At 46.6% G+C, this 262,873-nt stretch overlaps 3 protein-coding genes across 5 annotated transcripts; 1 reads left to right on the top strand and 2 right to left on the bottom strand.

Annotated features, from left to right (window-relative positions):
- Window positions 1–43,009: 43,009 nt before the first annotated feature.
- MRPL22 (mitochondrial ribosomal protein L22) lies at window positions 43,010–69,866 on the bottom strand. The gene is made up of 7 exons (XM_068278306.1): window positions 69,792–69,866; window positions 63,598–63,631; window positions 60,503–60,635; window positions 54,063–54,128; window positions 49,534–49,611; window positions 45,656–45,725; window positions 43,010–43,374 (listed from the first exon to the last, which is right to left on the bottom strand). The coding sequence occupies exons 1-7, from the start codon at window positions 69,811–69,813 to the stop codon at window positions 43,163–43,165; spliced, it is 615 nt and encodes a 204-aa protein (XP_068134407.1). The 5' UTR covers window positions 69,814–69,866; the 3' UTR covers window positions 43,010–43,162.
- On the top strand, window positions 69,820–185,799 carry GEMIN5 (gem nuclear organelle associated protein 5). 3 transcript variants are annotated; one of them, XM_068278305.1, is made up of 29 exons: window positions 69,820–69,912; window positions 71,154–71,306; window positions 72,834–72,988; window positions 74,881–75,062; window positions 78,988–79,139; window positions 89,707–89,823; window positions 101,061–101,193; window positions 104,834–104,996; window positions 106,093–106,305; window positions 107,742–107,827; window positions 110,697–110,779; window positions 110,858–110,994; window positions 112,533–112,606; window positions 114,917–115,098; window positions 122,387–122,526; window positions 123,803–123,977; window positions 128,461–128,682; window positions 138,565–138,684; window positions 141,331–141,459; window positions 146,586–146,672; window positions 149,710–149,847; window positions 154,925–155,072; window positions 158,668–158,787; window positions 162,147–162,357; window positions 163,443–163,706; window positions 164,782–164,944; window positions 167,603–168,185; window positions 176,171–176,261; window positions 181,456–185,799. In XM_068278305.1, the coding sequence occupies exons 2-29, from the start codon at window positions 71,162–71,164 to the stop codon at window positions 181,663–181,665; spliced, it is 4,623 nt and encodes a 1,540-aa protein (XP_068134406.1). In that variant the 5' UTR covers window positions 69,820–69,912; window positions 71,154–71,161; the 3' UTR covers window positions 181,666–185,799. The 3 variants fall into 3 exon arrangements, with proteins under 3 accessions (XP_068134406.1, XP_068134404.1, XP_068134405.1); XM_068278303.1 differs by having other exon boundaries at window positions 146,583–146,672; XM_068278304.1 differs by having other exon boundaries at window positions 69,891–69,940; window positions 146,583–146,672.
- A 26,710-nt stretch (window positions 185,800–212,509) lies between these two features.
- Window positions 212,510–239,378, bottom strand: CNOT8 (CCR4-NOT transcription complex subunit 8). Its single transcript, XM_068278302.1, has 7 exons — window positions 239,208–239,378; window positions 229,969–230,541; window positions 224,701–224,894; window positions 222,397–222,555; window positions 220,511–220,655; window positions 217,776–217,886; window positions 212,510–214,446 (listed from the first exon to the last, which is right to left on the bottom strand). The coding sequence occupies exons 2-7, from the start codon at window positions 230,083–230,085 to the stop codon at window positions 214,306–214,308; spliced, it is 867 nt and encodes a 288-aa protein (XP_068134403.1). The 5' UTR covers window positions 230,086–230,541; window positions 239,208–239,378; the 3' UTR covers window positions 212,510–214,305.
- Between the last annotated feature and the right edge of the window lie 23,495 nt (window positions 239,379–262,873).

The raw sequence follows: 262,873 nt of genomic DNA, 5'->3' as shown, positions 1-262,873 counted from the left end.
TTCCTGTCCACCCCAGGGAAAGACCTGTCCTGCTAGTCATTTCACCCCGAATGCTTCGGTAGTAAAATGATCCGAGATTCGGATCAAAGATCCGGATCTTTTCAATGATCCGATTCGAATCATCCGGATCATTGAAAAGATCCGAACTTCCCATCTCTACTGTCCGTGTCCGGCTCCCGCTCTTTCTTTCAATCTGTGTCGGCACAGTAGAGCAGAATGGGGCAGAGCAGAACAGCCTCTCTGATCTGCATATTCAGAGGAGCAGTCATGTGACTGCTGTGCTGCCTGTCAGCTGACACCCAGGCTGACATCTCTCTCTCTCTGCGTGCCTGGGCTGCCGTTTTTGCGCAGCAAAAGAAAACTGGTGGCAGAGGGAGAGTGAGAGATCGGGTCTCATTGCATGCGCCGGGCGCCCAGATATTTGAGGGGGCACAACATTTATTTAAGGGGGCTCAGCCCCCTCTCGCCCCTGCCTAGAGCCGGCCCTGTCGTAAGTGTCTGTGGGGCTGTGGTGGGCAGCGAGCGGCGGGCAGATACATACCTGCTTCCATGCGTTCCATCGGAGACTTCTCCCTCTAGCGGCTGACGTCACTTCCGGAAGTGACGTCAGCCGCTAGAGGGAGAAGTCTCCGATGGAACGCACGGAAGCAGGTATGTATCTGCCCGCCGCTCGCTGCCCACCACAGCCCCACAGACACTTACGAGCTGGAGGGGAGCGCAGAGGGGAGAGCCCCGAGGTGAGGGAGAGGGGGGAACTACCCCTCTTCCCGCCGACTGTGGGCAAGGCTTTCCCCTCATGCTGCCACCCCTCCAGCACCCACAAAACGGCCCCGAGCGGGCCCCAGGGGGGGGGGGGCCCCCCCGCGGGCGCAGGGGCTTCAGGGCCTATTCCTACGCCCCTGAGCATATGACTCCATCAGCAAATAAAAAACAGTTAATGACATAACCCAAACCCTTAAGGTCAGTTTCACACTGCTAACCATGCCAAGGTTGCAGCGCCAAAAAACAGCATTCGGGGATTACCGTGTTAAAGAGAGTCTGAAGCCATTTTCAAAATCGGTTTTTACATCTTATTTATGTTAAGGATCATTGCCAGACCTAAACCGCCACTATCCCACGGCCGAACAAGGGTTTTTATCGCCCTCAAATCCCTAGGGCAAAAACGGGGGAGCATTTCCTGGTAGAGGCAGAGCTTTCTGCAGTAGCTCTGCCTCTCCTCGCTGATCACAGTCTTCTTTCACTGAGAGGAGCGGGAGAGAGGCGGAGATCCGCGGTGGATTGACACGAATGGAGGCAGAGCTACAATGGTAAGCTCTGCCTCCCTGGGCAGCAAAATTCACGACCAAGAAAGTAGTGGATTTTTGCCCTAGTCTTTGAGAGTGATAAAACCCTCGTTCGGCCGCGGGATGGCGGCGTTTTAGGTCTGCCAGTGATCCTTAAAGGGACTCCGAGCAATGCAGAAACTATGGAAAGATGCATATCATTTTAAAGCTCTCTTTCTCCTCTTTCCAATGATATATAAACCACCACCCTACGCCTTTTAGTATTCGCTTTTTTCGCGATCGAAATTGCAGTGACCGTGACTTCGATCGCAAAAATAGAGAAAACTAAAAGGCATAGGGCGGCGGTTTAGGTGTCGCCAGAAAGAGGAGAAAGAGAGCTTTAAAATGATATGCATCTTTCCCTAGTTACATTGTATTACACAGGGCGACTTTTTCTGCTGAATGGAGCTGCTGACTTTGAGAAAATGTCGCCCTGTGTAATACAATATAACTATGCAAAGATTTATATCATTTTAAAGCTCTCTTTCTCCTCTTTCTGACGACACCTAAATCGTCGCCCTATGCCTTTTAGTTTTTTCTATTTTCGCGATCAAAGTCGCGGCCGCGGCAATTTCGATTGCGAAAATAGCGAAAACTAAAAGGTTTATATATCATTGGAAAGAGGAGAAAGAGAGCTTTAAAATAATATGCATCTTTCCATAGTTTCTGCACTGCTCGGAGTCCCTTTAACATAAATAAGAGGAAAAAAATGAATTTTAAAGAGGCTTCAGAGTCTCTTTAATATTCAGTAATCCCCATCTGTCAGCAGGCCAAACAGGAAGTGAGCCTCTCTAACGCTCACTTCCTGTGGCCAAAGAAAGGAATTGCAGAAGTGTATTGCTAAAATACGCTTCCATGCATGCGCGGCGCAGCGCTAATGCGAGAATTTTTAAAAATATACCCCTCGCCAAAGACTTCAATGACCTCCAATCCGCCACACATCGCTGCGTGAATCAACGATAACGTAGGTATGCACTCGCGTTGAGGTTGCGTCAATTACGTTGGAACACCCGTAGACTTTCACTGGTGTAGCGTTGACCTGCGGTAAAAACAGTCACAGTATGAAAGGGGTCTGACCTAAATCCCCCAACCATAATCCCTAACACTACTGGGTTGATTCACAACATCTCTCTTGCATTATTTCACCTTACTCATTTTTCCTCTCAGTTATCTTTGTTGTGTAGAAAGCAGGGTGAGGAAACCACTGCACTCCACAATGAAAGGGCTGGACCAAAGATGGCTGATCCCGGTGGCAAAAAATGTAAGACAGAGGAGATCGGCACAGTGCCACAATTCAATGTTTTATTTCCGGACGTATCCGATCAAATCATCACATCGCACACTGATGACATGTTTCGGACCTGCTGGTCCTTAATCACAGCACATCTTTGTTGTGTGCAAGAAACCCATCACTCCTGCAAGTTTGACTTATCATCAGGAGAGGTAAGCCTTCTGGGCAGGAGTACATTTAGGCATTAGGCACATCAGCACTAAAAAAACAGTTGGTTACCGAATCGGAAGGGAACGGATCTGAACTGATGCGAATGGATCCAATGTTAACCTATGGATCTGTTCACTTACATAAGTTTGAATGGATCCGTTCCGCACGATCCACTGAGCCCAGCAGAATGGAAACAGAAGCTGAAGCGCTGCGTTGGGTCAATGAGAATATCGAACGTTTCTTTACACTAGTGAAGAAACGGATACTTCTAAGGGGCAAAATTCACTTTGGGAGTGGGGGGAAACGGAACGGAAGCAGCAGAACAGAAAAGGAGTGAAAACGGATCCGATTGACAGGTACAGTGGTGCTCATCTAGATTCCGGATATCCGAACTACCCAGATAATCCGAACTTTTTCCACTATCCGAACTTTGAATAGCAATTCGGATTTTTTTTAAAATCCGAATAGCACTATCCGACAAACTCGGATTTCCCATCTGAAATCCAGGCGTATAGTTAGTTCACATATCCGAGCAGAAGCCAAAAATCACTTTCAATGGCAAAAATCCCTTTCGAAGGCAGCCAGGTCTAGCGAGAGAGAGAGAGAGAGAGAGAGAGAGGGAGAGAGAGAGAGAGAGAGAGACAGAGAGAGAGAGACCACCGACAGGGATTTTGACCATTTATAGAGACTTTGGAAGCATTTAGGCCATTTTCAGGTCACTTCTGGTTTTCTATCCGGATATCCGAATCCGGCCGGATATTGGGTTCGGATATCTGAGTTTACTCGGATACCAAAAAGAATTGGATATCCGATTCAGATCCGGATATCTGGGTATCCAGATCCGGATCAATTCGGATTTTGAAAAGGGGTATCTGAGCAGCACTGGACGGGTATGATCAGATCCATTTTCATGGATCCATTTGCCGCTAACGCAAGTGTGAACAGGGCCTTAGAATTAGGGATTTTGTTTTCTTTCGGGAGACTGTCACAGGAAGGGGAAGCAAGGCCGGATTTACAACTAAGAGGTCTGTAGGCACAGGCGTTCTGGTGCCCTAAGCTCCGCCCCGAACACAGGCCACACCCCCAAGTAAAAATATTCTGAACTCTTATCTTTGCCTTATGTCACTAACTGTGCATAGAATCTTACACTCTATCATCCTTAGTTAGTGACATAAGACAAGGTTTAGAGTGTAAGTGTCTGAGGTCAGTGAAATGTGGCCAGGGATCAGACTAAGCTCCTGAGGTCAGGAATCTGAAGAGGAAAGGCAGCCTCTCCCACATATGGCGCCTGTAGGCCCATGCCTTCAGTGACTTATGGAAAATCCAACCGGCCCTGAGGGGATGCTGCTAATAATGTCTCATTGCCGAACTGCTGTTCCTCCTTCCAAAACCAACAAAGTTTGAACCAAAACTACCCCTCCATTATACACGTTTGACAATGTAATTCCATTTTTCTCACAGAAGAGGTGTTTTTCACTTCAAATTTCCAATCAAGTTCAGGGAATTTTTTTTTTTAGAAATTTCATAAATCTGATTTTTCTCTGAGGGCTCCTATTCCCGTCTTGTTATTTAAACCCTTGTGCTCTTTTCATCCATTATATTATATTTTCCCCTATAGAGCCGGGCCTGGCGTGCGCAGGGTGACATAACCCTTCCGAGATGGATTCTGCTGTCACCTTGTCAGCCCCACAGACTATGTGTTAATAAATTAGCCGGGCCCAGGGCGGTTTAGTTATTCAATCCCAGGCAACAGTAATCTAGATAAAAGGGTTAATAAATGAGAATGACATTCACTTAGCCTGGGATTCGAGGATTTATTTATGCGCATATCCCTCACAATTTATAAGTGTTGTCGCTCCTCTTTAATATTTCACTCGCTCTCTCTGAGTTACGATCCCTTTATTGCTGTAATATTCTAAAACATGGAAGAAGGCTGCTAGCGGGATAACAGCTGCTTTATCGCCTACCGGCGCTCTCCCAATGAGGAAGCACTCAGGGCTCCCGCTTCAGCACCTCCTTGGCTGGACAGCGGCACAGAATAAGCATAACGTACTCCAGAGGGGTGAGGTAATGTCTCCAATAGAGGCGAGATTGAGGCTACCCCATCCAGCTGATTACAGTCCATATATCTGCTTTCTGCCTCCAGTAACAGGCATCCCCTCGCAATCATTCTCAGGGGAAAAAAGTCTCAAGGATCTTCCAAAAGTGAATGATGTTCATTTGCCAACATATAGTCATACCTCCCAACTTTTTGAGATGAGAAAGAGGGACACTTAAAGGGGAACTGAAGTAAGAGCTATACGGAGGCTGCCATATTTATTTCCTTTTAATCAATACCAGTTGCCTGGCAGCCCTGCTGGTCTATTTCTCTGCAGTAGTATCTGAATAACACCAGAAACAAGCATGCAGCTAGTCTTGTCAGATCTGACTTTAAAGAGACTCCGTAACAAAAATTGCATCCTGTTTTTTATCATCCTACAAGTTCCAAAAGCTATTCTAATGTGTTCTGGCTTACTACAGCACGTTCTACTATCACCATCTCTGTAATAAATCAACTTATCTCTCTCTTGTCAGACTTGTCAGCCTGTGTCTGGAAGGCTGCCAAGTTCTTCAGTGTTGTGGTTCTGTGATGCATCTCCCCCCTCCTGGCCCCTCTATGCACACTGCCTGTGTATAATGATCTCTTGAGATACAAAAGGAAGGATGTATACAGCCTGCTTGTGTATGAATGTATTTTCTATGTGTGGACATACTGTACATCAACCTACTTCCTGTTTTGGTGGCCATTTTGTTTGTTTATAAACAAACTTTTTAAAACTGTTTTTAACCACTTTTAATGCGGCGAGGAGCGGCGAAATTGTGACAGAGGGTAATAGGAGATGTCCCCTAACGCACTGGTATGTTTACTTTTGTGCAATTTTAACAATACAGATTCTCTTTAAAGTCAGAAACACCTGATCTGCTGCATGCTTGTTCAGGGGCTATGGCTAGTAGTATTAGAGGCAGAGGATCAGCAGGGCTTCCAGGCAACTGGTATTGATTAAAAGGAAGTAAACATGGCAGCCTCCATATACCTCTCTCTTCAGTTGTCCTTTAAGCCGTGTCCCTGCCACACCCCTAATCACACCCACCAGCACACCCCTAGTTACGCATATTATAAAGATTTCATAAGAAAAATATGTTGTTTTATAATTCAAACCACACTGGTTCTCTTTATCCTAGTTAATTTTCCTTCATATTAACATTTGAAAATAAAAAATATAAATCACTTTAAAGAGGAACTGTAACATAAAAAGATCCCCTGGGGGGTACTCACCTCGGGTGGGGGAAGCCTCCGGATCCTAATGAGGCTTCCCACGCCGTCCTCCATCCGTCAGGGGTCTCGCTGCAGCCCTCCGTGGAGTCCGGGCACCGGTGACGTCAATATTTACCTTCCTGGCTCCTGCGCAGGCGCTCTGACGGCTGTCGGCTCCGAACTACACGGAAATACCCGATCGCCGTCGGGTCCGCTCTACTGCGCAGGCGCAAGTTTCCTGCGCCTGCGCAGTAGAGCGGACCCGAATGAGATCGGGTATTTCCGTGTAGTTCGGAATGGAAAGCCGCCACAGCGCCCCCGCTGGAGCCAGCAAAGGTAAATATTGAACTGACAGTCGGCACAGTCGCCGGCTGTTCGGAGGGCTGCGGAGAGACCCCCGTGGGACAGAGGACGGCGTGGGAAGCCTCATTAGGATCCGGAGGCTTCCCCCACCCGAGGTGAGTACCCCCCAGGGGATCTTTTGAATGTTACAGAGTCTCTTTAAAGGATGAGAATAATGTTTAGAGTCAATTAAGCACATATTTTGTAGTAGAAAAATACATACCGTATATTTACATAGATCTATACATCAGCCCTGTAAGAGGGACACATGAGGAGTAAAGAGGGACAGGGGATTTGGTTCCCAAAGAGGGACTGTCGTTCCAAAAGAGGGACAGTTGGAAGCTATGTCAGTGTCAGGAGTCCCATACTCAATGTAAACCTGTGCTCCCTTCCTTCCCCATGTGCTTCCTCTGCCACTCTGTGCATCCCTCTGTCCCACTGTGCCTAGGCTCCTTCTGTATCCCTTTGTGCCTCTCTCTCTGTCCCCCGGTGCCTCATCTCCCCTTGTGCCACTATCTGTACCTGTCTCCCTCCTGCAATCCCCCAGCCCAGTGTGTAAATGCAGAGTATAGCGCAGCAGAAGCTGTGCTCTCCCCTCCCTGCCAAGTCCAGCGCTGTGTCTGTGTGACTATCCTGTCTGTTTCCTGCTCCCTCTAGTGCTGGCACCTCACTCTCCTCATAGCGCGTGTAATCATGCTACATGTGGTAGGGGATGCTGGGCACTAGGCCAAACAGACAGGCAGAAGCACAGCACTGGGTGAGAGCACAGCTCCTGCTGCGATACATAGTCAGCATTTACACACTAAGCTGGGGAGAGCAGGAAGGTGGTGTGCAGAGAAATGTTACAGGGTCGGGGGGTTGACACAGGACTTCTCGCCTGGAATGACAAAAAGGCTAGTAACGCCCCTGCCTCAAGTGGTTTTACGCTTTGGAGGGATGCGTTTTTTATGTTTGAGGTGTTGTATACGGAACAAGTGCGAAGAATACTGACGTATTGGAGGATTGTGACGGGCAGAGGGTGGCCTTTAATGACTCTGCAGGCGTTGTAGACCTATTCTCACAGAGGGTTATATAACAAGGGTGAGTGTCGCCCTCTAGGGGTAAGGTGGTGGCACTCCCTCGATCTGAAGAGATCTCACGAGTGCCACCGTGCTCTCAAGAGATATGCTGAAAGTTGAATTTGAGAGACTTTAATTCAAGTGACTTTATTTTATACCTTTGCATTTTTGGCATTGAGCGCTCAGTGTTTGACCAATATAAAATCTTTCCTCAACCCTGATTTATATTCGGAAATTTATCGCAGGTGGCGATATCCTTAGATCTGTCAGATGATCGTAATTTTTCTATTTTAGTTTTTAGTTTTTCTAAAGGCAGTAGAAAAACATAGCTGGTCTCCCAGAATGTTCTGAGGGGGGGGGGGGGGTTGAGGGGGGAGAATTCTGCATAATACACAGGCTAGGAAAAGCCTCACAGGGAGAAGGTGGCTATGTACCTTTATTATATTGAGTGTTATTTTAAATTTAAAGATGACCTGAACTCTTGCACAGGACAGAAGGAAAACATAGAGAAATGCAACCTGTATGTATTTAGAGAGTTTAGCCTAATTCCCCCTCATCTGTGATTAATCACAAGTTGTAATTTGATCTCTCAGCTGTGTCAGCTGGCTGCCTCGGCAGAGCATCTAATTTGTAAACACAGGGTGTTAACCCTCTATCTGCTTCAATGAAAGCAGGAAGTAGACACACTGCAGATTTATTGCAGGATTTGTGTCAGCTGTAACAAAGAAATGTTTTTCTGGTTATTATGCTGTTGCTTATCTTTTAGAACAGAGAGGAAGTTCTGAGTTTAGGTCCGCTTTAATTTGATTGCTGGAAAGACATGAACAAAAAAAATAGAAAGAGATAACTGATAAGTTTAGTTAGTCTTTCCCAATGTTTGGCATTGATTGTGATAGCATTCCTAGGAGGGGAGGGGTCTCTGGGATGCACCACATGTCCCAGGCTGTCAGTGGAGGAAGATGGAGGGTTGTACAGGCCGGTTCTCTCTCTCTCTGTTTACCTTCCCTCTGCCTGTGCGTCCTTTTCTCCTTGGCTGCGGCTTAGACGGTAATTGCCATTACATCGCCTGCTGTTCGGTCTCTCCTTGCCTTCTCTGCAGCCGCCACTAGGAATATAACCTAATCCGTGCTTTCCCCCAAAACAATTGTTCTCCACATTTGCTTCACGCTGTTTGAGTGAGTGGAGATGAAGTCACCTTGTGACCTAATCCACCCCCCTCGTGATCTTCCATTATTCAGTGCCGGAGTGGGGCCCGGTGTAAGCTCCTCATTACCTACGGCTGAGGCATCGCATAAGCAGTTGCATTTCTTATTAGTGTATAGCGAGGGGAAATTACCAGTCCTGATGTCATCGATCTTTTCTACGCAGTACGGTTTTCTGTCCAAGAAACTCAGTATCTCTTTCATGATTTTTTTTTACATCTTTAGGCTCATACACACGTCAGATTTTTCCAAACGACCGGTCGTTTGGACGTCAAATCAGGCGTGTGTACAGTCGGTCGTTCAGCTGATAACGCTGGTTTTGACGGATCTAGTGTCTCTGCAGCGTGTTCGTGCGTATCCTGACACTGTGGCCAGATGGCCATGGCCTAGGGCACCAGGAAGCAAGGGGCGGTCAGGGGGCTGGCACAGTAGGGCAGTTAAAGTGTAACTGTAGGGCATAAAATCAATTCTTTATTTTTATTTGGTAAACAAGTAATAAGGATGCTAACCAGGCAATCCACAAGGTAAAATCACTATTACTTTTCTTGTTGATAAAGGATCATTCCCCAGTTTACCTGACTCTTATTTGGTACCCACGCCACGAAATTTGGTACACAAAAAGGAAGTTGCAGGGCATGCTGGGTTGTCCTTTTTTGCTTCTCTACTTTCCCCTCAAACTTAACTAATGCAGCCTGATTGGCTGAAGCCTCTTTCCCTCCTGTTTTCCCCTCCCATACCTCTGTTCCTCTCTGATTGGCCAATATTTCTCATGCTGTAGAGGATGTGGTACCAATGGAGTCCGAGGACCTTCCAAAGGAGACAAAACAACGAGACAGGGACACCAGGAGCTTCTGATAGTGTAGCATATTGAGGGTGTGGGACACTCAACAACAGTATGTGCAGAATACTCGCAAGACCAGCAACCACAGTGAGGGGATGCTCAAATCTGAATTCGGGTGAATCCAGAGAGTTGCTATCCGGATTTCACCCAGATACCTGTGCGGGGTGGGCGGGGGGTCAAGCTTACCTGTCTGATGTCTTCTTCGGTCCGTCCCTCGGCGCCTCCCACCATGCGTTCCACGCGGCGGTCATGTGAGTACAAGTGTTTGTAGTCACGTGATGCGTGACTACAAACCTTTGGATTTCATCTGCTGCTGAGTCGTTGGTTGTTAAACCTAAGCTTTAGACCCACCTGGATTTGAGGTGGCCTGTATCTGGTGAGCGTGCATTTCTTAAGGGGATTTCGTGGAATATTGGCACTTGCAGTGGAGCACTGACGGAGCACTTTTGGCACTTTATGGGTGTTTTATTATGATGTCAATTTATCAGTAATACACTATGTGCAGTTTTTCTTGATTTACAGGTGGCATATTATAAGAAGAGGAGCGCTGTCTCATTAAAATTATTATAGACTTTCAAAGTGGACTTGATAGATAGCGAATACTCTGAAATCTTTATTTGTATACTAGCTGATTGCTCGGCGTTGCCCGGGTATGTATTTGGCTGGTGTTGGCTCCACCTACTTTTTCTAACCCTAACACACAATTACTCACTGACCAAGTTTGTGAGCTTTGCAGTCTTTGGTATCAATAATTTGCATTGAAATGAAACAAATCTGAATGGCTGTGTGTGGCTCCACCCCCTTTTCTGAATTTGAACCCCAGTCACCCAATAACCAACTGTACCAGGTTTGAGGTCTGTGCCATTAACAGTTCAAGAATGGTAGCAATTAAATATTCCCTTTGAAAAGCAACAGGTGAAGTTTGATTCACTTTTGTAGACTCCACCCACTTTTTTGAATATTAATCCCAATCACCCAGTGACCAACTGTGCAAAGTTTAAAAACCCTGCCATTAACAGAATGGCTGCAGTTTACATTTTCCCAGTGAAATTTGTATTTGTCTCCACCCACTGATGACCCGGCATTGCCCGGGTATGTATTTGACTGGTGTTGGCTCCGCCCACTTTCTAACCCTAACACCCAAACAGTCAATGACCAAGTTTGTGAGCTTTGGGGTCCTTGGCATCAATAATTTGTATATTCCCATAGAAATTAAACAAATCAGATAGGCTGTTTGTGGCTCCACCCCTCTCCAGCATTTGAACCCCAGTCACCCAATGACCAACTGTAGCAGGTTTGAGGCATCTGCTATTAACAGTGTAAAAATGGCAGCAATTTAAATATTCCACTTGAAAATCAACAGGGGAATTTTGATTGGCTATTATAGGCTCCACCCACTTCCCTGAATATTAATCTCAGTCACTCAGTGACCATCTGGGCAAAGATTGGGAACCCTGAAATAAACAGTGTAAGAAGGGCTGCAGTTTACACTTTCCTAGTGAATGTTGTTTTTGGCTCCGCCCACTTTTTGTAACCTGGACACAAAGTCACTACTCAATGCCCAAGTTTGTGAGTTTTGGGGTCCATGGCATCAATAATTTGTATTTTCCCATGAAATGAAACAAATCTGATTCACTGTTTGTGGCTCTGTCCCCTTTTCTGAATTTGAACCTCAGTGACCCAATGACCAACTGTACCAGGTATGAGGCTTGTGCCATTAACAGTGCAAGAATGGAAGCAATTTTAATATTCTCCTTGAAAAGTGACATGTGATTTTTGATAGGCATTTTTAGGCTCCACCCACTTTTCTGAATATTAATCCCAGTCACCCAGTAACCAGCTATGCTAAGTTTGAGAATTAACAGTGAAGAAGGGCTGCAGTTTACAATTTCCCAGAAAAATCTGTTTTTAACTCCACCCACTTTTTGTAACCTGGACACACAGCCACTGACCAAGTTTGTGAGCTTTTGGGTTCCTGGCATCAAAATTGTGCTAATGGAAGCAGTTTATGCAGCAAAGAAATTTTGCTCCGCCCTTTGCTGAATTTGAACCCCAAACACTTAATGACCGACTGTAGCAGGTTTGAGGCCTCTGCTATTAACAGTGTGAGAATGGCTGCAGTTTCAATATTCCCCTTGAAAATCAATAGGTGAATGTTGATTGGCTCTCGTAGGCTCCACCTGCTTTTCCTAATATTAATCCTAGTCACCCAGTGACCAACTGTGTGAAGTTTGAGAACCCTGCCATTAACAGTGTAAGAAAAGCTGCAGTTTACATTTCCCCATGTAAAAAGTGAGTTGTTTTTGGCTCCGCCCACTATTTCTAATGTTGACATACAGTCACTTAATGACCAAATTTATGAGCTTTGGTGTCTTTGGCATCAATAAGTTGCATTTTACCATTGAAATCAAACAAATCTGATTGGCTGTTTTTACCCGGCTCCCTTTAGAATTTAAACCCCAGTCTCCCAGTGACTGACTGTAGCAGATGTTAGGCCTCTGCCATTAAGAGTGAATGAATGGCAGCAATGTAAATATTCCCCTTGAAAATCAATAAGTACATTTTGATTGGCTGTTGTAGGCTTCACCCACATTTCTGAATATTCATCCCAGTCACCCAGCGGCCAATTGTGTAAAGTTTGGGAACCCTGCAATGTAAAAAACCCTGCAATGTAAAAAAGGTGAATTTTGATTGGCTGCTGTAGGCTCCACCCACTTTTCTGAATATTTGTCCCAGTCACCCAGTGGCCAACTGTGTCACGTTTGAGAACCCTGCCAATAACAGAATGGCTGAAATCAATCTAACAAATCTGATTGGCTGTTTGTGGCTCCACCCCTTTAGTGATTTTGGACCCCAGTCACCCAATGACTGACTGTATCAGGTTTGAGGCCTCTGCCACTAACAGTGTAAGAATGGTAGCAATGTGAATATTCCCCTTGAAAATCAATAAGTACATTTTGATTGGCTGTTGTAGGCTCCACCTACATTTCTGAATAATTATCCCAGTCACCCAGTGGCCAATTGTGTAAAGTTTGGGAACCCTGCAATGTAAAAAATGAAGTTGTTGCCACCGCCCACTTTTTCTAACCTTGACATACTGTCACTCAATTATCAAGTTTATCAGCTTTGGGGTCCTTGGTATCAATACTTTGTATATTCCCATTGAAAAATAAACAAATCTGGCTGTTTGTGGCTCCGCCCCCTTCCTGAATTTGGACCCTAGTCACCCAGTGACCAACTGTACCAGGTTTGAGGCATCTGCTTTTACCAGTATAAGAGAATGGTAGCAGATGAAACATTTCCTTTGAAAATCAACAGGTGAATTTTTATTGGCTGTTGTAGGCTCCACCCACCTTCCAAAATCTTAATCTGTCACCCAATGACCAACTGTGCAAAGTTTGAGAACCCTGCCATTAACGGTGTAAGAATGGCTGCAGTTTATATTTTCCCAGTAAAAGTTGTTTTGGCTCCGCCCACTTTTTGTAACCTTGACACACAGTCACTCAATGACCAAGTTTGTGAGCTGTCAGGTTCCTGGCATCAAAAATGTGTGAATGAAAGCAGTTTATCCACCAAGGAAATCTGATTGGCTGTATGTGGCCCCGCCCCTTTAGTGAATTTGGACCCCAGTCACCCAATGACCGACTGTAGCAAGTTTGAAGCCTCTGCCATTAAAAGTGTAAGAATAGCAGCAGTTTAAATATTCCCCTTGAAAATCAATATGTGAATTTTGATTGGCTGTTGTAGGCTCCACCCATTTTCTTGAATCTTAATCACATTCACCCAGTGACCAAGTGTGGCAAGTTTGAGAACCCTGCGATTAACAGTCTAAGAATGGCTGCAGTTTACATTTTCCCATTTAAGATGAACGGCTGAAATTTGATTGGCTGTTTTATGCTCCTCCCACTTTTCCTGGATTCGTAACCTCGGGTCACCAAGTGACCAACTGTGCCAAGTGTGGGGACTCTGGCTTGATTACTGTGAGAATGGCAGCCTTTTCCATTTTTTCCATTGACTTGAATGGGTGAAATCTGATTTGCTGTTTGTAGCTCCGCCCAGGTGTGCAGGGGGGCCGCGAGACCCCCAGAACATATCATCCCAGGTAGTAAGGGATCTGTATACCAAGTTTCGTTCAAATCGGTCAAGCCGTTTTCGAGTGATCGACACACACACACACACACACATACACACACACACACACACACACACACGCACACACGCACACACGCACACACACACGCACACACGCACACACGCACACACGCGCACACGCGCACACACGCACACACGCACACACGCACACACGCACACACGCACACGCGCACACGCACACACACACACGATTTTATATATATAGATTTTTAATACAGTGTGTGGAAGTAGATTTGGTGGACGCAGTTTGCGATAATATTATTAGCTTAATTCATATTACTTCCGTATGCTTTCTTTAAGGAGATGCTAAAAATGGAATTTGAACTTACCGGGGGCTTCCTCCTGTCCCCCCTGTAGCCCGTGAGGTCCCTCGGCGTCTCCGGTACCGCGCAACTTTGCCAAGAGTCGTGTGCAGCTGCGCATGCAGGCCCGTCCACGCACCTGGCTTGATCAAGCAACTGTTGCTGTGAGCGTTCTGCGCATGCATGGTTGTTGAAAGAATGAACCGCGCTTGCACAGAATGCTCACTGGCTCCTGAAGAAGTGAACCTTGTTTCACACAGCATTATGAGTTCCTAAATGGTTGTGTTTATGTCCCAACATCATCATCTAGAATTCTAAACCTGGGCTGCTGGTATGTGGCTCGGTGATGTGTAGTTCCCATTACAAAGGAACTGTACTAAAAAATAAAGTGATTACTTTTTTTTACAGTATTACTTTATAAATTATTTAGTCAGAGTTTGCCCATTGTAAAATTTCTCCTCACCCTGAATTATACTGTAAAATTTATCACAGGAGCCAACATCTTTAGTCCTGTCAGGTGCAGCTCAGTGGAATGTCTGTTTCTGACTTCTGAGACTTCCAAAGCCAGTGAAAATAATGCCTGCTCTCCCAGAATGCACTGAGAGGAGAATTCGCACCGCCTCACAAGTTTGCCTCAGGCAGCATAAAGTCTAGAACCAGCCCTGACCGAAAACGGCTATTTAACCGCCAGATGAAATGGACGCGCAGAATTTATCGGTTTTTGTAACGGCTATGATTCGGCACAGTCGCGTGTGTTGCCGCAAAGCTCATGTCTAACGGCAACGTTCATGGTTGATAGCCGTATACTTTTACATTTACATTTGAAGTAATGGAGGGGGAGCCTCAGCAACAGCGCAGGGAGGGAAGCCCGACCTCTCCCTTCCTATATAACGGCTATGTGCGTATGTTTAGTGTCGGAAATATTTATTGGTTATTGGTTATGTAATATGGGGGGGGGGGGGGAGCCGTGGGGAGGGCAGCCCGACATCTCCCTCCCCTTCTCTCCCCGCGCCGCCCTCGGTGCTCCCCTCTCGGACTCAGAGTAATGCGCACAGGGAAGCGATGTGTATGCTGAAAAGCGTGTATAGCGGCTATACAGAGAGGAGAAGACCGGCGGCAATTAGAGGTGAGGTAGTTATTTACATCGCTTCCCTGTGCGCATTACTCTGAGTCCGAGAGGGGAGCACCGAGGGCGGCGCGGGGAGAGAAGGGGAGGGAGAGGTCGGGCTGCCCTCCCTGCGGCTCACCCCCCCCCCCCCCCCATATTACAGCGACATAACCAATAAATATTTCCGACACTAAACATACGCACATAGCCGTTATATAGGAAGGGAGAGGTCGGGCTTCCCTCCCTGCGCTGCTGCTCAGGCTCCCCCCTCCATTACTTCAAATGTAAATGTAAAAGTATACGGCTATCAACCATGAACGTTGCCGTTAGACATGAGCTTTGCGCCAACACACGCGTCCATTTCTAACTGCGGCCAGTATTCTCGTACCGAGCCCTGACACCAGTGTGACCAGGTCTTACGCCACTATTGGGGGGAACCAACTGACTTAGCTTTATGTTTTTGGGAGGTGGAAGGAAACTGACACAGACACAGGGAGAACATGAAAACTCCATGCAGACGGTGTCCTTTGCCAAGATTCCAACTTGGGACTCTAGCGCTGCAAGGCAAGGATGCCACACCCTACACTGCAAAGCATGATGGGAGCTGAGTGGCTGCATTTGTCATTGTAAAATAGAGTAAAATACAATTTACCAATAATATCATTATAGGGAACATTCACACGCAAATCTCCCCACTCCTTCCTCCTTCGGTGCGTAATAACGATCCAGCAATGATCAATCACACGCGCTCTCCTCAGGTCGGCAGATGCTGTAACAGCTGGCGCACAAGCCAGAGGTCTAGTCCATCCACATAACGCATCCCGCTATTAGATGGTTTATGTAGGAATGTAGATATCAGGAGGCAGGGAAGATAAGACGATATCATTAGCGGAGCTCGAGGCTTGCGGACGGAGCAGACGGCGATGATTCCGGGCGGGTTAATCAAGCGAATGTATGCGGAATGTACAGACCTGTTTGTTGATGCTCACGGCTGCAGTTTGTAGGAGTTTTCCAGTTCACGGGAAAGGTGTTGCACGCCGCAAGGACTGCGTTTACCGTGCTGCGCTGGTGGGCCTGTGCTACGGGCAGCGGGATCGGGGCGAGCGGGAATAAAGCACCATCATACGCACGATTTGACATCACGTGGTTTGATTTTTCACTTGTTTGAGTCTTACTGAAACATGTCAATCAACTCATCGGCAGAAATGAAACAATGAGAGACAGACGCTCAGGGACGGATCTAGGGGGGGGGGGGGGCAAGCGGGTATCTTGCCCCAGGCACAGTTTGTTGAATTCTTAAAAAGGCGGCAAAATGAATGGAAGTTTAGGCGCCAAAATCTGACCTTTAGGCGCCAAAACCTGACCTTGCCCCAGGCGCAACTTGGTCTTGATCCGTCCCTGCAGACGCTGAGAGGAGTCACAAGACTCTCTGGCCTCACTTCACTAAGGGCAGTTCGGTAACATAATTTAGCTCTGTAAATTTAGCTCGTAAACTCGATCCGGTGTTTTCAAACTTTTTTTCCAAATTCATTAAGATTTCCCACGTGCAGTAGAAGTTCAGTCATTTACAGAAAAAACATGCTTCAATTTGCTAAGCCCTGCTCAGTAAATGTCACCAGCTGAGGAGCAGGACAGGCGGGAAGCTGTGAGTTTTTCCACAAGTGGTGTCATGGGCGTTGCTAGGATCCTAGAAGATCCAGGGCAATTTTCAGCACTCCGGCTGAAAGATGGGTGTGGCCATGCACCGTAATGTGGGTGTGTTCATGGGTGGAGCAAAATTTACATGAACTTAAAGGTCTAAGTAGGCCTGCCCAGTAAAATGTTGGATGAAGCTTCCCTCTCCATTAATACAAAATAAAAATGCAGAAAATCACGTAAATAGGCAGTGTCACTTGGCTTCTGTGCTGGCTGGTCTGGCTTTCTGCTAGGAGGGCTGGTCTGGTGCCAGTCCCCCCATAGCATTCCCTGACCTTCCAGTGTAGCCCCTCCTATGCTCCCAGGGCCTCCCATTGATGCCCTACAACTCCCAGAATGCCTCCATAGAAGAACCACAGTTCCCTGCATGCCCCCATAAAGGCATCACAGCAGCCAATATGCCCACATAGAGGCACCAGAGCACCTAGCATGCCCCCCCTTACTGTGTGCTGTGATGTTATGCTGGGTGCTGTTATGCCATGCTGGGTGCTGTGGTGGCTCTATGGGGCATGCTGGGTGCTGTTATGCCATGCTGGGTGCTGTGGTGGCTCTATGGGGCATGCTGGGTACTGTTATGCCATGCTGGGTGCTGTGGTGCCTCTATGGGGCATGCTGGGTGCTGTTATGCCATGCTGGGTGCTGTGGTGCGGTGCCTCTATGGGGCATGCTGGGTGCTGTTATGCCATGCTGGGTGCTATGGTGCCTCTATGGGGCATGCTGGGTGCTGTTATGCCATGCTGGGTGCTGTGTAGTGCCATGCTGGGTGCTGTGGTGCCTCTATGGGGCATGCTGGGTGCTGTGTAGTGCCATGCTGGGTGCTGTGGTGCCTCTATGCGGCATGCTGGGTGCTGTTATGCCATGCTGGGTGCTGTGGTGGCTCTATGGGGCATGCTGGGTGCTGCTATGCCATGCTGGGTGCTGTGGTGGCTCTATGCGGCATGCTGGGTGCTGTTATGCCATGCTGGGTGCTGTGGTAGCTCTATGCGGCATGCTGGGTGCTGTTATGCCATGCTGGGTGCTGTGGTAGCTCTATGCGGCATGCTGGGTGCTGTTATGCCATGCTGGGTGCTGTGGTGCCTCTATGGGGCATGCTGGGTGCTGTTATGCCATGCTGGGTGCTGTGGTGCGGTGCCTCTATGGGGCATGCTGGGTGCTGTTATTCCATGCTGGGTGCTGTGTGCTGTGTTGCCATGCTGGGTGCTGTTATGCCATGCTGGGTGCTGTGGTGGCTCTATGGGGCATGCTGGGTGCTGTTATGCCATGCTGGGTGCTGTGGTGGCTCTATGGGGCATGCTGGGTGCTGTTATGCCATGCTGGGTGCTATGGTGCCTCTATGGGGCATGCTGGGTGCTGTTATGCCATGCTGGGTGCTGTGGTGCGGTGCCTCTATGGGGCATGCTGGGTGCTGTTATGCCATGCTGGGTGCTGTGGTGCCTCTATGGGGCATGCTGGGTGCTGTTATGCCATGCTGGGTGCTGTGGTGCCTCTATGGGGCATGCTGGGTGCTGTTATGCCATGCTGGGTGCTGTGGTGGCTCTATGGGGCATGCTGGGTGCTGTTATGCCATGCTGGGTGCTGTGGTGCCTCTATGGGGCATGCTGGGTGCTGTTATGCCATGCTGGGTGCTGTGGTGGCTCTATGGGGCATGCTGGGTGCTGTTATGCCATGCTGGGTGCTATGGTGCCTCTATGGGGCATGCTGGGTGCTGTTATGCCATGCTGGGTGCTGTGGTGCCTCTATGGGGCATGCTGGGTGCTGTTATGCCATGCTGGGTGCTGTGGTGCGGTGCCTCTATGGGACATGCTGGGTGCTGTTATGCCATGCTGGGTGCTGTGGTGGCTCTATGGGGCATGCTGTGTATTGTGTGGTGCCATGCTGGGTGCTGTGGTGTCTTTACTCTGCCTGGGGCCATCCAGGGCACCCTAGAATAGATCCGGGGCACGTGCCACTGAACTTTGGGGCTAGCAACGACCCTGAGTGGTGTAAATGAGTCGGGGCTTTCCTGTGCAGTGCATCCCCGGCATTCCTTTAGCTGGGCTGCAGCCACCAGAGGGAGCTCTTCTGTGTGATAAAGTGATACAGAAAAGCCTTTTTAAATGTCTCCTGCTCTGCCATTCTGAAGTCCCACCCACCATAGTATCGGATCAAATGGGGTGAGAAGCAGCACTGTGTGGCTCTCCCTATTGGCTGTCTGTCTCTCCCTATTGGCTGTCTGCTTCATTTGTCAATATGTTACCACATGGAGATTGTGAGTTATTGGTTGGTCAGAGCTGGAGATAAATACCGAACACCTTTGCTGGATTTACCGAATGCTTCAATCTTTGTGAATTGCAATGTCATGAGGTATTTACCGCACAAGACGGTAATTTACCTCACTAGTCGGTAATTTTACTTTTCACTGTGGTAATAGGTTTAGTGAATTGGCATTTGGCAAGGTGATCAGTAAAATCAGTTGCTTTCTGCATTTCTGAATCTGGCAATGCTTAGTGAATTGTGGCATCTGTGTATCCAGTAATGTGTGTCCCTTTCCTCTTCCTCTCCTTGGTGTGTTGTCATGCTGATCATCAATAAGATGTAAATATTCCAGGTTGGCATGCATATAGGGTGCAGCTTAGAACTGAGAGAAAACCTGCAGAGAGTGTTCTTGATCCGAGGCAAAGCTACTTAACTTCCCTAGCGGTAACCCCGAGCTACGTTCGGGTTACCCGTCGGGAGCTCAAGGCAGAGCAATGGAGCGTAGCCGGCTTTTTTACTCCTGGGGGATCCAGATGCAGGCAGCCATTCTACTTCTTTTCCACGGAGGCTCTGAATCACTCCGGAGTGATCTCACTACAGAGTTACAGCGCCACCCAGAGGATGGAGGGAAAATCGGAGCCCAGGGAGGTGAGTGAGAGCAGGGGCTGCTGCAGTGCAAGCATTCTGGTGGTATGATTTTTTCCTGATTTTAGGGTCTGAAAAGACGTTCAGAAAAGACACTAAGATCCGGAAATAATCATACCGTCAGGGAGGTTAAAGCAAATACTGTAGTGTAAAAAAAAAAAGTCTGATACCCGCCTGTCTCCGTACTGTGCATGTGCGAGCTCACAGTATGGAACCGCCCATCTTTGGGAGCACTCGGGGACACACAGCCTTCCCAGTAGGGATGTTCATTCGGATTTCGCGGAATTGAAATTTCCAAATTTACGATCGGAGCTTGGAAAACGGAACTCGGAAATCGGATTTCTGCAGAAATACTGCATTACTGCAACTCGTTAATTTTGGCCCAGTCACAGAACTCGGAAGCATTGGACCAATTAGAGAATGGAGAAACAACTCGGAAGTATTTGGCCAATCAGAGAATGCAAAAAATCGGAAATCGATCGGAAATCTACGAAATCGGCAATCGGCATTGGTGGAAATCGGAATTTCTGCAGAATCGGAAATCGACATTTCTGACCATCCCTACTTCCCAGGGACCCTGAAGGCGTATTGGACCAGTTGGTTAAATACGTGGAACGGGGGTAACAGCGCTGGAACGAGGGGGATGAGAGGGGACAGGGAAGGCTCAATAGGATCCAGAACCTCCCTCCATAGGTAAGTTTTATTTGTTTTGTTTTTCATTACATTTTTCATTGCAGCTGCACAGATTTCATGCTGATATCTATTGGACATCTGTGTGCCGATGTGTGGCAGCCATAGGTCTATCTGATGACTGAATCTGCTGCCCCATCTGCCAGTGTGTGGGCACCTTAAGGTAAGCACAGAGGTATATTTACGCTGGATCCACACACCCTGTAATCACTACTTTAAAGAGCCACTGAAGCGAAAAAAAAATTATGATATTATGATTTGTATGTATAGTACAGCTAAGAAATAAAACATTAAGATCAGATACATCAGTCTAATTGTTTCCAGTACAGGAAGAGTGAAGAAACTCCAGTTGTTATCTCTATGCAAACAAGCCATTAAGCTCTACGACTTTCAAAAGTCGTGGAGAGGGCTGTCTTCTGACTTTTATTATCTCAACTGTTTACTTTTTCTCTGCCAGAGGAGAGGTCATTAGTTCACAGACTGCTCTGAAAGAATCATTTTGAATGCTGAGTGTTGTGTAATCTGCACATATTAGAGAATGATGCAATGCTAGAAAAAACACCATATACCTGAAAATAAAAGTATGAGAATATTTTCTTTGCTGCTAATCTTCTAGTAATTATTCATAGTACACAACCAATTCATTATATCATATATTTTTTTTCGCTTCAGTGTCTCTTTAAAGTCAAATTTTCAGACAGGAAGAGGTGGGCCTGCTGTGATGTTCCCGCCTATCACCCTCCCATTCCCTCTTCTTCCGCCCCATTCGCTCTATGCAGCTGCCTCCGCCTGCTGGGCCCTCCAGGCTTACCCCATGTAATGTGCCCCCCACACCCCTTCCACAGAGCCATGGTGATTGTGTAGTGTAGTTTTAGCTCATTTGTCCGCCAGAGCGCCCCTTCCTCTGATTCGTCACCCATTGCTGATGCATGTACGGCGGGGACACAGGGATACAGGTGCCCGTGGCAGCAAAGAAGAGAGGACATAGGAGGAGCGCACCAGCACACAGAGCCAAAACTACAGTGCAACACTTACCACATGTCCGGGTAGGGTCAGATTTGTACTTTTTACCGCCCAAGGCCACTGTCACCGGACGCCCCTCTTCAGTATAGGTAGCCAAAAGAGTCCTCCCCCCTTCCCTCCAGTATAGGTAGCCACCTGACCCTTCCCCCTCCCTCCAGTATAGGTAGCCAGATGACCCCTCCCCCCTTCCCTCTAGCGTAGGTAGCTGTAATGGATTGCGGAGACACCGCCGCACGGTCTGGCAGTGGGGCGGCTCTCTCCGCGTTCAGACCGGCGGTTTCCTGCACAGCAGCATGCGTCTGGTTTTTCTGAGCCTAGTAGTGCACACAGATGGAGAGCTACGCGCGCGCGCTAGGAGGCAAAACCTTTATGCCAATAGTAGAGGGATCAGCTGATCAGGACGATCAGCTGATCCCAGCGCAGTGGGTGATTGGCTGAGTGGGACTGGGCGGCGCTGAGGAGCGCTGCACTATATATACTTCTTGCCTGTCAGTTGCTGGTTGTCTGCCGTTGCGAATACTAACGTGTGAGCACTCAGACCAGTCGGATCCCACAGTGTGTTAGAACCAGGAGGACCTGGGAATTCACACTTAGCCACTTAACGTTTGTTTTATATGTTAGACCAGTTCCAGGGTGTTGTGACCAAGGACCTCACACCCAAGCTTAGGGATACTGTTTCATGATGTGTTATACTTTAGACCAGTTCCAGGGTGTTTGTGACCAAGGACCTCACACCCAAGCTTAGGGATACTGTGTCATTGCTGTGTTATACTTTAGACCAGTTCCAGGGTGTTGTGACCAAGGACCACACACTCAAGATTAGGAACACTGTGCTATTACTGTGTTATACTCTAGACTAGTTCCAGGGTGTCGAGACCAAGGAACTCACACCCCAGTCTAGGACTTTGTTATACTTATATGTTATGACCATTTGCTCTGTCGACCTTTCTCTTGCTTTCTGATTCGGTACCTCTGCATATCTGTCTACCAGTTGCCAGACCCTGCCTGTACCCGGTTACCGAATCAGTCTCTCTCTCTCTCTGTGCCTGATCTGCTCGTGTGTTGCCGACCTGGCCTGCCCGACCACTCTAGCTGTCACTCTCCCTGAGTGCTCAGTCTATCTGTACTAGCAGTAACACCATTTCACCAGGTGTCGGCTGCAACCAGGACTCCCGCTCCTCAGAGAGTCCGGTCTGTTAGCACCCAGTGGTCTTTTACCCTGGCTGCAGTACAGTTTACCATCTGATAACATTATCCCTGGTTACCAGGTCCTCACTATCAAGGAGATAGTTTCTGCAGTGTCCAGGGCCACCTGCCCCTCAGGTGGCTCTTGGCCAAGCCGTTTACATCTCCCGCTCCTCGGGAGATAGCCTTCAGTTCATGTAGCACTTTACTCATTAGGTGTCCAGAGGTTAGTCATACTTGTATTATTGGTGATCCTGCAGATCATCCATAATCAAGTATACATCTGTATTGTTGATGATTCTGCAGATCATCAACAATCAGATTCTCTCTGTGTGCTGACACCAATCGTTACAGTAGCCTGATGACCCCCCTCCAGTATAGGTAGCCAGATGACCACTCCCCCCTTTCCCTCCTCCAGTATAGGAAGCCAGATGACTCCCTTAATCCCACCTCCCACCTTTCAGTATAGCCAGCTCACCTTCACACCACAGCAGCCATCAGTGCTAACTCCACGCACCCAACCAAGCGTTTTCAAGCAAGATCTTTCCAGCATGCTTGGCAGGAAATTGATCGAAACAACGAATGGGCAGCCATGTTACGGCATTTATCTTTGCTAGATTCGATCATTAGAATCATATCTGCGGGATATCGATGCCGCAAATGGAGTGATGTATGGGCTCCTCGCCAAATAAATCCACCAGGCTGATCGCCAGATGAGGTTTTGCGGAGCAATGGGAGGCAAAATTCTCGCCAGAGGTAGTCATTATTGCCCCGCCTCAGACGAGTTTCATCTAGGGGGTGTACCATGCTTAAATTGGACCTGAACTCTTGCACAGGACAGAAGGAATATACAGAGAAACGCACCCTGTATGTATTTAGAGAGATTAGCCTGTCTAATTCCCCCTCATCTGTGACTAATCACAAGTTGTAATTTGATCTCTCAGCTGTGTCAGCTCAGGAATCTCAACTGCCTCGGCAGAGAAGCTAATTTGTAAACACAGGATGTTAACCTTATGTCTGCTTCCATGAAAGCAGGCAGTAGACACACTTATTTTACAGTACATACAGATTTATTGCAGGATGTGTATCAGCTGTAACAAAAAAATGTTTTTCTTTAAGGCTGCTTTCACACAGGGACGTTACAGGCACACATTAGTGCAGCCTGTAACGCTCCCCCAACGCACAGCAATATAACACAAGTGGGCTGTTCACACAGCCCACGTTGCGTTACATGTAACGCTGCACGTTGTCGGGAAAGTGCAGCATGCTACGGCGTTAGAGTGGCTATAGCCGCGTTAGGCCTCTTGCACACTGCACGCGATTCCGATTCAGATTCCGCTTTTTAATCAGTTTTTACATCCGATTCAGATTTAGATTTGCAGTGTGCAGGGAGAAAACTGCAAATCAGAATCTGAATCGGATGTAAAAACTGATTAAAAAGCGGAATCTGAATCTGAATCGCGTGCAGTGTGCAAGAGACCTTAGACTGTTTGCACATGCGCAGTGGGGGGCGGAGAGGAGGCGGGGAGAGCCAGCTACAGTAGCCGCACATGGCTACTTAATATTCACTGCACTGGCGGCCGCTGATTGGCCGGCGGGACCACGTGATGCGGAGTGTCTCGCTCGTGCATCACGTGGTCCCGCCGGCCAATCAGCGCCACTCTGGGAGACCTTATAGGGATAGAGCCGCCTAACGCGGCTCACTCTACCGTCCTCTCTTGCAGCACCATACGTTGTGTTAGGTGCACGTTATGCGACCTTAACGTGGCACCTAATGCAATGTCTTGGTCTGCAAGTAGCCTAAAGGTTATTCTGCTGTTACTTATCTTTTAGGTCAGAGAGGAAGTTCTGAGTTCAGATCCGCTTTAACATCCGTAGAGGGTCTTTAATTGGAGCGTAGAGTGACGTGAAAAACTTTAAGAAAAAATATACGTATATATAAAATTAGACAGCAGCTTGTACAGGCAGCGTTAAATTTATCTTCAGACACTCAGTGAAACAAACGACAGCAGACGACAGTCAGGAGATCCTGATTTGAGTTCCAAGGAGACACTCCAGCATCTGCTGCTAAAATAGGGACTGTGAGTCATTCTACTGGAAAGCAAATTAAGAAAAAAGTGCGTTGCGTAGAATGATTTTATGGAGTGGATAAGGGAGCGTCCTCCAGCAGTACAGCCCCTGTACTGAGCATGCATTGCTGTGCTGTGGGTGATTTATAGGCTGACATCTTATTGTTCCAGAAACATAACCTTGAGCTCTGCAAACTGTACAAAGCGTAATGTACTAACTGTACTGAGAACTTCTACAGTGCGGGAATACACAGCACAGGCTTCTAATGCATTCCATCCGCGACAAGCGGTATGCGAGGGTTACCGCTGTGTTCATCCACCCCCCCCCCCCTTTCCCCCGGCCATTACTGCTGGATGGTTCTTAAATACACTTCCAATGATGGAAAAAAGAGCTTGCAAGGATAACTGTACTTATGCACATAATTGAAGTTTGCCCACTGAAGTACATACAAAATTTAAATTGGCCATTCTACAGTTAAATTATGTTCCCTCCGCACCCAAAGCCAAGTCCCTGCCACACCTCAAAGCACTTCCTGGCGCACCTACAGCCAAGCCCCTGCCACACCTCCAGACACTTACTCCCACACCTCCAGACACTTCCTGCATGTGGCAGGAAGTCTTGCTCCTGCCACACCTCCAGAGGCTTCCTGCCACAAGTACAGCCAAACTCCTGCCACACCTCAAAGCACATCCTGCCGCACCCACAGCCAAGTCCCTTCCACACCCCAAGACACTTCATGCCATACCTACAGCCAAGCTCCTGCTCAGTGCAGTTTCTAGGCTAAAATGCACCCAGGGCGAGTGTGTAAAAATTGCGCCCCCCCTCCCCCCAAGCAAGGTATGGGTGCCCGCAGTATAGGTTAGCAAGGTCTAGTTGCACTTAGTATAGGTCTCCCCCAGTATAGGTAGCCAAGAATAGGTACCCCAGTATAGGTAGCCAGGCATAGGTGAGCCAGTATAGTTGCCCCCGCTATAGGTTAGCCAGGTAGGTGCCTCCAGTATAGGTAGCCAGTATAGTTGCCCCCAGTATAGGTTAGATAGGCAGGCGCCCCCGGTATAAGTTAGATAGGTAGGTGCCCCAGTACAGGTTAGCTAGGTGGGTGCCTCTAATATAGGTAGCCAGAATAGTTGCCCCCAGCATAGGTTAGATAGGTAGGTGCCCCCAGTATAGGTTAGATGGGTAGGTGCCCCCAGTATAGGTTAGATGGGTAGCTGCCCCCCAGTATAGGTTAGATTAGTTAGGTGCCCCCCAGTATAGGTTAGATTAGGTAGCTGCCCCCCAATATAGGTTAGATAGGTAGCTGCCCCCCAGCGTAGGTTAGATTAAGTAGGTGCCCCCCAGTGTAGGTTAGATTAAGTAGGTGCCCCCCAGTGTAGGTTAGATTAGGTAGGTGCCCCCCAGTGTAGGTTAGATTAGGTAGGTGCCCAGCAGTATAGGTTAGATAGGTAGGTGCCCCCAGCGTAGGTTAGATTAGGTAGCTGCCCCCAGTATAGGTTAGATTAGGTAGGTGCCCCCCAGGGTAGGTTAGATTAGGTAGCTGCCCCCCAGCGTAGGTTAGATTAGGTAGGTGCCCCCCCCCCAGTATAGGTTAGATAGGTAGGTGCCCACCAGCGTAGGTTAGATTAGGTAGCTGCCCCCCAGTATAGGTTAGATTAGGTAGGTGCCACCCAGGGTAGGTTAGATTAGGTAGGTGCCCCCCAGTGTAGGTTAGATTAGGTAGGTGGCCCCCAGTATAGGTTAGATAGGTAGCTGCCCCCCAGCGTAGGTTAGATTAGGTAGGTGCCCCCCAGCGTAGGTTAGATTAGGTAGGTGCCCCCCAGGGTAGGTTAGATAGGTAGCTGTCCCCCATAATGGAGGGGGGAGCCGGAGCCACGGGGAGGGCAGCCCGACCTCTCCCTCCCTCTCCTGGGCCGCCCTCCGTGCTCCCCCCTCAGATGCAGAGCGCAGCAGCAGCCAGGGAGGGAGCGCTGTATACAACATACCTTCCTGTGTTCCAAGCGCTGCTCTCTCGCCGCCGATCTCTTCCTCTCTGCCTATACGATGATACACACGCTGGTTCCTGTTTAGCCCCCCCACCATTTCAGCGCCCACCTCCCAACAGCTCCCAACAGCGCCCCGGGCGGCGGCACGGGCCGCACGGCCCTAGAAACGGGCCTGCTCCTGCTACACCTCCAGACACTTCCTCCCACACCTCCAGGCACTTCTGCCGCACCTCCAGCCAAGCCTCTGTCACACTTACAGGCAATTCCTGCGTGCGGCAGGAAGACAAGACACTTCCTGCCGCACCTCCAGCCAAGCTCCTGACACACCTCCAGACACTTCCTGCCACACATTGGTAGTATTGTCTCGCATTCACTAATGGATCAAATCCATAGGGCCTGATTCACAAAGCGGTGCAAACTTTTTCGCGGACTTTTGCGCGCGCAATTTGCCGCGATTCGCGCGCTCGCAGACTTTTGTGCGCAAAAGTCCGCGATCGCGCGAATCGTGGCAAATTGCGCGCGCAAAAGTCCGCGAAAAAGTTTGCACCGCTTTGTGAATCAGGCCCACAGTCTTTAAGGGGAGTGCGACAGCTGAAAAGAGGGATGATGCCCTCTATGCAGTATTCAACAAGGAAGAAAGCTGGCACATCCAAAATCAATCTTTATTGGTTCCATGTAAAAATATGGCCAACGTTTCGGAGCCACGTTGGACCCCTTTATCAAGGCAATATCTGCTCTGAGGCAAAGATCTGTCTGCTGCTGTGGAAAATATTCTGCATAGGAAGTTGGGAGTCTGGCTCTGGCTGACAGTGATGTGCATTTACTCAGATCAGCAGCAGCAGCTTGGCCGCTATCTACCCTCGGTGGGCAGTGGACTACTTTGCTGCGTGTGACTGCCAGGTAGAAGCCCGTACCAGTGACAGGAAGAACAAGTGATGTAATGTGAAGACAAAGCAGCAGATGGTGTGTATCCACTGGCTGGAGTCAGGACTGGCAGAGTACTGATGAGATCAAATTCACATCCCAAGGTCATGGAGGGCTGGGGTCAAGCTGAATGCAGGTTACAAGCTGAAGTAAGGACAAGAGGGTAGTTGAGCAGAGTGCCCGTCAAAGTGGATGTCACTACTAGGGATGGCTGGAAATGGCGTTTTCTGATTCCAACGGAATTCTGAAAAACAAAGCAGATCGGGAGCCCCAATAGTGCAATACGTCAAACCAATTGGTCAATAGAGCAAATATATGAGAATATACTCACAAAGGTGGGTTACCTCTGGTAACCACTCAGTAGGCAGGTGGGGAGATTAGACTAGACCCCACTCAGGTTAAAAATGTCGCTCTCCGTAGAAGTAGCAAAACAGGGGGTAACACCCCTCCACCAAGGGTGGACACCCAGGATAAACAAATGTTCAAAATGGCGGCACCAGATAAGGATAAAATAGTTAAAAAATGTTTAAAAAAGGGGGAGGTAGTGGTGGACCTACCTCCCACAAGAAGACAAATGATTATTCACTAAATATATCTTGATTCAAATACAGGATCTTCTCAAAAAAATAGCATATTGTGATAAAGTTCCTTATTTTCTTTAATGTACTGATAAACATTAGACTTTCATATATTTTAGATTCAAATACACACAACTGAAGTAGTTCAAGCCTTTTATTGTTTTAATATTGATGATTTTGGCATACAGCTCATGAAAACCCAAATTTCCTATCTCAAAAAATTAGCATATTTCATCCGACCAATAAAAGAAAAGTGTTTTTAAAACAAAAAAAGTCAACCTTCAAATAATTATGTTCAGTTATGCAATCAATACTTGGTCGGGAATCCTTTTGCAGAAATGACTGCTTCAATGCGGCGTGACATGGAGGCAATCAGCCTGTGGCACTGCTTAGGTGTTATGGAGGCCCAGGATGCTTCGATAGCGGCATTAAGCTCATCCAAAGTGTTGGGTCTTGCGTCTCTCAACTTTCTCTTCACAATATCCCACAGATTCTCTATGGGGTTCAGGTCAGGAGAGTTGGCAGGCCAATTGAGCACAGTAATACCATGGTCAGTAAACTATTCACCAGTGGATTTGTCACTGTGAGCAGGTGCCAGGTCGTGCTGAAAAATGAAATCTTCATCTCCACAAAGCTTTTCAGCAGATGGAAGCATGAAGTGCTCCAAAATCTCCTGATAGCTAGCTGCATTGACCCTGCCCTTGATAAAACACAGTGGACCAACACCAGCAGCTGACATGGCACCCCAGACCATCACTGACTGTGGGTACTTGACACTGGACTTCAGGCATTTTGGCATTTCCCTCTCCCCAGTCTTCCTCCAGACTCTGGCACCTTGATTTCCGAATGACATGTAAAAGTGGCTTTCATCCGAAAAAAGTACTTTGGACCTCTGAGCAACAGTCCAGTGCTGCTTCTCTGTAGCCCAGGTCAGGCGCTTCTGCCCTTGTTTCTGGTTCAAAAGTGGGTTCATGCTTCCATCTGCTGAAAAGCTTTATGGAGATGAAGATTCCATTTTTCAGCACGACCTGGCACCTGCTCACAGTGCCAAAACCACTGGTAAATGGTTTACTGACCATGGTATTACTGTGCTCAATTGGCCTGCCAACTCTCCTGACCTGAACCCCATACAGAATCTGTGGGATATTGTGAAGAGAAAGTTGAGAGATGCAAGACCCAACATTCTGGATGAGCTTAAGGCCGCTATCGAAGCATCCTGGGCCTCCATAACACCTGAGCAGTGCCACAGGCTGATTGCCTCCATGCCACGCCGCATTGAAGCAGTCATTTCTGCGAAAGGATTCCCGACCAAGTATTGAGTGCATAACTGAACATAATTATTTGAAGGTTGACTTTTTTTGTTTTAAAAACACTTTTCTTTTATTGGTCGGATGAAATATGCTAATTTTGTGAGATAGGGAACTTGGGTTTTCATGAGCTGTATGCCAAAATCATCAATATTAAAACAATAAAAGGCTTGAACTACTTCAGTTGTGTGTATTTGAATCTAAAATATATGAAAGTCTAATGACAGAAAATAATGAACTTTATCACAATATGCTAATTTTTTGAAAAGATCCTGTAGACTCCAAAGTAATAGCAACACGTTTCATGGGCAACATCCAGCTTCATCAGGCAGTATATGGAGCTTGAAAAAGTCCAGCCAGGCATGGATACCTGGGTGGATCTTTATAAGCTCCATGGAGGGCTAAATCTAAGGTGCCTATAGGCTTCTGTAGGTAAATCCGGCCTGATGGTCAAGATAATATTTTTCAGGAATTCTGAAAGCATGTGATGTCAGTTTTTAAGTTTCAGGATGGCTGCTGTCTCAGCTCTGGTTCCTGCTAATAGGCTACAACAAAAAGCAGTAGTGACACATGATCACATGATTGTAACTAGCCAATCAGGCTCCCTAATTCATCAACTGATCAAACCAATCAGACGATCCTCCGCGAATTCTCCTTGAGGTGAGTTTACGTAGGAATGGATTTGTCATCTCGAGTGGGATGATCGCTGCTGAGAATCCAGACTTAAGCTGTTAATCGACAGTGACTTCTGATTGGCTCTCCTAAGCATTTGCTTAGCGCCGCTCTCGGCACTATGCTATAAAACGCACGCTGTGGACTTTACCTCAGGGGCATGTCCTATATTTCCAGCCCCATGAGGGCAACTTACAGATTAGTCTCTACATGGCCTTTTGTCCTCAGTCAGCGTTGTATTTTTAGTCTTCGCACGCTCGGCGAGATTTGAAGATTCCGCAGCTCCCTCTGCTGTGCTGTACTCACGGCACAAATCCGCTGAAAACAAGGACTTGGCAACTGTGCGGCTGCAAAGCTCAGAGCACTACATTACTGTAATCCGGTAATCTGGCTGATCAGAGGGAGGCTGCCGCAGCGTTCGGCTGGGTATCGGACAGGGATCTAAAGACGCCAGAAACTGGCATTAATTGTGAGCATCAAGCATTCTCTCTGCAGTGCGGAGGATCAACTTCCTCTGCCAAGATCCAAAGTAACTCCTCTGTCCCTGAAACATGGTAATGCCGGGGTTTCACCTTTAGCCTGTGGAACTCTGTAACAGAGTTTAGTTAAAGAGGCCCTGTAGTGACATACAGTAGTAGAATGCAGTACATTATTCAGGATACCCTTTTTTTACAGCAGTTATCCTGGTTTCAGCATCAGAAACACTTCCTGTATCTATATGGAGTTCCAACGGTCCTTCCGTGGCTCTGCTTACTCCGGTGATGCGGCTTCCGGATAGGCGGCCTGCTGGGAGTGACGTCACTTTCCCTCCGGGCTCCTGCGCTCCACCTTGCGCTTCAACGCCGTCGCTGCTTCCAAAACCTGTATGGGCAGGCTGCGTGTAGCGTAATATGTGGCAGTCAGTGGATTCCCTATCCTGATGAAGATAGTCGTATCACTATCGAAACATGTCGATGTAGAAGGGCTCCTTGGCACTCTAACAGTTGGTATCACTGACTGCCACATATTACGCTACACGCGTCACCAGGGCTGGATTTGTACTTTTTACCGCCCAAGGCCACTGTCACCAGCCAACCCCCCTCCTTTCGGTATAGGTAGCGAGATGACCCCTCCCTCCTTCTTTCGAGTATAGGTAGCCTTATGGCTGCTCCCCCCTTTCCCTCCAGTATAGGTAGCCAGATGACTCCCTTAATCCCTCCTTTTCCCACCCCCCTTAAGTATAGGTAGCCAGCTCACCTTCACACCACAGCAGCCATTAGTGTCACTCGTTTCTCCACTCATCTCCAGTGGAGAAGCTTCCTCTTCCTTTCATTCTCCAATGCTGCCCAAGTCCGTAGCCACCGGCCACAATGCAAACGTGCACAGAGAGCAAGGTGGCTGCTGCACAGGCAGCTAACAGCAGAGTACCGCAGTCAGGCGCTCGCCTGATCTACCTGCAGTGCAGTATTTGCAGGCTTGCAATGCTGCACCAGTTTAGTCTGCTGCCTTGGTGCCCTTGCTTCTGTGGTGCCCTAGGCCATGGCCTAGGTGGCCTTGGCTGAAATCCAGCCCTGCGCGTCACCGGAGTAAGCAGAGCCACGGAAGGACCGTTGGAACTCCACAGACTGGCATCTTACCGGAGGAACAGGTGATCCTAAGCCTAGAGCGGAATTCCACATGCGAGGCTACCGGCCGGAGCCCGCATTCAAGAACAGTAAAGCTGCAAGATCCGTAAGTGATTGCGGAAAGCGATTGTGGAACTGAATCATATAGAGCATAATATTGAAGGGGAAGGGGGAAGGAATCCACCGATAGGGAAGGACTCATCTAGTTTGTTCAATCATCCCGGTCATATATATATATATCTAATGCCCTTTATATGGAAAACAATTTAGACCAATTGGGATCCAGGTGTCTCCATTGTGTGTATGGTGGTGTGCATGCATATAGGATTGAGGTGATTTAGATTCCTCTGAATACAATAGAAACAAGCATTGTTTATGCAAGGGATCTTATATAGTGATGTTTTAATCATGCAATTTTAAACAGATTTTTATTACATATATATAAAATTGATTTTATTGAAATAAACAAAATTGGTGCACGTATATGAGACACTGGCGCTGTTTTGTTCTCTTTTTGGAACTTGGATTTTGTTTGTTAGTGGGGGCTAAGGGGACGCCCTATACTTTGAGAACCTAAGCGGCTGGTGGTTAGAGAGATATACAGATAAAGAGCAGCGCCCTTCAAATTTCTCCTTTGACTTCCTGTATCTATCCATTGCTGTATATTGGTATGTACACCCGCCCTCCCAGTGTTGATTAGCCTAGGCTGTTTAGCTATGCAGAACTCTCCTCCCTGAGCATTCTGGGAGTCCAGGCATTATTTTCTACTAGCTACAGAATTCTCAGAAACAAACATTCTACAGTGATCACCTGACAGGACAAAAGATGTCGCCACCTGTGATAAATGTCAGAATGTGAATTAGTGTGAGCGACGTTTTCTCAATGAGCAAACACTGACTACATAACTTATGAATGAATGATGTTAGAAAAACAAGCAATTTTATTAACCACTTTACCTACGCAGGTGCGGATATCTCCCACCCACTAGCCACCCCACCCCCTGCTGCAAAAAATGTGCATGGTTACGACACTGAAGAAAGCGGCATGCACAGCGTGATGCGGCAAAAAGTGGGCATGGCCATGGTATGTTGTGGGTGGAGCCATATACTAGCAAAATACAGGTAGTCCCGGTTAACAAATGAGATAGGGACTTGTAGGTCCGTTCTTGTCCTTTATCCGTTCTCTTTTGTTCCCCTCTTCTCTCCCTGTGCTTTTTTTGTCCATCTCTGTTCCCCCTGTGCCTCTTTTATACCCCTGTGTTACCTCTTGTCCCCTTATGTCTCAGCTCGTCACCCTGCCCTAGCCAGGTATAGGTGCCCCTAGTATAGGTAGCCAGGTACAGGTGATGCCCTCAGTATAGGTAGCCAGGTATAGGTTCCCCCAGTATACGTAGCCAGCTATACGTGGTGCCCCCAGTATAGGTAGCCTGGTGTAGATGCCCTCAGTATAGGTAGCCTGGTATAGCTGGTGCCCCAGTATAGGCCAGCAAGATACAGGTGCCCTTTAGTATAGGTATTCAACTACAGGTAGCCTGGTATAGTTACCCCCAGTATAGGTAGCCTGGTATGGGCAACAATATAGGTTAGCCAGGTACAGGTGCCCTCAGTATATGTAGCAAGCTATAGGCGCCCCAGTATAAGTAGCCAAGTATAGGTGGTGCCCCAGTATAGGTAGCCAGGTACAGGTGGTGGCCTCAGTATAGGTAGCCAAGTATAGGTGGTGCCCCAGTATAGTTAGTCAGGTATAGGTGGTGCCCCAGAATAGGTAGCTGGAGTGCTGGAACGTAGTGTGCTGGTTAGTGAGCCACAGGCCCGCAGCCAGCACATGCAGCCCTTCCAGTGCTTTGGGGGGGGGGGGGGGGCAGGGCCCCCAGAAGCCCTGGGCCCCTCACTGCAGTGTCAGTTGCCCCCCCTGGTCGCTGCCCTGTGTAAGTAGAACAAGTATTTATCTACTTATTTATGTGTTTTTTTCCTGGGATAGTATGGTTTTTGTTGTCTTTGAGATCAACTGGGGTATCTGAGGATGAAGACTATACTGTATATATTTTTGGTGTGGTACGGGTATAGACACTGGCCACACTTCTTACTGGGAGGGGCAGGGTTTGCTTTAGGCTGGCAGAAAGCTAGAACCCGCCCACTCGCAGGTCCGTGGTGTCGTCACTGTGCCGCCGGACCTGCCTAACGCACGTGAGTCGTTCCAAACTTCACTCCAGAAAAATTTTGAAAGGATCTGCTGGAGCTGAATGAGAGGTCCGCAGACATCGCGGCGTAAGCTGTCAGTGTAATAACGCATGTGAATGATTAATTACAGGCTGATTTTGTTTAACGCCGCGTCGCTATCGTAACTCTTTAATATACTCTGCTTTTTAAAATGCCATGGCGACGTTCTGCTTCAGCTATCAGTATCAATGTCATCAACTAATAAAAAGCGCCAAAAAGAGACCCCGATTCCGGTCCCCACCGCAGTACATGCTAATTATGGCGTTTAATTTTTTGCTATGCACGTATAATTACAAGTTATATTTATATATGTATGACAAAGTACACAAAGGCTATGTATGTTTCCGGCATTGATGTGTGTGGGGGGGAGGGGCGGGGTAATCACCGCTTTATTAAATACACGTATAGAATACGCACTTCGCATGGTTACCGGGTGAGTGAAATTATTTATAGGCTAAAGAAGTAACCCGTATGGCCACATGACCAATACTGCAATCCTAATGCATTATGGATTTTTTTTAACAGAATGAAGTCCTCCACCTTATCGTCGACAGCCTGTTGATTGCATGAGCATTACAGTAACGTAGCACCAGGGGATGCAATGTGACCGCACTGGGGCCCAGTACCATAGGGATCCCTCCTCCAACTGCTGTAGGAGTTCTCAATTGGTGCTATGATCGGAATGATCGATAACTTCTATATGTGTTTTGAATAGAGTATCTTTAACAGTGGCGTAGCTAAGGAGCTATGGCATACCTCCCAGCTTTTTGAGATGCGAAAGAGGGACACTTAAGCCACGCCCCTGCCACACTCCTAATCACACCCTGGCACACCCCTAGTCACGCATACCATAAAGATTTCATAAGAAAAATATGTTGTTTTATAATTCAAACCACGCTGGCCCTCTCTATTCTGGTGCATTTTTCTTCATTTCAACATTTTAAAATTAGTAATACTGTATATCAATTTAAAGAGACTCTGAAGCGAGAATAAATCTTGCTTCAGAGCTCATAGTTAGCAGGGGCATGTGTGCCCCTGCTAAACCGCCGCTATCCCGCGGCTAAACGGGCGTCCCTTCACCCCCCAACCCCCCCGCCCCCCGCAAGCGTTGGTCGTATATTTGGTCGCTCCTGGAGGCAGGGCTAACGGCTGCAGCCCTGCCTCCAGTCGCGTCTATCAGCAGCACATCGCCGCCTCTCCCCCGCCCCTCTCAGTGATTGAAGACTGAGAGGGGCGGGGGAGAGGTGGAGATACCCGCTGACAGACGCGCGTGGGGCAGGGCTGCGGCGGTTAGCCCTGCCCCAACCAGGAAGCGCTCCCCCGCTGCTCCGAGGGGATTTGGGGGTGAAGGGACTCCCGTTAAGCCGCGGGATAGCGGCGGTTTAGCAGGGGCACACATGCCCCTGCTATCTATGAGGTCTGAAGCGAGATTTATTCTCGCTTCAGACTCTCTTTAATGGATAGCAATAAAGTTTAGAGTCAATCTAGCACATTTTTTAGTAGAGAAATATATATATTTACATAGAAAGAGGGACAAAGTCCTGAAAGAGGGACAAATGAGCAATACTTACCTTCCCCGACTCCAATGCAGACACAGTAGCGGCTCCAGGATGGACTAAGGCGGAAATAGCCGATCCCATTTGGCAATAGAGCCGACCTGACTGGGATCGGCTAGTTCTGTCTGATCCGAGCTGAGAGCCGCTACTGTGCTGAAGGTAAATATTTACATGGCCGCTGTTCGGAGTGGCCCAGCGAGACCAACGTGGAACGGAGGAGGACGGGGGAAGCCTCGATAGGACCCAGAGGCTTCCCCCTACTGATTAGCACCCAGAAGACAGTGTGGGCATTACAGCGTCATGCATTGGAGGAAGAGGAGAGCCGATCCAATGTCCGAAACAGGTAAATATGAAACTGCCCCTCTGCATCGGCTGCCAGGCTGGGGGAGGAAAGTGAAATGCGCCACCGAGTGTACACAGCAAAATTCTTAATTTGACAGAAAAAAAGTAAAACAATACCAGTTGCCTGGCAGTTCTTCTGATCATTCTGGCATCAGTAGTGTCTGTATCACACACCTGAAACAAGCATGCAGCTAATCCAGTCACACTTCAGTCAGAGCACCTGATCTGCATGCTTGTTCAGGGTCTATGGCTGAAGGTGGGTACTCACATCAGATAAAAGTCTTTAGAAAATGAAAGATCACAGACCAATTTTACCCCCTTCCATGTAGTATGAGAGCCATACTCTACACAGTCTATTCTATGGAGCTGAACTCCCCATAAGACAGAAATCTTTGCAAGATGCCGCACACAAAGATGCTGTACAGACACAAAAGATCAGTATCTGCAAATGATCAGTTCCTGCCAAAGATCCGTTCCTGCAAATTGCATTCATAGTCTGTGAGATCTGCAGATCCTCATACACACCTGGTTTAACAGACATTCATCTGCAGATCAGACAATTATCTGCTGATCTGAAGATCCATCCTGGTGGATCTGATCTGCAGATGAATGTCTGTTAAACAAGGTGTGTATGAGGATCTGCAGATCTCATAGACTATCAATGCTTTTTGCAGGAACGGATCTTTGGCAGTAACAGATCTTTTGCAGATACTGATCTGTTGCATGTGTACAGCATCTGTGTGTGCAGCATCTTGCAAAGATTTCTGTCTGATGGGGAGTTCAGCTCCATAGAATAGACTGTGAAGGTATGGCTCTCATACTACATGGAAGGGGGTAAGATAGGTCTGTGATCTTTCATTTTCCAAAGACTTTTATCTGACGTGTGTACCCACCTTAAGAGTATAAAGACCTGTACACACCTCCAGCAAACCCACAGACTGCCATCTGATTTTGGTCTGTTAGACCAGTGTTTCTCAACATTTTATTGGTATGCACCCCTTTTAAAACCCTGTACTCACCAAGTACCCCCTAGCATAGTAAACATTATTATTTAGTATTTATATAGCACCGACATCTTTCCGCAGCGCTGTACAGAGTATACAGTATATAGTCTTGTCACTAAGGCCCGGTTCACATTAGCGTTCCCTGTCCGGATTCGCCGGGCCGGATCCGGACCGTATACTGTACAAACGGAACGTACGTTCCGCATAGCAATGCAAAGGCTATGCGGACTTTCACACGCGTCCGTTCCGTACAGTACGGAGCCGGACCGGATCCGGACACTTTTCCAACATGCTCTATTTCTCGGTCCGGATCATCCGGCCCACGTACCCGGACCGGAGCCTGACTGCACCATCCGGAAATAGCAAGCAATGGGAAACGGAAAGCACAGAACACACTGGCTACAAACACCGGACGTTCTACCCCACTTCCTATGCGTATTCTAGCGGCGATTTTGGATGGGGACACATGGGCAAGCATTTTGGAGTGGAGCAGCAGTGACTAACGTGCTGGAGCTGTTGGCAGTATGTCGGAGGTGGAGGTGAGGCCTAAACAGCGGAGGACCTGATTCTACAGGTGCACCTTCTGCTGACCTCCCAGACCCCCAAATTTTTATTTATTTGTACTCTCTTTTGCCAAACGGATCCGGATCGCAGCCTGATGTACACCTGATGCAACCTGACCGGATCCGGATCGGAACCATACGGTTCCGATCCGGATCCAATCCAGTCAGGTCATCCGGTCCGTTTGGCAGAGAAATGCAAGTGTGAACGGGGCCTAACAGTCCCTCAGAGGAGCTCACAATCTAATCCCTGCCATAGTCTTATGTCTGTGTATGTATCGTGTAGTGTATGTATCGTAGTTTAAGGCCAATTTTAGGGGGAAGCCAATTAACTTATCTGTATGTTTTTGGGATGTGGGAGGAAACCAGAGTGCCCGGAGGAAACCCACCCAGACCATACAAACTCCTTGCAGATGTTGACCTGGCTGGGATTCGAACCGGGGACCCAGCGCTGCAAGGCGAGAGCGCTAACCACTAAGCCACCGTGACATTATCACAAGTAACCCTTGACAAATATAATATTTAATCGGAGTCCATGATAATCGGTTCTAAACTATTTCCAAGCATTTAGTATTGCTTTTAATTAGCTAAAACGCTACTAATTTGGTGTTTTTTAAATAAGATTTATCATTTTCCAAAACTCTAAATGTGTTATTCTTGGTTAAGTATATCAAGCCTGAGTACCCCCTGGAACCATCAGAGGTACCCCCCGGGGTACCCGTACCAAACATTGAGAACCTAGGTGTTAGACAACAATTTTACACATGGCAAATGACTAGACGAGTGACTGATAACAGGCGGTATGCCCTATCCATCCATCGGTAGGTTGGTGCACAGAGAATACAAGTTGTGTATACAGTTTGGCGTGGGGTCGGTCTTGTCGCGGAGTCGGTCGTGTACTTTGTTGGACATGTGTACATGCCTAAAGGCATAAAAAAAAACCCTCTTTACAACCTGACGCTTCCAGCCCCTACAAGTCCAGAGTGTCCCTCGCTGCAGCTCGTCTTCTCCCGGGTCCCGTTAGGAGCCTCTGAAGACTGCCGACCCCCGGATGGGTTGGCATCTTTTGCATATGCGCAGGCGTGCACAGTGCGCTCCTGGTGATGCGTCACATGCCCGCGCATTCGCAAGTCGCCAACCCATCTGGAAGTCGGCGATCTTCAGAGGCTGCCAGCAGAACACGAGAGAAGACCAGAGATGCGCTGAGGGACCCAATGACTTCTAGGGGCTGGAAGAAGCCCCAGGTAAGGAAAAATAGTTATTTTTACTCACCTTGTGTATCCTTTAAGAGACAGAAGATTAGCAGGACTGCCAGGCAATCTGCATTATTTAAAAGCAAATACATATCAGAATAGATTTTGTTTACCAACTACAGGATAATGTACGAGTAATTACTCTAGGCACGGACAGCACAGCAGACCTTTTCATGAGCAAAACACTCATGGGTACACAAAAAAAAAAATACAGGGTATAGGATAGGGGCATCCCATGGTACCAGGGATTCACGCACACGAAAAACAAAACAATGCAGAAGGCTGGGGAGCCGGGTGCCATGGCTGCCATCTACATCGCCATCCTCCATTCCTTCAGGTGCCTATGAAATTGCAAAATCTGTATTCCATGATCAAGTGCAGAGCTGGATTCCTGTTACTTAAAGGGGCACTATGGCAAAAAAAAAATAGTAAAATTTAAAATATGTGCAAACATATACAAATGAGAAGTACGTTTCTTCCAGAGGAAAATGAGCCATAAATTACTTTTCTCCTATGTTGCTGTCACTTACAGTAGGTAGTAGAAATCTGAAAGGGGCGAGGTTTTGGACTAGTCCATCTCTTCATAGGGGATTTATTTTCAAAAGCACTTAGTGAATGGCAGTTGCTCTGTCCAACTGCCAAAAAAACTGTAGCAAGCAGGGAAACTGGCAAGCATCCTTGTTTAAATCCTTTTAGGGAATATCTTTTTAAAGAATAAAAGCCATGCTAAGAATCCCCTCTGAAAAGTTGGACTATTCCAAAACCTGCTGCTACTGTCAGATTTCTACTACCTACTGTAAGTGACAGCGCATAGGAGAAAAGTAATTTATGCCTCATTTTACTCCGGAAAAAAACTGTACTTCTTATTTGTCTATGTTTGCACATATTTTAAATTTTACCATTTTCGCCATAGTGCCCCTTTAACCAATGAAAAATGATCCAGACTCTGCAAAGCTGTGTGTAACGATCGGTGTAACACAGAGAGGGTCTGATTACCGGTGATCTGCAGTATCACCGAGAATACAGATATATACCCGATTATTGATGATCTGCAGTATCACCGATAATCAGATATATCTCTAACCTCTGGACACCTGGGTAATAAGAGAGTGTTTGGTGCAACAGTAATACTTTGAGGATTGCACCTGAGGAGCAGGTGCACAGCAGTAAGGAGTACTGCACAATAACACGTTCCTTCTGCAAGCCTGAGACTCTCCCAAGGGAGGGGTCAGGCTAGGAGTAGGAAGGACAGAGTGTGAGTGACACCAAGGAAGGGTGTCACCCCCAGGTCTGTGAGCTATCTCTTGACTGAGGAGATAGCTTTCGAGGTCGGGCAAGCCGGGTCGGCAACAGACAGACAGATCAGGGACAGAGACAGGAGACAGATGCGGAATCCTAAGACAAGCAGAGTTTGGCAACAGAGTATCAGATATAGCGAAGTACCTAATCAGAGATCAGAAGAGTAGTCAGGAAAGCAGAAGGTCATAACAAATAATCAACAATGCCTAGTCTTGGGTGTGAGCTCCTTGATCATCAACACCCTGGAACTGGTCTGAGTATAACTAGATGGTAAAGCTAATTCCTAGTCTGAGGTGTGAGGTCCCTGGTCATCAACACCCAGGAACTGGTCTAGATAATAACACAGATAATATCACAGATACTGACAAGGTCTGAGTGCTACCACGTAGTGATCGCAACGCCAGACACCAGAGAAATGACCAGCACCCTGTATATATACACAAACGCTCTCCAGCGCCTCCCCTAAGTGCTGGACCAATGAAACCTGATAGAATTGTCAGCTGATCGGCTGGATCAGCTGACACCCTTCTGACTGTCATAAAGGCTCTGCCTCTCAGCGCGTGCGCGCGTCCTTCTGAACCTGTGTGGACTATCAGTCCCAGCCACACCAGACATGTGTTGTAAGGCATCTGCTGGATTGAACGCGGGGCCAGCCGCACCGCTGTCAGAGCATGCGGTGGTTTCCCCGCGTTCAGCCATATTGCTAGTGGTAGGCCCATGCGTGCAAACCACTGCGTCGGATTACGCGACTTGTTCACTGGGCATGCGGCAGTTTCTCCGCGCTCCGTCAGGCTAGTGGATGCAGGCCCATGCGCGCAAGCTGCCATGTTGGACGCGGAATCAGCTGCCTTACTCTGAGTACTCGCGGTGGCTTTTCCGCGTTTTCTCACTGTGCTGTAAAATAAATCTTGCAGATTCCTTAAAGAAGCAGTATACCTATAACTACGTGTGGTTAAAATAACAAAAGGAAGCTGTAATCAATATTGCATACTTTTATCGGCTTTGCTAACACTCCAAAATACAAACCTACCTACTGCTTCGCTTTAGTCGGTAGCAATCCCTTCTCCACACACAGTGACACTTAAAAAAGTGGTGGAGGCGCCCAATGCATAAAAGATCTTATAAATAGAGAAGGAATCTTACCTTTGCAATAGTTTATTGAAAAAAAGATCTTTTATTGAGCATATAAAATGAACAACGCACTTTATGGATGCTTGCCCTCTATGATAGAGGCGCCATAGCAGTTAAAGGAAACCAGAGATCAAAAAAAAAGTTTTATACATACTTGGGGCTTCCTCCAGCCCCAACGGCCGCAGGAGAGATACGCAAGGAGCGCACTCCCACTTGCGCACACTGGCCACGACTGGAGGAAGTTACGGACCCGGTACCGGAGCCGCAGGCAGCGGAGGACGGCGGCGTGGGAGCGATCTGTGCACATAGGGCTGAAGGAAGCCCCAGGTATGTATAAAACTTTTTTTTTTTAATCTCTGGTACCCTTTAAGGCACCTGATTTTTCACTGAACTGAGGAAGCAGGCAAGCCCCCGTGAAACGAGCTCAAATAAAAGGCTTTTTTTTCAATAAACTGGTCCAAATTCTTCAGGAGAGATAAGATTACCTCACTGTTTATAAGATTAACAGCTTTATTAGCCCATTCTTTATGCATTGGGTGCTTCCACCCCTGTTTTAGTGTCTTGTCATACCTCTTTAGAGGGGATAGTTTTTTAGTCCTAAAGAACATTCTGAGTGCGACTGACCAGTTCCTGTCACAGACCTGGGAAACCGAGTGGGGATGGTGAATTCCCGCCTGCTCTGATGGTGGTTGGGAGGATTTGTAACCCCCCTTTGTGAGTAAATACATCCTCAGCAATTAGCTTTTCTGAATCTTAGGCCCTGTTCACACTGCACGCGTTTCCAGCCGCTGTTTGGAAACGCGTGCAGGTGGCCGACACGCACGACATCAGACATTGCATAGAGTGCAATGTCTGATGTTCACACTGCATGCGTTTCGGGCCTGTGCGGTCCAGGAACGCATGCTGCACGCATTTTTTGTAAAAACGCATGGCTGTCCCATTCACTTTTCAGTGATGGGATCAGCCACGCAACGCACACAAACGCGGATGGTGTGCGTTCGTACGCGTTGCGGTCCGCACGCGTTCCGCACGCATGGCCACCCGCGTTTGTGATGTGAACGGGGCCTTACATGATTCTGCACCATTGGGCTCCTGGTCTGCTTTTGTCTTTTAGATGAGTTACCCATTACCTAGAGGATCCAGTTCAAACTCCTGACTCTAACATACAAAGCCCTCCACGGGTTGTCTCCTCCACACATCTCCTCACTAATCTCAAGATATTGTCCCTCCCGCAACCTTCGCTCTTCCCAAGAAATTCTCCTGGCCTCTAAGCTGATCACCTCCTCTCATGCTCGCATCCAAGACTTTACACAAGCATCATCCCTCATCTGGAACTCTCTCCCACAGCCTGTACGTCATGCTCCAAACCTGGACATCTTCAAACACACTCTTAATACACACCTTTTCAGACAAGCTTATAACATTCTATAGCCCTTATTTACTTATCTGTTACAATGTAATCAGAGGCAAAGGGTCACCGCCTCATCCATCCTCCACCCCCTTACCTAGTGTGTCCCCCACAACCCATTAGATTGTAATCTCGCAAGGGCAGGGTCATCCTCCTAAGGGTTTACTGTTCTTGTAACAATATTTGTGCTGCTTGGAACTCTGCTGTACATTTGTTAGGTGTATCTATGTTCCCCTTGTCGTCTTATTGTGCTCTGTGGAATATGTTGGCGTTATATCAGTAAAAAAATAAATAAATAAATAAATAGAGCCTGGTGTTGTTACAACCACAGGAAGCAACGACATAAGCTATCATACACCGAGAGATATTACATAGCCGATAATTATATTGTGGGCTGTGGCAGCTTGCAAATGACCAGACATGCCAATTTATGAACAAAGGTACAACCATATCACTGCCTTTTCACCTACGTACAATGTGTTTTCCTTACATTTGTACCCAGAGTTCCCCTTTAACTGAAATTATTTTCTGTGACTTTTCTAGTTTTATAGAATAATGCAGAAATTCAAAAAAAACTGAAAATCCTTTAATAGAACAAAAAGATTGAATGGAGCTTCATGAGTGGACGGGACAGACCCCGCCTCCTCCTCCCGTGGACAGACGCAGGGTAGAATGATGGCCCCGCCCCGTGGAATGTCTCTTGTGTATTGGGCCACGTCACAGCGTGTGGATAATGGTGCGGTTTTTCAGCTGCTGCACATAGTCCTTTGCCTGCTGGAAGCCTGTGATTGGTTGTTCTGGAGGAGGGGGCGGACCCTCCACCAGCTTGACAAAGTAATGGCAGCGGACCTTGTCCATGATGCCGAACCTGCCTCGCCCGTGGTACCGGATCCTCTTCAGATACGTCCCTTTCCCCGAGAAGGACTCCGCTGGAGGAGAGACAGAGGTTTGTTAAAAGTTTGTAGTGACGTAGCAGAATGTATCAAATTATACAAAAGACCCACTTTTATGGTAAATGTCCTGGTTTCAGCTTCAGAAACATTTCCTCTATCTCTATATTGGTATGTAGCCCCACCCATCCAATGATGTCACAAATCCTAGAGGGTTCTGGGAGACCAGCTATGGTTTTGTTCTGGCTTTAGAACTCTCAGTAAACAAACATTCTCCAGAGCTGCACCTGTCAGGACTAGAGATGTAGCCCCCTGTGATACATTCCAGAAGGTAAATCAGGAAGAGGGAATATTTTACAATGGGCAAACACTGACTAAATCATCTATAAATGAATATTGTAAAAAATAAATAAAATAAGCAATTTTATTCATTACATTATATTCACTGCAGTTCCTCTTTAAAGTGGAGCTGAACTCTTGCACAGTACAGAAGGAAAACATAACAGAAATGCACAGTGTATGTGTTTAGAGAGTTTAGCCTGTGTAACTCCCCCTCATTTGTGTCTAATCACTAGTTGTAATTTGATCCTCCCCATGTCACATGACTGCCTATGGCAGATAAGCCCATTTGAAAGCACAGGCTGTAAACAATATGTCTGCTTCCATGAATCAGGGAGTAGAAACTGTACAAATTAATTTTACGATTTGTATCAGCTGTAACAAAGAAATGTTTTTTTTTTTTGTTTAAAGAGAAACTCCGACCAAGAATTGAACTTTATTCCAATCAGTAGCTGATACCCCCTTTTACATGAGAAAACTATTCCTTTTCACAAACAGACCATCAGGGGGCGCTGTATCACTGATATTGGGGTGAAACCCCTCCCACAAGAAGCTCTGAGGCCCGTGGTACTCCTGGCAGTTTCCCGTCTGTGAACCTTGTTGCATTGTGGGAAATAGCTGTTTACAGCTGTTTCCAACTGCCAAAAAAACATGCAGCAGCTACATCACCTGCCAGCAGTAAAAATGTCACCATGTGATTAATGTCAGAATGTAAATCAGGGATTTAAAAGATTTTACAATGGGCAAACACTGACTAAATCATTTATACATGATTATTGTAAAAAGGAAGCACTTTTTTATTACATTATTTTCACTAGAGTTCCTCTTTAAAGGTTGTGTATTTTTTAGAGCAAATAGGAGTTCTGAGTTCAGGTCCACTTTATTATCTACTCTTCTTAAAAATAAACAGTCTAACACTGAGTGGCGATAGCTTTAAAGGATGACTGAAGTGAGAGGGATATGAAGGCTGCCATATTCATTTCCTTTTAAGCAATACCAGTTGCCTGGCTGTCCTGCCGATCCTCTGCCTCTAATACTATTAGCCATAGACCCTGAACAAGCATGCAGCAGATCAGGTGCTTCTGACATTATTGTCAGAGCTGACAAGATTAGTTGCCTGCTTGTTTCTGGTGCGATTCAGACACTACTGCAGCCACATAGATCAGGACAGCCAGGCAACTGGCATTATTTAGGAGGAAATAAATATGGCAGTCTCCATATAAAACCTCAATTCATTTTTTTTTTAATTTGCACACTAATATTATTATAAGGGTACATACATGTCGGATAAATGTCCCCCAGCATGACCTTTCATGATCGCTTCGGGTGAGAATTACCGTTGCATGCAGAGCACCCATTCTGTCCTGTAGAGTGCAGGGTATATGGGGAAATACAAGTAGGAGATGTTCTGCTGCAGCTGGTTGTTTAGGCAGTGCGGAGTAGTATTTAACTTGGGGGTGGTGGGAAATGATAATATTGGTTGATGAAAATCTACTGTGTAGTTAACAAGGACGCTTGGAACTGCTCATTGTGCTATCACTCAATTTTATTGCTATTTTTTATTTATTGCTGTTGTAATCTTTAGCTCCTATTAGGCTGGAATGAGTTATCTCATTTGAGACAAGTGCTCTGCTTTTGACTGCAGTCGGCATAACTACTTGTGCTGTAAATTCTTGGAATGCTTTGATCTCTCTCTACTAGCAGAAAATATAGAAACTGAAAGCAGAAGTCCTCGGTTATTGTCTCACACTGCCCCCTAGTGACAAGTAGCCATAAATACACAGACCAGTACTAATTAGAAGCAAAGGAAATGTAACAAATAAGAAATAAAATGCTAAAATAAAGTGACCTGGAGCACTTGCAAGCCTCTAAATAAATTGGCTGCTATAGGGTTAAGAGGGCAAAAATGTATTCAGCACCACAAAAAGGAAACAGAGATACAGGGATAGAACTAGGGTGCTACCCCCATCAGAGGACTCACCTACATACAGGTTAGACTTGTACTCCACATGCTGGTTCCTGACAGCCATGTCCTGGGCCTCTAGCAAGACCTAAACAGTTTAATAAAAGAATAAAATAAAAAGGAGGGGAGATTAATTATACAGTATCAAGACATAAAAGTAAAGAAACCCACATATTAGTTTTCCTAAGACCATTCCAAAGTAGACAGGTGCACTTTAAAGTGGAATTTAAACTCGTGACACCAAGTCTTAGTCACATGCTTCCTTTTTCCAGAGTGGAATTTCTAGAGGTCGCTGTACTGAGGTTTTGAGTTCCTAAATAAATTAGAATCTTAAAGGGACTCGGAGCTGAACAACATAAAAAGATTTATACATACCTGGGGCTTCCTCCAGCCCCATCCGCTCCGATCGCTCCCACGCCGCCGTCCGCCGCTGTCTGCAGCTTCGGGAAGCGGGTCCCGTCACGTCTGTCAGTCAGGGCCAGTCTATGCTGGAGAAGTGCGCCCTCTACCTTTCTCTCCAGCAGCTGCTAGAGAGATGCGCAAACAGTACTTCTCGTACGTTAGACTGGCTCCGACTGACGGAAGTGACAGGACCCAGTTCCTAAAGCTGCAGACAGCAGAGGACGGCGGCGTAGGAGCGATAGGAGCGGATGGGGCTGGAGGAAGATCCCAAAAAAAATTTGCAGCGTTCCTCCAGGGTAAAAGGGTTGAGAAAGGCTGATATAGAACATTCAAGTCTCCTCTAATGAAGTCAGCAAATGTTCATTATGATAGCAGCTCCATCTAGTGGCAGACTAATCTTACTGCACCTGGTTATAGATATTTCCTCACATTGAGACTAGGGATGTCCAATCAGATGCTCACAATGCAAATCGTAGGCAGTTTGGAATTAGGGCAGTCACAGTCAGCAGGAAGTGAATTTGATTGGCTCAGTTGCTGCATACAATTTTCATGAAACTTTTAGTGACCATCAGACCATCTGTCTCTAAGCCCCTTCACTGGCTGCGGTGAAATAAATACTTGGTCAGGCACTCAGACACCGACCTCTTCCTACACAACACACTGTATGTGCTGCAGGCTGCATTCTTCTCACAGAGATTCAGACTGTGCCTTCCACCTTACAGTCTGAAAAAGTGGGGATGACATACATGAAATATATTATATTACCTGTACAACAACATTTTGGATTATTTGCAGTCTTTGTTTTTGTTTTTTTTAGATATCCCATGGTTTTATTTTATGCCTGAACATTTACAAAGTAGATTTAGGGCTCAAACCCACTAGAAGCCTTTTCTAAGTGCTAGCGATTGAAAAAACTCTTGCTAATGTAATGCTAGAGGGGATTTTTATAAAATCACATCGCTCAAGTGGGATCACACCCATAGCATTACATTAGCAAGAGTTTTTCAAATCACAAGCGCTTAGAAATGGCTTAGTAACCAGGGCTGTGGAGTCGGAGCAATTTTGGGTACCCGAATTCGGAGTCGGATGATTTTTGTACCAAATCCACAGCCCTGGTAAGTATTAGACTAAGGAGTCAGAGTCGAGGAGTCGAAGCCATTTTGAGTACCTGGAGTCGGTGGTTTCATAAACTGAGGATTCGGAGTTGGGTCATTTTTGTACCGACTCCACAGCCCTGTTAGTAACGTACAGCTAGTGGGTTCCAGGCCTCAATATTTTATTGTCTCTTCTCAACGGCATATTGTCTCTTCTCAACGGCAGTCTCTCAAGTTAAAATATATGAAATATTGACTTTTTTATTTATTTATTTATCCCTGCTCACAGAAGTTGTTCTCTGCCAGGAAAAGTTTCATACAATCCAACAAGGGTTCACAAGAGAGAAGCTGTCACTGTCACTTGCATGTCTGAAGGTTAACCCTTTCAGACAGTAAAGAAAAAAAAAAAGAGAAAAGAAACACAGGCTAGTCATTGATATGTTTGACCTGGTATATCCATATTTAGCTCACAAGTCACAAGAATTTCTTTTCAATTCAAGACAATTTTTGTGATTGTAACATTTAAAAAAAAACTGATCAATGTGTCTCACACACACACACACACACACACACACACACACACACACACACACACACACACACACACACACACACACACACACACACACACACACACACACACACACACACACACACACACACACACACACACACACACACACACACACGTGTTCACTTTTCACCCGATTATGAAAAAACCTACTCCATTACATTTTTATTAAAAAAATATGATCAGAAAAATCCACCGCTCCCAATTTTTTTTCCATACAACAAACCAAAAAAAACCCCAAAACAAAACAGGAAATTCGATCAGATTTCTCAAACGAATATTACCCCCCAATTGTGTCGGCAAGGGGGCGGCGCAGCACTTTTTTTAAAACTTTTTGTTTTTAAATCATGTAGCGAGCCCTCGCTACATGATAGCCGCTGACAAGCGGCATCCCCCTACCTAACCCGATCGCCGCCGGCGCTCTCTGAAAGCAGGAAATCCCGTTCAGAACGGGATTTCCTGCTGGGCTTCCCCCGACGCCATGGCAACGGGGTGGGATGACGTCACCGACGTCAGAGGGAATCCCGATCCACCCCTCAGCGCTGCCTGGCACTGATTGGCCAGGCTGCGCAAGGGGTCTGGAGGGGGGGGGGGGGCGGCACGGCGGGTATCGGCGAATCAGCGGCGACGTTCGAAATATGCACGCAGCTAGCAAAGGGCTAGCTGCGTGCAATAAAAAAAAAATTTGAAAATTGGCCCAGCGGGGCCTGAGAAATGCTCCTGCGCAGGTTACCCCGAGCTGAGCTCGGGATAACCGGCAAGGAGGTTAATAAAAAAAATCTTTCAATTTCCCTGTACAACCAATACTCTTACAGCGCCACAGAATAGATTATTTAGTATTTATATAGCGCCTACATACTACGCAGCGCTGTACAGGGTATATATTGCTTGTCACTTAACTGTCCCTCAGAGGGAGGGGCTCACAATCTAGTCCCTACCATAGTCATATGTCTATGTATGCACTGGGGTAACAATAGGGGATGCGACCCCTGCTGCCGCGGGGGGGCCCGGGGCCCCCTAGGGCCCGCTCGGGGACTTTTGTGGAGCAGGAGGGGTCGCAGCATAAGAGGAGAGCGTGGCCGCAGATCAGTGGGGAGGGGGACATTCCCCCCCCCCTCCCTCACCTCAGGCTTTCCTCTCATCGCTCCCCCTCCTGCAATCATTGGTGGCAGCAGCGGCAGGTTGAACACATTACCTCCTTCTTGCCGGAGGTCTTCCGATCTCTAAAAGCAACTTCCTGGAAGTTGCATGAAGCACTTAGTGATCGGAAGACCTCCGGCGAGAAGGAGGTAATGTGTTCAGCCTGCCGCTGCCACCAATGATTGCAGGAGGGGGCGCGCTGAAAGGAGAGCCCGAGGTGAAGGAAGGGGGGGGATGTCCCCCCTCCCCACCGATCTGCGGCCACGCTCTCCTCTTATGCTGCGACCCCTCCTGCCCCACAAAAGTCCCTGAGCGGGCCCTAGGGAGGTGGGGGGGGGGGGGGGGGGCACAGATTTTTTTTTTTGCAGGGGGGCCCGGGGATTTCTAGGTACGCCCCTCTATGTATGTATCGTAGAGTGTATGTATCGTAGTCTAGGGACAATTTTAGGGGGAAGCCAATGAACTTAGCTGTACATTTTTGGGATGTGGGAGGAAACCAGAGTGCCCGGAGGAAACCCACACAGACCCAGGGAAAACATACAAACTTAATGGAGATACTGCCCCGGCTCAAACCGGTGACCCAGCACTGCAAGGTGAGAGCACTAATGACTACCCCACCATGCTGCCCATATATAACAGCGCTATATAAATATCTGTATCATGTCCACGCGTCGCCGCCAACATCTCACCTCTTTCATGATCTTCGCTCCTTTTTTGTCGTTGAACTCCAGCTGGGCCATGGCCTGGTCGAATGACATCCCCCTGATCTATAAGAGGAAGGAAAGGGTTAATGTCACAGCATCATGTGACTGCTGCGTATTTTATTATTCTATTTCCCATGCCCCGCGGGGCTGTGCCTCTCGCTAGATAAAAAAAAAAGAGACACTCCGTGAGTATGTGAGATCATTTACATATCTCCAACCACCATCTAGATGAATTCATTACTTGGCGCCTTCTCACTTTGATGACCGAGAAACTCATTTTACTGAAGTCTGTTTGCGGTTCCAGTCAGAATCCTGGATTTGGGGAATTAATCAGAGGGAAGCGGCGAGGATTCAATTTACAAAATGTTACTTAACGGAATTAATCAAACAGCCGGCGTGCCTGAGCTGGGCTCATTTGCACAGGGATCCTGGGTAGGGGAAAGACATAAACGAGGATTCCAAGTGGTCTGATATCTGCAGGAATTACTCACTAGCCCAGTCAAGGATGTTTCTGCCCATTTTGGCGCCCCAGGCCAGGCAACCACTGCCTTCCCTCCCCCCAAATCTAATGAATAAGAAAATCATAGCCTACGTTATCTAGTTAACTACTGAGAGTTTTTTCCCCTTACGGACGAGAGCAATTTTCACATTTGATTTCAGTGCTCCTCCCTTTCATTCGCCAATAACTTTATCACTACTTATCAAAACAAAACGATCTATATCTTGTTTTTTCCGCCACCAATTAGGCTTTCTTTGGGTGGTACATTTTGCTAAGAATTATTTCATTCTAAATGCAACTAACAGGAATAATAAGAGAAAAAAAAAAAAAAGGAGGAAAAAAAATCATTTCTCAGTTTTCAGCCATTATTGTTTTAAAACAGAACGTGCTACTGTGGATAAAAGCCGCACATTTTTATTTTCCTATTTGTTTCGGTTGTTACAACATTTAAAATATGTCCCTAGTACAATGTATTTTATTTAGAAATGAAGGTGTAATTTGTTTTTCAGTTTTGCGTCCATTACTAATTACAAGCCCTCGTTTGCAAAGATAACAATTATAATAAATAATGGAAACACCTAACATTTTGGCATCATAATCCTTGAACATGTTTTAAGCAATCAAAACTTGACATATGTTATTTTTTTTTGTTTATTATTTTTCTTATTTGATATGTTTAATTAAAATAATTGCTCGTATGGCAGACGCTACTGTAACAGAAATTGCCCGAATGCTTGGACTTTCAAGAGGTACTGTCTCAAAGTAATAACTGCCTTTGAAAGAGTAGGAAAAACGTCCTCAGCAAAGTACAGTTGTGGCCGAAAGTCGAAGTTGTCTGAGAGAGACTGTCTGTCTCTAAATCGAAATGTTAAAAAAGCTCGCAAGACCACGGCTCCTTAACCTGCCTGGCGTTCTATTAAGATCGCCAGGGAGGCTGCGGGAGGGTTTTTTTTTAATAAAAAAAAAACTATTTCATGCAGCCAACTGAAAGTTGGCTGCATGAAAGCCCACTAGAGGGCGCTCCGGAGGCGTTCTTCCGATCGCCTCCGGCGCCCAGAATAAACAAGGAAGGCCGCAATGAGCAGCCTTCCTTGTTTTGCTTACATCGTCGCCATAGCGACGAGCGAGTGACGTCATCGACGTCAGCCGGACGTCCTGACGTCAGCCGCCTCTGATCCAGCCCTTAGCGCTGGCCGGAACTTTTTGTTTCGGCTACGCTGGGCTCAGGCGGCTGGGGGGACCCTCTTTCGCCGCTGCTCGCGGCGGATCGCCGCAGAGCGGCGGCGATCAGGCAGCACACGCGGCTGGCAAAGTGCCGGCTGCGTGTGCTGCTTTTTATTTGAGCCAAATCGGCCCAGCAGGGCCTGAGCGGCAGGCTCCGGCGGTACTGGACGAGCTGAGCTCGTCCAGACCGCCCAGCAGGTTAAAGAACAAGCGACACCCATGCTAACCTAGAAATAAAAAATACATATATAAGTAGATAAATACTACTTCTACTTGCATAACAGATGTATTGTGCTATCCACGTAATGATTCCTGTGAATTTTATAAAGGAAAAGCAGAAAATCCTATTCTAGGCAGTGGCCATCTTGCCAAGCTAATGCTGACATCATATCCTCCCTGACTCTTGTTTTCCCCCCTCCCTTTTCTTGCTCATTGTGTATTCATTAGCTGCCCTCCTCCCAGAGTCTTCAGACACTCCCACCGAGGTGTATACTAGGAACTGCACTGTCTTATCCTCCAATCACTGAGTCACCTCAGCCTTGCTTGTAAACACAAGTGAGCAGAGGTGTTTCAGATAAGAAAGCTAGGCAGGGAAATAAATGGAAGAGGAGGAATATATTATAGATAAAAAGAACTCCCAGCATTCAACTCTTTGGCACTGTTTGGCACTAGGGCCAGTGCTCATAAAGTATGCGATAACTCCAAACCATAACAGCAGAAAAGTTTTGCAAGTTTTGAATGCAGGATTAGCATCTTTATTACTTAATACACTCAGACCAGTTGCTGTTGAAATTTGATTTTTATGGTGACAATACCGCTTTAAATCACTGCAGAGGTGAATGAACACCTACAGAATTCAATTTCCACAAAAACTGTTCGTAACTGTTCGTCGAGAGCTGCACAAATCTGGATTCCACGGAAGAACTGCAATATGAAAACCTCTGCTCTCAAAGACAAATGTTTCAAAGCGTTTAGAGTGGTGTAGAAACCACCAGAATTGGTCCCTCGAGCAGTGGAAAAATGTAATTTTCTATGACGAATCATTGTTTACCTTATTTCCGATCTCCGGCCGAGTATACGTCTGGAGACATCCGAAAGAAGCATTTCATCCAGACTGCCTTCTCCCAACCGTAAAACATAGTGGGGGTTCTGTGATGATCTGGGGTGCTATTTCTTGGAAATCCGCAGGGCCAATGATTTCCCTTCATGGAAGAATTAACAGCCGAGACTATTTAGGAATTTTGGGCGACCAAGCTCATCCTATGGTTCAAGAACTGTTTCCGGAGGGGATTGCCATCTTTCAAGATGATAATGCCTCAATCCATACAGCTAGAATTGTTAAAGAATGGCACGAGGAACATTCTAATGAAGCGGAGCATCTCATCTGTCCAACACAATCCCCAGACCTCAACATTGAGCATTTATGGTCATTTTTAGAGATTCAAGTAACAAGTCGAATTCCGCCGCCATCGTCTCTAAAAGAACTGGAGGGTGTTTTAACTGAAGAATGGGCTAAAATTCCTTTGGAAACAATTCACAATTTGTATGAATCAATACCTCCGAGAATTAAGGCTGTAGTTGCCGTTAAAGGTGGACCTACACCATATTAAAATATATTTTGTTGATTTTCAAGGTGTTTCCATTATTTTGTCCAACCCCTGTACATGACCTTATCAGTGGTGTTAAAGGTCTGCCAGGGAAGTTTGAACTCTGCCATAGTGTTTCCGCCCAAAACAGATGTAATCTGACAGTATGTCACCAAAAATACACGTAATCTGGCAGAGGTTCCTCCAAAATACAGATACTATGGCAGTGGTTCCCCCAAAATAGATGTAATCTGGAAGCAGCAGTTCCCCAGACATACACATAATCTGGAAGCAGTTCCCAAAATACATGTAATCTGGCAGTTGTCCCCCAAAATATACATAAAGGAGCGGTTCCCCCAACATACACAATCTGACAGCGGTTCCCCAAAATATATGTAATCTGGCAGCAGTTCACCCAAAAATAGGTGCCCCCAGTATAGGTAGCCATGTCTATAAGTGTTCCCAGTATAGGTAGCCAGGTCTAGAGGTGTCCCCAGTATAAGTAACCAGGTGTATATGTGTCCCCAGAATAGGTAGCCAGGTCTATATAAGTGTCCCCAGTTTAGGCAGCCAAGTCTATAGGTGTCCCCAGAATAGGTAGCCTGGTCTATAGGAGTCCCCAATGTAGCCAGGTTTATAGGTGTCCCCAGAATAAATGGCCAGGTCTATATGTGTCCCCAGAATAGATAGCCAGGTCTATAGGTGTCCCTAGTATAGCCAGGTCTATAGGTGTCCCCCCTCCATGACCTTCGCAGTGGTGTAAAAGGTCTGCCAGGGAAGTTTGAGCTCTGCCATAGTGTTTCAAAAATAGATGTAATCTGACAGCATTTCACCAAAAATACCCGTAATCTGTCAGAAGTTCTTCCAAAATACAGATAATATGGCAGTGGTTGCCCACAGCAGAGCAGTTTAACTGCCAAAATAGTAACATACCAGCCAGCCTCCCTACTCACTTGCACTCTATTTTATCGGTTAGACTTTGCAAATGCTGCTCAGGAAATGCTGTTTAAAACAAAGAAAACCCTGAGAATCCCCCATGAGGAGATGAACTGTTCCAAAACCTGTCAGATTTTAACGGTCTACTTTTTTGTGATAGCGGTCCTTTAACAAACTTTCGGTAAATGATGTTACCCGATATCGCCTCTTGAATAGGGACATAGTTGTGGCTCCCCTGCAAGAAACAAACAAATAAATATGCAACTTACCAGTTTGGCCAAATACCACATGTTGTCTGGGCTGTACTTGATCTCTCTCCGAGCGTGGAAAATCTCCTTTAAAAAGAAAAAAATATTGGTCATGTTTTTTTTTTAAATAGCACACAAAATGCTGTTTTGGATTTTTTTTTCTGCAAAACAAACAAACAAAAGATCTGTAGGTGGACAAAAGTACACCCGTGCTTATCATACATACACACGCATAAACATGACAGTGAATAGATGTGTATGTATGGTGCCTTCTCACTTTGATGACCGAGAAACTCATTTTACTTAAAGTGAACCTCCAGACTAAAAATCTACTCAGCAGCACTGAAAAGGCTTGGTGTTTCTTTAACAGTTTCACAGCATCAGAACTTTGTTTCTCTTATACAAGCCTCATTTTTAGCTGCACAGAAGAAAACTGCCCGGGCAGTTTTCCCCTGATGCTGTGCAAAGCATGATGGGATTTCTGATGTTGTTGTTCTCGTTCTGCTGTTTTGGTGCAATTTTTTTTTTACATTTTTAATTTGATATTTAAAGCCTAGCGTGTGCAGCTGGGAGGGGTAATCAGGACACAGGACAGTTGGAACTGTGTCTCATGCTCCATGTCACCTCCTTTCAACCAGAAAGATGGCTGCCCCCATGACAAAGATGGCAGCCCCCACGAATCACAAACATTTGCCTGTTCTTTTAAAACAGGATGGGTAAGATATTATATTACCTATCTATTCTAATTAACATAACTAATGTAACTTAATGACAGTATGTTTGTTTAGGCTGAAGTTCCCCTTTAAGTCTGTTTGCGGTTCCAGTCAGAATCCTAAGCTCCACCCGTGCTGGAAAATGGTGATCGTTTAAGTTCTCTTTTAACCTTCTAGAAGCCACATTCTCCAGGCCAATTTATTTTAGCACATGTATTTTTATTTCTTATTTGTTACATTTCCTTGCTTTTAATTAGTACTGCTGTAATGTGTATTATGGCCACTTGTCACTAGGGGGCAGTGTGAGACAATAATAGAGTACTTCTGCTTTCAGTTTCTAAGTTTTCTGCCAGGAGAGGTAAATCAAATTTACAACACAATGAGTTCTGCCGACTGAGGTCAAAGGCAGCGCACTTATCTCAGAATCAGAATTTTATTTTCTGCCAAGTACGACTGGGTCATGCCCGGAATTGGGCTTGGCATAAGCAGGGCATAGAAACAGTAAATGACACACACCAGAGATAGCAATACATCAAAACAGATCCAATACGGTACGGTACAGTAATTACATAACAGCCATTTCCAAAAGAGAGTTCTACAGTGCAGGCATGCTTAGAAGGCTATTCCAGCTAGTGAAGCAAGCGGCCTAAAGAGAGGCCGCTCTTCTTTTGGTGGTGGGGGATGGGAGTGAGTCCAGAGAGTTCAGTGATTTGACAGCTGAGGGGAAGAAGCTGTTCCTGTGCCTTGAGGTCCTGGTGTAGATGACCCGATACCTCTGGCCTGAACGGAGACGACAGAAAAAGCGGGAGCCTGGGTGCGAAGGATCATTTGCGATCCGCAAGGCTCTGGAGCTCAGTCTGGTGTTGAGGAGTAGGTCCAGTGGGGGAAGTGGTTTTCCGATGATCCTTTCCGCTGATCTGATGACTCTGTAGCTTGTGTCTGTCGCTGGCAGAGGAGCCAGCGTACCAGGCAAGGATAGAAGAACAGATGACGTATTCGATGGTGGCTGAGTAGAAGCTTGTCAGAAGTTTCTGGTCCATGCCGAACGTCCTCAGTTGGCGGAGGAAGAATAGTCTCTGCTGGGCTTTCCTCTGGGTGCAGGTGGTGTTGGCCTTCCACCTCAGATCGTTGGAGATGGTTGTGCCTAGGAGACGAGCGCAGGGGACTCGTGCGACTTCCGTGCCGTCGATGTGGATTGGGGGTGGTGTGGGTGCACGCTTCCTAAAGTCGATGATCATCTCGACGTTTTTTGCGGTGTTGAGGACCAGCCCGTTCTCCTTGCACCAGTTGCAGATTCTTTCAACCTGATGACGGTATGCCTGCTCATCGTTATTGGTGATGAGGCCCACAATGGTGGTATCATCTGCAAATTTGATAACTTTGACAGAGTTTTCAGTGGATCTGTGTAACAATTGGTGTCAGCAACAGCTTTTCTGATTACTGTTGATCTGCATTATCACCACTAATACAGATGCTATATCTGATTATATGGTGATCTGCAGAATCACCAATAATGCTGATATAGCGCCACCAAGGTACTTGATTCGTGTAGGGTGTTTGGTGCAACAGTAATACAAAGAGCACAGGCAATAGATCAGAATCTCCTGAGGTGCAGGAGATTCTGACTGCAACAATGTAGTTCACAAGTAATGATTCAGATACTACTGCAGCCGAGGATCACAACTGCTGGGAGATCACGGTCTGCAATGAGATAGAATCACCTGAGTATGAGAGGTGATTCAGAAAGTACTGCAGCCGAGGATCACCTAGGCAGTAGGAGATCCCGGCTAGGACAGTGAATCACCTGGATGGGAGTTGGTGATTCAAGCAGTACTGCAGCCGAAGATTGCTACAGAACGCAATCTCGGCTGAGCAATAGCCACTCTAACACTGACGTGACTAAGGTGCTATTGCAGCAGTAAGGGAAGGCTGAACACAGTGTGGCTGTAGTGTTTCAGACCTTACTGCGGAAGTGTATTCCCGAGGAACGGGAATAACAAGAACCCCTCAGCCTAGGCTAGGCCCAGTGCTGAGGGTAGAGTAGTCAGACAGGCAGATTCGGTAACACACGGACAGAGGCATTACAGAAGCAAGAGGCAAGATCAGAGTAGTGTCACAGGCAGAGTTCGGCAACTAGATCAGATAGACAACGGCACAGAATCAGAAGACAGAAGAGTAGTCAGGCAAGCAAGAGGTCATAACAAATAATACAGTTCAATTAGTACTTTAAGCTATCAAGGATCTGACTAAGTGTGGATCCCCAGCTCCTGCTGGTTCTAGCACACTGTGGGATCTGACTCAGGTCTGAGAGCTAACACATATAGTATTCGCAACAGCAGACAAGGATCAACTGACAGGCAGGATCTATATATACTGGGAGCGCTCCTTAGCTCCACCCCAGTCACTCAACCAATCAGAAAAGCGACTGGAGTCAGCTGACCGGCTGGTCAGCTGACTGCCCTTCTACTAGCATAAAGGTCCTGTCGCCTTGCACACGTGCGCGTGACCCTCAGCCTCTGTGTGTCAGAGAGGCTATGCACAATGTCAGAATGTAAATGTGTGTTAAAGACTGCTGGCTGGGTTGCAGGAACCGCCGCCATGCCGCCGGCCGCGGTGTCCCTGCTGCCCTGCGACACGGGCACTGTGCTGGGAACTGACTGTGCGGCGGAAGCCGCCGGCTGAGATGCAGAGACCGCCGCCATGTTGCTTACCGCGGCGGCGGTACTTCTGCTAGCCCTTACAATCTGCAGTTGTTTGTGTACAGGGAGAACAGGACTGGTGGCTAATGTGTTGCTAATAGTTCTGTATTTGTTAGAATATATAAATACACCACAATACTTGTTCCAACTCTGGACAGGCCCATCGGGCTAAAACTTAACGTTTATTAGTTTGGTAAAATATAATATACAGCAAAGTCCCGTTATCCGGAACTCAGGCAACCGGAAGTCTCAACTAACCGGCATAACTGAGGGATAACGGGGACGTTGGTTTCGGAGTTTTTAAGCTTTTTAAAGTGAACCAGAGATGAAGCACCCTCATGTATTTACCATATAAATCAGTGGGAACATTAGAGAAAACACCTACCCTGCTCTCTGTTTCATCCTCACTGCTAAAAGTGTCTGTTATCAGCTGTGATAAGAATCCCCGACTGAGCATTCAGTCTGGCTTTGCCGGGAATGATTATAGCTGAGTCATTATAGCAGAGCCACAAGGGGGCAGGCTTGGGCTTGAAAAGACACCAGAGAAGACAGACTCAGCTATAATCATTCCGTAGCAAAGCTAGACTGAGTGCTCAGTCAGGGATTCTTATCAGAGGTGATAACAGTCAGATTAAACAGAGAACAATGAAACAAAGAGCAGATTAGGTGTTTACCGTCATGTTCCCACTGATTTATAAGGTAAAATACACCAGGGTGCTTTGTCTCTGGTTCTCTTTAAAGAGAAACCGTAACCAATAATTGAACTTCATCCCAATCAGTAGCTGATACCCCCTTTCCTGTGAGAAATCTATTCCTTTTCACAAACAGATCATCCAATGACAGTATATGACAGACTTTATCTCGCCACGGCCACGGCACACAGGGCAATGCGTCCACACAGATTCTGCCTGGTAGTTCCTGGTGACGTCAGTGCGCTCCCTTGCTCCGCCCTACGCGTTTCGACGTAATGACTCATTCAGGGGCTTGTCGCGCGCTGACCTGAAGCCTCTGATATACCGCCGTACTCCATCCCTGTGACGCCCGCAACTCTGCCCTCCCCGTTGCTAGGCAATCTCATGGACGCACCCTTACATAAAATTACAACTTTTAAAACACAATACTATAAAAAAAAATATATAAAATTACTACCAGTGCTTGGCCTTGCTTGTGCAATCTCCCTTATACTAACTGTACCTCATTTATTATCACTTTACTCATCGGACTATAATAATGAGGTACAGTTAATAAATAAATGATAATAATTGAGGTACACATGCACAGACCGACGGGAATCTCAGGGACATACTTCCTGACCAGCATGGAGTACGTCAATGAGTGGGGGGCGGTGCTATACATATGACCCTGTCAGCGCACACTGTCCAGCAGGGAGTACGTCTCTGAGCGGGGGGCAGTGCTATGCATATGACCATCAGCGCACTCTGCCCAGCATGGAGTACGTCACTGAACGGGGGCGGTGCTATGCATATGAGCTTGTCAGTGCACACTGCCCAGCAGGGAGTACGTCTCTTGAGTGTGGGGTGGGACTATGCATATGACCCTGTCAGCGCACTCTGCCCACCATGGAGTACGTCACTGAGCGGGGGTAGGGCTATGCATATGACCCCATCTGCACACTCTGCCCAGCAGGGAGTACGTCTCTGAGCGGGGGGCGGTGCTATGCATATGACTGTCAGCGCACTCTTCCCAGCATGGAGTACGTCACTGAGCGGGGGCGGTGCTATGCGTATGAGCCTGTCAGTGCACACTGCCCAGCAGGGCGCACGTCATTGAGCGGGGGGCTCCAGAGTGGCGATCGCTCTGTCTACCAACAGGAGATGCGCGTGATCTCCTGCACTGCGAGCCCCAAGGACCTTACGCCAATTGGCGTTAGGCGGTCCTGGGGCTGCCGCTGCAGTCACACCAGTTGGCGTGACACGGTCGGCAAGCAGTTAAAATGGCAATCTCTAAGCGATTGGGTTTTGCGATTCTGAGTGTGAACTAGGCCTCTGATGACTCATTTATAACTGACTGGCAAATTAGATATGCTGTAAGTATCACTAGAGCCCCGTGTCGGCCGGTGTTTAGCACACAGCCCCGGCCCCCTGGAAGAAGATGGCCTTGTCCATTTTTCTGTATCGCCATCGCTGAAGATAAAGACAGGTAGAGGACCTAATGTTCAAGGGGCGGGGCTATGCGCAGGAGCCTAGCTGATACGGGATTCAAGTGATACTTACAGCACATGCAATTTGCCAGTCGGTCATAATTTGTTCTCAGAGGATTGAGTCATTTTTAATAGTCACTCAGAGGTGCACTTTAAAGTGAACCAGAGACGAAGCACCCTCATGTATTTTACCATATATATCAGTGGGAACATTAGAGAAAACACCTACCCTGCTCTCTGTTTCATCCTTCACTGTTCAGCCTGCTTGTTACCAGCCCTGATAAATTCCCTGACTGAGCATTCAGTCTGGCTTTGCTCAGGAATCATTATAGCGAAGTCATTATAGCAGAGCCACAAGGGGGCAGGCTTACGCTTGAAAAGACATGGGAGAAGACAGACTCAGCTATAATGATCCCTGAGCAAAGCCAGACTGAATGCTCAGTCAGGGATTTTATCAGGGCTGATAACAAGCAGGCTGAGCAGTGAAGGATGAAGCAGAGAGCAGGGTAGGCGTTTTCTCTAATGTTCCCACTGATATATATAGTAAAATACATGAGGGTGCTTCGTCTCTGGTTCACTTTAACGACCATAACAACTGGGAGGGAGAAGGCGCCCCAAAAATAGATGATAGCGGATGACAGGTATAGCTATATTATGTGACTAAAAATAATAAATAAAAAATGGATTACCTCTAAAAGAAGGGACAATGCCAATTTCTAACAAAAGATTTAGTATTCATCAGACACTAGGAACGATAACGCGTTTCGCAGAGCACAGTCCGCTTCCTCAGATCAAATACAAAACAGTGTCTTTATACTGTAGACAGTAAGTTCGGAGCGCCTAAGGACCATAGCAAGTAGTCCTTTATGTGTCACATGATGGACTTACTGCTGGACGGCGAGGCTCATCAGGAAGCTGTGGCGGATACACGATCTTGTTCTTCATCTCCCAAATACGCCTCTCCAGGACAGCAGAGGTGTGGATGCAGCATTGGGGAAGGAGGCTGCTGGCGGCGTACACACTGTGAGGAAACACAATGGCGTCACATGACAATTATATTATCCTGTGTTACAAAACCTACTTCAAAAAACTGGGGCAGAATTATCAAAGCCAGCCCAAGAAATAATGGAGCAAGCATGGAGTAGCAGAGTGGCCAATCAGGATCCTTGTTTTGGAGCTCAGATCCAATTGTGTCACTTATTCAAGCTTTATGAAGGGGCTGATCCAAATGGTCAGGGAGTGCATTTGATTGGCTCAAATCCAACCCGCGAACAATTGTCACTAAAGTGGCTTTGAACCGAGAATTATTATTATAATACAATCATTGTTCAGTCTCAACGGTGTAAGCATGTTATTTTTAAAGCTTGCCACGAGGTGGCGCTGGTTGCTCACACGCTATGCTGTTTTTTTTGCCTCTAATACTATTAGCTATAGCCCCTGAACAAGCATGCAGCAGATCAGGTGTTTCTGACATTATTGTCAGATCTGACAAGATTAGCTGCATACTTGTTTCTGGTGTGATTCAGGCACTACTGCAGCCAAATAGATCAGCAGGGCTACCAGGAAACTGGTATTGTTTAAAAGGAAATAAATATGGCAGCCTCCATATCATTCTCACTGCAGTTGTCCTTTACTTTACCCTTAAAATCTACATGTAAGATGGAATTAAAGAGGGGTGGGAGATAAGGAGAACATTGGGCAAAGCACAGAGGTATGTCAATCCACCACAAATATAATCATGTCCTTACCTTACCTAGCTCTGCCTCGGGCATATTTTAAAGGACACCTGAAGTGAGAGGGATATGGAGGCTGCCATATTTATTTACTGTGAAACAACACCAGTTGCCTGGCTGTCCTGCTGATCTATCTGGCAGCAGTAGTGTCTGAATCACACACCTGAAACAAGCATGCAGCTAATCCAGTCACACTTTAGTCAGAAACATCTGCTTTGCATGCTTGTTCAGGGGCTATGGTTAAAAGTATTAGAGAGGCCCGGTGCACACCAAAAACCGCTAGCAGATCCGCAAAATGCTAGCAGATTTTGAAACGCTTTTTCTTCTTTTTCTGTAGCGTTTCAGCTAACGTTTTGCGGTTTTGTGGAGCGGTTTTGGTGCAGTAGATTTCATATATTGTTACAGTAAAGCTGTTACTGAACAGCTTCTGTAACAAAAACGCCTGGAAAACCGCTCTGATCTAGCGTATTTCAGAGCGGTTTGCGGTTTTCCTATACTTAACATTGAGGCAGAAACGCATCCGCAATCCAAAATCTGCAGCAGCCCGGGAGTATGTGTTTCAGCAAAACGCCTCCCGCTCTGGTGTGCACCAGCCCATTGAAATACATTACCCAAGCGTATCCGCAGCCGCAAGCGGATCGCAAAACGCAGCCGAACCGCTCTGGTGTGCACTAGGCCAGAAACAGGATTAGGTGGACTGCCGGGCAACTGGTATTGCTTAACCACTTAACGACCGCCTAACGCCGATAGGCATCGGCAGGTCAAAGTGGTGTTTCCATGGAACGGCCGCTCGTTTGAGCGGCCGTTCCATGTCAGTTCACGAAGGGTGTCTCTGTGAACAGCCTGCAAGCCTCCGATCGCGGCTCGCAGGCGAAATGTAAACACGCGGTGAAGAAATCCCCAGTGTTTACATCCTACGGCGCTGCTGCGATGATTTGGCCTCTGATTGGCCGGGGATCGCCGCCGCCTGGTAGGCTAAAGCCTATTAGAGGCGGTACACGATGGATCGCCGTCCTGTGCCGCCCACTGTGAGCAGGAGAGGGAGGGAAGGAGAGGGAGGGGGGAATAGCACTGTGGAGGGGGGCTTTGAGGAGCCCCCCTGCTCGGCCACACAGAGCGGCGGCGATCAGACCCCCCCAGCAGGACATCCCCCTAGTGGGGAAAAAAGGGGTGGGGGGAAAGTCTGATCGCCCTGCCTAAAACCTGACCTGTGCTGCGGGCTGGAGAGCCCACGCAGCACAGATCTGTGAAACATGTCCTGGTCCTTAAAGGGATACTGTAGGGGGGTCGGGGGAAAATGAGTTGAAGTTACCCGGGGCTTCTAATGGCCCCCCCACAGACATCCTGTGCCCGCGCAGCCACTCACCGATGCTCTGGCCCCGCCTCCAGTTCACTTCTGGAATTTCTGACTTTAAAGTCAGAAAACCACTGCGCCTGCATTGCCGTGTCCTCGCATCCCGCTGATGGCACCAAGAACATACTGCGCAGACCAAAGACCATACTGGGCTTGTGCAATACTCTCCTGGTGACATCAGCGGGAGCGAGGATGCAGCTGCGCAGGCGCAGTGGTTTTCAGACTTTAAAGTCTGAAATTCCAGAAGTGAACCGGAGGCGGGGCCGGAGCATCGGTGAGTGGCTCCGTGGGTACAGGATGTCTGCGGGGGGCCATTAGAAGCCCTGGGTAAGTTCAACTCATTTTCCCCCGACCCCCCTACAGTATCCCTTTAAAGGGAACCAGAGACGAAGCACCCTTGTGTATTTTACCATATATATCAGTAAGAACATTAGAGAAAACACCCTGCTCTCTGTTTCATCCTCACTGCTAAAAGTGTCTGTTATCAGCTGTGATAAGAATCCCGGACTGAGCATTCAGTCTACTTTGCAGGGAATAATTATAGCTGAGTCATTATAGCAGAGCCACAAGGGGGCAGGCTTGGGCTTGAAAAGACACCAGAGAAGACAGACTCAGCTATAATCACTCCATAGCAAAGCTAGACTGAGTGCTCAGTCGGGGATTCTTATTAGAGGTGATAACAGTCAGATTAAACAGAGAACAATGAAACAAAGAGCAGATTAGGTGTTTAAGGTCATGTTCCCACTGATTTATAAGGTAAAATACAAGAGGGTGCTTCACCTCTGGTTCTCTTTAAGTGGTTAAAGGAAATAACTATGGCAGCCTCCATATACCTCTCACTTCAGGTTCAATTTAATAGGAAACATGGAGAAAATAATTTGCTGTAATCAACTTACCTTCTGTGAATCCGAAATAAAGATCCCCATACAGCTGTAATTAAACAAAAAAAATAATATTCTGTTATTTTAGCATCGAACAGATCGACTAAAGAGCCTATTCTTCCAAATGCCAAAGTGAATGTCTTTTATGCTGGGCATACACGGTTAGACGCTAGCTTATCAATCGTGCCGCTGATGGCTCGATTGACAATATCCGAGGAGTCCGAGCACCGCAGGGATCGATTCTGTGCTCGATACCCGCAGGCGGACAATAGCGGCAAATCGAGCGGAAGATAAGAAGCACCAGCAGGGACGAACAGGGATAGATTCGGGTGCACGCGCGGACGAGTGGGGACGCGGCGTTTATGCCCAGCATTAGATTGAGATGATGTTTATTCAGTGAAAGAGTCCCTTATTAAAAGGAATCTTAAAGGACAACTGAAGCAAGAGGGAAATGCAGGCTGCCATATTTATTTCCTTTTAAACAATAACAGTTGCCCGGCAGCCCTGCTGATCCTCTGCCTCTAATACTTTTAGCCATAGCCCCTGAACAAGCATGCAGCAGATCAGGTGTTTCTGACATTATTGTCAGATCGGACAAGATTAGCTACATGCTTGTTTCTGGTGTTGTTCAGTCACTACTGCAGCCAAAGAGGTCAGCAGGGCTGCCAGGCAACTAGTATTGTTTAAAAGGAAATAAATATAGTAGCCTCCATAGTCTTCTTACTACAGTCGTCCTTTAAGCATTTATGCCGCCTTGATGTGATCTTCACGTCCAGGCGGCTGCTGCTGCACGCTTCGGTGCGCGCGCCCCGGTAACCCGGAGATCAATAAATGGGAACATGGTTCCCATTCATTGATCTAAGTCCCCATCAGAAAAACCAACAGCCTCTTATCAGAACCCGCGGTCTTTCTGAAAAGAAAAAAAAAAAAAAAAAAGTTTCCGGTCCTCTTCTTGCTTTCTGGAAGCAGAACCAAAAATAAATAAATAAATAAATAAATCTCACTGTGGCCATCTTGTGGCCAAATAGTAAAACTACATCTACATACAGTTTTAATACAATAAACGCACATTATTACATTTAAAATTAACTATTTCCCACACCAAAAACTACCCAAATAACATTTTTAATGGAAAAAACAAACAAAAAAAATTACAATTACAAAAAACAAAACATAGTTACCTAAGAGTCTGAACTTTTTTAATATGCAGGTGAAGAGGGTATATTACGAACATTTTGTTAAATTAGAAGCTTGTAAATCAGGGGTCAGGAACCTTTTTGGCTGAGATAGCCTTAAATGCCACATATTTTAAAATGTATTTCATTGAGAGCCACACACTGGCCTCAATTCACTAAGCTTTATCAAACACTTTATCAAACGTTTGATAATTTACCTCATGGGTAAAATCTAATTTTGAATTCACTAAGGTGTTATAGATTTATTAAACGTTTTCTCGATAAAACATTCTATACATCTATAACACCTTAGTGAATTCAAAATTAGTTTTTACCCATGAGGTAAATTATCAAACGTTTGATAAAACTTAGTGAATTGAGGCCAATATGTTTCAAACTGGGACAGTGCGCATGCGCAGCAGAGGGCTCACTTCCCTGTTGCTATGGTGATGTGTATACAGTTGATCCGCTGGGCAAGTGACAGGCAGCCTATTGAGCCAATCAAAGTGCGGGGTTCTCGTCCTACAAAATCACTGGACCTGACAGGGTCCAGAATGGGGCAATTGGATCAACTGTTAGTTTTGGGGGGAGCGTGAGTAAGTTAGTAGTGCATGCTACAGCAGTAGTGTGCCTACTTTGAAAATGTTACTTGCAATGCCACACTAAGCTGCGCTGCTTGCACAGTGTAGTTTAGGGCTCTTTCACACTAGAGGCTGCGGTAGAAAAGGCTGAAAGTCAGCCTTTTGCTTAACGCCAATACATAGCGTTTTCAAAGCATTTTGAAAGCATTTTACAGCTCATATGAAAACATCCTTTTTTTTCTATAAAAATAAGTGAACAAGTAAGCTGCAAAACGCTTTGAAAACGCTGAAGTTGGCGTTTTCCATTGACTATCATTGAAACGCCAACAGCCAACTTCGGCTGTAAACAGCCCTGAAAAAGCTCCTGGGAGCGTTGAAACGCAACGCTCCAAAACGCCGAGTTAGATGTGAAAGGTAAAATGAAAGTCTATGGACTTTCATTTTACCTTAGAAAACGCCAACTTCGGCTGTGGCGTTAAAACGCTGAAAAAGTCCTCTGGTGTGAAAGGGCCCTTAGTGAATCATCCCCTAATGATTTGTCTGTGAGCCAGATGTAGCCATCAAAAGAGCCACATCCGTCTCCCGAGCCATAGGTTCCCGGAAGCAGGAAATTTGGGCGCATGAGGCAGGTGGACAAAAAGGGCGCCGCCATTCACTCCCATAATAAATATCGTTTAATCGGCGCCCAACAGGAAAAAAGGGCGCCGGAGAAAAATAACGTTTTAAAAGCGGCGCCCGGAGACTTTTAATGTTTTATAACTGTTTCTCATGATTACACATTATTTAATGATTTATAATTTTTTAAACATTATTTTTAAACGAAAAACAGTACAATATTTTTTCAAAACATTACTTTTAAACGAAAAACCGTACAATTTTTTTTTTTTTTTTACATTTTTAAACGAAAAACCGCACCATATTTTTTTAAAACGTTATTAATGCTTATCACAGGGGGGTCTTAGGTTTAGGCACCACCAGGGGGGTCTTAGGTTTAGGCACCAACAGGGGGGTCTTAGGTTTAGGCACCAACAGGGGGGTCTTAGGTTTAGGCACCAACAGGGGGGTCTTAGGTTTAGGCATCAACAGGGGGGTCTTAGGTTTAGGCACCAACAGGGGGGTCTTAGGTTTAGGCACCAACAGGGGGGTCTTAGGTTTAGGCACCAACAGGGGGGTCTTAGGGTTAGGCACCACCAGGGGGGTCTTAGGGTTAGGCACCACCAGGGGGGTCTTAGGGTTAGGCACCACCAGGGGGGTCTTAGGTTTAGGCACCACCAGGGGGGTCTTAGGGTTAGGCACCACCAGGGGGGTGTTAGGGTTAGGCACCACCAGGGGGGTCTCAGGGTTAGGCACCAACATGGGGGTCTAGGGGTTAGGGATAGGTACAGGGAGGGTTCTGTGTGAGAGTAGGGTTAGGTATAGCTTTAGTAAAATTCTTATTAATGTTTTATAAAACGTTATTATAAATTTCAATTTTTAAACAGGGAAGATTAACGTTTTTAAAATTGCCGATTTTATACACATTATTTAATGATTTATAACTTTATAAAACATTATTTTTAAACGAAATATAACACAATTTTTTTTAAACGTTATTCATGATTATCTTTTAAAACCCTGCGCCCTTTTTTTCCGGCGCCCTTTTTTAACGTACGCATAGGTTCCCTACCCCTGTTGTAAATAGTGATCGACGCAAAACTAAAAAAATACACCTTTATTTCCAAATAAAATATTGGCGCCATACATTGTGATAGGGACAAAATTGAAATGGTGTAATAACCGGGACAAATGGGCACATAAAATACATAGGTTTTTATTATGGTAGCATGTATTATTTTAAAGCTATAATGGCCGAAAACTGAGAAATAATGATTTTTTTAAAAAAACATTTTCCTAATATTCCTGTTATAATGCATTTAGAAAAAAATAATTCTTAGCAAAGCGTACCACCCAAAGAAAGTCTAATTGGTGGCGGAAAAAAACAACATATAGATCAAACATATAAAAAAAACCTCATATAGATCAAAACTCCCGGGCGGTGTTAAACCGATGCCGAAACCACCAGCTTCAGTACTGGGGAGTGGGGACAATAAGAAGCTGGGACACACTGCCGGGGACACTGTGAAGCTGCAGCACACTGCTGGAGACACTGGGAAGCTGGGACACACTGCTGGGGACACTGGGATGCACTACTGGAGACAATGAAAGGCTGGGACCAACTACTGGGAACACTGGAAGGTTGGGAATAACTAATGGGGTAATAGGAAGCTAGAACCCAGTACTTGGGCCAATGGGAAGCTGAGATACACTACTGGGGTCAATAGGATGCACTACTGGGATAATAGGAAGGGATATTCTGCACTACTGGGGACACTGGGAAGCTGTGGTGCCCTATGGATGACACCAAGCCAAGTGGCTGGATCTGAGGACAATATGTAACCATACCTCCCAACTTTTTGAGATGAGAAAGAGGGACACTTAAAGGGAACCTTAACTGGCGAGCAAAAAAAAATTCACTTACCTGGGGGCTTTCCCAAGCCTCCCGCAGCCGTCCGGTGCCCGCGCCGGTCCTTCGGTGCCCTCCGGTCTCCCTCCGCCGCTAAGTTTCGTTTTCGGACGACTGCCAGTCGTCCTCGGGCCTCTTCCGCACTCCTCGTCGTAAACTGCAGTAAAGCGCGTCCGCATGACGCCGAACGCGTCATGTGCATGACGCCAAACGCGTCATGCGGCGCGCTTTACTGCAGTTTACGACGAGGAATGCGGAAGTGGCCCGAGGACGACTGGCAGTCGTCCGAAAACGAAACTTAGCGGCGGAGGGAGACCGGAGGGCACCGAAGGACCGGCGCGGGCACCGGACGGCTGCGGGAGGCTTGGGAAAGCCCCCAGGTAAGTGAATTTTTTTTTGCTCGCCAGTTAAGGTTCCCTTTAAGCCACGCCCCTGCCACACCCCTTATCACACCCCACCACGCCCCTAGTTACGCATACCATAAAGATTTCATAAGAAAAATATGTGCTGTAATATGTACGAACAGAGGTGCCAAGCAGAGTAAAACAATGTTCTAAAAATGATAAAAAGAGGGAAGTCGAAGTGGACTTACCTCCCTCTGGTAGTGGACATATACTCAAATGCAGAGTAAAAAATATACAATTTATTCACAGCTCCATAAAATCGCAACGCGTTTCGCGTTCAACAATCCCGCTTCATCAGGCAGTACAGGAGAGGCGCTCACACGCTTTATGGACCTGAACCAGTTTTATATGCTCCTGTACTGCCTGATGAAGCGGGACTGTTGACCGCGAAACGCGTTGCGATTTTATGGATATGTATATTTTTTACTCTGCATTTGAGTATATGTCCACTACCAGAGGGAGGTAAGTCCACCTCGACTTCCCTCTTTTTATCATTTTTAGAACATTGTTTTACTCTGCTTGGCGCCTCTGTTCGTACATATTACAGCACGATTAAAGTGAACCTAAAGCCACACAAAAAAAATGAGATTAACTCACCTGGGGCTTCCCTCAGCCCCCTGCAGCCGATCGGTGCCCTCACAGCTCCGCTCCGATGCCTCTGCACCCGCCGGCGAACACTTCCGGTTTGGCCGTCACCGACCGACAGGCATGGGAACGCGATTGATTGTTCGCGTTCCCAGCCTGTATATCGCCCCCTATGCTGCTATTGCGGCCTCCTGGCATCGGAGCGGAGCTGCGAGGGCACCGATCGGCTGCAGGGGGCTGAGGGAAGCCCCAGGTGAGTTCATATCATTTTTTTGTGTGGCTTTAGGTTCACTTTAAGTCCACCCCTGGTGGAGGGTTCTTTCCCCATTTTCCTATCTACAGAAAGCGACATTTATACCTGAGTGGGGTCAGGTACTTATACTCCCCACCTGCCTGTCAAGTGGTTACCTGATGGTAACCCAGCTTTGTGAGTATATAAGAACATTTGACATTACATTATATATTGAGCTTACCAGGCAATATTGCACTATTGGACTCTTGGTGTCCTCTGTTTTGTTTTTATGAGAAAAATATGTTTTTTTTATAATTCTTCATATTAACATTTTAAAATTAGTTATATATCAATTTAAAGGATGGGAATAAAGTTTAGAGTCAAACACATTTTTTAGTAGAGAAATATATATATTTACATAGAAAGAGGGACAAAGTCCTGAAAGAGGGACAAATGAGGAAGAAAGAGGGACAGTTGGGAGCTATGATGTAGCCCGCAGTGTGACAGAGAGGATGGGGGGCTGGGGTGGCATGCACTGCAGGAGAGGGTCTCCTGTACCCCATGAATGATTGGTGGGGGGACTGAACCCGTGACCTCTATATAGAATTATTATAAATATATCCCCGCAGACATAATCCATGCTGGGCGTTGTAGTGCAGACACAGGCACAGTGTCACCTCCCCCGTGTCCCCCCTCCCCGGTGACACTGTCGCCCTCCTCCACACTCACCAGCGCTCATGGCCGCCGCCATCTTGGACTCGCTTTACGGCGCCGCCTCTCTGCTGTCAGCTCACATGGGAAGCCGGCTCTTTACGACAGGCCGTGAAGCGGAGAGGCCGCTGCAGAGGAGGTGAGAGGAGGCTGCCGGGCTGCTGCACGTGTGTATATCTGTATATCATATGTGTGCCTTCCATTATACTACATGATACAATGTATCTACATACAATGTATCCTTATATAATGTATATCTGCATACAGTATAATATGTATGAGGGGATAATACAGGCAGATACAATCACATCAGTGAGGTGTCTACATACAGTGTAATGTGTATGAGGGGATAATACAGGCAGATACTATCACCCATCACATCACATCACTGAGGTGTATACATATAGTGTAATGTGTATGAGTGGATAACACAGGCAGATACTATCACCCATCACATCACTGAGGTGTCTACATACAGTGTAATGTGTATGAGGGGATAACACAGGCAGATATCACCCATCACATCACTGAGGTGTATACATATAGTGTAATGTGTATGAGGGGATAATACAGGCAGATACTATCACCCATCACATCACTGATGTCTCTACATATAGTGTAATGTGTATGAGGGGATAATACAGGCAGATACTATCACCCATCACATCACTGAGGCGTCTACATACAGTGTAATGTGTATGAGGGGATAACACAGGCAGATACTATCACCCATCACATCACTGATGTCTCTACATATAGTGTAATGTGTATGAGGGGATAATACAGGCAGATACTATTACCCATCACATCACTGATGTCTCTACATATAGTGTAATGTGTATGAGGGGATAATACAGGCAGATACTATCACCCATCACATCACTGAGGTGTCTACATACAGTGTATGAGGGGATAACACATGCAGATACTATCACCTATCGCATCACTGATGTCTCTACATACTGTACAGTGCATTGTGTATGAGGGGACCCCTTGGTATAGCAGGCAGATACTGTTACCTATCACATCACTGATCTATGTACTTGGCTGGATAGTGTAATGGTTAAGGGCTCTGCCTCTGACACGGGAGACCTGGGTTCAAATCTTGGCTCTGCCTGTTCAGGTTGCCTGCACCTATTCAGTGAGGAGTTTCTTGGGCAAGTCTCCTTAACACTGCTACTGCCTACTGAGTGCGCTCTAGTGGCTGCCTCGCAAGTGCTTTGAGTCCGACAGGAGAAAGGCGCTATACAAATACTGCCATTATTATTATTATTATTATTACTATTACTTACAATGAATACTGGCAGGCTGACCCCCCCCCCCCCCCCCCCTTTAATGCAGATTTTGGCATTTAACGTGTGTTATGTCCTCACGTTGCAGGTGACAGGATGGGCACCCCGGTCCGGATGCTCAGCGCGTCTCCCAACTGGTACTGCAGCCGTGCCAGCGATGCCGCCGGAGGCCTGTTTGGCTATGCGGCCCGTAATTCTGTATATCTGATGCGAATAAGCCCCCAGGAGCCGGAGTTCTATGGTAAGATCCTATTTATTATTGTGGCAGCTGCATGGATATTTCATGTATAGATCTGGAGGCAAAATATAAATATTATTTTCTACATAGTCTGGATCTCACTCACAATGGGGGTTAATCACAAAAGTTATTTGTCTTTATCTAAACGTACCCATACATCAGGCGACTTGGCGGGCGATCGACCATCCGATTCCATAATAATTATTGAATCGGATAAAAATCGGTGCCCCCAAGTGTATGCCTGATCAACCGTACAACCAATTTCAGTAACTAACACAAAAAACAAACTACTTATGTTTTTTTTGCTTGTTGGGAGTTTAAAAGGTGTGTTATTGATTAGGTGTGTAAATATCTCCTGTGAGAAAATAGTCATTTGAAAAGGGGCCCTTATCTTTTTTTATTTTATGAATTTATTCGTATTTTATCTTTATCTTATAGATGATCTCTCCTTGTAGTTGAGAAATAAAATAAGGTAGGTTAGAAGAATATGGAGGCTGCCATATTTATTTCCTTTGAAACAATACCAGTTGCCTGGCAGCCCTGCTGATCTATTTGGCTGCAGTAGTGTTTGAATCTCAAACCCGAAACAAGCATGCAGCTAATCTTGTCAGATCTGACAATAATGTCAGAAACCTCTGATCTGCTGCATGCTTGTTCCGGGTCTATGGCTAAAAGTATTAGTGGCAGAGGATCAGCAGGGCTGCCAGGCAACTGGTATTGCTTAACAGGAAAAAAATGGCAGCCTCCATATAACTCTTACTATGGTTGTCCTTTAAAGAAAACCTGTAACGACAAAAAGTTCTCCTAGGGGGTACTCCCCTCGGTAGGGGGAAGCCTCCGGATTCTATTGAGACTTCCCCCGTCCTCCTCGGTCCCACGACGGTCTCAGTCTGCCCCTCTGAACAGCGGGGATGTAAATATTTACCTTCCCGGCTCCAGCGCAGGCACAGTATCGGCTCTACACTCTGAGATAGGCGGAAATAGCCGATCGCTGCCGGCCTGCTCTACTGCGCAGGCGCAAGTCTCCTGTCCCTGCGTAGTAGAGCGGACCTGACAGAGATCGGCTATTTCCGTCTATCTCTGTGCGGGGAGCCGCAACAGCGCCACCCGCTGGAGCCAGGTAAGGTAAATCTAGCAAGCCTTGTCAGGCTTGTCGAGCGTGGATTGCAGGAGACTTCGGGGGAGCCAGTGCTGGACTGCCTGCAGCTACAGGGGAGGGGAAAGCCTCATTGGAACCCTGAGGCTTCCCCCTCCTGAAGTGAGTACCCCCCAGGGGAACTTTTTTTTTTTTGTTACAGGTTCACTTTAAGTCTTGTGAATCGACCCCAATGTCCCCAGCTTAGAAAGAGTTAAATGGAGTACAGTTTGGGGGAAAAATAGAATAATTGTACTTACAGTTAGGTGCGCAAACTCACAGCCAGCTGCATATTGACATGGACAGGTCATTTTTAATAACCCCGTGATCTTGTGCATTGCCTTGTTTTGCTATTTCTGTAGAATGAGTGTAAATGTTTTGTTTCTCTGCATCAGGTGAGCTGGCTGGACACACGGAGCGGGTATGCGGCTTCGCCTTTTCCCACTACTCTGGCCAGTCCCACCTCTGCGCCAGCTGCTCTGACGATGGAAGCGTGAAGGTGTGGGACGTCCACACACAGAGCACCGTGACAGAACACAAGCTCCATCGGGTACGTGCGTCACACAACGGGAACAGCAGGACTCGCAGGGGGTTTGGAGGCGCACGTTTACTCAAGGAGCATAGGAGGCCATTGTTGGAAACAGTTTATTGGGGTTTTTTGTTTCTGATCTGGGTCAGAACGGGAGAGAGCATTCAGGAAAAAGGGTGATGCTTAAAGGACATCTGGGGTGACACGTGACATGATGAGATAGACATGTGTATGTGCAGTGCCAAGCGCACACATAACTATGCTGTGTTCCTTTTTTTCATTCTCTGCCTGAAAGAGTTAAAAATCCAGTGTGCAAGTGACAGTTTCTGTCTGGGTCGGACTATAGCGTAACCCTCACTGATAAGGAATTGCAACACTTTCCTAGCAGTAAGTGACTTCTGAGAGCAGGAAAGAGATAACAGGATCAATAGTTCATAGATTTTAGCTCTGGCATACTTCAACGAATGTGTCATTGAGAAGAGGCCATGAAACAGTAAAAACTTAAAAAGTAGATTTAAATATAAATAAACCTGTGAGATAACTAAAAGTCATTTTTAGAAGGACAGATACAATTGTTTACCTCATTAGTTTATTTTCACCTCGGATGTCCTTTAATCAAAGAAAACAGAGAAGGTATGTTCAAAACAAGTAAACTTTATTAAAGTAAACCTGAGATGGCAGGGGGAAAAAAAAAATACATACCTGGGGCTTCCTCCCGCCCCCTCCATCCTTCTGCGCTGTCTGGATTGGCTGCAATTGGCCCTGGTAATTCCTCTCGGGCGTACTGTGCTTGCACGGCTCGGCCACGCATGTGCTCCCATGACTGGTAACGTTCTGCGCCTGTGCAGTACGCTCACGGCCATGGGAGCGTGACAGGGGAGGGTGTGCCGCTGGACTGCGCCTGTGCCGACTGGCCTTGACCGGAGGATTTTACGGGGCCAATTGCGGACTATCCAGATAGAGCAGAAGGATGGCGAGAGAGCGATCGACCTGGAGGAAGCCCCAGGCATCTATATCACCCCCCCTTTAACATACACCACAAAAAAATTTCCAAGCTGCCATTTTCAAGGCAGCCAAATATGCCGTATTATTGCGATGTAGATAAAAATTGATGTACAATGGTGACGACGCTAGTCCATTTCTGACCTCAGCAGGTTCTTTATCAAGCTTTTAGACATTGGAATATGTTATTCTTGCAAATGTATATAGTACAGGTTAGAAGTCTTAAAGTGCCAGGAGTGTGGAAGACGCAGTATACAGTATATGCAAATACGAACCAGTGTCGTTGTACATCAATTTTTATGTTTATTGGTATCATACAGTATATTTGGCTGACTTTTAAATGGGAGCTTGGAACTTTTTTGGTGTATGTTAATAAAGTTTACCTGTTTTAAACTGACCCTTTTTGGGGGGGCATTCACTCTAGGGCGATTAGTGGCCGTTTACCGCCAATCGTTGGCTATCGCTAGCACTTTTAAGAGCAGAAGTGCAATCGCCGGTGATTCCCAGTAAACACAGTGCATGCAGCAATTTTTTTTCCGTGATTTTTAGAGCAATTGCAATGTTACAAAAACCACAAATCTCGATTGGGAAAATGTACAGTAAAAAATACGCGTTTCTCTCGGAAGAGAAAAACAGCACAAAAAACCGCTAGTGAGTTTGCTAGCGTTTTGCGATGCCCAGTGTGAATGGGCCCTTAAAGGAAACATCCAGGCTAAAAAATAAACAAAAATCAACTTACCTCAGGCTTCCTCCAGCCCCTGGCAGCCGTACTGTGCCCTCGCCTCAGAATGGGGAAAACAAATATGCCCTTTGAACGCTTCTCAGCATGTCATTTCCTGTGTTCTGTAAGCCCCTCCCACTTCCTCTGGGATAAAGCAGAAAGTCAACATGATGCTTTTGTTCCCGCACAGAACACGATTTCTGCCATACACTGGTCTCCCCTGGTGAAGGACCTGCTGGTGACCGGGGACGAGAAGGGGATTGTGGTCTGCTTCTGGAGTAACCGCAATGATGGACAGCAGTTCTTTCCCGAGCCGAGGACAATCTTCTGCCTCTCCTGCTCCCCGCACCAGGAGGATCTGGTGGCCGTGGGGTAAGTTCTATGCCGATCACCTTTCCCCAAATTACATTGTCAGTAAAATCAATAAACGGGCTTTCTGTCTTTTTAAAGCGGATCCGAGAAGAAAAACTAACTATAACAAGTAACTTGTCTATATATCTTAACTAAAGTTTAGTTAAGTTGGCTAGTAGCCTCCTTTTCCTCCTCCCTGCCCAGACTGAGCTCCCATAAGCCCTTGCTACAGTGCCAAGGCACTCTAAACAGCTGTGGGCGAGGCTTGTTTAGTTAATAGGAAATTAGACTATTAACCACCTTGGCGGTAATGACAAGCTCAGCTCGTCCATTACCGCCGCGGTGGATTGCTCAGCCCCTGGAGGGTCTTTCTGCACTAAATTTTCAGAGGGGGTGCAGCTAGCACTTGGCTACCTACATCACCCCTCCGATCGCCGCCAGCCCGCTCTGATACCCCCTGATCGATGCTGTTTTTGCTTACCCAATAACCCAAACCCCCATACTCACCACCCGCCAGCCTCTCCAAAGCCTCCAGGGGTCGCTATGGCGGCGATCGGAACTGCGCATGACGTCATGTCCGATCATCGCCATAGCAACACCTGAAGCTGTGGCGGAAGTCTCGGCCATCGCGGGATCTCGGCCAGGTAAATATCGCCGGCAGCGAGTGGAGGGGGGGGGGGGGGGATAGTGCCGGAGGTCTTGGGGGAGAGTGTAGCTAGCCTAGTGCTAGCTACACTAATAAAAAAAACCTTTTTTTTTTTTTTTTTTTTTTTTTAAAAGGCACCCGCGGCTGCATGTAATAATTGTAACGCCAGGGTGGTTAAAACAAAACAAAAAAAGTATTTGGCTTGAGGAATGCCCTATAAATTATATGAAAGGAACATAATTGTGCAATGAGTAAAAGTTTATCTCAGATCCACTTTAACACTACAGGTGAAACTCTAAAAATTAGAAAATTGTGCTAAAGTCCATTTATTTCAGTAATTCTACTTAAAAGATGAAACTATAGATGAAAATATATGAAATAGACTTATTACATGCAGAGCAAGATATTTCAAGCCTTTTATTTGTTATAATTTTGATGATTAAGGCTTACAGCTTATGAGAACCCCAAAATCAAAATCTCAGACCATTAGAATATTGTGAAAATGTTTAATATTCTAGACTCGGTGTCAGACTCTAACCGGCTAATTCATCCAAAACACCTGCAAAGGGTTCCTATTTCATATATTAGTTTCACCTTTTAAAGAGAACCTGAACTGAAAATTAAGTTAGAATAACCATAAACCGGTCATACTTACCTCCCGTATAGTCTACTCCTCAATCTCTTTCTCCTCTACTGCATCCTGTTTGTCCACTGTGATCAATGGAATTCTCCGTCCTCCATTTTAAAAATGGTGATTACCCTGTAACAGCTTCCGGGTCACTGTTAAATTGTAATGTCGCCCACTTGAGGCATAGGGAAACATGGACATTACCTTGCTCATCAGTTTTCCTTTTAGTTATAACTGACAGCAACTGGTATATTTCACTTCATTTCACAAAATCTTGTCAGAACTGCAAGGAATCGTTGTAAGAAGAAAATGGTGAGCTTCTGAGAGGAACTGTTGGCAAGGTAAGTATGTAATATTCATTTGCAGGTACATCATGTGTTTATTTTAAATAATTTTACTTAGCTCAGGTTCAGTTTAAGTTAAATTGCTAAAATGAATGGACTTTTGCGCAATATTCTAATTTTTCAAGTTACACCTGTAAATAATCCAGACTTTTTAGTCACTTCTTGTAACTGATGCTGGCCATACACGTATAGATTTTAAAGAGTACCTCCAGTATAAAAGGGGATTTTGGGGGTTAATAGTACCTGGTACACACCATGCAACTTCCTGTCAGAGTGACGGTTCAATCGATTATTTCCGACAGGTCTGATCTGTTTTCCGGTCGTTTTTCTTATCGATTTTGTATGGAAGTGATCGAACAATCAATCAGAAAAACGATCGGACCTGTTGGAAATAATCGATTTGACCCATCTGTCTGATGGAAAATTGCATGGTGTGTACCGAGCATTACAAACCTGGGAGCGGGCTGCAATGGGTAGAAGAAGAAGTGCACAGGACTGCCAGCTAGGGTCACTCCGGAGTGCTCAAAGCCCAAAGTAGTTCCAGCAACTGAAATGTTTGTACAGATAGAAGCAGCTGGGCACATCCAGTAAAAACAGACCTTTAATATAAATCCATTAAAATGCAGTACATGCGAGCAAAGCAGCAGTCAGCCAAGGAATGAGAGGGGACAAGCATTAACAAGAAACGTCAACAGCTGTTTCGCACTCTCCACAGGAGCGCTTCCTCAGGACAATGAGCCCCCCTTAGATCACCCCCTAAATACTCACATGATCGCATGCAGGTGGCCAGAAGGAGGAGGATGCCAAGACGGAACGCACCCACACCCACCGCATCCAAAACTTCCGGGACGCTAACTGCGTTCCAACAAACCGGAAGAGGCGGGGCGGAAGTGACGCAAGCACACCTGGTCTAAAGGGAGCGTGCGCCGTTGGCGCCACGCTACATAGAGCACTAGGCTAGCTACATGGAAGCCCCACCCATCCTGTTCCCCACATGAATGGCCAAAATGCAGAGGGAACGCCCAGCGTAAAACCCCCTATCAGGGCAGGCGCACCTACGTCACGCCCGCCCGTCTCTATGGGAACAAAGCGTCCCTAACTACCTGCACGGGCTAATACAGAAAACTGACAGAGAAGCGGGAGCTGGGAGCGGGCTGCGGTAATGCAGGCGGAAGTTTCCGCAGAAAAATGGCAGACTTCAGAATCATGCCGTGACTGCACTGCAGAGGAGAGGTATGGAGTGTCACCTGTGTCCGAATTACATTGGATCGGGTAAGGAATTACCGTATTTTTCAGTATATAAGATGCTCCGGGCTATAAGTCGCATCTAGGTTTATAGGGCAAAAACCAGGGGAAAAAAAATATACTAAACCTGGTGTGTCCATGGTCCAGGAGCGTCTTGTAGTTGTTCTCCCCTAATTATTGTGTGTCCCGTTTGTCCTCCACTTCTGCCCCCTGTATATCCTCCATCCCCCTCCCATATGTAGTGTCCTTCCCCCTTCCCTGTGTGCCCTTCTCTGCCCTGTGTATACCGGTAACTATCAGAAGCAGCAGTTTGGCTCTCCTCTCTTGCACTGCCCTTCTAGTGCTGGCTTCTGCTGATGACATTATCAGCAGAAGCCAACATTAGACACGCAGTGAAATAGGCCTGTGATTGCCGCTGTAGCCGTGGATCCCCAGTCCCCAGATCTCCCTCCCACTCCCTCCGATCCCAGGTGTTTTTTCTGCTCACTTCAGAACACACCACAAACATTTTGCAGTGAAGCACATGCCAGCAGTAAACATGTCGCCACCCATGACAAATTATCTGGGCAGCACTGTGGTCTAGTGGTTAGCACTCTCGGCTTCCATCACTGGATTCCCGGTTCGAGGCCAGTGCTGTATGTTCTCCCTGTGTCTTTGTGGGTTTCCTCCAGGCACTCGGGTTTCCTCCCATATCCCAAATAAACATACAGATCAGTTAATTTGCTTCCCCCCTATATTTGCATAAAAACTGGCCCTAGGCCAGTGATGGCTAACCTTGGCACTCCAGCTGTGATAAAACTACTAATCCCATCATGCCTCTGCCTCCCCGAGTTACGCTTAGAGCTGTCAGAGTATTGCAATGCCTCATGGGACTTGTAGTTTCACCACAGCTGGAGTGCCAAGGTTAGCCATCACTGCCCTAGACTATGATCCATACATATGACTGATAGGGATTAGATTGTGAGCTCCTCTGAGGGACAGTTAAGTCACATGACTGTACTCTCTACAGCGCAGTGGAATATGTCAGTGCTATATAAATAATAATGTATAAAATGTGTCTGTTCTGCTTCTCCTCCCTCCCAGGTACAAGGACGGCATGATTGTCCTCATTGATATCAGCCGCAGGGGAGAAGTGGTGCATCGCTTGCGTGGACATGATGAGGAGATCCACTGCCTGGTATGGTGCCCACATGCCCAAGAGGAAGAGCTGCATCAAAAGCTGGAGGACAGCCCAGGTATGGCAAGTCAACGGCCACTCCGATAGTATAAACTTACCCACAACTGGATGAATGGAGAGGTCTCTGTGTGTTGTGTTGTCTTCTCTCATTTCTCCAGTTTCTTCTGCGCTCTATGCATTCATGCAGATCCTGGTTTTACACTTGAGGTGTGCTTTTGCGGTGCGATGCCCCACACCTGCAATGCACAAAGTCACAAACCTGTACGCCAACCGGGTTATATGCATAGCACCGATTCTCGCCCAATAATCCCCGTCGTATTCCTGTCGCTCCGCACATGCGCACTGCTTAGTGCAGCCGGTAGAGCAGTTATGGTTACCTGTTCCGGACGGCTTCTTCTCTTCCTCCATCGGCGGCGCTGAACTTCTGACCGGTCTTCTGGGTCCCGATCACATGATATGACAGAGAGGTGATGAATAAGATCTATACGAGGATTGCCTGTGCCCAAAAAGTACATAAAATAGTAAAAAAAAAAAAAAAAAAAAGGAAAAAAAAAAAAAAAAAAATATATATATATATATATATATATATATATATATATATATATATATATATATATATATATATATATATATATATATATATATATATATATATATATACATACATACATAGTCTTAGCCATCTGGCACTTTTAGTTGTTCGATTGATCTGAAGAAGTGGATTAGCCCCATGAAACTTGTAGCTTAAAGGGACCCTTAACGGAGTATAAATAAAGTTTCACTTACCCGGGTCTCCCCCCCCCCCAACCCCCTGCAGACGTGCTGTGCCCGTGCCGTCACTCACCGATCATCCGGTACCCCGCCGTGGCTCAGTTTCGTTTTTAGCAGTGCGCCTGCGCGGCTGTGGCCGTGCGTCCTCAATTGCGCTCCTGTCTCTGTCGCTTTCTTGCACCTGCGCAGTACGTGTACTACGTACGTACGTGTAGTACTATGTATGTATGCGTATTGCGCAGGCGCAAGACGGCTACAGGAGCGGGAGCGAGATCGAATACGCATGCGGCCAGAGCCATGCAGGTGCACAGCTCAGCAACTGATCAGTCACCGAAAACGAAACTGAGCCACGGCGGGGGTACCGGACAATCGGTGAGTGACTGCGAGGGTACAGGACGCCTGCAGGGAGCTGGGGGAATCCCCAGGTAAGAGAAACTTTTTTTTTTTTTTTTTTACACTCTAATGTTCCCTTTAACCACTTAAAGAGAGTCTGAAGCGAGAATAAATCTCGCTTCAGACCTCATAAATAGCAGGGGCACGTGTGCCCCTGCTAAAAGGCCGCTATAGCGCGGCTTAACGGGGGTCCCTTCACCCCCAAATCCCCCTCGATACACCCGGGGAGCGCTTCCTGGTTGGGGCAGGGCTAACCGCCGCAGCCCTGCCCCACGCGCGTCTGTCAGCGCGTATCTCCGCCTCTCCCCCGCCCCTCTCAGTCTTCCTTCACTGAGAGGGGCGGGGGAGAGGCGGCGATGCGCCGCTGACAGACGCGACTGGAGGCAGGGCTGCAGCCGTTAGCCCTGCCTCCAGGAAGGGAAATTCTGCGACCTTTCTACGACACACTTTTGCGGGGGGTGGGTTGGGGGTGAAGGGACCCCCGTTTAGCCGCGGGATAGCGGCGTTTTAGCAGGGGCATGAGCTCTGAAGCGAGATTTATTCTCGCTTCAGAGTCTCTTTAAGGACTGCAGTCATAAAACCCCTTAAGGACCAGAGCCTTTTTTTCCATTCGGACCACTGCAGCTTTCACGGTTTATTGCTCAGTCATACAACCTACCACCTAAATGAATTTTACCTCCTTTTCTTGTCACTAATACAGCTTTCTTTTGGTGCTATTTGATTGCTGCTGCGAGTTTTACTTTTTATTATATTCATCAAAAAAGACATGAATTTTGTCAAAAAAATGACTTTTTTAACTTTCTGTGCTGACATTTTTCAAATAAAGTAAAATTTCCTATACATTTGAGCGCGAAAGTTATTCTGCTACATGTCTTTGATAAAAAAAAAAAACCATTCAGTGTATATTTATTGGATTGGGTAAAAGTTATAGCGTTTACAAACTATGGTGCAAAAAGTGAATTTTCCCATTTTCAAGCATCTCTGACTTTTCTGCGCACCTGTCAGGTTTCATGAGGGGCTAAAATTCCAGGATAGTACAAATACCCCCCAAATGACCCTATTTTGGAAAGAAGACATCCCAAAGTATTCAGTGAGAGGCATGGTGAGTTCATTGAAGATTTTATTTTTTGTCACAAGTTAGCGGAAAATGACACTTTGTGACAGAAAAAAAAAAAAAAAAAAGTTTCCATTTCTTCTAACTTGCGACAAAAAAAAAATGAAATCTGCCACGGACTCACTATGCTCCTCTCTGAATACCTTGAAGTGTCTACTTTCCAAAATGGGGTCATTTGTGGGGTGTGTTCACTGTCCTGGCATTTTGGGGGGTGCCTAATTGTAAGCACCCCTGTAAAGCCTAAAGATGCTCATTGGACTTTGGGCCCCTTAGCGCAGTTAGGCTGCAAAAAAGTGCCACACGTGGTATTGCCGTACTCAGGAGAAGTAGTATAATGTGTTTTGGGGTGTATTTTTACACATACCCATGCTGGGTGGGAGAAATATCTCCGTAAATGACAATTTTTTTATTTTTTTTTACACACAATTGTCAATTTATAGAGATATTTCTCCCACTCAGCATGGGTATGTGGAAAAATACACCCCAAAACACATTATACTACTTCTCCTGAGTACGGCGATACCACATGTGTGGCACTTTTTTGCACCCTAACTGCGCTCAGGGGCCCAAAGTCCAATGAGCACCTTTAGGATTTCACAGGTCATTTTGAGAAATTTCGTTTCAAGACTGCTCCTCACGGTTTAGGACCCCTAAAATGCCAGGGCAGTATAGGAATCCCACAAATTACCCTATTTTAGAAAGAAGACACCCCAAGGTATTCCGTTAGGAGGATGGTGAGTTCATAGAAGATTTTTTTTTTTTGTCACAAGTTAGTGGAAATTGATTTTAATTGTTTGTTTTTTTTCACAAAGTGTCATTTTCCGCTAACTTGTGACAAAAAATAAAATCTATGAACTCACCATACTCCTAACGGAATACCTTGGGGTGTCTTCTTTCTAAAATGGGGTCATTTGTGGGGTTCCTATACTGCCCTGGCATTTTAGGGGCCCTAAACCGTGAGGAGTAGTCTTGAAACGAAATTTCTCAAAATGACCTGTGAAATCCTAAAGGTACTCATAGGACTTTGGGCCCCTTAGCAGGGCCGGATTTCAGCCTAGCCAACATAGGCTGGGGCCTAGGGCGCCTGAAAGAGCAAGGGCGAATTTCACCCTTGTAGAAACTGCTTGACTGCAGTATATTCCTGTCTGTGTGCTTTGGAGAGTGTCCTGTGCAGTCAGCCAGACCGATCCGCGGCCGCCCTGCTTCTGAGTTTGCCACACACATAGCTGAGGGCGGCCACGGACAGGGTCGGGGGTAGTGTTGTCCGGATCATGAACGATTCGGATCTTTGATCCGAATCTATTTTGTGAGTCGAATCATCCGAATCATCAAAATGAGTGATTCGGATCGAAAAAGGGGCGGGGCAAGGAGCGACACGCCCCCTCTCAGCGGGCAGCGGGGTCCTGGAAGCAGAGCAGGGATGGATCGCTCTGTTGGATGGGAGGCAGCCTTGCAGGGAGACAGGTAGATGAGAGAGAGGGGACATGGGTGCCACTGCCAGATATGTGTAGAGCACACATACTGGCTATAACGTGCTGCCCATTATAGGCTGGCTGTTCCGTAGTGCTGCACAGTGATCACATTGGAAACTTTTGGCTCAGCTCAGCATAGCTCAGTAACTTTTGGGGAATGCTTTCTTTCACTGTGCGACGTTTGCTTTCAAAGTATACAGATAAACATATAGGTGAAATATATGTAAAGCATGTGATTGCAGCATGTGGGTATTGTGTGCAAACAAACATTTCTGCTCTCTGCTCGTCCCTCCTCCCTTCTCTGTCCACTCCCTGCCCTCTGTCCATCTTCTCCCCTTCTCTGTGTGTCCACCCCCCTCCCCTTCTCCTGTCCACAGACCTGTCCTGCTATTAATTTCACCCCCAAATGCTTCGGTAGTAAAATGATCCGAGATTCGGATCAAAGATCCGGATCTCTTCAATGATCCGATTCGAATCATCCGGATCATTGAAAAGATCCGAACTTCCCATCTCTAGTCGGGGGTTTGTAATGAGGCAGAGGGAGGTGATGACGCTGCAGGCTGGTTACAGTGACGTGTATTCCTGCAGCCTGTCGCTCCCCGAGTCCTCCCCCTCTCCTCTCTCTCTCCCTGTACGGAGCTGTGTGTATTGCAGCCCCGCCCCCTTCCTCTCCGGGCTGTTTGTCACACACAGCCTCTGCCAGGAGATTCAATGTGCACTGCAGGAGCTGCTATCAGTGGTATATATGGGGAATAGCTATCACAGGCAAGTAGCAGCACGTTAAAGTTATCTACTATCTATCAGCTGCAATAAAGATAAGAACCTACAGGAGGGAGCCAGGAGGAGGGATGGGGGCTGCTGCTGATTATTGACCGTTTTCTTCCCCCTGCATGTCCAACATAAACTCTACAGCTAAAACTGCCATTCTTTTTCTCCTTCTCTCTCTAAACTTTCCTCCCCATCACATGCTTTATTTTCCTTTCCCCTCTCTGTCATCTAGTGCTCTCTTTTCTATTCTATCTTACAGTCTGTAAATCCCTCACATTTTACAGAGTACATAGTCATGTCACTGCCTGTCCACAGAGGAGCTCACACTCTAATCCTACCATAGTCATAGTCTAATGTCCTACCATATTATTATTATGTATTTATATAGCACTGACATCTTCTGCAGCACATTACAGAGTACATAGTCATGTCACTGACTGTCCACAGAGGAGCTCACACTCTAATCCTACCCTAGTCATATCTAATGTCCTACCATATTATTATTATTATGTATTTATATAGCACTGACATCCTCTGCAGCACTTTACAGAGTACATAGTCATGTTACTGACTGTCCTCAGAGGAGCTCACAATCTAATCCTACCATAGTCCTAGTCTAATGTCCTACCATATTATTATTATGTATTTATATAGAGCTGACATGTTCTGCAGCGCTTTACAGAGTACATAGTCATGTTACTGACTGTCCTCAGAGGAGCTCACAATCTAATCCTACCATAGTCCTAGTCTAATGTCCTACCATATTATTATTATGTATTTATATAGAGCTGACATGTTCTGCAGCGCTTTACAGAGTACATAGTCATGTCACTGACTGTCCTCAGAGGAGCTTACAATCTAATCCTGCCATAATCATAGTCTAATGTCCTACCATATTATTATTATTATTTATTTATATAACACTAACATCTTCTGAAGTATGTTACAGACTACATAGCCATATGTCACTGAACCCTAATCCACAGTAATTCTATTCTCAAATTTGTAGCCTTAACCAAGCTTGCCAAAGGGCCTAGCTTTTAGGCCACATTCACAGTGGGCCTTGCATTTCCTGTGACAGCCGGAATGCAACAGATCGGGACAGCGGTGCTGCATGTTAGGCTAGCCTTGTGTCGGATACAGTGAAGTATATAGTCAATTTAAAGCATGCATCACTGTTACTGTGATTGCAAGCATTTAGTAGTAACACACTGCATGCAGTATGTTACAATACCGCAACCTGTTATACCGCAATGCACCTGCCACGTGGGCCGGAGCACCTGCGCTGTCCGCTGCGGCCCACGTGGCGGTGATTGACAGCGCCGCTTGTGCAGGCGCAGTTCAGTGCGACCTGGAGGTCGCTCTGACGTCATCGCCGGGGACCGGGAGGGAGCTGCGGCGAATGGCTGTGTGCAGAGCTGCGGCGAGGGACATGCTGGGAGCTTGGGGCTGGAGGAAGCCCCCGGTAAGTAGCACTCATTTTACATTATTTTCCCTGATGACTCCTTTAACCTCACTGAAATCATGGGGCGGCTGGAGATAGTGGGCCTAGGGCGGTAAAGACTACAAATCCGGCCCTGCCCCTTAGCGCACTTGGGGTGCAAAAAAGTGCCACACATGTGGTACCGCCGTACTCAGGAGAAGTAGTATAATGTGTTTTGGGGTGTATTTTTACACATACAGATGCTAGGTGGGAGAAATATCTCTGTAAATGACAATTATTTGATTTGTTTTACACACAATTGTCCATTTACAGAGAGATTTCTCCCACCCAGCATGGGTATGTATAAAAATACACCCCAAAACACATTAAACTACTTCTTCTGAGTACGGCGATACCACGTGTGACACTTTTTTGCAACCTAGGTGCGCTAAGGGGCCTAACGTCCTATTCACAGGTCATTTTGAGGCATTTGGATTCTAGACTACTCCTCACGGTTTAGGGCCCCTAAAATGCCAGGGCAGTATAGGAACCCCACAAGTGACCCCATTTTAGAAAGAAGACACCCCAAGGTATTCCGTTAGGGGTATGGTGAGTTCATAGAAGATTTTATTTTTTGTCACAAGTTAGTGAAAAATGACACTTTGTGAAAAAAACAATAAAAATCCAATTTCCGCTAACTTTTGACAAAAAATAAAATCTTCTATGAACTCATCATACACCTAACAGAATACCTTGGGGTGTCTTCTTTCTAGAATGGGGTCACTTGTGGGGTTCCTATACTGCCCTGGCATTTTAGGGGCCCTAAACCGTGAGGAGTAGTCTTGAACCCAAATGTCTCAAAATGACCTGTGAAATCCTAAAGGTACTCATTGGACTTTGGGCCCCTTAGCACAGTTAGGCTGCAAAAAAGTGTCACACATGTGGTATCGCCGTACTCAGAAGAAGTAGTATAATGTGTTTTGTGGTGTATTTTTACATATAACCATGCTGGGTGGGAGAAATATCTCTGTAAATGACACATTTTTGATTTTTTTTTTTACACACAATTGTCCATTTACAGAGAGATTTCTCCCACCCAGCATGGGTATGTGTAAAAATACACCACAAAACACATTATACTACTTCTCCTGAGTACGGCGGTACCACATGTGTGACACTTTTTTGCAGCCTAGGTGCGCTAAGGGGCCCATTGTCCTATTCACAGATCATTTTGAAGCATTTGTTTTCTAGACTACTCCTCGCGGTTTAGGGCCCCTAAAATGCCAGGGCAGTATAGGAACCCCACAAGTGACCCCATTTTAGAAAGAAGACACCCCAAGGTATTCCGTTAGGTGTATGGCAAGTTCATAGAAGATTTAATTTTTTGTCACAAGTTAGTGAAAAATGACACTTTGAAAAAACCAATAAAAATCCAATTTCCGCTAACTTTTGACAAAAAATAAAACCTTCTATGAACTCATCATACACCTAACAGAATACCTTGGGGTGTCTTCTTTCTAAAATGGGGTCACTTGTGGGGTTCCTATACTGCCCTGGCATTTTACGGGCCCAAAACTGTGAGTAGTCTGGAAACCAAATTTCTCAAAATGACTGTTCAGGGGTATAAGCATCTGCAAATTTTGATGACAGGTGGTCTATGAGGGGGCAAATTTTGTGGAAACGGTCATAAGCAGCGTGGCCTCTTAGATGACAGGATGTTTTGGGCCTGATCTGATGGATAGGAGTGCTAGGGGGGTGACAGGAGGTGATTGATGGGTGTCTCAGGGGGCGGTTAGAGGGGAAAATAGATGCAATCAATGCACTGGGGAGGTGATCGGAAGGGGGTCTGAGGGGGATCTGAGGGTTTGGCCGAGTGATCAGGAGCCCACACGGGGCAAATTAGGGCCTGATCTGATGGGTAGGTGTGCTAGGGGGTGACAGGAGGTGATTTATGGGTGTCTCAAGGTGTGATTAGAGGGGGGAAATAGATGCAAGCAATGCACTAGCGAGGTGATCAGGGCTGGGGTCTGAGGGCGTTCTGAGGTGTGGGCGGGTGATTGGGTGCCCGCAAGGGGCAGATTAGGGTCTAATCTGATGGGTAACAGTGACAGGTGGTGATAGGGGGTGATTGATGGGTAATTAGTGGGTGTTTAGAGGAGAGAAGAGATGTAAACACTGCACTTGGGAGGTGATCTGATGTCGGATCTGCGGGCGATCTATTGGTGTGGGTGGGTGATCAGATTGCCCGCAAGGGGCAGGTTAGGGGCTGATTGATGGGTGGCAGTGACAGGGGGTGATTGATGGGTGGCAATGACAGGGGGTGATTGATGGGTGATTGACAGGTGATCAGTGGGTTATTACAGGGAATAACAGATGTAAATATTGCACTGGCGAATTGATAAGGCGGGGGTCTGAGGGCAATCTGAGCGTGTGGGCGGGTGATTGGGTGCCCGCAAGGGTCTAATCTGATGGGTAACAGTGACAGGTGGTGATAGGGGGTGATTGATGGGTAATTAGTGGGTGTTTAGAGGAGAGAATAGATGTAAACAATGGATTTGGGAGGTGATCTGATGTCGGATCTGCGGGCGATCTATTGGTGTGGGTGGGTGATCAGATTGCCCGCAAGGGGCAGGTTAGGGGCTGATTGATGGGTGGCAGTGACAGGGGGTGATTGACGGGTGATTGACAGGTGATTGACAGGTGATCAGGGGGGATAGATGCATACAGTACACAGGGGGGGGGGAGGGTCTGGGGAGAATCTGAGGGGTGGGGGGGTGATCAGGAGGGAGCAGGGGGCAGTTTAGGGACTAAAAAAAAAAATAGCGTTGACAGATAGTGACAGGGAGTGATTGATGGGTGATTAGGGGGGTGATTGTGTGCAAACGGTGGTCTGGGGGGTGGGCAGGGGGGGGTCTGAGGGATACTGTGGGCGATCAGGGGGCAGGGGGGGGCAGATCAGTGTGTTTGGGTGCAGACTAGGGTGGCTGCAGCCTGCCCTGGTGGTCCCTCGGACACTGGGACCACCAGGGCAGGAGGCAGCCTGTATAATACACTTTGTAAACATTACAAACCGTATTATACGCTTCCTATCCGGCGATCGTCGGGTTAACAACCCGCCGGCGCTTCCGATTGGCCGGCGGGTTGACGTCGCGGGTGGGCGGAGCCTATTGCCGGCGGATGCGCGCGCATCCCAGCGCGCGATCCCCGGCCAGAGAGTGCCCCAGGACGTGACGCCAATCTGCGTTACGTGGTCCTGGGGCTGCCACTTTGCCGCCGCCAATATGAAGTAGGCGGTCGGCAAGTGGTTAAAGGGGAACTGAAGTGAGAGTGATATGGTGGCTGCCATATTTATCTCCTTTTTAAACAATACCAGTTGCCTGGCAGTCCTGCTGATCTGTTTAGCTACAATAGTGTCTGGATCGCACCAGAAACAAGCATGCAGCTAATCTTGTCAGCTCTGACAATAATGTCAGAAACACCTGATCTGCTGCATGCTTGTTCAGGGGCTATGGCTGAAAGTATTAGAGGCAGAAGATCAGCAGGAGAGCCAGGCCACTGGTATTGCTTTTAAGTAAATAAATATGGCAGTCTCCACATCTCTCTCACTTCAGTTGCCCTTTAAAGGGAACCTAAACCGAGAAGGATATGGATTTTTTCCTTTTAAAATAATACGAGTTGCCTGACTCTCCTGCTGATCCTGTGTCTCTAATACTTTTAGCCACAGCCCCTCAACAAGCAATGCAGTTTAGGTGCTCTGACTGAAGTCAGAAAGGATTAGCTGCATGCTTGTTTCAGATGTGTGATTCAGCCACTACTGCAGCTAAAGAGACCAGCAGGACTGCCATGCAACTGGTATTGTTTAAAAGGAAAAATCCATATCCCTCTCAGTTAAGGTTCCCTTTAAGCTCATATGTGCTAAATGATTGTCCAAGTCAGCTTTTGGCCTCATCCTTCAGGAGAGACAAGCCTACTACTTAAAGGGACACTTAAGTCAAACAAAAAAAATGAGTTTTACTCACCTGGGGCTTCCAATAGCCCGCTGCAGCTGTCCGGTGCCCTCGCCGTCTCCCTCCGATCCTCCTGGCCCCGCCGGCAGCCACTTCCTGTTTCGGTGACAGAAGCCGACAGGCTGGGGACGCGAGTGATTCTTCGCTTTCCTGGCCACAATATCGCTATCTATGCTGCTATAGCATATATCATATACCATATAGCAGCATAGAGGGTGCTAATGTGTCTGGGAACGCGAAGAATCACTCACGTCCCCAGCATGTCAGCTCCTGTCACCGAAACAGGAAGTAGCTGCTGGCGGGGCCAGGTGGATCAGAGGGAGACGGCGAGGGTACCGGACAGCTGCAGGGGGCTATTGGAAGCCCTAGGTGAGTAAAACTCCATTTTAAGCTGTTTTTTTTACTGTTTTATATGCCTTTTGAATGCATCCAATTCCCTTATATAAGCAACCTTAGTTATCACTGACGCCTTGCATCACGGGGGTGCTAAGTTCAATACACACATGGTGCATTATCTGCGTGGACTGGAATTATGATACTGTTTCCATTTTATCCAGTTCTCTGCTAAATAATAATAATTAAGACCTGAAATATATTTGTGTGTTTATTCCTGGCGATACTGTCGTATCCTCCGCAGCTTCCTCATATTCAGTGTGTGTTATTTTTGTTCTCATCAGTGGAGCAGAATGCGGCCAATGGAGACCTCTTGCCAGAGATGGGAAACAAAGGATGCTACTTGGCCTCGGGCAGTAAAGATCAAACCATCCGTGTCTGGAACTCCTCCACAGGAAAAGGTGAAATGCCAGAAGAATCCATGTATATTGTTATGATAGATTAAATTCAGTGTTAAAAAAAAAATGTAAAGTCATGCATCTTGGCCATAACATTGGTCTTCTATCACCATACAGAATAAATGGGATAGAGATGGGAACATCAAACTTGGAGAAGGACTTAGGAGTACTTGTAGACAACAAGTTAACCCTTTCGGGACCGGCTGCCTAACCCTCGTTAAAGGGATTGTCCAGCAAAAAAAAAAAAAAAAAAAAAGTGTTTCACTTACCTGGGGCTTCTACCAGCCCCATGCAGCCATCCTGCGCCCTCGTAGTCACTCACTGCTGCTCCGATCCCCTGCCGCCAGCTAGTTTTGTTTTTGCCGACCTCGGGTCGGTGGGCCGCATTGCATACATTTTTACGCATCCCCTCTGGTGCAGGAACATTAACATACGGTTTTACGAGTTACTGGTTCAACGCGTACATTTTTGTGCGTTGAACCACTAAGGTCGGCAAAAACCACGAGATCAGCAAAAACAAAACTAGCTGCGGAGGGGGACCGGAGCAGCAGCGAGTGACTACGAGGGCACAGGATGGCTGCACGGGGCTGGTAGAAGCCCCAGGTAAGTGAAACTCCTTTTTTATTTATTTATTTATTTTTTTCTTTTGCCCGATGTTCCCTTTAAGGATCAGGCGATTTTGCATGGGTGGCGCGTTTGGGGGGTCAGGCAGCCGGATTCCTGGTAGGGCTAAGCTGGGTATAGAGTCCCCAGTGTGGCTAGGTGTCCCCCGTATTGCAGGCAGCCTTTACTCACTTCCCAAGCTTCAGCGATGAGCCGCTGTGGACCCCTCCGCTCTGGCCGGCATTCATGCTAGTACTGCCGCTAAACTAAATCCCGGGTTGCCGCTTGATGATGTCATCAAGCCGGGACCCGATAATTACGTCAGAGCTAGCGATGCTGGCCAGTGCAGTGGGGAGCGATGATCGCCGGGGGAATGGCAGGAAAGTGAGTGGATCCTCTTCTTTACCCCCCTACCGCCGCAGCTCTAACAGTGATCACTACGATGCGCCGGCGATCATAGTGATCATGTGATCAGGAGCCACTCGCAATGGCTCCTGATCACTGAAGGGAGATGTCAGCTGTCATCACTGAGAGGAGATGTCAGCTGTCATATGACAGCTTAATCTCCCCTCTCGGGTGCGCACGATCGCTTCAGTAGTTGAAACGGCAGGTGGCGTAAATCCTACGCCGCATCAGCCTAGGGCAGCCACAAGTGCGGCATAGGATTTACCTACGGCGGTCCCGAAAGGGTTAAAAAATTGTACTCCATCCCAAGCAGCTGCAGCTAAAGCACATAAAATTTTGGGATGCATTAAAAGGGAAATAAAAACTCCTGGATGCTAGCATAATACTGCCCCTGTTTAGCTTTTTAGTAAGGCCGCATCTGGAATATGGAATTTAGTTCTGGGCACTGTATTACAGGAGGGACATTGCAGGTGCAGAGGCAAGCAACAAAACTAATTAGTTAGCATAAGAAGTTTATTAAAACACATAAAAAATATGGCCAAGGGGATGTAATCTCAGCTGTAAAACACAATGTCAACGATCCAAAAAACATAAAATAACTTCTCGGACACAGAGCCAATGTACAAGATATCAGTAATTCAATGATTGGCCCAATTGCAGGAAATATATCAAAGTGAACAGAAAAGTCAGGCATACATCAAAAGTCAGCGCAGGTTTAAAAAGTTATTGTCTGTAGGGAATGATAAATTCTTCCCCACGCTACATCAAATGCTCAGATGCTCAAATGCTTACCAGCTCCCAACAACCCACATTATAAGGTTGTAAAATGGCTCAGGTCACAGATAACGTCCGGGGAACATCAGACGTCGTGAAGATCCAGTGGACATCCGTATGGAGGTAAAGTTTCAGGAATTTATATAGGAAAACAAAAACGGCAATATCGAAGAATAACCTGTTTATTTAGATAAACTTTCTTTAAAAGGCAGTAGAAATAAAAACAATAACTCACATACGGGGCCCATAAACTGGGAACCCCGGAAGATTAGCGCGCATGTAATGGTCAATCTTAGATCAATAGACAATGGTGCCGCCTGTTACCTTCCCGACCGGTTTCGCAATCTTGCGTCGTCAGGGGAGAAAAACTTTTTCTCCCCTGATAAAGAAATGTTATCTAAATAAACGGGTTACGCTTAGATATTGCCGTTTTTGTTTTCCCATGTAAATTCCTGAAACTTTACCTCCATACGGATGTCCACAGGATCTTCACGACGTCTGATGTTCCCTGGACGTTATCTGTGACCTGAGCCATTTTACAACCTTATAATGTGGGTTGTTGGGAGCTGGTAAGCCTTTTCTTGTTTTGATGTTTGGCGGATACCTACCTCTGAGCATTTGATGTGTTGCGGTGAAGAATTTATCATTCCCTACCTACAATGACTTTTTAAACCTGACTTTGATGTATGCCTGACTTCTGAACTTTTGGACATTGTTCTTCTCGGCGGCGGTTCTATTGTTCCTTGGCGTCGATATATTTGCTATTATATAGAACAGAAAAGTAAACTGAAAAAAAACTTAAAACCAAAACAGAGTATGGTGTCATACATGAACCACTAGAAGTATGTGTCCTATATACAGACCACTCAAATTGACATTTGTCAATAGAGGAGGAAATTACATGGGTCACTTGACTCAACAAAATTAGTTAGAATGATGGAAGGTCTCACTTACCAGGAAAGGCTAGATAAACTGGACTTATTTTGTCTGCAGAAAAGACTGGCCATAAACGTATTCATTTATCTTCTTATTTATTTATTGTATTTAGACTGTAAGCCTTGGCAGGGCTTTCCCCTTCCTTAGTGTGTCCTTCTTAATTTTACTACCCCAGCAATGACACCCTCTTCATGGACTAACTCTGACTTGTTTTGCCGGGTCTCTGTAAACCGCATTTTATACCCTGATTGCATGTATAACCTTGTGCTATGTTGTATAACCGTTTGCTACCTCTCTGTCTGTCACCCCTTGTTGCAAGGTATGTATCCCTATTTATTGTCCAGCGCTGCGTGATATGTTGGCGCTTTATAAATACAATAAATAATAATAATTTATAAATCGCCAACATATTACGTAGCGCTGGACATTAGTTAAGGTTACAGACAATATTTAGGGGTGACAAACTGCAATATGACAATACAGGAATACAAGAAAGACCAGATCACACAGCACAGTATGAGTACAAGGTAATGCTTAGTCAGTCACTGGATGGAGCATGGAGATTAGGCAAGTTAGGTTCACTCAGATCCATAAGATGGGTGTACGGTGATGGAGGTGCATGATCAGGTAGGACACAAAAGGAGGACCCTGCGCAAAAGGCTTACAATCTAGAGGGAGAGGTAGGGACACGAAAGGTAGGGGTCCAGAGTTCAGCTGCGGGTTTAGAGCACTAGTGAGGGGGGGGGGGGGTAGGCCAGAGTGAAAAGATGAGTTTTGAGGGCCATCTTGAAGTTTTTGAAGGAGGGGGAAACCCAAATGGGGAGAAGTAGGGAGTTCCATAGTGTTGGAGCAACTCTTGAGAAGTCCTGGAGGTGTGCATGGGACTGGGTGATGCAGGGGGGCGGTCAGGCAAAGTTCATTGGAGGAGCGAAGTGAGCGGCTAGGTGTATACCTCTGAGTAAGATCAGAAATGTAGGTTGGACAGGTTTTGTGGACAGATTTGTAGGCCAGACATAGTACTGTATATACTCGCATATAAGCTGACCTGCGTATAAGCCCCACTTTTCCCTTAGAAACCAGGAAAAAGTGATTGACTGGCGTATAATCTCCCTCCCCAGTATAGCTCCTTCCACAGTAGCCAGAAGTGCTCCCAGTACAAGTCAGCCCCCCTCCCCATAGCCAGATGTGCTCCAAGGATGATAGAGCTGTGTCTCAAGACGCCACTAGATGGCGTCATAGATAGTAGACACAGCGATGGCCACACAGGAAAAATCCCCAATCATTGCACCACTGAGATGTTGCTTGCACGCTCCGCTCCACAAGTCAGGAGACACAGGTAGTCCTGAGCAGCATACTCTGCACACCATGTTGCAGGGGATGGGGGGCACAGACAAAGCAGGGAGCCATCTGGCAAGAGCAGGATCACTAATGCACGATCCTTACGCTCCTCTGCCAGTAACAAAACCTCCACCACCTGTTTTGCTCCAATAACTCGCATATAAGCCAAGGGGGTAACGTTTCAGCACATTTTTTTTGCAGAAAAATTAGGTTTATACGCGAGTATATAAGGTATCTTGAATCTGATTCTGGACTGGATAGGAAGCCAGCGGAGGGATTAACAGAGGGGAGCCACCGTGGCGGAGCGATGGGAGGAGTGGATAATTCTGGCTGCCGCATTTATGACAGACTACAGCGGGGCAATTTGGGTCATAGGGAGACCAGACGTAAGGGCATTGCAGTAGTCAAGGCGGGAAATTATGAGGGCATGGATGAGGAGTTTGGTGGTGACAGAGGTCAGGAAAGGGCAGATCTAGCATAAACTTATAGACTTCCACCCAATGTTCCGAAATGATGAATTCCCTTCTGAAAATAATGCCACGAAATACAGTATGTTGGATCTTTATAAATCAATAATAATAATAACTGATTCAGACTAAATAATTTCCGACCACACACTACACATCAAATTAAAATAGATTCCAGCAGAGATTCTATTGAAAATCGATCAAACCGCAGTGTTCAATGCAGTGTAATTGTTAAAGAGACACTGAAGCGAGACTAAATCTCGCTTCAGCTCTCATATATAGCAGGGGCACGTGTGCCCCTGCTAAAACGCCGCTATCCCGCGGCTAAACGGGGGTCCCTTCACCCCCAACCCACCCCCCGCAAAAGTTGGTCGCAAAGTTGGTCGTAGACTTTGCTTCCTAGAGGCAGGGCTAACGGCTGCAGCCCTGCCTCCAGTCGCGTCTATCAGACGCGCATCGCCGCCTCTCCCCCGCCCCTCTCAGTGAAGGAAGACTGAGAGGGGCGGGGGAGAGGCGGAGATACGCGCTGACAGACGCGCGTGGGGCAGGGCTGCGGCGGTTAGCCCTGCCCCAATGCGGAAGCGCTCCCCCGCATTACGGAGGGGATCTGGGGGGTTAGGGACCCCCGTTAAGCCGCGGGATAGCGGCGTTTTAGCAGGGGCACACGTGCCCCTGCTAGCTATGAGGTCTGAAGCGAGATCTATTCTCTCTTTAAGGCTCTCTTTAAGGCTTCGGCCACTGTTGAGTCTTCCACCGAAGGAGATGTTACCCAGTAATGGAATCTAAGCGTCCACGGGTGTTCACCAACAAACCCCTAACGGGAAGGCTGGACTTAGCTGCCTAGTGTGCACTAGGTCACTACTGGGATAATCTCAGCTGGTGGTTGAGAGAACAGTGACACCTCAGTGTAGAGTATCCAATAGGCGCAGTCAAGTTCCAGGCAAGAGTCGGGGCAGGCGGCAAGCAAGTTTAGTCGAGATTCAGGCAGTGGTCGGGGCAGGCAGGCGTAGTCGAGAGCCAGGCAGTGGTCGGGCAGGCGGCAGACAGTCAAGATTCAGGCAGTGGGTCAAACCAGGGGTAGCAGATCAAGGAGTAGTCAGGCAATCCGGGTCACAACAGCAGATCAAACAAGCAAGAAGGCTTGCCAGAGCTCGAGGGCTAGCAGGCGAACTACACACTAGCTGTCAGAACGAACAGCACTGGCTGCTGGGAAAGCAGGCCTTTTATAGAGGCAGGACTGCACTTTGGCGCCTGATCTCGAACGCCACGCATGCGTACGAATGTCCGTCATAACACCGCGCATGCGTATGCAAGGTCTGACGCCATTCCGTACGAACGCCGTCGCTAAACCACAGCCGGCATCGCGCGTACGCACAGAGACCAGCGGACGCCAGTGCATGGACGGGACCACACGCGAAAGAAGCCGAGGATGGAGCAGAGCCACGTGAGTATGACAGTAATGCTCCCGCCACTCCCCCAGTCATCCTTAATTTTCTGTCCTGTCTGATATTCTCCATTTTATTGGGGTCGAAATCGGTCAATAATCGATCGATCTGACATTTTGGGGAATCCATTCCGAGCAGATGGACCGAATCTGTAGAGATTCGAATGGCACAATCAGTGAGTGTATGGGCACATTTAGAAGAGATCTAATAAACATGGATAAATACTCTCCTGCACTGTACACTAGACCCTTGCTTGACACATTTTGGCAGGTTACAGAAAAAAAAAGGAAATTAAAATTAATTGGATCACTTTTTGCACAGAAATCCTGGAGAAATTGAGCGCGAGGGAGGTTAAAGAACAACTGTCAAAGAAACTGTTCTTCTATAAACCCCACATACTTAGGCTCCCTGCACACTGCAAATCCGTTTTCCGATTCCGATTCCGTTTCCGATTTTCCCTGAATACATTCAACAGAAAAACGGATCAAAAAACGCAGCATGCAGTAAAGATTAAAAATCTGAATCGGAATCGGATGTAAAAACAGATTAAAAGCGGAATCGGAATCTAAAATGCATGCAGTGTGCAAGAGGCCTTATAGAGCTTTTAGCCAGCAACACTAGAAAGCTTTTCAGAGGTCTCATCACAGCCTATATGAAAAAAATGCCTTGTCTACCAGCTGTTTGTAACAGTCTGTGTCAGCATCGATGCTAGAGTCTAGAGCTGTACCATGTAGCTAGGTTCCACTTCTCTGTCACTATTCACAGAGGAATGATTTACTGTTAGTTTCTGCTCTGCCTGCTTTCTCAGAGATCATACGAGAACAGCTGAAGGTTTTTTAGATACAGAGAAACATCTGAAAAGAAGGACTTGTATTTTTTCCTTACTTGAATGCTTCTGAATGAGATCTCCGTGGCTGTAAACTGATTACTTTAGACTGCGAGGCAGAGAGAGAGAGTCACACAGACAGGAATAAACAGAGCTGCAGCTGATGATTATTTACACACATTTGAAGCTATATTTCTGCTTTCTATCATTCTGACCAGATTCCAGTCACAGTATTAGAGCCGGTGAAGATTGTTTCTGTATGCTGGATGTGCTGGACACAGTCCTCCATGCTAATGCCCACAATGAAAACTGTTCTCTGTGAATGTCATATTTTATTCACACAACAGAAAAAGATGAAAAAAAAGCCACTGTATTGCTATTTACTAGTAATTTCTGGAAATACCGTATTTCGTGCCGTATAAGACGCTCCGGAATATAAGACGCACCTAGGTTTAGAGGGCAAAAACCAGGGGAAAAAAAATATACATACTAAACCTGATGCGTCCATGTTCCAGGAGCGTCTTGTACATGTTCTAGCCCAAATGGTGTCCTCGTGTCTCCCCATGTGTCCTGATGTGTGCTCCTGTGTTCCCCATGTGTCCTCCTGTGTCACCCATGTTTGCCCCATATGTCCAATATGTCTCCCCATGTGCCCAGTGTGCCTCCCCATGTGCCCAGTGTGCCTCCCATACATTCCCCCTATCTCCTTCATGTGTCCCCTTCTCCCCGGCATATTTTCTCTCCCACCCCTTGCGACTGGTCCCCGTGCTGCAGTACATGGCCGCAACTTACCTAATCAATGCTCCCGCGGCAATGTCCGACCTCTGCGCTCCCCCCACTAGCCTCCTCTCCCTCCCCCTCGTCTCTCCTGGCCCCCTCTGTGCTGTAATGTATGGCGGCAGCTTAACTTCCAAGCGCCCGTGGTGAATGCAGACATCGGTCTCCAACGCTACTTCTCGCTCTTGTGTCAGGCTTGTACTGATCACGTTATCAGTACAAGCCGGACACAAAAGCGAGACGTAGCGTGGAGACCGATATCTGCATTCACCGCGGGCGCTTGGAAGGTAAGCTGCCGCCATACATTACAGCACAGAGGGGGCCAGGAGAGACGAGGGGGAGGGAGAGGAGACTAGCGGGGGGGAGCGCGGAGGTCGGACATTGCAGCGGGAGCATTGATTAGGTAAGTTGCGGCCATGTACTGCAGCACGGGGACCAGGAGACGCAGGGGGAAGTGGACACAAAGGCAGGGAATCCCCAACATAGCGGCGGGTCGTCGGTTCGTATCGGCGGGCGTTCGGAAGTTGGGGATTCCCTGCCTTTGCCGTATAAGACGCAGGGACTTTTTCTCCCCATTTTGGGGGGAGAAAAAGTGCGTCTTATATGGCGGAAAATACGGTATATGTGTTATTTAGAATTTTAGTTAACTTTGATAGTTGTCCTTTAAGCTTGTTCAAAGGACTATCGGACATGATCTGCAGAAATACTATTTTTTTCTTTCATATCATATTTCTCCTAAATCTAACAGTGAGCACTAAAAACAACAGGATAGGTAAGCTAAATAAGTAATTTCCTATTAAATGGTTTATTTTCATTTTTTATTCAGTTAGAGCAGCCGTGCCCAACCTACGGCCCGCGGGCCATTTGTGGCCCGCGAAGCCAGTTTCTGTGGCCCGCACGGTGTCTGCCTGCGGAGGGGGAGAGGATCGGGTGGTATTGCGTAGTATGGCTCTCGGCGGGACGCGCATACACCAGCATGTGCTTGTATTCAGCCCCGGGTAGTGCTGGGAGAGTCAGAAAGCCTCGCTCATTGTTTACTGCAGGAACCTTCCTCCAATAGGAATCAGCCTAGTTCCTATTGGAGGAAGGTTCCTGCAGTAACCAATGAGCGAGGCTTTCTAACTATCCCAGCACTACCCGGGGCTGAATACAAGCACATGCTGGTGTATGCGCGTCCCGCCGAGTGCCATACTACGCAATACCACCCGATCCTCTCCTCCTCCGCAGGCAGACACCGTGAGCAGACAACGGGACACGCTGTGTCACAGAGCTGGCAGCCCCCTCAGCCCCACACAGAGCTGGCAGCCCCCTCAGCCCCACACAGAGCTGGCAGCCCCCTCAGCCCCACACAGAGCTGGCAGCCCCCTCAGCCCCACACAGAGCTGGCAGCCCCCTCAGCCCCACACAGAGCTGGCAGCCCCCTCAGCCCCACACAGAGCTGACAGCCCCCTCAGCCCCACACAGAGCTGACAGCCCCCTCAGCCCCACACAGAGCTGACAGCCCCCTCAGCCCCACACAGAGCTGGCAGCCCCCTCAGCCCCACACAGAGCTGGCAGCCCCCTCAGCCCCACACAGAGCTGGCAGCCCCCTCAGCCCCACACAGAGCTGGCAGCCCCCTCAGCCCCACACAGAGCTGGCAGCCCCCTCAGCCCCACACAGAGCTGGCAGCCCCCTCAGCCCCACACAGAGCTGGCAGCCCCCTCAGCCCCACACAGAGCTGGCAGCCCCCTCAGCCCCACACAGAGCTCTCAGCCCCACACAGAGCTGGCAGCCCCCTCAGCCCCACACAGAGCTCTCAGCCCCACACAGAGCTGGCAGCCCCCTCAGCCCCACACAGAGCTGACAGCCTCCTCAGCCCCACACAGAGCTGACAGCCTCCTCAGCCCCACACAGAGCTGACAGCCTCCTCAGCCCCACACAGAGCTGACAGCCTCCTCAGCCCCACACAGAGCTGACAGCCTCCTCAGCCCCACACAGAGCTGACAGCCTCCTCAGCCCCACACAGAGCTGACAGCCTCCTCAGCCCCACACAGAGCTGACAGCCTCCTCAGCCCCACACAGAGCTGACAGCCTCCTCAGCCCCACACAGGGCTGACAGCCTCCTCAGCCCCACACAGGGCTGACAGCCTCCTCAGCCCCACACAGGGCTGACAGCCTCCTCAGCCCCACACAGGGCTGACAGCCTCCTCAGCCCCACACAGGGCTGACAGCCTCCTCAGCCCCACACAGGGCTGACAGCCTCCTCAGCCCCACACAGGGCTGACAGCCTCCTCAGCCCCACACAGGGCTGACAGCCTCCTCAGCCCCACACAGGGCTGACAGCCTCCTCAGCCCCACACAGGGCTGACAGCCTCCTCAGCCCCACACAGGGCTGACAGCCTCCTCAGCCCCACACAGGGCTGACAGCCTCCTCAGCCCCACACAGGGCTGACAGCCTCCTCAGCCCCACACAGGGCTGACAGCCTCCTCAGCCCCACACAGGGCTGACAGCCTCCTCAGCCCCACACAGGGCTGACAGCCTCCTCAGCCCCACACAGGGCTGACAGCCTCCTCAGCCCCACACAGGGCTGACAGCCTCCTCAGCCCCACACAGGGCTGACAGCCTCCTCAGCCCCACACAGGGCTGACAGCCTCCTCAGCCCCACACAGGGCTGACAGCCTCCTCAGCCCCACACAGGGCTGACAGCCTCCTCAGCCCCACACAGGGCTGACAGCCTCCTCAGCCCCACACAGGGCTGACAGCCTCCTCAGCCCCACACAGGGCTGACAGCCTCCTCAGCCCCACACAGGGCTGACAGCCTCCTCAGCCCCACACAGAGCTGACAGCCTCCTCAGCCCCACACAGAGCTGACAGCCTCCTCAGCCAGCACACTACAGGCCACTCTGATACCATTGCTGCATTAATCTGCCCTGTGCATACACCCAAACAGCCACAAACTTCTCATTAAGAAAATGTGCTTCAAATGGTGAGTACAACAATTCTTATATTGTCGTTTTCTTTCCATTTCCAACACCATGTTAACTGTTACTAGAAAAACGTTAAACGTTTTACATCGAAATTTTGTATGCATGTGTTCCGGCCCTCGAGATTTTTCTTGATTTGAAGTTCGGCCCTCGGGCCAAAAAAGGTTGAGCACCACTGAGTTAGAGAATCTGTACTGTAAAATTCTTACAATAAAAAGCATACCATTCTATTCATTATGTTCTCCTAGGCCCCTCTGTGCTGTTTCTGCCACTCCCTGCTGCAATCCTGGCTTGTAATTGCCAGTTTTATGCAGTGTTTACAAACAAAAGACATGGCATGTGATAGGCTGAGCGGAGCTCAGTCTGTGACTCACACAGAGCCTGGAGGGGGCGTGGAGAGGGTGTGTATAGCTTCTATCCTATCACAAGCAGAACAGCACAATTCCAGCCTGAGTGCCTGAGCCCAACAAAGCCGTCGGAGGAAAGAAGATTAGATTATATAAAAGAGATAATACAGCCACTGTGCAACTAGGAAAGGCTGCAGTAAGACAGACCACATTAGAACAGGTATAGGAACTTATAGGATAGAAGAAATAAGGCTGAAAATTTTGTTACAGAGTCTCTTTAATGTGGAGTTTTATGCCACTTTACATAGTTATGATGTCCTTTATTGTACTGTTAATGTGATATAATTTCCAATGTAGGTGTCTTGACGCTGAAGCTGCCCTTCTTGAAGCGCCGTGGAGGAGGAGCAGATCCGGCCACAAAGGAACGTCTGTGGCTCGCCCTACACTGGCCTCATGGGCGTCCCACCCAGCTGGTGTCCAGCTGTTTTGGGTGAGTGATAAAGGCTACAATGAATTTGTCTACAGTATATGCTATCAGAGCATCTTAATAACATTACAATGGGGGAAACGAGGTGCCCAAAAAAAAGTATAAAATGAATTCACAACTATAAAATAAGAAATGAAAAGATGGCTTATCTCAAGGATGACAACTGTGCAATTGTTTATGAAGAGTTTTTTGGCTTTAGACATTTTGCAACGCGTTTCGTGGGGGCTATAAACAACTTCCTCAGGGCAATTTTTTTGTCAAAAAGCGATGATGCGCCAAGCTCTGAGTGCTTTCCTTTGTAGGTTTACAGTTTTGTCTCCCAGCACCGTTATCAGATGTGCAGCCATTACACCTTTTTTCCTAAAGGTAGTCAGCATCCTTTCAGGCAACGCACACTTGTGTGTAGTTTTTTTTATACTCCTATAGCCCCCCCTCCTACAGTTTATACTGCACTGTTTGCATCTGTGTTCCTTTTTTTCTAAGGTTCAGTGCTATCTTATTTCCCCCATCTATCTTAAAGAAAACCTGAACTGAAAATTAAAAGTCAAAATAAGCATACACAAGTCATACTTACCCTTCCATGTAGTATGCTCCTCAGTGTCTTTCTCCTTTCCCGCGTCCTGTTTGTTCACTGTGATCAAGGGAATTTTCCGTCCTCCATTTTGAAAATGGCCATTACCCATAAGAGCTTTCTGGTCAGCACACAGTTAAACTGTAACATCGCCCACTTGAGCCATAGGGAAACATGGGCATTACCTGGTACATCAGTTTTCCTCTCAGCTATAACTGACAGCAACTGATATTTTATTGACAGCAACTGATATATTTCAGTTCTGACAAAATGTTGTCAGAACTGGAAGGGATCACTGTCAGAAGAAAATGGTGAGCTTCTGAGAGGAACTGATGGCAAGGTAACTATGTAATGTTCATTTGAAGTTACCTCATGTGTTTATTTTAAATATTTTTACTCAGTACAGGTTCTCTTTAAAGAGAATCTGTACTGTAAAATTCCTACAATAAAAAGCATACCATTCTATTCATTATGTTCTCCTGGGCCCCTCTGTGCTGTTTCTGCCACTCCCTGCAATCCTGGCTTGTAATTGCCAGTTTTAGGCAGTGTTTACTAACAAGACATGGCTGATGACCAGCATGTGATGGGCTGAGAGAAGCTCAGTCTGTGACTCCTACAGAGCCTGCAGCGGGCATGAAGAGGGTGTGTATAACTTCTATCACAAGCAGAGCAGCACATTCCTGCCTGACTGCCTCAGCCCGACAAAGTCGTCAGAGGAAAGAAGATTAGATTATAGAACAGAGATAATGCAGCCACTGTGCAACTAGGAAAGGCTGCAGTAAGACAGACCACATTAGAACAGGTATAGGAACTTATAAGATAGAAGAAATAAGGCTGAAAATTTTTGTTGGTCTCTTTAAAGCGAACCTGAACTAAAAATTACAAGTCATAATAAACATACACACGTTATACTTACCTCCTGTGCAGTCTACTCATTAATCTCTTTCTTCTCTCCCATGTCCTTTTTGTCCACTGTGATCAATGGAATTTTCCGTCCTCCATTTTGAAAATGGCCGTTACCCCATAACAGCTTCCGGGTCAGCACACTGTTAAACTGTAATATCGCCCACTTGAGTCATAGGGAAACAGGGACATTACCTTGCTCATCAGTTGTCCTTTCAGTTACAACCTACAGCAACTGGTATTTAACTGACAGCAACCGATATTTCAGTTCTGACAAAAAAACTGGAAGGAATCATTATAAGAAGAAAATGGCGAGCTCCTGAGAGGAACTGACTGGGAGTATGTCATATACAGGGAGTGCAGAATTATTAGGCAAGTGGTATTTTTGAGGAATAATTTTATTATTGAACAACAACCATGTTCTCAATGAACCCAAAAAGCTCATTAATATCAAAGCTGAATATTTTTGAAAGTAGTTTTTAGATTGTTTTTAGTTTTAGCTATTTTAGGGGGATATCTGTGTGTGCATGTGGCTATTACTGTGCATAATTATTAGGCAACTTAACAAAAAAACAAATATATACCCATTTCAATTATTTATTTTTACCAGTGAAACCAATATAACATCTCAACATTCACAAATATACATTTCTGACATTCAAAAACAAAACAAAAACAAATCAGTGACCAATATAGCCACCTTTCTTTGCAAGGACACTCAAAAGCCTGCCATCCATGGATTCTGTCAGTGTTTTGATCTGTTCACCATCAACATTGCATGCAGCAGCAACCACAGCCTCCCAGACACTGTTCAGAGAGGTGTACTGTTTTCCCTCCTTGTAAATCTCACATTTTATGATGGACCACAGGTTCTCAATGGGGTTCAGATCAGGTGAACAAGGAGGCCATGTCATTAGTTTTTCTTCTTTTATACCCTTTCTTGCCAGCCACGCTGTGGAGTACTTGAAACGCGTGTGATGGAGCATTGTCCTGCATGAAAATCATGTTTTTCTTGAAGGATGCAGACTTCTTCCTGTACCACTGCTTGAAGAAGGTGTCTTCCAGAAACTGGCAGTAGGACTGGGAGTTGAGCTTGACACCATCCTCAACCCGAAAAGGCCCCACAAGCTAATCTTTGATGATACCAGCCCAAACCAGTACTCCACCTCCACCTTGCTGGCGTCTGAGTCGGACTGGAGCTCTCTGCCCTTTACCAATCCAGCCACTGGCCCATCAAGACTCACTTTCATTTCATCAGTCCATAAAACCTTAGAAAAATCAGTCTTGAGATATTTCTTGGCCCAGTCTTGACGTTTCAGCTTGTGTGTCTTGTTCAGTGGTGGTCGTCTTTCAGCCTTTCTCACCTTGGCCATGTCTCTGAGTATTGCACACCTTGTGCTTTTGGACACTCCAGTGATGTTGCAGCTCTGAAATATGGCCAAACTGGTGGCATCTTGGCAGCTGCACGCTTGACTTTTCTCAATTCATGGGCAGTTATTTTGAGCCTTGGTTTTTCCACACACTTCTTGCGACCCTGTTGACTATTTTGAATGAAACGCTTGATTGTTCAATGATCACGCTTCAGAAGCTTTGCAATTTTAAGAGTGCTGCATCCCTTTGCAAGATATCTCACTATTTTTTACTTTTCTGAGCCTGTCAAGTCCTTCTTTTTGACCCATTTTGCCAAAGGAAAGGAAGTTGCCTAATAATTATGCACACCTGATATAGGGTGTTGATGTCATTAGAACACCCCCTTTCTCATTACAGAGATGCACATCACCTAATATGCTTAATTGGTAGTAGGCTTTCGAGCCTATACAGCTTGGAGTAAGACAACATGCATAAAGAGGATGATGTGGTCAAAATACTCATTTGCCTAATAATTCTGCACTCCCTGTACATTTGCATGTACATCATGTGTTTTGTTTAAAAAAAATTGTACTTGGTTCAGGTTCCCTTTAATAACATTGCTACGGTTTTTGCAAAATTGCCCCCAAGGCAATTCTATGTGATGCCCACAGCAACCAATCAGATTGTAGTAGGGAGGGACATGTCTGATTGGTCTGAGCAGTAGAGACACCATCGCATATTTGTGGGTGGAGTTGGCGTTTAACAGCAGTTGAAACTTTGTGATATTACTGTGGTTGATTTATTTTCTGGTGTCTCCAGGGGTGAGATGCTTCTGTGGGATCTGACCAGGTCTGGGAAGCAGAAGTGGAGCCTGCTGGGCTCTTCGGAAGGACAGAACCACTCTCGGATGGTGTTTAACCTTTGTTCCCTTGTGACGGAGGAAGGAAGGGAGCTGCTTCTGTCTACATCCATGGACAGAGATGTGAGTTCTGAGCACACAGGTGTAGCCACTTGTTTTGTGGAAATGAAATGTTTCCCCTGAAATCAGATCTGATCGCTGTGAATTTCAGGGAATTATCGATTGGTCTGGACGGAAGGTCTAGCTTGAAAAGGAGGCGGGGCACGGTGGTTATTGCCCGGGGCCCCATAGCCGCATACAGCCTTTCTGCCCCCCCACCCACCCACATACACACACAATCCTTTTTCAGAGCCCCATAGTCAGACTCACTGTGATCTCCAGGATCCCTCTTTGCCGTTTCCGCCGCTCCCCGCCGCGATTCTGGCTTTTAATCGCCAGTTTTAGGCAGTGTTTACAAACAAAAAACATGGCCGCTAACCAGGAAGTGATGTTTGTGTGTGTGTGTGTATATCATGTTACAGTATACTACAAGTTTTTATTGAATAGTGAATTTTCTGCACTCCAGTCAGGGTTTCTCAGTATGGGCAGCTCCCTCCCCCCTCAGACAAGCTGAAATTGAGAGCAGAGAGCTTTCTGTGACTAATAAACCAAGCACACACACAGCCTGGAGGGGGCGTGCATAACTTCTCCCTATCACAGCAGAGGCAGTGCATTTTTCTCTGGGTTGACAAAGAAAAGAAGATTAGATATGGCGCGTACACACGCCATACCACCGCCAACGTCGGGTCCGCCAAACACTCCCGCTGGGCGGGCGTTCAGTCGACAGTAGCACGTGTGTACGCGCTGTCGGCAGACTGATCAGGCGGATTCTGAACGATCTGCTCAGCAGATCGTTCAGAAACAGCCTTATCGGTCTGCCGACAGCATGTACACACGTGCTACTGTCGGTTGAACGTCCACGCAGCGGGAGGGTCTGGCGGACCCGTGGTTGGCGGCGGTATGGCGTGTGTATGCGCATTTACAGAGACAGTGCACCTAGAAAAGGCTGCAGTAATCCAGACCACATTAGAACAGGTATAGGAACTTATAGAATAGAAGAAATAAGGGTGAAAAGTTTGTTACAGAGTCTCTTTAAAAGGAAATACATATGGCAGCCTCCATATCTTTCTCACCTCGGGTTCCCTTTAACGCTCTTCTTGAAACTTTTTGTATTGTGCAGGTGAAGTGTTGGGACCTCGGCGCCCTCTCCTGCTGTTGGTCAGTCAGCTCTCTGGGAGGGTTCGTCTACACCCTGATGTTCTCCCCGGTGGCGGTCGGATGCCTGGCAGTCGGAGTCGGTGACAGCATGATCCGGATCTGGAATACCATGTCTGTGGTGAACTCCTACGATGTGAAGACTTTGTGGCAAAGCATCAGGTCCAAAGTCACGGCAGTAAGTGTCTGTCTGCGGGGTATATGTGGGGGACACGTGTATCCTTATGTGCCTAAACTATATGGTTACACCAGAAAGGGTCATGTTCATTTTATGCAAAATTATACGACTTGGAATCAGACACAACATTTGCATTTTCGGCCTAAAATGATTGGCATCTTTTTTGCCACCTATAGGTTTGCAGTATACATATCCAAAGTGAAAATTTGATAGATTTGATACTTACCCAGGGCTTCCCCCAGCCCCATAAACTGGTGTGAGTCCCTCACTGTCCTCCCGCGGTCTGCCATTCAGTTGCGATCAGCCCCGGTAACAGCTCAGTCGAGTCCAGTCTGGGTCTTCTGTGCATGCGCAATAGACTCGGACTGGTACACTTTAAAAAATCTAAACTATTGCAAGTACCTTCGGTTTTAAGAAGGCAAACCACACTAAGCATTGCTTTTTAGTAGGAGGGCTTTTCTGCCTCTCTTAGTCCCCTATACTTTCCTAGGGGTTTTGGGTCTCCCTGAGCTGCTTGGTTACTCTGCTGTACTGGTCCAAGCCCTATCCCATACAGCCATATCAATCCCTGATGAGGACCAGAAACAGGCTGGCTACATGTGGGGTTGATGCGGCTCTTTAAAATGTAAAGCTATAGGCTTGCTATACACCAGCGGTTCTGGATGCTAGCCTGGCTACAGGGGCTTTAAGAGATGATTTGCATTTTCAGCATTGTGGGTAACCACAGTTACACACTTAAATCTGAATTATCGCAAGTACCTTCTGTTTAAAGAAAGCAAACCACATTTTAAAAAAAGGAATGGGTTAATAAGTTAACTTTCATTTTCGTCAGTCGTTGATCTGTACTTTGCTGAGCTTTCCAGTGTAGGAGATGAGACCTGATTTATAACAGGTAGCTTCTGTGTGCAAGCTACACTGATAGCGAGTTGTGCCATCTGTGGAACATGCAAACTGAACTGGATATTACGGTACATCACAGATAAAACTGGAAGGGTGTTCCGAGGCTGTACTTCTAGCATGCTAGAGGATACAGCGTTGGACAGAGTATTGGCACAAAGTTCTGTGGACTACCTTTTACAAGCATTAATAAATGTTATTATAGGGTATTATTAGAATTTAACCTAGCTACACTGAAAGCAGTACTTCCCCATTTCTGTACTCTGTAACTATAAATACATTTTAAAGGACAAATCAGAGTTGTATCGGGGTTTCTGACACGTAGTTCTTCTTCTATAACACCTGAATCAGCATGAAGTGTATTATAGCCTAATCTGCAAATGTTCGGTTGTAGGTAGGTTATCCCCTTGTCAACATACCTGAGCTTGTTTCACATCCCCTGATCCACTCATCAGCACCCACAGACAATTCTCTTTAAAAAAAATAGCATCCTCATCGATTCAGAAACATTGAGATTTGCACTGTTTTTCACTCTTCAGCTTTCCTGGCATCCCACCAAGGAGGGAAGCCTGGCGTTTGGCACCGATGATGGCAAAGTCGGGATTTATGATGCTTTCTCCGCCAAGTAAGACAATGACCCTTCATTGCTGTTATCTAAGCGTTTCATTTCCGTTTACCCGAGTCAACATGTGACATGAGATAAACACGTGTATGTACAGTGCAAAACATATTAAAGTGGATCCGAGATAAACTTTTACTTATTGCATAATTGTGTTCCTTACATATAGCTTATAGGGCATTCCTCAAGCCAAATCCTTTTTTTGTTTTGTTTTGTTTTAATACTCGAATTCCCTATAAACTAAACAAGCCTCGCCCACAGCTTTTCAGTGTTTTGGCACTGTAGCAAGGGCTTATGGGAGCTCAGTCTGGACAGGAGGAGGAGGTGACTAGCCAGAGATTTCAGAGGCTGGAGGGAGAAGGAGAGGGGACTGAATTTACACACAGGCAAGCTGATAGCATCTCCAGCCCTCAGCCTGTGACAATGTGACAAACAGAACATGGCTGCCCTCATTGTCTCACAGGAATAAATAATCATAAACTTTTGAAGCTGTTTGCAGCTATATATGCTGTGTAAACTATCTAAACTTTAGATAAGATATATAGACAAGTTACTTGTTATAGTTAGTTTTTCATCTCGGATCCACTTTAATAACCAGGCTGTTTTACTTGTTTTATTTTGCAGCCTGAAAGGGAGCAATATAGTACAGTCAGAGATTGCCCATTGTAAAATCTCTCCTCACTCAATTAAAACACAATGGAAGGCAATGCTTACTCACCAAGCAGCACTGTCTCGGGGGAGGAGCAGGGGGGTGGGAGTAGACAGGCCCCCGAGTGCTGTTACTGATCGCACCCACCACTCGCATCCACCAAACACGCACTGCACCACAGGGGGCTGAGTGGCCATTGCCCGAACTGCCCCAGATGCCACATTACTATGTAAAGCTGAGGGTATCCTTGTAGTATAAGGAGTATAGTTTAATTTGGTTCAGCCTTTGCTAGATTCCGGCAAAACCGGTGCTGGAGATTTGGGCGCCGCCATAGGCCGTAATGTGAACTACAGCTATGGTGCTGCTCAGTCAATAGTTTGGGTGTAGGTAACCCAAAAAATCCCGCTACACCAATGGGTTGGGTGAAGTAGAAAATCCTTTATTCTTTTAATCCATCATCAGTGTTACAATAAAAAGCTCACGCGTATCGGAGCATAAGATGGCTCCTTAATCATAGCTATGATTAAGGAGCCATCTTATGCTCCGATACGCGTGAGCTTTTTATTGTAACACTGATGATGGATTAAAAGAATAAAGGATTTTCTACTTCACCCAACCCATTGGTGTAGCGGGATTTTTTTGGTTACCTATGGACTTTGGCAATTGACTTCCCTGCTCCCTTTGAGCTATACACGTAAGTGTAGTGGTCCCCCTCTCCTTTTCTTCAAGAATAGTTTGGGTGCCATCAAAATAAAAACAGCGTAATTTGACTGCCGGCAATAGCCTGAAGCTGAATTGCGTCATGCCCCATTGTCCATGGCGGCCTGGAGGGGGACTAGTAATTACCACCTGGGATTTTTGCAGGAGCAGGGTGAGCTGTTTTTGTACTGCTTAACTTTTTTTTTTTTTTTTGAAGATTATAGCTCACCCTGATTTACATTCTGAAAGTTATCACAGGCGGAGACATCTATAATCCTGTCATGATCTCTCTGGAATGTTTGCTTAAGGGGCCCATACATCTAACGATTTTCCCGCCGATATACAGCAGATTCGATCACAGTCATCGAATCAGCTGTGAAATCGTCACGCAAACGCTGACAGATCGATTTCCGTCCGAAATAAATCCTTCCCATCGATCTGTCAGTGCGGAAGATTTTTCTCGATTGCTGGCGGGTCGGGAGTGCGTCGATAGCGGCGTTTCAAATGCCCAACGACCGACGCAATACAGCAGCAAAACATTACCTGTTCCGGCCAGCGCGTGTCCCCGCTGTCGCTGCGGTCTTCTTCTCCGCTCCAGGGCTGCATGAAGTTTAAATAGTAGAGCGCCCTCTACTATTTAAACTTCCCCTGTAAGTTCAGCCGGTCCGGAACCGAGCGCGGAGAAGACAGCGGAGATTGGGGGAGTCGCGCCGGCCAGATCAGGTAATGTATAGCTGGCAGGCGGCAGCGGCAGCTCCACAGATTGTGATCGGTTTCATGTTGAAATCGATTCACAATCTGTTTGCAGTAAAGGCAGCCATACGATCCCTCTCTGATCAGATTCGATCAGAGTGGGATCTATCTGTTGGTCGATCTGATGGCAAATCGACCAGTGTATGGCCACTATTACTGAGAGTTTTAAAGTCAGTATAAAATATGCCTGGTCTCCAAGAGTGGAGGGGTGGGGGGGAGGTCCACACAGCTAATCAGCTAATCACTGGGAGGGCAGGGCTTATCCAGAATAATCTACTGTATTGCATTCCACTATATGTCACTATAGGGCCTCTTTAACCTACTGGTTATAATAAGAGTTTGCAGCTAGATCATCCTAAAGGTGCCAATTAACGGTACAATTTTTCCTTCGATCTTTCAATGCTATTTGAACGATCGTAATGAATCGGAAAGCAATTACCGTTTGTTCCCATTAACGGAACGATTTAAGAAGGTTTTACATTCCGATTTGATGATGAAATTCAACTTTCGGATCAATATTTTTTCCTTTTTTGAACAATCATTTCATATCGATTTGCCCCACACAAGGTGCAATTTTCCATGCAATTCGATCATAAAAATTGCGTTGAAAGATGAAATTAGAAGGAAAAATTGTACCGATGATGGACTCCTTTAGAGATCGAGCTGTGGTTCCTCCTGCTCGTCTTGTGTGAGTTCTATTAGTAGAAGTTGAGAATATGATGCACAGCCTTGAGAATACAGAATACAGAAGATTTGCGTTCTATGTGTCCGCAGGCCTCCGCAGATCTCCAGCACTTACCATAAGAAGACTGTGTACTCCATGTGTTGGGGTCCCCCGCTGCCCCCCTTCTCATTTGGTAAGTACGCGGCTGCTGCAGGATCAGGGTTCTCTCTAGTGATGTGAGTGGAGGCTTACGGAGTTACATTTACTGCAGGAGCGGAGGGGGACCGGCCGGCGTTCACACTGTACAGCTGTGGTGGGGACGGCCTCATCTTCCAGCACCATCCCTGGAGGTTGACCATGGAGGCTCAGGACATCAACAAGCTCATCCGAGACACCAACAAGATTAAGGTGAGCCCTGATCACCGCTTGTTTTCCACCTTGCTACGTTCAAAAATCAAGCGATGTACGAGCAACCTTACAGTGGGTATACATATCCAATTTTGAATGGCCAATCCTTAAAGAGAACCCGAGGTGAGTTTAAAGAATGTTATCTGCATACAGAGGCTGGATCTGCCTATACAGCCCAGCCTCTGTTGCTATCCCAAACCCCACTAAGGTCCCCCTGCACTCTGCAATCCCTCATAATTGCAGAGTGCAGGGGGGCCTTAGGGGGGTTTGGGATAGCAACAGAGGCTGGGCTGTATAGGCAGATCCAGCCTCTGTATGCAGATAATATTCTTTAAACCCACCTCGGGTTCTCTTTAAAGAGACTCTGAAGTCTCCCTAAAATGAGGTTTTTATTTTAAAAACCTCATTACCATAATAGTCCCTCTTAACACGCCGCATCCCTGCGGCTGAAAACCCCCTTGATCACCCCAAACTCACAGGGGTGCACGGCGGGCTCCTTCCGCATAGAGGCAGCGCCGGATCGCCGCCTCTCCCCCGCCCCTCTCAGTCTTCCTTCACTGAGAGGGGCGGGGGAGAGGCGGAGATATGCGCTGATTGATGCGCATAGAGGCGGCAGCAAAATCCACGACCATGTACGCGGCCGTGTACACCCATGAGTTTGGGGTGATCCAGGGGGTTTTCATCCGCGGGGATGCAGCGTTTTAAGAGGGACTATAATGGTAATGAGGTTTTTAAAATAAAAACCTCATTTTAGGGAGACTTCAGAGTCTCTTTAAAGGGAACCTAAACTGAGAAGGATATGGATTTTTCCTTATAAAGGACCATTGTTGCGAAAATCTTAACATGTAAAATATATGTAAACACATACAAAATAAGTACATTTCTTCCAGAGTAAAATGAGCCATAAATTACTTCTCTCCTATGCTGCTGTCACTTACAGTAGGTAGTAGAAATCTGCCATTACCGACAGCTTTTGGTCTAGCCCATCTCTTCATGGGGGATTCTCAGCATTCTTTGTAAATACATTGCCTGGAAAGGATTTATACAAAGATGCTGGCCAGCCTCCCTGCTCGCTTCACACGTTTTCGGCAGTTGGGCGGAGCAACTGCCATTCACTAAGTGCTTTTAAAAATAAAGAAAAACCTAAGATCCCCCCCATTAGAAGATGGGCTAGTCCAAAGCCTGTCGGTTCTGTCAGATTTCTACTACATATGAGGGTGTAAATTTGGCCAATCAAAATTGCATGTGTGTACTCACCATAAAGCCTTCAATTATAATTGGCCAGTCACTGACCAACATTACCACCTCCTTGTACTATGAGAGTCAACAGATATTGGAAACTATGAGCAGATTGTGTAGTTAAACCCTCATACTACATGGAGAGGGTAAAATTGGTCAGTGATTGGCCAATCATAATTGAAAGTGTGTACCAGGCTCTCTTCTTGCATCACTGACTGGAGTATATATACTGTACACAGGAATACCTGCCCTTTGCTGATAATGCGGGTTGATGGGTTTTGTTCCTTCTGTTTTCTCAGCACAAGTTGCCGGCACACACTGAGCTGAGCTGGAAGACCGACTGGCAACATTTGGCCATTGGCAACGATGACGGGTAGGTGATGTCCTCCCAATTATAAATCTTTTTTTTTTTTAGGGGTGTTGGTGATGGGTTCACAAAGGCCCATTTCGGTGATCAAAATCGATGTTTGTATTAGATACCTTTTGCTTAACTCAGGTGATAAAATGAAGGCCAATTAGTTCAGCAATGATGGGAACCAAATGTAGACATCACAAGCAGAGGCTTTTGAGCAGGGAAGATTGACCAAGTGATGATGCTATTATTGAGGGAAAGTTACCTACAGATGCAGTTAGCTGGCATGCTTTAATCCTCCCTTGCTAGCAAGCTGCTCCTGTGTGGTCAGATCACAGGCAAATCATTCCAGCCCCCAGTCTGTGTCTGCCGACTCTACCAGTAAGGGGGTGGAGAAAAACAGTGTGTGTGTGTAATTCCTTATCTTAGTAGCTAAGCATTGCTGGAGACTATTTTATTGGCTAATTTAAAAGGAAAACCCGTAAAGGTGCCCATACACAGATAGATTTTCAGCAGATTTGACCATCAGATAGATTTCTGTCAGATGCCTGTCTAGTCGAATCTGACTGATGTGTGCCACACACTAGGAACAGAAATCGATCTAAATGCATTATTGGACCATTAGATGCAATGCAACTCTATGGACCATCGATCTGCTGCCAGCAGCACATCGACCTAGATTTTCCATCCTGTCAGATCAAATTGAACGAAATTGGTCGGAAATTGATCGATCGATAGATTTGATAGAATCTATTTCCGATAGATCAATCAATCGATTCCATATGGATTGATGGCTGAAATCGACCAGTGTATGGGTCCCTTTACCTTTCAGCTTGTAAGCCCTCTTCAGACTCTATTCCTGTTGACTGACAATGTCAGAACATACAATCAGAAGGAGGTAGAGGTATACATTATTTGCAAATATAAGTGTCATCCAGATACATTAAAGTGGATCCTGGATAAAAAAAACTAACTATAACAAGTAACTTGTCTATATATCTTATCTAAAGTTTAGATAGTTTACACAGCATATCTAGCTGCAAACAGCTTTAATAGAATATGATTATTTATTCCTGTGATACAATGACAGCAGCCATGTTGTTTGTAAACATTACACAGAGGCAGGCTTATCTGCATCTTGAGCAAAAAAAATTCTAATCCCCCTGCCTCCTCCCCTCTGCCTCTGAAATCTCTGGCTAGTAACACCTCCCCCTACTCCTGCCCAGACTGAGCTCCCATGAGCCCTTGCTACTGCCAAGGCTCTCTGAAAACCTGTGGGCGTGGTTTATTTAGTTTATAGGGAATTAGAGAATTAAAACAAAAAGTATTTGGCTTGAGGAATGCCCTATAAACAATAGGAAAGGAACACAATTATGCAATGAGTAAAAGTTCACCTCGGATCCACTTTAATTACAAGGGATCTTGCAAGGATTGTGAGGTATTTATGGCAAATAGATAAGACCCTTGGTTTGCTTAAAGGATACCCGAACTGTCATGTTACATTATGAGATAGACATGTGTATGTACAGTGTCTAGCACACAAATAACTAGGCTGTGTTCCTTTTTTCATTTCTCTGTCTGAAAGAGTTAAATATCAGGTATGCAAGTGGCTGACTCAGTCCTGACTCAGACAGGAAGTGACTACAGTGTGACCCTCACTGATAAGAAATTCCAACTATAAAACACTTTCCTAGCAGAAAACGGCTTCTGAGAGCAAGAAAGAGGCAAAAAATGGGAATTTCTTATCAGTGAGGGTCACACTGTAGTCACTTCCTGTCTGAGTCAGGACTGAGTCAGCCACTTACATACCTACATATTTAACTCTTTCAGGCAGAGAAATAAAAAAAGGAACACAGCATAGTTATTTGTGTGCTAGGCACTGTACATACACATGTTTATCTCATAATGTCACATGTCAGTTCGGGTATCCTTTAATGCTTACATAGACTCAGGCTGATGCAGTGAGTTTTTACAGACCCTATCCTGTTCAGTGTATGCTGGTGGAAACTGTTAACTATATGTTACTGAGCAGGAGGGCATAGTGATTTCCTGGAGGGGGGGGGGGGCGCAGTGCCCCAGTGTGGTGCTGCCCATTCATCTCCAGTCTAGGTATTTTCAAATAATTAGTGGTGAGCTCCACATGTTGCCTGTGTTGTGTTGTAGAAGGCTACTGCACTCTAAAGTGAGAGGGATATGGAGGCTGCCATATTTCCTTTTACACAATACCAGTTACCAGTTATCTTTCATGCATCAGTAATTTCACTTTCCAGATGACCTAATGCTGACTTTACTCACCTGTTGATTGGAATGTTCTTGCCGTTGTTCCCTTAGGAGTATTGAAGTCTTCCGAGCTCCACACCTGCAGCTGATATGCACCATTCAACAACACCATAAACTGGTGAACGCTGTACGCTGGCATCACGGCCACAGTGAGGACCCAAACCTCAGCTTCCTCCTGGCCTCGGGGTCCAACAACGCTGTCATCTATGTGCACAACTTAAAGGGGACACTGGGTTAGTGCAACAAAATAAAGACAACCTGCCTTTCTTCCTTGGCTGATTCCAGACCTTGCAGCTCTGGCCCTTTTAAAGGAAACCCAAGGGGAAAGAAACCCAGATACTTACCTTAAAGGAAATAGAGGGGAGGCCGCAATAGCAGCATAGGGGGCGATATACAGGCTGGGAACGAGAACAATCACTCGCGTTCCCATGCCTGTCGGCCGGTGACGGCCAAACCGGAAGTGCTCGCCGGCGGGTCCTGGGACATCGGAGCGGAGCTGCGAGGGCACCGATCGGCTGCTGGGGGCTGAGGGAAGCCCCAGGTGAGTAAATCTCATTTTTTAGCTTTGACTTAAGTATCACTTTAAAGCAGGGCTTTTCAACCAAGTGGTACGCGTACCACTGGTGGTGATTTGCAGCTTGCCAGGTGGTACGCACCGATCATTCTCCCTTTTCTAACTGTTAGTCTAACACACAGTGTCGGCGCTGGTTGCCATGACACCGGTGACACTCTCCACAGCCTGTCCGCCCTCCCTCTCCATCAGACCTTGCAGATCAGCACGGGACCCGAGCGGCACACAGTTACAGCGTACTTTCGATGTGGAGTGACGTCACTTACTGGATTTGGATTTGATTTGCGTGGCTGCTGGATGCCGCTTGGGTCCTGTGCTGATCTGCAGGTCTGGTTGTCGCCATGCTGATCTGGAGGTCTGAAGAGCCAGGTGAGCTACCTGTACTGGGAGCAATTTTCTACCTATACTAGGCACTAGGGAAGCACACTACCAATACTGGAGGATTTTCTGCCTATACTGGGGGCAGCATACTACCTATACTGGGGGCAGCATACTACCTATACTGGGGGCAGCATACTAGCTATACTGGGGGCAGCATACTAGCTATACTGGGGCAGCATACTAGCTATACTGGGGCAGCATACTAGCTATACTGGGGCAGCATACTAGCTATACTGGGGCAGCATACTAGCTATACTGGGGGCAGCATACTAGCTATACTGGGGGCAGCATACTAGCTATACTGGGGGCAGCATACTAGCTATACTGGGGGCAGCATACTAGCTATACTGGGGGCAGCATACTAGCTATACTGGGGGCAGCATACTAGCTATACTGGGGGCAGCATACTAGCTATACTGGGGGCAGCATACTAGCTATACTGGGGGCAGCATACTAGCTATACTGGGGGCAGCATACTAGCTATACTGGGGGCAGCATACTAGCTTTACTGGGGGCAGCATACTAGCTTTACTGGGGGCAGCATACTAGCTATACTGGGGGCAGCATACTAGCTATACTGGGGGCAGCATACTAGCTATACTGGGGGCAGCATACTAGCTATACTGGGGGCAGCATACTAGCTATACTGGGGGCAGCATACTACCTATACTGGGGGCAGCATACTACCTATACTGGGGGCAGCATACTACCTATACTGGTTGCAGCATACTACCTATACTGGGGGCAGCATACTACCTATACTGGGGCAGTATAATACCTATAATAGGGGCAGCATACTTCCTATACTGGGGCAGCACGCTACCTATACTAGGGGCAGCATACGACCTATACGGGGGGCAGCACACTATACTAGAGGGCAGCATACTACCTATACTGGGGGCAGCATACTACCTATACTGGGGGCAGCATGCTACCTATACTGGGGGCAGCATGCTACCTGTACTGGGGCCAGCATGCTACCTGTACTGGGGCCAGCATGCTACCTGCACTGGGGCCAGCATGCTACCTGCACTGGGGCCAGCATGCTACCTGCACTGGGGCCAGCATGCTACCTGCACTGGGGGCAGCATGCTACCTGTAGTGGGGGCAGCATGCTACCTGTAGTGGGGGCAGCATGCTACCTGTAGTGGGGGCAGCATGCTACCTGTAGTGGGGGCAGCATGCTACCTGTAGTGGGGGCAGCATGCTACCTGTAGTGGGGGCAGCATGCTACCTGTAGTGGGGGCAGCATGCTACCTGTAGTGGGGGCAGCATGCTACCTGTACTGGGGCCAGCATGCTACCTGTACTGGGGCCAGCATGCTACCTGCACTGGGGCCAGCATGCTACCTGCACTGGGGCCAGCATGCTACCTGCACTGGGGCCAGCATGCTACCTGCACTGGGGCCAGCATGCTACCTGCACTGGGGCCAGCATGCTACCTGCACTGGGGCCAGCATGCTACCTGCACTGGGGCCAGCATGCTACCTGCACTGGGGCCAGCATGCTACCTGCACTGGGGCCAGCATGCTACCTGTACTGGGGGCAGCATGCTACCTGTACTGGGGGCAGCATGCTACCTGTACTGGGGCCAGCCTACTACCTTTTGCTGGGGGCAGCCTACTACCTGTGCTGGGGGAAGCCTACTACCTGTGCTGGGGGCAGCTTACTACCTGTGCTGGGGGCAGCCTACTACCTGTGCTGGGGGCAGCCTACTACCTGTGCTGGGGGCAGCCTACTACCTGTGCTGGGGGCAGCCTACTACCTGTGCTGGGGGCAGCCTACTACCTGTGCTGGGGGCAGCCTACTACCTGTGCTGGGGGCAGCCTACTACCTGTGCTGGGGGCAGCTTACTACCTGTGCTGGGGGCAGCTTACTACCTGTGCTGGGGGCAGCCTACTACCTGTGCTGGGGGCAGCCTACTACCTGTGCTGGGGGCAGCCTACTACCTGTGCTGGGGGCAGCCTACTACCTGTGCTGGGGGCAGCCTACTACCTGTGCTGGGGGCAGCCTACTACCTGTGCTGGGGGCAGCCTACTACCTGTGCTGGGGGCAGCCTACTACCTGTGCTGGGGGCAGCCTACTACCTGTGCTGGGGGCAGCCTACTACCCGTGCTGGGGGCAGCCTACTACCCGTGCTGGGGGCAGCCTACTACCCGTGCTGGGGGCAGCCTACTACCCGTGCTGGGGGCAGCCTACTACCCGTGCTGGGGGCAGCCTACTACCCGTGCTGGGGGCAGCCTACTACCCGTGCTGGGGGCAGCCTATTACCCGTGCTGGGGGCAGCATACAACCCGTGCTGGGGGCAGCATACTACCCGTGCTGGGGGCAGCATACTACCCGTGCTGGGGGCAGCATACTACCCGTGCTGGGGGCAGCCTACTACCCGTGCTGGGGGCAGCCTACTACCCGTGCTGGGGGCAGCCTACTACCCGTGCTGGGGGCAGCCTACTACCCGTGCTGGGGGCAGCCTATTACCCGTGCTGGGGGCAGCCTATTACCCGTGCTGGGGGCAGCATACTACCCGTGCTGGGGGCAGCATACTACCCGTGCTGGGGGCAGCATACTACCCGTGCTGGGGGCAGCATACTACCCGTGCTGGGGGCAGCATACTACCCGTGCTGGGGGCAGCATACTTACCCGTACTGGGGGCAGCATACTACCCGTACTGGGGGCAGCCTACTACCCGTACTGGGGGCAGCATACTACCCGTGCTGGGGGCAGCCTACTACCCGTGCTGGGGGCAGCCTACTACCTGTGCTGGGGGCAGCCTACTACCCGTGCTGGGGGCAGCTTACTACCCGTGCTGGGGGCAGCTTACTACCCGTACTGGGGGCAGCATACTACCCGTGCTGGGGGCAGCATACTACCCGTGCTGGGGGCAGCCTACTACCTGTGCTGGGGGCAGCCTACTACCTGTGCTGGGGGCAGCTTACTACCTGTGCTGGGGGCAGCTTACTACCTGTGCTGGGGGCAGCTTACTACCTGTGCTGGGGGCAGCCTACTACCTGTGCTGGGGGCAGCCTACTACCTGTGCTGGGGGCAGCCTACTACCTGTGCTGGGGGCAGCCTACTACCTGTGCTGGGGGCAGCCTACTACCTGTTCTGGGGGCAGCCTACTACCTGTGCTGGGGGCAGCCTACTACCTGTGCTGGGGGCAGCCTACTACCTGTGCTGGGGGCAGCCTACTACCTGTGCTGGGGGCAGCCTACTACCTGTGCTGGGGGCAGCCTACTACCCGTGCTGGGGGCAGCCTACTACCCGTGCTGGGGGCAGCCTACTACCCGTGCTGGGGGCAGCCTACTACCCGTGCTGGGGGCAGCCTACTCCCCGTGCTGGGGGCAGCCTACTACCCGTGCTGGGGGCAGCCTATTACCCGTGCTGGGGGCAGCATACAACCCGTGCTGGGGGCAGCATACTACCCGTGCTGGGGGCAGCATACTACCCGTGCTGGGGGCAGCATACTACCCGTGCTGGGGGCAGCATACTACCCGTGCTGGGGGCAGCATACTACCCGTGCTGGGGGCAGCATACTTACCCGTACTGGGGGCAGCATACTACCCGTACTGGGGGCAGCCTACTACCCGTACTGGGGGCAGCATACTACCCGTGCTGGGGGCAGCCTACTACCCGTGCTGGGGGCAGCCTACTACCCGTGCTGGGGGCAGCTTACTACCCGTGCTGGGGGCAGCCTACTACCCGTGCTGGGGGCAGCCTACTACCCGTGCTGGGGGCAGCCTACTACCCGTGCTGGGGGCAGCCTACTACCCGTGCTGGGGGCAGCCTACTACCTGTGCTGGGGGCAGCCTACTACCTGTGCTGGGGGCAGCCTACTACCTGTGCTGGGGGCAGCCTACTACCTGTGCTGGGGGCAGCCTACTACCGGTGCTGGGGGCAGCCTACTACCCGTACTGGGGGCAGCCTACTACCCGTACTGGGGGCAGCCTACTACCCGTACTGGGGGCAGCCTACTACCCGTACTGGGGGCAGCCTACTACCCGTGCTGGGGGCAGCATACTACCCGTGCTGGGGGCAGCATACTACCCGTACTGGGGGCAGCATACTACCCGTACTGGGGGCAGCATACTACCCGTACTGGGGGCAGCATACTACCTGTACTGGGGGCAGCATACTACCTGTACTGGGGGCAGCCTTCTACCTATAATAGGGCAGAACACTACCTATACTGGGGGCAATATTCTACCTATGCTGGGGGCAACACTGCGTAATAGTTTGGTGCTTTATAAATATAATAAAAATAAGCGTGCACACGTTATAACTTTTTTCACTTATTGAGTTGTTGACAACTTGTAAAAACACTGGTGGCACTTGAAAATTTTCATGTGATAAAAGTGGTACAATTTCTGAAAAGGTTGAAAAGCCCTGCCTTAAAGGACTTCCGAAGTAAAATGAAAAATCTATTTTTCAGCAGCGAGCATTTGCCAGGCAGCAGCTGGCAGTTGTGAGAGATAAAGTCTTTTCACTGCTTATCAACGGCTTGTGGAAAAGGGCCCTAAGGCCTTTTTTCCATGGACAGTTGAACTGTGTGCTCAGCAAGCAGTTATCAGGCAGCAGCAAGCAGTTGTGAGAGTTTGAGAGGCATTTCACTGCCTATCAACTGTCTGTGGAAAAGAGGCCTAACGTGGCCCTACCCCGGGCTCCAGCCGGATCACAGCAGATCATCGGAGTGGACATTGCACTGTCCTCTCCTGTTAGCTGTACGTGATCAGGCAGCAGGTGGGAACAGAGCCTTTCAGATGAGGGGGAATTAGAAAGGCTATACTCTCTAAAAACACACAGTGCATTTCTCTCTGGTTTCCTGTGCAAGAGTCCAGGTCCCCTTTGTGGTTTCTTCTTGCAGGCCACAAAATGCAAGGTCCATGTGGCTCTTTAAACGCACGGGGGAGGGTATGGAAAGGGTTGGATGCTTTTTCATACTGAGGCGACCACACGCTGCAGTTGGTTTGATAAAAGTTTATTTCATCATTGAAATCCATTTTTACCTGCCAGCTGCCTGAGATGCAATGCATCCATAGGAATGGTTTTCTGGTGAGTTGTGGAGAAGGTTCAGGTGATCGCTAGGGGCCGCCAGTGAGAAGTTATTATAATTTTATGCTAATGTATGCAGCTGCTGCATGTGCTTGCTCCCATTTTAAAGCTGAAGTATTTTGCATGAAGTCAGAATTAAAACCATCTCATTGATCAGCCTTGGGGCGTTCTCCAGCCCCCCGCCCCAACCACTATGAGGCTGCGCACGCTCTCCAGTCTCGCTCCCGTGGCCAGGAGAGTTTTTTGCGCCTGAGCAATAGTACTGCGCAAGCAACTCTCGGCGACGCGGCATGCGCGAGGCAGGGCCGCACATGCACAGTAGGCCCCAACTGGACTGTTACTGAAGATCCAGGAGGACAGCGCCGAGGGAGCGATCAGGCTGGAGGAAGCCCCAGGTATCTATTTTTTTTTCTAACGTCTCTGGTTTCCTTTAAAGAGGCCCTGTAGTAACATATAGTAGAATGTAGTATATTATTCAGGATACCCACTTTTATGGTAATTTTCCTGGTTTCCGTATCAGAAACCCTTCCTATGGCCCCATTCACACTTACAAAACTTTAGCACTTTTGCTAGCATTTTGCTCTGGCGTTCTTTTGGCGATTAACGCCCAAAAAAATCACTATTCACACCTGGCGATTTTTTTACGATCGCGTTTTGGGCTTCTATAGCACTGAAACGCGATGGCCGGGAAATTGCCTGAAAATGGTGCAGGCTATGCGTTTGCGTTTTTGGGCAATTTGCGGCGATTAGCGCAAATCGCCCAAATGAGAACGGGCCCATAGACTTTTATTACCCTAGCGCTTTGAAAAGCGATAGCGTTTGAGCGTTTTGCCGAAATCGCCAGCAAAATGCTCAAGTGTAAATGGGCCCTATATCTATATATTGCTTTATATTGGTATGTAGCCCCGCCCTCCCTAGCCTGGGCTGTTTAGCTATGCGGAATTCTCCTCTTGGAGCATTCTGAGAGACCAGACATTATTTCCACTGGCTTTGGAATTCTCAGAAACAAACACTCTGCAGAGCAGCACCTGACAGGACTAAAGATGTCACCACCTGTGACACTTAAAGAGAAACTCCATCCAAGAATTGAACTTTATCCCAATCAGTAGCTGATTCCCCCTTTTACATGAGAAATCTATTGCTTTTCACAAACAGACCAGCATGGGGCGCTGTATGACTGATATTGTGGTGAAACCCCTCCCACAAGAAGCTCTGAGGACCGCGGTACTTTTGACAGTTTGCCACAATGTAACAAGATTCACAAACAGGAAATATCTGTTTACAGCTGTCTCTAACGGCCAAAACAGCTAGCAGCAGCTACATAACCTGCCCACAGTAAAAATGTCACCATGTAATAAATATCAGAATGTAAATCGGGGAGAGGAAAGATTTTACAATGAGCAAACACTGACTAAATCATTTATACATAATTATTGTAAAAATGAAGCACTTTTTTTTATTGCACTAGTTTCACTACAGTTCCTCTTTACACTCTACATTTGTATGATTATTTCCCTGCAGAGAACCCGTCTGATGCTCCTGTCACCATCACAGAGCCATACCGATCCCTAACAGGACACACGGCGAGGATTACTGGCCTGTCGTGGAGTCCGCACCATGACGCCATGTTGGCCTCTGCCAGCTATGATGGTACAGCTCAGGTAAGAGACGCCACATTATTATTGATTTATAAAGCGCCAACCTATTCCATGGCATTGTACAAAGTAAAAAAACAAACATGGGGTAAATAATACAGACAATGGTATACACCAATATACAAAATACAGAATCGATACAAAGTGCAGAATTGGTAATAACCGTGACATAATTAAAGGAACACTATCGATTTAGGCTATTTTTTTTAACCTGGGATTGAGAGAGTTCCTGAAGTGCTGGTAAATAATGATGAATATAATTCACTTGGTTATCTCTTTTGTTTACTGTATCAAATTCCTTTCACTCTAAACTGATGCTCTAATCTGATGACAGAGTGAGCCATGAGAAGAGGGGGAGTTCCCTCACAGTGCATCTGCTAATCCTGTGTGTGAGAGAATGTCCTGTGTCTCTGACTGAAGTGTCTGAAGAGAGCAGAGGAAATGTAACTAGTTATAAACATTTGTAATTGTCTGTGACACCACAGCTTTTCATACTTTTTTTATTTGCTTTTTTTTTTTTTTTTTTTTTTGCTTTCAGAGAAAAATACTCTGTAGTCTGATATGCAAAAAAAAACAACAACAAAAAAACAATGCGGACTGTGCATTGACACAGACACCCCTTTTAAGACTGATTTGTCCCAATAGACCAAAATCATACACACAATGAATTAAAGCTTTTGCCTCTGATATTTAACATGAAAAGTAGGAAAATGTTTACACAGCTTCTTGGACATTATTTGTACATTGTCATTTTAGAACCCTTGGTTTGATAGTGTTCCTTTAAAATAAATAAATGTGTAACAAAATCCAAAACACAAAAGGGTGAGAGAGCCATGCCCTTGTGAGCTTACAATCTAAAGGAACAGGGGGAACAAGAGGTGGGGTAGTATATAATATTCATACTTGCAGGCAGTGTGTTTTAGGTTATGTGGTAGGAAGTACAACTGGGCCAGAGGTCAATAGGTGAACTGGCCTAAGGTAGGGCGTATGCTTGATGGAAAAAGAGAGTTTTGAGGGCACATTTAAAGATAACACAGGTTGGGGAGTGACAGATGTGTTGTGGCAGGGAACTCAGAGGAGGGGTGAAGCAGGTGAGAAATCTTGTATAGGTGAATGTGAGGAGATGATCCTAGAGGAGGATAATAGGTCATGTGCAGATCTGAGCTTACGGTTGGGTTATGCATAGCATCATCTTCACCCTCACCGATGCCGGTTACTGGGGACTTTGCTGTACATCAGAACTACTGAATATGGAAAAGGAATGAATGTCTTTCTGTCCTAGGTGTGGAACGTTCTACAAGAAGAGCCTGTGAGTAATTACCGTGGGCACAAGGGCCGGCTTCTCTGCATCCAGTGGTCTCCAGTAGATCCAGACCAGGTGTGGACCGGAGGGGATGACTTCTGCTTGCACAGCTGGTCCTTAGCTAAGCAGGAGCACAGCCGTCCACCAGCCGTAGGTCAGTTCACAGCTCCCTGGTGAAAGCCAGAGAATAGCGAGGCTTATAATCTGCTGAGAGCATTCATTTACCCAAGAGTGGTCAGTGAGGTTCTAAGCATTCCCAGCTGATGCTAATTTATTCACTATATCAGCTTGGAGACGGACCAATCAGAGGCAGCAGCTGGTATTTTTCATTGGTTTATTTCCAAGCTGCATAAAGATCGCAGTGACCATCCCTGGCTTTAGCAATGGTGATAATAGTTATATTGATTACCAGCCTATGCATAACATTACTTCGGGGGCACTTAAAGTGATCTATAACTCATCATTTCCTGTGTTATGTAAGATTGACAGCATAAAATCTACTACCATAAAAAAAATAGCAGAACAGAATTCAAACCGTTACGCACAGCACTTTATTCTTCAGCTGAAAGCTCCTTGCTTCAGTGTGCAGCTTCTGGCCGCCTCTATTATCTGTTGTTTACATTGTTTTCTCAGATACATTTAGTAAACTTAAAGAGAACCAGAGACGAATAAATATCATATTTATACATACCTGGGGCTTCCTCCAGCCCCATCAGCCTGGGTCGCTCCCATGCCGCCTTTCTCCGCTGCCTCTGTCCGCCGGTACCGGGTCCCATCATTTTCGGCCAGTCGACGCAAGCGCAGTGTGCTCCCTCCGTACTGCGCAGGCACATGCGTAAAGAGTCGGAGGGAGCCCCTGTGCATGCGGAAGACTGGTCGTGTCCAGCGGAAGTAACAGGACCGGGTACCGGCGATAGAGGCAGCGGAGGACGACGGCGTGGGAGCGATCCACGCTAATGGGGCTGGAGGAAGCCCCAGGTATATGTGACATCTTTTTTTCATTTTTAAAATACGTTCGTCTCTGGTTTCCTTTAGGCTGCTTACACACCAAGACGTTACAGGCGCACGTTAGTGCGCCTGTAACGCTCCCCCAACGCACAGCAATGTAACACAAGTGGGCTGTTCACACAGCCCACGTTGCGTTACATGTAATGCTGCACGTTCGGTGCAAAGTGCAGCATGCTACGGCGTTGGAGCGGCTATAGCCGCGTTAGACTGTTTGCACATGCGCAGTGGGGGGCGGAGAGGAGGCGGGGAGAGCCAGCTACAGTAGCCGCGCACATGGCTACTTAATATTCACTGCACTGGCGGCAGCTGATTGGCCGGCGGGACCACGTGATGCGGAGTGTCTCGCTCCGCATCACGTGGTCCCGCTGGCCAATCAGCGCCACTCTGGGAGACATTATAGGAATCGAGCCGCCGAACGCGGCTCACTCTACCGTCGGCTTTTGCAGCACCATACGTTGTGTTAGGTGCACGTTATGCGACCTTAACGTGGCACCTAACACAACGTCTTGGTGTGCAAGAAGCCTTAAGCAAAGTGCTGAAACTGAGCTCTATTTGATTCTAGTATGTGTGCATTGAGAAGTGATTACTAGATGGATTTTAATATATAAATGCAGTGGCAGCTTTCAGAGCAGATAAACTGTACTTGGGCATTTTGTAAACAGACAATATTACTTGTGAACAAAAGCAAATATAACTGAATGGGTAATAAAAATTAGGAAAACACATTTTATTGAGTGTTATGTCAGAGTTTTATCCCACTATAGCATCTAAAAATAAAACAAATACCAAAAAATAGATAATGCCTCAAAAATATATTTAAACGCTCCTATCTTTCTTAACTAAGTTTGTATATGCCTCTTCCACTTTTTTTTTTTTTTTTTCCTGGTCTGGGTACCTTTACCTAACTGCAGGAACTGTGTAGTGCCAGTGGGATTGTGGGAGGTTTTTTTTTTGTTTTTTTTAGGCTACAGTATTAAGCTTATCTCAGCATGCAAATAACAGAAAGCTTACTATTTTGGATAAGATAAAGACACTATGATCAGAAAGTAATTGAACCTCCCCTCCCTTTGAAGAGTTTACTCAGTGAGGTTAACCTATTGTCTAGGGTGATGTTTGCTGTTGAAGGGACAGTAAGCTGTGGCAGTAAGGAAGGTAAAATTAAGTTGGGTTGGAAAAAAAAGGGGGGCAGACGTGATGTCACTTTTGGCATCACAAAGAAACAAAAAAGATGGAACCCAGGAGAAATATTCTTTTTTTTTTTTCATTCGTTATGGAGAGGAGGATGCACACCGTCAGTTGGTAGCAGATGGGATGTGCCATGGCTGTCTGGTTACCAAGTGGATCAGTATGTCAGAGGATTAAGCCGTTTAACCATCCACTTGTATAATGCTCCTTTATAGAACCATATACACAGGACCATCACATCGACACACAACATTTCGGAGCGTGCCTCCCCTTTGTGACCATCTCAAAAAGCAGCTACGATAACATCACAACATTTATACCACACTTACACAGCTCAGCAACCAATCCATGGCTGCCAGGATCAGAAAAGCCAACAGCACGGACCGCATGGTGCTGCAGGACATTCCATCCGTCACTCCCCCTGCTGCGGACTGATGCTGAAGTCTACCATCTGGTCCGCCTCTGCCGGGTGGGGGGGCGTTGCCGCAGATGGTGGCGTCTGACTTGAGTGGGTGGCTCTGGCCTAACGCATCAGCTGAGTGTTCCCTTTATTCATTGGCTTGCAGTAAGTTACAATAGTTCCTTATCAGGTCCACTTTGAGCTAAGGCCTCGCTCACATCAGGGAGGTTTCTGTGCGCTTTTCATAGAGCATTGCGCTGTGCGTTCTGCAAGGTATTGCTTTTACCATGTCATTGAATGTGCCTCGTTCACATCTATGCGCTGCGCTGAGCTGCGTTACTAAAGCGTAGTGTTGCATGCATTTCTGTGCGTTGAGCTGTAAAGCGCACATCAATGCAAGTGAATGGGTGCGCTTTTTTAGAGCATAGAGCATGCGTTTTTGACCCCTAATTGAAAAAACAAAACATTTTCATATGAAAACAAATCTTTTTGGGCTACGGCTACAATAAGCAAAACATGCTTAACTACGTAAGGACCACCTCATGCCCATGGACGTGACCGCGGCGGAAGCCCCAGGACCGCTTAATGCCAATTGGCGTCAAGTCCTGGGGCTGCAGTTTCCCAGGGACCGGCCGCGCACATGCGCTATTGTTCCCTGCCCGTTCACGGAGATCAGCTCCGTGATTAGCCTGCTGGCCGCTGCTTGTAAACGTAAGGGGAAAGAAATCCCCTTTGTTTACAACTGTACAGCGCGGCCGCAGAGCTGTATGAGATCGGCGATCCCTGGCCTCTGGTTGGCCGGGGATTGCCATCTTCTCATAGGCTGATGCCTATGAGAGGCGGAACAGGACGGATCGCCGTCCTGTTCCAAATCAAGCACAGGAGGGGAGGAGGGAGGGAGAGAGAGCCCCATAGAGGCCGAAGAAAAAAAAAAACAAAAACAAAAACAAAGTGCAGCAGTGATCGGACCCCTCCGGCGGCATGTCCCCTTAGGGACAAAAAAAGGAGGTGAGTCCGATCGTTGGGCACCCAAGCTGGGCTGTGCAGGAGGCTGAAAAGCCTGCACAGCCCAGTACAGTAGAAAATGGCCTGGTCTTTAGGGGGGTTAGCGCTGTGGTCATCAAGTGGTTAAAAATAGCGCACTGCACAAACGCATGTGTTTTTTTATCATGCTTTTTTACATGTTTCTCATGCACCCAATGTGAACGAGGCCTGAGTGATCTGCTATTGGCTGTTATGATTCTGGCAGCCATTGATTGGTGGTTAAAGAGACTCTGTAACATGAAAAAGATCCCCTGGGGGGTACTCACCTCGGGTGGGGGAAGCCTCCGGATCCTAATGAGGCTTCCCACGCCGTCCTCTGTCCCACGGGGGTCTCGCCGCAGCCCTCCGAACAGCCGGCGACTGTGCCGACTGTCAGTTCAATATTTACCTTTGCTGGCTCCAGCGGGGGCGCTGTGGCGACTTTCGGCACGGAAATAGACGGAAATACCCGATCTCCGTCGGGTCCGCTCTACTGCGCAGGCGCCGGAAACTTGCGCCTGCGCAGTAGAGCAGACCCGACGGCGATCGGGTATTTCCGCCTACTTCGGCGCCGACAGCCATCAGAGCGCCTGCGCAGGAGCCAGGAAGGTAAATATTGCGTCACCGCTGTACGGAGGGCTACAGCGAGACCCCCGAGGGACGCAGGACGGCGTGGGAAGCCTCATTAGGATCCTGAGGCTTCCCCCACCCGAGGTGAGTACCCCCCAGGGGCCGTTTTGTCGTTACAGTTCCTCTTTAAGCTCTCTCTTTTTTTGTATCACATTTCTAAACTTGAGAGTGATCACTAAAAACAGGATAGGTAAGCTAAATAAGTAATTTCTAATTGGGTTTTTTTTTTTTTTCAGTTGTTATGGAGTTTCATCCCACTTTAAATGTATGTGTCACTTACTTGGTGCAACCAAAATGCTATCATTACAGGGGTCACACCTTACAATGCACCTCCCTGACGCACACACATTGTATAGTGCGGGTGATCCCTAAATACCTTCTGTTTGTGCAGGAAGGAAAGCTGTTGAATTGGAGAAGAAGCGTTCCGGTCAGCCCAGAACTAAGGGGAAGAAGAAGAAACGGACTGAGGGCGTCAATCAGGACTCGGTGGGGGATGTGATTAGCGAGGAGAGAGCCAGCCCCCTTTCCCCAGCACATAATGGAACGTCCGACCAGGAAGAGGAACAAGAAACTAATGATGTGGTGGCGGCAGACAAGACTGAGCCACAGGAAGGTAAGTTATTGTTATATCTAGGATTGGTGAAGGACTAGGAAAGAAAGCGAGACTGGCCTGCAAAAAAGACTAGTTTAGAGCAATGTGGTATGAAACGTAAAATTACATTTTTGTTCTAAAACGTTAAAGGACCACTATTGTGATTTTTTTTTTTTTTTTTTTTAATAGATGTAAACACACTAGCCCATATCCTCATGTTTTTTTTTTTTAGCATTTTGTTTATTTTTTACGAAAGCAATCCCTGGAAGGGACCTGTACAAAATTGTCGGCTGGCTGTATCCCTAACTTGGACATGTCGGAAATGATCTACCGACCCATCTATCTGTTGAAGAAACTTATGGTGTATTCCCAGCATTAGTTTCCGTGCTTCTGATAGCAATCTCTAGACTGTCATTGTGCCCTCGTTGAATTTAACCATGCTTTGCTGTTATTGGTTCATTGCTAAACGTTGGGGATCGCTGGTTTTGTAACGATGGTTATTGAGCACAGCAAAAAATAAATAGATAAAAAGAGTTGGCGGGGCGTTCAAAACCAGCCTTATTGGCCTGCCGACAGACTATACACACGGGCAAACTGTCGTCAGAACAGCCACACCGCGGGCGGGTCTGACGACCCGTAGTTTGAAGAAATCAGGCGTGTGTACGCACCTTAGAGACCAAGGCATACACGCACTTCACTGCAGCTAAAGGTGAGTACACACGCACTACAAAAAGGAACGACGGTTCCGCTGGACCCTCCCGCTGGGCGGTCTTTTAGCCGACAGTATGTACGTGTGTACTTGCTGTCGGCGTACTGATAAGGCTGTTTCTTTTTTATTCAGAAACAACCTTATCAGTCCGCCGACAGCGCGTACACCTGCACATACTGTCGGCTAAAAGGACCCGTCGTTGCCTTTTGTAGTGTGTGTGTACGCACCTTAAGTGATGAGATTGCTGGTTGCAGGACAAATTAACAGATTAACTTGTAATCAATTGGGCAAACAAAATTGAGAGAGTTTCTGCTACACTCCCATAACCCCCACCCTGACCCCGCATATGTTCCACATTGTTTAAAGGTGCATACACACCTAACAATTTATGCCGTTCGGGGATCGGAACCCAATCCCCTTGGGCAACATCGCTGGGCCTGCCTGTACAGATGCGTGTCAGCTGTGTAACCGACTCCACGTTCTGTTGCTATGCAAGGGGGCGGAGGAACGACAGAGTGGCGCGCGTTTGACATCATGCGGATGGCAGGGCAGCGGTGGCGTCTTCAAAGTTGGCTGCAGCGTGGCCAAGTTGAACCCCTGTATGGATCACTTGGGGTGGGGCCATCGCTGGCTGGGGGCCGACTTTAATCACCTGATTGTCTGATTTTGGTCTGATGGACGACAATCAGACGTGTACGCGTGGCATTCGACTAGACGAGTGGCTGATAACAGGCGGTTTGCCCGATCCATCCGGCGTATCGACTCGCATGACTGGTGGGCTGATATCGTGCAGTTGGCCAAGTGTGTACAACGCCATTTGAACTATGTACTTGTTTTGAATGCAGCCATGTCCTGCAGTCCGTCGTTTCACCAGCACATGCAGGATGTAAATGAGTTGGTTGTTCATTTGGTTGGTGTGCAGAAAATACAAGTCATGTAAACGATTTCTCGTGGTGTCGGTTATGTTGTGACGTTGGTCGTGCACCTTGTTGAATGAGAATAGGAGGCTTTACACACCCGTAGAATGTTTGTTACTGAGAGTTCAGAAGCCAGTAAAAATAATGCCTGCCTGTTCAATACAGGCAGGCATTATTTACAATTGTGTTGTGTATCTTATTCCTTATTACCTGTATTGTTGTATCCATTGTCTTTTACCTGTATTGTGCTGTCACCCGTGTTATCATTGTCTGCAATCCTATGTATTGTACAGCGCTGCATAATATGTTGCCACTATATAAATCCAATAAATAAGAAGTGAATACCCTGGATAATTTACTGCATTTTACTATATTTCACTTCAGGGCCTCTTTTAACAAACTAATGCCTTCAATTAAATTAAAATTGATCTCTGTGTCAATGACCTCTTTGTTCTCTTTAGCTAGGGCTTTGTTTTTGAACTTATGCTAAATTTTTTGGTCCTTTGAAAGTTAGAGACACTGAAGCGAAAAAAAATATATAATATAATGAATTGGTTGTGTACTATGAATAATTACTAGAAGATTAGCAGCAAGGAAAATATTCTCATATTTTTAGTTTCAGGTATATAGTGTGTTTTCTAACATTGCATCATTCTCTAATATGTGCAGATTACACAACACTCAGCATTCAAAATGATTCTTTCAGAGCAGTCTGTGAACTAATGACCTCTCCTCTGGCAGAGAAAAAGTAAACAGTTGAGATAATAAAAGACAGCCCTCTCCACGACTTTGAAAGTCTCAGAGCTTAATTGCTTTTTTGTATAGAGAGAACTGGAGTTTCTTAACTTTTCCTGTACTGGAAACAATTAGACTGATGTATCTGATCTTAATGTTTTATTTCTTAGCTGTACTACACATACAAATCATAATATCATATTTTTTTTCGCTTCAGTGTCTCTTTAAGGATTCTGCTAAGTTATTCTAAGTGATTCTGCTGAGGAGTGGCCTTGTCTTACCGGTAATCTGCAGGATTTTGTATGCATTGGCACATTTTTTTCCAGTACTAAACTTTTCACGGATTTTCAGATAAATCTATACCCTCTTGTCTGCTTTTTTTCCCCCTTCTCGGAGTTAAACCCGTCGCCAAGTTTCCTCTCCGCAGAGTTGGGTAGAAGTTGGACTCAGGAGGGAAGTTGTGGATTAATTGAGGACAAAGTTTAGGAATACAGTTCTGATTCCGAATGAGATGTCTTATGACGCTCGTCTAACGTATGAATAATTTACTAAGCTTAAAAAAATAATAAGTTTAGTATAAGAGCTGTCGGAGTACAGCGGAGTTCTCCACGATGATTCGCAGTCCATAAATGATGCATAAGTGTGAATTATTTACCGTACGCCCTGTTACTCCGGACCCCTCTGACCCACGCTTGTAACTTCACTATTACTGGCCTGAAACATTGGCATGAAATTTCATCAAGTTGTTCTATCGGGTCGGCTTGCTGTTTGCGTATTACGCTTTAATTTGTACTGTGTTTTTATATTTTATTGGATTCCGTCGGGCCTCTGTGGGCGGTTTATGAATAAAACAAGGCGATACATTATTTAGTAATTAGATGATTTGCGGAAAAAACAACTTTGTGATATTCGTTCATGTTGTGTTTTATTGTAAAAATGATCAAATAGAAGCCATTGGTTGAAGCAAGTCCTGCGCTTAAACGGTTTTATAGACAGAGGCACTCAGGGGAACGATTGAATTTAGTCAGAGAACGGTCCGGCAGGTCTGCCGCTGTGCGTAGCTGGGAAAGTTAAACATTTGTCTAAACTTTACAGCTCATTTATAAGGGAGTGGTGACCTGGTAAATGGACTCTGAACAGAAGAAAAAAATGCCAAACTGAAATTACCTGTGGCTTCCTCAAGCCCCCTGTAGTCTGCCGGCCACGTTAGCGTGCGACTTGGCTGGGAGTTGTGCGCAACTGTGCATGTGCGGCTCGACTGTGTACCCGTCTCGCTCGCATGCTTGTCGCCTTGAGCGTTCTGCATAGGGGCAGTTCTCAAAAGAATGAACCATGTGTGCGCAGAACGGACGACGTACGCTACTGGAGTTGCCAAGTTGCGCGCTAACGGGGCCATCTGCGGTACAACGGAGGGAGCCCAGAGGACCCCGAGGGGCCTCAGGGACTATGGAGGGGCTGGAGGAAGACCCAGGTAAGTTCAGTTTGGCATTTTTTCCCTTTAATGGATTGATTCTTTTTTGTTCTTCAGTTTATCTATATATATGTTACGGCCAGAACCCGTAGTGTGGCCACTTCGCGTTCTGGCCAGCCACTTCGGGTTCTGGCTGGCCAATGTGCGAAGTGGCCGCAGCGCAGCGGCCAATGTTAGAAATGGAATGTTTACGCCGTGTCGCTGCGGCCAAATTGATGACAACTTTCTTAATTTAATGAAATATAGCCGGCGGCAATGTAATAGAGGAAGCCGCCGGCTTTCGCACTGCCTCTCTCCTCTCCCCCGCCCCCCTCTCTCTCTCCTCTCCCCGCCGCTCCCATACAATATACGTAGCAGCCGGCGGGGACATGCAGCTGGAGAGTCGTTCGTCGCAGCAGGGGCAGCAGAGCGGGGAGGCTGCAGACATTGCTTCTGCCAGCACCCGCTCTGCAGGAACGGCAGGATTCCCCTGCTGCGACGAACGACTCTCGGGACACGCGTGTCCCCGCCGGCTGCTACGTATATTGTATGGGAGCGGCGGGGAGAGGAGAGAGAGAGGGGGGCGGGGGAGAGGAGAGAGGCAGTGCGAAAGCCGGCGGCTTCCTCTATTACATTGCCGCCGGCTATATTTCATTAAATTAAGCACGTAGTCATCAATTTGGCCGCAGCGACACGGCGTAAACATAACATTTCTAACATTGGGCGCTGCGGCCACTTCGCACATTGGCCGGCCAGAACCCGAAGTGGCCGGCCAGAACTAGAAGTGGCCACACTTCGGGTTCTGGCCGTAACATATATAAAATCGGATGTGTATGTGTATATGTGCCGCGATCACATAACGAAACGAACGAAACTTGGTATACAGATCCCTTACTACCTGGGATGATATGTTCTGGGGGTCTCGTGGCCCCCCTGCACACCTGGGCGGAGCTACAAACAGCCAATCAGATTCCACCCATTCAAGCGAATGTAAAAAAAATGAAAAAGGCTGCCATTCTCACAGTAATCAAGCCAGAGTCCCCACACTTGGCACAGTTGGTCACTTGGTGGCCGAGAATACAAATCCAGGAAAAGTGGGCGGAGCATAAAACAGCCAATGAAATTTCAGACATTAATTTTAAATGGAAAAATGTAAACTGCAGCCATTCTTACACTATTAATCGCAGGGTTCTCAAACTTGCCACACTTGGTCACTGGGTGACTGAGATTAATATTCAGGAAAGTGGGTGGAGCCTACAACAGCCAATCAAAAGTCACCTATTGATTTTTAAGGGGAATATTAAAACTGCTGCCATTCTTACACTGTTAATAGCAGAGGCTTCAAACTTGCTACAGTAGGTCATTGGGTGACTGGGGTCCAAATTCACTAATGGGGCAGGGCCACAAACAGCCAATAAGACTTTCATGGTGGATAAACTGCTTCCATTCACACATTTTTGATGCCAGGAACCTGAAAGCTCACAAATTTGGTCATTGAGTGACTGTGTGTCAAGGTTACAAAAAGTGGGCGGAGCAAAAAATAAAGTTCACTAGGAAAATATAAACTGCAGCTATTCTTACACTGTTACTGGCAGGGCTCTCAAACTTTGCACAGTTGGTCACTGGGTGAATGGGATGAATATTCAAGAGAGTGGGTGGAGCTTACAACAGCCAATTAAAATTCACCTGTTGATTTTCGAGGGGAATATTTACATTGCTGCCATTCTTACTGTTAATAGCAGATGCTTCAAACCTGGTACTGTTAGTCACTGGGTGACTGGGGTTCAAATTCTGAAAGGGGCGGAGCCACAAACAGCCAATCAGATTTGTTTAATTTCAATAGGAATATACAAATTATTGATACCAAAAGCCCAAAGCTCATAAACTTGGTCATTGAGTGACTGTATGTTAAAGAGACACTGAAGCGAAAAAAAAAATATGATATAGTGAATTGGTTGTGTACTATGAATAATTACTAGGAGATTAGAAGCAAAGAAAATATTCTCATACTTTTATTTTCAGGTATATAGTGTTTTTTCTAACATTGCATCATTCTATAATATGTGCAGATTACACAACACTCAGCATTCAAAATGAGTCTTTCAGAGCAGTCTGTGAAGTAATGACCTCTCCTCTAGCAGAGGAAAAGTAAATAGTCCAGGAACAGTTGAGATAATAAAAGTCAGATAACAGCCCTCTCCACGACTAACGGATCGCTCAGAAGCAGCCGTATCAGTCCGCCGACAGTGCGTACACACGCCGGACTGTCGTTGGCACGCCCACCCAGCCTCCAGTCCGGCGTGTGTACGCACCTTTAGTCTGAGAGCTTAATGGCTTGTTTGCATAGAGATAACAACTGGAGTTTCTCAACTCTTCCTGTACTGGAAACAATTAGACTGATGTATCTGATCTTAATGTTTTATTTCTTAGCTGTGCTACACATGCAAATCATAATATCATCATTTTTTTTTTTCCGCTTCAGTGTCTCTTTAAAGAGACTCCGTAACAAAAATTGCATCCTGTTTTTTATCATCCTACAAGTTCCAAAAGCTATTCTAATGTGTTCTGGCTTACTGCAGCACTTTGTACTATCACAGTCTCTGTAATAAATCAATGTATCTTTCCCCTGTCAGACTTGTCAGCCTGTGTCTGGAAGGCTGCCAAGTTCTTCAGTGTTGTGGTTCTGCTATGCACTCCCCCCTCAGGGGGAAAAAAAACACACACATGATCTCTTGAGATTCAAAAGCCTGCTTGTGTATGGATGTATTTTCTATGTGTGGACATGCTGTACATCAACCTACTTCCTGTTTTGGTGGCCATTTTGTTTGTTTATAAACCAATCAATTTTTTTAAACTGTTTTTAACCACTTTTAATGCGGCGGGGAGCGGTGAAATTGTGACAGAGGGGAATAGGAGATGTCCCCTAACACACTGGTATGTTTACTTTTGTGCGATTTTAACAATACAGATTCTCTTTAAGGTTAGAAAAAGTGGGCGGAACAACATTCTTACACTGTTAATGACAGGGTTTCCTAACTTGACACAATGGGCCGCTGGGTGACTTGGATTAATATTTAGAAATGTGGGTGGAGCCAACAACAGTCAATCAAATTTCACCTATTGATTTTCAAGGGGAATATTTACATTGCTACCATTCTTACACTGTTCATGGCAGAGGCCTCTTACCTGATAGGTGACTGGGGTCCAAATTCACTAAAGGGGGTGGAGCCACAAACAACCAATCAGATTTGTTAGATTGATTTCAGCCATTCTGTTATTGGCAGGGTTCTCAAACGTGACACAGTTGGTCAATGGATGACTGGGATTAATATTGTGGAAAGTGGGTGGAACCTACAACAGCCAATCAAAATTCACCTATTGATTTTCAAGGGAAATATTGAAACTACTGCCATTCTTACACGAACAATGGCAGAAGCCTCAAACCGGCTACAATCGGTCACAAAGTGGCTGGGGTTCAAATCCACTAAAGGGGTGGAGCCACAAACAGCCAATCAGATTACTTTACTGGATAAACTGCTTTCATTCACACAATTTTGATGGCAGAAACCCAAAAGCTTAAAACTTGGTCACTGGGTGACTGTTATTAATATTCAGAAAAGTGGGTGGAACCTAAAAAGAAAATCAAAATTCACCTGTTGATTTTCAAGGGGAAAATTGAAATTGCTGCCATTCTTGCACTGTTAATGGCACAAGCCTCAAACCTGGTACAGTTGATCATTGGGTCACTGGGGTTCAAATTCAGAAAAGGGGTGGAGCTACAAACAGCCAATCAGATTTGTTTCGTCTCACTGGTAATATACAAATTATTGATGCCAAGGACCCCAGAGCTCACAAACTTGGTCATTGAGTGACTGTGTGTCAAGGATACAAAAAGTGGGTGGAGCCAAAACCAAATTTCACTAGGAAAATATAAACTGCAGCCATTCTTACACTGTTAATGGTAGGGTTCTCAAACTTTGCCCAGATGGTCACTGGGTGACTGAGATTAATATTATGGGAAGTCAATGGAGCCTATAATAGCCAATCAAAATTATCCTGTTGATTTTCAAGGGGAATATTTAAATTGCTTCCATTTTTGCTTTGTTAATAACAGATGCCTCAAACCTGCTACAGTTGGTCATTGGGTGACTGGGGTTCAAATGCTGGAGAGGGGCAGAGCCACAAACAGCCAATCTGATTTGTTTAATTTCACTGGGAATATACAAATTATTTGATGACAAAGACCCCAAAGCTCACAAACTTGGTCATTGAGTATTTGTGTGTTAGGGTTAGAAAAAGTGGCCAGAGCTAACACCAGCCAAATACATACCCGAGCAATGCCGATTCATCAGCTATTATTCATAAAAGTGGATGGAGCCTACAAAAGCCAATCAAAATTCATCTATTGATTTTCAAGGGGAATATTTCATTACTGCCATTCTAGCACTGTTAATGGCACAAGCCCGAAACTGGGTACAGTTATTTATTGGGTGACTGGGGTTCAAATGCAGAAAAGGGGTGGAGACACAAACAGCCCATCAGATTTGTTTCATTTCAATGCAAATTATTGATGCCAAAGACTGCAAAGCTCACAAATGTGGCCATTGAGTAATTAAGTAATTGTCTGTAACTGTTAGAAAAAGTGGGCGGAGCCAACACCAGCCAAATACATACACGGGCAATGCTGGGTCATCAGTGGGTGGAGACAAATACAAATTTCACTGGGAAAATGTAAACTGCAGCCATTCTTACGCTGTTAATGGTAGGGTTCTCAAACTTTGCACAGTTGGTCACTGGGTGACTGGGATAAATATTCATAAAAGAGGGTGGAGCCTACAAAAGCCAATCCAAATTCAATTATTGCTTTTCAAGGGGAATATTCATTTGCTGCCACTCTTGCACTGTTAAGGACACAAGCTTAAAACCTGGTACAGTTGGTCATTGGGTGACTGGGGTTCAAATTCAGAAAAGAGGGTGGAGCCACAGCCTGATTTGTTTCATTTCAATGTAAATTATTGATGCCAAACAATGCAAAGCTCACAAAGTAGGTCATTCAGTCATCGTGTGTTAGGGTTAGAAAAGTGGGCGGAGCCAACACCAGCCAAATACATTCTCGGGCAACGCCGGGCAATCAGCTAGTTATTAATATTGCGACACAAGCACATGTAGTGATGTCAGTACATGTAACGGTATTGCGTGGTACAGGTCAGTTCAAATAGACGCCTGACACAGGAGGAGGTGCTGCAGCATTATAGGTGAGGATGCATCACTCACAACGGGACAGGGAAGCACATATACACTTGGGGGTCCGTCAGCTATTGGGAAATCGAACTCCATTTCTGCTGCGCATCCATAAGAGTCCTTGCGGCCATGACTTTCCAGCATACCCGATTGATCCTTCCACCCGTCTTTGAACAGAAATGTAACAAAAAGATCAATGGGGTGGACCGTGTTGCGGCATCAATGTCTGCCAGATTTAATCATAATTTAATCAGCTGATTGTCTATGCCAAATATCGAGTCATTTAGCTATGGTCCTGGTCTACACTTAACACATATATACACTGGAGGCTGCTCAATACCTCCATCTGGATGCAGCATTTTGGTCAGGCACGATCTACGCATAAACAGGAACAGAACCCAGTGACCACAGTGCCCTGTAGCTATGCTAAAATTAGACTAATGGCAGTCAGCTATATAAACTGCAGGGAGAGGTGGCAGCACTTCCCAAAACAGACTACATCTGAATGTTTTGGGAAGCGCCGCCACCTCTCCCTGTTGTTTAAAAAAATAATGTAAGTTTACCTTATCGCTAGCTGCTCCCATTTGATACTTTATGTTTGTATTCTGTTATTTTTAAGAGATTAGGGCTCTAGTGCATAGTTGTAGCATCTGTTTTGAATACAAGGTGTATTTGTTGCCTCTAGGGGCTCTGCACAGCTGTGTTGGTAGTCAGTCAGATGCGGCCTGATCTTAGGATGCGCTGCCATTACTCCCTCGTCCGCTATATAAACTATTCACAAAGAATTCTGTGACACTAACGTGAGTATTCTTATCTTTACTGGTAATGATGCATTTCTTTTATTTCCGCAGTAATAAATAAAACTGAACCATCGCAGAATGCGCCTGATTTGTCTGTTGTAGAGAATCGAAGCCCCAGCCCGATCTTTAAGAGGCCGCCTTTAAGGAAGGAGCATCCCAAAGGAAAGACAGGTAACCAGTGATGCGCTGAGGGCGGTCCCCAAGTATCCGGACTTTATAGAATAGGGATAAGAGAAGTCATAGCAGCGATTTCCTGCTGTAATTCTCTGTGATATTGCTGCAGTTCTCAGTATGTTTATCATTGCATTTGCTGTATATACAGTTGAAATAAATCCAGCCTTGCATATAAATTGACCTACTAATGTCTGACCCTTTTAAATTCATAAAGTAGTATAATCTCAGGTATTAAATCCACCCATAAATTTTACCATATCATCCCCCCCCCCCCCCCCCCCAAGTAATTTAATTTTATTGTCTAAAGCAGGGGTGCCCAATAGGTCGATCGCAATCTACCGGTAGATTGCGACCGCCTGATCGATAGATCGCGGTCTCTTGGCCGCGTCCCATTGAATTTAGCATCCAGCAGCGGCTGCGGAGGAGAGAGCCTAGCAAATAAGGGGAGGAGAGGCGCGCAGCCAATAAGGGGAGGAGAGGCGCGCAGCCAATCAGGGGAGCAGAGGCACGCAGCCAATCGGGAGGAGAGAAGGAAAACTTCCGAGTTCCGACTCCACTCACGCTGCCCACCGGAGCCTCCCTCAGCCGCGGCTGAGGGAGTGAAGACCTGGACGCCACCGTGGGACCTATACCCGGCTAACCTATACTGAAGGGACCTATACCCGGCTAACATATACTGAAGGGACCTATACCCATCTAACCTATACTGAAGGGACCTATACCTAGCTAACCTATACTGAAGGGACCTATACCCAGCTAACCTATACTGAAGGGACCTATACCTAGCTAACCTATACTGAAGGGACCTATACCCAGCTAACCTATACTGAAGGGACCTATACCCAGCTAACCTATACTGAAGAGAGCTTTACCCAGCTAACCTATACTGAAGGGGCCTATACCCAGCTAACCTATACTGAAGGGACCTATACCTAGCTAACCTATACTGAAGGGAGCTTCACCCAGCTAACCTATACTGAAGGGAGCTTTACCCAGCTAACCTATACTGAAGGGACCTATACCCAGCTAACCTATACTGAAGAGACCTATACCCAGCTAACCTATACTGAAGGGACCTATACCCAGCTAACCTATACTGAAGGGACCTATACCCAGCTAACCTATACTGAAGGGACCTATACCCAGCTAACCTATACTGAAGAGACCTATACCCAGCTAACCTATACTGAAGGGACCTATACCCAGCTAACCTATACTGAAGGGACCTATACCCAGCTAACCTATACTGAAGGGACCTATACCCAGCTAACCTATACTGAAGGGACCTATACCCAGCTAACCTATACTGAAGGGACCTATACCCAGCTAACCTATACTGAAGGGACCTATACCCAGCTAACCTATACTGAAGGGACCTATACCCAGCTAACCTATACTGAAGGGACCTATACCCAGCTAACCTATACTGAAGGGACCTATACCCAGCTAACCTATACTGAAGGGACCTATACCCAGCTAACCTATACTGAAGGGAGCTATACCCAGCTAACCTATACTGAAGGAACCTATACCCGGCTAACCTATACTGAAGGGACCTATACCCGGTTAACCTATACTGAAGGGACCTATACCTAACTACATTTCCGGGGGGGGGGGGTGCATTTGAAACATCGGTAGAGCTCCTGGCTTCGGCGAATTTTAAAGTAGCTCGCGAGCCGAAAAAGTGTGGGCACCCCTGGTCTAAAGTCTCGACTTGAGCACTGTCCCCAGACTGGCCATGTCCTCCGACAGGCACGGTTCCTAATTTGGCCATGTATACCCCCTTCCCTCAAGCTCTGTCCTCCACCACCATAACCTCCAAAATAAGCACTGTCCCCAGTCTGGCCATATCCCACCTCAAGCACTGCTCCCACTCTGGCCATGTCCTCCGACGGACACTGTCCACAGCCTAACCATGTCCCCACAAGCACTGTTCCCAGCCTAGCCATGTTCCCCCACAAGCACAGTCCACAGTCTAGCCATGTCCCCACAAGCACAGTCCCCCGAGCACTGTAATAACAGCGCAGGAGACTTGGGTGCAGCCAGCGCCACCATGGGCCATAATAGGAATTACTGCTATAGCAGCACACAGAGAGTAACTTCGGTGCAATCAGAAGACAGAGCTGAAGTTACTTTTAAAACACTAAAATTCGTCCATCAGCAATAGCTGGAAGCTGAATTACATCAGTCCCTACCATCCACGTCGACCTGGAGGGGGAATAGTAATTAACAATGCTGGGACTTGTGCAGGAGCAGGGTGAGCCATATACCGGCTGTATCCTGCGCCCAAGTCTCCCGGCGGCGATTTCGTAGGTACGCCTGTCCCCAATAAGCACTGTTCCTAGTCTGGCCATGTCCCCAACAAGCTCTGTCCTCAGTCTGGCCCTGTCCCCACAAAACATTCTCATAGAAACGACAAAGTCCTGGCTTCAACCAAACAGGAGATATTGCAGATTTGCAGCTACAATATACAGCACAGACCGGCACAAGCATAGATCGCCCCTGCACACAGCACCATCGCTCATCACTGTGGCAGAATTTTCTAATGTGGGAGAAGTGTAAGGGGTTCTTCAGGATGGGGGATTCATCTTTTATGTGGTGGGATTTATAAGGCCTTGCTGCTTTTGTTCTCGCTTTCCACAGCAGAGAGCCATGGCAAGAAGAAGAAGTCTCAGTCTCTCCTTCCTGTTAGTACCAGTAAAGATCTCCGCTCTAAGGAAGAACAACACCGGGACTGCGTGAAGCTGGCGGCGGCCGTGTGCGCCAAAGCAGGTGAGATGATCGGTTTACCTAAAGGCATTCTGAAGATTGTATGGCAACTGCCTAACCATTCTTGTTCTATGAAAATATCTCCACGAGGAGAAAACATGCAGAAGCACATGATCAGGTGTTCAGTTTGTACTTCGATTGGCTGCTCACAATCAGCCTGCACAGCAAAGGTGGCCATACAACTAGCATTGATGGGCAGATTCTACCAAGAGACCGATCTCTCTCTGATGGAATCTGATCGGAGAGGGATCTGTTGACTGCCCATACACCACAGGCCAGTTCCCAATTGATTTCAACATGACATTTCTTAGGTATCCACTTTGTGGCGCCACAGCTGCCCCCGGCGCTGTTTCTCTAGTGTAAAATGTGCCCCCCGGTGCCCACTTTACTGGTTGTTGTCCGCCTCTGGCTCCATGCTCTGTCCTCCGTCTACATACATGTGCCCCACGTGGATGCGGGTGTATACGTGGGCACCGTGTGTGACGTCACCCACCTTATACCCCCAACCACATGGGGGGCATGTGCATGAACGGAGCACGGCGCTAGCGCGGGGCACTGACAGGTAAAGTGGGCACCGGGGGGCACATTTTACACTAGGGAGACAGTGCCGATGGTTCCATCGTGTTCGTTGCTCGTCCGATTGCTGCCTCAGACCTGATTGAGCATGTCGGTCCTAGATTTTGCAGCGAGTCCAGTTTGTTCTTGCATTGTCGATCAGGCATGGTCTTGACAGCCGCCAAGTCGCCTGATGTATGACCCGGGGCTTCCTCCCCCCCATAAACACGTGTAAGTCCCAACGCCGTCCTCCCGTGGTCTGCCATTCAGCCGCGGTGAGCTCCGTTACCAGCCTCAGTGACGTCAGTCTGGGTCTAATGCGCATGCGCCGGAGGTCTGCGCATGCACAGTAGACCCTGACTGGCATTGACTGAGGCTGGTAACGGAGCTCACCCTGGCTGAACGGCAGACCACGGGAGGACGGCGTGGGACTTACACGTGTTTATGGGTGGGAGGAAGCCCCGGGTAAGTATCAGAGCTGTGCTGTCCTTTGTCTCTGAGTCTCTTTAAGGATTATTTTCAAGATTACATCAGGCTGTCATGGCTGCTGTTTTAAATTTACATTCTGCTTTGTTTAGCTAAAAAAGATACACAACTAATGACTCTTTGAACTTAACTGTAGTAAAACCTCATTAGAATCCTTGGCCCATATGCAATTCACTTTTTCCCTTGAGTTTTCTCCTAAGTGATATTTTTTAATTTGGCAATATAATGTCTTTTAAGCCACCAGAAAGCAAAAAAAAAAAAAATATCAGTACTTTTTCACCTTCTTTTCAGTTGAAAAGTGCTGGAAAGTTATAGATGAAAATGTATCTCATAGGAGAAAACTCAAGTGAAAAAGTGAATTGCATATGGGCCCTTATCTCACTGTTTCTCGTCTGCTTTGGCTTCTATTCACTGTTCATGAAACCAGACTGAATTCAACAAGCTGTTGACCTGCTGTTTTGCACAGCAATTCTTGCGGTACTGGAAAAACAGAAAGGGGCTTCACATAATTTCTTAGTAGGGCTAATACAGTCCTGGCCAAAAGTTTTGAGACTGTCAAAAATATGAGTTTTCACAAAGTTTGCTGCTGAACTGCTTTTAGATCTTTGTTTCAGTTGTTTATGTGAATTACTGAAATATAATTATAAGCACTTCATACATTTCAAAGGCTTTTATTGACCATTACATGAGATTTATAAAAAGAGTCAGTATTTACAGTGTTGGCCCTTCTGTTTCAGGACCTCTGCAATTCGACTAGGCATGCTCTCAATCAACTTCTGGGCCAAATCCTGACTGATAGCAACCCATTCTTTCATAATCACTTCTTTGAGTTTCTCAGAATTGGTTTTGGTTTGTCCACCCGCCTCTTGAAGAATGACCACAAGTTCTCAATGGGATTAAGATCTGGGGAGTTTCCAGGCCATGGACCCAAAATTTCAACCTTTTGGTCAGATATCACTTGCCTTATGACACTGTGCTCCATTGTGCTGGAAAATGTATTGTTCTTCACCAAACTGTTGTTGGATTGTTGGAAGAAGTTGCTGTTGGAGGGTGTTTTGGTACCATTCTTTATTCATGGCTGTGTTTTTTGGCAAAATTGTGAGTGAGCCCACTCCCTTGGATGAGAAACAACCCCACACATGAATGGTGGCAGGTGTGAGCGCATCTACACGCACAGTGAGGCAAAGACTTTTGGAAGGTGGCCTGGTGTTAAGAAGGGCAGCAAAGAAGCCACTTCTCTCTCCAAAAAATCAGGGACAGATTGATCTTCTGCAGAAAATATGGTGAATGGACTGCTGAGGACTGGGGCAAAGTCATATTCTCCAATGAAGCCCCTTTCCGATTGTTTTAGGCATCTGGAAAAAGGCTTATCAGGAGAAGAAAAAGGTGAGCGCTACCATCAGTCCTGTGTCATGCCAACAGTAAAGCATCCTGACACCATTCATGTGTGGGGTTGCTTCCCATCCAAGAGAGTGGGCTCACTCACAATTTTCCCAAAAAACACAGCCATGAATAAAGAATGGTACCAAAACACACTCCCACAGCAACTTCTTCCAACAATCCAACAACAGTTTGGTGAAGAACAATGCATTTCCAGCACGATGGAGCACCGTGTCATAAGGCAAAAGTGATAACTAAGTGGCTTGGAGACAAAAACGTTGACATTTTGGGTCCATGGCCTGCAAACTCCCCAGATCTTAATGCCATTGAGAACTTGTGGTCATTCCTCAAGAGGCGGGTGGACAAACCAAAACCAACTAATTGTGAGAAACTCAAAGAAGTGATTATGAAAGAATGGGTTGCTATCAGTCAAGATTTGACCCAGAAGTTGATTGAGAGCATGCCCAGTCGAATTGCAGAGGTCCTGAAAATGAAGGGCCAACACTGCAAATACTGACTCTCTGCATAAATCTCATGTAATTGTCAATAAAAGCCTTTGAAATGTATAAAGTGCTTATAATTATATTTCAGTACATCACATAAACAACTGAAACAAAGATCTAAAAGCAGTTTAGCAGCAAACTTTGTGAAAACTAATATTTTTGACAGTCTCAAAACTTTTGGCCAGGACTGTACTATATGTCAGAGGTGCCCACACTTTTTTGGCTTTGAGCTACTTTAACAAAATTAGCAAGTCAAAATGATCTACCTATGTACAATTTTAGGAGCACACTTGTATATCCTTAATGGAAAATGTAGTGGCGTCGGAATCTATCATAAGTCCTTTGCAATCTACTGGTAGATCGCAATCTACCTAATGGGCACCCCTGATATACAGTGTGTATAAGTTTCTCATTATGCCACATGTAACTTCAGGTACCAAAGTTTATATTGATACTTGCGTATTAAGCCGCTCAGGGAGTTACACATGCAGGAAAAGTCTATACAATATTTCGATCCTGTCAACTTAGTTACATTAAGGCTCATACACACATCAGACTATAGTCTTTGGAAAATGAAAGATCACAGACCAATCTTACCACCCTTCATGTAGTATGAGAGCCATACCTACACAGTCTATTCTATGGCGCTGAACTCCCCATCAGACAGAAATCTTTGCAAGATGCTGCACACAAAAATGCTGTACAGACACAAAAGATCAGTATCTGCAAAAGATCTGTTCCTGCCAAAAATCCATTCCTGCAAATTGCAATGATAGTCTGAGATCTGCAGATCCTCATACACACATGATTTAACTGACATTCATCTGCAGATCAAGCAATCATCCGCAGATCTGAAAATCCATCCTGGTGGATCTGATCTGCAGATGAATGTCAGTTAAATCATGTGTGTATGATGATCTGCAGATCTCATAGACTATCATTGCAATTTGCAGGAATGGATTTTTGGCAGGAACAGATCTTTTGCAGCCACAGATCTTTTGTGTCTGTACAGCATCTGTGTGTGCAGCATCTTGCAAAGATTTTTTTCTGATGTGGAGTTCAGCTCCAAAGAAAACACTGTGTAGGTATGGCTCTCCTACTACATGAAGGGTGGTAAGATTGGTCTGTGATCTTTCATTTTCCAAAGACTATAGTCTGATGTGTGTATGAGCCTCAAGTCACTGCCTGTAATCCAGAGCCAGGACAAGGTCCTCCAGCACCCAAGACCTTAATCTCTAGTTATCTGGCTTCCAGTCACTGCCATGTATTCCATTTTCTTATTTCTCTCTGCTTCAAAAACAATAGGGGAATGATAGCTCAGTGAGTTGTGCACCCCCTCCTACACTGCACCCTGAGGCTGGAGCCTCTCTGCCTCGGCCTAGCCCTGCTGTAATCTCATTCAATAGAGGTGCTGTGGCATCTTCTAGTGGATGAAATAAAATGCTCATAAATGAAGAATGAACACACCTTAAGGTAACTACTACAATGACTCGAGTTGAATCCAAGCAGGTCTTAAAGCAGCAGGGTCAGCCATGCTATGCCAGGAAAAGAAAAAAACCAGTAAGTAGATAACTACTTGCTCTACTGACATAACAGATGTACTGTCCATGTTTTGATTTCAGTGAATTTTATATAGTAAGTAAAAAGAAAACTGTTCCTGGCATATGCCATTTTGGTTCCCCCTTGACTGAACTGAAGTCTATCCTGAGGTCATTTCCTCCCTTAGATCTCATTCACACTGTGTCCGCTTCTGTCCACTTTTTATCAGCATATCAATGTTACAGATTGATACATGTTCCTGAAAAGCGGACAGAAGCGCACTAATGTGAAGGAGGCCTAACTCTATTTTTTTTTTAGAATCTCTGTCATAGCTAGCTTGCTTTGTAAACACGTGAGAGCACAGCAGCATAGATTGTATTTAAGCTTCAAACTGAACTGCACTCAGCCAATCAGTGAGGAGCAGGAATGTGGGAGGGGAGATGACAAGGTTCCCTCTCTCTTTGGCAATGGAGAGAATAGAGCTAGGCTGACTGAGATTTATTACAGCAGTAACATTTCTGAATAGACTGAAGTGCTTGCAATGCAGGGTGAGGTTCCAGGCTGCACAATGAACTCAAAGCAGTGGGTAAATGGAATTTGATTTTGTGGTTGACAATCCTTCTTTAAACCTGTATGTGTTGAATATTCTTTTTTTTCCTCCAGCAGATGGCGCTCACACACTGTTAGACGATTCCGTGCATCTCGGCCTGTACAGCGATCGTGCCACTCTGCACCGCCTCATGGAGGAGGAGGGTTCGTAAAACTGTCCTTTTTTAATTATTTGCGGATAACAGACTATGGAGGCATAAAGTATGTTATATAGAATATCTTACTGGTCATTTTCAGGGCCGGTTCTAGACTTTTTGTTGCCTGAGGCAAACTTGGAATGATTTGGAATGATTGCACAGCACTCACTCTGCCTCATTTAAAGAGACTCTGTAACAAAAAAAAAAAAGTTCCCCGGGGGGTACTCACCTCGGGAGGGGGAAGCCTCAGGGTCCCAATGAGGCTTCCCCCTCCCCTGTAGCTGCAGGCAATCCAGCGCTGGCTATCTCTGAGTGTCCCGGAATCCTCCCTCGACAAGCCTGATAAGCGCTGATTTATTTATCTCTCCTGGCTCCAGCGGGGGCGCTGTTGCGGCTTTCTGCACAGACATAGGCGGAAATAGCCGATCTCCATCACGTCCACTCTACTGCGCAGGTGTAGGAGACTTGCGTCTGTGCTGAAGCCGGGGAGGTAAATATTTACATCGCCTCCGTTCCGGGAGGATTTTCGCTGCCGCCGTGGGACCGAGGAGGACGGGGGAAGCCTCAATAGGATCCGGAGGCTTCCCCCACCCCAGGTGAGTACCCCCCAGGGGAGGTTTTTTTTGTTACAGGGTTTCTTTAATCTTCTTACATGACATGCTGCAGCTCAACACAATAGTACGCTGGCTGTGAGTCTGTGACAAACAGTGATGATCACCGGGTGAAATCTGAATAGATTTGATTTGTATTTCATCCAGGTAATTAAAGCAAATGTGCGGGTGGATGAGGGGGGCCTTAAACTTACCCAGCAGGTGTCTTCTTTATTCCGTCCCATGGCTCCTCCCACGCTCTCCTGCCTTCCCCCTCCTCACTCACTGTTAGACTCCTCACACAGCACAACAAGCTGCTTTTCCCCAATGATGACCTCTTCACCTCGCTCTCCTCTCACTTCTCCTCCTACTCTGGCTGCATGCTGTTAGTGTAAACACAGTACAAACATGCAATCTGCGCCTGATGCAAATGTTTCACCTTGCTTCATGAGAGAACCGGCCCTGGTCCTTTTTTGTACAAAAAGAAGCAAATCAGGTTTCCGGTTTTCTAATGACCAATGACGCGTGATTCCAAATTCCCTTCCAGTTAAATTATGTAGATTAGAAGCATTATTGCAGATTGTTTCCTTTTTCTTGTTTGTATGCAATAACTAGAGATGGCCTATGAGATGCTGATCATTTCAGTTTGCATTCAAAATGAATACAAATTGTAGGCAGCTTTGACCTGGGCTAGTGAAGTGCATTTCACAGTTACTTTTATTATTATTATTATTAAAGAGAACCCGAGGTGTGTTTAAAGAATGTTATCTGCATACAGAGGCTGGATCTGCCTGTACAGCCCAGCCTCTGTTGCTATCCCAAACCCCACTAAGGCCCCCCTGCACTCTGCAATCCCTTATAAATCACAGCCATGCTGTGAGGCTCTGTTTACATCTGTAGTGTCAGTCTCAGCTGCTCCCCCGCCTCCTGCATAGCTCCGGTCCCTGCCCCTGTCCCTTCCCTCCAATCAGCAGGGAGGGAAGGGATGCAGGCGGGGACTGGAGTTCTGCAGGAGGCGGGGAGAGCAGCAGACTGACACTATAGAGATAAACACAGCCAGCTCTGACAAGCTGTTTGTCAGCAGCGTGGCTGTGATTTATGAGGGATTGCAGAGTGCAGGGGGACCTTAGGGGGGTTTGGGATAGCAACAGAGGCTGGGCTGTATAGGCAGATCCAGCCTCTGTATGCAGATAATATTCTTCAAACCCACCTCGGGTTCTCTTTAAGTGAGGTGGTAAGCTCTATCTATATTATAAATGCATCTGGGGGGGGGGGAGAGAGAAGAGTGCACTATGTCTAGCCAGCAGGGCCGTTTTCAGGCATAGGCAAACCAGGCAAATGCACATCCTAGCTGATTTTGATTGGTCCAATTTTAAGTTGCATTGAAGTCAGAATTATTAGCTTGCCATTGGCCGTTTCGGAGTGGACCCTACATAATTATTGAATGTAGGTGTAAAACCAATAATGGGCAATGGCTGAAGTAGAGAATTGCTTATATTCTGGTTAGTGCTATGGGCAGCATGGTAACGCAGTGGATAGCACTCTTGCCTTGCAGCGCTGGGTCCCCGGTTAGAATCTCAGTCAGTGCACTATCTGCATGTAGTTTGTATGATCTCCCAGTGTCTGTGGTTTTCCTCCGGGCACTCCAGTTTCCTCCCACATACCAACAACATACAGATAAGTTAACTGGCTTTCCTCTAAATTGGCCCTAGACTAGTATGGACTTATGATTATGGTACTTAGTAGATTGTGAGCTCCTCTGAAGACAGACAGTGACATGGCTATGTACTCTGTACAGTGCTGCAGAAGATGTCAGTGCTATGTAAATACATAATAATAATATGGGAGGACATTACGCTATGACTATGGTAGGATTAGATTGTGAGCTCCTCTGAGGACAGTCAGTGACATGACTATGTACTCTGTACAGTGCTGCAGAAGATATCACTGCTATATAAATACATAATAATAATATGGTAGGGCATTAGACTATGACTATGGTAGGATTAGATTGTGAGCTCCTCTGAGGACAGTCCGTGACATGACTATGTACTCTGTACAGTGCTGCAGAAGATATCACTGCTATATAAATACATAATAATAATATGGTAGGACATTAGACTATGACTATGGTAGGATTAGATGGTGAGTTCCTCTGAGGACAGTCAGTGACATGATTATGTAATCTGTAAAGTGCTGCAGAAGATGACCGTGCTATACAAATACATAATAATAATAATAATAATATGGTAGGACATTAGACTGTGACTATGTTAGGATTAGATTGTCAGCTCCTCTGAGGACAGTCAGTGACATGACTATGTACTCTGCAATGTGCTGCAGAAGATGTCACTGCTATATAAATACATGATAATAGTGTTTGTATGTTCTCTGTATTCAGATCTGTGAATAGCTCTTGGTTTTTCTCTTATGCCCTCCTTTCTATGCTAACAGGCAAGGCCCATCTGGAGAACGGACATCCGGATCTTCAGCACCAGATCATGCTATGGAAAGGGGATCTGAAGGGCTCACTCCAGCTTGCTGCAGAGAGGGGGGAGCTGTCAGACCAGCTGGTGGCGCTGTCTCCCATGGGTAGGTAAGAGGGACAGACTCAATACAACTGGAACCTTCTGAGACTACAGATGTATGTTCAGATTTAAGGCTGCCATACACTGGTCGATTGCCACCAGATCGACCAACAGGTAGATCCCTCTCTGATCTAATCTGATCACAGAGGGATCTATTGGCTGCCTATACACTGCACACTGAGTTTGAATCCATTTCAGCATGAAATTGATTCACAACCTGTGCAGTTGCCTCTGCCTGGCTTGCCTCCCCTGTTCCCCCGGCCAGCCGCAATACTATCACCTGTCCGCCGGCACGAGTCCCCGGGTCCATGCTGGCCCTTTCTCCAGCTGGCCGCCTTCTCCATCTTCTCTTCACTTCCTGTCCTGAGTGGAAGTTCAAACAGTAGAGCCTCTACTGCTACTGTTTGAACTTCCCCTTCTGACAGGACGGGACAGGAAGTGAAGAGAAGATGGAGAAGGCGGCCAGCCGGAGAAAGGGCCAGCATGGACCCGGGGACTCGTGCCGGCGGACAGGTGATAGTATTGCTTCGTCGTCGAATCGAACGGCGCTCTCCCGACCCACCGGCGATCGAGCAAAATTTTCCGCCTGGACAGATCGACTAAATCGATGGATTTTTGTATGGAAATTGGTCAACATTTGCATTAACGATTTCACAGCAGATTCAGTTACAGTGATCGAATCGGCTGTATATCGGCAGGAAATGGACATAGTTTATGGGCACCTTTAGCTGATATTTTAGGGATGTGGTGAATTGTACATAGGTGACAACTTTGTGTATAACTTGTTTTGCCATGATCCTCATAGACCAGGGTACAACTCATAATAATACAGTTGGTGGGGGCAGCTCAAGTACACTGTATTTCTCTTAAAGGACCACTATTGCGAAAAAAGTAGGCATTGTGCGGGATTCTCAGGGTTTTCTGTTTTCAACAGCATTTCCTGAACAGCAGTTTAACTGCTAAAATAGTAAGATACCAGCCAGCCTCCCTACTCACTTGCGCACTGTTTTGTAGCATTTTTTTTAGATACAGTAACAAGCTTATCTCAAAATGCCCATTCCAGAAACTTCCCATCTCAGGTAAGATAAGGAAACTATGACCAGAAGGTAATTGAATCCCCCCTCCCTTTGAAGAGTTTACACAGTGATGTAAGGGCTGGTTCAGACGGACGTTTGTGCAGCGTTTACCGCCAGCGTTCAGGGCTTGGCGTTAAACGCTCCCATTCAAGTGAATGGGAGCGTTTGTACCAAGCTTTTACGCGCGTTTACACGAACGCGGCGTTCGGGTCCCGATTTTCCCTGGCTTTCAAGGAGCCCCTGGAAGCTTCATGTAGCTTCCAGGGGCGGTTAACCGCGACGGGTAATGTCCCCCTAGGGGAAGAAAAAACGCGACCGCATACGAACGCAACGCGAACGCTGCTGAAAGCCTGAACGCATCACCAACGCAACGCCAACGAACGCAACACCTCCGAACGTCCGTCTGAACCAGCCCTAAGCCTGTTTTCTAGGTGATATTTGCTGTGGGGGAGGGGGGAAGTAATCTGTAAAATAAGCAGTACATTAATGCTAGGTATACACGATATATTTTTCCGCTAGATTTTCCACCCGCTGTTTTTTTTCCGCTCGATTTTCTTATCATTTTCCATTCACTTTTAGGAGAAATCGAGCCAAAAAAAGATCGGAAGGAATATCGGACTTGTCAGATATTATATATCGAACTATCTATCGAGGGTAAAAACGTATGTTGTATTCCCAGCATTACACTGAACTGGGTAAATATATTGATAAGTTATTTGGCTTCCCCCAAATTGGCCTTGGGCTATGATGGACATAGGACTATGATAGGAATTAGATTGTGTGCCCCTTGGAGGTCTGATAGGCGTGGAGCCCACTATGAGTGCTTTTGCAGCGCTTAACTACTACAACAGTGGGACCCCATGAGGCTAGTTCCACTGCAGCAGAGCATGCAGCATTTTCGGAGCGATCTCATTGAAGGAATGCAGGAGCAAATTGCATGCCTTCAGATCGCTCTGGGAATCTTGCTGAAAATCGCAGTGTTTAGTTGCCAATGGTAGCAGTTTGCATTGTAGAAAATTGCACGTAGTGGGCCAGCCCTCAATGACAAGCCTATATACTTTGTAAAGTGCTGCAGAAAATATCAGCATTGTATAAATTCAAAATAAATAAAGATGCCGTATATACCGGCGTACAAGACGACCCCCAACTTTTCTAGTTAAAATAAAAAGTTTGGCATATACTTGCCGTATAAGACTACCCAGTTCACTATGCGGATGCCGGGTGTCATGCGGAGCTTTAAATTACCTGATGCTGCAATGTGTCATGCTGAAAAGTGGCATAGATCACGCTCTCTGTTTAAATAAAAAAACCCTTGTAATATCTTCTTGTGAGCAGCCGCTCGCGCGGTTAGCAGAGCGGCTTCCAGCGTCGCCTGATTGGTGACGTATGCGCTCACGCATGAAGAGATTGCCGAGATGTATCGTAGAGCGCACACGTCACCAGTCAGGTGACCCCGGAAGCTGCGCTGCTAGCCGCATGAGCGGCTGATCGGAATAAGATAATACAGGTTTTTTTTTCAAAAACACCGCAATCTGTTTCTTTTCAGGGCACAGTGCAGCATCAGGTAATTTATAACTCTGCATGGCACCCGGCACCCAGCAGCACCTCACGCTGAAAAACTGACACCCGGCGTATAAGACGACCCCCGACTTTACAGAACATTTTTAGGGGTTAAAAAGTCGTCTTATACGCCGTTATATACGGTAAGTCTCCAACCCAGCCAGCAGGCTCTGCTAACGCAGGTACAGAATGTGGCGTCTGCTATCTGTTGTTTTTCAAGACTGGAACAGGAAGTGATGTAACTTCCAGAGCCACAAATATTGTTCTGGGAAGCGGGAACAGAATTTTGCATCTGAGCTGTGAGTAAGGCCTCTTGCACACTACATGCAATTCCGATTATTTTTATACGATCCGATTTTTGATTACGATTACAAAACGTAGCAGCATACAGTACTTTTTTAATCAGAATCATAAATCGGATTGTATAAAACAAGGGCTTGATTCACTAAGACAAATAGCATGCCTTATCAGAGTTAACACGTCTTATACGTGTTAACATGCCTTATCAGAGTTGCATAGCGAGCGCTACAAACGTATGCCTGCTAATTGGCAATGAGAGCTCCACTCTGACGACGAGTGGAGCTCTCGTCATTGCCAATTAGCAGGCATAAGGTTGTAGCGCTTGCTCAGCTACTCTGATAAGGCGTGTTAACTCTGATATGGTGTACTAACTCTGATAAGGTCTGCTAACACTGATATGGCATGTTAACTCTGTAAAGGCATACTATTTGTCTTAGTCAATCAAGCCCTCAGTGTGCAAGAGGTCTTAGAATACACTTAACCTTAATTAGAGGAGACTAAATTTAAAACAAAACTTTTTATTAAATTAGGATAAAACCACTATGGTACTGCTAAACATCTACGTGAAGTGAATTCACAGTGGGTTGCGAAGTGGTCACAGATAGCACCCCCAACTAGATTGAAAGTGGTATCAACACAACTCGCTGTTAAAACAACCCCTCTCCCCCCACCTACCAAACTCTACATGTTTCATCTCTGAGGGGGCTTTGTCAGGGGTATTAAAAAAAAGTGCTAGAGTGCCAAGTGCTAAAGTGCAGTAAATATCTACATTACAATCACAACATTCACATAATATCACAAGTTGATAGCCTCTCGGCCAATGTAGCAGCCAGGCTGCTGTAGCACTTGTTTAGTACCCCTGACAAAGCCCCCCTTTGAGGGGTCAAACATGAAGTCCTGGGCACGCTACAACCAATTTTCCACAATGCAAACTGCTAATATTTGCAATTAAACACTGCGATTTTCTTCAATTAAGGTTATTTAAAGGGATACTGTAGGGGGGGGGTCGGGAGAAAATGAGTTGAACTTACCTGGGGCTTCTAATGGTCCCCCGCAGGCATCCTGTGCCCGCGCAGCCACTCACCGATGCTCCGGCCCCGCCTCCGGGTCACTTCTGGAATTTCAGACTTTAAAGTCTGAAAAACACTGTGCCTGTGTTGCCGTGTCCTCACTCATGCTGATGTCACCAGGAGCGTACTGCGCAGGCCCGGTATGGTCTGTGCCTGCGCAGTACGCTCCTGGTGACATCGGCGGGAGCGAGGACACGGCAACGCAGGCGCAGTGGTTTTCAGACTTTAAAGTCTGAAATTCCCGAGGTGAACCGGGGGCGGGGCCGGAGCATCGGTCAGCGGCTGCGCGGGCACAGGATGTCTGCGGGGGACCATTAGAAGCCCCGGGTAAGTTCAACTCATTTTCCCCCGACCCCCCCCCCCCCCCTACAGTATCCCTTTAAGGGTATTCATTATATTTAGGTGTGTGTTCTGTGAGTCTTAGAGCAGATTTTTAAAGTGTACCGGAGACGAAAGATTTCCTATAAAATATATGTACCTGGGGCTTCCTGCAGCACTCTCCGGCCTGATCGCTACCATGGCATCCTTTTCTTCCTCTCCAATTGCCCGGTATTGGCCCTGAAAAATCCATCTGTTGGCGCAATCCGGCCAGGCGCGCCTCCCTGTCTCGTTCACGTCGCCTGGAGTGTTCTTCACAGAACGCTCCAGGTGACATGACCGCGGTGAGAGCGCGCACACGGCTGGGCCGCACATGCACAGTTGGCCCCGGACTGGAGGTTTTCCATGGCCAGTTGCGGGCGAACAGAGAGAAAGAAGGGGACGCCATGGGAGCGATCAGGCAGGAGGGGGCTGGAGGAAGCCCCAGGTATGTATATTTTATTGAGAATCGTTTCTCTGGTTCCTGTTAAGGACAACACAGGTTGATAGAGGGCACTCATACCACCCGCAACCTGTCTGAACCAAAAATACAAATGGGCAACTAAAGACCGAGGGCATATGCCCCTAATACTCATTATCTAGCAACGCCCCGTATCTGTACAGGTCTTCCACTAACTAATAATAATTTGCAGACATTAAAAAGATGACTTGGGTTAAAGGGTGATGCGTTAGTAGCTGAATTATATTCTCTCTACAGCCGGATACAAGACCTGGGTTTGGGCGGTTGAGGCCTACGTCAAGCAGCTGTGTTTTCAGGAACAATACGTGAAGGCTGCGTCACACCTGCTGTCCATTAACAAAGTGTACGAAGCTGTGCAGCTGCTGAAAGGAAACCATTTATACAGGTAGGTGTGTCTGAAAGCAGCTTTTCAGCAGGACCTATAGACAAGTGGAGACTGTGGAAGGAAAAATAAAACTCAGACTCTGCTCCTTAATGTCAATGAGCGATGGAATCTATTTATTCTTGATCAAGGGCGTTCTATGCCAGCATTACACAGGCAAAGGTCTGACCTCAACCTCACTGGCACAGGAAAAGCAAAGTTCGTCCCACCCGCAGTCTATTAAGGGAACCTTAACTGAACGGGGGGTAAAGAGTTTCACTTACCTGGGGCTATTACCAGCCCCCTGCAGCAGTCCTGTGCCCTCGGAGCCGTATTATTGGACACATTCCCTACTGCAATTAGCGCTGTTGCGGACCATAACGCGTACAAAAATACACGTTGCCGCATTCCGCACGCGTAGATATGCGACAACGCGTATTTTTGTGCGCGTTGCGGCCCGCAACAGCGCTAATTGCAGTAGGGAATGCGTCCAATAATACGCATGGCGGGCGGCCGGCCGACTGGTGAGTCGTCAAAAACGAAACTAAGTGACAGCGGGGGACCGGAGGATTCCAGAGCGGCTCCGAGGGCACAGGACTGCTGCAGGGGGCTGGTAATAGCCCCAGGTAAGTGAAACTCTTTACCCCCCGTTCAGTTAAGGTTCCCTTTAAAGCCTCTTCATTATATTCCTACCTTAAGGCGGTGTCTTCCTGTCACGTCCAATCATCACTGGCTCCTGGCAGCTTTCACTCTCTGGCTGGGCGGGCCTGCCATGTCTTTGAGAATAACCTCAGAACAATTCCTTGTAGGAAGCGTTTCGAGTTTAGTTTCATCCTCCTGGCCATACCTGACTTTCGGGTTACCCTTCAAGAACTGCCTCTGTTTCTATTTCTCCAGGAAATACCGTTATAGTCCAGTTCTGTCTCTCCTCAAAGAAAACCTGAACTGAAAATAAAAAGTCAAAATAACCATGCACAGGTCATACTTACCTCCTGTGTAGTCTACTCCTCAATCACTTTCTCCTCTCCTGCGTCCCAGTTGTCCGATGTGATCAATGGAATTATCCGTCCTCCATTTTGAAAATGGCCATTACTCCATAACAGCTTCCTGGTTAGCAGACTGTTAAACTGTAATATCCCCCACTTGAGCCATAGGGAAACATGGACATTACCTTGCACATTCAGTTGTAACTGACAGCTGCTGATCTATAACTGACAGCGACTGGTATCTTTCAGTTCTGACAAAATCTTGTCAGAACTGGAAGGGATCACTGTAAGAAGAAAATGGTGAGCTTCTGAGAGGAACTGACGGTGAGGTTAGTATGAAATATTCATTTGCAGCTACGTCCTGTGTTTATTGTAAATACTTTTACTCGCTTCAGGTTCCCTTTAAAGAATTCCTAGAATGACAAAAGCACCTTGGCATAATAACTTGTTCTTAGTATTATATAAAAGAAACCTTAGTAATATAAGAATACAAAGCATAATGAATATAAACACAATTCAATTATAAACTGAGGCAAGCAAAGTACAATCTGCAGGAGCGTGTGGGGGGCTATAACCAACGATATACATGTACTGACACCATGGCTATGTATGGAGGTTCTCTTGTTGCTTGATCCTATGCACATGCTTGTCCTTGGAATAGGAACCAGCCAGCCAAGATTTTTTTCATGAAAATTGGTTTCAGCCTTTCTCTTTTTTTCAGTTCAGCTTTTTGGGGACTGCAGCCCCGCAAATTATAATAGAGAATTGAAGTCCCAGTGGCATGTTTTGGCGGAGTGGCTATATGTTTTAACCTATTCTATGTTTTGGGGTTTTTGTATATGTTTGGGTTTAGTTTTTAGGGTTTTGTATGTGATTTACTAATAAAGATATGTATTTATTTTCATGCACCCAAGAGCCAACCCTCTTCTTTGATTGTTTTTCATTTACTAAAATAACAGTAATATACCCACATGACATACATTTTCAGAATAAATATTTAATATAATAATATTCAGAAATTGACACTCTATCTTACACCCATCAGTTTTCTGAAAAAAATTATCTCAATTTTCCACCACTCCCAATCGACTTGCGTAGAAAAAAGTGGGAAATTCGATAATTTTTCACTCAAAAAAGAAACCTTTTGATTTCTTCTGTACAACCGATCGTTTTTATTGAAAAAACATGAAAATCGGATCTTTTTATTTTATCACGTGTGGCCAACATTTATTCGGATATCCAAAGTCTTCAGAGACATATTAAAGGGCAACTGGCGTGAGAGATATAAGGAGGCTGCCATATGCATTTCCTTTTAAACAATACTACGTAAGTTGCCTGGCTGTCCTACTGGGCTATTTGGCTGCAGTAGTGTCTAAATAACACCAGAAACAAGCGTGCAGCTAATCCTGACAGATCTGACAATAATGTCAGAAACACCTGATCTGCTGCATGCTTGTTCAGGGTCTATGGCTAAAAGTATTCGAGGCAGAGAATCAGCAGGATAGCCAGTATTGCTTAGGAGGAAATAAATATGACAGCCTCCAAATACCTCTCGCTTCAGTTGTCCTTCAACTCTAATTCAAAGTGCTTCAGTTTTCTTTGGTCCTGTTTGTATACAACAGACCATAGCTAATTTATAAAATGTAGGCCAAAGTCTTCCAAAATCTATATGGAATCAATTTCTAGCATAATCGGACAGATATCATAGTTAGTTTGGTTGAAAGACATTTGTCCATCAAGTCCAACCAGAAAAAATAAAGTAAAAATAAAACACCATTCTGAACCCGCATATCCCAGTTGATCCAGGGGCCGGCAAAAAAACCTTACAAGGCCTGGGCCAATTAGCCTTAAAAAAAGAAAAATTCCTTCCTGACTCCAGATGGCAGTCAGATAAATCCCTGGATCAACTCTTTCGGAAATGACCTAAAAATTATAGCCATGGATGCCCTTCAATGCAAGGAAAGCTTCCAAGCCCTCTTTAAATGTAGCTATAGAGTTTGCCATAACTACTTCCTGAGGTAACATGTTCCAGATTTTAACCACTCTCACTGTGAAGGACCCCTTTCTAAATAGATGGCAAAAACTTTTTTCCTCCATCCACAAATCATGCCCCCTTGTACAACCCTAGGGACAAAAAGCTCATCTGCCAAGCTTTTGTATTGCCTTCTGATGTATTTATACATGTTAATCACGTCACCTCTCAGTCGCCTTTTTTCCAAGCTAAATAAGCCCAGTTTGTCCAACCTTTCTTGATAAGTCAGATCTTCCATCCCTGTGATTAATTTAGTTTGCCCGTCTTTGTACCTGTTCCAGAAGGTCAATGGCCTTTCTATAGTGTGGTGCCCAAAACTGTATTCCATACCCCAGATGTGGCCTCACAAGTGATTTATACAGAGGGAGTAGTGTGTGCCCCGCCCCCTGCATCATGTCTCCTCCCCTGCATTATCCCATACCCCAGATGTGGCCTCACAAGTGATTTATACAGAGGGAGTAGTATACTAGCATCTCGAGATATTATTTCCCTTTTTTATGCATCCCTGAATTGTATCTGTTTTAGCTACCGCTAAAAAAATCGAGCAGTGTGGCCACCTTTCAGAATGTCATCGAGCCATTTTCTCTCTGATGTCTTTCAGAGAAGCCATCGTTGTGGCCAAATCGCGGCTGCTGTCAGATGACCCCGTTCTCCGGGACCTGTACACCAGCTGGGCGTCGGTACTGGAGCGCGACGGGCACTACGCCATGGCAGCTAAGTGGTGAGTATCTGAGTATATTGCAAATGTTCAGTAATGTGCACCATACATGGATATAAATCAACAGACAACATTGGGCAAGCACCATCAAACACACACTAATGACAAACCATAATGCTCAAAATAATAAATGATAATAAATGGGGAGTGTGCAGAAGGGATCAACTGAGATCGTGTACACTAAAGGAGAAGAAACTGTCTGTAGCATAACTACAATGCATGGGGCCCCCCCGGGGAAACTTTGATGTGGCCTCGCAATATTCACCCCCCTTTCCTTGCCTCCCCCTGGTGACCCTCACAGCCTGAGGGCCCATCTCACAAGGGTCATAAAACAAGTGGTGGCCATCATGATTGTCTCACCCATAACAAGTGGGGCCTCTGAAGTGTAGACCGATCTGGAAGATGGTCCCCTGTATTGGAGGAAGGGAAGGTTGGTAGATGGGCCCCCTCCCCCCCCAGCTCTGGACCCCCCTGCAATCTCAGATGCTGCTGCCCTCTAGTTATGACCCTGAAAACAGTAGATCCTATAGAGATTGATGATTAAGCATGCAATTGTACGATCAAAAATAATTCACTGTTCTCACCCTCATGAATTCAATACTAACTTATATTTATCACTTTCTTGGAAATCTATCCAGACCCAAGTTTTATAGAATTTCCAATCTGTTTTGCACACAGGTGATGGCTTCAGGCCCCTTTTACACTTTTTTTTTTTGCATTGCGTTACCGCTTTCACGCAGGGTAACAAGCAAAGAAAGAGTATGGGGCCCAGTACACTATCTGCGTCGTGGCGGAATTATCCGATTTGTCGCTGACCCACCGCAAAGTACACAGCGCGTTACTGTGTGCTTTCCGTAGCATCGTGGCGGACTGCATTGAATGCGCAAAGCGAAAAATGTAAATTTCTTGGCAGCGGCGCGCACGTGTGGAACAACGCAAATACGACTGGGAATCTCAGTGACGTACTTCTTGTCCAGCAGGGTGTATGCACTGGTCGAAGGACATGCGTGTGGCTATGTGTATGACACTGTCGGCACGCTCTGTCACAGGGTCATATGAATCGCTTTTTTGGCATTGCGATGCGAGGGGGTCAGAGCAATCACACCACAATGCTCTCCCCAAATGTAAAACTGGCCTTAAACTTCATTAAATTATTATATTACTTAAAGCGGATCCGAGATGAAAAACTAACTATAACAAATAACTTGTCTATATATCTTATCTAAAGTTTAGATAGTTTACACAGCAAATCTCGCTGCAAACAGCTTCAACAGTTTATGATGATTTATTCCTGTGATACGACAGCAGCCATGTTCTGTTTGTCACATTACACACAGGGTGAGGGCTGGAGATGCTAGCAGCTTGCCTGTGTGTAAATTCAGTCCCCTCTCCTCCTCCCCTCTGCCTCTGAAATCAATGGCTAGTATCCTCCTCCTGCCCAGACTGAGCTCTCATAAGCCCTTGCTACAGTGTCAGGCCTCGTTCACATCATTTAGCGCAGATGGCTGTGCGATCGGAACGCAACGCGCCCGATCGCACGCCATCTGCGCTGCGATCCACAAAAAGTGCGCGATAGCGCAATCGCGCTGCCACGCAGCGCATATGATGGGAACGGTAGAAGGGCTGTCTATGCCCTTCTACCGTTCTTGCGTGTCGCACACTATATGCGCTGCCAAAATGCGCCCGGCAGCGCGTATAGTCTGAACGAGGCCTAAAGGCACAAAAGGAGCTGTGGGCGAGGCTTGTTTATAGGGAATTAGAGTATTAAAAAAAAAAAAAAAAGTATTTGGCTTGAGTAATGCCCTATAAACTATATGAAAGGAACACAATTATGCAATGAGTAAAAGTTTATCTTGGATCCACTTTAAAATAGCCCTTTAATCAAGGAATGCAAATCCTTTTGTATTATGGAGGACTAGATTACGTTTTTTCAGAAAAGCCTGGTGCTGCTTGCTGTCTTCTGGGTCCCTCCCATTCCCCATGTTCAGTCCTCTTCACTCCCCAGCCTCCTGGAAGTTCCCCTGAGTGGTGGGGAATGATTCTGAACTGCCCGATGGTGAGTTTAGAACTTCACATGCGCTGTGAAAGAAAGCCCTAGTGGTCGAGTGCTTCATTTAATTGTAAATGTGTGGTTTAGAACTCGCACCTGCGTACTGCGACTCGCTCACCAACGCTGGGGGGAACTTCTGGAAAGATATTGAAGGGATCCAGTTGAATACTTAAAGTGTACCTGAGACAAAGATACATTATGACAAGGATTTAGGGCTGGTTCACACTTACTTTTAAAACGTATCCCTGTGATACCTTTTTAAAGCTACGCTTAAATGCAGGAAGTGGATTCTATGTTTTAAAAATAGGATCCGCTTCCGCTTGTTACAAAACACGGATCCGTGTGCCACGGACAACAAGACGGAACGCAGAGTCCCAACTTGGCACATTTTCCCGGACCAGATGGGAAAATGTGTCCATTGTTCTCAGTAGGCTAGTCTCCGCCTTGCCCATGTCGCCGCCGCCGTGATGTCATGCTCACGTATTCCGCCACCCATCGCCACTGCTCGGTGCCTCCTAAACGGCTTAATGGCCAGAGGATCTCCATTGGGCTACAAAAGACCAATGAGAATCCTCAGCAACAGGGAGAATTCTGATTGGTTCATGTTGGACCAATAAAAATTTCCCCTGAGGCTAAGGAGAATTGGCCTGTTGCAGCCTATGGAGAGCCCCATGCTATTGCTGGCCTCCGGGCTGTTGAAGGGACAGGCGAGCGGTGATGCGGAGGCGATCAATGCGGGAACGGATTGAGTGTGGACGCAGAATGGTGGGGTGTATTTGTTGCATGCGGATGCAGAACGTTATGGAACACCTCCTCCCTGCGGATGCGCTTACTGTTTCCGTTCTGCATCCGTGTGTGAACCGGCCCTTATACTTACCTGGGGCTTCTTCCAGCTCCCTATAGTCCGTCAGCCCCTCAGCTTCTGCCCATTCGCCTCCGTTCTCCTGCTGTCAGCCTTGGTAAGGTCCATGACTGAGCCCATGCACCCCGAATGCACTCTGGTGGTCGGTAAGGCTCTGCCCATTTGCAGTTCCTTGCGACCTCCCAGCCACATGAACGCGCGTTGCTGGGCCCGCAGATATGAAGTGGCCTGCCACCCGGCTGGATCACAGAGTCCTCCGCAGGAGAACAGAGGGGACCGGGCGGACACAGAGGGAGCTAATGGGGGGAGGGGTTTACTGGAGCGACCACTAAGACAACGAGCAGCATCAGAAGGCTATGGGGGAGGTAATCTAGCCCTTCATTGGCCTTCGGTGATGATGTCTTTCATATAAAGTATTGTTGTTGAACTGTATTTTATCATCTCTCCCAGCTACTTAGGAGCATCCTCTCCGTATGACGCAGCCAAGGTCCTGGCTAAGAAAGGGGACCTGCTGTCTCTGAGTTCTGCCGCCGAGCTCGCCTCCATCGCTGGAGAGAAGGAGCTGGCCGCCTCATTCGCTGTGCGCTGCTCTCAGGAACACTTCAATGTGAAGAACTGGGTGGGGGCCCAGCAGACGCTGCAGCAGCATCCAAGCTTGCTGGTAAACCACTCTCATGAGATATACTGACCGCACACTCTTACTTTGCAGGAGCTTGCTGACTGCTGGAGCTCTGAGGAGAGTCACGTGACCAACAGAGGTGACCAATGAGATGGCATTTTCAGGGTTTGCAGGGCCGGCGCTACAATAAAGGCAAAGGGGGCAATTGCCCCAGGATCCGTAGGGCCCCCCCAAGTGCCCCTCATTGCCCATTTCGAAATTCAATTTGGCTGACTTGGGAGGGAGGGATGATGGGTTAGTTAAATTTAAAGAAAAATATTTTTTTTTTATTAAAAAATAATCGCAAGAAAATTAATAAAAAACAAACATACATAGCAACAGCGATCAGATACCACCAACAGAAATCTCTGTTGGTGGCAAGAAAAGGGGACAAAATTCATTTGTGTGCTCAGTTATGGCTCTGCAGCGAGCTTTTAAAGCTGCAGAGCCCTGAATTGTAAAATATAGTCTGGTCACTAGGGGGGTGTAAGCCTATGGTCCTCAACTCGTTATTAGAGAAAACCCAGGGTGATGCCCTCTACGGTCCCTCTTGTTCCTCACTGTGCTCCCTGTCCGCTGCTGTCCACCTCTGAAACTTGTCTGACTGAGGCCTGTCGTGGACTACTGCCCCTGCGTGGCCCTGGCCTTGATTGCGCTCCTGCAGCCTGGAGTGTTCTGTGCATGAGCAGTTCGTAAAACTTGCAACTGCCATACAGCCTTTCAGATGGGCAGCAGTGGAGCGCAGGAAGCATGGTGCTCCTAGTGTTTGACCTCTAGTGCTTAGACTTGGTACACACAGCTCCCTGAAATTGTAAAGACATGAAGAAGCACCAACAGTGGAGAGAAGACATGGGAGGAAGCGCTGAAGGACAGCTGAGAGTAGCTCCGCTGCCCCTACAATCTGTGGGGGCGAGGGGGAGAGTCCAAAGATGGATAGACCCAGCAGGAAGTGAGCACAGATTGTCAATTGTCTACAGTGCATGGAGGAAGTCAGTCAAGTAGACCCATTAGTTGGCCACATCGACCGGTGTCTTTTTCTCATGACTGTGTCTGTGAAAGTAATATCTGAACTGTGACTTGTTTTCCAGGGACAGAGGCTGTTACTGAGCACCAGTGAGCTTCTCTATAATCACATTGAAGATAAGACGGCGATAGACTGGAAGACACAGCAGGTCACCCCATGTTTTCACCAATGGGCTGCAAGTCGCACAGAGGACACCTTCCTGAGCCGACTGGCGGGAGTATGGCAGAATGAGTACGGAGTGTGCACGGCAGATCAGTACAACGAGGCCTTTCAGCAGCTCTGCTCATCCGAGACACCGCCAACCACCACCAACACCGGCCCTAAACAGGTAATTATCCTCCTCCCAACCACCGCCAACACCGGCCCTAAACAGGTAATGGTCCTCTTCCTAACTACTACCAACACCGGCCCTAAACAGGTAATGGTCCTCTTCCTAACTACTACCAACACCGGCCCTAAACAGGTAATGGTCCTCTTCCCAACCACCGCCAACACCGGCCCTAAACTGGTAATGGGCCTCTTCACAACCACCGCCAACACTGGCCCTAAACAGGCAACACTCCTCTACTCAACCACCACCAACACCTGCCCTAAACAGGTAATACCCCTCCTTCCAACCACCCCCAACACTGGCCCTAAACAGGTAATACCCCTCCTTCCAACCACCGCCAAGCGCCAACAACGGCCCTAAACAGGTAATGGTCCTCTTCCCAACCACCGCCAACACTGGCCCTAAACAGGCAACACTCCTCTACTCAACCACCACCAACACTGGCCCTAAACAGGTAATACACCTCCTTCTAACCGGCCCTAAACAGGCAACACTTCTCTATCCAACCACCAACAACACCGGCCCTAAATAGGCAATGATCTTCTACCCAACCAACACCGTCCGTGAACGGATAATGGTCCTCCAACTAACCTCCGCCAAAACAGGCAACACTTCTCTACCCTATCACCACCACCAATGGTCCTAAACAGGTAATGCTCCTCCATGTTTTTTGTTTTGTTTTGTTTTGTTTTTGCATAACTAGCGAAAAATGCTCAAGGAATATGAATAAGAAAATTCTATGTGAAAATGCAAAACGTCTGTGTGAAAATGCCCCCAAAAATGCAAGCAATATTGTAACCTATTATGAATGTATTTTTGCAAATTTGCACTAATAGTAAGTGATCTTATGTTTGCAATAAATCGCAATTTCGCAATGCAAACGCAGAATTTGTAAAATTTGGACATTAATTTGGAGTTCCAAATGTGTGCGCGTGTGTGTGTGCATGTGTGTGTGCGTGTTCGCGCATGCGTGTAAAATGAGCAGATATGTAAATACTTTTAGAACATTTTCGTACATATTAAAGCCGATGTTGAACATTTGTTACTTTCTCTTCCTTTTTTATCCACACAGCTTCTTCTCCACATTTCCCAGGAGGTGGCGCTGTCTGCTCTTAGTTACCTGTCTAAGAACTGGGATGAGGCTGCACCGGCGTTACTGCGAACCCTTTCCAGATGTCAGCAGGCTGGACAGTTCACCTTAATGCAAAATCTCGCCCATCTGCTGCTACCTAGTGGTGGGTGTCTGGAAGTGCAGTGTCTGGCAGGCAACAGCCAATAAAACAAATTTTAATAGCAGTTAGGAAGATATACTGTGGGGCAGATTTTTTTCTCAAACCAGTGCAAAGAAATTTGAGCAAAAGTGGCACAGTTGGTTAAAGCGACCAATCCGGAAGTCTTAGTCAGGCATGGGTAGATGGAGGTCTTAGGGTTAGGCATCTGTAGAGGTAGGTCTTAGGGTTAGGCATCGGTAGAGGTAGGTCTTAGGGTTAGGCATGGGTAGAGGTAGGTCTTAGGGTTAGGCATCGGTAGAGAGAGGTCTTAGGGTTAGGCATCGGTAGAGAGAGGTCTTAGGGTTAGGCATCGGTAGAGGGAGGTCTTAGGGTCAGGCATCGGTAGAGAGAGGACTTAGGGTTCGGCATCGGTGGAGAGAGGGTTTAGGATTAGGCATCGGTAAATGGTGGTTTTAGGGTTAAGCTTCGGTAGATGGAGATCTCAGGGTTAGGCATCAGTAGAGGGAAGTCTTAAAGAGACTCCGTAACAAAAATTGCATCCTGTTTTTTATCATCCTACAAGTTCCAAAAGCTATTCTAATGTGTTCTGGCTTACTGCAGCATGTTTTACTATCACCATCTCTGTAATAAATCAACGTATCTCTCTCTTGTCAGACTTGTCAGCCTGTGTCTGGAAGGCTGCCAAGTTCTTCAGTGTTGTGGTTCTGTGATGCATCTCCCCCCTCCAGCCCCCTCTCTGCACACTGCCTGTGTATTATTTAGATTAGGGCAGCTTCTCTCTTATCTTTTACAAGCTGGATAAATCCTCCTCTGAGCTGGCTGGGCTTTCACATACTGAGGAATTACATACAGGCAGAGCTGTCTGCACTCTGCAGGAAGAAACAGCCTGACACTTCAGTGGAAGATAGCTGCAGGGGGAAAGAAACACACAAATGATCTCTTGAGATTCAAAAGGAAGGGTGTATACAGCCTGCTTGTGTATGATTGTATTTTCTATGTGTGGACATACTGTACATCAATCTACTTCCTGTTTTGGTGGCCATTTTGTTTGTTTATAAACAAACTTTTTAAAACTGTTTTCAACCACTTTTAATGCGGCGAGGAGCGGCGAAATTGTGACAGAGGGTAATAGGGGATGTCCCCTAACGCACTGGTATGTTTACTTTTGTGCGATTTTAACAATACAGATTCTCTTTAAGGTTAGGCACCGGTAGATGGAGGTCTTAGGGTCAAGCATCGGTAGAGGGAAGTCTTGGGGTTCTGCATCGGTAGAGGGAAGTCTTGGGGTTGGGCATCGGTAGAGGGAAGTCTTGGGGTTTGGCATCGGTAGAGGGAAGTCTTGGGGTTAGGCATCGGTAGAGGGAAGTCTTGGGGTTAGGCATCGGTAGAGTAAAGTCTTGGGGTTAGGCATCGGTAGAGGGAAGTCTTGGGGTTAGGCATCGGTAGAGGGAAGTCTTGGGGTTAGGCATCGGTAGAGGGAAGTCTTGGGGTTAGGCATTGGTAGAGGGAAGTCTTGGGGTTAGGCATTGGTAGAGGGAAGTCTTGGGGTTAGGCATCGGTAGAGAGAAGTCTTGGGGTTAGGTATCGGTAGAGGGAAGTCTTGGGGTTAGGCATCGGTAGAGGGAAGTCTTGGGGTTAGGCATCGGTAGAGGGAAGTCTTGGGGTTAGGCATCGGTAGAGGGAAGTCTTGGGGTTAGGCATCGGTAGAGGGAAGTCTTGGGGTTAGGCATCGGTAGAGGGAAGTCTTGGGGTTAGGCATCGGTAGAGGGAAGTCTTGGGGTTAGGCATCGGTAGATGGAGGTCTTGGGGTTAGGCATTGGTAGAGGGAAGTCTTGGGGTTAGGCATCGGTAGAGGGAAGTCTTGGGGTTAGGCATCGGTAGAGAGAAGTCTTGGGGTTAGGCATCGGTAGAGGGAAGTCTTGGGGTTAGGCATCGGTAGAGGGAAGTCTTGGGGTTAGGCATCGGTAGATGGAGGTCTTAGGGTTAGGCATCGGTAGATGGAGGTCTTAGGGTCAGGCATCGGTAGATGGAGGTCTTAGGGTTAGGCATCGGTAGATGGAGGTCTTAGGGTCAGGCATCGGTAGAGGGATCTCTTAGGGTCAGGCATCAGTAGAGGGAGGGTTTTGTGAGAGTAGGGTTAGGTTAAGACATAGTAAAATATCAGTAAAGATTACTGATCTTTTACTATCGGAATTAACCACCGCCAATAATAGAATATTGCTAAGGTTAATGATATTCTACTGGCGGCTTTCTATGGCACCCTTTTTAAATGTCCCCACAATGTACTAGCAACCAGCATTCTGCGGACTGGGGAAGAAAAAAAAAACATGGCTTTATCACTTGTCATTTAGTATTCCATTCTGGGCCCTAGTATGGCCAAAATGTACATTGCGGTTTATATTTTAAATGACCTGCTTTGCTCCTTGTCCCTCCTTCCCTCTCCATAGAACAGCACAGTCTGCCAGACTGTAGCCAAACAGCGGGGTTAGTACAGTGATCACTCCTAAAACATTCTCACCCTAGCTATTAATCAATGATCATGAAGGTTAACTGTTACTGGATGAGTGTTTACAGCTTTATTTTACATATCTGGATGATGAACTATAAACCATTGCAATGCCAATCCCAACACCAACATGATCTGTTTCCTCCTATTTGCAGGCTGTGAAGAGTGGAGGACGAACCTGAATCCGGACAATAAGCACAGCTCTGCGGCCTGCGACAGTCTCCAGGCCTGCCTGGCTTACATGAAGCTCTATGAGTTGTGGTGGAGTCAGGACTGCAGGCATTCTGCAGAGGAGGATAATATGGAGACCTCTTCTGCTGATGTCCACTCCGCAGGCCAGGAAGAGATGTCGGATGGTCCAGAAGAGGGCGCTCCAGGAAGAATGTCCAATGACCCAGAAGAGGGTGTTCCAGGAAGACCGTCCGTTGGCCCAGAAGAGGGTGCTCCAGGAAGACCGTCTGATGGCCCGGAAGTGGACAATCCAGGAAGTATGTCTGGTGGTCCAGAAGTGGGCGATCCAGGAAGTTTGCCTGATTTTGGCGTTCTGCTGTCAGAATTGCACGCGGGTTTCCAGAACGCACAGAGGGAGATCGCGGACGTGCAGAAGGCTCTCCGCGAAATGATCCAGCAGCACCAGAGGAACCGACTGATCCACGACGGCTCTCTGGAGCTGGAACAAGACTCCGACACCAGCTCTGCGCCGCCGCCAGAGAAATGTCCGGACGGCAGCGCTCACGTGTAAGTGGAGCGCTATTACTCATTAGTGTTTGATCATTTTAAAGTATAACTGTAAGAATTTAAAAAAAAAAACCCTCTGGGGGGTACTTGCCTCTAGAGGGGGAAGCCTCTGGGTCCTAATGATGCTTCTCCTGTCCTGATCCTGTGTTGGAAGCCCCTGAACATCGGGGAGGTATATATTTACCTTCCCCGGCTCCAGCACAGTAGCGGCTTTCCGATCGGGCTTAGGTGGAAATGGCCAAGCCCGATCGGGTCTGCTCTACTGTGCCAGGCGACTCGCACTGTGCAGTAGAACAGACCCAATTGGGGTCAGCCATTTCCACCTGAGCCCGATCGGAAAGCCGCTACTGTGCTGGAGCCGGGGAAGGTAAATATTGCATGAGCTACTGCGCTACAGCCAACCTCTTTGTCAGCTGTGGTTTTGGGGAAGGCAGCGCTAAAACCGAGTGGCAGAGGAGGATGGGGGAAGCCCCCCCCCCCCCGATGAAGTATTTCTCAGCTGTAATCACCCTTTTCAAAGTTTGAAAAATGGGGGAGAAACCGAGCGCCCAATATGGTGCAGTATGTTAATATGGAGAGATCTGTTGTGAATAAATGAGATGATTATACTCACAAGGGTGGGTCGCCACAAAGGCACCAAACACACAAGGGGCCTGATTCACAAAGCAGTGCTAACAGTTAGCACGCTGGTGAAAAGCCCTTTATCATGCCTAAACTCAGTTTAGGCATGATAAGTTTAGGTGTGATAAGTTTAGGTGTGATAAGTTTAGGCATGATAAGTTTAGGTGTGATAAGTTTAGGCATGATAAGTATAAGCGCCAACTGGGTTAGCACCGCAGTGCACAGCTGATCAAAAGTTTTACGCTAGCAAAGTCTGGTGCACTTCGTATAAAGTTTAATGGCACTGCTTTGCGTGCGGGACTTTGCAAGCGATCTAAACTTATCTAAACTTATCATGCCTAAACTTATCACACCTAAACTTATCATGCCTAAACTTATCACACCTAAACTGGCTTTTCACCAGCGTGGTGCAATGGTTATCATGCCTAAAGTCTCTAACTGGGTTAGCACCGCTTTGTGAATCGAGCCCAAGAGGAGAAACTCCCAAACAGTTCTCTGCTGCTTTATAAAGCCTGCAGGCTGCTTATAAGCCAATGAGAAGTGCACACATATAATACACCTAGCTTGCAGTGATTAATCAAGCAGAAGCTGAGCAAGTCAGCCAGTCAGTTGGAGAGGGCTTCAGTTGCATATAGACAATGCCTATATGACCAGCAGGGGGCACCAGCGTGCAGGATATTCCCTCTCATCTGCCCCCCTCCTAACTAAACTGCATGGGATACTACAATAAAATTAAAAACAATGGTGCATGAGCCAGCCTGGGGCCCCGGGAACTCTCACTGCCCGGGGCCCCAGAACCAGCATCTAACACCATATGTGAGCGCAGCCAAACCCCTGGAGCTGCCACCCCCAAGGCCTGTCTCCTACTGCTCTAAAACATACCAAACACACAAATGGAGAAACTCACTCCCAAACACAAAGGCAACCACTGGACAGGCCGGCGGGGAGAATTGTAACCTGACCCCGGTCAGGTTTAAGAAGTCGCTCTCTGTAGATAGGAGAAAATGGGGATACACCCCTCCAGCAAGGGTGGACTAGATAATATTGAAATACGATAACAGAGGCGCCAAGCAGAATAAAATTAGTTACAATTGTTAAAAAGGGGGAAGTGGGTGAACTCCCCTCCCTTCTGAAAAAAAGGCCGGACAATGGACAGGTTACTTACAGTCTAAAGTAACATTTATTAGTAACTCCAAAAGTGCAACGCGTTTCACGGGTAACAGTCCCGCTTCTTCAGGCAAACGATTTTTAGAGGGTGCAAAATCAGGTCATGAACCAGGTAGAGCACCTCTAAAGTTATGTTTATTGTGCATATAGGGCTTGATGCATGGACCTACGGTAATATGTTTTTAAGTCAATAACTTTTATTGAACATTCATACAGTAACAAAGGAAAAAAACGACTTTATCAGCCAGTTAGCACAACAGTCATACATACAGTTATACTGATATGAAAAATGATCCAGAATGAAATACGACACACATAACAGTTTGCTGACCTAGAAGCTCCTATCAAAAAGTAACTGGCTCCAGAGATAGCTTGGCCTCCTCATTGCAGACACATATGGTATGACTTAACCTTTTCGGGACCGGCCACCTACCCCCCCTTAAAGAGTAACTGTCAGGCTGCAGAAGCTAATTTAAACCTCTATTCTCCTGTTAGGAGGAAGCCCAAAAGCAATTAGTGAAGATAAAAATCTCAGTTACCTTTGATGTGTGCTTATCAGCAAGGCTGTTATTCTTAAGAAGACGCAAGCCGCATACCATACTGCAAAGCATTCTGGGGCTCTCCCCTCGGCTGCTAATGAGACGTTACAGCAGCTTGTAATCGCGTAGCACTGATAAATCTCGGGCAGAGTACACTGCAGGAGTCAGCTATTGTTCCTAGCCACATGGCTCATTAATATTCACTGCACACTGTGTTATTTAGTACCAGCTTATCTGTGATCAGGAAGCAGGCAGGACATGACGACACATTTGACAGAAAAACATGGAGCCTGCCATGAGCTGTCAGGAGCATCTATCTCTGCATATACTATATACAAATTCTGTGAAATCCAAACGTGGACAGTGAAATGCATATGTAATGTAAGTACAGCCAATCTTTAGCTACTGATATATGTGTTTATTTTCTCTGAGACCTTATACCTAACAGCTCCTCTTTAAGGACCAGGCATTTTGCGCGGGAAGGGAGTGCGCGCGTTTGGGGGGGTCAGGCGGCTGGATCCCGTCTGTGGCTGCCCGATTTGTGATCCCCCCATGGTGGCCTGGGCACCCCCTTCTGCCCGCAGCCTTCACTTACCTTCCAGGCTCCAGCGATGAGCCGCACGGGACCCTCTTCTCCGGCCAGCATCTCCGTTCTATCTGACGCTCAGTTCCGGGTCGCGGCTTGATGACGTCATCAAGCCGGGACCCGGCGCTGACGTCAGACGGAGCGGAGATGCCGGCCAGAGCGGAGGGGGGCGCCGATCGTCGCAGGAACAGCAGGGAGGTGAGTGGATCCTCTTCTTTCCCCCCTGCCGCCGCAGCTGTCAAACTGATCACTGCGATCCGACGGCGATCGTAGTGATCACGTGATCAGCAGCCATACGCGATGGCTGCTGATCACTCGGGGGAGATGTCGGCTGTCATATGACAGCTTAATCTCCCCCTCCGGGTGCGCACGATCGCGTCGGGAGCGGAAACTGCGGGCCGGCGTAGAGCCTACGCCGCATCAGGCTAGAACAGCCACAAGTGCGGCGTAGGATCTCATAGAGGCGGTCCCGAAAAGGTTAAAGAGAACCTGTAAGAAAAAAGTGCCCCTAGGGGTACTTACCTTGGGAGGGGGAGAAGCCTCTGGATTCTAATGAGACTTTCCTTGTCCTCCTGTGCAGCACGGATTCAGCGCTGGGACCCCCGGACAGCAGCAGATGGCGATATTTACCTTTATGATCATCCGGTGCAGGCACAATACAAGCTTCCCCCTGAGGCTCCAGTGGAAATGGGCAAGCTTGATTGGGTCCTCTCTACTGCGCAGATGTCTCAAGCCTGGCTTGGCTATTTCCGCTTGAGCCCGAGGGGAAAGATGGGTACTGCACCTGCGCTGATCACAAAGTTAAATATTGCCGCATCGCATCCACCGACGAGCTTGACAACGGGTTTTTGTGGGGAACTAGCACTGGATCTGGGTTATACAGGAGGTTGGGGGAGTCTTATTAGGATCCAGAGGATTCTCCCTCTCAAGGTAAAAGTAGCCCCAGTGGCACTTTTAATTAAAGATTCTCTTTAAAGTGGATCCGAGATGAAAAACTAACAAACAAGTAACTTGTCTATATATCTTATCTAAAGTTTAGATAGTTTACACAGCAAATCTAGCTGCAAACCTCTTTAACCTCCTTAGCGGTAACCCGGTGTGTGACACGGGGTAAGCCGCCGGAGGGTGCCGCTCAGGCCCTGCTGGGCCGATTTAAATAATTTTTTTTTTGCTGGACGCAGCTAGCACTTTGCTAGCTGCGCCAGCACCCCGATCGCCGCCGCCGCGCGCCCGATCGCCGCTATCCGGTGCGGCACGCCCCCCCCAGACCCCGTGCGCTGCCTGGCCAATCAGTGCCAGGCAGCGCCGAGGGTTGGATCTGGAGTCCCAATGACGTCCTGACGGTGACGTCATGGCGACGGGGGAAGCCCTCCAGGAAATCCCGTTCTTTGAACGGGATTTCCTGATCGGAGATCGCCGAAGGCGATCGAAGCAGGCGGGGGGATGCCGCTGAGCAGCGGCTATCATGTAGCAAGCCCTGGGCTCGCTACATGATTTAAAAAAAACTGCTGCGCTGCCCCCTGGCGGTATTTTTCATACCGCCAAGGGGGTTAATAGAATATGATTATTTATTCCTGTAATACAGTGACAGCAGCCATGTTGTTTGTAAACATTACACAGAGGCAGGTTTATCTGTATCTGTATCGTGGGGCAGCACAGTGGCGTAGTGGTTAGCGCTCTCGCCTTGCAAGCGCTGGGTCCCCGGTTCGAATCCCAGCCAGGTCAACATCTGCAAGGAGTTTGTATGTTCTCCCCATGTCTGCGTAGGTTTTCTCCGGGCACCCCGGTTTCCTCCCACATCCCAAAAAACATACAGATAAGTTAATTGGCTTTCCCCCCAAAAATTGGCCCTAGACCATACATGCACTACACGATACATACATAGGACTATGGTAGGGACTAGATTGTGATCCCCTCTGAGGGACAGTTAGTGACAAGACAATATACTCTGTACAGCGCTGCGTATATAAATACTTAAATAAATAAATCTGTGAAAAAAAACCTCCCTCCTGCCTCTGAAATCTCTGGCTAGTAACACCTCTTCCTTCTCCTGCCTAGACTGAGCTCCCATGAGCCCTTGCTCTTGCCAAGGCTCTCTGAAAACCTGTGGGCGTGGTTTATTTAGTTTATAGGGAATTCGAGTATTAAAACAAAAACAAAAAAGTAGTTGGCTTGAGGAATGCCCTATAAATAATAGGAAAGGAACACAATTATGCAATGAGTAAAAGTTCACCTCGGATCCACTTTAAGTCATGTGTTCTGTCATATCCTTTGGCAAAATATAGCCCAAAAAAACGAATATGAGGTAAAGTATTGAAAGAAGGAGAGATATCAGAGAGGGAAAGAGGTGGACTATGCTCACTAGGAGCTAAAAGAAGGGAAGGGAGGGTAGAGATGAAGAGCAGAACAGAGTCCCAGTCAGCGGCACAGCAGACGCAGACCAGATCTGTTTATCAAAAGCCACCAATGCCAACTTTATCACAGCTCATCATGTCTTCTTGGAGGAACACTCCCCATCCCACACAGAGCTAATACTGACGGACCAGATAAAGAACCTCAGGAGAACTGCTGGACCTTCCTTTCAGGTCAATCCTAAAATGTCCTTCCCCCATCCGATTCATAAAACGTATTCCGCAGAGTCCATGAGTTCTGATGATTGAGAAACCCATTATGGGATTCCTGAATGAGAGACTCCATACAGGCGAAACTCGGAAAAAAAATTAGAATATCGGGCAAAAGTTCATTTATTTCAGGAATTTGCCGTATTTTTCGGACTATAAGACGCACCTAGGTGTAGAGGACAAAAACATGGGAAAAAATATATACTAAACCTGGTGCATCCATGGTGAAGGGGCATCTTGTGGATTATGCCCCCTTTGTACCTCATGCCCCCCTTGCATCTCTTGTCTCCCTGTGTCCTCCTCTATGTGCCTTTGTGTCCCCGTGTCCTCCGTTTGTCCCCCTGTGTCCTCCTTTGCATGGGTACAGATCAGGGAGTCCCCTACATTGCGGCGGGTTGGAGGATCGTATTGGCAGGCGTTCACAAGTCAGGAATTCCCTGCATTTTGGATTATAAGACGCAGTCACTTTTTTCCCCACTTTTGGGGGAGAAAAAAAGAAGTCCTATAGTCCAAAAAATACAGCGCCTTAAAAGGTAAAACTAATATATGAAATTTGCAGGTGTTTTGGGTTAATCATCTGATTCGAGTCTGAAACTCTGAACCGAGAATAAGGAACCTGTTCACAATATTGTAATGGTCTGAGATTTTGATTTTGGAGTTTTCTTTATCTGAAGTTGTCATAGTCAAGCACATAAACTATACTATGGTACTGTATCTTAATTCAGTGAATAATTGTGAATCCTTTTTCTTTTCAATGCTTCAGCAGGCGTGCACAGACAGTGTCTAAGCTAGATTATAATGCACAGTGATTTGTATGCAATAATCACGCAACAGGTTGCACAGGAAACATAGGTGCAGCCTGGATGATACTGTATTGTTGCAGCCATGCACTAGCAAGTCACAGATGACAGGAAATTCCCTCAGTACTCAGGCAGCCGCTTACACAGGAAGCATAGAACTCACCAGTTAATGTAGATACAGTACTGATGGTGTGCTCCTCTGTCCACATGTCTGTGCAGCCTGGAGGATGCTGTAGCGCTGCAGCCATGCACAAGCAAGTAGCACAGGTCTGACCGGCTGGTGCTTTTGAGGTAATCCATGCAGGCCCAGAGTAGTGAGCAGGCTACATGTGGCTGCCAGTCCGACCATGGCTCATGGGTCTCTGACTGACGTATGACGCATGTGCCCACCCACTTTCCACTATAGCCTGACATTGAATACCGCAGGGGCCAGAAAATAGATTTACTATAACAGAAGTTCTATTGTATCCTAGTTTACTATACCCAATGTACTCCCATATACTTATAATGGTGCTTGGCCGGGACCTGTACATTTAGTTTACTATGCCTTAAAGGATACCCGAAGTGACATGTGACATGGTGAGATAGACATGTGTATGTACAGTGCCTAGCACACAAATAACTATGCTGTGTTGCTTTTTTTTCTTTCTCTGCCTGAAAGAGTTAATTATCAGGTATGTAAGTGGCTGACTCAGTCCTTACTCAGACAGGAAGTGACTACAGTGTGACCCTCACTGATAAATTCCAACTATAAAACAGTTTCCTAGCAGAAAATGGCTTCTGTGAGCAAGAAAGAGGTAAAAAGGGGGAATATCTTATCAGTGAGGGTCACACTGTAGTCACTTCCTGTCTGAGTCAGGACTGAGTCAGCCACTTACATACCTGATATTTAACGCTTTCAGGCAGAGAAAGAAAAAAAGGAACACAGCATAGTTATTTGTGTGCTAGGCGCTGTACATACCCATGTTTATCTCATCATGTCACATGTCACTTCGGGTATCCTTTAATGTTTACTATATCAGAGTTTACTATAGCAAGATTATACTGTATTTCCAGTAGTGTGGGAAGCTTCACAGCGTTGCGTTTCTCGCCCTTCACCCGATTGCAGTCGCCTGGCGAGTCAGAGGATCGTACGTAACTTTTCTGGAGTTCAGTAAATCTGGCTTATGGTGCCCATACACTGTACTATTAAAACCTTCATTTTATTCGATCAAGAAAAAGTTGCAAGTTTTTCAATAAAAATCTGATCGGGCATGTTGGAAAAATCGGGGTGCTTGTAAAATTGTATAGTGTGTGGTAGGTTGTATAAAAGCATACCATTAGATAAACCAACTTTTTCTTCGTTTTCAATCGTTTTTCTCGTATTTTCAGAAAGATCAAATGTTCGTGTATGGTATACAAAATGTGTATGGCTTTTAAAAACTATTCGACCAGACAGAATAATTGACCACATTTCTCTGATAAGAAAAAATTGTACTGTGTATGGGCACCATTTATGAAAACCGCTAAGAAGTGAGGAATCCGATTCCTGCACATGTCGTTTTTATAGCGGAGTCTCTGCAGATGAGAGCAAAAAAAAGCTCATTTTGTTTTGTATGGGGGATGGAAAAGCAATGAGAGAATTGACTGTTCTTTATGGTTCATTTTGCAGCTCCGCCCCGAGTCCCGTGTCCCTGACCGAACTGATGAAGAAACTGTCCACTGCCAACCACAAACTGGCAGAGTATCCCGAATATTTAAAGGTAAGAAGTTCCTTTCTGTAATATATCAATGACTTGGCTTCAATCCCAACATCGTTTGCATGTCGCTGCACTTTAACCTCCCTGGCATTGTGATTATTTCCAGATTTAAGGTATAAAAGCCGTGCAAATTTTTCACTAGCTTTTAGACCCTAAAAAACAAGTAAAAAACACATACCACAGAGAGATCTGCAGCAGCACCTGCATATAACTCACTCAGGCACGGGATTACCACTCTGAGCTGCGGATTTCCATCCCGAGCCTGACTCGGGATTACCGCTAAAGAGATTCAAGTGGTATGAAACTCCGCATTTATTTTTTGCTCTAAAATACTTTATACAGCAAAAGAGGTACTACCCAAAAAATAAAAAAACACTGATGGTAGCAGAACTGCATTCAAACAGTTAAACACAGCTCTTTCTTCTTCAGTGGGAAGCTTAGCACTATTGCCTAACTTAAGGAAGTGATTACAATAGTAGCTGGTAAGAAAACAAACAAGATAGTACAAACACTGCTAGCAGAATACAAGCCAAAAGTGTACACGGGAGAAGACACATTCTCACTGGATACATTAGAGTACCAAAACAGCTTGCAGTGACCCACACCCACTAGGAAAGTATAGGGGACTAAAAGAGACTGAAAAGCCCTCGTACTAAAAATCTAACAGTGTCATTTGCCTTTTTGTAATATATAAATACAGCAGCTATACAATAAACTACAATGGCAGCTTTAAGAGCAGTTACAATGTACTTTGGCAACTTTGGCAAATTTGTAAACCGACAATAATACTTGTGCAAAAAATCAAATATGATAACTGTATGGGTGATAGAGTAGGAAAACCCTGTTTTTACTGAATGTTATGCCAAAGTTGAATCCCTCTTTAAAGAGATACTTAAAGTGAACCAGACACGAAGCACCCTCATGTATTTTACCATATATATCAGTGGGAACATTAGAGAAAACACCTATCATGCTCTCTGTTTCATCCTTCGCTGCTCAGCCTGCTTGTTATCAGCCCTGATAAAATCCCCGACTGAGCATTCAGTCTGGCTTTGCTCAGGAATCATCATAGCTGAGTCTGTCTTCTCGGATGTCTTTTCAAGCCCAAGCCTGCCCCCTCTGGCTCTGCTTTCCTCTTCTGTATGCTGCAGCATCACAGAGAGCTGTGATGAGATGGGAGGAGCTGCTAATGTAAGGGTATATTTTTTTAATCTATATTTGGTAGTCATAAGAGGTTTTTAGAAATGGTGATTTCATTTTGCACACAGCCCACTAAATAATATGCTTTTCTGATGAACTGTGTTTTGCATGGAGTTTTAGTAAAAAAAAAAAAACACAAAAAAACGGCACACCAGAGCGGTGAAAATACCAGGTATAGTATTTATTTTGTAAAATCTATCGGGGGGGATATGTTTATTTTGTGCCAAAGCGTTCATCTCTGGTTTCCTTTAAGTCAAAACAAAAAAAGCAATTTTACTTAAATGGGGTTTCTTGCAGCCCCCTGGAGTCATCCTGTTCCCGCACTTCCTTCTGCGTCCCTCCAGTATGCAGCGTTGACCCCTGCAAAGCTGGGCAGCCATGGCCAGTCGGGGGCTACTTTTTCTGTATTGCGCATACGCAGATGTTGCCGGCAATGGGAGCACAATCGGGGTGCCTGTTGCCGACTAGCTTTATGGAGGTCACCGCTGCTTACTGGAGGGACCCGGATGGACAGCGCAGGCACTGGGTGACTCAAGGGGGCTTAAAGAAGCCCCGGGTAAGTAAGATTTCCTTTTAAAGTGAACCAGAGACGAAGCACCCTCATGTATTTTGCCATATGGATCAGTGGGAACATTAGAGAAAACGCCTACCATGCTTTCTGTTTCATTCTGCACTGCACAGCTTGTTTCTTATCAGACCTGATAAATCCCCGACTGAGCATTCAGTCTGGCTTTGCTACAATGACTCCGCTATAATGATTCCTGAGCAGAGCCAGCAGAGGGCAGGCTTGGACTTGAAAAGACATGAGAGAACACAGACTTGGCTATAAATATTCCTGAGCAAAGCCAGACTGAATGCTCAGTCTGGGATTTATCAGGGCTTATAAGAAACAAGCTGTGCAGTGCAGAATGAAACAGAGACGGAGGTGGTGAGATAAACAGCGCAATTGTCTGTGTATGGCTGTTAGTTGCTGCTGCTGTACTAATATATGGGACTATCTCTGTGAGAAGTACAGGATTGCAATATACCTGCTGTCTTTCACTGTCATACAGTCGGATCCCTCTGCTCCCTATGGGCTGCCTTACAACTGATCAAGCAACTATCCACTGAACTATAGTATTTTAAGTGCGTTTCTGGGCGCCATGGCTGCAAGTGTGTGTGGAGGAATGTATGAACTGCCGGCTTAGATTAGATGGTTATTGGTCAGAGTCGTGTTCATGTTCATTATCATTGTGTCGCACAGAAGCTCCAGCAAAGTTTTAAAGTGTTTTAGACAGCTGGTTTTTGCATGTAATCAAGCCTTTTTGTACAGTGTTATAATAAAATGGTCTACCTGGCAACACATTAAGAACCCTAGCCTCATATGTATTTCTGAAGTCTAGTAAATTGGGGTAATGTGTCGCTAATAGGCGAGTACTGGGAGACCACAACTCAGTGTATCATATGATCGTAAATGATATGGTGTAGCCCTCCTTTTCTTTATTACAGAATGAAACAGAGAGCAGGGTAGGTGTTTCCTCTGTTCCCACAAAATACATGAGGGTGCTTCGTCTCTAGTTCACTTTAAGCTTTGTACACGCTTAGATAAAAGTCATTTGAAAAGATCAACGAATGACAGATTTTGCTGCTTCGGACAACATTTGTAATGAATGTAGCTAAACGACAACGATGAGCGCTCGATATCGGGTATTTTGCCAGATCCGACTGGTAGATCAACTCGATATCGTGCAGTTGGCCAGTGTGTACAAGTCAGTCAAATGACTGTTTCAGAGCATTGCACGCATGCTGTGTAAAATGTCACTTTCTGCGTAGTATTTTCGAACTACATTAAGGTGGCCACACACGATACAATAAAATGATCCGATTTTGATAAATATGGTAGGATCTTCCGAAAAAAATCAAGCTTTCTTTCATTTGACTGAAAAATCTGATCAGAGTTCCCTTTTTTATCCATACAGAATGCTGGAATTTTTCTAAAGATTGTATGATGTGTGTTAGATTGTCAGTGTATTAACCACTTAAGCCTATCCGGACGAACATTCTCGTCCAGATAGGCTGTGCGCGCTTCCGCCGCCGGCCGTTAGCCCAGCGATCAATGAATGGGATTATAGATCCCATTCATTGATCGAAGCCCCCCACAGAAAAACAGACAGCCTCTTGTCAGAGGCTGCGGTTTTTCTAGGTTAACAAAAAGTTTCCCGTCCTCCTAATGCTTCCTGGAAGCGTACGATCACACTTCCAGGACTTTTTGACTGTGGCCATCTTGTGGTCAAATAGTAAAACTACACCCACATCTATTTTTTATTAAACAAATACATTCTTTTACATTTAAAATTAGCTGTTTACCTCCCACACCACAAATTACCCAAATTAAAATTTTTAATAAAAAAAAAAAAATAAAGACAATTAAAAAAATAAATATAGTTACCTAAGGGTCTGAACTTTTTAAATATGCATGTGAAAGGAGTATATTAATATAATTTTTTTAATTATGGGCTTGTAAATAGTAATGGATGCAAATTGAAAAAATGCACCGTTATTTCCAAATAAAATATCAGCGCCATACATTGTGATGGGTACATAATTTAAATGGTATTGTAAGGAAAAATGGGCAAATAAGATACATGTTTTAATTATGGTAGCATGTATTGATTTCAAATTATAATGGCCAAAAACGGAGACATAATGATTTTTTTCCCATTTCTTTCTTTATATTCCTGTTAAAATGGATTTAGAATAAAATAATTCTTATGAAAATTTATCACCCAAAGAAAGCCTAATTGGTGGTGGAAAAAACAAGATATAGATCAATTAATTGTGTGGTACATTGGTCATATTTTTGAATTGTTACAATCGGTCAGAAAAATTGATTGCAATTCTTAAATTGAACGGATATTTAAAAAATTGTATGGTGTGTGTGGCCACCTTAAAGCGGTTTAAAACCCTGACACAATATTCAATAAAAACATGTTTCCCTACTTTTTATGTGCCATACGGTTATCATATTTGCATTTGTGCATAAGTATTATTATTCATTTAGAAGTTATTGGTTCCCAAAAGTACAGTTTTTTGCTTTGTGAGCTGACTTTGCATCTTATTAATAACTGGTTTTAGTCATTGCTGTTTTGCAGGCAGACATGCTTTCAGTGTCTCTCTGTCTCCAGCAGCTTCTGCACAGTCAGAGAATGTGTCACATTCCTCACTTGATACATTTAAGTAAACACAAGATAACATTATCTAAAGTTAGGATGCGTCTTCATTTCACTGCACTGAACTTTCAAGCTCTGTGTGTAACCCTTCCAATGCTGGTCTAGTAAAAAAAAAAATGCTGGTTACATATAATATGCTGTAAATAATGTTTAGAGCAAAGATAAAATGCAGGGTTATATTCCGCTTTAATCGTTATGGAATATTGATGTGTGTGAACAATGTCCGGGGTCTTTTTGAATTGTCACTGCGACTGTGTATATCATGTGACACCGGCACGTGTAGTAATGTATGGGCACCCTTACTGCCAGATCGCTAGAGTGGCTTAGGGACAAGTTTGGCTTCTAAAGCCAGTTACAGCTGCTTTTATGGATTTAAAATGTTATCAGATGAATAATGAGAAAGTGATGGTGGTTTTATTAGCAGCCAAGTTATTTAGAGGCTTGCAAGTGCTCCAGGCCAATTTATTTTACCACTTTTTTTAATCTCCTTCTTTACATTTCCCTGCTTCTAATTAGTACTGACGTAATGTGTATTTATGGCCACTTGTCACTAGGGGGCAGTGTTAAACAATAACAGAGGACTTCTGCTTTGTTTCTATATTTTCTGCTAGTAGAGAGAGATCAAAACATTCCAAGAATTTACAGCACAATGAGTTCTGCCAGCTAAGGTCTCAAACAATAGAAATTCCTTTGAAGCTGCTTATGGATTAAATCTGGAACCATGAGTACATTGTTTAGAGTTTTCCATTTAGCTACATAATTTTATGAATGTTATTTTTCTCTGATAGGTGTTGCCATTCCCGGATGTTTTGGAGAGCTGCTTGGTCCTCCTGCACTTCCCTCCCTCCCCCGTGACCTCCGCGGTACGGGCCAAAGCGATAGCACTGCTGCAGAGGTACAGCCACACGTCACCTGACCACCACAGAGCCGCCAGCAAGTTCCTCGCATCAGTGGGGCCGGAAACTGCAGCCGAACCACAGACGGAAACTACAGCCTAATCATTGACTGCCTTCTGCTTCCTGCTGTGCAGTAACCAGCGCACTAGAGCCAGCACCAGCTGCACACGCACCTCCCAGATGCTGCAGATCATCATCACGGCACATTGCACTTCTCCTTAAAGTGCAACTGTTAAAAAAACTTCTTGCTTGTAACAAGGACTGTTCAGAACCTGTAGTGATTATATAGTACCCCATCATCCCCTCACATTGTCTGGGTTTTCTTCATTGGAAAGTCTTAAAATGACCCTGAAAGTCAGATGAGAAGCTCCAGAGGTACTGCCCTGACTGTGAAGCAGAAGGTCGTGAGTTTGACTCCGGGGTCAGAGGGAAAAAAAAGGTGACCTAAAAAAAACCTTAGTTACTTAAGTAGAAGTAAGGCTGCGGATCCTATAGAGCCTTCCCGGTACTCTCTCTCTCCGCAAACTTGTTCTTTCATTGAAATTATTAGACCTGCAGGTCGAGTACATCTTCGGCCCTCTGTGAGAAGCCTTCAAAAGTCCCTGAGTACTTCTGAAGATGAGCGGTCCATACTGCATGCGTGTGATTCCGGGCTTGTGCATGCGCAGTATGGATGTGCTCGTCTCCGGAAGCATTCCTGGATGCTAGCGCTTCCAAAGCCTTCTGCGGACGCACACAGGCGCAAATTTTCAAACCCGACTTGAGGAGGAACCAGGAGATGAAGAGAGGACAGGGAAGGCTCTATGGAGCATGCCTGCATGCGCTCCTGCATGGCTGTCTGCACGCGCTCCCGCATGGTTGTGTGTAGTACGGTAGTTTTCGCCATCCTGGGCAAGTGCAGTTTCAGATGTTTCAGAACTGCAAATGCCTAGAACCCGCTCGGCTACAGCTGCTACGCACAAACGTTCAGAAGCCCGATCCACGAAAAAGACAGCACATGCACTGGGCTACGAATGGGAGGGCCAAAGTCCCTCGCTATCCTCTCCGGCCACTCTATTTTGCCGCTATCTGGTCCGGTAATCGGGCCGGCTACGCCGCTGGGGAAGTGTGCCTTCTCCAGCCTGGCTGGGTATGCAGAGTTGCGGCAGGGAGCATCTGGATCAGCTTCTTCTTCCTCCACCGTGGTGGTGATGTAATCCTGACATGTCTTCTTGGTACCGATCACATGATATGACGTGATCGGGATGCTGGAGACCGTGTCGGCGTTACAGCGCCATCTGGTGGTGGAAGAGGGGTGATGGAAGAGTCTGTTCCATCTCCTCCACCACTGGGAGGCAATGTAACACTGACACGGTCTCCTGGATCACGATCATGTGTCATATCATGTGATCAGATGTGGATCGGGACCCAGATGACCTGCCAGAAGTTCAGAGCCTCCTGTGGAGGAAGAGTAGAAGCCGTTCAGAGCAGGTGAGTATAACTGCTCCCTGCCTCCCGCTCTGCACTGGGCCGCCTAATGAAATTTTCCCAGCAGACGTTTAAAGTGCACAGCAGTCTTCAAACGAAAAATGTTGAAGCTGCTAATGAGCACTAATACATACTTACCCAGGGATTCCCCCAGCCCCATAAACACTGTAGCGTCTCTCACCATCCTCTTCAGCACCTCTGTTCGGGCGGTACAACTCCCGGTAATCTGGTCAGTCGCTGCTAGTCGGGGGAATTTGCGCATGCGTGGCGCCCCAGTACTACTGCACAGATGCAGAACGCTCCAGGGGACGGGAGCGTGACGAGGAGTGCGCGCGTTGCCGAGCTGCATACGTAGAAGGCTGCAACTGCTCGGATTATAGGGAGTCCATAGCGGCTTAATGGATGGGGCGAGGACTTGGCACTAGTGACGGTCAAGTAGATGCAAATAACTTCGAGTTGATGCAAATGTATGCAAACTTTTGTGCAAATTTATGCAGCGTGAAAATGAATCATTTGAATTTTACCTCAGTAGGATTTGATTGGGTTATTTTCAATCTGCATCAATTTGCATAAAAATTTGCATCTACTTGACCATCACTCCTCGGCATGCTCATGGGGCCGGAGGAAGCCCCAGGTAAGTATAAAGTAACGCTAGGAAACCATCTCTGGTTTTTCCTTTAAGGCTGCCCCACACTCTCTGAGCGGTGGTGCAAATCCGTATCGGACAGATCTGATCAATTTAGCCCAATCTGTGTGAAATCTTCTGCGCAGGGTGTTAACGATCAATTACATGCAGTCATTCTGAGAGCAAAATGTCATGGGAGCACCAGCATTGTGCAAAAGCAAAACCAGCAGAAGCATCGTGGTTTCGTATGGCGGTGAGCAGTATAAGGCGTACATGGCGGCGGATGCGATCTGTTCCGATGGACGCAATAAAAAAAGGTCTACCCGTGTAATGCGCAGATCAGCGCTCTGTGATTGCGACACTGAATAACAACAATGACCACTATTTGTCTCTAATGCTGGGAACACCCAATATAATTTCCCGTCCAATCGACGGGTGAATGATTTTCCGATGACAACTTTGCAAAATCGATCCCTTTCTCAATTGGATACAGATCGGACATGTTGGAAATAATTGCCCAATTCTCGTCGATCGGATGGGAAATTGCATTGTGTGTTTCCAGCATCGCACACAAGGGCCGTCTAATTCCGAATGTCGGCGTTGTCCTTAGCAACCAGATTGTCAATTTTTATAATTCTGGCTCCACATGCAGCAACCTGATTGTACAATCTCTATACTGTCTATAAAGATTGGAGGACTGGTGGCATTGTGTTTGTAGGCATAAAATAGGACTGATAGAGAACAGCTGTCAGGGAGAAATCCAGGCCTGGTGCTTCCTGCTCTTTCCTCAGATACGAGTGCCTAAATAAAGCCATAGAGACACCTTTTTTTTTTGTTTTTTGATGGAAAATATTATTTGTGATCCTTTTCGTCAATGGTCACATGTCAGCCAATCACAATCAAGTACGCTGGGCTTTGTAGAGCTTCATGGGCTGGTTTGTTTAGGACAACTGACGTAAGAGTTATATGGAGGCTGCCATATTTATTTCCTTTTAAAGGGGACCTTACCTCTTGCACAGGACAGAAGGAAAACAGAGAAATGCACCCTGTATGTATTTAGTGAGTTTAGTCTATCTAATCCCCCCTCATCTGTGTCTAACCACAAATTGTAATTTGATCTCTCCCCTGTGCCACATGACTGCCATGGAAGATAAGCTCATTTGAAAGCACAGGATGTTAATATGTCTGCTTCCATGAAGGCAGGAAGAAGAAACTGCAGAATTATTGCAGGATTCGCATCAGCTGTAACAAAGAAATGTTTTTCTTTAAAGGTTATTATGCTGTTGCTCATCTTATAGAGCAGAGAGGAAGTTCTGAGTTAAGGTCCGCTTTAAGCAATACCAGTTGCCTGGCTGTCCTGCTGATCCTCTGCCTGTAATGCTTTCAGCCAAAGACCCCGAACAAGCATGCAGCAGATCAGGTGACATTATTGTCAGATCTGACAAGGTTAGCTGCATGCTTGTTTCAGGTATGTGATTCAAACACTATTGCAGCCAAATAGATCAGCTGGACAGCCGGGCAATTGGTATTGTTTAACAGGAAAGAAATATGGCAGCCTCCATATAACTCACTTCAGGTTCCCGTTCATCTTTACCTTAAAATCTGTGCAGGAAGAAACCATCGTGTACAAACTAGAAAGGAATCTCCACTTTCACTGTAACATCTCCATAAACACAGCCGGGTGCTGCACTACTGTTAGTGTAATTTAGTAAGGGAGATAAAATATTGCCTTTCCATTTGTGGCCAGCAAATAATCCCCAGAATCCCGCACCCAGCTGCAGTAGCGCACAGTACAGGAGGCATTGCTGCCCATTCTTCAACACCTGCACTGACAATCCATTGGCTGGCAGCATACTGGCACGCCGATCTGCCTGTGTCTATTTAGTAACACTGTGGAATGAAAGCATTTTATACTCGCATAAGCAACGTAAGCATGCCGAAATAATGTTTTCTCCTAATCCTTACAGCATATAGAGTGGATGATGAATGTTGCTCTCTGTTAGGGGTGGTTAATGAGATGCAAATAAATTGGAGTTGATGTGATATTATGTAAATGTAGGCAGCTTGAAAATGAACCAGTGCGATCCCAAACAAGGTTTCATTTGGTAATTTAAAGTGAATGGGAACCGCATTTTTAAAAAAATGAAGCAAATACTTACCTAAGGAGAGGGAAGGCTCTGGGTCATATAGAGTCTTCCGTCTCCTCTCTCGGTTCCCTCTTTCCTGTGCTGGCTCCCCCCCGTTTCAATCCCCCAACAAAGGGGTATTTGGAAGTCTTTGGGAGCCGTTTCCTCCCAAAGACGTGCAGCTCCATACTGTACAGGCGTGAGCGTGCAAGAGAGCGTGCTTGCGCAGGCGCAGTACAGGGCCGCCCTTCTTCAGGAGCACTCGGGCTCCCTGAAGACTTCTGAAGCCTCCTTCGGCCGGGTAAAGCAGTATTTGACTAATTTAGTCATATACTGCTACCAGGCGAGCCAGCACTGGAACGAGGAGACCAGGAGAGGAGCGGGAAGGCTCTATAGGACCCAGAGCCTTTCCTCTCCTTGGGTAAGTATCTATCTCATTTTTTTTTAAATGTGGTTCCCATTCACTTTAACAAGCTGCCAAAATTTGCAAAAAAAAATCTGAATTATTTACGTCTCATTGACCTCTCCTATTGAATATTTGCAGTTGGATGAAGAACAATTCTAAATGTGTACTCTGCTGGATTTTTCTGCCTGACCCCTACTGTGTTCCTGGAGAGCGGGTGTTTTGGTTTGTTTATTTCCACAGAAAAAAAACAAAGTTTGAGAGTTTATCTCAGACAGCCAAGAGCGAGGACAGTTGGTGAATAAAGTTATTTACTGTTAGGGGTGGTCCATGAGATGCAAATAATTTCAAGTTGATGCATAACGATGCAAATGTTGTATGCAGCTTGAAAATGAACCAATTAAATCCTGCTGAGGTAAAATGTGATTGGTCCATTTCCAAGCTGCCAAAATGTGCATACAAAATTTGCATGATCCTGCCTCAACTTGAAATTATTTGCATCTCATGGACTGTCCCTATTTACTGTTCCCCATTTCTTCCTGGTTTTCTGAATGCTGCAGCAGGAGGCCTGAAACACTTAGCTCCGCTGCTGCTCTGAGAATACTGTATGAATGGGAAAGGTCATTATAGCAGACTGTTTACATCATTTATCAGTGGGGACTTCTGTGACAAAGGCTATGGCTGTAACCATACATAGTAAAGCACTTATATTTTCCTGGAATAAAAGTTAATACTTTGTAAAAGTTAGGCGTTCACTTGTATATATTGTAATTTAGCTGCAAAAACAGACACCATGCCAAGGGGTATAGCTCTAAGGGAGGAGCAAATATTGTGTTTTATAGGGGAGGAGCTTATTCTCCAGACACCTCCCCTAGCCTCCATTGAACAAGAGTGGCTGCAATTCACTGCTGTCTGAATAATTGAGGATGTTTATTATACTCAATACTGATTTGCATTGTCTTGTCTATTGTTTTGTTTTCCTGTTATTTTTTTTTACCTTACTAAGGCTACATCCACATGGAATCGTTTGTTTCTTTTTTTACTGTTATAAAATAAAAATAGATACTTACTGCACATTGTATGAAATTATATTCACCGCTAGAAAATTAATATGGATAAGGCCATGTTTTTGTTGTGCTTAGTGAAAATGTACATATATGTTTTACCCAATGGCGTAACAATAGGGGGTGCGGAGGTTGTGACTGCCCCAGGACCCTTGGGCCAGAGGGATGCCAAGGGGCCCTCCCTCAACTGCAGTATTCACTCTATTGGTCCTGTGATTGGAATAATTACTTCTATAGATGCTTTAAATAGTAGTGACCATCAACCCTTCTTGCACCTCTGACACTGTGGTTGTCCTTGGTAGGTTTGGTGCGCCGTACCAATTGTTATGTATAGAGTGTTTGGGGGCCCTAATGTAAAACTTTCCACTGGGCCCATAGCTCATTAGCTACGCCACTGGTTTTACCTGCACATTTCCCATTGCTTTACAGTTGAAAAATGCATACTGCTGTTAGTTTTTAGGCAAAATTAGGCCTCTTTTCCACGGGCAGTGAAATGCCTCTCAAACTCTCACAATTGCTTGCTGAGCACACAGTTCAACTGTATGTGGAAGAGAGGCCTCACGCATCTGATGGATTTGAATGGATCACTTCCTACCTGCATAAAATTTGCTTTAACCTCCCTGGCGGTAACCCCGTGTGTGACACGGGGTAAGCCGCCGGAGGGTGCCGCTCAGGCCCTGCTGGGCCGATTTTCATAATTTTTTTTTTGCTGGACGCAGCTAGCACTTTGCTAGCTGCGCCAGCACTCTGATCGCCGCCGGCCCCCGCCCGATCGCCGCTATTTGCTGCGGCGCGCGGCCCCCCCCCCCCAGACCCCAGCGCTGCCTGGCCAATCAGTGCCAGGCAGCGCCGAGGAGTGGCCCGGGACTCCCAATGACGTCCCGACGTCAGTGACGTCATCCCGCCCCGTCGCCATGGCGACGGGGGAAGCCCTCCAGGAAATCCCGTTCTATGAACGGGATTTCCTGATCGGAGATCGCCAAAGGCGATCGAAGCGGGCGGGGGGATGCCGCTCAGCAGCGGCTATCATGTAGCGAGCCCTCGGCTCGCTACATGATTAAAAAAAAAAAATTTTTTTTAAAAACTGCTGCGCTCCCTCCTGGCGGTATTTTTCATACCGCCAAGGAGGTTAAAGGATACCCGAGGTGACATATGACCTGATATAGAACGGCTACCGACGTCTGGATCCCTCAGGAGGTGAGTAAAAACACCCGCTGCACGCATTGCACTGCATAGAGCTCCTGGCAGCTATGCCAGGGAGATTAAAGGGGAACTGTCAAGAGAGATATATGGAGGCAGTCATGTTTATTTCCTTTTCAGCAATACCAGTTGCCTGGCAGCCCCACTAATCCTCTGCCTCTAATACTATTAGCCATAGCCCCTGAACAAGCATGCAGCAGATCAGGTGTTTCTGACTTTAAAGTCAGATCTGACAAGACTAGCTGCATGCTTGGTTCTGGTGTTATTCAGATACTAATGCAGAGAAATAGACCAGCAGGGCTGCCAGGCAACTGGTATTGCTTAACAGGAAATAAATATGGCAGCCTCCATATACCTCTTACTTCAGTTCCCCTTTAAGAGATGTAAAGAAACCATAGCCTGTCCTGGCAATGTTCTAATGTCACTCCATCAATTACGTCAGTAGCTTAAAAGGGGTTGTAACACTCAAAAGTAAAATATTGCCAAATATACCTGGTCTAAGTGCCCTTGTGACTGCAGGAACTGGGTAGAGCAAACCAGATTGTTGTTTTGTTTTTTTTCCTCTTAGTTGCAGTATTAAGTTTATCTAAGCAGGCAAATAACAGAAAGCTTCCTATTTTGGATAATATAAGGACACTATGACTGGAGGATAATAGAATCTTCAACCCCCCCGGTCCTTGAAGAGTTTACCCCATAAATGCATGCCTGTTGTCTAGGGTAATGTTTGCTGTGAAGGTTCATTAAGCTGAAGCAGCAGGGAGGGGAAATTAACCATTTCAGCCCATGGGGTGTTTTCACCTTATGGGCGAGAGTAATTTTCACATTTCAGCTCTCCTCCCTTTCTTGCTCCATTAACTTTATAACAAAATCATTTATACCTTTTACACAATACTAGATGCCCGGCAGACCTGCTGAGCTATTTGGCTGAAGTAGTGTTTGAATAACACCAGAAACAAGCATGCAGCTAATCTGGTCAGATCTGACAATGGGATGGTGCACATCAAGAGCAGTTCTGAGCGTTTGTTTGTTTTTTTAAACGCTTGGGGATAGAAAACCGCTTGGCTAATGTACTTCAATGGACTGGTGCACACCCGAGCATTTCCCCCCCCAAATGCAAACTTAGGTCCAGCAGCATTTTTGAGATTTCCGAGGAGTTTCTGCCTCAATGTTAAAGTATAGGAGAGTGGAAAACTGCTCTAAAAAGCGCTAGATCAGAGCGGTTTTCCAGGCATTTTTGCTACAGAAGCTGTTCAGTTACAGCTTTACTGTAACAAAATATAAAATCTGCTACACAAAACCGCTCGGCATATTTACAAAACCTCTCTAAACATGCCTAGAATCACTCTGAAAAACAGCTTCACAAACCGCTAGAGTTTGCAGATCCGCTAGCGGTTTTTGGTGTGCACCAGCCCAATGTCAAACACCTGAAATGCTGCATGCTTGTTCAGGGTCTATGGCTAACAGTATTAAGAGGCAGAGGATTAGCAGGGTTGCCAGTCAACTAGTATTGCTTATAAAGGTATTAAATATGGCAGCCTCCATATCCTTCTCGCTTCAGGTGTTCTTTAACCATTTCAGGACCACAGTCTTTTCGCCCCTTAAGGACCAGAGCCTTTTTCTCCATTCAGACCACTGCAGCTTTCACGGTTTATTGCTCGCTCATACAACCTACCGCCTAAATGAATTTTACCTCCTTTTCTTGTCACTAATAAAGCTTTCTTTTGGTGCTATTTGATTGCTCCTGCGATTTTTACTTTTTATTATAGTCATCAAAAAAGACATGAATTTTGGCAAAATTTTTTTTAAGTTTCTGTGCTGACATTTTTCAAATAAAGTAAAATTTCTGTATACATGCAGCACGAAAAATGTGGACAAACATGTTTTGGATAAAAAAAAAACCCATTCAGTGTATATTTATTGGTTTGGGTAAAAGTTATAGCGTTTACAAACTATGGTGCAAAAAGTGAATTTTCCCATTTTCAAGCATCTATGACTTTTCTGACCCCCTGTCATGTTTCATGAGGGGCTAGAATTCCAGGATAGTATAAATACCCCCCAAATGACCCCATTTTGGAAAGAAGACATCCCAAAGTATTCACTGAGAGGCATAGTGAGTTCATAGAAGATATTATTTTTTTGTCACAAGTAAGCGGAAAATGACATTTTGTGACAAAAAAAATAAAAAAAAAAAAGTTTCCATTTCTTCTAACTTGCGACAAAAAAAAATGAAATCTGCCACGGACTCACCATGCCCCTCTCTGAATACCTTGAAGTGTCTACTTTTCAAAATGGGGTCATTTGTGGGGTGTGTTAACTGTCCTGACATTTTGGGGGTGCTAAATTGTAAGCACCCCTGTAAAGCCTAAAGGTGCTCATTGGACTTTGGACCCCTTAGCGCAGTTAGGCTGCAAAAAAGTGCCACACATGTGGTATTGCCGTACTCAGTAGAAGTAGTATAATGTGTTTTGGGGTGTATTTTTACACATACCCATGCTGGGTGGGAGAAATATCTCTGTAAATGCAAATTTTTTCATTTTTTTTACACACAATTGTCCATTTACAGAGTTATTTTTCCCACCCAGCATGGGTATGTGTAAAAATACACCACAAAACACATTATACTACTTCTCCCGAGTACGGCAATACCACATGTGTGGCACTTTTTTGCACCCTAACTGCGCTAAAGGGCCCAAAGTCCAATGAGTACCTTTAGGATTTCACAGGTCATTTTGCGGAATTTGATTTTCAGACTACTCCTCACGGTTTAGGGCCCCTAAAATGCCAGGGCAGTATAGAACCCCACAAATGACCCCATTTTAGAAAGAAGACACCCCAAGGTATTCCGTTAGGAGTATGGTGAGTTCATAGAAGATTTTATTTTTTTGTCACAAGTTAGCGGAACATGACACTTTGTGGAAAAAAACAAAATCAATTTCCGCTAACTTGTGACAAAAAAATAAAATCTTCTATGAACTCCCCATACTCCTAACTGAATACCTTGGGGTGTCTTCTTTCTAAAATGGGGTCATTTGTGGGGTTCCTATACTGCCCTGGCATTTTAGGGGCCCTAAACCATGAGGAGTAGTCTGGAAATCAAATTCCGCAAAATGACCTGTGAAATCCTAAAGGTACTCATTGGACTTTGGGCCCTTTAGCGCAGTTAGGGTGCAAAAAAGTGCCACACATGTGGTATTGCCGTACTCGGGAGAAGTAGTATAATGTGTTTTGGGGTGTATTTTTACACATACTCATGCTGGGTGGGAGAAATATCTCTGTAAATGACAATCTTTTGATTTTTTTTACACACGATTGTCCATTTACAGAGTTATTTCTCCCACCCAGCATGGGTATGTGTAAAAATACACCCCAAAACACATTGTACTACTTCTCCCGAGTACGGCGATACCACATGTGTGGCACTTTTTTGCACCCTAACTGCGCTAAAGGGCCTAAAGTCCAATGAGTACCTTTAGGATTTCACAGGTCATTTTGCGGAATTTGATTTCCAGACTACTCCTCATGGTTTAGGGCCCCTAAAATGCCAGGGCAGTATAGGAACCCCACAAATGACCCCATTTTAGAAAGAAGACACCCCAAGGTATTCCGTTAGGAGTATGGTGAGTTCATAGAAGATTTTATTTTTTGTCACAAGTTAGCGGAACATGACACTTTGTGGAAAAAAACAATTAAAATCAATTTCCGCTAACTTGTGACAAATAAATAAAATCTTCTATGAACTCACCATACTCCTAACGGAATACCTTGGGGTGTCTTCTTTCTAAAATGGGGTCATTTGTGGAGTTCCTATACTGCCCTGGCATTTTAGGGGCCCTAAACCGTGAGGAGTAGTCTGGAAATCAAATTCCGCAAAATGACCTGTGAAATCCTAAAGGTACTCATTGGACTTTGGGCCCTTTAGCGCAGTCAGGGTGCAAAAAAGTGCCACACATGTGGTATCGCCGTACTCGGGAGAAGTAGTACAATGTGTTTTGGGGTGTATTTTTACACATACCCATGCTGGGTGGGAGAAATAACTCTGTAAATGGACAATTGTGTGTAAAAAAATCAAAAGATTGTCATTTACAGAGGTATTTCTCCCACCCAGCATAGGTATGTGTAAAAATACACCCCAAAACACATTATACTACTTCTCCCGAGTACGGCGATACCACATGTGTGGCACTTTTTTGCACCCTAACTGCGCTAAGGGCCCAGAGTCCAATGAGTACCTTTAGGCTTTACAGGGGTGCTCAAAATTTAGCACCCCGCCCACTTGCCAGGACAGTTAAACCCCACAAATGACCCCATTTTGGAAAGAATACACGCTAAGGTATTCCATGAGGGTCATGGTGAGTTCATAGAAAATTTTATTTTTTGTCACAAGTTAGCGGAAAATGACATTTTGTGAAAAAAAACAAAAACACAAAACCACAATTTCTGCTAACTTGTGACAAAAAATAAAACATTCTATGAACTCACCATGCACCTCACGGAATACTTTGGGATGTCCTCTTTCCAAAATGGCATCATTCGTGGGGTCTGTCCTGGCATTTTAGGGTCTCTGCAATCATTACATGTATGGCCAGTATTAGGAGTTTCTGCTATACTCCTTATATTGGGCATAAGGGTAATGCACTGTGGGCTGAAAGGAAAAATGAACGTCAAACAATCAATCAATGTGGATGCCAAAAAATTTTGAAAAAAAAAAAAAAAAAAAGAAGGAAGGCGTCTGCCAGGACATAGGAGCTGCCGCCCCAAAAATCCAAACCCACCAGCTCGTATGCCCAGTCAAACCTGATTTATCCATTCACACCGATCGATGTGGATGAACAAATCATTGCCAGAGTTCTTTTTTGATACAAAGTGTTTGCCAAAGCATATGAATCCCCAACACCACTCCTCGGCCCATATGCCTCGGCAAACGTATCTTTTTGACTGCGGAGGAGAAATCTCGTCCTGCAGCGCTGCATGCACCGACTTGTGTGTAAGCTGACAGACGCGCAATGTTCTGTCAGGATGCACCATCAGTACTGCAGCTGGTTAGTCGTTCGCTCGGTCCACCTGGAAGGTTATTGGATGGAAAAAGAAAAAAAAACCCAAAAAGCAAGCAGCAAAGCAATTACTTAATTAACATTAATAACCTTTGAACTTTTTTAATAAAAAACTTAACATTGCAAACCAAACATTAACTTCTTTGCTTACCTGTTTTTTGTTTTTTTTTTAACTTACCTCCCGAGGACAAACTTCTCCTCCCCCATGGAACAATGTGCGAAGTGCAAATCGCACAGAGTTGTGGCGAAATACATTACGCAATTTGTCCCAAGTGAAAGGAGAGGTTTCTGGCAGCCCTGTGTATTAGGGTCTCTGGAAACCCGATGTTTGGTTTCACACTGCATATTGACATATCCGGTGGGTCGAGCCCGCCGCACCGTATCGTCCAAAACAGACCTTCAGGCAATACCACAAGAGTAGCATTCGGCCTAGTAATGAACTGCGTCGCCATAGACTAACATGACTTCCGCGCCGATCGATATTGCCACAGAAGCCACGCAGTAACGTAGGCATGCACTAGCGTTAAGTCAAGCACTTCCGGCGTAGGGGGGGACCGCAAAGTGTGACTTTTGCTAGGCATTTTGCCCTCACGCATCGCAGCAGTGTGAAATAGCACTGAGAGACCCTTGTGTGCCTACCGCTGTGTGTGGAGTTCCCTACTCTCTAATAGTGTACCTGCTCGTGGTACCTCTCAAAACACTCCCCTAGGCATAGGCCAGGCTGGTCAGGACAGGTGGGACAATAAACAGTGGCGTCACGCCTTATTCCAGCCCTGCTGCAGACACGACAGCGTTTTCTTCGGATTCGTTGACCTGGGGTAGTCGGAATTGGATAGGCGTAATGCCTTCCATGCAGCCGGCTAGTTGCATCTTGGGGTTGGGCCACGGCACTTCCTGGATACAGGAGTTCCATCACGATCTGTTTATTAAATTGAATAAACGAGCCAGTTCTCCCAGCCTTACTGTAGAGAACAAAGCTGTTGTAAATTGCCAATTGAATGAGGTAAAAAGACACTTTTTTATACCAGCGTCTTGTTTTTCGGGCAACTAAATAGGGCGCTAACCTCTGGTCATTGAAGTCCACCCCTCCCATGTTAGTATTATACTCGTGGACGACAAGGGGTTTTTCAATGACCTCAGTTCGCCGTTGAATTTCAACTGTCGTGTCTGCGTGAATGGTGGACAGGAAGTAAACCTCCCTCTTGTCCTTCCATTTCACCGCGAGCAGGTCGTCAGCACACAAGGCGGCCCTCTGCCCCCGTTGAAGTCTGGTGGTAATGAGCCGTTGGGGGAAGCCCCGGCGACTAGGCCGCACGGTGCCACAGCATCGGATTTTTTCTATTTTTAAGTGCTGAAAGAGGGCCACACTTGTGTAATAATTGTCCACAAAAAGATGGTACCCCTTCTGGAACAAGGGTGACACCAAGTCCCACACAACCTTTCCACTGCTCCCCAGGTAGTCAGGGCATCCGACCGGCTCCAATTTTGAGTCTTTTCCTTCATAGACCCTAAAATAAGATGTATAGCCTGTGGCCCTTTCACAGAGCTTATACAGTTTCACCCCATACCGGGCGCGCTTGTTTGGGATGTACTGTTTGATGCGAAGGCGCCCGGTAAAGCGTATGAGGGACTCGTCTACGCAGATGTCCTGGTCAGGGGTATAAGCATCTGCAAATCTGGATGACAGGTGGTCTATGAGGGGTCGAATTTTGTGGAGCCGGTCAAAAGCAGGGTGGTCACTTCGATGACAGGTTTCGTTGTCATTGAAGTGCAGGAAGCGCAGGATGTTCTCAAATCGTGTCCTGGACATGGCAGCAGAGTACAGGGGAACATGATGTGCTGGGTCCGTAGACCAATAAGACCGCAACACATTCTGCTTTACTAGTCCCGTGTGAAGGAGAAGGCCCAAAAAAATTTTCATTTCGGAAACTTGGACTGGTTTCCACCGAAAAGGCTGGGCAAGGAACTTTTCCGGATTGGCGGTTATATATTGTGTGGCCTTACGGTTGGTCTCTGCCACAATTAAGTCCAAGAGATCCTGGGTGAAGAACAGATAGAAAAAGTCTAGGGCCGATCCTAGATTATCTGTCTCCACCTGGACTCCAGACTGGGCGGTGAAAGGGGGAAGTACGGGTGCGGCGGAATCAGGGGATTGCCAATTTGGGTTTGCCAGCACCTCTGGTAAATTAGGGGTAGTACGGGCCCGTCTTCTTGGTGGCTGCGACTGGGATCTTACTGCACGTGCCACCGAACCAGTTTCAACTTCCATGCTGGTGCTCGCCACTTCACCAGGGTTTACGGAAGTACTGGTGCTAGGTCCAGGAGATGTTGTGCTGCTGGTGCCTGCCCCACCATGAAATCTCAGACCAGCACGAACACCACTCTGCTGCCCTTGAGGCTGATCCTGCGCCACCTGCGGTCCAACAACATGGGGTGTGGTACGCCTGGCTTTAGCCGGGACCTCAACCTCGTCATCACTATCGGTCAGTGAGCCACTGCTCAATTCAGGTTCAAACTCTGACCCGGAAGATTCGTCGAATGAGGCGTCCCAATCGTCCTCATCCGACTGGGCCATGTACCTGAGAACCTCATCATCGGAATACCCCTTTCTTGTCATGGTGGGCTGCTAAATTTAGGGAGTATTTGAGAGGTAGAAAGCTGTGGTCACAGAGTTTTGATAAAAAAAAATAAATCAAAACTGAGGTTTACAGTGCCACGGCACTGTCACTGCGGTGGGGCGGGCTGAACGCAAGTGCAGGCGAGCGATTAGGCCTGATCAGGCAAACACTGCGTTTTTTTTTGTGGATCCTAGTGACCCTAATAGATCTGACTTCGATCAGTAATGATCACTTACAGATACTATATAGTACCAATGTTGATTAGCGACAGTGATGACGCTAATTAGTGACTGTGGTGCAGTGGGCTGAGCACTAACTGACACTTACAAAGGGGCCTAGCTAACTGGCCTAACTGCTAACACTAGTGATACTAAAAAAGTGACAGTTTTCACTGATCACTGTTTTTAGATCACTAGGATAGTGACAGGGGGGTGGTGGTGAGTGGGGAATCAGAGGCAATCAGAAACAATCACAGGACAATCAAAGGCAATCGCAGGCCAATCACAGGGCACTCAATTCACGGGACAATCAAAGCCAATCACGGGACAATCAAAGCCAATCACAGGCCAATCAAACCAATCACGGCACAATCAAAGCCAATCGCGGGACAAAGCCGATCACGGGACAATCAAAGCCAATCACGGGACAATCAAATACAATTACAGCACAATCAAATTGAATGTCAGCACAATCAAATGCAATTACAGCACAATCAATTACAATGCACTGGGAAGGTGATTGGGGGGGGAGGGCGGGGGGGGGCTGAGGGCGATCAGAGGGTGTGGGGGGTTGACTATGTGTCCGCACGGGGCAGACTGGGTCCTGATCTGGGGGTGACGATAGATCAGTGAGGGATTACAGGGGAGAATAGATGTAAACAATGCACTGGGGAGGTTATCAGCAGGGGGGGGGGGGCTGAGGGCAATCTGAGGGTCTGGGTGGGTGATCAGGTGCCCCCAAGGGACAGTTTAGGGTCTGCTCTGATGGGTGGTGGTGACAAGGGGTGATAAGCAGGTGATAGACAGGTGATCAGTGGGTAAGGCAGCTGTATACAAACGTATACAGTATACAGGGGGGTGGTCTGGGGGGGATCTAAGGGTAGGGAGGGTGATCAGGGTACCCTAGGGGGCAGTTAGGGACCTACCCTAGGGGATAGCGTCCCTAGATAGTGACAGGGAGTGATTGATGGGTTTTTAGGTGGGTGGTGGGGTGCTAGCAGTGGTGTGCTGGGGTGGTCAGGGGGGGTTCTGAGGGCTGGGGTGGGCGATCGGGGGGTCTGGGTGGGCTAAAGTGTGTGTTGCTGTGCTTACTGTCAGGGCTGCCGTCCTCTCTGATGGTCGCACGACGAGTGACCATCAGCGGAGGAGGCAGCCAGTATAATACACTTTGTTACAATAACAAAGTGTATTATACACTGATTGGCCAGATCGCGCAAGTTTGAAACCCGCCGGCGCTGCTGATTGGCCGGCGGGTTTCCGAGTAGGGTGGGCGGAGCCTATTGCCGGCGGCGATCGCGTCATTGATGACGCGATCGCCGCACAGCCACCTCTGATGCCGCCCCCGCCGATGGGCGTATTGCGGTCGTTTGGTCCCGGACTTTGCCGCCGCCCATCGGCTGGGGGCGGTCGTTAAGTGGTTAAGAGCCAGGTCTTTACGCAAGAAAAAATATTCTTTTGTAACAGTCACATGGTGCTGAAATCCTGAAGAATTTTGTATGTGTCCTAACTCTGGCCCTGTAACATGAATACCTAAAACATGCAAACATTCAGTACGCCATCTGTCCTGGCAGGGTACATTCTAATCTATAGGTAGGTTTGAGGCACTGAAGGCTTGCATGTCATAGGCCCAGTTAGGCCTCTTTCAGATGGGCAACACTACCACATTCCAGAGCTTGGCATGCATTGTGTCACAACTGCTGCAATTCGGTTGCATTTTAATTGCACTGGTGGCCAGTAGATGGGAGACTGGACTGCTTGGCATGCGCACTCATGCATGTGCAGTCCGGAGCCACCAGTCTTTGGAAGCACTTGGGGTCACATGTGCTCCAGATGCCTCCCAAGGGCTCACAGACGTGTATTCAGCCAATTGGCAGAATTAGTGAGGTTTATTAATGTGAGACTTTATGCCATAGGAGAGGATTCGGTAGACCTGGCAACGCCATTTCAATTCCAACGGGTTTAAGGATTCAAAAAGCAAACAACATGAAAGCCAATTTACCCACGGCTTCCTCCAGCCCTGTGCAGCCGACTGTCCCACGCTGACAGCGCCGTTCGCAGCCGCCGGCTTGCTGTCCCCGCACAATGCAGAGGTCGTCCTTACTGCGCCTGCATGAAGCGCCGCTGCCAATCAAGCCCATGTACGCGGCATTCTGCGCCTGCGCAGCAACCTGTGGACAACGTGGCCTTGATTGACAGCAGAGCTTCATGCAGGCTCAGTCGAGGACGCCTAGCGAGACACCATGTGGGGAGCCCAGCCGGCGGCTGAGAGCGTAGCTGTGGCGTGGGACAGTCGCCTGTAAGGGGCTGGAGGAAGCCCCAAGTAAGTAAATCAGCTTTCATGTCATTTGCTTGATTACTCCTTTAAACATATTGTCAGCCAATTACGTTTCTAGATCTTAGAGTGAGTTTTGCCACCTAGAAGGGGAAGGGGATCGAAGTCCATTGGATAAACTATTGGAAGTGTCTGGTTTGCCTTCCTCTGTATTGGATGCACAGTGTGCACTCAGAAACATTGCGTGTAATGCTGTATGTCATTATGACCTAAATAAAGCATAAGTTGATGGTGCTGTCCTGCTTCTACACATAAGATCAGTTAGGACACAGGAATACTGAGAAACCTCAACACGGTGTAAGTGACTACGCAAGAGTAAGTATTCTTTTGTTAAAAAAAAAAAGCCTGTAGGGAAGCTGCCATGGTTTTTTTTTTTCTTTTTCTTTTGTGCAATACCAGTTGCCTGGCTGTCGTGCTGATCCTGTCTCTAATACTTTTAGCCCTAGACCCTGAACAAGCATGCAGCAGATCAGGTGTTTGACATTATTGTGGGAACTGACAAGATTAGCTGCATGCTTGTTTCTGGTGCTATTCAGATACTACTGCAGCCAAAGATCAGCAGGGCTGCCAGGCAACTGATTTTGCTTAAAGGGGAATACATATGGCAGCCTCTGTATACCTCTCACTACAGTTGTCCTTTAAGCTTTATACTGGGAATAGTTTTTTTTTCAGCAGATTTACTAGCAAATAGAAGTGAATGGAAATTGATCGGAAAATCTATGTGGAAGTCGAGAAGAAACCGAATCAAAATCAGGATCAGCAATAGGATAAAAAAAAATATATATATATTATATATATATATATATATTTATTTATCGAGCCATCTATCTGCCCCCTCAAAAACCCTCATTGTGTATTCCCAGCATTAGGGATAACAAGCGGTTCCCGGGTGATTTACTTGAATGAAATTTGCATGCAAGTGTGCAAAGGGTTAACGGATTTTGCTCTTTCATTTGGGTGGTCACAAATCCTGCAGTTTCCAGCACTGATCTTTGTTCTTCAATGACAAGCAAGCTCTTGTTGGCCAACCAAGATAGCCTACCATCCAAACTCCTCCCTCCACCGACATACCAGGTCTGCCACACCTCCTTTCCAGGTGATTACTAGGAGAGGTGGCGAACAGAATTCAGGCCACGCCTCCCCTCCCACTGACTCCTAAGAAAGGAGGGTTCAGCACCAGGTCTTCCACACCTTTCGATGTCCTTATTTGGAGAGATAGTGAACAGCTGTCAGGTCACGCCTCCCCTCCCAGAAGGCAATGCTGTTCAGAATGTTTTGGCATGAGCGTTGGTCTTCTGTAAGCGCTTTCAGACAAACACCAGCATATTTTCAGTAAAGGTGGCCATACACCGATAGATTTGCAGCAGATTTGACCATCAGATAGGAATCTGATGTGTGCCACACACTAGGAACAAATTTCCAATAGATTTCAGAATTAATCCAAAAAGAAGCCATGATCAAAATCATCATATCCTGCTTGCCTCCAAGTAAAAGATATAAGATCACCCTGTAAAATAAACTTTATATAGCACAGTACTGTATTTCTGAACCACCCAGCGATTCACTCCAAAAAGAAGGTACTACAGTGAGAGACCTCCACCAGAAACACTGAACTTGGGAGAAATTACTCCCCCTTAGTGGGTCACACTCACCGGGTCCCATCGTGTCTTAGCGTATCAGCCCTCCAATCTGGGCACAGCACCTTAAAATCAACCTTTAAAAATACAAGAGTGGGACTCGCATAGCATAAAAACCTTCACAATTTATTGCCAAACAGTGCATCAAAGTATGCGTACCAGATACAAGGTTAGTCGGTGCTTATCTGTTGGTGCCAGCCACCGTCGAACAAATCCCGCTGCACACTCACAGTCCCCTCACTTCCTCGATGCGTCCCACGTGACTCCTAGGCTCCGCCCTACACGTTTCATCAAATGGCTCAAAGGCTGGAGTCACGTTTCTGTGGGACACTATTCATACCCCTTCCTGATTCCTCCCATCTTTCTTTCTCTTTCTTTCAGAAGATGCTTTCAGAAGATTCTTTCTCTCTCTCTCTCTTTCTTTCAGAAGATTCTCTCTCTCTCTTTCAGAAGATTCTTTCTTTCTCTCTCTCTCTCTTTCAGAAGATTCTTTCAGAAGATTCTCTCTCTCTCTCTTTCAGAAGATTCTTTCAGAAGATTCTTTCTCTCTCTCTCTCTTTCAGAAGATTCTTTCTCTCTCTCTCTCTTTCAGAAGATTCTTTCAGAAGATTCTTTCTCTCTCTCTCTCTTTCAGAAGATTCTTTCAGAAGATTCTTTCTCTCTCTCTCTCTTTCAGAAGATTCTTTCTCTCTCTCTCTCTCTCTCTCTCTCTCAGAAGATTCTTTCAGAAGATTCTTCTCTCTCTCTCTCTCTCTCTCTCTCTCTCTCTCTCTCTCTCTCTTTCAGAAGATTCTCTCTCTCTCTCTCTCTCTCTCTCTCTTTCAGAAGATTCTCTCTCTCTCTCTCTTTCAGAAGATTCTCTCTCTCTCTCTCTTTCAGAAGATTCTTTCTCTCTCTCTCTTTCAGAAGATTCTCTCTCTCTCTCTCTCTTTCAGAAGATTCTCTCTCTCTCTCTCTCTTTCAGAAGATTCTCTCTCTCTCTCTCTCTCTTTCAGAAGATTCTCTCTCTCTCTCTCTCTCTTTCAGAAGATTCTCTCTCTCTCTTTCAGAAGATTCTCTCTCTCTCTCTCTCTCTTTCAGAAGATTCTTTCTCTCTCTTTCAGAAGATTCTTTCTCTCTCTCTCTCTTTCAGAAGATTCTTTCAGAAGATTCTTTCTCTCTCTCTCTTTCAGAAGATTCTTTCAGAAGATTCTTTCTCTCTCTCTCTTTCAGAAGATTCTTTCAGAAGATTCTTTCTCTCTCTCTCTTTCAGAAGATTCTTTCAGAAGATTCTTTCTCTCTCTCTCTTTCAGAAGATTCTTTCAGAAGATTCTCTCTCTCTCCCTCTCTCTTTCAGAAGATTCTTTCAGAAGATTCTCTCGCTCTCCCTCTCTCTTTCAGAAGATTCTTTCAGAAGATTCTCTCTCTCCCTCTCTCTTTCAGAAGATTCTTTCAGAAGATTCTTTCTCTCTCTCTCTTTCAGAAGATTCTCTCTCTCCCTCTCTCTTTCAGAAGATTCTTTCAGAAGATTCTCTCTCTCCCTCTCTCTTTCAGAAGATTCTTTCTCTCTCTTTCAGAAGATTCTTTCTCTCTCTCTCTCTCTCTTTCAGAAGATTCTTTCAGAAGATTCTTTCTTTCTCTCTCTCTCTTTCAGAAGATTCTTTCAGAAGATTCTCTCTCTCTCTCTTTCAGAAGATTCTTTCTCTCTCTCTCTCTCTTTCAGAAGATTCTTTCAGAAGATTATTTCTCTCTCTCTTTCAGAAGATTCTTTCAGAAGATTATTTCTCTCTCTCTTTCAGAAGATTCTTTCAGAAGATTCTTTCAGAAGATTCTTTCAGAAGATTCTTTCAGAAGATTCTTTCAGAAGATTCTTTCTCTCTCCCTCTCTCTTTCAGAAGATTCTTTCAGAAGATTCTCTCTCTCCCTCTCTCTTTCAGAAGATTCTTTCTCTCTCTCTCTCTCTTTCAGAAGATTCTTTCTCTCTCTCTCTCTCTCTTTCAGAAGATTCTTTCTCTCTCTCTCTCTCTCTCTCTTTCAGAAGATTCTTTCTCTCTCTCTCTCTCTCTCTCTCTCTCTCTCTCTCTTTCAGAAGATTCTTTCTCTCTCTCTCTCTCTCTCTCTCTCTCTCTCTTTCAGAAGATTCTTTCTCTCTCTCTCTCTCTCTTTCAGAAGATTCTTTCTCTCTCTCTCTCTCTCTCTCTCTTTCAGAAGATTCTTTCTCTCTCTCTCTCTCTCTCTCTCTCTCTCTCTCTTTCAGAAGATTCTTTCTCTCTCTCTCTCTCTCTTTCAGAAGATTCTTTCTCTCTCTCTCTCTCTTTCAGAAGATTCTCTCTCTCTCTCTCTCTCTCTCTCTCTCTCTTTCAGAAGATTCTTTCTCTCTCTCTCTCTCTCTTTCAGAAGATTCTTTCTCTCTCTTTCAGAAGATTCTCTCTCTCTCTTTCAGAAGATTCTCTCTCTCTCTTTCAGAAGATTCTCTCTCTCTCTCTCTTTCAGAAGATTCTCTCTCTCTCTCTCTTTCAGAAGATTCTCTCTCTCTCTCTCTTTCAGAAGATTCTCTCTCTCTCTTTCAGAAGATTCTCTCTCTCTCTCTCTTTCAGAAGATTCTCTCTCTCTCTCTTTCAGAAGATTCTCTCTCTCTCTCTCTTTCAGAAGATTCTCTCTCTCTCTCTTTCAGAAGATTCTCTCTCTCTCTTTCAGAAGATTCTCTCTCTCTCTCTCTTTCAGAAGATTCTCTCTCTCTCTCTCTTTCAGAAGATTCTCTCTCTCTCTCTCTTTCAGAAGATTCTCTCTCTCTCTCTCTTTCAGAAGATTCTCTCTCTCTCTCTCTCTCTTTCAGAAGATTCTCTCTCTCTCTCTCTCTCTTTCAGAAGATTCTCTCTCTCTCTCTCTTTCAGAAGATTCTCTCTCTCTCTCTCTTTCAGAAGATTCTCTCTCTCTCTCTCTTTCAGAAGATTCTCTCTCTCTCTCTCTTTCAGAAGATTCTCTCTCTCTCTCTCTTTCAGAAGATTCTCTCTCTCTCTCTCTTTCAGAAGATTCTCTCTCTCTCTCTCTTTCAGAAGATTCTCTCTCTCTCTCTCTTTCAGAAGATTCTCTCTCTCTCTCTCTTTCAGAAGATTCTCTCTCTCTCTCTCTTTCAGAAGATTCTTTCTTTCCTTCTTTCTCTTTCTTTCAGAAGATTTTCTTTCTCTTTCTTTCAGAAGATTCTCTTTCATTCTTTCTTTCAGAAGATTCTAATGCTGGGGCATACACGGGTCGTTTTTTTTTTTGTTTTTTTGTTTTTTTTTACAATCGAGCTGCTGATGGCTCGACTGATAATTTCCGACAGGTCCTATCACCGCGCGGATAGATTCCCTGCGGGCGGACAATGGCAAAAAAACGAAAGAAAGATAAGGAGCGCTTGCGGGGAGAAGCAGGAATCGATCCGGGCGGCCGTGGGGACGACCCGGCATCAAGCCGCTGGCTCAATACACAGTACAAAAACGTACTGTGTATTCCCTGCATTGCAGAAGAAAGAATCTTGTGCTAGGAATACACGGTACGTTTTGTACCGATGAATCGAGCCGCTGATGGCTCGATTGATAAAATCCAACATGTCCGATCACCCGCCGGATCAATTCCGCGCTCGATACCGCGGGCAGGACAATGGAAGAAAAATGAGCAGAAGATAAGAAGCGCCTGCGGGAATGCGCCGGAATCGATCCAGCGGCTCGATTCAGCGGTACAAAACGTACCGTGTATTACAAGCATAACATAAGAATCTAACAGAAGAATCTTAAGCCCCATCTATGAATCTTTGTGCGATTTGATTACGATTCTATTTACGATCCGATTAAATCCGACATGTCCGATCGGGATTCGATTTGATTCAATTTGATTTGCCATTGTTTTGCAATGGCAAATCGAATTGAATCCAGATTGGACATGTCGGATTTAATCAGATCGTAAATGGAATCGTAATGAAATGGTACAAAGAATCGTATCGTGTAGATTGGGCTTAACGGAAGAATCTAACGGAAGAATCTGACGCTGGGCATACGCGGATGCACTTATGCGCCAGATTGAGCCGCTGGCCCCCCGGGCGCTCCTCATCTTCCGCTCGATTCCCCGCTATTGTCCGCCAGCGGGGAATCTATCCGGCGGGTCATCGGACCTGTCGGATATTATCAATCGAGCCATCAGCGGCTCGATTGATAAGCAAGAAACTTACTGTGTATGCCCAGCAGAACAGAAGAATCTAACAGAAAATTGTATGGTGTATTCCCAGCATAAGTGACATGACTATCTGCAAGTTTTTACTGGCATTTTAAGTGAAGCTGATTTTTGCATGCAGTCAAGCAGTGTTTGTCATTGAAGTTGTATAATACATTTTGTACTATCTGGTTAAACATCAAGAACCCATGCCTAAATTTATTCTTATCTAACTTATCCATAGACCCCGAACAAGCATGCAGATCAGGTGATCTGACCGAAGTGTGGCTGGATTAAGTTCATGCTTGTTCCTTGTGTATTTCAGACACTACTGGTGCCAAAGAGATCAGGTGGGCTGCAGGAACATGACAAACATGGCAGCCTCCAGATCACTGCAGCAAAAGCATTACATACATTATTTTTGGAGGGATTGCATTGCAAGGAATGCAGGGGCAAAAATCACACCTGCAAGACAAGTCACAATGGCATGACAAATGCAGGGGGTAAATCATACACAATCCTGGTACTTTAGGACTCGCATATTACAAGTGGTGTATATAAATGCCCCAGGCCTAAGAGCAGGAGTGAAACCTCAACCTAAGGGCTAATTAATGCAACTCCTACTGGGGTCTGTGTTACAAGAGCATCTCTAGGGCGAGGCTTAAAGGACTTACGAGCCGAGTCATAGAAAAAGAGTGAATTACCTTAGGTGACTATCAGACCTCAGAGCAGACGATCACTGGCCCCCTTGCTGTTTACAGATGCTCCGTTAGCCTATTCCACTTATTAGCGGCCCCGACCCGGCCCAGGGTCGCCATAGCTCACAACGCTAAGAATCGCCGCTTTAAAAGTCCTCTGCCAGTGCCTGCGCAGTTCGCATAGCCAGTACTGCGGCTGCGCAGGCTTTCAGCCCTGGGAGCGGCACATCGTAGCTCCGTATACACTGTAATACGTCATGTGGGCGTCATCACGTGGGCGTCATCACATGACCGCCCACATGACTGACTGCCCTTCACTAGCCGCGCCCCCTCAGTCAGCACAGAATATCAGCGCTGAGCGAGGGAGGACGTTACCTAGCTACAGGATTTGTTCCCGCTCCCAGGGCTGAAAGCCTGCGCAGCCGCAGTACTGGCTATGCGAACTGCGCAGGCACTGGCAGAGGACTTTAAAGCGGCGATTCTTAGCGTTGTGAGCTATGGCGACCCTGGGCCGGGTCGGGGCCGCTAATAAGTGGATTAGGCTAATGGAGCATCTGTAAACAGCAAGGGGGCCAGTGATCGTCTGCTCTGAGGTCTGATAGTCACCTAAGGTAATTAACTTTTTTTTATATGACTCGGCTCGTAAGTCCTTTAACTTCTACCTAATTTGCATTTCACACCCCTCAGTTTTTTTAAGGCCTCGTTCACATTGCGTTCCATTCGTGTGGCCGTTAGCGATCGAAGGTTTTTGACGCATTTTTTTCCCCCGATTCCTGGCACGTGGGTGATTTGTTTTTGTACTTAGCGGTTTTATAAGTGTTTTTCCTGAGCGGTTTTGTAATTCACTCCGACCAGGGGAGGACTGGGACCTTTTGGCCTGGGGGGACAACACAAACTAGAGGCCCATTTCACGCCATCCCCAGCCCAAAGCCATATCTTTCTTGTGTGCAAATCTTCAAATTGTGATGACTAACAGCCCCAGACACACACGCACGCATGCATATACACACACACACACACACACACACACACACACACACACACACACACACTGATGCCTAACCCCATTTCTCCGCACAATCTACCTGTCTGTGTCTGATGCCTAACCTTAAAGGAGTTGTCAGGCTTTTTTTTTAATGAAAATAAGTGCTACTTACCCAGGGCTCGTCCAGCCCCAAGCTCCCAGCATGTCCTTCGTCGCAGCTCTGCAGTCAGTTGTTCGCTGCCGCTGCCTCCCAGCCCCCGGCGATGACGTCAGGCTGATTGCGCCTGTGCGAGCGGCGCTGTCAATCACCGCCACATCGACCAGAGCGTACTGTGCAGACGCAGAACTACTGCGCAGTACACTCCGGTCCACGTGGCGGTGATTGACAGTGCTGCTCGCACAGGCGCAGTACAGGCCGACATCCAGATCGGACTGGTGCCATCGCCGGGGACTGGGAGGCAACGGCAGCGAATGGCTGACTGCAGAGCTGTGGCGAGGGACATGCTGGGAGCGTGGGGCTGGAGGAAGCCCCGGGTAAGTAGCACTTAGTTCATTAAAAATGACTGATAACTCCTTTAAACAACCCCCCCCCCCCACACACACACACACACACACAAACCTACCTACCTGGTGATGCCTAACCCCACTCCTGCCAACCCACCATACAAACTACTTGTCTGACATCTACCCCCCCCCCCCTCCAACTACCTGTTTGACAGTGCCTAACTGCCTGCCTCCACGCTCCCCTGCCGCCAATCACACCACAAGAAGAAAAAAAACTTTCCCCCTCAGGCCAGGGTCAGAATGGGGATGATTATCACACAAAAAAAAAACTCAGAGGGCACTGGCCTGGGCAGAGAATTGAATTTGACAGCAGTAGCAGGCAGGCAGCAAAGTGTGAGTAACTCAGTGACAAGAAGGGAGAAGAAGTACAGAAACAAAATTTATAAAAGCCACCTTCTCCTCTGGCGACCTGGACCCGACCTCCTCTATCCTCCTGTCTCCTCAGTCCTACACCTCCTCCTCCTCCACAGCAGAAAGCAGCTATAGGTGGCATCTCCGACTCCCAGCCCCCCGAGTGTCCGACTCCTCCAGCCAGGCCAGCCAGCCACTCGTAGCCACAGCTCCAGGCCCCCCCAGCACAGAAAGCTGAAGAGTTAGACAGCTCACTCCGATGACACCGCAGGAACAGCAGCACGTTGCGGGCGGCAATGGCTCCAGGCGGGGGGCGGAGTCAAGCAGGGTCAACCCACCGGGCCGGAGAGGACCTAAGCTATTTGTGTCCTTGTGCCGCTCACATCCACCGCAGGCGCAGCCACGCACAAGGGCACACCACGGCCGGCCGCCTCAGCCCCTTCTCTGATTGGATACTTCAACTTACCGGGAAATATCGCGCGAGGTTGCGATCCCCACTTCGAACCTGTCACCTGTGGTATGTCTGCGGCCGCTGATGGCCCTAATTACTTAAGATTCGGGCGGCCCCCTGGGCCAGTCCTCCCCTGACTCCGACGCAAGTCAGGAAGTGAACCCTTTTACCCAGAAAAGAATAAACACAATGTATTTATTCTTAAATATGCGAACGCAATCGATGCACAAAAGAGATTGTGAGCTTTTTGCTTTTCTCCTATGCCTTCCATTGAGGCAGAACCACCGCAAAATGATCAACAGTGCTTTGCTAGCCGCACGACGCACGACCCGCGCTGATATGAACCTTCTCATAGACATTCATTGTCCACGCTGTCGGGGGCGGGCTTTTTAAAACACACACGCGGGTGAAAAAAAAACGCCTGCAGTGTGGACGAGCCCTAAGCGTTCAGAGATGTGAGCCATCTCCACCAGGACAGCAAGACAGGAACTCTTTCTTCCCTTCTGCAGCCAACCTTTTGAACTCCATCCACTCCCCACCCACCAGTGCCGAATAAAAGATTCTGAGCTGGCAGCATGAGTCGCACACTGAAGACGAGACTGGCAGGAAAAGAGAAAAATAAAAAGTTAACTTTTTTGCTGCTGGATTATAAGACGTGTATTTTGCTTTACACACAAACTGACAGTCTGTTGAAGGATTTTAGCTTTTTTCTTGGAGATCTGTTTAAATCAGGGCTGTGGAGTCGAGAAGTCTGAGTCGGAGCAATTTTTGGGTGCATGAGTCGGAGGTTTCACAAATTGAGGAGTCAGAGTTGGATGATTTTTGTACGCAATCCATAGCCCTGCTAAGGCTGTAGAGTCTGAGCTGGTGATTTCATAAACTGAGGAGTCAGATGAGGATTTTTTTTTTCTGACTCCACAGCCCTGGTTTTATTTGCAGAAATTGATAACTAGGGGTATTTGCATAATTGAATGACATTTCCAATATGTGTTCATTAAAACGACACCACCACTTTAAAGGCCCATTCACACTAGGGAATTAGTCAGTGATTCCCACTAATCACCAAAGCGCTAGTGCTATTCTAACCTATGGCAGTGATCTCACTGCCGCAATTGGCGCCGATCGAGAGCATTTAGCACCAATCGCAAAACGAGTTACCTGCAGCATTTTTGCTGCGATTCTGCAGCGATCACGGTACAGTGCTAAAGCGCTGGTCAGGATCCTTCTGAATCGCAGAAGTGTACAGTGATTTTACCATGCTAAGCACTAGCGTTTTGCACTTTTTAAAGAGAACCAGAGGTGAAGCACACTCATGTATTTTACCTTATAAATCAGTGGGAACATGACAGTAAACACCTAATCTGCTCTTTGTTTCATTGTTCTCTGTTTAATCTGATTTATCACCTCTGATAATATAGGTAGAAAAAAAACGTTTTGTAAGAAATAATACCTTTTAATGGCTAACTAATAGAGTTAAATGATGCAAGCTTTCTGGGATCTAGTCCCCTTCTTCAGGCATATTTCCAGATGTAAGCTGAAGTAAAACACTGATGCAGATAAATGGTAAACACGAAGATGACAGTTGTGTTGGTTACTGTTTATCCGTTAGGTGTCAGGTGATCAGCAGGCTGGAGCCAGTGAGTTAGTGCAACCATACATGAAATCCAGCAGGTTTCTGAAGATCATGAAGCCAAATCAATCATGTTACATAAGGTGTCATGAATCCTGTTCCACAATTTAAACCTTCTGTTAATGTCTTGAACATTTTCATAAATTTGTACTCAGAAACTTTTCTTGATTGATCGTTTTTGAAGTTACCCTTAAGAACGGAGATTGGATTGGAGATTGGAGGAAAACTTCCTTTCAACGTGTGAAATTAAACCATGGGCTTACTTCAGATTTATAGACGATATCCTATTAATCTGGACAGCATCACAGGAAGAATTAATCGATTCCACAAAAACTTCTCAGAGTACCACAAGAACATCAAGTTAACGCTCAGCTTTTCAACCTCCCATGTCAGTTTCCTGGATACCACAATTTATATACAAGATAGAATTTTACAAACATCCATCTACCATAAACCAACTGACCGGCATATTTATCTAAAATGGAAGAGTTTCCACCCGGAACACACCAAAAAATCTATTGTTTACAGCCAGGCTCTGAGGTATAACCGAATATGTTCTAATTCAGAGGACAGAGACAGACAACTTATGTCACTACGTAAAATATTCATAGATCAGGGATATCATCCACAAATCGTTGATGATCAAATACACAGAGCAACTTTAAAATCAAGAGAGGAACTGTTGAAGTACACCCCAAAGACTGAAAACAACAGAATCCCAATTGTGGTAACCTACAACCCAAAATTAAAGACACTGAGGAAGATATCAAAAGCCCTACAACCAATACTCCATAAAGACAAACGCCTGAAGGATGTTTTTCCTGATTTACCAATGCTTGCTTTCAGACAACCTCCCAATTTGAGACAAATGATTATCAGAAGTGCATTATCTACACCAGATACTCCAGGCACATTACCCTGTAATAACACAAGGTGTGAGACCTGCCCTTATATCTTGTGCACAAGCCAAATACAAATACCAAACTCACAGAAATATCATCAAATATCAGACCAATTTTCCTGTGAATCATCCAATGTTGTATACATGATACGCTGCATGAAATGCACCTCAAGAGGTATCTATATAGGAGAAACAGGACAAAAACTGCGCACAAGAATGAACCATCACCGCTTTAAAATTAATGAGGGTAAAATGGACACACCAGTGGGCCAACACTTCTGTGAACCAGGACACAGCATGCAAGATCTAAACGTACTTGTTCTTAAAGAGAATCTGTACTCTGAAATTCTTACAATAAAAAGCATACCATTCTATTCATTATGTGCTCCTGGTCCCCTCTGTGCTGTTTCTGCCATTCTCTGCTGCAAACCTGGCTTGTAATTGCCAGTTTTAGGCAGTGTTTACAAACAAACTAACCAGCTTCTAATAGGCTCAGCTAAGCAGAGTGTGTTAGTCACACAGAGCCTGCAGGGGGTGTGTACAGCTTCTAGCTAATCACAAGCAGCCCTGCACATTCCAGTCTGACTGCCTCAGCCTGACTGTGCCGACTATAGAGAGAAGATTAGATCATATAACAGAGATAACACAGCTACTGTGCAATTAGGAAAAGCTGCAGTAAGCCAGACCACATTAGAAAAGGCATAGGAACTTATAGCATAGAAGAAATAAAGATAAACAATTTGTTACAGAGTCTCTTTAAGGGTAACTTCAAAAATCATCAATCAAGAAAAGTTTCTGAGTACAAATTTATGAAAATGTTCAAGACATTAACAGAAGGTTTAAATTGTGGAACAGGATTCATGACACCTTATGTAACATGATTGATTTGGCTTCATGATCTTCAGAAACCTGCTGGATTTCATGTATGGTTGCACTAACTCACTGGCTCCAGCCTGCTGATCACCTGACACCTAACGGATAAACAGTAACCAACACAACTGTCATCTTCGTGTTTACCATTTATCTGCATCAGTGTTTTACTTCAGCTTACATCTGGAAATATGCCTGAAGGGGACTAGATCCCAGAAAGCTTGCATCATTTAACTCTATTAGTTAGCCATTAAAAGGTATTATTTCTTACAAAACGTTTTTTTTCTACCTATATAATTTGTTTGGCTAACACGGTACAGAAACTTTTTTGCTACTATCACCTCTGATAAGAATCCCAGACTGAGCACTCAGTCTAGCTTTGCTAAGGAAAGATTATAGCTGAGTCTGTCTTCTCCGGTGTCTTTTCAAGCCCAAGCCTGCCCCCTTGCGGCTCTGCTATAATGACTCGGCTATAATTATTCTCTGCAAAGCCAGACTGAATGCTCAGTCCGGGATTCTTATCACAGCTGATACCATGCTCTCTGTTTCATCATCACTGCTAAAAGTCTGTTAAAGAGACTCTGTAACAACAAAAACCTCCCCTGGGGGGTACTCACCTCGGGTGGGGGAAGCCTCCGGATCCAAATGAGGCTTCCCACGCCGTCCTCTGTCCCACGGGTGTCTCGCTGCAGCCCTCCGAACAGCCGGCAACAGAGCCGACTGTAGCTTCAATATTTACCTTTGCAGGCTCCAGAGGGGGCGCTGTGGCGGCTTTCGGCACGGAAATAGACGGAAATACCCGATCTCCGTCGGGTCCGCTCTACTGCGCAGGCGCCGGAAACTTGCGACTGCGCAGTAGAGCAGACCCGACGGCAATCGGGTATTTCCGCCTACTTCGGAGCCGACAGCCGTCAGAGCGCCTGCGCAGGAGCCAGGGAGGTAAATATTACGTCACCGCTGCACGGAGGGCTGCAGCGAGACCCCTGAGGGATGGAGGACGGCGTGGGAAGCCTCATTAGGATCCGGAGGCTTCCCCTACTCAAGGTGAGTACCCCCCAGGGGACGTTTTGTCGTTACAGTTCCTCTTTAAGTGTTTTCTCTAATGTTCTTACTGATATATATGGTAAAATGCACAAGGGTGCTTCGTCTCTGGTTCCCTTTAATTGTGAACGGGTCGTAAACATGGTTATGACCAAGATCCTGGACTGCAGATTTGATTATTATTTCTGTGTATAGGTGTCCACTAACAATTCAATTTCTAGCGAAAAATCGTTTGAGCGATCAGAAATTCTGATCGGAAGTGAAATATTGTAATACATCGTTCACCACACCATCAACGAACCAATATTTGCTTCCCATTTATCACAACCAACAAGAAAATCCAAATTTTGGTTTGACGAAAATTCATTCTGGCGACATTTTTTTCACTCATTCATAATAGATTGTGTCCACCAACGGAGATTTACAACCAATCCGATCAGAATTTCTGATCGCTCAAACGATTTTTTGCTAGAAATTGTACCGTTAATGGCCACCTTAAGTCAAATAATCCACCAATCGGGGACAAAAAAAAAACCGCAAGAGAAGATTAAGAAAAAGGAAAACCATCTTTATTTTACAAATTTAAGAACAAGTATTTACAACCAGTTAATGGACCATGTATATGATTTACAAGAACAAACTGCAGCGGTAACGGCGGCGTATGTTTCCACTGCTTTCAGCAGTTACTTCTGAGCAGGTCGGGATACGAGGACGGGGCCACTGCGGCTTACAGAATACACACAGATAAAAGGGGACACAAAATAGGCATTAAAACAAGGCGTCATGGCCGTACTAAAGAGTTAAAATGCCACGTAAAAACTTCCCCCTCTGAAACCTAAAACCAAAAGGTAGTTTCTGCATGTGGCACCAAATGACTTCATAACACAATAAATAGATTTTTTTTTATTTTTTATTTTCCTTTGACCGATAAAAAAAACCTACTTGCACTTTTTTAGGGGAAGGCGGCAAGCTTTGCGATTGGCAGACGTGGTAATTTGCTACTTTAGAATACGACAGATCTATGGAGGCCGCAGTCCAACGAAGGATGAGCGAGGTTTTCGTAAAATGCAAAAATCGCCCTGCAGTTGCAAGGGGTCAACTCCTAAGCCGCTGCCTCCCAATGCGTTCCGCTCTGAAGGCAGACGTGTAAGATGGACGTTCAGATTTAGAAGGCAGAAGAAGGGGTATGACTCCAGACCCAATCAGGATTCATTTCACCCCCAAAATAAGCAACTCCTAAACTCTGTCCAGGGTTCAGTATTCTCTGATGTCAAGTCAGAAATCAGCCGCGCCTGCCAATCGTTCACTGAGCATCTACGGGATACCAATGTCAATGTCGTTCTTGCAAGAACTTCACATTTAAAATGAATAAAAATCACCATTTGATTAGGTAGTCTCCAAGAGGATAAGTAAAAGCGGCTCTCTTCACATGCTAGAATCTGCCTGGAATGTTACTTTATAATCTATGTTAACCTGGACTGAAGCGGGAAGGGGCTGCATGCCAAGTGTGAAACATGGCGGTGGGATAAGTACTACTGAAAAACACCCATGTGGGAATGAATTTGTAATAGAGAGAATGGATCCTTCTGACTGCAGCAGGCTTGTTGTGTATACATCTACCCACTCACGATGGTGACATTTAAATAAGATGCAACCACTAAGCCCTGCTTAACGGATTTGAGTCAAAGTCGTTCTTATCCAACTCGTATGAGTGAATTCTGTAAACTATCCTGTCTGAAGTACAGTTGGTATCTGAAATGAGAGAATCTTCCAGCCACTAGAGGGCACAAATCAAAGAAACAAGGGCTCAGGAGAGTGAACAGAACCCAAAGTTATATCCTACTTCACACCCTCTACCCATTTTATCTCACAGTAGTGCATGGCATTCAAGAGAAGCTCAGTCGGTCCTTAAGGTGCTTCATGTGTGCATTAACGGACAAACCGCAGTCTGATTGGTCCACGTCCGCCACGCCCCTCATAGTATCCACGCTGAAAGCAATTGAAAAATGCGTAACAAGAATCCAAGCACTAAGGTATTACTAAGGGCTGCAAAGCTTGTCAAAGGTAGAGGGGGGGTTTTCCAGATGCAGTTTGGTTATAGTTTTCTTTAGTTTGCTTTTTTTCGTTTCCTGTAACAGGGTGATGACTTGCAGTAAAAGTTTTAAAAGTAACAATGAAGTGACATGTTGCATAATAGACTCATACAAACAGTCACGTTTGTGGATTTTTACTGTTTCCAGAAGCTTCTCCGTGGAAGGTGTGGCTCTGTGGAAGGTGTGGGGGTGGCCGAGAGGACGACAGAATACAGTTGAGGAGGAGGTCGGCGGGTCGGCTGAGGTCGTCTCATTGCTGTCCGTTGCTGATGAGCGACATCAGGCTCACTTTTTCCTCCGCCTCCTCATTTGATTTTGGCGCCACTCCTGTCCCCAGACCATAGAGGCGCCCGCAGTACTTGGCGTCATCGATGTGGTCCTCAAAAAACAGCTGTTGGGCACAAAACTTTTATTAGTTGAAACTAACTTTAAGCACCGCCATTGCGAAAATTTCTCCCAGCGTCATATTCACTACAAATCACTTATTTTGCTATCACATACAGGAAAGAGTTAAAATCTGACAGGTCTGGCTGGTTTTGGACTAGCCCATCTCCTCACGGGGGATGAGTAATTTATTCTTAAAGGGATACTGTTGGGGGGGGGGGTCGGGGGAAAATGAGCTGAACTTACCCGGGGCTTCTAATGGTCCCCCGCAGACATCATGTGTTGGCGCAGCCACTCACCGATGCTCCGGCCCCGCCTCCAGTTCACTTCTGGAATTTCTTACTTTAAAGTCAGAAAACCACTGCGCCTGCACGCCCGTGTCCTCGCTCCCGCTGATGTCACCAGGAGTGTACTGCGCAGACACAGACCATACTGGGCCTGCGCTGTGCGCTCTTGATGACATCAGCGGGATCGAGGACACGGCAACGCAGGCGCAGTGGTTTTCAGACTTTAAAGTCTGAAATTCCAGAAGTGAACTGGAGGCGGGGCCGGAGCATCGGTAAGTGGCTGCACCAACACAGGATGTCTGCGGGGGACTGTTAGAAGCCCCGGGTAAGTTCAACTCATTTTCCCCTGACCCCCCTACAGTATCCCTTTAAGGAAAAAAAACTCCACGGAAAGGATCTCACTTACACACTATTTTGGCAGTTGGACTGAGCAACGGCCATTCAGGAAGTGCTTTGGCACTATCTAGCTTAGTGGAACCAGCAGGGAACAGTTCTCCATTCACGGCACCCTCTACAGCACGAAGTGTTGGGATTGGCTGAATAGTGTGTGGGCGTACTTTACTACAACCTATCAGAAGCCTAGCCGTTAGAGCAAGCATGGGTAAACTTGGCCCTCCAGCTGTTAAAGAACTACAAGTCCCACAATGCATCTGCCTTTATGAGTCATGACTGTGGCTGTCAGACTCCTGCAATGCATTGTGGGACTTGTAGTTCCGTAACAGCTGGAGGGCCAAGTTTGCCCATGACAGAGAGTGTGCTGTCCATCCAATCTCGTTAGAAGAGGTTTCCTGCTTGTTCACTAGACTGGCGCTAGTGCTTTTAATAAAGACAACCCTGAGAATCTCCTATGAGCAGATGGACTGGTCCAAAACCTGTCAGATTTTTACAATCTATTGAAAAAGGACAGCAGCATAGGAATAAGAAAATTCTAGTGCATTTACTCTGGAACCAATCTACACTTTGTACAATGCAGGTGTATGCATATGTATAATGAGTAAAAGTCTGTTTTCTGTGACTTGTTGAGCGTGTGTCTGGATTTTTACATGAACACTTCTGGGCCTGGTTACACTCTGCATGGAGTTTGTATTTTCTATGAGTGGGTTTTCTCTGGGCACTTCATTTTCCTCTTACAACCCAAAAACATACAGAGAAGTTTATTGGGTTAGGCCCCATTCACACTTGCGGTTCGAGTCCGCAAGTGTCCGGGTCCGGGGGCCGCAAAGAGACCGTACGGGTCTCTGCGGTGGCCACAAGTTGCGCCGGATGCATGTATCAGGTCCGGCTACAATAAAGTACCCGGAACTAGATACATTGCAGTGCCAGAAAGGCACTGCAAGCATTGGGAATACCGGCGTGTAGTCTGGGCCCCCCAAGTGGCATAGGACCGGTGCTGGAAGCATCCGGTCCTATTGCCAGTGTGATGAGAAACATCCGTTTCTCATTGCACAGCATGGGCCGCATGTTCGGGTCAGGATCCGGCCCGGGTCTGCAGCCGAACCGGGACGGACTGAAAAATAGAGCATGTTGGAAAAAAAGCCGGACCGTCGGAGCTGCGTTCCCGGATCGGATCCGGATGGCGCACGAGTGAATGGATACATTGATTAACAATGTATCCGTTCACCATCCGCTGTGTACGGAGCGTTCCGGGTCTGGGGAAGCCAGGCCTGGAACACTAATGTGAACCGGGCCTTAGTCCCTTTTCAATCAGTAAAGATTTGTTTGTAAGCTTCTCCAAGGGATAATGAAAGAAACATTGTGAAATTTAAAACTAGTGCAAATGGACAAAAAATAAGTAGGTTTCTTCCAGAGTAAAATGAGCCATAAATTACTTTTCTCCTATGTTGCTGTCACTTACAGTAAGTAGTAGAAATCTGACAAGCGACAGGTTTTGGACTAGTCCATCTCTCCATAGGGGATTCTGGAAGAAATGTACTTATTTGTATAGGTTTGCACTTAGTTTACATTTCACAATTTTTCGTGATAGTGCCCCTTTAAGATGCTCATACATCTAGCGATGATGGGCAGATTGACAATGACACAGATCTCTCTCTGATAGAATCTGATGAGGGATCTGTTGCCTGCCCATACACTGCAGACCGATTTCCATTAGATTTCAGGATGGAATCAGAAATCGCCCTAGTGACGACTGCCTGCAGCTCCAAAGGTGTAAAATTTTCCTCGGTTGCCCAGGCTTTGTAAATTCTCACCTGTCCCACTGGCGCAGCTCTCGGTGTTTTCAGACGAGTTCCTGTACCATGTGGCGCATGCATGATGTCACACGCCTGGTGCAACGTGGTACAGACACTCGCGGTAGCGACAGTGGAGGAGTTGCACCAGCAGGACGCGTGAGAAATGACAGAGCATGGGCATCAGGGAAGATTTTACACTTGTGACAAACATGGGGTGGGGGGGGTCACACTGCGCCTATCAGTCTCGATATCAAACGCCATTACCGCTGCGCACCAGATTGTGCACTTTCGACTGAGCTTTCCTAGCATGTCCCATTGACTAATTTGATTTATTCTGGTCTGAAATTGATCAAGTCACCATTCAGGCAGACATGTTGCGACAGATTTTCATCCATTTCTATGAAATTGTACAATCAGTCGACCGGGCCGCAAAATCTGTAAATGTACGTGCTCCTTTAGCGGCAAGATTATAAATATTCTGAAAAGTGCTGTGGAAGAGAGGTCAGTGTTCTAACAGTAAAGCACTACTTTTTTTGGGAATCAGTAAAAACTATTTTTAACGTAACTACTTAGACCGCCTCACGCCAATGGGCGTGACCGCGGCGGCAGCCCCAGGACCGCCTAACGCCAATTGGCGTCAAGTCCTGGGGCTGCAGTTTCCCAGGGAACGGCCGCGCGCATGCGCGGTCGTTCCCCGATCGCGGCTAGCAGGCTGCTTGTAAACGTAAGGGGAAAGAAATCCGGGGGTCACAGCGCTGTACGAGATCGGCGATCTTCGGCCTTTGATTGGCCGGGGAGAGCCGTCCTCTCATAGGCTGATGTGTCTCTAACATGCAGAGTGCTCCCTCGCAGGAACTCACCTCCTTCATGCGAAAGAACGCCATGCCGGTAAGCAGGGAGTCCGATCCTGCCTGGTGCTGCCGGCCGATTCGCTGCAGGTCCAGCTGGTCCGCCACCTCCTGCAGGCCACCCTGTGCGATTGAGAGGAATATTAATACATGAAGATGGCCATCGTTCAGCCGCTGCATCCCACAGATGCATACATTTGCCCAACATTCTCATGATCGCAGACATACTAGCCTCTCGTTGACCCTCCCCAGAAGCCACCCTCACTGCTCTGCCCATCATAAAACTGCAGGGTGCAAAACACGAGGTCTCAGAACATCCCAACGCTTCACCAATCCCCACTGTGATGGTCAATGAGATGCAAAGAATTCTGAGTTGAGGCAACATTATGCAGATATTTTCAAATTTATACAACTAGAAAACTCATCAAACTCCCCCTTGCAAGGGAAGCCATGATCGTCCTGCTGGGGTCTGAGTTTAAGTACCCCTGAAGTGAGAGTGATAAGGAGGCTGCCATATTTCTTTCCTTTTAAACATATCAGTTGCCAGGCAGCCCTGCGGATCTCCCTGGCTTCAGTAGGCTGACTGCTTGTTTCAGGTGTGTGATTCAGACTTCAGTCAGAGCACCTGATCTGCATGCTTGTTCACGGCCTATGGCTAAAAGTATAAAAGGCAGAGGATCAGCAGGATAGCCAGGCAACTGGTATTGCTTAAAAGGAAATAAAGATGGCAGCCTCCATATTACTCTCAGCTCATATGTGCTTTAAAGGGAACCTAAACTGAGAGGGATATGGATGTTTCCTTTTAAACAACACCAGTTGCCTGGTAGTCCTGCTGATCTCTTTAGCTGCAGTAGTGGCTGAATCACACACCTGAAACAAGCATGCAGCTAATCCAGTCTGACTTCAGTCAGAGCACCTGATCTGCATGCTTGTTCAGGGGCTGTGGCTGAAAGTATAATGCTGGGAATACACGGTTCGTTTTTGCCTTCGTTTAAACCTTCGATTCGTTCGGTAAACGAATCGAGTGTTGAAAACGTATGTGAAAATAGTCATAATCTCATTATAGTTTCGATTAATAGACCCCAAAAACGAACGACTAGTGATCGAACATGTTTGATATTATCTCTCTTTATCCATCTAATCGAGCCATTGGTAGGCTTGATGGCTGTTCAGATCGATTATATATTCGTTTATGCTAGTCCGTCCCTGTAAAAAGGGATTTTCGTTTCGTTTCTTTGCAGCCTTCGATCATTGGAAAAACGAAACCATCAGAATCGAAAAAAAAAACGAAACCGTGGGTGGTGATATTAACCGTATGACCGATTATTTCGGGATCGAAAAGGACAAAAGGCACAATCGAAACGAAGGTTTAAACGAAGGCAAAAACGAACCGTGTATTCCCAGCATTAGAGACACAGGATCAGCAGAAGAGTCAGGCAACTGGTATTATTTTAAAAGGAAACATCCATATTCTTCTCAGTTTAGGTTCCCTGTAAGGGGAAGGCAGGTGGAGAATAGGGATGAGCAATGATATGCAAATACTTCTAAATGTATGCTTTTTTTATGCAAATATATGCAGTTTGAAAATAGAACAATTTAAACCCATTTTCAAGCTGCATATATTTGCATACAAATATACATTTGCATAAACAGACAAATTTGCATATCACTGATTATCCCAATTGCTGAGGGGAGTGGTCAATTTAAATACAATTAACCCTCTGCACTCAAAACACTCCTAGCAAGCTGGGACTCTAGTAGCAATAAAAACTACTATTTATTGTATTTATACAACATATTACACAGCACTGCACAATAGATAAATGGGTTACCATACAAGGAGCACACAACAAAACAAGATCATGCAAATGTCTCAGATAACAGTAGTTCAGTGTCTTTGTTCAAAATAGTCTGTTCTAGTCCACAAGTGGGGTGTGAGACTGCATAATCAAGCTGGATTAGGGGGAGTGCCCAGAGGCTTACAATCTAAAGGCGCGTACACACGCCATAGTTCCGCAGACGGGTCCCCCAGATCCTCCCGCTGGGTGGATGTTCTGCCGACAGTAGTTCATCTATTGTTTACAGTTATATTGTTATAGAGGGAATGAACTCCACTATGCGCTATTTCAAGGTTGTAAAAAAAAAAATCAGATACAAAGTGGGCTCAAAATCAATGTCTAGTGGCCACCCCCTCCCTCAAAGTTCCAACCCCTCCCTCATAAAGTTCCCCAATGTCTAGCTCTCCTCCCTCCCCTATACAGTTCCCTGGTGTCTAGTGGCTCTCCTCCCTCCCCTACACAGTTCCCTGGTGTCTAGTGCCTCCTCCCTCCCCTATATAGTTCCCTAATGTCCAGCTCCCCTCCCTTCCCTATACAGTTCCCTGGTGTCTAGTGGCTACCTCCCCCCTATACAGTTCCCCAATATCCAGCTCTCCTCCCTCCCCTATACAGTTCCCTGGTGTCTAGTGGCCACCTCCCTTCCTCTCTCAAAGTTCCAACCCTTCACTCCCCTATACAGTTCCCTGGTGTCTCCAAACAATGCAAAAAGGGAGACCACTTGGGGTCCAAATTCGACTGCTCTGCAGGCCAGATATGGCTCACAGACCAGAGGTTTGACATGTATGTCCTATATCATGACTGCAACACTTTAGAAACTAGATCCTTTACAGAGTTAGTTTACAGAGTTTATAGGCAGTTACCGCTCCTCCCTACACCCCCAATAACTAAAATACAAGAAATGCTACACACCTTCAGGTTCTTGCAGCTCTTCATCAGATATTTTACGTCGTAGATGGTTGGGAAGAAAAGGTTGAGAATGGTGAAGAATTCGTGTTCCTCTTCGGGGAGCCGCGAGTCTGTGAGAAGCTTCACCATATAGCCAAAATCATAACCGCTGGAACAGAAGAAAACACAGTTACAGGACCGCAGCAACTTCACCGACAAGCCGCCGATTATTGAGAAACTTCTGTATAATCTTATAATAAACTTGGGTACAGTAAACCAATCTCCATTATAAGTCCAGGAGCGCCTAGTATAATAAACAGATAATAAACCTCAGGGTATAATAAACCTGTTTTTTGGCCCCAACGTGACGCCGTCTCCGGCTGGTGGGCGGCATATGCGTCCGTGTGAAACCAATGATTGGCTGCTCTTACAGTAGGCCTGAACACTTGCACAGGACAGAAGGAAAACAAAGAAATCCACCTTGTATGTATTTAAAGAGTTTAGCCTGTTTATTCCCCCTCATTTGTGCCTAATCACAAGTTGTAATTTGATCTCTCAGCTGTGTCACATGCCTGCCTATGGCAGAGATGGCAGATAAGCTCATTTGAAAGCACAGGATGTTAACAATACATAGTAGATACTGCAGATTTATTGCAGGATTGTATCAGCTGTAACAAAGGTTTTTCTTTAAAGGTTATGCTGTTGTGTATCTTTTAGAGCAGAGAGGAAGTTCTGAGTTCAGGTCCACTTTACCGCTGGTTAATAGGAGAGTTGATGCCTGATGAGATGTGTGTGGCCAGCAGTGATTTAAGGTTGCTGTGCAGTCCTACCTGTGCCAAGAGCTATGCCCCGCCCACGGAGGTATCGCAGCCACTCGCAGGAGGCAAGTGGCTGCCTCTACCCAGTGACTGCTGCAGTTTTTAAGGAGCCCTGGATACCTGCAATTCTTCCAGCCTGGGATTAAGTGTTGCCGGACTACAAAGCCCTAAGGTATGCTGAACCTTGTAGTCCACCAAACGAGATAAACAGAGGAACACCAAGAGCCCCAATAGTGTAGTATGTATTGACAAAGGGGATCATGACAGAGCAATAGTTGTTATACTCACAAGCATGGGTCACCAATAGGCAACCACTGTAAAGGCAGGTGGGGAGATTATCCTGACCCCACTCAGGAATAAGAAGTCGCTCTCTGTAGATAGTAGAAAAGGGTCGCAACCCTCCACCCAGGGTGGATACAATATTATATAGGAGAGAACAGAGGCGCCAAAAGGATAAAAGGGGTTTTAAATGAGCTTAAAAGCCAAAAATTTGGTAATTAGAGGAGGCAGTGGTGGACTTACCTCCTCCAAGCAGAAACAAGACTGTACAGTCTATTAACGAACTCCAGATAAAAAGTAGTGCATCAAATGCACAAGTGCTTGTACCTCCAATGGGAGGACAGAGTTGCCAGTCAGCCAAAACACTATATACCGTATCCTGTATAATAAAATGCCTGTCGCTGCGTCCTCCTATGTCCGTGCGTTGTGCGGCGCGCAGGCAGACTTCAGACTGCGGAGGATTTGCGGCCATGTGATAATTGGAGGAATTGGAGGGGGGGGGGGGGGGGGGGTCGCAGCCAAAGCCTTGTGTCCATTTTTTTTTTTTATTTTATTTTTTTTTTAACTAGCGGATGAACAACATGCAGGAGTGAAGAGGACCTACACCTGTAGTTTTTAGAAGTTAGCGAGGAAGGAAAATGTAGGGCAGGTCTCCCGTGCATGCGTTGCCCTGTGAATCAATAAAAAACGTACTGAACTCATATTAATGAACAAATAGCAGGCAAGTCCTTGTAATCCGATGTTCCAGTGTCTAGCGTACAGATGCCTATAATAAGCTTGAGATTATTGCCATCACTACACCGCCCCGCTCACCTGTGGAATGAAAGCCATTTGACTTCGCACAGAACCACTCCAGAGGTCATCAGCAGCTCAGCAAAGACCAGCGGGTCAATTCCCTCCTCCTCGTGCTTCTGGAACTGGAGGCCGGAGTTCGCCAACAAATCGATGGAATCTTGAGAATACATGTCCTCTCTGCAACGGCATAAGGAAAACCGTGGTTATTTCGTATTTATATAATCGCCGACATCTTCCGCAGCGCTGTACAGAGTACATAGTCATGTCACATAATTGGACACCACTAGCTGCATGTCTGCCACTGCTGGGGGCTCTATAGGCTCTGGTCAGGAGACCCTCTGCTGGACACCACTAGGTGCATGTCTGCCACTGCTGGGGGCTCTATAGGCTCTGGTCAGGAGACCCTCTGCTGGACACCACTAGCTGCATGTCTGCCATTGCTGGGGGCTCTATAGGCTCTGGTCAGGAGACCCTCTGCTGGACACCACTAGCTGCATGTCTGCCACTGCTGGGGGCTCTATAGGCTCTGGTCAGGAGACCCTCTGCTGGACACCACTAGCTGCATGTCTGCCACTGCTGGGGGCTCTATAGGCTCTGGTCAGGAGTCCCTCTGCTGGACACCACTAGCTGCATGTCTCTGCCACTGCTGGGGGCTCTATAGGCTCTGGTCAGGAGACCCTCTGCTGGACACCACTAGCTGCATGTCTCTGCCACTGCTGGGGGCTCTATAGGCTCTGGTCAGGAGACCCCCTGCTGGACACCAGTAGCTGCATGTCTGCCACTGCTGGGGGCTCTATAGGCTCTGGTCAGGAGACCCTCTGCTGGACACCACTAGCTGCATGTCTCTGCCACTGCTGGGGGCTCTATAGGCTCTGGTCAGGAGACCCTCTGCTGGACACCACTAGCTGCATGTCTGCCACTGCTGGGGGCTCTATAGACTCTGGTCAGGAGACCCTCTGCTGGACACCACTAGCTGCATGTCTGCCATTGCTGGGGGCTCTATAGGCTCTGGTCAGGAGACCCTCTGCTGGACACCACTAGCTGCATGTCTGCCACTGCTGGGGGCTCTATAGACTCTGGTCAGGAGAGACTGCTGGACACCACTAGCTGTATGTCTGCCATTGCTGGGGGCTCTATAGGCTCTGGTCAGGAGACCCCTGCTGGACAGTTTTATGGATTGGACAACAGCAGCCCGGTCCAGTGCACAAAACAGGATCCTGTTCTACAGAGTAGTGGATCCTCCTTTCTGAATGCCTCCTGCACACCACAGATCCAGGTCAACTGGATAAGGGTGCCCCTCTTGTTCCGCCAGCCACGTTCAGTGCCAGAACATGGCTGACAGAACGCTCTTTCAATCGGAAGGGTTTGATCAGGAGCACGGTAGTAGCCGTGTTGGGTATCATGCAAACAATGGACCCCACCGGTTGGTGTCCCTCTTCACACCCCCCTCCCATGCCCAAGCTCTGTGTTGTAAAGTCTCACCCCTCTGCTTACACAACTCCTGGTCTCCTCTGCTGTCCATCACCGCAAGCGCCAGTACCATGTGGCACTGGAACATGTTTGATGTCATGACATGTGCAGAGTCACGTGGTACCAGTGATCTCAGTGGCAGCAAAATCCGGAGGATGGGAATCGTGCAAGCAGGAGGCGGAGCACTTGGATAGCAAGTATTAAGACTTGCTTCAGAAAAAAAAAAAATTAAGCATGATTTAGGTTCATCTCTGGTCTTCTTTAAGGCAGCTATACAACTAAATATTAATTACAGGTTAGATTTGATATATACCATGATTGGGATGGATATCTATGAAACATAAAATATTGAAATTTGAGGATTTCCTGGAAAACACACAGATCTGTCATGTTGATTCCTAAACTAGCCGAGCACAGAGGCAGACATGCTGACGTCTCATCTTGCTGTGAATGTGGGCAACAGTGGAGCACACAGGCAGGTTGGGCACAGATGGTGACATGCAGACGTCTCATCTTGCTATGAATGTGGGCAGCGGTGGAGCAGGGAGGCAGGTGAACGCGAGCAGCAGTGGAGCAGGGAGGCAGGTGAACGCGGGCAGCAGTGGAGCAGGGAGGCAGATTGGGCAGTTAGCGACATGCTGACGTCTCATCTTGCTATGAATGTGGGCAGCGGTGGAGCAGGGAGGCAGGTGAACGCGGGCAGCAGTGGAGCAGGTTGGGCACAGATAGCAACATGCTGATGTCTCATCTTGCTGTGAATGTGGGCAGTGGTGGAGCAGGGAGGCAGGTGAAAGCGGGCAGCAGTGGAGCAGGAAGGCAGGTTGGACACAGATAGTGAAGACAGAGACTTACGTCAGGTTAAACTTGAAGTTGAACTGCCAGGTGTTGATGCCCGCTGGGTACTCCCCCTTCTCATTCATGAAGCTCAACCCGAGCTGAATGATCTTCAGCAGATCCACATTGCATCGCAGGAGCTGGTACTGATAGTCTATGGTGCTTCGGAACTCTCCGATTGGCCTCACGACCACCCCCGGAAACTCCGTGTCCTGCGGAGACACAAGAGAGAAGAGATTTAAATAAGAACTCCAAAAGTATCCTTAGCAAGAACACTTCCAGTACGGATTTCACTTCCTCATAATAAAATGAAAGCTTGCTAGGAAAGTAACAACGTGGTTCATTAACATCGCCTTTTAATGGTGGTTTATTTAAGGTTTATACACGCCTACCAACTATGTCCCAACTATCTGCCAAACTTGTCTATTATGCCCCATACAGACGCTCAACAGCGGTCTTTTATGCAGCACAATTGTCAAACAGCTTAATGCTGTATACACACTGTGCGTTCGCGCACTCGATTTTCCCGTCGATTCGTTTATTTCCAACATGTCCGATTTGGATTTCGATGGATCGTTAGGTCGATTCGCATGCCGAATCGACCTAACGATCCATCGAAATCCAAATCGGACATGTTGGAAATAAACGAATCGACGGGAATTGATGGGAAAATAGAGTGCGCGAACGCACCGTGTGTATCCAGCATTAGTTGAAACAGCTAAAAAAAATATCTTGCTATTGTTCAAACCGCTGATAAGACTGATAAGAAGTCAATACCGCTTTAACAAGGGTAACTCGTTTTACTTTGTTCTCCGCCTGACAGTGATTTGGGAACAGAAGAGTTTTGCTTTACTGTTGCAATTTCCACTAGCACGCATTGCGTATCGTGTATCGCATTTCAAATTGCACATTGCAAATTTAAAAACGCGTGCGTTTTTATGCGCATTTTTCACATGAAAATTGAGTGGCGATTTTAAAACTGCCTAGCAACATCATATGCCCAACAACTCATTAGCATTAATTAACTTCCTGTGTATGTTGGATTGTAGAAGGCGAATTTCCACGTTTGTATTGCGAATATATGCGGCCCCATTGACTATCATTAGCCACGATTCCCATGCAGATTGCCGCAGAATGTGGAAAATTGCAGCATACCATGCAGATTTTTCCCGTATCGAGTCTAGAAATTCTCACTTAAAGCGGAATATAACCCTGCATTTCAACTTTGCTCTAAAACATTATTTACAGCATATTATATGCAACCAGCATTTTTTTTTTACTAGACCAGCATTGGAAGGGTTACACAGGGCTTTAAAGTTCCTGGAGATTTCTGCAGATGCATCCGAAGCTGACAGATACATTTTGTTTACATAAATGTATCTAAGTGTTGAATGTGACTCACTCTCTCTGACTGAGAAGGAGCTGGAGGACAGCCAAAGAGTAACATTTCTCAATAGATACATTTAACTAAATAGAATGTAACAATCTGAACTTCTGCATATCTCTCCAGGGAACTTTATACCTGTGTTTAACCCTTCCAATGCTAGTCTAGTAAAAAAAAAAAAATGCTTTTTGCATATAATATGCTGTAAATGTTTTAGAGCAAAGTTGAAATGCAGGGTTATATTCCGCTTTAAATGGAAATCGCTCCATTCACTAACATGTTGCATTTTGGATACAAAAATGCACACTGCGAATTCGTGTGTAGTGGAAATAGGCCCCTCCCGGATCCCGGATTTTGTTACAGATTACCCTTAAGGTGCGTACACACGCCGGATTCCTGCAAACAACAGGTTGTCGGACCCGTCCACAGGGTGGCCGGTCTGCCGACAGTTTGCCAGTGTGTACAATCTGATAAGGCTGGTTTTGACCGATCCGCTTGGCGGATCGGTCAAAACCAGCCTCATCAGCCTGCCGACAGACTGTACACTGGCAAACTGTCGGCAGAACGGCCACCCCGCAGGCGGGTCCGACAACCCGCTTGCAGGAATCATGTGTGTATGCACCTTTAATATTGACCGGTTTTGTTCACTCAATCCAAAAAAAGTAATAAGGGGTCTCCTACTAATAAATAAACAACCCCCTCAAAACACTTCAAGTGGACCTGAACTCTTGCACAGGACAGAAGGAAAACAAAAGTGCACCCTGTATGTATTTAGAGAGTTTAGCCTGTCTAATTCCCCCTCATCTGTGTCTAATCATAGGTCCACACACACAGAAGACCCAGACTGGACCCGGCTGAGCCGGTTACCGGGGCTGACCGCGGCTGAACGGCAGTCCGCGGGACGACGCAGAGGGACTCAGACGTGTTTATGGGGCTGTAGGAAGCCCCGGCTAAGCATCAATTTTTGCTATTTTTAGATCTCTGGTACACTTTAATAGATGTTCTACAGCCAAAGAGGTGGCCAAATAATACCAGATTACTAAAGACTGACCTTTCCTGTTTATTCATCTGACCTGTTGACTCACTGCCCACTGCTATTGTTCCCACAGCAAAGCAGCTCCAGCCCCCTCTCCCCCTCCCCCTTAGAACAGGCTTCTCAAATTATGCTGGGAATACACCATACAATTTTCTATTAGATTTTCTGTTATGCTGGGCATACACGGGTCGTTTTTGCGGCTCGATTAGCCGCCGGACTCCCGCCGCGTCCCAGCTCGCACCTGGATCGATTCCCGCAGGCGCTTCCTTATCTTCCACTTGTTTTCCGCCATTGTCCGCCCGCGGGGATCGAGCGCGGAATCGGACACGTCGGATATTATCAAACGAGCCATCCGCGGCTTGGTAAATAACGAAAAAACGACCCATGTATGCCAAGGATTAGAATGCATATGTATCTATCTTACGATCTATCTGCCAAGCAATTAGGATATTGTTCTACTCAGCAGGAGATAAAACGGAAGACAATGCACCAGAGATAAAGACCAGTCTCTACAGAATGTAATCTAATTTTCCAACATGTTTGAATTTATCTATCTGGCAGGTAAAACTAAAGGCCCATACACACGTCGGATTTTTCCGAACGACTGGTCGTTTGAACGTCCCGTCGTTCAGTCGTCCGCACGCAAAACCGGGCGTGTGTACAGACTGTCGTTCGGGTGATAAGACTGGGACCAGTCTTTTCACCCGAACGACAGTCTGTACACACGGCCGATTTAGAGTGCGGACGACTGAACGACGGGACGTTCAAACGACCAGTCGTTCGGAAAAATCAGACGTGTGTATGGGCCTTAATGCTGGGCATACACGAGTCGACCCGGCGGCTCAATTAGCGGCCAGATCGACTCCCGCCGCTTCCCTGCCGCCGTCTGGATCGATTCCCGATCATCCCCGCGGGCGCTTCCTTATCTTCCGCTCGATTCCCCGCTATTGTCTGCCCGCAGGGAATCGATCCGGCAGGTCATCGGACCTGTCGAATATTATCAATCGAGCCATCAGTGGCTCGATTGGTAAGGTGTCGACCCGTGTATGCCCAGCATAACAGAAAATTGTATGGTGTATTCCCAGCATTATGCTAGGCATACACGGTTCGTTTGAAATTATCAATCGAGCCGCTGATGGCTTGATTGATAATTTCCGACGTGTCCGATGACCCGCCGGAACGATTCCGCGCGCGATACCAGTGCCAGCGGCTCAATATAGCAGTACAAAATGTACCGTGTATGCCCAGCATAAGAGCCGCTGTAATGTCTGATCATGCTGTCCAAAAGCTGCCTTAGGGCCCATTTACACTTGAGCGGGAATCGTGCGATTCCCGCTCACCTAAAACCGCATAACATAATTTGCTATGGCAGTGTTCTCACTGTCACGATAACGGGCGTTTTTGCGGCGATTGAGTAATCACAATTAGCATGTATAGAACCGCTAATCGCGATCGATCCCAAAATGTTAGTGTCCAGTGATTTTCCCGCGTTAGTCACGGAAAAACCACTCCCGCAAAACGCTAGCGTAATCGCTAGAGTTTTGCGATTTTAGGTGTGAACGGGGCCTAACACATGCTCAGTATAATCCCCCAAAATATCGCAGCTACACTATAAATTGCAGCCTGCAGAGACCCGCTGGTACCCAAGACCGGTTTCTGTAATCGGTTTCTAGAACCAGTGGGATTAGAGGGCTGCAAATAAGCCATAGAAGTAGCTTGTGGGGTCCCTCCTTACCCTGAAAATTTGGGGAGTGTAGGCAGTAGGCCTGAAATATAAATCGAAATCGCGATCACCAAGATCACAATTTCAGAATCGTCAAAGCGGCATATATCGCGATCACATCATTTCCACATGGGGAAGTTAGAAGAGTCTTCAAACTTTCCCAAAGTCCCGGCGCGTGCGGCCCGCAGCGTTGTACATACCTTCCGTCCTCTATCGCCCTCTGCCGGCTCTTGTGCTTGGCAAAAATCCGGGTTCCTGTATGTCACATGACATACAGGAAGTATGCCGTGCATTAGAGCCTGCAGGAGGGGAAGTGGATAGACTGGCATCGCTGGACTCGTGCTTGAAGCTATGTCCAGAACTGATGCAGCTTGGGGGACAGAGGAGGCACAGAGAGAGACACAGAGAGGGCACAGAGACATAAAGGAGGCAAGAGAGACCCAGGAGGTATAAAGAGGCAAAGGGAGCACGAGGAGAGACGGGGAGATATTTGGGGCATTAATGCCAGCATCATCATTGAATAGGAAGGGTGGCAGGGCAGGATCGCACTACACATGCCGGGCAGCTTAAATCATAAGACTGCACGATCAGACAACACCAGCTTCCGGTAGGAGCTGCAGCTGATCCCCTTCTGATACGCCATGCACAGCCATAGAAATTCGCCCGTGGGCTGCAGAAATCACACCCTTCCAGATTTGCAAAACAGTGCGATCTGGACGGCAGGTCATTACGCGGAGGAAACGCTGCCAATTCTGCCTACAATTTGGCACAGTGGAAATAGTGCCTAATGATTCTGGGTGACAGAAAAACGTACAGCCTGTACATAGCTGTAGAAACTTACTATCCTCTGCTCACTTCATTTAAAGTGGACCTGAACTCTTGCACAGAACAGAAGGACAACAGAGAAATGCACCCTGTATGTATTTAGAGAGTAACTTTAGCTTGTCCAAGTCCCCCTCATCTGTGAATAAGCGCAAGTTGTAATTTCATCTCTCAGCTGTGTCAGGCGACTGCCTCGGCAGAGCAGCTAATTGGTAATCCTTCCTGGATAAACATGATAAATGGATGACTTGAACTATGTTGCTGTTTGATCAAGCCCCTGGTTTAAAATACATTTATTGCACTGTACACTGTAAAACTCACCATCGCCACGTAGGAGTAGCTGTTGACGACTTCTCTGATCTTGCGCATTTCGATCTCCAGGTTGGCCGCCCAGACCTCGCATATCACCTGGCTGTTGTCCACCACGGCAGCCGGCATTCTCGTCCAATGCGGTTCAGCACAAGCGTGAAAAGACGGCAGAGGAGAAGAGTCTATAGAAGGCTCGGGGGAACCGCGGTCGGATGCCGTCGGCGACGCAGGTGTCGCGGGTATGTAGGTAGCGGGCGTAGCGGCTGTGGGGGAGGGCTGCCTAGAGGAAGCGGATGTGTCTGGAAATGAAGCTAACGATGTGGCCGGCGTAAGGGAAGGCGTAGAATACTCGGAGGACGCCGATCCAGACACCTGAACGTATTGCCCGGAATAGTCCTGTATGTAGGACACTGAGTACTCCGGTACAAAGGGCACTGAGTAGTCCGGTATATAGGGCAGAGAGTAGCCAGGGATAAAAGGTACAGAGTAGTCCTGTGTGTACTGTTGAGGTGGATGAAGAGGACGATTATGCTGATCCAGCTGTAACGGAGGATAGACTGGTCTCTCCTGGTATTGTAACTGCACCTGTGTGGACAAAAAAAAAAAAAAAAAACCTTTCACAATATAAGCTCAGAAGTACAGCTTCACCAACAAGCAGAGCATTTTACACAGGCAGAAAAAACATCTTCTGCTGCTCCAATCCTAGAATTTGTCCAGCAGGCCCCGCTCACATCTAAAAATTGAAAAACGCTAGCATTAGGCAGGAGTGATTTTTCCGCGATTAACATGAAAAAAAAAAATTACTCAACACTAGTGTTTTGGGAGCGATCGCGATTAGCGGTTCTATACATGCTAACCGCAATCGCTCAGGAAACTCCGGCAAAATGCAGCAGGTAACGCATTTGTGGTTAAAGCTACCCGCAAAACACAGAACACTGCCTTAGGATTAAATGGCTAGCGGTTTGCAATGAGCGGGAATCACGCGATTCCCGCTCAAGTGTGAATGGACCCTTAAAAGGAACCTTAACAGAGAGATATGAACGTATCCTTTTAAACAATACCAGTTGCCTGGCAGTCCTGCTGATCTCTCTGCCTGCAGTAGTGGCTGAATCACACCTGAAACAAGCATGCAGCTAATCCAGTCTGACCTCAGTCAGAGCACCTGATCTGCATGCTTGTTGAGGGGCTGTGGCTAAAAGTATTAGAGACACAGGATCAGCAGGAGAGTCAGGCAACTGGTATTACTTTAAAAGGAAAAATCCATATCCTTCTCAGTTTAGGGAACACAAAGTGAGGAATATGGAGCGGACTATTTCCTTATAACCAGGGCTGTGGAGCCGAAGCAATTTTAGGTACCTGGAGTTGGAGTATGAGTCGGTGGTTTCATAAACAGAGGAGCTGGAGATGGGAGATTTTTGTACCAAATCCACAGCCCTGGTAAGTATTAGACTGAGGGGTCAATTAGGGTCCCTGGAGTTGCAGTCGGTGGTTTCATAAACTGAGTTGGGCGATTTTTGTACCGACTACAGCCCTGCCCTGCTTATAAACTATGTACATTGTCTGGCTATCCTGCTGATCCTCTGCCTCTAATGCTTTTAGCCATAGACCCTAAACAAGCATGAAGATCAGATGTTTCTGACTGAAGTATGATTGGATTATCTGCATGCTTGTTTCAGGTGTGTGATCCAGACACTACTGCAGCCAAAGAGGCAGAACTGCAGAGCAACTGGTATTGTTTAAAAGGCAATAAATATGGCAGCCTCCATGTCCCTCTCACTTCAGGTCCCTTTAAAGTACCACAAAGCCACTTAACAGTTTCAATAGATTAGATATCGCATGAAATGAAAGTGTATTGAAACCGAGGAATTTTATATCAAACTATTAGAGAACCAATCTCTATACCATCAATACTTTAGTCCTAGAATCGCTGTCCTCTATAGAGGAGAGCAAAAAAAGCCTCAGCACTATATAAACGCATAACAGTATCACATACATCAACAAGACCAGAACGCAGCTGTCCCTGACACGAGTCTGGTCCCATATTCGCTACGCTCCCAGGCAGCCACTTAAAGTGGATAAACATGGCTGCCGGTGGGTACAACCTGAAACATATCTTACAGCACAAAAAACCCAGCACAGTCCTTTGGTACCAAATGAGAAGACAGTACTACATACACCATCCAGCTGTAGATCCAAATCCACACACCTCCCCTCCCATCTGCTTACCTAGAAAGCTGACCAGTGATGAACTACCACCCTACTGCTGCTGTTTGCAGCTTTATTAGCAATGCTCCCCTCCTGCTGGGACAGGAAGCCCACTGAATGGGGAGTGAGGGGGGAGGGGTTGGGCAGCAGCTGTTTGCATATCTATAGCACAGGAATGTCCCAAGAGCTTTTCAGGTAAAGCAGAGGGGGCAGGGTGAGGGGATTATCCTGTCCTGGAGAAGGCTAAAGCATCCTACACACCTACAAGGCATGTCGCTCCAAGGAGATCGGAAATCAATCTTTTGGGGAGACATTGTGGGGCAGATACTGTTGCTGTGCAGGAGACAGAGGTCAAGGATCAGCACAGGAGTGACGTCACACTGTGGGTGGGGCAAGGGGGGGGGGGGGGAACAATGCTCTTGGCTGGTGCTCAGTTGCATCGATCCACCAGGGCTCTTTCACATCTGAGCCAGTTTTCTGCGGTTTAACGCAAAGTCAACACTTAAGCCAGAAAAAAAAAAAAAAAAAAAAAAAGACTTACTCACCTGGGGCTTCTACCAGCCCCCTGCAGCAGCCCTGTGCCCTCGCAGTCACTCACTAATCCTCTGGTCCCCCGCTGCCAGCTAGTTTCGTTTTTGCCGACAGGCCCGGCCACGCGTAGCTTTCTCCGCATTCCCGACTAATTCACGCTATTGCGGGCTGCAACGTGTACAAAAATACGCGTTGTCGCATATCTATGCGTAGGTAATGCGGCAACGCGTATCTTTGTACGCGTTGCTGCCCGCAATAGCGCTAATTACAGTCGGGAATGCGGAGAAAGCTACGCGTAGCCAGTCCTGACGGGCCTGTCGGCAAAAATGAAACTAGCTGGCAGCGGGGGACCAGAGGATTAGTGAGTGGCTGCGAGGGCACAGGACTACTGCAGGGGGCTGGTAGAAGTCCCAGTGAAGTAAAACTTTTTTCTGGCTTAAGTGTCCCTTTAAGGTAAAATGAAAGACCATAGACTTATTCGTCTGCGTTTTTCCGTCGAGAGAATTAATAACCACCGCCGATGATTGCGTCGCACCGCAACATCCCGACGACACGCCGCAGGACAACGCGTGCAGGAGAACGACTCCTGCACACGTTGTCAGATGTGAAAGAACCCCCAGGGTGATCACTGGTCGTGGTGTTATGGCTGCTGTACACGCTAGATTATTGTCAGAGATGGTCGTTACTGGCCACGTTTCACCTAGCATAGGGGTGTGCAAACGCTGGCTGCAGTAGTGCCTGAATCACACCAGAAACAAGCATGCAGCTAATCTTGTCAGATCTAACAATAATGTCATAAACCCCTGATATGCTGCATGCTTGTTCAGGGGCTATGGCTAATAGTATTAGAGGCAGAGGATCAGCAGGACTGCCAGGCAACTGGTTTTGCTTAAAGAACAAGCGACACCCATGCTAACCTAGAAATAAAAAAACATAAGTAGATAAATACTACTTCTACTTGCATTACAGATGTATTGTGCTATCCACATAATGATTCCTGTGAATTTTATAAAGGAAAAGCAGAAAATCCTATTCTAGGCAGTGGCCATCTTGCCAAGCTAATGCTGACATCATATCCTCCCTGACTCTTGTTTTCCCCCCTCCCTTTTCTTGCTCATTGTGTATTCATTAGCTGCCCTCCTCCCAGAGTCCTCTGACACTCCCACTGAGGTGTATGCTAGGAAACTACACTGTCTTATCCTCCAATCGCTGAGTCACCTCAGCCTTAAGGCCCATACACACGTCGGATTTTAGCGAACGACCCGTCGTTTGAACGTTCCGTCGTTCGGACGTTTTCGCGTCAAATCCGACGTGTGTACAGACTATCGTTCGGGTGATAAGACTGGTTACCAGCGATCCGCCCGGCGGATTGTTGGTAACCAGTCTTATCACCCGAACGATAGTCTGTACACACGTCGGATTTGACGCAAAAACGTCCGAACGACGGAACGTTCAAACGACGGGTTGTTCGCTAAAATCCGACGTGCGTATGGGCCTTTACTTGTAAACACAAGTGAGCAGAGGTGTTTAGATAAGAAAGCTAGGCAGGGAAATAAATGGAAGAGGAGGAATATATTATAGATAAAAAGAACTCCCAGCATTCAACTCTTTGGCACTGTTTGGCACTAGGGCCAGTGCTCCTAAAGTATGCGAAGACTACAAACCATAACAGCAGAAAAAGTTTTGAAAGTTTTGAATGCAGGATTAGCATCTTTATCACTTAATACACTCAGACCAGTTGCTGTTGAAATTTGATTTTGATGGTGACAATACCGCTTTAAAAGAAAATAAATATGGCAGCCACCATATCCCTCTCACTCCAGGCATACTTTACCACAGTAAAACAGTATGTCAGGCCTAGTGCACAGCACACCAGAGCGGTTCGGCTGCAGTTTGCGATGCGCTTGCGGGTGCGGATCCGCTAGGGTAATGTATTTCAATGGGCAGGTGCACACCAGAGCGGGAGGCGTTTTGCAGAAACGCATACTCCCGGGCTGCTGCAGATTTTGGATTGCGGATGCGTTTCTGCCTCAATGTTAAAGTATAGGAAAGTGGAAAACAGCTCTGAAAAACGCTAGATCAGAGCGGTTTGCCAGGCGTTTTTTGTTACAGTAGCTGTTCAGTAACCGCTTTAGTGTAACAATATATGAAATCTACTACACCAAAAACGCTTCCCAAAACAGCAAAACGCTAGCTGAAACGCTACAGAAAAAGAAGAAGGCAATACCCTGCCAATAATGACTGCCTCAGCTGATAAGGGGCCTGTACAGAGGCACCCAGCCCACAAGTGATGTACCCGGCAAATCAACTCCCCCCCCCCCCCCCCAGCGATGGCTGACTCCTTTGTGCACGCCTCTCCCCCGCCCACCACATGACATCACACATGAACCGCTCCTTCGTCCCACCCGGCAGCGAGACATGAATAGATTGCCGTGTGGCAATCCTGACTCCTACCACACAGATATTCAATAGATTTCAGCAGATGTGGAGCTGATACACAATGTAATGGCAAACCATCTGTACAAAGCACTGCTGAGTGCATTCTCATTGTACAGCAGATGCATTGCCATTATATAAAGCCAAGACAGGAATCTGCCCAGAAATTGATGCAGGCGCATCCACTGTAAACTGGGTAGTAAAGGGACCCAAAACTAAGAAGGATATGGATTTTTCCTTTTAAAATTATACCAGTTGCCTGACTCTCCTGTTGATCCTGTGTCTCTAATACTTTCATCCACAGCCCCTCAACAAGCATGCAGATCAGGTGCTCTGACTGAAGTCAGACTGGATTAGCTGCATGCTTGTTTCAGGTGTGTGATTCAGCCACTACTGCAACCAAAGAGATCAGCAGGACTGCCAGGCAACTGGTATTGTTTAAAAGGAAACATCCATATCCCTCTCAGTTTAGGTTCCCCTTTAATCAATACAACTAGAAAAATAGATGTGTTGGTAGCTGAACCTCAATGCCTACCATGAGATTTTCTGGCAGATTTACAGCCAGATCGACCATTTCCAGCGTGCCCGATCTGATTTCCAATCGATTTTCCATAGAAATAAACAGACAAGCAGAAAATCGTAATTCAGATCAGACATGCTGGAAATCACTGATCTGGCAGTAAATATGCCAGAAAATTTCATTGTGTGTATTATGCATTAGAAAGGAGTACTGCAGCCCCCTGCTGTGTGGTCACTGTTACCAGTTAGCTCTCTCTAATAAGGTATACACATGGGCAGCACAGCAGTGCAGTGGTTAGCGCTCTCTCCTTCCAGCATTGAGTCACCGGTTCGAATCCCAGCAAACATCTGCAAGGAGTTTGTATGTTCTCCCTGTGTCTGTGCGGGTTTCTTCCAGGCACTCTGGTTTCCTCCCACATCCCAAAAATATACAGATAAGTCAATTGTCCCTAGCCTACACAATACATACATAGACATTACTGTGGTAGGGACTAGTTTGTGAGCTCCTCTAAAGGACAGTTAGTGAAAAGACAATATATACTCTGTACAGCGCTGCATAATAGGTCAGCGCTATATTAATACATAAATAAATTTGGTCACATGGTAAAGCCGAAAAACATCTCACCCTCCTCCTGCAGAGTCCTGCTGGCATTAAAGTGAACGTTAGGCAAAAGTTATATAGACTGCCATATTTATTTCCTTTTAAGCTATACCAGTTGCCTGGCTGTCCTGCTGATCCTCTGTCTCTAAAGCCCAATCTACACGATGAGATTCTTTGTGCGATTCGATTACGATTCTATTTACAAAACGATTAAATCAGACATTCCGATCGAGATTCGATTCAATTCGATTTGCCATTGCAAAACAATGGCAAATCGAATTTAATCGAATACCGATCGGACATGTCAGATTTAATCGGATCGTAAATAGAATCGTAATGGAATAGCACAAAGAATCGTATCGTGTAGATGGGGCTTTATGCTTGTTACTCTCCATGCAATTTTCGGTCAGATCGTAGGGCTGAATTGATTATTTCCTACTGGTCCGATCTGTTTTCCAATCCTGTTTCTGACCGATTTAGTATAGAAGTTATAAAAAAAAAAAAATCGATCAGAAAAAAATCAGAAATCAGATTAGACCTGTCAGAAATAATCGATTTGACACCTCTGTCTGGCAGGAAATGGCATGGTGTGTACCAGGCATTAAACTAACCTTCCCTGTCCTCTGCTTAACGTTAAAGGAAACCAGAGACGGCGGTACCTAAAAATTTGTTACTTACTCGGGGCTTCCTTCAGTCCCATAAGCACCTCGCTGTCCTACAGTGGTCTGCCGTTCAGCCACGATCAGCCCCGGTAACTGGCTCAGTCGGGGTATTCTGTGGCTAAACAGCAGACCGCGGGAGGACGGCAAGGGACTCCGCAGCAATTATGGGCAAGGATGGGCTTTTGAGGACTCAAATTCAGCTTTCAAATGAAGTCTAATGACTTCACGGGTAACCGCAGGATGGGGGAGTTAACTTACCCAGAACTCTTCGGGGACATCTGCGTTCCATTATGGGTCAGCGGTGTAATGAAAGCCGCGTTCCATGACTCGCTACCACGCTTCCTCCCTCCAGCTTGAAAAAGGAAGCGCGGTAGTGAGTCATGGAACGCGGCTTTCATTACACCTATGACGCGCAATGGAACGCAGACGTCCCAGATGACTTCTGGGTAAGTTAGCCCCGCCCCCTAATCCCGCGGTCACATCCAAAGTCATTAGACTTCATTTGAAAAACGAATTTAAATCCTCTGAAAGTGCTTATGGGGCTAGAGGAAGAACGGGTAAGTATCACATCTTTAGGTGTCGCCATCTCTGGAACTCTTCACCTTCTCCTATAGGTTTCAAATTCTGACTGGTTGCAAAATAGGCCACCACACTGGCACTTGTTTAAAGAAAGGGTAGTCTGGAGGATCTAGAGACTTTGCTGTAACAGGTAAGTATAGGAGCTTCTCTCATAAGGACCTCTCAGGTTTATTTTGAAAACAATAAATATATACTGTATTTTTCGCACTAGAAGATGCTCCTGATCATAAGATGCACTTAGGTTTAGACAAAAACCATGGGACAAAAATATATACTAAACCTTGTGCATCCATGGTGAAGGGGCATCTTGTGAATTATGCCCCTTTGTACCTCATACCACCTGTGTCCTCAGTTTGTCCCCGTGTCCTCCTCTATGCGCCTTTGTGTCCATATGTCCTCAGTTTGTCCCCGTGTCCTCCTCTATGCGCCTTTGTGTCCATATGTCCTCAGTTTGTCCCCATGTCCTCCTCTGCATGGGGACAGTACAGGGAGTCCCCTACATTGCGGTGGGTTGGAGGTTGGTATTGGCAGGCGTTCACAAGTCAGGAACTCCCTGCATTTGGACTATAAGCCGCAGTCACTTTTTTCTCCACTTTTGGGGGAGAAAAAGCGAGAGGGGCTGCAGCAAACAACAGGAAAGCAGTGACAGGGGCTCTTGGTTATGCTTTAACATGTTTAAGCTCACCAAGTGCGCCAAACAGTGCTGCTCAAATCCAGATCTGGGAGACATCCGGATAGTTCTATCCGGATATCTCCCAGTAAACCTGTGCGGGGGGGGGGGTTCAATCTTACCTGTCTGACGTCTTCTTCGGTCCATCCCTCCGCGCCTCCCACGATGCGGTCCAAAGGGCGGTCACGTGATTACAAACACTTCCTCCTTCCAGGTTGGAGGAAGTGTTTGCAGTCAAGTGACGCACGTGGAGCGCATCGTGGGAGGCGCCAAGGGCCAGACGAAGACGACGTCAGACAGGTAAGCTTGACCGGGGGGGTCAAGCTTACCTGTCTGACGTCTTCTTCGTCCGTCCCTCGGTGCCTCCCACAATGCGCTCCACGTGGAGTGCGTCCCGTGACTACAAACACTTCCTCCTTCAACCTGGAAGGAGGAAGTGTTTGTAATCACGTGACCGCCGCTTGGACCGCCCACCCTGCACAGGTTAACTGGGAGATATCCGGATAGCAACTATCCGGATGTCTCCCGGATCCGGATTTGGGCAGCCCTGGCGCCAAAGTGTCCCCAATCTGGTGAGTCCTACTCTAACCAGACCAAAATTCTAGTTTTTATTAGCGTTCTAGTGGGAACCATGCCAAAAACCCATTCCCATGCTTTTGGCATGGTTCCCACTAGAACACTGATAAAAACTAAAATTTTGGCCTGGTTAGAGTAGGACTCACCAGATTGGGGACACTTTGGCGCAGTTGGTGAGCTTAAGCGCATTAAAGCGTAACCAAGAACCCCTGTCACTGGTTTCCTGTTGTGTGCTGCAGCCCCTCTGTATTTATATATAAACCATCCCCAATCCCACAGCCTGATATGCAGTGACTGATGCTATGTGTACTGGACTGTGTTGGAGGGAATAGACACCACATATGGGGTATTTACATGGATGGGGGCGGGGCCAGGCACTCATCCCTTATGACTTCATACATGTAATATCGTACAGGCGATGGAGAGCGCAGCGTGTGCATGTGGGGGGGGGGGGGTGGCAGAGGACACTCACCTCCCGCTCTCTGCCGTTCCCTCGCGCCGCACCCGGGAACGAGAAGGCTGGTAGCCGAGGATGGCCCGGCCTGAAGATGGGAGGAGCGCCGCTCCCGCCCGCCGCCGCCTCTATGGTACTGGAGGACCCGACGAGCCCTCCGCGAGCCGCCAGGGGGAGGGGCGGGCGCGTCAGAGCGCCGCGGTGACGTGCGTGGCGCGCACGGTCTGTGGGCTGGCCCATGGCTGGCTGTTCGTCCTCCTCCACCAGTGCGCAGGCGCGGTCCCCGGATGGCTGTGTTAACGGGGCTGTGGAGGGGTAGCGCTGCGGCTTATATGGGCTAGAGATGGGAAGTTCGGATCTTTTCAATGATCCGGATGATTCGAATCGGATCATTGAAAAGATCCGGATCTTTGATCCGAATCTCGGATCATTTTACTACCGAAGCATTCGGGGGTGAAATGAACAGCAGGACAGGTCTGTGGACAGGAGAAGGGGAGGGAGTGGACACACAGAGAAGGGGAGAAGATGGACAGAGGGCAGGGAGTGGACAGAGAAGGGAGGAGGGACGAGCAGAAAGCAGAAATGTTTGCACACAATACCCACATGCTGCAATCATGTTTTACATGTAGTTCACCTATATGCTCATCTGTGTACTTTGACTGCAAACGTCGCACAGTGAAGGAAAGCATTCCCAGAAGATAAGTGCAGCTGTTTAGTGCTGCAGGAGGATCATTGCACAGCAATCACACTGTCTGCAAAGTTACTGAGCTGTGCTGAGCCAAAAGCTTCCAATGTGATCACTGTGCACAACTACGGAACAGACAGCCTGTAATGGGCAGCACGTTATAGCCAGTATGTGTGCTCTACACATATCTGGCAGTGGCACCCATGTCCCCTCTCTCTCATCTACCTGCTGTCCCTGCAAGGCTGCCTTGCATCCAACAGAGCGATCCATCTCAGCTCTGCTTCCAGGAGCCCGCTGCCCGCTGAGATGGGGCGTGTCGCTTCTGGCCCCGCCCCTTTTGCGATCCGAATCGTTCATTTTGATGATTCGGATGATCGACTCATAAAATAGATTCGGATCAAAGATCCGAATCGTTCATGATCCGGACAACACTAATATGGGCTCGGGTTGCGGGGGGATATGCAAAGCAGCGCAGTGCTCGGGCCTGATGTGCTGTCAGCTCCGCAGGGCTGTTCGCTGTTGTTTGGGGATAGGTCTCCATTAATCACATTGGCCTCCATTCACAATACCAGGGCCCCTGTGTAATTCATATTTTCTCCAAGGAGATCATTTCATATTTAACCATTTCAGCCCGCAGGGATTTTTCAACTTATGCATCAGAGCAATTTTCACCTCCCATTCATTCGCTAATAACTTTATCACTACTTATCACAATTTATTGATCTATATCTTGTTTTTTCCGCCACTAATTAGGCTTTCTTTGGGTGGTACATTTTGCTAAGAATTTTTTCTTTATAAATGCATCTTAACAGGATTAATAAGAAAAAAAATGCATTATTTCTCAGTTTTCGCCCATTATAGCTTTAAAATAATCCACGCTACCATAATTAAAACCTATGTATTTTATTTACCCGTTTGCATGACGCCATTTAAATTTTGTCCCTATCACAATGTATGGCGCCAATATTTTATTTGGAAATAAAGGTGCATTTTTTCCGTTTTGCATCCATCACTATTTACAAGCTTAACCCCCTTGACGGTATGAAAAATACCGCCAGGGGGCAGCGCAGCAGTTTTTTTTTTATTTTATTTTTTTTTAAATCATGTAGCGAGCCCAGGGCTCGCTACATGATAGCCGCTGCTCAGCGGCATCCCCCCAGCCCCGCCGATCGCCTCCGGCGATAGGCGATCAGGAAATCCCGTTCAAAGAACGGGATTTCCTGGAGGGCTTCCCCCGTCGCCATGGCGACGGGGCGGGATGACGTCACCGACGTCGGGACGTCATTAGGAGACCCGATCCACCCCTTGTCGCTGCCTGGCACTGATTGGCCAGGCAGCGCAGGGGTCTGGGGGGGGGGGGGGTGCCGCGCGCCGCACCGGATAGCGGCGATCGGGCGCGCGGCGGCGGCGATCGGGGTGCTGGCGCAGCTAGCAAAGTGCTAGCTGCGTCCAGCAAAAAAAAAAATTATGAAAAACGGCCCAGCAGGGCCTGAGCGGCACCCTCTGGCGGCTTACCCCGTGTCACACACGGGGTTACCGCTAAGGAGGTTAAAATTTAAAAAATGTTCGAAGTATACCCCCTTCAAATGCATATTTAAAAAGTTCAGACCCTTAGGTAACTATTTATGTCTTTTCTTTTTTTTTAATTGTAATTTTTTTTTTTCCATTAAAAATTTTATTTGGGTAATATTTTGGGGTGGGAAATAAACAGTTAATTTTTAAAGGAAAGGTTCAGGGACTATCGAAAAAAAATAAAAATCCAAATCCACTTAACTGGGGCTTCCTCCAGCCCGTGGCAGGCAGGAGGTGCCCTCGGCGCCGCTCCGCAGGCTCCCGGTGGTCTCCGGTGGCGCGCCCGACCTGGCCAGGCCGTCTGCCGGGTCGGTCTTCCTCTGCGCTCTAATCTGCATGTCACTGGTGCGTGCTGACGTCATGGGACGTCCTTCGGGCTGTACTGCGCAGGCGCAGTAGTTCTGCGCCTGCTCAGTACAGCTCGGAGGACGTCCGATGACATCAGTGCGCACCAGTGACACGCAGATTGGAGCGCAGAAGAAGCCCGACCTGGCAGCCGGCCTGGCCAGGTCGGGCGCGCCACCGGAGACCACCGGGAGCCTGCGGAGCGGCGCCGAGGGCACCTCCTGCCTGCCAGGCTGGAGGAAGCCCCAGGTAAGTGGATTTGGATTTTTATTTTTTTTTTTATAGTCCCTGAACCTTCCCTTTAATGTTATTATATGCCTAAATTGTAATGTAAAAAATATGTAGATGTAGTTTTACTATTTGGCCACAAGATGGCCACCTTGAATTTTTTTTTCCCCTCCTTGTGCTTCTCGCTAAGCGGAAGCACAAGGGGGATGCGGAAATTTTTACGTGCAGAAAGACTGAAGCCTCTAGTAAGAGCGCTTCGGTTTTTCTGCTGGGGACACAGATCGGTGATCAGGAACCATGTTCCCGTTCACTGATCCCAGGGCTACCGGGGGACACCACGGGGGCGCGCCCGCGGGCAGGACGGCACAGAAGCGCAGCACCGCAACAGAAATGGTTAACTCAGAGCTGTAAAATAAAAAAAAAAAATGTAATACATACCTGGGGCTTCCTCCAGCCCCGTCCGCTCCCACGCCGCCGTCTTCGCTGCCCGCAGCTTTGGAAACCAGTGTGGTGAAACATTTTGCAACTTTATAATATTTTGCAACCGGTTGCAATAATTTATACTTATAGCTATCAGAAAGTGCAACCTAACCATTGATTTCAATGTATTTTTATCAGAAAATGCAACCCAACCTAACCCTATTCTCACACAGAACCCTCTACTGGGCAACTAATAACTCCCCCTGGAGGGAAGTAATACCCCCCCCCCCCCCCCCCCCCCCCCCCCGAGGGAACTAAACACCAGCAGTTGAAAATGACAGCTGGGAAATGAGAAGGAAGGCGGGGCATGCGCGGTTAAGCACAGTCCATTGAAGTTGCAAACTATAGGTTGCAATATTTTTCATTACACCGAGTCCCCGCACTTCCGTCAGTTGGAGCCAGTCTTTCGTAAGAGAAGTGCGCTGTGCTGTCTACATGTCTCTTCAGCAGCTGCTGGAGGGATACGCAAAGCACGCACTTCTTCTGCTCCTCCTTCCTCTGGCCGTGACTGTTGTCAGTGACTGAAGTCGTGCGCAAATGCACATGTGTGGCCTGGCTATGCGCTCCTTACCGCGAGTGTTTTGCGCAATCCTGGTTCAGTCTTTCGAGAACAGTTCATGCTGACGGACGCATGATCGGGAATTCTGTGCAAAATTTTATCGGATTTTGCATTTCCGACCATCCCTCATTCTCTAAGGGTCCTTTCACACTAGGAACAGTTCCGTCCGTTTTGACAGAACGCACCTAGAATGAGGTAAGAAAGGTAACATGAAAGTTCACGTTAGACAAAGCGTTCCTTAGTAACGCCTCTGGGAGCTTTTAATCGTACGACGCAAACGTTTTCCCGTCAAGTGAATTATAATTAGCACCCCTGATGCGCGTCAAACCGCAACTTGCCGTTGTCATGACGTGTGTCATGACGTGCACAAAATCAGGTCGTGCACGTGTTAGCTGGTGTGAAAAGGCCCTAAGGATACCTTCACACTTATCTCTGTGTTTTACGGGTGCATTTTGTGCATTTTTCCATATTAGTGATTCTGTGTTTAGCGATTTTTCACATTTGATACTTTTTTTTTTTTGCTTCACGTTTTAGTGTAAATTGTTGCTTACCAATTTTTCCATGCAAACCAGCGAATTTCATTTACATGAAATTGTATGTAATTACAGTGGTTTGCAAAAGTATTTGGCCCCCTTGAAGTTTTCCACATTTTATCATATTACTGCCACAATCATGAATCAATTTTATTGGAATTCCACATGAAAGACCAGTACAAAGTGGTGTACACGAGAGAAGTGGAACAAAAATCATACATGGTTCCATACATACTGTATTTAAAAATAAAATAACTGCAAAGTGGGGTGTGCGTAATTATTCAGCCCCCCTGAGTCAATACTTTATAGAACCACCTTTTGCTGCAATTACAGCTGCCAGTCTTTTAGGGTATGTCTCTACCAGCTTTGCACATCTAGAGACTGAAATTGGATTTAGATCGGGACTTTGACTGGGCCATTCTAACACATGGATATGTTCTGTTTTAAACCATTCCATTGTTGCCCTGGCTTTATGTTTAGGGTCGCTGTCCTGCTGGAAGGTGAACCTCCGCCCCAGTCTCAAGTTTTTTGCAGACTTCAAGAGGTTTTCTTCCAAGTTTGCCCTGTATTTGGCTCCATCCATCTTCCCATCAACTCTGACCAGCTTCCCTGTCCCTGCTGAAGAGAAGCAACCCCAGAGCATTATGCTGCCACCACCATATTTGACCGTGGGGATGGTGTGTTCAGAGCGATGTGCAGTGTTAGTTTTCCGCCACACATAGCGTTTTGCATTTTGGCCAAAAAGTTCCATTTTGGTCTCATCTGACCACAGCACCTTCTTCCACATGTTTGCTGTGTCCCCCACATGTCTTGTGGCAAACTGCAAACGGGACTTCTTATGCTTTCTATTAACAATGCCTTTCTTCTTGCCACTCTTCCATAAATGCCAACTTTGTACAGTGCATGACTAATAGTTGTCCTATGGACAGTCTCCCACCTGAGCTGTAGATCTCTGCAGCTCATCCAGAGTCACCATGGGCCTCTTGACTGCAGTTCTGATCAGCGCTCTACTTGTTTGGCCTGTGAGTTTAGGTGGACGGCCTTGTCTTGGTAGGTTTACAGTTGTGCCATACTCCTTCCATTTCTGAATGATCGCTTGAACAGTGCTCCGTGGGATGTTCAAGGCTTTGGACATCTTTTTGTAGCCTAAGCCTGCTTTACATTTCTCAATAACTTTATCCCTGACCTGTCTGGTGTGTTCCTATCCCTGGTGTGTTCTTTGGACTTCATGGTGTTGTTGCTCCCAATATTCTCCTAGGGCTGGTGCACACCAGAGCGGTTCTAAAGCGTTTTTTAAAACGCTTGCAGGGGGAAAACCGCTTGGCTAATGAAAGTGAATTGGCTGGTGCACACCAGAACGGTTTGTTTTTCCCCCAAACGCAAACTCCGGGACTGCAGCATTTTTTAGATTTCTGTGGCATTTCTGCCTCAATGTTAAAGTGTAGGAAAGTGGAAAAGCGCTCTGAAAAACGCTAGATCAGAGCGGTTTTCCAGGCGTTTTTGTTACAGAAGCTGCTCAGTAACAGCTTTACTGTAACAATATTTGAAATCTGTTACACAAAAATGCTCCAAAAAACGCTAGGCATGTTTAGAAAACCTCTCTAAAAATGGCTAAAATCGCTCTGAAAATCTGCTTCAAAAACCTCTAGCGTTTTGCGGATCTGCTAGAGGTTTTTGGTGTGCACTGGGCCTTAGACAACCTCTGGGGCTGTCACAGAGCAGCTGTATTTGTGCTGACATTAGATTACACACAGGTGCACTCTATTTAGTCATTAGCACTCATCAGGCAATGTCTATAGGCAACCGACTGCACTCGGATCAAAAGAGGCCGAATAATTATGCACACACTTTGCAGTTATTTATTTGTAAAAAATGTTTGGAATCATGTATGATTTTCGTTCCACTTCTCATGTGTACACCGCTTTGTATTGGTCTTTCACGTGGAATTCCAATAAAATTGATTCATGTTTGTGGCAGTAATGTGACAAAATGTGGAAAACTTCAAGGGGGCCAAATACTTTTGCAAACCACTGTAACTGCCCGTTCCCATGCAAATTTTCACATTTGGATTGCGAGACTGCATTTGCCTATGCCACTGACTTGCATCGTATGTGATTTGCGTGTCTGTTGCGAATAAAACGTATACACGTAGGCTTCTTTTACAATGCTAATCGCAATTCCGATTTGCGATTCCGACTTTTTGCAGGATGGTAGCAACACAAGAAGAAAAGCGTAGAAAAAATACAGCATGCAGGACTTTGTAATTTGCATCAAAAATCGTAATCCCATGTGTTTTTTTTTTTTCAACAGAAAATTCAGATGTGAAAATAAAACATGTTAAAGTGTATCTGAGGCGGTGGCTCGCAATGAAATATACATACCTGGGGCTTCCTTAAGCCCCCTCTGGTCTGATCGCTTCCATGGCGTCCTCTTCTGCTCGTCTATTCACCTGCTACTGGCCCTGCAAAATCCGTCAGTTGGCTCAACCGAGCCAGGCATGCTCCTGTCTTGCTTCCATCACAGGCAGGGCCGGGCCGAGGCATAGGCTGGAGAGGCTCCAGCCTCAGGGCGCAGTGTAGGAGGGGGCGCACAATTCATTCAGCTGTCATTTCTAATTGTGTATGAAGCAGAAAGAAATAAGAAAAGGGGATACATAGCAGTGACTGCAAGCCAGATAACTAGATATTAAGGTGTTGGGGAGGTTGTGGGCCCTGTGGCCCTCTTAGTCTAATAGCAATCAGTGTGTGACGGCTGGGGTGGAGTGATGGAGGGGCACACTTTGGTGTCTCAGCCTTGGGTGCTGGAGGACCTTGTCCCGGCTCTGATTACGGGAACGGTTTGCACCTGCACAGTAGTACTATGCAGGCGCAGAACGCTCCAGGCGGCGGGAGTGCAGCACGGCCAGGCCGCACATTCCCAGTTGGGCACAGACCGGAGGACTTTCCGTGGCCAATTGCAGGCGAACAGAGAGGGAGAAGAGGACTCTGTGGTGGGAGCGATCAGGCCGGAGGGGGCTGGAGGAAGCCCCAGGTATGTCTATTTTATTGTGGGGGACTCCTCTTAGGTGTCCTTTAAATGTGATGCCATTAACTTTTATTAAAGGACACCTGAAGCGAGAGGGATATGGAGGCTGCCATATTTATTTCCTTTTAAGCAATACCAGTTGCCTGGCAGTCCTGCTGATCCTCTGCCTCCAATACTTTTAGCCGTAGACCCTGAACAAGCATGCAGCAGATCAGGTGTTTCTGACATTATTGTCAGATCTGACAAGATTAGCTGCATGCTTGTTTCTGGCGTGATTCAGACAATACTGCAGCCAAGTAGATCGTCAGGATTGCCAGGCAACTGGTATTGTTTAAAAGGAAATAAAATATGGCAGCCTCCATATCACTCTCTCGTCAATTCTCCTTTAAAGGTGCGTACACACGCACCACGGCAGTGAACGACGGGTCAGTCAGACCCTCCCGCCGGGCGGGCATTCCAGCGACAGTAGAGCGTGTGTACAGTCTGTCGGCAGACTGATAAGGCTGTTTCTGAACGATCCGCTCAGCAGATGAGCGGTGAGCTCGAATTCGCAAAAATGCAATTTACATATGAATTCAGTTGTGTGTAACAGGTCCCCTAATAGTGATTAGATACAGATCTCCCTCTAGTGGTTAATCTTTAGAACTACCAGTCTGAGGTCTCCCAGCTTGTTATTTGAGAGGAAAGCTATGGCAAATGTATTATTATTTAATATTATTATTATTATTATTATTATTATTGCTTTATAAAGAGTCAGAGAGAGAGCAATTATTCTGCGGCGCTATACACAGTAAGGAACAAACATGGGGTATTTAATAATACAGACAAATGGTTTACACCAATATACATAATATAGAATTGGAGACAAAATACAGAATCGATTCAAAAGACAGAATTGGCAATGACAGTTACAAAAGTAACATGATGTATAAAATGTATAATTAATTCCAAGGCACAAAAAAGCTTACAATCGGGCGTAACTAGAAATCACCGGGCCACCCTGCAAACATTTGAATATCCTCCCCCTAGGCCCGCTCAGGGCTGTTTTGGGGGGCAGGAGGAGTCACAGCATGAGGGGAAAGCATGGCCAGAGATGGATAGACAGCATATGTGAAGCTATGAACATGCCCGTGCAACAGCTGAAAGAAGCAGTGATTGACAGACATCTCTGGCGTGCAAACGTACATATGGCCACTAAAATGAGGAGTCTGAGTAGATGAACGGAAATAGAAGATCAAGGAACGATATACAAAAATCTGACGGCTTCCATCAGATTTTACTTAAAGAGACTCTGTAACATGAAAAAGATCCCCTGGGGGGTACTCACCTCGGGTGGGGGAAGCCTCCGGATCCTAATGAGGCTTCCCATGCCGTCCTCTGTCCCACGGGGGTCTCGCTGTAGCCCTCTGAACAGCCGGCGACAGGCCCGACTGTAATTTCAATATTTACCTTTGCTGGCTCCAGCGGGGGCGCTGTGGCTGCTTTCCTCTCCGAACTACACGGAAATACCCGATCTCAGTCGGGTCCGCTCTACTGCGCAGGCGCCGGAAACTTGCGCCTGCGCAGTAGAGCAGACCCGACGGCGATCGGGTATTTCCGTGTAGTTCGGAGCCGACACCCGTCAGAGCACCTGCGCAGGAGCCGGGAAGGTAAATATTACGTCACGGCTGCACGGAGGGCTGCAGCGAGACCCCCGTGGGACAGAGGACGGCGTGGGAAGCCTCATTAGGATCCGGAGGCTTCCCCCACCCGAGGTGAGTACCCCCCAGGGGATTTTTTGAGGTTACAGATCCTCTTTAGGCAAGCTAGGTATGACAGTGCGGTTTCTAGGAGAAAAAAAGATTAAGGTAGGAAAGGACATCAGGATTGGCTTCAGTCAGAGGCAGTAAAGATGGGAAATGCCTGGAACCGGTTTCTCTTGAATTACTATGTAAAATTGACTAAAATCAAGCCATGGACAGTACAATACATCTGTTACTCATTGCATAATTGTGTTCCTTACATATAGTTTATAGGGCATTCCTCCTTTTTTGTTTTAATACTCGAATTCCCTATAAACTAAACAAGCCTCATCCACAGCTCAAAGTGCCTTGGCATTCAATGTAGCAAGGGCTTATGGGAGCTCAGTCTGGGCAGGAAGAGGTTACTGGCCAGAGATTTCAGAGGCAGAGGGGAGGAGGAGAGGGGAGTGGAGTTTTCACAGGCTGAGGGCTGGAGATACAGATCAGCTTGCCTGTGTGTAATGTGACAAACAATACATGGCTGCTGTCATTGTTTTACAGGAATAAGTACACCTGTAACTGTTGAAGCTGTTTGCAGCTAGATATGCTGTGTAAACCATCTAAACTTTAGATAAGATATATAGACAAGTTACTTGTTATAGTTAGTTTTTCATCTCTGATATACTTTTAAGAGTAACTGTCGAGCATAAATTCAAAAATCAATTCTTTATTTTTATCTGGTAAACAAGTAATGAGGATGCTAACCAGGCAACCCTAAAGTTAAAATCACTTTTACTTTTCTTGTTGATAAATTATCATTCCCCAGTTTACCTGACTCTTATTTAGTGCACACAAAATTTGGTACACAGAAAAGAAGTTGCAGGGCATGCTGGGTTGTTATTTTTTGCATCTCTAGTTCCCCTCAGACTTAACTAATTCAACCTGATTGGCTGAAGCCTCTTTCCCTCCTGTTTTCCCCTTCCACACCTCTGTTCCTCTCTGATTGGCCAATATTTCTCATGCTGAGACAATGCACTTTCTATAGTGAAAGGCAGGCATATCAGGCAGAGGAGAGTAAGGGAGGAAATTACATCAGCATTGGCTTCAAAATAGCCACACTTAAAATAGGAAATGCTAAGAAGGATTTTCTCTTTTTTTACTGTAGAAAAATCACTGAAATCACAAAGTGGACAGTACAATACATATGTTATGTAAGTAGAGTAAGTATTTATCTACTTATATATGTGTGTTTTTTCTTTCTGAGATAGTATGGCTGACAGCTCCTCTGTAAAGCAGGAGGATTAGCCATACTATGCCAGGGAAAAAAACACATATATAAGTAGATAAATACTTGATCTACTTATATAACTCATGTATTGTACTGTCCATGTTTTGATTTCAGTGAATGTTATATAGTAAATGAGGAGAATTCTGTTCCTGGTGGGAACCATGTCTTTTGTCCACAGTTTAGGCTAACTTGTGATGTCATTTCAGCCCTTTACTATTTTTCTTTTCTCCTCCAATCGCTGAGTCACCTCAGCCTTGCTTGTAAACACAAGTGAGCAGAGGATCATGTTTCAGATAAGCAGCTGGCAGGGAAATAAAGGGAAGAGGAGGAATATATTATAGATAAAAAGAACCCCCAGCATGCAACTGTTTGGCACTGATTACTAAATGGCCAGTGCTCCTTAAAGAGACACTGAAGTCTCTTAAAAATCTGTTTTTTTTATGACAAAATCCTCTTTAACATATTAGCCCTACCTAAACCGCCGCATCTATCTAAATCCCCCCTAACTCGCCCTCCCTCTCCCCTGCAAAATCCACGACTTTCTTGGTAGTGGATTTTGCTGTCTTCTAGTCTTCTAGGCAGAGCTATGAACTGCAGCCCTGCCTCACACGCGTCTGTCAGGGGCGGATCTCCGCCTCTCCCCGCCCCTCTCAGTGAAGGAAGACTGAAAGGGGCGGGGGAGAGGCAGCGATCTGGGCTGACAGACGTGCTGAGAGGCAGAGCTGCGGCTCATAGCTCCGCCTCTCACGGAAGCGCTGCCCGGATTGCCCCCCAGCGAGTTTGGGGGGATTTAGTTAGATTAGAGCAGCGGGGATGATTTTTTAGAGACTTCAGAGTCTCTTTAAGTATGTGATAACTCCAAATCATAACAGCAGAAAAAGTTTTGAAAGTTTTGAATGCAGGATTAGCATCTTTATCACTTAATACAGTCAGACCAGTTGCTGTTGAAATTTGATTTTTATGGTGACACTCTCGCTGCCAGCGGCGAGTTTGCTTTATCTGTTATGAGCACAATCCATTGTGCTGTTGTTAACAGGCATGAATTAATGATCGCAGTGCAGAGGTGACAGACGTGCTATCTTGCTGAATGAAGGAATGAATTGGTGAAGAGGAGACCTTATCATGGCAGATAGCGGATCTTGCAGAGAGCACACTCTGTTATCTTCTGTTGTACAGTACAGGTGAAATACTAGCCAACCTTGTTTCACAATATAGAAAATGTTTTCCATATCTCCGCACTGGACTTTCATCAAGGACCTTGCAGGTTACTTATTTGTACCGCTGGCCCGACAGGTATAAATTTCACTTTTGAAACTATACAGCGAAGGCCGCGAGAAACATAACCATAGGAAGCACGTAGTTCTCAGAAATACAGGGTGTCCCAAAGGCAGCTACACGTTTTTAGTGAACTCTTAAATTGAACCTGAACTGATGTTAAAAATGTACTTCTGAAATTACGTGGGGCTTCCTCCAACCCCGGAACCTCGAGGTCCTCTGGGTCCCATCCATTCTTCTGCCTACCATGAAGGAAACTTAAAGAGGATCTGAAGCGAAAATAAATCATGCTTTTTTTACCTGCTATTTAGTTTAAAGTGTACCTGTCGGGCATACATTCAAAAATCAATTCTTTATTTTTATCTGGTAAACAAGTAATAAGGATGCTGACCAGGCGATCCAAAAGTTAAAATCACTATTACTTTTCTTGTTGATAAACGATCATTTCCCAGTTTACGCTGACTCTTATTTGGTACACACAAAATTTGGTACCCAAAAAGGAAGTTGCAGGGCATGCTGGGATGTCCTTTATTGATTTTCTACTTCCCCTCAGACTTGACTAATGCTGCCTGATTGGCTGAAGCCTCTTTCCCTCCTGTTTTCCCCTCCCACACCTCTGTTCCTCTCTGATTGGCCAATATTTCTCATGCTGAGACAATGCATTTTCTATAGTGAAGGGCAGGCAAATCAAGCAGAGGAGAGTAAGGGAGGAAATGATATCAGGATTGGCTTCAAAATAGCTACAGTTAATATGGGAAATGCTAAGAAGGATTTTCTCTTTTTTCACTGTAGAAAAATCACTAAAATCAAAACGTGCACAGTGCAATTCATACAGTATGTTATGTAAGTAGAGCAAGTATTTATCTACTTCTATATGTTTTTTTTCTGAGATAGTATGGCTGACAGCTCCTCTTTAAGCATTAACCACCCTGGCGTTCTATTAAGATCGCCAGGGCGGCTGCGGGAGGGTTTTTTTTAAATAAAAAAAAAACCTATTTCATGCAGCCAACTGAAAGTTGGCTGCATGAAAGCCCACTAGATGGCGCTCCGGAGGCGTTCTTCCGATCGCCTCCGGCAGCCAGAAGTAACACGGAAGGCCGCAATGAGCAGCCTTCCGTGTTTGGCTTCTCCTGTCGCCATGGCGACGAGCGGAGTGACGTCATGGACGTCAGCCGACGTCCTGACGTCAGACGCCTCCGATCCAGCCCTTAGCGCTGGCCGGAACTATTTGTTCCGGCTGCGCAGGGCTCAGGCGGCTGGGGGGACCCTCTTTCGCCGCTGCTCGCGGCGGATCGCCGCAGAGCGGCGGCGATCGGGCAGCACACGCGGCTGGCAAAGTGCCGGCTTCGTGTGCTGCTCTTTATTTGAGCAAAATCGGCCCAGCAGGGCCTGAGCGGCAGCCATCGGCGGTGATGGACGAGCTGAGCTCGTCCATACCGCTAAGATGGTTAAGAGGAGAGGTGAAATGCTGCATTCCCGCAGCAAAACAAGGGCTTTATACCCCCCAAATCCCTGAGGCAAAATGCGGGAGTGCTTCCTGTAATGCTGGGAATACACGGTACATTTTTGAGCCATTTAGATGGCTCGATTGATAATTTCCGATATGTCCAATCTCCTGATCGACTCCGCGCTCGATTTCGCATAGGGAACAATGGGAAGAGATAAGAAAAATGAATGGAAGATAAGAGAATTGGGCACGAAATCGAGCGGGGAATCGGGCGGCAGAATCGAGCTGCAAAAACGCACCGTGTATTCCCAGCATAAGAGACAGAGCTTTGCGTTGTAGCTTTGCCTGTACTGGAGTCAATCTCCGCTGATCGCCGCCTCTCCCCACCCCTCTCAGTCTTCTTTCACAGAGAGGGGTGAGGAGAGGCAGAGATCCGCGCGCAGATTGACATCAGTAGAGGCAGAGCTACAGAGCTAAGCTCTGCCTCCCTGGGCAGCAAAATCCACGACTTTGAAAGATTTGGGGGGTATAAAGCCCTCGTTTTGCTGCTGGAATGCAGCGTTTCACCTCTGCTCATACTGCTTAAACTAAATAGCAGGAAAAAAGCAGGATTTATATTCGCTTCAGACTCCCTCCCTAGCGTTCTGATTATTTGCGGCGCACGGGCGCGGGAGTTTTTTTTTTACCTAATTTTTTTTTTTATCATGTAGCTTGCCTAGCGCTAGCTACATGATTCCTCCCTCCCTGCGGCATCCCTCCCTCCCCTCCGATCGCTGCCGGCGATCATACCCAACAGGAAATCCCGTTCTGAACGGGATTTCCTGTATGGGCTTCCCCCGTTGCCATGGCGATGATCAGAATGACGTCATTGACGTCATGACGTCAAGGGGAGTCCCGATCCACCCCATAGCGCAGCCTGGCGGTGATTGGCCAGGCTGTACAAGGGGTCTGCGGGGGGGGGGGGCCCTCTTTCGCGGCGGATCGGCGGCGAATGGCGGCAAAGTGCTAGCTGCGTGTTTGTAAAAAAAATTATGCAAATCGGCCCACCAGGGCCTGAGCAATCCACTGCGGCGTTACTGGACGAGCTGAGCTCGTCCGTAACGCTCAGGTGGTTTAAGCACATAATGGTGATGCACTTGACCAGAGCTGCAAGTTCTGAAGGGGATGCTTGCTGGTATAATTTAGATACTGAATGTCATTCAATAGAAGTAACAGCAAAGCACACAGACATTGCTGTCTCTCACACAGATCTCCTGACCCCCGTATTGTGAGTGTATCTGCTCATCATTATTCACTTGACCCATGTGCAGTGCTGAGACCAGAGGCCAGATCTCTGCTTGTAAGGCGCGGTTCACATTGAGCATGCATCTGCTCCTGCGCTGCGTTCCGCTCCGTGAAGCGGAGCGGAAGGATCGTGCAGGTCAGTAATGTCCGCTCCGACAAGCGAAACGCAGGGAGCGGAACTGAGCGGAACGTAACAATGTGAACTTTCCCATCGGGAAAGCATTGCTTCCGCTGCTGCGTTCCTCTCATCGGAGCGGAACGCAAGCTATTTTAGGCTCAATGTGAACTGAGCCTAACTCCTGAGTGCTAGCTTTTTCACATTTGTACATGATTCCACTAGTGTGAAGATATGATCTGCTCATCTCTACTGTGTTTACAGCTCTGAACCAAGCTGATAATGAGTTCAGAGATACAAAAGGAATTTGGCAGGACAGCGAGACCTAACAGTGAGTGAGGGATACTGGCTGTGTGTGAGCTATGCATATGTATGGAGTATTGTTATTATTAATATTATTGATTTATAAGGCTACAACATATTCCGTGGCGCTGTACAAAGTAAGGTAGGTGTGTTTGCATCTTGTGTGCTCTATACAGTGTAGATGGCTGTGCTGTTTTTGGATCTGCACGCTTATAATGCACTTATAAGGCATTTTGAGACTCTCCGGCCCCATTCACACCTAAAAACAAAAACACAAGCGTTTTGCGTTTTTGTGCGCTTTTTTATCCCCTCCCGGCGCTCCACTGTACGCTGTGTTTTTGTAAAAAACGCTTTTCTAAGCGCTTTTTCAGAGCGGTTTTGTAATTCACTACCTGACTTAAAGAGAAACTCCGACCAAGAATTGAACTTTATCCCAATCAGTAGCTGATACCCCCTTTTACATGAGAAATCTATTCCTTTTCACAAACAGACCATCAGGGGGCGCTGTATGATTGATTTTGTGGTGAAACCCCCCCCCCACAAGAAACTCTGAGGACCGTGGTACTCCTGGCAGTTTCCTGTCTGTGAACCTTGTTGCATTGTGGGAAATAGCTGTTTACAGCTGCTTCCAACTGCCAAAAAAAGCATACAGCAGCTACATCACCTGCCAACAGTAAAAATGTCACCATGTAATAAATGTCAGAATGTAAATCAGGGATTTAAAATATTTTACAATGGATAAACACTGACTAAATCATTTATACATAATTATTGTAAAAATGAAGCACTTTTTTTATTACATTATTTTCACTGGAGTTCCTCTTTAAGTCAGGAAGTGAACTCTTTGACCCAGAAAATAATACATACAATGTATTTATTCTTAAAAATGCTCACGCAATCGCTGCACAAAGCAATTTTATGAACGTTTTGCAATTTTCCTTTACCTTCCATTATAGCAAAAACGTCTCAAAAATGGTACAGGCATCGCTTTGCTGAGCAGATCGGAAACGAACCGCTCGACTGTGAAGTCTCTAATAGGGAATCATTGCACAAGTGCTTTGTGGCCGATTTTGAAAATCGCTTGCACTTGAAAAAAGGCGTAAAAAGCCCTTAGTGTGAACGGGCCCTCCCTGTGCCTTTGTACTCTTGAAAATGAACTAATTTTCTAAAGCAAATAGCCCAGAAACACAAGAGATGCATACCTCCCAACTTTTTGAGATGAGAAAGAGGGACACTTAAGCCATGCCCATGCCACACTCCTGATCACGCCCCTGCCACACCCCTGATCACGCCCCCACCACGCCCCTAGTCACACATACCATAAAGATTTCACACAAAAAAATGTTGTTTTAGAGTCAATCAAACACATTTTTAGTATAGAAATATATATATTTATATAGAAAGAGGGACAAAGTCCTGAAAGAGGGACAACTGAAGAGGACAGAGGGACAGGGCTCCCAAAGAGGGACAGTTGGGAGCTATGGAGATGAGTGTGTCATCTGTAAAAATGCATCCTGTCATGTGGTAACGCAGGGGATAGAAATGCATGTTATTATGAAAGCTTCAGAGGTCCATGTACATCACAGAGCATGTGAGGTGCATCAAAGCTGCCTGGGGACCAGGGACGGATCTAGACCGAGTTGCGCCTGGGGCAAGGTCGGGTTTTGGTGCCTAAAGGTCAGGTTTTGGCACCTAAACTGCCATTCCCCATCCAGTTTTGGAGCCTAAAGGTCAGGTTTTGGCACCTAAACTGCCATTCCCCATCCAGTTTTGGCACCTAATGGTCAGGTTTTTGTGCCTAAAGATCAGGTTTTGGCGCCTAAACTGCCATTCCACATCTAAACTTTGCTGCCTTTTTAAGGATTCAACAAACTGCGCCTGGGGCAAGAGACCCGTCTGCCCCCCCCTAGATCCGTCCCTGCTGGGGACTATGTGTATATGTTGCGGTCAGAACCCAAAGTCTGCCCACTTCAGGTTCTGGCCGGCCAAAATGCGAAGCGGCCATGTTACGCGACCAATGTGAGGAATGAACTGATTCCGGGGGCTCCGGCTACTCCCCCCGCACCCTCCTCTCACCAGTCAGCCAATAGTAAAGTAAATAGAGTCTGGCGGCTCCGGTTCCACCCTCGTCCCCTCCTCTCTCATCACTGGCAGCTTAGCTAGTTTAGAACTACTCGGGGATGCAAGTAGTTCCAAAGGCTGCCGGGAGGTGTGCCGAAGATCGAGCAGCTTGGATAAGTGGGCACGTCGCAGGAATGACAGGACAGACCAAGGACCCCGAAGGCTCCATGTTATCCAGAGCCTTCCATCTACTTAGCTATGTATCTGTCCTGAAGACAGTTTCCTCATCCTCACTCTAGATTTGCTTTAAAGTGGACTTGAACTCAGAACTTCCTCTCCGCCCTAAAAGATGCGCAACAGCATAATAACCTTTAAAGAAAAACATTTCTTTGTTACAGCTGATACAAATGCTGCAATAATTCTGCAGTGTTACTGCTTCCTGCTTTCATGGAAGCAGACATATTGTTAAAGAGACACCGAAGCGGAAAAAAAAATAATGATATAATGATTTGTATGTGTAGTACAGCTAAGAAATAAAACATTAGGAGCAGAGACATAAGTCTAATATTGTTTCCAGTACAGGAAGATTTAAGAAACTCCAGTTGCTATCTATGCAAAAAACCATTGAGCTCCACAACTTTCAGTTAGTCGTACAGAGCTCTGTCTTCTGAAGCTTGTTATCTCAACTGTCAGTCACTGTAATTCCTTTTTCTCTCCAGAGGACAGATCAATAGTTCACAAGACTGCTCTGTAAAAACATTTAGAATGCTGAGTAGTGTGTAAACTGCAAATATTAGAGAATGATGCAATGTTATAAAAAACACTATATAACTGAAAATAAAAGTATGAGATTCTTTTCTTTGCTACTAATCTTCTTGTTATTATCCGTACTACACAACCAATTCATTATATCTTAATTTTGTTTTCGCTTCAGTGTCTTTTTAACATACTGTGCTTTCAAATGAGTTTATCTGCCTTATCTGTCGTGGCAGTCAGCTGACACAGGGGAGAGATCAAACTACAACTTATGATTAGACACATATGAGGAGGAATTAGACAGGCTAAACTCTCTAAATATACACAGAGTGCATTTCTCTGTTTTACTTCTGTACTGTGCAAGAGTTCAGGTCCACTTTCAAACACAATAAACTGAGTTTATTCATATTCTTAGTTTCAACATAAGTGTCATTGCCATTTTACTATCTAGGCTTGCCATCACGTTCCAATGCCTCCACATGAGCGCTTCCATTTTCCATAACTTTTAGTCACCTGCAGACACAAGCCTGTCCGACGTTGTGCAGCATCTCTTCCGCGTCCATGTGTGTTTTTTCCAAAGGTTCAGGGGCTGTTAAAAAAAATAAAAATCTGCATCCACTTACCTGGGGCTTCCTCCTGCCCGTGGCAGATTACAGAGCTTAGTGGCATACAGCTTGATATTAAGTGGGATAACAATCTGACATAACATTCAATAAAATGTGTTTTCTTACTTTTTATTACCCATACAGCTATCATATTTGCTTTTGTGCGCAAGAACTATTGTCTGTCTACAAACTACAAATTCCCAAAGCACAGTTTATCTGCTCTGAATGCTGCCATTGGATTTGATTGCATAGCTGCTGTATTTATATATTTAAATCTATCTAGTGATCACTTCTCAGCTATTTCTGCTTTTCAGCTCAGTACAGCTCAGTTTCGGTAGTTTGCTAATGTTTACTTCTTGTATCTGACACAGGAAGGTAAACAAAAGATACTGTAAACAGGAAGGTAAACAAAATATACTGTAAACAGGAAGGTAAACAAAAGATACTGTAAACAGGAAGGTAAACATAAGATACTGTTAACACCTCTTCAGATGCAGCCAGAAGCTGCCAAACAAAGCGAGGAGCTTTCCGCTGAAGAACAAAGTGCTGTGTTTAACTAAATGCTGTTCTGCTACAATTTTTTTGTGGCAGTAGATTTTATGCTGTAAATAATCCGTTTAGAGGAAAGATGAAATGCTGAGTTTCAGAGCGCTTTAATATAAACTCACAAAAAAAGGTCACAAGGTGTAAGGTTAGGGGAATGCCCATTGGAGGGGACCCCTTTAACTGACCCATCGGTCAGGAAATCTCTGACTAACTTTGCACAGAAGGGGGGGAGGGGCTCCGTCTTGTTGATAAATGATATTAGCAAGGTCACTCCTCGCTGCAAGTTTTGGCTTTCCACATTCTTGCATATTCTTGCATAAATGGTGTCACGTGTGCAGCAGTGTGACATCCATAAAGCTTATCAAACTTCTGCTGAAGAGACTGAAAAATTCTTGCCAAATGGCAATTTTGCAACGTTACTTTAATGCCAATTGGCATGGCACAGTTAAAGGATGATATTATGCTTACAAAAACTGCACAGCCAAACTATTCTTATGCTGATGTCCTCAAGTCTCTCCAAATGTGATACCTGGAACGAAATAGAAAAAAAAGTAATATACCCTCTTGACATACATATTAAAACATTTCAGTCCCTAAGGTTACTATTTATGGGTTTTTTTTGTCATTTTTTTACGCAAAATGTTTATTTGGGTAACTATGGGAGACTGTAGGAGGGAAGGTGTTCATTTTAGTAGCATGTGTAGGTGTTTGTATTTACAAAAATGTATGTAGGTGTAATTTTACTATTTGACCACAAGATGTCCTCACGCATTATTTTCCTGAGTGCACTATTATTAGTACGTGAACAAGAAGTAATGTGTGAACGTGCTAGTTGCAATGACCGCAAGCCTCCCATTGAACAGCGTTCTCATTCATTCATCTCCCCTCTAACGGTCAGCGGCTAGAACGTGCGCAGGAGGTCGTCTATGGCCATCTGCAGCAATAGATGAAAATCTATGTCCCTGAGCAGGAACTGAAGTCTTGCAGGACGTAGATATACCATTTGCAAAAACATAAATGGTTGAAGTGGGATTATACTCCCATAACTAAAGTTTCAGTAACTACTCTTGAAAATATTCCCAGATATTCTGTGTGTGTAAAATAGTTTATTTTCACTGCAGAGAGCAGTACAGGCTTTCTTATCTCTTGTCATCGGCAAAGGCAAGAATCTCCCTGTGTCAGTGTTGCCAACCGTTTTACTGACAGTCAGTAAAAAAGTAAGCAAATCTGGGCTGCCAGTAAAGTCCGTGATAACTTTGTGGTGTCAATAAAAAACCTCTCTCTTCCCTAGTAGATTACAGCACTTACAATTTATACAGCTTATCAATTCATGTGTACACTGTTCTAGCCAAAGGAGGCCACACATCTGTAGACTTGGCGGCCAATCAGATTCGATAATTGTGCCTGTGCCGTGCGCTCCTGGTGACATCAGGGGAAGCGAGGACACAGCAACGCAGGTGCAGTGCAGGTGCAGTGGTTTTCAGACTTTAAAGTCTGAAATTCCAGAAGTGAACTTGAGGCGGAGGCGGAGCATCGGTGAGTGGCTGCATGGGCACAGGATGTCTGCGGGGGACCATTAGAAGCCCCGGGTAACTTCAACTCATTTTCTCCCGATCCCCCTACAGTATCCCTTTTTAAGTGGGATTATACTCTCAAAACTAAAAATTCAGTAACTCTTACTACTACTCTTAGTTACATAAAAGAACATTTGAAAGCATTCCCTTTGTGAAAAATCGTTTATTTTCACTGCAGAGAGCACTACAGGCTTGCTCATCTCTGGTGATCAGTGAATACAGTATATTTATTTTCAGCTGAAGCTCTCTGCCTGTGTCTTCGCTCTGCCCCCTCCCTCTACTGAATAGACACATCGCCCTGGCAACTGCTGAGTCACTTCAACAGAAAAGGAGAGGGACAAAGTCAAGACACAGGCACAGGGCAGCGTTGCCAACCTTAGAATTGTTTTATTCTTTACTGACAAAGCTCAAAAAAGTTACTGACAACATTTCTTTCACTAACCCAGCAACCATGTGGGCGCGAATGAGGAAGAGTGCGGACGCAGAGGTGTACACCGGACAGATAAAGTAGTAATGGACGGGCACCGGGGGAAGGGGGGGGGGGGGGCTGTACATCTTCAATTGGGGGGACGCGACCGTGACATTCGTGATTCGATAAATGCATGGGTTTGCTTCGTGGTAGAGGGTGAGCGTTGTGCAGTAGCTCTGCCTCTACTCGCGTCAATCCCCACTGATCGCCACCTCTCCCCGCCCTTCTCAGTCTTCTTTCACTGAGAGGGCGGGGAGAGGCGGAGATTGACGCTAATGGAGGCAGAGCTAGAGCGCTATGCTCTGCCTCGCCGGGTAGCAAAATCCGCGACCTGCAAAGTCATGGATTTTTGCCCCGGGGTTTGGGGGTTCTGCCACGGGGATGCGGCGTCTTAGCTATGCTGATATTGCTGAAGATAAATGTTAAATAAAAAAAAGAATTTTAGAAGGCTTTAGACTCTCTTTAAACAATAACTGATCGATCATTAGGGCTACAGTTTGATCTTGGTACACTACAGACATGTTATTTTTCTATAGCCAAGCAGCCTGCACTGTTCCGTAAAGAGGGGATGGGTGTCAAACAGCTTCCTGGGAAAGGGGACAAAACAAGACAATGTACTCATTTTGTGTGAGTTGTTTAGGGATCCATGGTGGATTGCTAAACAACGTGGTGGAACAGCTACATTTCCTCAAAATGTTCAGAATGATCCCCTCACCCAAGGTTTATACAGCGTGAGGCCAAATATGATTTTATCACCAGAAGTTTATCTAGTGTGAAGCCAAAGACGATTTTTTTCATTCAAGGTTTATCCGATGTGAGGCCAAATACAATTTTATCACCTGAAGTCCATCTAGTGTGAGGCCCAAAACAATTGACTTGCCAAATTTTATGCAGGGTTAGGCCCAAAATCATCGTCTTTTCTGAATCTAAAAAAAATTGAGTGTTTAAGGAAGTGATGGTTTTCTTTTGATTACCACCATTTTGTACAGCCTGCTGCAGACTTGTAGTTTACAGGAAGTGGGATTTAAGACCTCACCTTCAGAACAGGAAGCCAGCCAGTGCAGAAGGTCTTGCATCTGTATGGAGAGGTACACAGCTGTAAGCATGCACTGCGATATAAACAGAGTTTTCAAAGCAGCGTCAAAAGTAATGCTTATAATTTACACTAAAGAACGTGTGCTTTCACAATTTATCAACCTCATTTCTGGGTTTAATTTAGCCGTAAAGTGAACCTGTCACCTCTGATGCATGCAGACAGTACTGCAGAGCAACGTGATCTCTATTTGTATCCCTGATACATTTGCTCTACACAGCCAGAACTCCTGACATGGCTTTGTGCCATGCAGAGTCATGGTGAAACGCAGGTCTATCAGGGTTACTAAAGTACGATCATTCTCAGTCGCACTTCATATTGGCCTTTCACATGATCCGCGAGTTGGACTGTTTTGTTCTCTGTGTCAGAGCAGCGAATTCCTAAGTCTCAAATCTAACTGACCTTTTCCCTGCATTCGCTTTCTTCTAGCGACACTCACAATGGCTGGACGGATTGTGTGATATGGCAGCTGGAACTGCCCATGTCCAAGCCGAGAGCTGGCAAGGAGAAGGGAGACGAGTATTTATATGCCCTGGCACAAATGATTAGTGCGCTGGTTTCCACATCCCAGACTGGTGGTACCCATGTGGGGCTTTGAACAAATCCAGACATGAAACCCTTGGAAACCTCCCTGGTGGTATGATTATTTCCAGATTTTAGTGTCTAAAAGGGGTGCATTTTTTGCAGGTTTTTAGAACATAAACGGCAAAACAATCATGCCACCAGAAAGCCTGCAGCAGCCCCCGCACATTACTCACCTTCCTGGGATCCAGTGCTGCAGTTCTGCCTCTGCCCTCCAGGTGGCGCTGTAACCCTGTAGTGATATTGCCGTCTGTGGTCATGACGACAGGCGGGATCTCACCAGGGGGATGCAGAGCCTCGGAGGACAGGAAGAAGAATGGCTCTCGGCGTCTGCATCCCATGGGAGGTGAGTGAAAATGCCCACTGCGCACCATTACTCTGCATAGACCTTGCGGCGGTCACCACGAGTCTGGCTCGGGGTTACTGCTCTGAGCTGTGGATTTCCAACCCCGAGCCTGACTCGTGGTTACCGCCAGGGACTTTCCAGGGAGAAAGCAGCTTTGGACCAGATATTTTCAGGCAATGGCAATGTTCTTTACTCTTCTTCCCCTCTCCATAGGACAGTACATTTCGTGCTTCTGGGCTGAAGTACATGAACCTTAATTGCTTAGTTGTAACCAGGAGCGGTTACCAGCTGTGCTCCGGCGATCGCTGGATAGAGGATGGGTAATGTATATAGCGGCTCTATCGGGGGGGATCAGAGGATGATTGGAGGGTGGGGGCACCTAAACAAGCTAGCCTAGTGCTAGCTAACTTGTAATAAAGCCACTAAACTTATTAGTTTTGCTCTGGGGGACTCAGGCTAGCAAAACTTCCTGAGCGGTTAACCACTCTCCAAACCCCCCCCCCCCCCCCAGCTATTTGTAGCCATATTTATTATTGTGAGTGCCCAAACTCTCCCCCATTGCTGATATTTCTATGGGCACCTTTGGCAGCACTCAAACTTCTGCCGCAAGCGGGCGCCCAAATTTCCTGCTTCCACCCAGATAAAACTAAAAATTGTTAAAATCACAAAAAAGTAGTGGTTAGTTATCGCTTACTTTCTGGAATTGAGCAGCATGGTGAAAGTAATTTATTAGCACCCAATGATAGATTTTGGGGATCTACACCCCCTTATCAGTCTAAATGACAAGGAACAT

This window comes from Hyperolius riggenbachi, chromosome 3 (assembly GCF_040937935.1).
Source record: "Hyperolius riggenbachi isolate aHypRig1 chromosome 3, aHypRig1.pri, whole genome shotgun sequence".
NCBI lineage: Eukaryota > Metazoa > Chordata > Amphibia > Anura > Hyperoliidae > Hyperolius > Hyperolius riggenbachi.
The sequence above is the reverse complement of the archived record's forward strand: the minus strand, read 5'-3'. Positions and strand labels throughout refer to the sequence as shown.

Bases quoted from the DNA above. Each gene is read 5' to 3' on its own strand.
- MRPL22 (XM_068278306.1), bottom strand. From the start codon at position 69,813: ATGGCGGCGGCCATGAGCGCTG. The intron at 63,632-69,791 runs GTGAGTGTGGAG...GTTTAATTACAG, and splicing joins GGCGGCGGCCATGAGCGCTG to CTGTATGGGGATCTTTATTT. The intron at 45,726-49,533 runs GTGAGATGTTGG...TAAACTGTTTAG, and splicing joins GAGCGAAGATCATGAAAGAG to GTCTTGCTAGAGGCCCAGGA.
- CNOT8 (XM_068278302.1), bottom strand. From the start codon at position 230,085: ATGCCGGCTGCCGTGGTGGACAACAGCCAGGTGATATGCGAGGTCTGG. The intron at 217,887-220,510 runs GTGTGTAGCATT...TCAATCGCACAG, and splicing joins AGAGCTGCAAGAACCTGAAG to GGTGGCCTGCAGGAGGTGGC. The intron at 214,447-217,775 runs GTGAGTTCCTGC...TGTGCCCAACAG, and splicing joins CGTTCTTTCGCATGAAGGAG to CTGTTTTTTGAGGACCACAT.
- GEMIN5 (XM_068278303.1), top strand. From the start codon at position 71,162: ATGGGCACCCCGGTCCGGATGCTCAGCGCGTCTCCCAACTGGTACTGC. The intron at 104,997-106,092 runs GTGAGTTCTGAG...TGTATTGTGCAG, and splicing joins CTACATCCATGGACAGAGAT to GTGAAGTGTTGGGACCTCGG. The intron at 138,685-141,330 runs GTAACCAGTGAT...CGCTTTCCACAG, and splicing joins GCATCCCAAAGGAAAGACAG to CAGAGAGCCATGGCAAGAAG.